A 288,358-nucleotide genomic window follows, 5' to 3' on the forward strand; every position below is an offset into this window, starting at 1 on the left:
TCACTGTGCGCTAAATGGATGCCTGTTGCCATGGTTATCCATCCTATTTATTCATGAGCCCATTGTTTTTATTCATGAGTACACTCTTCAAACAGTGGACTCATGAATGAAATAGCGTATCCAACCATGGAAAGATGCGTCAATTTGGCGCACCGTGACAAAACCGCGCATCAGCATTGGACATTTTTATACACGCGCTCAAAACGCGCTAAATTAAGCATAATTTATACAGGAAATCTGCATAAACCATGGACTCAACCGTGGGTTTTCAAAACCAACTTTGTGAATTCGGGCCACCATGTCTCCTGGTCATATACATCTCCCATGATACATCTTGTAATAAAATGTAGCTGCACATTGAGAGATAATTGTTGAAGTATAAGCTGTATTACTGAACCTGTCACTTGGAAGAAACATTGCCAAATTGAGGATCGCAATCAAAAATAATTCAAGACTTTTCAAACACCAATAAATTTTCCTTTTGCAACCATTCATGAAGTAACTTTTTCTTAAATTTTCTCTCAATTCAAAATGATTCCCCCGGGGTTTCACCCTCCTTTAATATAGAAGTCTTGCTCTGATGGCGAGATAAGCAATGTCGGACTGTATATGGTCATTAGAGGCTGAAATGGTAATTTTATATATCTATGCAATTATAATGTATTCATGTCTAGGGATTTAAAGAATGTGTTGTCTTCCTCTATCTATATACTGGTATTTCTAGAAATGTTTTAAATGTACACTAGCCACTGTATGAATAGACTAGAGTTAGACTATTTTAACGCACTATTTTTAAGAACATTGACTATTTTTGTGAATGAGTACTGTGGCGATCGTTCTTGTCTATGGCAATAAATCATATTGTGACTGTTATTTGGGTCTATTTCTCATGAAGTGCAGTTGTATTCTAGTTGTGCATGAGCGCTGATATCTATGATGGCATTTGATCCTTAAAAATCAGTGGGACATCAGCTTTCATGGGGAATGGATTTTAATTTACTGACCCCATACTTTGTAAACATCATTGGAAATGCCTGCAACAGAGCCATCTTTTGGGGAAATTGGTGTACCAGAAAGAAATCTTCAACCAAGCCTTGTTGGCTGTGGGCATTAGAGTCGGGCAAGTGAAAGTGATGCAGTGACTTTACCATGAGGCCTTTTTCAGTAGCATGTCTGCTAGTCATAAATCTTAATCTATCATGGTTTGACCATGTGTGATGTATATATGTATATTCAAATGTGAAAATTCCCCATGACAGTGGAGGCCCCACTGATTTTAAAGTTCATGTGACAGTAGTGAAAGCTTATAGATTGACACAAAACTGATTTAATATAGATCTAGTCTTCCTTTTGTTCCACTTCAATAGAAAAATACCTCACACACATGCTGGAAGCCCGTCTCGTACATTATGGGGGAGACATGCCGTGTCGTATGTTCACGTTTATACAGAAATCTTTCATTTTTCACACAAGTAGCTTCTCAAATGGTACACATGCACAAGAATGTGTCTTTGATATTGCCACCCATTTCAAACTGTGCATTATATGATGGAACCCTGATAATTAAATTAAAAAAAAGTGTTTCATGGAGCTATTTGTAAGTTAAGAATGACTTTGCCGAGCACTAACTTTGAGTGAAAAATTGAAATTTGTTCGCAAGAGAAATTCATTATTTGTCAAATGTTTGATCCACTCTCACAAGGTAAAAAATTGAAAAAGTGGTGTTGGGTCATCACCCATAGCAAAGACATGTCACCACTTAAGTCAAGCGTTATTTTACGAACAGCTTGATGCATCATCCTCGGAGGCAAAGGACATTGGGTCAGATGCTTGATTCCATAAGCATAAATATGAGCGAGCAAATGCTTTTAAGAGAGAAAAGTGAAAAAAAGGGGCGGTACTTGTGAAGAGTAACAAGCCAAGGGTTGTGGTAGGCAACAGCATGATCACCAACGTTCAGAGAGGGAGTACAGCAAGATAGATTTCGATGGTTATAGAGTTTCCACCATACATTGGAAATACCCATTGCCATTTTCACATCATCCCCACTCATTCACTTTCACGTAGAGAAATAACCAAGAACCACAAGAGAAACAGGATCAAATTGAGATACAAACATTTTGCATTTTATATTCTGTACATTCTCAAGTTTGATTTCAAAGGGAAAATGTGAGCTATATTTCTGTGTATTTACAATACAAATTGAAAACAAAAGGTACATGTACATACATACTCACATATCAGCATCAACTATTTACGTAATTCACACATCATTTGAACAGGAAACCAACAAGAACCTTTATACAAAATCAAAAGTCAAGAATATAATACAGAAAATATGTACATGAATGAAGAAGAAATAAGCAAACATTTGTGCGCCTTATATTTCACAAATAGCCCAGCAGGACAAACCTCGCAGTGACGACCCTTCAAGTCAAACCTTCTATAATTCAGATTCTCTACCTATGCAGTATTGGCATGATCAAATTATTCTCTATACAGCAAAGCGATACCACAAATCTATACACATTTAAAGTCGGCTACCTCACTCCATGCAGCAAAGTGTATTATTTGATTATTGTCAAATATTTTGTAGCTGCAAAAGAAACCATAAAATGAAGAAAAAAGTAGACGAATGACATTAGATATACATGTATGCAACTTACATGCCTTTGCACAACACTAACAAAACACAAGAAATATTATCCCCCAAAATGCCTTTATGTCGTCACATGCAAACTGTATTAATACACATGAATGTTTGGATGGAACTGAAGTTCAATTAAAAGTACATGATGAAGCATTACATGTAAATACTTGAAATTGTTTATCAAACACATGAATGACAAAACTCAAACATGGTGGAATACACTGCTACTTAAATAATCTGTTTGAAAAGACAAATAACCGTCATTCACCCATTTCCATAATGCAACCACCTTTGATGCACATTATTTTGTGAAATGTTTGGATAAAAACCATTTCCTTCAGTTGTTATGAATGATGGTAAAGTCAGAACGTGACCCAAGACTATACACTAGATTATTCTCATTGTAGGAACAAAAATGAAATCGGTCATATCCAGGTAATTAACAAAAATGGATGCATATTCTGATTCAATCAGATCAAATTACAAAAATATATTTTTGGAAATCGGTAGAAATTCAAAACTTCACAAACTTCAAACATTATATTAAACCTCGCAACAATCAATTGATTATAACACATCCAAAAGCTAAAAGACCTATTCAGAAAGAAAAAAAAAACTGTAAAATTTTGAAGACCCCTTCCTTGGCATCCCCCACCCACCCCTCCCCTGAACCTGTTATTTCAGACCACAAGTCCAAATTATACTTAAAAGGTAATATGAATAATCTATCAAAACACATGATCTATCAAAATCTTAACTCCAAAAATAAGAACCTATTTCAGTAAAATACTGTTTGACAAAAACCTTTCCCATGTGCCATGTCCTCCAAGTTGGTGAAATCCTACATGGAGCACTAGACTTCACAAATTGCCAAGTGCAACATTCATACCAAACAATACTGATGGGTTGGCCTAATACTGAAAACAAACCTTACAACTTATATAGATCCTAACACTGGACACTTCTGGAGATTACATACTATTGAAAAGGAAAATGTCAACTACAATTTTGAACTACATGTACAAGCAAGTCATTTAACAATGACAACAGACACACACAAAAATGTGTGTCATAAGTAAACGCATACATCTACTGCTAATAACTGGAAATCGGACCCCCCCCCTCTTTATCATTTAGGAAGAAATGGATTATTGTGCACAAGACAAGTGTATTTGAACATGAACACAATTCTTTTCTTCTACAAGAAAAATAAGCAATCTGAACATGTGACATTCTCTGCTTTTCCATGAATTACTTACATTGTTGGTGCATACAAAAATAAATGAGTTAAACAGTGAATTATCAAGTTTCATAACATGACAATATGACAAGAGTGTATGTTAACATTAACCACGGACAACATCTCTGTACTTAGTTAACTGTCAACACAATGCATAACATTCATTTTCTAAAAATAGAATCAATTTTTTTCAAAGCTCAATAAAATCGGCACTGGTTCCATGGAACCATTTAAAGTATATTTAATAAAACATATGTTATATTCATAACACATTTTCACAGGATGTCGGTGAAGTTAGATATAAGACATTTTGGGTACATATGGCCTTGAAGAAACTTTCGTTCAAGTTCATGTATGAATACTTTGAACAGTTTGAACATGCTTCATATCAATAACCCATGGCCTACAAGAACCAGGTGATCCTAGTCTACATGAATTAGAAAATCTCATATTGAATGGGCTATCATACTTGGAACACACCACAGAGGCCATGCCAGCATGGAATCAAGGGTGTTCTCATTTGTATTTATTGGTTATATTCATGAAAAAGTAGGAAAGTCATCAAGAATGAGCCCCCAAAATGTGATGAAAAGGTAGGACTCTCTGCCTTTTCCTGAAAAAGTGATGACCCTGCTTCATATAAATTCACAACAAACTACGGCATGCTAAAGCGACCTTCTCTTGAAATCCTAGGAAAGCAAAAGGGCTAAATCAACTCTTAAGTATGGAGGCATCATGTGTAATGGTTCTCTTAATCAGAGAAAATTATCCATAATAGGCTGCACTGAACACAAATGAATTAAATGGGTACCTGGCAGGAATTTATTCCTTGAAACCCAGAAGTGTCTTACAGCTGCTCTGCTAATGCCAGGGTAGCTAAACTGCATTAATGTAGAGGCTTCTGATAAAGTGATAAGTACTATACATGTATAAGCAAGCATAATCTATCACCAGGGCCAGACCCCATCAGGATGTAGCTAGGAATTCCGGTGAGTAATGCAAAACTTTTTTTGTAAATTATGTACCCTTTGGAATTTGTAGGATCTTACTTTGGTAATTGATGTTCCTCAGTCTTCTCATTCAATATTTAAAAAAAAAGACAAATTGTTTTCAAGCAATTACTATATTTTTAAGGACCAAAACTACTATTCAAGCATTTCATGGACGAGAATATTATCTAAGGAATATCGATTTTAATCTTTACCAAGACCAAGCACATACTAGTTTACATTACTTGAGGGCACCCAAAGTTAAAGTATGTTCTGGTAACAAAAAATGTTGAAGAGAAGTGTCTAGAGTTTTTCAAGTCATGCTGATGACTAACTGTTATGAAAACACTGGACATTACCTCAAAGATGAAAACAAAAGTTCTTGTAATAAAGAAGATTAGTATCGAGGTGTTTGCCCATCTATAGTCATAATATTCTTTTAATGATAGGTCAGAGTAAGGTGTCAAGTGTTTGTAAAACTGCAGTGTTAACTGAACATAATTTAACAAATGCCATTACCTCAAAGATTCTTCACGAAAAAGAAATGTGTTTTTTTTGTAATGAAGGTGCTAGAGGTGTTAAGTATATCCAAACTCTGGTGTTAACTGAGTGTTATATAACACTGGACAAGATACCATACAGATATAAGAATAAAATTGCAATAAAATGCTATTTATTGAGGTGTACAGCATTTGCCAAGCTCTGGTGCTAAACTGTTTGCTACAAAACTCTGGAAAACCCTCAACAGTAAAAAGATCCCATCACAAGCCTTATCTGGTGGCGAGCTGGACAGGTGTTGGCGTGGTGTCCTATGACACTAGGAAGCACTGTGAAATAATCTCTAAGCAACACTGAGGTGTTTAGCACAGCTGAATCTGGTGTTAGTTGAGTGTTCCACGACACTGGGCAGCACCACAGAGACAAGGAATCTTCTCATCTTCAATAGGGAACTTATAATCGTACGTGATCTCATCTCCTACATTGATAGCCTGCTTGGAGTAGATAACAATCTTCTTTTGTGACTCCACAGTGATGATCTTCGCATAGCAGTTGGGCTATTAAAAACAGAACAAGAGATAAAGAAAATTCTTCATTTACCTTAAAGATAATATTTAGTTCTGGTTGAGTAGGATTAATTCATTACAAGATTACACACAACTACACAAATCATATGGATGAAGCAAAAAATACCTTTCTACCAAGAACCTAAAATTTGGACCTGCAAATCCCCATGAAAAGGGGAAAGCATTTTGAGAGAAAATTTCAAATAATGGATATATTCTGTAATTTCTACACAATGTCATTGAAACAAAAATTGATGTTTCTTTATATGAGAATAAATGAGTGTAACATTTTCTGGAAAATATTTTTTGAAATAATTGATAATTGTTATTCCTGTTATATCCCCTTTCCCCCAACTGTTTTATACAAGCGGGGAAGAAACTGCTGCCAATTTGAGGTGTGCAAGTTGATAAATTTGAACCTAGAATAGCTGTATCGCTAAGGCTAGAGTAATGGAAAAATAGGCAGGAATATAATGGCTGCGGCTCAATGAGAAAATATCTTCCGTCTCTAAAATAAAGAAGGAAAATTATCTAGAAATGGCGCTTCTTGCTTATTTACAATATTACTTTTTGTCATTGGATTTAAATGTAATAATATTTGAGACATTTGTACAGAAAGATTAATATCTAATGTATTTTATCTTTTGGTACACAAAAAGATGGTTTGAAACAGGGGCTTTGATACTTTTACCTGAAAAAAGGGCATCTCTGCTTGAATTTAAAGAATGAATAATCAGTACTTACATTACAGCTATGGTTGATGAATCGAGCCAGGTTGCCTGACTTGGTAGCATCAATGATTGTAACTGCATCGATCCTGAACAGATAGCTGCTTCCAATGCCCATCCTCTCATAGGCCTTCTCCCTGCTATCAGCTATACTCTGCCGGACTGATTCACCAACATACTCTATGACCATCTCATCCGCTGCGATGGGCTCCATGGCATACAGACCCCAGCCGTGGATGGAACTCTTGCAGAACTTGAGGTCCTTCTTACGGAACTGTCCGGGTGAAATTGGAAATCATTATACCAACGGTGAAATCCACTATCATCAACAAAATCCTTCTTTATATCCTAGCTACTGAAGTGTGCAAAAAAGTTGGGTATGTGCTATGTTCACCATATGGAAGAGAATTATTGAAGGGGGTGGGGGGGGGGGGTAGGTCTAAATAGAAATGGACCTCTTGTTCTCTTAGGGTCAAGCTTATGTACATTGTGTGAGAATGAGCATAAGTCTGTACTCTTCTCTAGGATACACATTGTGGGTAATTGATTGCTGAAGCATTTTCCATGAAACCATTATAGAAAAATATCTTTGAGAAAAAGAGAGGGGCTGGCAAGCACAAAATTAAATGCCCCATTTAATTTCTCATGTCTTTGACTTCTTTGGGGGTTTTTTTTCATCAGCATTATATTAGACTTCAATGTTTTTCAAATAATGAATAATCCTTTGTTGCAACCTTCTGAAGTGGCATCATGACTTGTGACCGCTTGCCCCTACCAAAGAAGTGCCAATTGCATAAAGAGTTGCATTTAAACACTAATATATACCAAAAAAAAATTGTAAGTCCAAAATATGCTCCTGTGATTGATTGAAAATAGAAGTTGCAAATAATTAAAGAATTTAAATTCAATTACAAAACTTTATGAAATGAGGCACATGAAAAGTACACATACCTGTAGTTGGTTGAACTTGAAGAGATTTGACACTTGTTCTTCTTGTTGCTGAAGGACGGCAATGAATCGACGTTGATCAGATCGAGCATCCCTGGATACCTCTAATCTTTTCTTGGTTGTTGACTCCTGAAAAATAGAACATGATAGATGTTTCTTGTCAAAAAATATTATTTGATTTCGTATTATTGTAAATGGCCACCAGGGGAGCATAAATTTTCATGAGGCATCTTTTCAATTACAAAACATTTCTTCAGTTAACTTGAAAAAACATATTCAAATGAATATACCAATATCTGTGACCTTTGACTTTGATATTCCCATTATACAGATCATTGTTGCTCTTTTATGCATACTTTGATCAAGTTTGGAATTGATCCGTTGTACATTTCCTTAAATATAGCAAGAACAAAAAAACAGTACAGACTAATGGACAGGCTACCAACAAAAATCAATGCATCCCAAACCTCCTACGATTGGTAGAGGCAAAAACATAATTAAAATCAAATTAGACTTTAAACTTAGATCAATGTTTGACTTACATATAGTCATCTTCATAGACAAATACAAAATTTTAAGCAGGGCTTGCATGAATGCCATACTAAACAGTCTCAATATCCCTCCCATTGGCCTTAGACATGTTGCGCGACCTTTTCAATATTCTCCTTTTCAGCTGTAATAGAGTAGTGTACTCTAAAGGTATAAAGAGATGGCCTTGTCTTCAGAATACCAAAGCCAAGGCATGTTTTACTGTATGTTTTTAGCCTATAAAGAATGTTATTGACTGTTAAAACCTGAAGAGCATGTCATGAAGAGTTTTGTCAGTGATTTGCACGGTCAGGTGTTAAAGGTACTAGAAATCCTTGCAGTCAGTGAAAATCAGCAACGAAACTGTTCGTGAAATGCTCCCCAGGAGTCATGACTTACATCCAAGGCGCTGCTGTCCGTCACGCTCTCCTGGACATACGTCCTGGCCTTGGTGAGGTACTTGACTTTCTCTTTGTTGGAGATCTTGTAGTATCCTTCCGTCCTGGCAGTACCCGTGGCATGAACCCTACTCTCTTCATCAACCTTTTTTCTCTTGGGCTGTGGTGGGTCTGGACATGACGTCAGTAAGGGTGGAGTTAAGGATAAAACTCAGTTGTGGAATGATCTCAAAATGCATTCAAAATAAATCGAATAATTGACCACCCAAGTGTTTATAAGTATAAATGAAAATAAACTATTGGCAAGTGCATTGGGAGAAAATTTGTAATATCTGAGAAATTAGCAAAATAAACATGGCATTTGTGCCATGTGCTGGATCTTTTGCCAACAAGAATAGTACATTGTCTCACAAGAGCTTTTCTGTGTGGCGATATTCAGTGTGATTGTTTTTCAGCTAAGATTTCATGATATCACAAAATTAGGTAAATGGTAATGAAGCAGATCTAGATCTACAATGACATGGTGACATTTACTTTCTAATGAAATTATTGTTTGTTGTAAGAAAATATCCTTAGCTATAAGGAAAGAATCTAATGGGTTATTCTATCTCTTTGTTTCTAAGTTAAAAAAAAAGTATTCTGAGACTCTCCATATTTCTTAAGTAAAAAGAGAAAACCATCAAACAGAAACCTACTGAAAAGCTAATAATTATTAGGGAAGCCATTTATTATTGATTAAAAAATAAGGAAAACAAGTGGAATGCCTCTGACCGTCTCACCTGCATCACGCGATTCAATATAGCAGCAGTGCTGACTTTGAAAACTACTCTAACTCGCACATGTTCAGTGATACATAGTTACTCTTATGTCCACTTTTTATGAACTAGACCAATAAACTTACAGAGATATGATGGTTATTCAACAGAAACCCCATCATGGCCAAAGTTCATTGACCTTACATGACCTTTGACCTTGATCATGTGACCTGAAACTTGCACAGGATGTTCAGTGATACTTTATTACTCTTATGTACAAGTTTCATGAATCAGATCCATAAACTTTCAAAGTTATGATGGTAATTCAACAGATACCCCCAATTCGGCCAAAGTTCATTGACCCTAAATGACCTTTGACCTTGGTCATGTGACATGAAACTCTAATAGGATGTTCAGTAATACTTGAATAACCTTATGGCCAAGTTTCATGAACTAGGTCCATAGACTTTCTAAGTTATGATGTCATTTCAAAAACTTAACCTCAGGTTAAGATTTGATGTTGACGCCGCCGTCATCGGAAAAGCGGCGCCTATAGTCTCACTCTGCTATGCAGGTGAGACAAAAACTATTGTTATAATAAAAAGTATGATTGTAAAGGATATGTGGATGTGCCATCCAATGGGTGTAACTCAGCCATGGGAAGTTTCCAGCTTCCAGGAGTGTCTCGTAACTCTTCCTGATGTAGAATGCATCCTCATGAGTAATGCCTGTTCTGAGGAACTCGTACAACAATGTCCACTCTTCATAGTAGTTCCTTGGCTTGAATTCCTGAACCTTTGGCTCAGGAACGATGACAATCTCCTCCTCCAGGATTTTGGCGAGCTCATTCTTCCGTTTCCGCGCCTTCTTCTTCTCTGCCTTCTCGGCTTTCTGCCTCTGTTTTTCCTCCTTGTCTTTCTCCTTGCCGACCGACACATACTTGACCTCTGGGATGAGGTTGGTGGTCTTCTCTGAGAGGATCTCCTGTTTCTTGAGTTCTTCGGCAGCAGGTGCAGGCTTGACCTTGGCTGGGGTTGGTTTCTGGCAGTAGGTGTGGTCAATGATGGCCAAAGGTTCAAGGACAACCTTGGGTTGTTTCTGTGCAAGGTGTGATACATGCAATCATTATCAAACACTACTCAGCATCTATCCTCAATAAGGAAAAATCATGGTTGAAATAGGCCATGAACAAATCAACATTTCACAACTTACTCTATTACCACGTAAAATTACCACATACCACACAATCTTATTATTTACTTCCACCATTAAACTTTCATGATGAACAGGCTAAAAGATAAGAGCATTAATTCTGTATATCATTACAAAAAGTATTACTAGTTCAAAGAACAAAAGTCTCTCTGAAAATTACATACTGATCAGCTAGTTCTCAATGATACATAACCCACTCAACTCACCATCAACAGATTCTTATAGTCTCCCACATCCACTTCTGCTTCCGATCCCGATAGGGTCTTTTCCGATGAGTCGTCCATGGTGGCAGAAGTATCTCCCTTGAAAGCTGTCATCTCGCCGACCTCCGAGGTCTCACTCGCATGGCGAAGGGCCTGTAGAGACTGAGCAGCTTGGATGTCCGACATGTCCACATCTTCAAGGCCGCCCTTTTCAATGTCCGACGATGACTGGTCAAGTTTGTCCTTGGCCTTGGTGGCCATCTCCACCAAGATCTCAAAGGCACCCAACCGATCTTCCTTTTCATCAGTCTTCTTGGTAGTTGGTGTTCCTTTCCTGCAAAATGCCAATTGTTGTATTTCAATTACAAAGGGTTCAACATTTACAGACTCTCATGGTGTTTTTTTTAATAAAGTTTGTCCTTAAATTCATGGAATGACCATAAATGGACCTTTGTTTACTGCATGCAACTTATCTTAATGCTACTTGGACCTTTATTTTTAATAGATGTCCAGTGTTTTCTTTATTATTAAATGTACATTCTCACAACTTACAAACATATCTGGGTAAAACATGAGTTTAATTCATATTTTTGTATTGCTATCCATGGGTGGTTGGAATGAGGACCTGGACATACTGAAAAAAAATCATCTAGTATCATGCTTGCTACGTAGACTGGGAACAGGAAATGATGAGGGTAATTCTCTAAAGTAATGAGTTGTCTTTATTTTCTAGTTCATATGAAAAGTTCTAAAACTATCAAATTATAGCGTTCGTGCAGTTCATGAAATGAAGTAAAATTTGAGATGAATGGGGCATAGAATTATCACAAAATTGACTAAATTATATAGAATTTCCTACGAGAGGAACAACAGATAATCTCACACATGTATCTCTATACACAAACAACACTTTGAGACCATATTTTCATCAGTTTCAGACCATGGGGGGGGGGTAAAAATAATTACAAGGGTTTATTCTACTTCTTAGAGTGCTAGTAAATCAGAATGGAAAGCATGTTATCTAGCTCACCTATCCATCTCTTCTTCATCCGAGTCCGACTCCTCTGATTCCGATTCCGAACTAGAGGATTCCGTCTCGGAACTGGAGCTGCTTTCACTCCAGTCCTCATCTGAATCATCTTCAGACGCATCAGATAGACTTGGCTTGTCTGTAACATATGACACAATGGACAAGATCACATTATCCCAAGATATACCTTATGCAGCATGGTGGTACCAATAGATTCATTTAAACAAAATACCGCTGCATCATACATACCATATACCCAATCGATATTTAACATTTCATATTCAAATGTAGATTAATGTCCTGCTAAAGAACATGCTGTTAATGCAAAGGGGTGGCTCAAGCCAAGACTTTGTGTTTCACTATGTAGGAAATTATCCCCTGATCCACAACAGAAATACTGGACCTACAACTGAATACAGATTAAATGTATTGATCTAAATACACATGGATGTTACTGAATCCAGAGTTGAAATAAAACAATGGAATCCACAACTGAAATATACATGAACTGTACCAGATTTACAAACAAAATATATATGGCAAGTATTGGATCAAAAAATCGAAATGAACAAAAGAAATATAATGTATCAATATTATGAGAATAAAAAATGAAACAATTAAAATATGTCACTATCACCAGAACCAAAACTGAAAAATCAAATGACCTGAATCCGCAGCTAAATATACATGAAACATACCTTCAGTTACTTTGCTTGGTGTCTCAGACTCCTGCGTGTCCTGACTCTCCTCTTCCTCCTTATCCAAATCAACTGCTACAACTTCATCCTTCTTTGGTGGCGTCTTCTCCAACTTCTTCTTGGTCACCTCCTTTGTCACAACCTCTTCCTCAACTTCTTCGTCCTCTTCCTCTTCATCCTCATCCTCCTCCTCTTCTTCCTCTTCCTCATCCTCATCTTCCTCCTCCTCTTCATCTTCATCCTCTAGATCTTTCTCGACATCCTTGTCTTCGTCTTCTTCCTCCTCCTCCTCGCTGCTGGATGAGTAGATGAATTCTCTGGCCCTCTTGGCCCTTTCCCTGCGGTCGAGGATCTGGGGTTCTGAAGTCTGGCTGGAGAGTTCGGTGATTTCATCTTGTTCCGTGTCTGTACAATTCAAAGGAAAAGAGGGGTAGACAGTGGTGAGTCAATAATGCATACATTGTGGTATGTTTGAGTTGAACAATTTTTAACAAGGAAATATTATACCACTAATTGCGATGCATTATCACATTAATGTCACAATAGAGGAGGTTGGCTTGAATTCTATATGCTTCGATTGGAAGTGCAAGTACAGAGCAATGTTTTCCCAGATTTTTTGCTGGGAACCCGCTTTAAGCAAGGAACCTCTTTTACCAGAAGAGTATTCAAGGTTTACTAAATATTGGTTTCTTTTGCACTGAACCTGGTTCTAGACAAACCTGATTTGTTTTTATGGAAACAATTTTTATATTATATAATTGCTTGTTTCCGCATCTTTATTTTCATTTTGTCTTTCAAGATTTTGTTTTCCTTCATCCCTATTGATAAATTTCTTCCTTCCTTCCTTTCTCCCTCTTTCTGGTTCATGATTTTCATCATTAGCGTCTTACCTGACATTTCATCAGAATCCTCATCGATGACTGGCGGTGTGACCGGCCTCTTCTCATCCACTTCCTTGACTTCATCATCAACATCGCCTACCTCGTCCTCTGGGGGTGGTGAGGCTGGTTTCCTCTTAACCTACAAGAACAAAAATACTTATGGCATTGTCAAGTGGAAATGTTTCCCCTGACATCTTACTTGATCAGTGCTAATGCTATAATGGTTGGCACCGGTCGAAACCATCTACCACTCAACATTCAAGATCAACACTAATTTACCCACCGACAAAGAAAATGCTTTCACCCCTGAACCCGATGGCAAGGTGCCAGGGAATTTCAAACCACCACCAAAAGGTCACCAGTGACAACCTTGAACTTGAGCATTTATCAGTACCAGTGCAATGTACAAACAATATAAAATAATTTTATTCACATGAATACATGTCAATACTTTTTGTTTCCTCATTTTCCCATTACCATTCCCCCTACTTTAGAAGCTTTTCTCTGTTTTTGGACAAATGAATGATTTCAGGCTCAATGGTGACCTTTTGGCATTGTTGTGCTGCAGATTTTAACATCAGCGCTGCACCAAGCGCTGCACCAAACAAGAAATGAAGCTATGATTGAGCTCTTTTGTGATATGGGATTGTAAATTACCTTGAAAGAAGGCATCCTTGGCATATTGGCTCGTAGTCCTAACCCTAATCCTTCCATACCAAACGCAGAGAAGGATGATTCCAGCATGCTTGGTATGGCAGGGGGAGGCTTCTTAGGGGCTTTCTCCTCCTCCTTCGGCTTCATCATATCCTATGATAACAATGACAGTAGTACAAGAAAGTTATCATATAATACTAAAATAAGTCAAATAAATTACAGAAAACTTATTCAAAATAAATTAACAGACTTTTCCTGTACATTATACAAAACAAAAAGGTTTAGATAATTTTGGTTTATGAAGAAGTTGCTTACGAAGTTACAACGAACCAAAGATGCAATTTGGGATTAATATTTAAAAAAAAACAGGAAAATCATCAAGAATTAGCTATTTGTAAACTAATTTTTTTATTGCTTAAACATAAGTTCTTCAGTCTGAATTCAGACTTTAATCTGAAGAGTGGCATCCCTGAATGAATATGAATCTATAAATATGAGCTTTACATTTTGAATTCTTCTTGCATGCTTGCACAAAATTGCTTGACTGAAAATAACCTCCATTCCTCTGTGGCCAAAAGATCATGGAAATTTATGACATGAATTGAATTTGTTAATATATTTGCAAGTTCTATGAGTGAATGTTCATCTTTATGCAATAGACTGAAGTTCATTTTTAGTAAGTACATGACAAATTGGATAATTGTATTTGCTATTTTTCTCAATCGCTTCACCTATTTGCCAATTTGAAGCTTCCAATCCTAGCAACCACATTTTTCAAGCATGTCAAAATTTTTGTGTTCCTTGCCCAATTTATTTTCAAATCTCTATTTTGATTTATCTTTCTCCACCCACACATATCAGATGGCAATTTCTAAGATGAATTCATGTTGCTCAACATAGTGCACCAAGTTTCAACAGATTTGGAAGACAGATAAGGCCTTTGTTTTAGCTACAGAATGTTTCTATCAGTTATTCAAATCTCTTAAACAAAACAAAATGGGTCAGGAGGGGTGGATTAAATGAATGAGGTAGGTGATAACATTAACATAGCAAAAGTAAATGAACTGTTATCAAAGTATAACACAGAATAAACATCAATACAGCCATCTGAGACATGTAAAACACTTTTAAACTGACCTTTGCTTTTGCCATTAACTGACAAGTATCCCACCATGTTTCAAAGGATTTGAAGGCTTTGGACTCTACCATCTTGCGATTCAGGTCTTTCTTCATAATCAACTTCATCTCTTGAATGACAGTTTTGAGAACCTCATTGACAAGTTCTTTCTCTGGATCACGATGAGGTTTGTCCAATGATGGCAGCAGAGATTCTGGAATGGGAGGCATGAAAGTGGCAGCCATCCAAGGGGGTACACTCCCACTAGGAAAACCTTGAGGTGTGCTCATTGGCTGCATGTCTGGAGAGTTGAAAAGGTTGGGTTGTCCAGGGATGTTAAAGTTGGCGAGCTGTTCTGGCTTGATATCTGGAAGTCCATCTGAACCGATAGACGGTGGTGGCATGCCCATGCTGGCCATCATCTGCATCATCTGCATCATCTGTGCTGAATTACGCATGCCATCATGGTTACTTGACGAGGATGGAATCTGCATGCTCTCAATTACTGCCTCCATTTCTGCTGGAGAGGGCATTCCAAGAAGAGAAGGGGGAGGGCCACGTGGGAACATCGGGTTGGGTCGGTAACCAGATGTTTGAGTTTGTCCCTGAAGGTTCATTTGATTATTTCCTGCACTGCTTGGCGGCATCATCTGCGCTGCCCAAGCATTGACAACGTTCGTGCTACGCTGGTTCAGGTTGGTGTTCCAGGAAGCGTGAGAAGTGGAGTATGGCACAGAGTTCATTCTTGGAGCCTGAGGTTTCTTCTCCGGTATTGGCACATTCACAACGATTTTAGTGTCCTCTCCACTGCTCAGTGAAGACAAACTCATTTTATCATCATCATCATCTGCAGCAGTGTCCATCGGTGTACACTGCGTTTGTCCCTATATAAGTAAAAAAATTGTTTAAAGGGAACTATGATTTCTGAGAAAGAGTACAATGTATCCTAACACAAACATAACTGATATAAAAAGACCCCCAGATATCTTTCAAGGATACTTGAACATTTTAAAAGATCCATACCATGAAATAATTGATATCTGGACCTAATTTGACTGAACTGTTTTGAGTTTGTATCACTGAGTGAATTTGGCAAAATTATATTTCACAGGCTGGGATATCACAACTACGTCAATGACAAGATGGGCTTATGTGAGAATGTTACATGTACATTGCCTTGACTGTAGCATTTAATAGACAGAGGCTGCTGTTAAACTGAACATAAGCAATGCGTCTGATGTGGCAAGACTACATTGCATACCACTGCCTCTTCATTTTAATCTTGCTGTAGTTAATAATCTCATTATCTTCTTATCGGTTATGATTTGGTGCAGGTTTTTTTGTGTGAAAGAAAAAACAGCCGGACATTCATTGATAAAAAGAAAATAACTAAAGCAAGACAGCAAGCCACCATTTGTATTGCCGCTGCACTTAACACTTGGGTTTGGCATATCATCAGACTCATATAAACAATGACAATAGTTGAATCTTTCGCCTACATTATCAGTTAACTCGACAAGAGCTTGGGTAGCTCCATTGGTAAAGCACTGGTCGTGCAACCCATAGACCCAGGTTCAAATCCTGGTTGAGGCAATTAATTTTCTCACATTCTTCTTCTATTGCCATCTTTCATCCAACTAATCTATCAGTTGAAAAATGTTATCAAATATGCTTGTTGTTCTACTTGATTTCAATTAGGTAGTACCAATTTGAATGCCTCTTGTTTATTCCATTTTTACAATCATTTGTGTGTTCAAATAATAAAAAATAACCATAGTCAAAGCAGAAATTCTTACTACATTTATTAAAAGCTATAACTAAGTAAAAAAAATCTAAATCTTTACCCTCTGCATATGATAATCTTCAATGCCAGGTGTTGATGTCTGACTTCTGTCTCTCATCACATCTGAGATAGGCGAGACATCTCTACTTGCAATCTGCTGGTCATAGTTCCGTAGATTTGCCAGCTGCTTGCTTATTAAGAGTTCAACACCTTGGGACATTTTCCCTTGCGGCGGAGGAGGGGTAGCAGAAGCCGATTGTCTGCCAGGGGGTGTTGGAGTGGAGCGCTGCCTTGCAAAGGCACCATTGCTGCTTGGACTTGGTTTCAGGTGGTCCAGACGTGGATGATGGATGGGGTCAGGGATGTGGGAATGGGGCATATGCCCAGGAGCCCACTGATGTTCCACCTGGTTAGTTCTAGGAAGTTGTTCCTGTCTGTATCTACCCCATTGTTCTTCCTGTTTCACATAATTTGTATTGGTTTCAGGATCTGATGTCCTTACAGATTCTTCACTCTGTGAAAACGTTGGCTCTTCTGTTCCAGGGGGCGGTAATGTCGTAGTACTGTCATTATTACCTGCATTGCTAGAATCCTCCAGCTGGATTCCAGGAAATCCTGCCATTGGACCTTGGGAACTCTTCAACAGTTTTTCAATTCTGGTGTCCAAGCTCAGCGCAAACTCATCTGTCTCTTCGCCCTCGGATTGTGATGCTTTGTCTACATCCTTGGTACCTTCCTGAACACCAGGTGGGAATGGTTGGGATGGTAAGACCAATGGCATAGTGCCAGGAGGTGGTTCCTCACCAGGTGGACACTGCCATTCTTCAAAAGGTGAGACATCTTCAGGTGACACAGAAGCTGCTTCTTCCCCAGGAGCATGGCACTGATCAAACTTGCTTGTTTCTCTAATCGGTGCTGGAGGTAGTGGCTTTTCAGCAGGGCTTTCCCATTTGGCAAACTCATAAGATTCCTCTTTCACCTTTACTTCCTGGTCTTCCATTGTTGGACACCGCCACTTGGAAAATTGCTCATCACCGTCTTCTTTACCATAGTCTCTATTCTTCTTTTTGTCTCTATGATCATCCCTATAAGTCCTAGAATCAGAATACTTTTTGTCATAACCCCTAGATCTAAAACCTGCTCTGTGACTTTGATGACTGTCCCAATCTTCTTCCTTCTCATCTCTCTTATGATAGGACTTTTTATGATAAGAATCATCATGACGATGCCTATCACCAGAGTCTCTTGACCGATAGTGGCCATGTCGATGGCCTTTCTGCCGGTAGCTGGCTCCATCATCATCATCCTCCTCACTGTAATCTTGACTTCGATATCGCTGCCTTTCATTTCGTTTGTTTGATCGATAGTCCTGTCTATCCCTATGATCCCACTTTTTTGATCGATCGTCATCATACCGCTTGGACCCCTTGTTATCATATCTTGTTGAACCTCTCTCATCATCATAACGTTTTGAACCTCTATCATCATCATATCGCTTCGAACTTCTATCATCATCAAAACGCTTTGAACCTCGATCATCATCAAATCGCTTGGAACCTTTGTCATCATCATATTGCTTAGAACCAGACTGACCAGAGTGTCTGTGGCCCCTTCCTGAATGTGACTGATAGGACCGACTATGAAATGAATCTTGACTTTCCTCTGCATGAGTGCGGTGTAAATCACCATGTCCCATATAGTTCTGATTTTTACTGGACTGCGAATGGTCCACCTTTTGATACTGTTTTGAATTGTCACCTGCACTGCTCGAGGAATACCCTGGCATTTCAGTCTGATTTTGCACTGGGAGTTCTTGGGCATTGTATCCTTGAACATTCATGGATTGCGCTTGGTAAGGCTGGCTGGCTTGAAAGTTGACTGCAGATGGATCCTGCGAGACAGCAGGATGTTGCTGGTGTCCATAGAGCATATGCTGATCAGGCACAGGTGGAACGGAGGGTGTCTGTGGCATTGTAAACCCCGCCTGCACCTGAGCTGGAGTTTGTTGAGCATACATTTCTGCTGTTGGAGTATGTGGTATTTGTTCAACATGTTGCTGGGCATAACCAGCCTGCTGCTGTGCCTGCTGGGCGGCTTGCTGTGCAGCATACACTTTCTGCAGGTGTTCATATCCTTGTAATGTTACAGAATTCATGCTGTGCATAAGCATGTCCTGTTGGGAAGGTTGTTCAGGCATCTGGTACTGGTCTTGCATCCCTTGGAACTGCTGCACAGGCTGTTCTGCAAAAGCAGGAAAGTTTGTCTGACTTTCTGGAGGCATGAAACCTGGCGTTGACGATGAGATGGACGAAGCTGGAGTGTCTGTGACAGTAGAAGGTTGCCTCTCAAGAGATAAACGCCTTGGATCACTGTGTGTACGAGGGGTATCAGTACTAGAAAGAGGAGTCCCATTACGTGGATCAAGGCGTGGTGTAGAACCAACACTACTGGGTGTGCTTGGCTTGTTGGCAGACAGACAATCAAAAATCCTCTGGCATTCCTTCCCTGTAATTAACATGACAATAAGAGATATATAATGAGCAAACAATAGTGATGGTATTATTTATCTATTCTTCTTCATTGATTACTCGTTACAAAGACATTCTGCTGAAAGTAGTCTCATATTACTTTTTATGCATAAACAGATATGCGTGTGAAATTGTGACGTTCCTTCCATGAATTACGTTGAATTCCGGGGGGGGGGCACTTACATTGACGAGTGGATACCATGCGCGACCAAAAAAACATGTAAAAAGGATGTCTTTTTCACGATAGGGCACATTACGTACGTAACGTGATAAGGGTGTCAAAAACACAAAATAATGATAAAAGGGTATCTATTTCATTAGGAAAATTATGTGTTTAGGGTCTAATTTGCAGGGATGATAAAACAAAATTAAAATGTTTTATAAAGGATGTCCTTTTTGCCCCAACACTTCGTGTTTAGAGTCCGATTTGCGTGAGGTGTAGAAGGTGGGGTCGTACTAAAAAAAATAAGGTAAAGCCGATGACCAAAGGACCCATAACAATAAAACATTCCTGTACTTGTTAAGGGGTTCATTTCAGGGAATATTTGCCAAGAGTATCGTTGTGTTTCCAATACTTGTTAAGGGTAGGGTTTCACACGCCAATACTTGTTAAGGGGTGCATTTTCAGAATATGGAAATTACGTGTTTAGGGTGCTTTCGAGACCCCATGGTCGCGCATGGTATCCACTCGTGAATGGAAGTGGCCCCCCCCCCCCCCCCCGGTTTGAATTTCACATTTTTGTCCACGAGTAACGCAATACAACAGTCTCACTCAGCGACATGCTCAGATGCCTCAACGTCTTTGAGCATGATTTTAGAAGTTTTATTCATTAGAACACACAATGATTCCGTTTTATGTCCAGGCAACTAGAATTCTGATTGTATTTACATGTATGCTGGTATTAAAATGAACACCAACATTAAAAGAGAGAACTTAAAAAAAAAAACTGCCATGCCTGATCATTTACTCATATCAGCAGTGAATATGTAGTGAAAGATAGGAATATGTATGTACTAAAAAACAATTTACCCGACAAATTAGTCAAATATCTCCAAATCTACTGTAACTCTTGAAAACATTATACTTTCTTCTGCAGTTCAAATCTCAGATTTCTAATTCACTTTGACTTAAAACTTGGCAGCATAAATTTTGTCAAATATCAAAATTTATTTATCAAATTTATTAGAACATTTGTTGTAACCAATTTTAAGAAAGTCACTCACCACCAGCATCAATCTGCACTATAATGATCTTCCCCATAACGGATGTGCGGTTCAGCTCCAGTGCTGCTTGCTTAGCCGCCCTGGTGGTGGTGTAGGTCACCGACGCAAGGCCCAGATGTTTGGAGGTCTTTGGATGCCTGTAGATTGTGACGTCTTCCACCTTGCCATGCTTTTCCACCATGGAACGCAAGAAAGGCTCACGAACATTGTCGTTGAGGTTGGTGAAGGTGATTTGCTTGGGTGGAAGCTCGCCAACATAGTATTTATCAAACTGCAATCATATAGAAAAAAAATTAGAGTGTCATAAACAGTTTTTTTTTGGTAGGGGGGGTAAGATCAAAGTGACAAAAACAGGAAAGGAGGGAAAGGAACAGGAAGAGAATAAGAGAGAGATAAAGTAATAAAATGTGAGAGATAAAGTAATAAGGTGTGGAAATTCCAGGACTTTCAATTACTGCATAAAGGAGATATGTCTCCAAGTCTAGACATAATTAACACTTCCTTTTATCTTTCATGAGAAAATTGGGAGATTGACCAGACTAGAACAATACAAAGATGACTGTCATCACCAATTGTTTCATGTTATGCAGCCTTCATATTTAGATACTAATTATAGGGTCAAGTGGTCTATTGAATAAAATAATACTGCACTGAGGTTCAGTATTTTAAATCAAATTCTCACAATAAACATGACATTTACAGGACAAGTCCACCCCAACAAAATATTTATTTGAATGAAAAGAGAAAAATCCAATAAGCATAACACTGAAAATTCCATGAAAATTGGATATAAAATAAGTTATGACACTTTAAAGTTTCGCTTCATTTCACAAATCAGTTATATGCACATCCTGGTCAGTATGCAAATGAGGAGACTTATGACATCATCCACTATTTCTTTTGAACTTTATTACATGAAAAAAGAAATATTCTAATTTTCTCCTCATTGTCAAGTGAAACTCCTCCCTGAACATGTGGAACTACACTACCAGCCACAATTCTTTGACTACCTGTTTCACCAGAGAACAATAGATTTGGTCCACTGAATCTATTGTTCTCTGGTGAAACAGGTAGTCAAAGAATTGTGACAAGTACTTAGCATTGTTTAATATTATATGATTTAGTCAAGTTGGTCTTTATTGTCAAATCTGTAAAAAATGAAATATTGTATAATTCAAACAATAAAAAACAAGAGAAATAGTGAGGCGCATCATCGACTGTCTTGTTTGCATGTCACTGAGTTGAGCATATCACTTTTTCGTGAAAAATAAGCAAAACTTTAAAATATCATAACTTTCTTATTTTACATCCCATTTTGATGAAATTTTCAGCATTATGGTAGTTTGATTTTTTCCTGTTTATTCAAACCAACATTTTTCTTGGGTGGACTTGAACTTTAATGAAACCATTGTCAATCCAAGGGGAAAATCTTATATAAAATTACAAGAATACCTTCATTTTTGGTATGGGCAAATCTGCAGCTTCTGTTGTTCTCCATAATCTTGTCAATCTGGAGCGAGGATCCTTTACAAACTTCACAGAAAGTGACTGTATAAAACAGACATGAGAAATATATATGTAGTTAAGCAGTTTATCAATGTAAATATTACAAAACTTGGGCAATGGATTGTTTTATACTATTATACAAATCAATATCTAGCTCCAAAATACAACACTTACTGATTGGTTGTTGATTGTATACGATCAATATTAATATATCATAGAATACAGTCCTACAGTCAATCACTAAGATTTGTTTACAGGGCCCTGTTTTTCAATGAATGTGGTGCTTAACGCTTGAATATCAATTACAATTTACATTTGGTTTTTTCTACAATCACATTCATAAAATGCTATTCTTTCATGAAACACCAAGGGCATTGTTGTTTACATGAGATTTCTCCACGTATTGTTTCTATTTAAATACAACACAGGTAGGAGTTCTTTGCCACTGCCCATGCAGGTAGTTCACATTAAAAAAAAAGGTATTTTTCACACATTTATAGTGCCTGCAACATTTTGATTTGTAACTTTATATCAATATCAAGACCCTATAACACAGAAATGTGCCAACAATTACATAGTTCAAATGACTGTGATTAATCTCATGTGCAATTAAAATTCTTGGCATGCACCAGCAAATGTGATTGGTCATTTTAGTTGTTTTTTTTACTGACTGCAAGCAACTTTATCTCGAGCCCTGGTGGGTGTTTCATAAAGCTGTTCGTAAAGTTACGAACGACTTTAAGCATGACTGGAACATGTTCTTAGGTCATAACTCAATTACATAGGGAGATCACAGTACAAAAAAGGATCACCAGTTGTGAGTAAAGTCATTCATATCTTATGAACAGCTTTATGAAACACCCACCAGGTATGTCGAGTCTTGAATCAGTTTTAAAATCAAAGTGTCTGTTCTAAAATAGGGCAACAATTGCACACCAATATACCGGTATTACTCATTTCAAGGAATACGATACTAAAGGTAGAAACGATCACCCACACTACCAAGGTTGTCGACAAGGAATGTGGACATGTTATTACCCAACACCTTTTCACAGGGTTTGAGAGGGGTGACAACCAAGAGGTCTTCAGGGCTTTAAACATATTTTTTTGATAGTCCGACCACAGATGTGACAGCCTTAAACCTAACACCCTATTGACTATAACAAAAAAAAGTGATCATAAACAAATCACTTACCATTTGCCCTGAAACAATGCCATCGTATCTGACTAACTTTTGGCAATTCTTCTTGATGTTCGGATCCACCAGTAGCTTGTAACTGGTGCATTTTTTCCCTGGCTGACTAGGGGTGGAAGGGGTCATTCCATTCACATCCATGGTGACCTCTGTAAAAAGTCAGAAGTGAAATTCAGGTAAATGTTCATCAAATGTGATATGTACAAAGTAATTAGACTGAATATCTTAACAAATTTGATAAATTCACATCAAAATGTATTATTAATTGAACACTCCACCATCCCTTATCCAACATATCTCGGTAAAGGTAGAAGCCAAAAAGGTGAATATATGGTCGAATAAATTTAACAAAAATTCCATGAAAATCTGCTTTCAAGTTTGATGTGATTCAATTTGTAATCAAATGCAATATGAATTTACTGACACAATAAATATGATTAGAGACTACACTCTATTTTTTTTAATTGAATTTTTACAAGCAAAGATGCAAAGGTTCAAAGATGGTCTGTTGTCACATTTCACAGGGAATTTGCTACCCATAGTATGTTCACGAAACAACTTTATTCACTCAAATAGAGTAGAATAGTTTTATTTTTTATAGACACATATCTACGCAATTGTCATAAATTCCTCTTCTTGCCTCTTCTTGTAAATTTTATATCGCTATTCCTGTCACGAAATTAGCTAAGCATCAGATATGTTTACAGATATTGATATTGCTCTGCAAATATTTTATCACCAGATTTTTTAACTTTTTCTTGTGAAAGGTCAATTACGGTATTACTTGGAGACTGATTCTATCATCTCACCAGTGACTCCAAGAATACCCGTTAAGAATTCAGCTAAGATAATGCAGATAGTCCAATGAAAAAGGAAAAAAAAGGGGGAGAAGGGTTCAAGAATTGCTTCTTTGCTTACTCTTTTTTTTTTTACTTAAGTGGGGGGATGGAAATATCAGTCTTCCCAAATTTAGACACTCGAGCACACAGATCAGTTCTCATTAGATCTATCTAGACTATTATAGACCAATATTACATTCTTTTTATATTGCAAAAAAGTAACAGCGCCAGCAGGCTACATGTTAAACCCAGTTGTTGTGACTGTGTTCAAACAATCAATTTTAAAGAGCCATTTGGAAAAGTCGAGAGGAAAGGTCAAGGTTCCTTTAATTTTCATTATAAAATGTTAAAATATCAATCATTATACAGAAAAAAATGAAGATTACAAATATTGAATTAATATTTTTGTGTAATCCAAAGCCAAAAACAAGGCTTCAAAATTTTTAAGTGTCTGAACACCTCCCCCTAACCTACTGATCTACATCACCAATTTCAACATGTGGGACTGTAGCAAGATTCAATTTTAATATGAATATTTCAGGTCATGGTTTGACCTATTCCAAGAACGGTTTTGAAAAAATATATAATAAATGCTTTGAATATGTGATTATATATCGTTTTAATCATTTATAATCATTTTACATGTGACAAACCAAAGAAACAGCAGTTTTTCAATTAATTTGGCATTTTTGGCCAGGGCGATTTCTACTCAATTAAAAAAATTATGAAACAAATAAAGACACACAGGAACCACACAACTAGTCAAAAATATTAGCTTTTATTAACAACATAATGTGCACACATTACTAAACTGTTAAATATGTCCGAATATCAAGAAAAATAGTGTTTCACCGACTCACTTTTTTATCAAATAACACTCGCGTTCTCAATTCAGTGCGGTGGGGAATTCACAATTTACAAACCCAGCGGGCCCAGGCCAGCTTCTGAACGAAAGTTGTAACTTTCGACAGAGCTTCGCGACAAAAAGACATCTGCCTTGTAAACTAGGATGCACGAGTAGGACAGTTCCTGCAGCTTTGGGACTGCGAAGGTGGAGAAACAAGCTGATTTAGAGGTCTCATTTTGCTGTCATCTTCTCTGCCTTCTCGTAATCCAAAACATCGCCTCGATCTATCTCACGCGCATAGAATTCGTGTACAAAATGAATTGTGAACATTAACAACCTTCTTTTTACCCACAATTCAGTGCGCAGAGGAGCGAAATTATAATTTTACAAGGAAATTTGTTATTACGGGCTTGCATATTTCATATCGAAATCAAGATGAGAAGTGTGTATTAGTAAGATGATTATTTTGATGATACAAAAAAAATCTTTTAAATAATTTTTTAGAATTTTTATGTTGAATATTTCTCATAAATGCTTTTTGTGTCACTGCATAACCGAATATGTTAGTGGATTTACCTATGATAAGACTAACAAAAGAGGGCAATTGCATTCGCTCTTCAAAGCAAAGAGTCTCCCACTTCTGGTATTTTGTCATGTTTGTTGGTTTTGTCTCTGACTCTGGCTTTAGTTTTAGCGGTCTGTAAATGGTAATTCGAACTTGCTGATAATTTATTTGGTTGTCACTCTTGACAGATTGTGACTGGACCCTTGATCGTCGTTTTTGTAAACATTGTTCATCATCATGATCATGTTTCACTTTTGAGATGGTCCTTAATGCCCGGGGTCCTTATGATGCCCCATGCGCACCCCATAACAGGTGTTGCCTGTTGGGGGATCGTGTGCATTTGTATGCGAGATGAAACATTGATAAATTGAAGTCTAGGTTAGGCCTAGATAATCACAGAACTGGAACTTGACTTGGCCCAAGCTAAAACAGATAGGGGTTAAAAGTAAAATACCATCCGCCCTTCGGCTTCCCTTGTTTGGATTGAGGAATTGGATCTGACATGGAGGAAATCAAGGCCCCATCTGTTTGGTCGATTTGCAGTTGTCCAGTGCTGTTATTACCTTTGGCCTTAACCCACTTTGTCTACTATTTCTATTCGGCCTAATACAGCCACTTGGCGGTTCTTTTTTTAACTGTCAACCTAATGCTCAGGGTGCCCTATAATTCCACTTTTTCAACTAATACTGTTTTGCACTGTCTGATTTGACATTGGTTTGTTTAATTTTCTGCATTTTTTTCAATATCATGGGGGCTATAGCCTGAGCTAGGTACTAACAAATATTGAAATCCCCAGGAATACTACATGCAGGACTAGAGTACTGAGCTAAGATCGATAATACCCTAGCCTACTATGATTTATTAAAATATCGTCTTTTGCAGGAGGTAAAGGGAAAACATGGACCGGAGACAGAGAGCTACACGCTTCGTGGAGGGACTTGCAGAAAAATTCTTCAAAGAAACACATGGTAGGCATGGGCTATTTATGGCGAGTTGAAATGAATAGTGATAGTCCAGGGGCCGGGGAACAGTTTTTGAAATAGGAGGGGGGGGGACTGAGTTTCAGTTTGCTGCAACTAAAAATTATTCATTAGCAACTTTTAGTTGTAGTTAGCCAAATACACTATTTTTTATTTAATGTTATCACTGAATTTCAGGGCCTCGTTGATAAAAGGTGATAATTGGTGGCCTTGTTTAATCAGAAATTTTTAAGTATTAAATTGGAAGATGGAATAAAATTAGAGATTTTGTATTAATATTATGATACTGAATTTATTGATCTCTCGATGAACTTGAATTAAAAGTCAAATTGCTAAATCATATAGATGATAATTACATTAATGATATTTGATAAATGAACAAATAATATAGAATGAATATCTGAATAGATAATTCAATTTATACAAGAGTAGATGAATATAAATAATGTAATGCAAAGCAAAGTGCTCTGATGAAGATTTGATTACAGTCAATATTCTTATATTTTCAGTTGTTTGCAATCCAAAGTTTATATAACTTGGGGGGGGGGGGTGTCATAAGGAGATGATAGATAATTCTGAAGTGTCAATTCTCTCATTTATGTATTTGTTCAATAAGAATTAGTAATGTGGTTGACACCAGTTATGTTGGGCACTAGCCTGTGCATACCAGGTGATCATCTCAAATAATAATCCTCTGTTTTATTAAATGAAAAAAAATCATCCCCTCTTTCATAAAATCTTCAAACCCTACAGATTTATTTCAGAAATCTCTAAAAACTTACCTCTTTTCTAATTAGTAATTTTCTTTTTATCTCCTTCATACATGCATTTGTATTTTACTTATGTAGCTTGATATGTTTATAAATGCTGTGATAGAGTTTTACTATGGAGAGCATGTATTGAATGCTAGTTATTATTATTACAATTATTGTTATTATTAACCCTAAATAGGCCGGCTTTTTTGGCTGTTCTGTGGTGGTGGGGGGGTTCCTCCGAGATCTCTGGTAGTGTGCGATGTAATCTACAAGGCTGTATGGTAAATTTTCCAAAATAATGAGATTTTATTTTATATGAACTAATTATGCTAATTTATGCATAAATCATACTTTTTGTTCTAATTCACTAAAAGCTCCTAGAATGCTAATTTTTGGTAAAAATATTCATTGTAGCATTCTTAACAATCACAATTGAAGAAAACTTTGGTTTGGAAATCAATTTCTTATGTATTTTATTGTTTCATGAATTTCTTATGTATTTCCTTGTTTTTCAACCTTTTGTTTTTCTTTGTTTTTTTCACCAGATTTATTGCACAACCTTTTTGAAGCATAATTATGCTAAAATCAATTGATTTCAGCTGTTTAAAGTAAAAATAATCATATCTTTATGAATAAGATGAGAAAACTCAATTTCCATTGACTTTGTACACAAAATCACGTTTTGGAACAATATTTGGTCTGACATGCACTTACAAAATGTTGCATAATTTTGGAACCGCGTACCAGGGCGTCGTAAATTTGGTCTCAAAAGATGCAGAAAATGTTGAGGGGGGTTGATTCAACCCCCCCCCCCCCCCGGCCAGTTTAGGGTTAAGAAGAAGTGACAATTTTGATTTTTAAAATATGTAAAAATTCCAAATCTGATCATTTTCTATGGATTTAATATTACATGCAAATGTTTTTTTTAATCCTAAACTGAATCTTATCATTCAATGCTTGTGTTTTCATTGAACAGGAGGGTTTGTTTCTGCAAAAGATAAGAAATCATACCTCATGAAGTCATTTTCATTACTGGCTCAAGGAAGACTAAAGAGGGAGCTCGTTAAATATCGGTCCTTGTACTGTAAGAGATTCAGACGGTAAGGTGTTTTCTCAAATAGATAAAGCAGTTGTTGACCGAACAAGCAAATTTTTTGCTGTTTAATTTTGATAACGCCCCTGCCACCCCCCCAAAAAGGGATTTTAACCGACTATACCATTTTGAATGATTAAGTAATAACTAATAAGATGCAGGTTTTTTTTTCCGAAGTCAAATCACTTGGGATCGCAGTCTGTTTGATTAAGGTGTAATTTAAATTTAGAAAATGTATATAATGCATACTTTGCATGTTTTTGGATGAAACATTTCTTCTACTTAGTGATTTTACCTAAAGAATGTTCACTTACATTGTAGTGAATTGGGATTTTCCAGGTTTTTTTTTAGCATTTTGGGGGCTGAATGGCCTCAAGACACGGATAAATTTTCCCTGCACCAGCATATTGGGCAGTTAGCTTTAATCACACATTAAAAAAATGGTTATCACGTAGCTTTAATTTCAGTTTGTTCACGTTTTCAACTTCAATTGTGAGACATATTTTTGCCAAATATATATCAATATCTAAAAAAACCTTAAAAGTGTTCCTTTTCTTCAATCATCTGTGGATTTGTAGTACACTTTGATAAGAACCACAAAAGAAGTAGTTCAGTTTTGAGCAAAGGACAAGTCCACCCCAACAAAAACTTGAAAAAAAAACCTTTGAATAAAGAGAAAAATTCAACAAGCATAACACTGAAAATGTCATCAAAATCGGATGTAAAATAAGAAAGTTATGACATTTTAAAGTTTTGCTTCATTTCACAAAATAGTTATATGCACATTTCAGTCGGTATGCAAATGAGGAACTGATGACATCACTCACTCACTATTTCTTTTGTATTATATGAAATATTTTGATTTTCGTGTCATTGTCATGTGAAATGAAGTTTCATTCCTCCCTGAACATATGGAATTCCATTATTTGAACATTTTGTTTTTCAGGCAAGGAAATCCTAATCGTCAAATTCTTAAAAATTGAAATATTGTATGATTCAAACAATAAAAAAGAAAAGAAGTAAGAAGTAGTGAGTGAGTGACATCATCGACTCTCTCATTTTGATGTAACTGGCTCGTTCATATAACTATTTTATTAAAAGTAAGTGAAACTTTGAAATGTCATAACTTTCTTATTTTACATCCAATTTTGATGAAATTTTCAGCATTGTGCTTGTCTGATTGTTCTCTATTGATTCAAATCAACATTTTCTCCGAGGTGGACTTGACCTTTCAGTTAACCTTTGAAATACTGATTATGACATTTTCACTATTTTTCCATAATTATTTTTTCCAAAGGTGCATCAAGAACCTGAAGGAAAACCAAGATGCTCCTGGAGACCATGATGTGGTTAACTGTGGACAAAGTCTTCAGAACTTTGAAGACACTCTTACTGTTTCTGTTGACCAAGGAACATCCAAGATGGAAGTTGCAAAACAAGGTAGTGAACTAGATGAATTATGAAAAATCAAAATGAAATTATTAATAAAGCCAGTAATAAATGTTACAGTTTTAATCCGTAGCTCATTTAGACAATGAGGTTCAAATCCTGCTGTCACCACCACATCAAGGAATGGCACACCATTCATTTCAATGGCTTCGGATCAAATCCCACTGCTGCCACCACCACATCAAGGAATGACACACCAGTCATTTTAATGATGTGGGTTCAAATGTCACTTGTACCACCACCACATCAAGGAATGATGCACCAATCATTTCAATGGCTTCGGATCAAATCCCTCTGCTGCCACCACCACTTCAAGGAATGACACACCAGTCATTTCAATGGTGTGGTCTGGAATCCCACTGCTGCCACCATCACATTTAGGAATGAATTACAAGTCATTTCAATTAAGTCTCAAAAGTTGTGCGATTCTCCAAAGAAATGAAAAAAAATCACCAAATTATGTGAGTACTTTTATATTTCCAAACATGAAAATACATGAAAATTTGAGGAGTATTTCACTCTCAAAGCCTTTTAGGGCCATAAGGTTTAATTGCATATAGTAGTGTACTCTTTGCACACTGTTTTGTTGATGTGCAATTGAACTTTCGTGAGAAATGTGGAAAATATGATTTAAAAGATTTCTGTTGATCAAATGTATTGCCAACATATAAATTGGATTTTTTTTGTAAATTCTCTATGCCATCAGAAACAAAGGAGATGCCATCTTGTTCCAAGGAAATAACAGACAATACACCTGCTAGTGACAATCAGCATGGTAAAGCTTGTTCTCCAAAGAAACAGTCCATATCTTGTATTCCACCAGATTCTCCAAATGAGACAAGAGCTGATTGGACGAGCATAAAGGATCATTGTGTGAGTGTAATACCGTTAATCAGTGTTATGTTGATGAACATTTCTCACCCATCAACATATTTTCAGTGTGTATTTCTGTTTTATAGATCATTATACATATCTTTGATCACTCAAAAAGTCCCTTTAATGGATATCTGCCGGAGGGGGGGGGGGAGTGTTAGCATCTTAGAATGACATTTTGAAATTTGAAGTCCAATTGTCATTCCCAATCAGCGTATGCTCTAATTGATTAGTCAATTTAGAAGGCCTTGCGGCACATTTAAAAATGAATTCTCATATTAATGACACACATGGGCACCCTTTATAAATCTTGCTAACTCTGCATGTATCAAGTTGTGATTTACTGACAGTTACCCTAGCAACAGTCTAGTGATTCTCAGCCAATCAAAAGCTATGATTTCATTTAGATTGTCAAAGCTGAAAATTTAGATGGTGCTCAAACTGTTTTGAAAGGGTGTTGAGAAGCCAAGTACAGAAAATGTACATGTATTGTCCTGAATGAGTCAAATATACTTCAGACCTATTGCATGTCTAAGATCTGATATTATTTAAACCTGGCAGTGGCAGTATATTGAAAATTCTTACTGATACCTTCCCACCAAGTGATATAGCTGGCAGACAAATATGGAAATTTATTATGTTCATTTCAATATCAAAAAGTAGCAAGTTTGACTTTTAATTGCTGGCCAGTCATGTGCAATCATGTCGTGGCACTGGGAAGCGGGGGTGCTGTGTGTGTTATTTTTCATAGGCAGCGTCCCCTTGAAGTCTGGTAGGTATGATGAATGGCAGAAATGTAATGAAATGCACGACATTTGGAGGAAAATCCCCATTTCTTGCACTTGTCAAATTTCATGGGACTAAAAGCACTTTCATTTTGTAGTGAAAATCCTTCTTTTTTTCTTTTTTTTTGCTTGTCATTTCACTTCAGCATCCCCACTAAAAAAATTGTTCCCAGTGCCCCGAATCATGTTTGCTATACTCACTGTTAAGACACACATTCTGATCAGGACATTCATCTAGGTCTCTATGTGATATTTTAATTCAAATTGTTAACCATTTGACAGGAAATATAGACAAATTTTTTTCTTAATGAATGTTGTAAAGCCAATGTCTATGATATTCTCTGTTTTACCAGTTGAGCAGACTAAGATTCCTGCAAGCAGGTTTTCGCAGAAAAATGGAAATTGATTTTTAATAATCGTTGAGAGGCCCCCCCCCCCCCCGGCCTAGATAGGGTTAAAGCTCTGAATCCTCCTGGTGGAGATCCCATCAGAATTTGGACAAACTTTATTTCATGTAAGATTTATCAGGAATCGCCTCTCATTCTGAAATCATTTTCTTTTTGCGTCGTAGGTGAAAAGATCCATGAGTGTGAATGAGCTATGTACAGAAATGACGGTCTTGTTTCATCAATGTGTAAATGCCTCCCTCAATGACAAGATGAACCATGCAGTTAGGTAAGATCATTCTCACTGCCCACTTTTTCTTGATTTTGGTGTGTCACTTGGTTTATCCATGTTTTTTTTCCCAAAGATATTTCCCATTACTTTTTGTCTCACCTGCGAAGCAGAGTGAGACTATAGGTGCCGCTTTTCCGACGGCGGCGGCGTCAACATCAAATCTTAACCTGAGGTTAAGTTTTTGAAATGACATCATAACTTAGAAAGTATATGGACCTAGTTCATGAAACTTGGCCATAAGGTTAATCAAGTATTACTGAACATCCTATTAAAGTTTCATGTCACATGACCAAGGTCAAAGGTCATTTAGGGTCAATGAACTTAGACCATGTTGGAGGAATCAACATTGAAATCTTAACCTGAGGTTAAGTTTTTGAAATGTCATCATAACTTAGAAAATATATGGACCTAGTTCATGAAACTTGGACATAAGGTTAATCAAGTATCACTGAACATCCTGCATGAGTTTCACGTCACATGACCAAGGTCAAAGGTCATTTAGGGTCAATGAACTTTGGCCGAATTGGGGATATCTGTTGAATTCCCATCATAACTTTGAAAGTTTATGGATCTGATTCATGAAACTTGGACATAATAGTAATCAAGCATCACTGAATATTTTGTGCAAGTTTCAGGTCTCATGATTAAGGTCAAAGGTCATTTAGGGTCAATGAACTTTGGCCAAATCGGGGGTATCTGTTGAATTACCATCATAACTTTGAAAGTTTATTAGTCTAGTTCATTAAACTTGGACATATGAGTAATCAAATATCACTGAACATCCTGTGCGCGTTTCAGGTCACATGACCAAGGTCAAAGGTCAATGAACTTTGGCCAAAGTGGGTGTATCAGTTGAATTACCATCAAAACTTTGAAAGTTTATGGATCTGATTCGTGAAACTTGTACATAAGAGTAATCAAGTATCACTAAACATCCTGTGCGAGTTTCAGGTCACATGATCAAGGTCAAAGGTCATGTAAGGTCAATGAACTTTGGCCATGTTGGGGTTTTTTGTTGAATAACCATCATATCTCTGTAAGTTTATTGGTCTAGTTCATAAAAAGTGGACATAAGAGTAACCATGTATCACTGAACATCTTGTGCGAGTTAGAGTAGTATTCAAAGTCAGCACTGCTGCTATATTGAACCGCGTGATGCAGGTGAGACGGCCAGAGGCATTCCACTTGTTACAAATAAGTGTTGGTTGAGTGAATGAATTATTGAAATATTCAGTCATTATATGTTATACAAAGAATTACCATAAGGTGTTCATATATTGACTGGGAAACACTCTAGTTTAAATGAATTCATTTGATTGTCTTTAATTCCATTTAGGTTTTTTAGAAAAGAAGTTGCTGGTATTCTCAAGCATAAGAACAGTGCAAGGTAATTGGAAATATTATCACTACTCATTTTAATTTCATCATTTTGTTATGTTACCTTGTTCTCTTTTTATTATGAGCTTTTATAAGCTTTTTAAAACATATAAGTTGCTTCAATTTTAACCCAATTGTTCTTGTAAGATGTTCAATTCCTAAGAAACAAGTTTGGTGATGCATCTTACATGATTGTACAATTGATTTCAAATATAGATAGGCAATCTAAAAACAAACCCTTGGATCAATCTCAAAGTCTTGTGTAATGGGACCTAGGACATCAGGGGCCCGTCTTACAAAGAGTTGCGATTGATCCGATCAATTGCAACTATGGGAAGCCAGCAACGTCAACATCTGAAATACATGTTTGTTTAAAATATTTTCTAGAAATGACGTATATTCAATACATTCACTTTTTCTTTACAAATGCAGTATGCTTCTCTTTGTTTTCAAAGGACATTGAGCAAATGTCCAAAAGAAAAAATATGACATTGATGGACTTCCATATACTTGAGATTGATCGGATCAGTCGTAACTCTTAGTAAGATGGGGCCCAGATTGGAATGAGCTAATCTGTCATCACATAAGGTTAAAAAGCATATATAGAATTAAACTGTCCTGATGTAATGTAACATGCATGCTTTAATATTTACCTGTTCAATTCATGCGATGATATGAACTTCCCCTGCTCTCCACCCTCTCTCTTCTTATCTTCTCTCTCTCCATCTTTCCGTCTCTGTTCTTCTTCCTTGAATTTTGTTATCATTGACAAGAAATAGGTTTTTATCCCAATTTAGATTTTTCTTTAAAAAAAATTGTCCATGCTATACAGATCTCTCAATAGTATTTATTGATTTTCATTCGCCATTGGTCTTTTTTTTTCTCCATTGATCTCTTATTTGTTAATCACCAATAATTCAAGCTGCTCATATATTTTTGTAATAAACGATATCACTTTTCTTTCTATCCCTCTCTACTGTGAATCACAATCATTAAAATAATTCTTCTTCCTCAAAACAATTGAGCATTTTTTGTCTTTTGTTTACCCTTTTATTTAACAGAGCTTCTGATCTTGCCAATGCTCTACATAGTATCATGCTATTTTTCCACTTCAAGTGTGACATTTTGCGTACAGACCACAAGCAGGTAAATAAAGTATGTTGAAAGATAGTTAACTTCCATTTCTTTGATAAAATAGATTTTTTAAATAATAATTTATGATTATTTTTTTGGAAGTGTAATTTTTATAATCTTTCCTGTCCATGATTAGAGCATGTGCATTATGTTTGATGCATATGGGGAGCTAGACACTTTTTTGTACGCCCGTCCCAGACAGAACGTATTATGGTATCACGCTCGGTGTCCATCTTTTCGTCCGTTATCTTTTCTTTATAAATGAAATAACTTCAGTTTGGTTTGTATGATGCTAGCACGGATCCCAGGAACCCTGTCCATTTTGAGGTCAAATGTCAACGTCACAGTGACATGTTTTCCTCTTACCCTTCTGCAGTCCTTGTAATCATAACTTTTGTTTAACTTAAATTTGGTGTGTATGATACTATCATGGATCCCAGGAAGCCTATTGACTTTGAGGTCCAAAGGTCAAGGTCACAGTGACGTGTTTTCATCTTTTTCTTCTGAAGTCCTTGTAAAAGTGATAACTTTAGTTTGGCTTAACCAAGGCTCATATAATTTGGTGAGTATGATACTACCATGGATCCCAGGAAGCCCATTTTTAAGGTCAAAAAGTCAAAGGTCAAGGTCACAGTGACATGCTTTCATCTTTCCCTTTTGAAGTCCTTGTAAACACAATTACTTTAGTTTAACTTAACAGGCTCATATAATTTAGTTTGTATGATACTATTATGGATCCCAGGAAGCCTATGGATTTTGAGGTCAAAAGATCAAAGGTAAAGTCACCACCTTTCACTTTTCTTGCTTGACCAATAACTCCATTTTCCACGATACAGGCGGGCGTATCATGTGCTCGCCCTAGCGACACTCTTGTTAAAAATCATCGTCATCATCACTCTTCAAAAAAATCAAATTCATTGTCCGAAGTTTTTGGAAATAACATAGATTGAATGGATGGACATTGCTCTGCATGTGTGCTTAATGGCCATTGATACTTGACTATGCACGAAATTGTGTTTATTATCATTAACATCCATAACACAATTTGCTTGTCATCTGCTTGAAAGTCGGATCAGGAAGATAATTGCTGCTGATTGCAGATGCAATGTGCCATTTATCTATTTTATGTTCATTCTTGCATGGATGTTCGGTTGTGGCCAAAAGGTGGTTGAGTTCTTGTATTCATGAAATGTGACATTTTCTATTGGAGCGACTCATTTCAACATCATTGAAATCTTCACTATTGCAGTCATGGTTACATTTCAGTGTTGTTGTTTTTTCAGCAACTTTTATGTAAGGATGCTGCCTACAGATGTCTCATGGCTACTATGTTCTCGCTTTACTCTAGTTTGAATATGATCATTACAAGGTAATATACCCAGCCTGGTTGTGATGACAATATGTAAAAAGATGAGGATGATGGGGATGATAGTTATGATGTTGATGACAATGATGATGATAATGATGATAGTGGTGAGGATGGTGATGATGACGATGATCATGATAATTGTTACAATTTACACCTGGGTGGAGAGTAACAAATGGGGATCAATGTTATGCCAAAATGATGTCATGACTGGAATGACAATGTGGAAATAATTTCAATGGATAATTCTCAAGATACAATGGTAGAATCATGGACTAAGTTGTGACAATGTATAATTTTTGTTTTAAAACAGTAAGTCTACCTCATTTTGGTGCCATATTCACAACTTTGCGTCTTTTCATAGCGGCTATCCTGCATTCCCATTATTTTGTCTGTGATGAAAAGCTGCTTGTGGGATTCCTGTATGAAAGACACAGTTCTTCCTTTCGGCAAGTTGTCAGATATCACCATCAAAACAGCATAATAATAATTCAATTATTCTATTTGCAAGGTGTGATCCGGATAAAAGTCATCGGTTGGCTCGTCATACCCTTTTCAAGGCCTGCCTCCTGTTAGAAAGCAAAGAACTCTTGATGGATGTGGTATTGCAGCTCTTAGTTAAACCAGAGCCTATTGATGCTCCATATCTTCATCCTACAATCATGTAAGTATGAACTGTATACCTATGAAGCAGCCTTGGGGAACTCCATCTGCATAGAGTCATGGATTGTCATTACTTCTCACCTTAGATTCTCACTCTTCTAAGGACAATGATAAAATGATGAGGAGGAGGTTGTGACTAAAATAATTCTCAACCTATGCAAAGTTGATGACGGCTATACTGTGATTGAGCTACCATTTCTTTGCATAGATTGTCCTTTTCATGCTATTTGTTTCTAATAAGATTTGTGTAACCATTATACTCTTTCTGTAACTTTAGGGAAGAAAAATTAATAGATGCAATGTGGAGTGTTGTTTGTACTATTAAAGTCATCATAGTCAATTGTTGGAAAAGTCAAATAAAAATCAATGAAGTTGAAGTAATGTAGAGGATAATGTAGAATAGGTTAATTTTCTATTTTAAGCTGTCAAACACAGTTACTGTTTTTTCTATTTTAGGGGGTTGAATGTTTACGATATTTGAGCATGAGTTTCCATTTACCATGTTGACCATGCACTCGGTAAATTTTGAACATTTGAGTCTCGGAGGGGGGTACAGAAACCAACAGAAGTGTATACACCCCTCATAAATTTGTTGAAGCATTACTTTTATGCGGTCATTTCAGAAACGAATACTTCATTGTAGTAATAAATGAGCTATACTGTCAAGTTTTCTCAATTATTGAATAATTATTTGAGTTCAACAAAATCATTCAAATGGATGAATAGCTGCACTGAAAAGAGGTGTGTTTTTTTCACCATCCCTTCTGTTGAATAATATAATAGGTCAGACATTTTATCTTGTGTTATGTAGGCATGTGCTGAAACACCCTCCAAACCCATGCACCCCTTCCTCATATATCAAGCATGTCTTGGTGTGTCGGTTGGCCAGGTATATCTTGCCACGGGACTTGTATCCAGAAATAACAAAACAACTGGAGGTATGTGACCAGCTAGTACCCTCTGAAGTGTATGAAGATTTATATTATGATAAAGAATTTTCAGAATTCTTTTGTATCAGCAGTAACGATGCTTCTCCAGTTTCACTATTAGGATCAACATGGAGAAAAATTCATTATGATATGGTACAATACATGTTGTAAATGTTTTGATTTAGGATTTTTTTTCGCAGATAGATCTTTGATATCAGTTGTTTAGATACACATCTGTCCAAAACATGTCAAGGTTTATTGTCAGTCAGTTGGTATCGCCCAACATTTTGAATCAAGATTTGTTTTCTTGTACATCCATCATCCTCAAACTAGCATTTCTACTCTCCTTCCCCACTTGCTTTTTCCATCAGTTCCAGAACCACTAACTTCAAACTCAAAGGCCCGTACTCTCAAGAGGTTTAAATTGTACCATGCTTTGTACCATGATTCATTTTGTGCTATGATTTGTACCATGGTACAAATAAAACCATCGTCGGTGAATCAGAAAATTGGATTGTACCTCTAGGGGTTATAATCCATGGTCTAATAAAACTAGGAGGGGGAAAAAACCATGGTACAATTGAAACCTCTTTTGAGAATACGGGCCAAAGAGTCTTTTTAAAGCATGCCCATCATCATTCTTTAGCTCATGCTCATACCAATATACCACATTTGCTTTCGCCAACTGTTCAGCACTTTTTACAAGCCCAACATCTGCTTCAGGTACTTCATATTCTTCATATCCATTAACTTCACACCATATCATTCCTTATCTGTAATTCTCAAAATCTCCATCGGCATTTTGACTCAAACACTATGCCTCCCTCCCATACAGCATCACTGATCGGACATGACTGATACCATTCCTTTCATCTTTTCCTGTGCAACAACTCTTCATATTTCATAAACTTCTCCCATCCAAGCCTTGCATCTGACCTCTGAAGGCTCTGATGCATACAACAATTCGGCATCCTTTGTACTTACTATCCTTATCAACATGATGTCTCTGTTTCTTCATATGATTTGCAGTTTAACCGGAGCCTCTTGCCTCCTCATGGCTTGTTAAAGTGGCTAGCTGACCTCTGCCCCCATCTGAGCTGTGAACTCTCGACCAATGCCAAGGATCATCTGATGACCAGTTATTTTCTTCAGATTGCCTCCCATGACCTCTGCAATGAACTTCAGCAGGTCAGTCTATATTCCTATGGCCACGATACATGCACATCACAAATGTGCACCAGTGGTATACGATGTGGTAACCTAAGAGAAGGTTCTTAAATGATGCCATGCCAAAACAATATTACAAACTTGATTGAAATTACCTCATATTGTTCGGTCAACTTCCATTAAAATATCTGGCTTCAAACATTCATGCAGCAGCCCCCCTGACAATACAAATTTAATGGAATTGCCCTTCTGTGAAATCCTGTTTTCTGCAAATACACATGGAAAATATGGACTTGACTTTGATTAGCCAGGTCTTAAATTTTTATAGGTTCAGGGCAACACCACTTGTCTATAGGACACGTTTCTCTGTTCCAATACAAATAAGAAAAATGAAGAAAAAAAGTTACAAGACATCTCCTAAGACAATGTGAGGGGCATTGAGTCTAATGAAAAGGGCATCCATGATGGTAAATTGCCAATTCGTCTACTGCCAACTTGTCCAATCACCACATGGTCTATCTTCATTTGGTCTTATGCCACTCCGTCAGGCAACGTTTCATCCGAACAACCATTTGGTCCAATAACTGTTTGTCCAATCATCTCTTGATGTAATCACCAGTTAGTCTATGACCATTTCGTCTCATAACCAGTTGGATCTATTATTCTATTTTCATTCATTTCCCCCAATTAAGACTTAGTCCAGTCAGAACTAATGGCATATGGACTAAATCGCTATTGTACCAAATGGTTATTAGACAAAATGGTTAGTGGACAAATCAGCAATTAGACCGTGTTGATAGTGGACGAACTGATGGTAGACTAATTTATGGTAGATGAGTTTGAATATTGGACAAATTGGCATTAAACCGATTGAAAATAAACCCCTATTACCTTGACCATGACCTTCAATGGCCATGGATTAATATGAACATTAATTTCAGTTGTGGTAAAATTGAAGGGAATAAACTGAATGGGTGTTCCAGTTAGTTAGTTTGGAATACATGATTTCACAGAGTTAGGCTTATGTAAATGGACCAGATGGGTGTCTTTATAGCTGCTTGTAAACTACGAACGACTGGTGATCCTTTCTTGTGGCAGATGATATGCCAAATTTTTCCTTAGTGTTGATTTAGCGCCCAAGAAAGGATCACCAGCCATTGTACACCCGCCCAGACTAGATCTATATGGTGGCAGTCAACCTCTGTGATGTCATTGCTGGAGCTATAGACTTTAAGCTACCAAAATAAAACTCAGTACATTTTCTACACTTGCTATTCTTTCTTGCAGAATCTGTATAACCATCTAGGATCAGTGAGCCTGGGAGAAGCACAGAAGTCATCAGGAATGATGGATGACGGAGCAGATAGTCCTGACTGCACCGGTGCTATTAACATTGATGGGGATGCAGTCATTCTAGAGGTATAAATAATGTAATATTTTTTTCATGCTTCAGGTGGATGACTGCCCTGCACTGATGATTTGTTAAAATGAAAGAAAAAAAGTTTGATGAACAGGGAAGGATTCTGTTGACAGCATATTGTATGAAATTAGGAGTTGTTGTTGTTCTAAAATTTGCAGTCATACATTAAGGGTATATCAAAGTGATTGTTTTTGGCTACTGATCATTTATGCACTAAAGGAACTTTATTATCCATGGCATGCCATCTGCTGATGGGGGAATTTAATCTTGCTCTCTTTTTACAAAGAAGTGAGGGAATGAAGGTCAATATGACAAACAGATTGAAAGGAAGAGAAAATGAGATGAAGAATGAGGAGGGGAGATGAAAGAAATAAGGGGAATGGAAAATGAGAAATAACAGCAGGAATATTTATAGTAACGTATCGAATCAGCAGATACAACAACCGAATGGAGCAATTTCAAGAGGGAATCTTTGTTACACACTCCAATAAAATGTTGACAGTCTTTGATGAACCACATAGTGTATTTGATAATGTTGGCATTTGATTTGATTTTTTTTTTTCGTAATTGCTATTTGTTTTTTCCAGTCTGATGTGGAAGAAGTATCAGGGAACCACTCCAAAGATACCAGTGCACGTAGGGGTCAAACTGAATCAAGTAAACAAACTGATCAACCTGCTAACCAATTCTACAGAGATCCTAGTAGAATTGTCCAGTCACTTGGTGTGCAAGATCAAAGAGTTTCTGTTGTAGGAAAGACACTTTCTCAGAATGATGATGAAGGACAGCCTTCAGAAGAAGTTTTGGTAATTTCTCAAGAAATTGAGTTAATGGATCAAAGATCGCAGGGTGCTTCAACCCAAGTACCAATTATAAGCAAGACAAAGAAAGGAAATGCTTTCAGGAAGGGCCAAAAGAGACAGGTGAACGCCAATTTTCCAGATGTTTGCAAGAAGGTAAATGGGAATTCTAGAAATGAGGCCAGTACAGCAAGAAATTCACATCAAGGAAGTGATGAAATGAAAAGCAAAGAAGTACTGATCACTGTACAAGATAGTGAGTTGGATGAGGAACAGCAAGAAGGTAAACCTTGTAATGAAATAGCTGTCAGCAAGAAGGCAGAAGCAAGGTGTGAAGAGATATCAAAGAATGTTAAAATACCTCCCAGCGCAGGCAAGCCACACGATGCTGTTGAAGTAGTCTTTGGAACTGTCCAAGAGAAAGGGTCTTCAGAGAAACAGTTGGAATGTGCAGGAGATGATCTCAGAATGGAGAAGGAAGTGAAGAAAAGTGAGCAAGATCTGCAGCAAGTTGGTAATGTTACTCCTGTTCCTCCTAGCCCTAACCAGGGTGAGAAGGCACAGGAAACTGTAGTCTGTCAGAAGAGCAGCAACCCTATGGAAGACATTGCCATCTCTGATTCTTGCAGCGAGGAGTCTGTTGATATCATTTATGACACAGAAACCGATCATTCAGACTATCTGACTCTGAGAAAAGCCAGACACCTGAGGAAAATGTTTCCTCCTCAAGATCCATCAAAAGTAAGATCCATTGGTTCTTGTGTGGTAACAAGAAGCAGGTACAGGAAGTCAATGCCGGATGCTCATTCTGTAAAACCTTTAATGGACAGAACACCTAAAAAGCATCAAAGCACAGGAAAGGAATCTGATGAGTGTCAAGAAGGTTCCCCAGTCTTTAAATACACTCGTGATAAACTTGTCCACATTGACAAGAACAGAGGTTCTATAGGAAAAGCCAAGAAAATAGACACTGGCAATGAAGTATTTCCTATCATTCAAGAAGTGAGAGAAAGCAGGATATCTACAAATGAACGAGATCTATCAAACGATTTAGACAGCAAGACATCTCAGGCAAATGAAGTAATTTCAAGCTGTGGACGGACAGCAAGAGTAGTGAATCACAGAAAGAAGACTGAAAGTTCAAACTTACCAAACATGTATGATGCTCCCAGCATACAGATGACAGAACAATCAGTAATTTCTTTTGATTCATCAGAAAATGGTATATTGCCGAGTTGTGGAGTAAGGTCAGGGCTTAGAAGGTCACCTCGGAGACCCAAGCACCAAGACAAGGCAGATGTTTTGGGAGTCTCTTCAGGTGATAGTTACAGGTCAGAATTTTCTAGTCTTGCCAAAGGGAGTAAAAATGCAGGTGGTGATGATCCGACATGCCTCGGGACATCAGCTAAAAAGGGAAAGCCGAATAACAGTTTAAAATTGAAGGAGGAAGAAAGTAGGGAAGATAATCCAGTTGATACAGCCAAGTCAGATTCTTTGGTAGATCACTCACAGGTTAGCAATAGATTTGCTTCAAATCTTCAAAGATCGTGTAGAAGGAAAGACCTTGAAGAAAAATCACTATCTTCTGCAGAAAAAGGATTTCCAGACAGTGACACTTCCTTTAGAGAAAATTTAAGACAGTCAAGGAAAAGTGTGGCACAAAAAAGTCATTCTAGTAATAGGAATGATGTTGATCAAGTTGTCACACCTAGACAACAACAATTCCTTCCTTGCAGAAATGCAAAAGGGCGGTTTGTATCAAGGGAGAATGATAGCTCTTGCAAGGGTCATAACAGAGAAAATTGTCCAGTTTCACTTGAATCTTCCCATCCTCGGGTCAGGTCACTCAGAAAACGATCCTTCTCAGAAAGCTTTGCTGACCAGTCTTTATGTTCTACAAACATTCCCGCTTCCATACCAACTTCTGCTGAGAATGCTGCATTGCACAGTAGAAGCTCCTCAAACGTTGGCATTGATCCTCCAGGTACCCAAGAATTTGACCCAATACTACCACAGAGTGAGTCACCAGCAAGGTCAAACAATGTGAATGGAAGAAGTTCAGGCAGGATGAAAACAGATGGCAAAGGGAGTCCTGCAAGACCAAAGACATCAGGAGACAGCTTTTCAGAAAGCAGGACAAAGGATGACGAGGATATTCCTCAAAGATCGGAAGGTACTAGGTCGTTGACTAGTGGAGATTCTGGTACAAGAACAGTATCCACACAATATAGTCCAAGAAGCTCCAAAGTCAGCTCTCAACATCGACTTTGTTCCTCTCCAAGAGTGCACCTTGTTAGAAAGGCGCTTGATTTTGAATAAGGATCACATTAGTTTTTACTCTTTTCTCAGAGGTTAACATACAGAAGGCCTTAATTGAAAAAAATAAAGTTGACTTTTAGAAGAGATATTTGATAATTATTACCAAGTATCGCTGTACTTCCGAGATATGCTACATAGTATTTGCTCGGGAAAAGGAAATTTAGTAAACATAATTGTTGTCAGAATCAGTACATCAGTATAAGTGATAAAAGCAACCAAAAAACCATGTAGTCTCGAGTACAAGAATTTCTAACTCTTAATTTAGAAAACCGTAACCAGTAGTTTTAAGTACCTTTTTGACTGAAAGGAGATAAGGGTTAAATTTCATTTGAATCTTTATTTTAGGAACAGCAATTTATTACCTTTGCCCTTTGTAGGAGGTTGTTGGGACATTATGTTATTGTGTTGTCGGTCTGTCTGCCCCGTTTATGTTTTATTATGACAAGTATGCTTTTAAAAGTGATGATTAGGTGATTAGTTTTATCATCATGAGATCAAAGGTTCAAAGAGAAAATTATTTTAAACTTAAAGAAGTTAGGTGTGTACTACTTTATTGATCTGGCAGTGGAGAAGGCATAGATTTATTTTGCTGGCAGTAGAGAATCCATTTCTTTTCATCCTTAATACAAATTCAAAATAAGAGTGAAGATAATACTCATTCTTCAGACTGAGTCTGCGTGCAAATAGCTTCAGAAGTTAGAATCTTGATATCTGTTATATGTTCTTGTTGTTCAGTTTTTATAACAAGCTACTTTGTGTGCAAGTATGAGATTATTTAATACCTCGGTCACATTTGCTCTACGGCGGTGTAACGGGTCGAAAACAGCCGTTTTAACATCTTTTGTACCCGCTACATATAGGTGGTTTGAATCAAAATTAACAAAACGGCTGTTTTCGACTCGCCATTCGGTTGCCATGGAGAAAATGTGACCGAGGTATTAGTAAGAGATTTATTGTTCAAACCTCTTTATGAGTGCAAACTGTGCTGTGAATATAGTATCTACTTCAGATACGCCATACTTACCTATTCCCTTAAATGCCATTCGATCGCCACGCTCGAATACACCCGGCAAAAAATTTCTCCTATAAAAGGAGAAAAAGTCTGCAACGCAGACTATAGCCCCGCACGACAAGGAGGGAAACCCCGCCCTATACTATAAGTACCTTGCGTGCGTGGCTCACTTCCTCTTTCTTTTGCCGGCGCCCGAACCTAGCGGTTGTGTGGCGCTTACGCTCAGTTAGAGATTGTATACACCCAAACAGTGAAGGACTTATCCCAAAAGTAGACAGAGGTCTCAGAACGCACGTCTCATGACAAAAAGTAGACAGAGGTCTCAGAACCCACGTCTCGTAACAAAAAGTAGACAGAGGTCTCAGAACCCACGTCTCATCACAAAAGTAGACAGAGGTCTCAGAGCCCACGTCTCATGACATAAAGTAGACAGAGGTCTCAGAACCCACGTCTCATGACAAAAAGTAGACAGAGGTCTCAGAACCCACGTCTCATCACAAAAGTAGACAGAGGTCTCAGAGCCCACGTCTCATGACAAAAAGTAGACAGAGGTCTCAGAACCCACGTCTCATGACAAAAAGTAGACAGAGGTCTCAGAACCCACGTCTCATCACAGAAGTAGGCAGAGGTCTCGGTACCCACGCCTCATCCGATCCCACAGCCATAACCAGACGGAGGTGCGTTTCGGGCCGGGCCCCACGTCTGTATTATCCACCATAATGAGCAAACAACTGGATCGAAAGACTCCCCGTCAGGGCCTCAATCAAGCCAATATTAACACTTCCCAGAACCATACGAAAGAGGATGGAGCTGTGAAAGATGATGGAGGAAAGAAAACCCCCAATATAACCAGGTCTAAACGAGGTTAAGGGTTCAAAATCCCCATCAAAGGAAAAGTCAAGACCCCCTCCCAGGCCAAACCCAATTAAGGGGAAGACAGCTAAAACCCATACTCCGGACGAATTAAACCTCGGGACGTCCGTCACCTTACTGGGAAAGGTACCGAAGGGGGCCGAGTTTTCCTTGGACGACTCGGATAAATTCGAGACGATTCCCGTCACCAAGAAAGCGAAAATGGGAGAATTAATCAGGGAAGGACGACGTAGAGTCGGGTTTTCATCCCCCTGACAACATGGACATTGCCTCGGCGGCCTGTTCATGAAGATGTTCCAGGCGGCGCAAAAACGTATGAACTTGTCGAATCAGCCGATTGCAGGCGACACGAGCGCCCCTACCATCTCATCGGCGCAGACCAAAACCCGGCCCCACAGCCCAGGCGCCCCGACCCCATCACGCCTCAGCGGCCCGTCCCGGACAACGGGACATTGAAAGTCGTACTCGGGGGAGAAGCCCGAGCTCTCAGCTATTCGAGCGGACCTGTCATGCTCCCTCTATTCATATTGAGGATGATTCAGACTCAGAATATTGCTACCATCGGCCCATAGCATCCGGCAAGCGAAAATGGACAGACTCTTTGCTGTCTCATCTCTCCACTTCACGATCAGCGAGACAGAGCGCTGCTACTGCTAGCGGTCGTTATGAGAAGGAGGGGGCTTCAGTGATTAGTGAGAGTTTTTTCTTCAGCTATTTTTGCTTCCAGCCCCAGCTCTCGCCATGATAGCGTAGAAAGCAAGCCTGTTTCGGCTGCAGATTTGATTACGAAATACTGCCCCAGCTTAAGGCAGAGACTACCTACTCAGACTCAGAGGATTCTAAGCCTATTTTTTGTCTCGAGTCGGAGCTTGGGAGACAATCTGTCAACTCAGCTGCGGTGAAGCTTGACAAACCCTTCTCATCCTGCTTGAATAGACCAGTTCGTAGTGACCTTTCATTTCTCAATATGATAGGCAGATTTCAAAGCAAGATATTACGTAAGCTTGCCCTACATAGCAGGATGAAGAAATTGAATAGACCAGGTGACAAGAATAGCACACCAATAAACACTTTAATCTTTATGAAGGTATTTGTTGCATTCCTACTTTGAATGCATATCATAGCAAGTTGCACAATGTACTTGGCAAACTGTGAAATACCAGTCGTTTGTGGACGCATTGTTTTTTGTGGATGTGAATGAAAACCACTATTCAAAAAAAATATATGAATAATCAAGACATCTAAGTTGGTGCTTATCGCATTAGTTTTTAAACCACCATGTCACTTTAGTACAAATGGCCTTTCTCTGATCATGCGAAAATTTTTTTTGATCATGCGCAGAAAGGAACTACGAACTGGCTTATTAACTTAATGACAGGGGAAGGGACTTGTGTCCTACCAACAGAGCTACCAAGTCTCACGCATTATGCATGAGACTCAAGCATTTTTTACTCTTGTTCATCTCCAATCTCTGTCTCACGCAAATATCACAGCCTATCCCCATATAGGCCTACATTGTACACGATGTCTGTGATCTCAGATTCACAGAAAATCTCACGCATAGCTGGTCTTTGAACTTGGCATCTCTGCACCAACAGAGACTTTAAGCACGTTTTCAAGACTCCCACAGTCCCGGATGCAGCCTTTTGTGTTGGGGATGCTAGGGCTAAGAGATCGTGCTACTCAGAATCCACTCGGGTCACGTAGATTTAAGCGTATGGAGGGTCGGATGACCTCTATTGACCAGGCAGCCAGGGTATCTATGCGCCTAGCAACCTATCACACATATCTTTTGACAGCCTTTCGGGAATCTGAGAGACTAGGTATCTCCCCGGAGGATCGCAGAGACATATGGGAGTGTGTTATGATGTTTGCAGAATACCAGTTTGAACAGGCGTCGAGGATTGCCATACTTTGCACGAGAGCAAGACGTTCACAGGTCATTGACCTACTTCAGATTAGAAAAAAAAAAAAAAAATAGGAGCCTCATTACAAGAGACAGATTAATTCTCAGGATAGTGCGGGAGGGATATCGGGTCAAGATCGACCCAGATTATCGGGACGCGTTCGCACAACTAAGAACCACCTCTGCCCTCCCCCGCTCTCTCGAAAAGAGAGGGGCTCTTTTAAGGGAAATCAACGAACTGGAGAGAGAGCGTGCAATTTCCTAGGTGCCCTCCAGCCGAAAGATTGTTTTGTCAAATGTCTTCCTAATTAGGAAACGGTCCGGAAAATTCAGGATCCTGAACCTAAAGAAACTAAACAGGTTCATCGAAAACAAGCCATTCAGGACGGAATGCCTCTCCAAGATCCTGCCCCTGCTTCCCCCCCACGAGTGGGCGGCCTCTATAGACTTATCGGATGCGTATCTTCACGTTCCAATAGCAAGGTCCTCTCAGCATCTCCTAGGTTTCGCAATAGGAGGAGACACTTACAAGTACCAGGCCTTCTCTTTCGGCCTTCACTGTGCTCCTCGCATATTTACAAGGCTCGTCAGGGTAATTGCTGCAGAGCTAAGAAGAAGAGGGGTAAAAATTTTCTTTGCTATCTGGACGATTGGTTGATCCTCGCCCCCTCGGAACAAATCCTTCACAGACACTTGAAGGTCACAATCGTGTTAACGACAAATTTAGGCCTTCTCATAAACTGGGAAAAATCAAGATTGCCTCCAACTCAGACTCCGGATTTCCTTGGAGCATTTATAGACATCCCGCGTCCCCACCGGGTTCAGGGAACGAGCAGTCGCGAAGCAACTCCTGTCCAGTCGTCTCCTGACTGAAGACTTGGCAGATTTTTCTGGGACTCTTAGCAAGCTTAGTGGATACAGTCCCCCTTTGCAGACTGAGGATGAACTTTCACATAAACAGGTTGGAGATGATTGCGGTGCAGTTAGCCCTCCAACACTTTGCATCCGAGATAATGGAAAGGTGTGTCCTGTTAAAGTCAGACAACCAGATGGTGGTAACATATCTCAACAAAGAAGGGGGAACTCGGTCAAGGACCCAGCACTACTACCCTGAGCCCAACAAACTGAGGCTCACACTGTGGCCCATTACAGGGCAGCAGCAATCAAGGCTGGACTTTCTGAACAGGCTGCCAATTTCTCAGCGGAATGTTTACGGTCTTCCACACGATCATCCTACGACTCCATACTCAGTCGCTATGTTAGATGGTGTCGGCAGGCTAGGACTAATCCATGCAAGGCATCTGTAGGTGAGATTGCTGAATTATCTTTGTTTGACAAGAATTTGGCATGTATTACTATTTGGGGTTACAGGTCTGCCATAGCTGTCCTACACGAAGGCTTTGACAATGGTGAATCTGTTTCCTCATCTATTTTTCTGTCACGGTTATTAAAGTCCTTCTTTCTTAACAGACCCAGTAGAAGGCTTCTTGCTCCTGCTTGGAGCCTTTCCCAGGTGTTAGTCTCCCTCAGTCAGCCCCCTTTTGAGCCAATGCATAATGCATCTTTGTGGGATTTAGCCATAAAAACTGTTTTCCTTCTGGCAGCGGCTTCTGGTCAGAGGCGTAGCTCTATCCATGCTCTTACCACAGCTCCTGGGCATATTCGTTGGGAGAAAAACAAGATTAGACTTATTCCTCATGGCCGTTTTCTTGCTAAGAACCAACGGGAGTCCTCTCTCCCTCTTGGAATTGTTCTACCATCCATAAGTTCCTTTTCTTCAGTTAGGGAGGATAGGTTTTGGTGCCCGGTAAGAGCATTAAAATGGTATCTTGATAAGACTAAACATTTTCGTGCTTCCGATCAACTTTTTGTTAGTTTTATTCCCCCTCACAGGGCTGTCTCGCCGGATACTATCTCTCGTTGGATTGTGGAGGCGGTGAAATCTGCTGGTGATCCAGTCATCATTCACCAGAAAGTTAGAGCCCATGACACAAGAGGATTGGCTGCTTCCTTGGCTTTATTCAAGGGCGTACCCATGGAGGATATAATGAAAGCGGCATATTGGTCCAACGCTAATACATTCACATCCTGCTACCTCTCGGATGTCCCCAGTGATGAATCCAAGTTTGCGAGGGCCAGCCTGTCCGGTCCCCATCGCTAATCCAAGGTACGAGTTTAACTTTACAAGCTGTCATTAGTATCTTGTATAATAGATTTGATCTGTAGGGCCTTTTGGCTTTGGCTTTTGGCCTAACCACCTCCCATAGTTGTTTCCGTGGGAATCTGGCATTTAAGGGAATAGGTAAGTATGGCGTATCTGAAGTAGATTATGTTGTTCAGTAGTGAACACCATATCTACGAAGTAGCCATACTTACCTATGCTACCCTCCCACCTCCCCTCTTTCTGTATCTGAGGTTCGTTTGCCTAAGAAAGAGGAAGTGAGCCACGCACGCAAGGTACTTATAGTATAGGGCGGGGTTTCCCTCCTTGTCGTGCGGGGCTATAGTCTGCGTTGCAGACTTTTTCTCCTTTTATAGGAGAAATTTTTTGCCGGGTGTATTCGAGCGTGGCGATCGAATGGCATTTAAGGGAATAGGTAAGTATGGCTACTTCGTAGATATGGTGTTCACTACTGAACAACATAGTTTAACTTGTCAGCTGTATATGTTAAAGTTCTATGTATTGTACAGTATATGTATTTATTTATAGGCTATATATGTTATCATGTGCAGCTGTTGTCCATGAAGCTGTCCATTAAAGTTTTAAAGTTGATTTAATAAACAACTGAAATATGATATTAAAGCAAGATGTCAAAGTTATTTTACAAGTTTTTAAAATATGATCATTCATTTTAATCTCTTCTAAAATGTGGCTTGTAATATGATTTCATTGAAAACTGGAGTTGATAGGGTCAGTGTTGGCACATTTTAAATTTTGGTGATATCATTAAAGAAGGAGAAACCAACATGGCTTTTTATGTTTTTATTGTAAAAAATACTTATTGTTCATTTGATAGTGTGCTCAGAATCCTCACAGTACTGAAGAAGTGTAATTTTTTTTAGCAGATTGCCTTTTTTCTATGACACATAATCAAGAATTATGCAAAGAAAAGATCTTGTACTTTTTTATTTGATTAGATAGCAACTACTATTGGGTTGCTATTTTTATATTTTTATGATGTGAATTATGTCTATATGATGTGCATTTGAAGTCACAAGATTTGTGAACATAATTATTTATCAAAAGAAAATATTTTATATTATAATGAGGTGCTATTCATTGATGTAAATGTGAGAGCCATTTGGTTTAGTTATGGTCAATCTCATTGATAAGATGTGTGACCAGAAAAAGAAAAATATTGAAATCAATTTTTTTAAGCTGCACTGTCAAGCCCCCCAAAAAATCACATTTATTTATATTTCAGTTTCTATGAATGGATTCACATCCAGGCATGAATATCAGCCATGCATGATTGGATCTGAAGTATAATCATTAGTTTCATATGGTTAGTATGTATTTCAATGGCTATTGGTATTTTGCATTGTATTGTAAAACCTTCCTCTATATACACATGGATCAATACAGGTGTTTGTGATGCAGGCAAAAAAAAAAAGGATTGAAATAGGGGAGAGTATTTGTGCACAATGCACACTTATGATATACACAACCAACAGGCCAGTAGTTGCAATAAACACTGATTTCATGAGAAAGTCTGTAAAACCAGGCTTAATTGTCAGTATATCATTGAGGATCTAGATCTGGTACAGTAACATAAACTGAACTTTGTGAAATCTTGAAATCTACGCCGAAAAATATTCACACTGAAGATCACCAACACAGATAGGAACACGTGGGACAGTGTATTATTATTGCTGGAATAAAGACCCGACGGAAGTGACCAAATCCGCGCTTATTTTGCTTATTTCTCAGCAATTACACAATTTCTTCCAGAATCCTTTGGCACATATTTTTTATTCATACAAACAGACACTTGGGTGGTCATTATATTAGATTCTGTAAAAAGTCATTTTGAGATCGTTACCAATACTGGAATTTATCTTTAAGGGGAGCAGTTGCGTCCTGTTAATTTGCACGAGTTCAATTTATTCGGACTACGGAGATGTGCTCAACTTGGGCAAAGTTCTGAATGATTAATAGTAAACAGCACTGCGCATTGCATATTTTGTTCTGAAAATTGCTTCCCCTTGCAATTTCATTTATGGAAGGCCAACTTGTGTTATTTATTTTATTTTTTTATTTACATGTGATCAAGAGATGTTTCTTAAAGATGATCATTGAGTTATGAATGACTTAAAGGACAAGTCCACCCCAACAAAAAGTTGATTTGAATAAAAGGAGAAAATTCCAACAAGCATAACACCAAAAATTTCATCAAACTTGGAAGTAAAATATGAAAGTTGTGACATTTTAAAGTTTCGCTCTATTTTACAAAACAGATGTATGCACATCCTGGTCAGTACGAAAATAGGCAGACTGATGATGTCACCCACTCAATATTTCTTTTGTGCCGGTATTTAATTATATGGAGAAAAAAAATGAAATATTGAGGGACATCACATGACTCTCCTTTGCATGTCAATGAGTTGTGCATATAGCTGTTTTGTGAAAAATAGGCAAAACTTAATAATGTCATAACTTATTTTGTATCCGATTTTGATGAAATTTTCAGCATTGTGCTTGTTTGATTTTTCTCTATTGAATCAAATCAACAATTTTCTGGGATGGACTTTACCTTTAAGAAAGGATAACCATGAAGATGAAATATGCAAATAGTGTAAAACATTCTTTTGAAAACATACATATTATTGCAAGTATGTTATTTTGCCATGATTTATCATGACTTATCATGAATGAAATATGGTAAAATCTGCATAACCCAAATCTCATGGGACTTCGTAAATATACAGGTATGTTCAACTTGGGTAGAATTCTGTTCTGCTTTGACCTAGGCTATTTTTTTACTTGTGCAGACTGACATGTATTGTTTTATTTGCATACTTGTGATCGTAGGGTATTTCATAAAGCTATTCATGTTATGAAACGACTAACAAACAAGAGAATGGATACCAAAAACTTCTTATTTGCGATTGTATTTACATTCTTATGTAAACATACACTATTTTGCTACAAAGAGTATTTGCTGCAATTTGCCATGACTCCTAATAAATCCATGTACAAGTTTTGTAAAACTGTGTTTAATCACTTGTTGAAACTTTGAATTCACCTCACATAGTTTAACACTTAAACTTCAGTCATTTCAGAAGTCATAAGCAGTTTAAGAGCAGCATTATTACCCCCCCCCCTTTTTTCTTTTGCACTTAGTTTGCTTAGTTCACTAGCCAATCAGAATCAAGGACTTCAGGGGTGTTACAATTGTATGGTTAAGTAACTACAGCAAAACCTTTTATGCAACAAACCCCTGCATTGTATAAATTAAGTAATCCCCAATTTGCTTAGTCTCTTACATTCTCTGTCTGCAAAGATTTTTTTCATGTGATATGCTGACAATGTAATGAATTATATCATAGTTTATAGTTTTCTGTTCTTCAAATTAAAATTTGGTTGGAAAAGATTTGACTTGTCAGTGTGGACAGCAAGGAAAAAAATACAACTCATGCATATTTATTTATTTTTAAACCTGATTTTATTTATATCAAAAAATTCTGTTTAACATTTATTTTATTTATACAAATGTTGATGGCAAAGAATGACCTAATAAAGTAACAACTTCTGCCAAACATATACTAGTTAATGTAATTGTTATATTGTTGCAATTTGAATAGTAAAGGCTTGAGCAATCGGGTTATTCATGATTCTTCGATAAACATACCATTTACACAAAATCTTGTTGCAAAACTCACATTGACTTCAGTTAAAAGGTTCACTTACCAATGAACATCTTGTTTAAAGGTCAAGTCCACCCCAGAAAAATGTTGATTGAATAAATAGAGAAAAATCAAACTAGCATAACACTGAAAATTTCATCAAAATCGGATGTAAAATAAGAAAGTTATGGCATTTTAAAGTTTCGCTTATTTTTCACAAAATAGTGATATGCACAAGTCAGTGACATGCAAATGAGTCAGTCGATGATGTCCATCACTCACTATTTCTTTTGTTTTTTAGTGTTTGAATTATACAATATTTCATTTTTTACAGATTTGACAATAAGGACCAATTTGACTGAAACATATAGTATTAAACAATACTAATTAGACATGTTCAGGGAGTAATTTATCGTGGTTTCATTTGACAATGAGGAGAAAATTAGAATATTTCATATAATAAAATACAAAAAAATAGTGAGTGGATGTCATCAGTCTCATTTGCATACCCACCAGGATGCGCATATATTTTGTGAATTTAAGAAAAACTTTAAAATGTCATAACTTTCCTTTTTTACATCCGATTTTGATGAAATTTTCAGTGTTAAGCTTGTTGGAATTCTCTTTTTATTCAAATTAACATTTTTGTTGGGGTGGACTTGTTCTTTAAAAATTACATTCATGCATCTCTTGGTTTCACTGACAGTAATCATAACAACCTTCTTTCACCTTCTAATTAAATCTATACACATAGTATGAAATGAAACCTCACTAAAGGTTACAAAGAGCTCTGAATGTGACTACTAAGAGGTGTCTTCCTTGTCTTCAGATTTAAGACGAAACATTCTACAGTAACCACCATGTCAAATTTAGACATGGATATGCCTATGATTGCCAATGATATCAAATGCTTATTCCCAAGATTGTCATGCGAGCTTTGAACCAATATTCCTGTATAATATTCATCAACGTGATCCAAAAAGCAGGGCCCTTTAACATAAAGGGATATATCAATAGTTACATTTGGTTGTAACTTTCAATACATGGCATGCAATAGACTATTACATGTAAGTAATGCCAAGGGCCTCACTGGCAAAAACCTGACTAAAGGCTGACCTGAGCCCGTCGCAGAAAGAACTACCATCAAACACAACTTGACTTTCAACCAATGAAATGCGCGTATTAAATACCCCTTATTTTTTCTGGACTTTCACACTAGAAATGTAAAAAAAAAAGGGAAAGGATACCTGCAGACTATTAGGCAGCTGGCAACAAGTGAAAACTATTGACATGCAATAATTCTGTCCTATTCTCAAGTTTTATCTACATGTATATCCTCAAAATACATCATTCTAGATTAACACATCAAGTATCGTTTTCAAGACTGAATACTGATTCTTCACAAGATGGTGTATATGAATAAAAACATACTGAACACACACAACTGGAGTTCAACAGGGCTACACCATTGGCACTTCGATGTTCATTCATAGCTTGTGCACTTATAGTATTCTATGTACACATTTCTTTGGCTAGTCCATACAAACATTTCAATTAACAAGTGGGAACTCAGTGAAATTTCTGCAGCCAACATAGTGTGAAATGTCAGGTTACATCTTAGACACAGGGTTTTCCTTTGTTATCAGGTATAATTTTCCTTACATTAATTTTGTAATACTCTTAACACTAATACTTATGAAATTCATTTTCAAAACAACCATTTCCTAGTGTTCCTTTTTGCTTACCAACTATCTAAATTGCATGTTCAAAAAGATACCCACTTTAATGCAACTGCTATTACATTTATCTCTTTAAATAAAAGGGGAAAACAAAATGAAAAAAAAATAAAAAAGGACAGTACAATCTACACTTAAATTTGTGAAATGACAAAACATAATGGAATGCAATATAATCTAATACATATAACTATTCATCAATGGACAATTATATAGCTATATACATATCACACTTATTTGATACATCAACACAACAATCATTTGATAGATTCAGTTCATTACATGATATATCTAAGCCATAAACGATAAATCTAAATACTGATTTTTCAATACATTGTAATTCTATTAATTTCAATTTTGTACATGATGCTTTGACTATGCAAAGGTAAATAAAAGGCCATTAAAGAAAGCACTTCTGATATGAAATTTAAAAACAAATTAAAAAACAAATTGAAAAATAAAGTTGTCTTCACCCAAAAAAATGAACACCACTTTAATTGCAAATTACGCAAATATTAGTAATCCGCATAAAAAAATATTCAGTGTGATAAATCAGAGGTCAGTCCAAATCCATAAGTTCTAACAATTTTCCAGAATACCACAAACCTTGATTAAGCTGCAATTTTAAAGAGGTGATATCTACTTAATATGAATACTAATTCCAGAAAAGGATGCGCAATACTTATCACACATGTCATCTTGCTTCAGTGAACATATAAATAATTCAGAGCAAATGCCTGTGTCATGCCAAGTAAAAAGCGCTTGCGCCAAACATGACCCCACTTTCTTGGGTCAGTATAGCTCAGGGGCTGTTTCACAAAGAATTAAGTTTGACTTGGAGTTGCACATGAATTCCCAGTTGTGTGTGGAATGAAACACAACACCCTATTAGTCAAATCTTGCCAAGAGGATGCGCACTTCCGTGTACCAATCAATAAGATTGCACCATATGCATATTAGCATTTTGAGCATCATTCCAAGTCGCACTTACTCTTTGTGTAACACCCCCTCCCCCCCGGTGTATTCTGACTGTGTGAAAGGGTTCATAAACGCATCCCCCCATATGCAAGAATGAATTCTCTGATATCTGTGCAGTTCAATGCCCACTTTCAATGTCCAATATCCAACATTATTTATGTTGAATCAACACATAGATTCTGATAAGATACCATTACTGTCTTTATTTCTCTAACTGTATGAGCACCTTGCAGAGTAAACATCTCTCCTAAATCTAGAATAATAATAGAATACAAAAAAATATGCAAATATTTTGCACATATAACTTTCTGTAAAATAAAGATCAAGAGAGAATCTTGAAAAAATAACTCTGGGATTATTATAAAGAATCTGAAATATGACAAATATTTGAACTACCTCTGACATTCTCCTAAAAAATGTGGTGACCAGTACCAACATGTCTGGCTTATAGCAGTAAGAAATATTTGATAGTTGACAATACCTTTGTGAGGTTAGGTTGTTATACAGGTATAAAAGTGAGAAGACATTCACTTAAATCACACAAGACACACACAAAAAGAAATATATGAATAACAACTTAAATTCTAATCATGTAAAGAAAAAGAAAAGTTTGAAAAATGTTTTCAATTTTCTGATATTAACAAATTAAAAATAAAAAGTACATTATTGTGACACAAACATAGTAAGTTGCCAAATAAATTATTTTCATGAGTGTGCAACATCGTATAATGAATTCATTCAAATTCATACTTAACTCTTCATGCGTTCACCTGTAAACCCCGTGTTGCATTATTTTAGCAGTGATCCCCTCTACGCAGTATAATACACTGTTATTTATGTGCCATAACTTTTTATCTGATCATTTTGAAAGAAAATGTGTAGCAAACTTGTAGAGTGTTTCCTGGGCTTTCTTATCGTATATAAATTTAGTGGATAAATTACGGAAAAATGTATAGTAAATTACATTTTCTAAATGCTTTCTCCGAATATTTCCAACAAAATTTAGCCCCCCTTTTACTTTGATTCTTGTGTTAGTGGCATGGTTTTTATTTATCAACTTGGACTGTTCATGACATAAGCTTTGTATATACCAAAATCATGATAATCTGACAAAAATAGCCCATATATAGTGGAAAAAAAGAGAGTAAATTTTTGCCTGGTCAAGGTACTATACTCCATTGAAAGGGTCTCATTCACATTCGTGCCATGAGTCACAGACTCCTAACAATAAACCTGGCCATGGTATTGTTTGTGAGGAGGGTTTAATGGTTTTTCTCCTCTCCTTTTTCAATGAACTTCCTGGTTGTGATCAGGATGTATTGATTTTTTGGGGGGTTACCGCTGATCTCTATACTATAGTATAGAGATCAGTGGGGGTTACTAGTGAAGATACAATAAAGTGGTGTTTGAAAGAGAATAGATCAAGGAACCCCAGTAGTATGAACAAAAATGAGATGAATATTCATGGTACATCTATAAGCCAAGGCAAGCTCTGGGGCATGCAATTGTTCGATAAACAATGGGACAGGAGACGTCTATGGGAAATGTGTGGTTGTGCAAAAATGCGAACGAAACACGCCTACGGATGTGCAATAATGCGAACGTAACGCATGAAGAGTTAACCTGGATGGAGACTGTCCAATTTACATTAATGTCTAACATGAGGATACTTATGTCTAAAGTAAGTCTTTATCTGCATTAGTAATTCTCTGGAAGTGGCATCCAGTTCTAATATAAATTATACAAGAATTATATCAATTTCCATATATTGACAAAGTACTCAATAATTCAATCCTCCGTGTTTCACATTAATCATCATAAACAGTGTGAAAACTATTCCAATTTCAGATGATACCATTCAAAAAGGTAACATTCTCTTAAACTATAATGATAGTGAGGTCTGCTATGGCCCGTAATAACTACTTCTTTAATAAAGGACTAATGTGTGCATTGTCTTTTGCAGCTTCTCCATATGCAGAAATTTAGAGCAGCTTTCCCCGATGCTCCTGACCCATTCTTTTGTCAATGATGAAAATGGGAGTACATGTATTAGAAAGGAAAAGATGCTGAATGGGTTTGCTGCTAAAAGACAAAGCCAAAAGTGGCACAGAATTCTGTTGAGGCGCCTTTAAAGCGATCCCATTCCTTTTGAGGAAATTTATTCAAAACCTACTTCCTTTTCAAATAATCACTAAATCTGCACTGGAATAAGTTTCTGCATCCTGAAAATTTATAAACATTATGCAGACATCCTCTAAAATACAACTGCCATAAAAAGGCTGGGGTTGAGAAAAGGGTTTGTTCAACGTGTTGTACATAAATATGAAATAATAGGCATTCCCATTTTAAGGCTTTACCAAATCGAAAAATCGCATGCACCACGAACCATCATCTCTGCGCACTTCGATGCGAAAGTTAATTTTGCAGAAAACGCATTCAAAGAAAAGCTTTTTTAAAACCAGCAATAAGTGCACCTACAAGGAGAGCAAATAATTTACCGGTGTCTTTGTTCTATAGTTCAGGTTCCAAAGTTTCATTCCGTATCTTTACATTTTCCTAAAGTGAATTATTTACGCCACAGTGGGCATCGTAAGAGGACGGTTCGTGGTGAAATCGCGAGGCGCGATAGCAGACTGTATCTGTGCAGAGAGGCCGGTTCGTGGTGCGTGCAACGAATTGTATTCTAAAAACATAAAGGAATAAAAGGATAAACAAGTAGATCAAGGATGTCCAAGACAAAGTGGAGTATAATAAATCTGAATTTGGTAACTTTGTTAAGGGATGGGTGGGGTGATGAAATGAATTGTATTCACACATGTCTGGGCTTTCTTCTGATTTCCAAGGCCCTACCACACAAAACTTGGTGACTGACCGTACAATTGATGTATAAGATCGATTGCTCATGGTGGGTGACCAATGCTTTCCAATGTAAAAATCAGCCCTACGATCAGATGCCAAGCTTTAAATTACATGAAGCAGGAGCCTACAAGAACATCCACAAATATAAGCCATTGGTTATACATAAACTGACAAGGCATCTATGACAAAATGGGAAATCCCAAAATCCCATACTATATCTGTATTCAACCCCCTACATGCTAGAATGCTTGCCATGATTCACCTCTGATTTCATGTTCAAAGAAAATTTGCCTTTGCTCTAAGATTATCATGGCTCAGTACTTTAAGGTGAAGATGGAAAAAAATTGGGGACGGGCATACAAAAATTTGGATATTCTTATGGAATTGCATTAACACCAACATTTACCATACTGAGGTACACCTAAGTACAATACTGCAGTAAATATTACAAAAAGGGATGGGGTGGGTTCTATGTAGAAAATGTGTTCTTTCACTGTATTTGACAATTCTGCTCTTGAGACCATTTTTTTTTAGGAACTTATTTTTTTACACCACGGTACATACACAAGCAGCAAATTTAACCTTACAGCTCATATATTTTCAAAAGTCACCACATCCCTTTCACATTACAAAATCAGACTGGGTAGGAGACGAGGACTAGCTCCAAACATCGCAAGAATAGCGTCCCTTTGATTGCATTTTCTTGATATAATCCTCTGCCTCTGTTTGGGTCTTGCCGCCCTCCTGACAGATGATCTCTCGGATGGTACGCTGGACATCCGGTGCCATGAAGCGGGCATCACTGTAAAGAATTAGGGGTCAAGTCGAGTTGATTAGTCATTATTGACCATAATTATTCAGCTGACTCTTTATCCTTGGCTGCCCAGAGGATGCATATTGTATATATGTAAATAATTGTGTAATATTGTATCAACTTCTTTGATGCATTCTTTAATTTGTCAATTAAATAGTAATGAAAATAAATGAAATTGGGATAAAGTTTGAATTGCTTGAGGCTGCCAAATTCTAATTGTCTGATGGGGAATTTGACTTTAAAGGTGAATTAAACTTGTTTTGAGTAATGCTTGGATCAAATCATACTTGTTGAAAACAGTGTTTGACAGATCATTGGGTGTATATTCTAATTGAATCACAACAATGGTATCTCTGCCATAATTGTAAATTCCTTGGAAACATTGATTCTGATTAGCTTCCAAACTCTTGTTACCATGGCAGTTGACAATGTGGCAAGGTTACCACAGTTAATAACTCTTTGTGAAAAATGGCCCAAGGTGCTGCAGGCAGATATTCGTAAAGTCTGTTTTTAACACTAGGAACAGCTTTGTGAAATGACCCCCCCAGTTGACTTACCCACAGACATAGATATGACTGCCTTTCTCCAGCATACCCCATATCTGCTTCTGGCACTTCTTCATGAGATGCTGCACATAGACCTTCTCTGACGTCTCCCTGGAGAAGGCTACATGGACGTCTGTCAAGGTCCCGTTCTTCGTGTACTCCTCCAGCTCGTCCTTGTAGATGTAGTCTTCGGTGCTCTTGCGACAGCCGAAGAACAGGATGCTGTCACCGACCTTTTTGGCTGATGGAGGCGAAGAGATGAAAAGGTATGATAGATATTATTATGAGACTAATCAACATGTGAGATAGTCAGATATGCATAATTCAACATCAAAAATGCTAAAAGATCCCCCATTTTTACTGATCTATTGTCTATGTCATGGAAGTCAAAGTGCATCTTTAGTCACCATACCCTCACAATTCGTCTCTGGCTTGATCCAGATAAAATAGTCATAACATTTTCATTTTCACATGCTGACTGTAATCTATAATTTGTCTAATCATCAAAATGTATCTGGAACATAAAGAATTCTATATATTTCATCTATTTGCTATGAATTTGTTAATTAATTATTGAAGTATTCTTATAACACTTATTCTGTTTTTGTACATTTATACATATGTATATATATGTTTGTTATGTTTATTATCAGAAAATGGAAGTGAAATAAACTAAACTGAAATGTGAATATTATTACACTTCGAAGTTCTAAATGATACTCTTGGCAATATGTCTAAAACATGATTGAATGTATGATTATTGTATTCTTTCTGATTGGTATAATACTGAATTCAATTCATAACCTTTGTGATGTATTATCCCATGCCCAATCCCAATATGCTATGACCACTATTACTACTTCTACCACTCACACATTGTGCAAAGGATTAAGATTTTTTTCTTAATCGCTTAAAAAATGGTAGGTCAATTATTCTAGACACTCACTCTCGTCTTTCCTGTAGAAGTCCCTCTCTTGGATGAACCCCCTGAATGGAGCCAGACCAGTACCTGGTCCAACCATGATGATTGGGGTGGTGGTCTTGAATGGTAGCCTGAACTGCGACTTGCGCACATAGATGGGCACTCTGTGGGTGTTCTCAGGCCCATTGGGGATCTTATCTTTGAGCCAGTTGGTGGCCACGCCCTTCCCTATCCTACCCGTGGGCGTGGTGTAACGGATGAGGACCGCAGTGATGGAAATTTTGTCTGGGCTTACCTAGGAGAACGAATTCAAAATACGATTGGTGCTGAATAAGGGTGGCTACATTGCTAGATCTGTTGCATAGATATATTGATGAATTCTACCATATTTTATTCATTTATTCACAAGACATCTTAAAGTTGGCCTCTCTGCAAACCAAGATGGATTTGATGTTAATGCGTCTTACCTTTGGTGATGAAGAGATTGAGTAATATCTGGCATGCAAACGAGGAAGCAATTCGCAGAGATGGTCCAATGGAACCTTGACGGATGGAAGGTCTTCTAAGATGGCAACTATGTTCCGATGGCACTTGATCACCCAGTCACTGTATTCTTTCTGAAATGGGTATAGACCAGACAAAGTCATTAATGATATGGTAGTAAAATGATAGCATGATTGAATCTTTATCTATCTGGCACACATAAAGATTCAATATACAATATACTTTAACATACTGCCAACATCATCTTACCTTGCCCTCTGGAGTTGCAGAACTCATGAGAAGTAGTTTTTCCTTGTCTGCAGGATCGGTGGCATACTCTGAGATCTCCTTGAGGACATTGGTTCTAGGACATGAGGTGATGTCCAGGTAATGAGAAAAGGCAGTCTGGTAGCTGGTAGGGCAAGGGAACGGATGCTTCTTACTGGCCTCCTCTGTTGAGAAAACAAGAACAGTATACGTTACAATACCAAGGGAAGTCCCACAGGGCTAGGGGTGACTCAAGGACATTGATCCTCGAACATTTGGTGACGTCCATGTAAACGGAAAAGTCATTTACTGGCCTCCCCTGTCAAGAAAGAAAAAATCACCTTGAACTCTTTGAGAAGATTACTAGTACGAAATGACTCAAGACTAATTCATAAACCATAAACTGGAATGCGAGAATGGAATCTTCTTTTCGGCTCCCACTGATTTCATGCCAACAATATCAATAATGAAATTTAAATGTATGGTGGAAATGTCAATCGTGTTTTTCTGCATCTAATGTTGTTTAGTCTGCATGAGGTGAGCTCTTACATGTAGAGGTAAAATAATTACCTCCTATAAAATTGAAGTAACAAAATTTTCTGTGGTGAATGAGCCTGTGCAATGCTAGTGATTCTATGCAGAATTAAACCAATATCTCTATTTTTCAAGATTCAAAAATCTTAAAACACTTTCCAGTCATTTTGGACAGTTTCTCTTAATTTAATCACTTGACAATCAAGATATCTTACCATCAACATTGGTTAGGGTGAAGACCCTACTGAGATCGGCATCCAGGATTCTACCAATAGCAGCGACTAATTCAGGATCATTGGTAGGATACACAGCAACGTGGTCACCACTCTCATACCTAGGATAAAGATTGGAAAAATGGAATTAGTCTTAAAGCCTCTCATATTATTTTGTAATATTTCAAATGTTTAGTTCGCCATTCCATTTAATTACATTATAAGAGAACTGTCAAGATATTTCGTTATTTTAGTGATAATATTTTAGAAATTTCATCAAAATTAATTTTGACTGGGCACCTGATAAACTACAAAAAAAAAATGAATTTTTGTATTTTTGGTGTTAAACAATTTTTCAAGTACGGAATGGGCTGAAAATGTCAGAATACATATTTTGTTTATTGTACATCCTCCTGATATGCAATCATTTAATTTGTCAAATAAGAGTTAATAGGGCCATATGTAAGATAACTATTCGAGAAAGGTGCATATATTCAAATGTATCACTTTAAAATTAGACTCGGTGCTATGAAATCAATACAATTTGGAATAAAATTCTCTTTTATTCCTACTAGGAGGCTCCAAAAGCCTTAAATTTCAATTTAAATATTTACACCATATTTCAGAATGTTGATTGTTGAGTTTTTGCGGACAGGAAGCCTCAAATGCAATTACGATTTCAAAATCAGATCGCAAACAGATTGTGTACCGTGTCCCAGGATTTAATATAGATGTTCCATACCTGATTCTTGAGCCTGAGATGTCAAATTCAATGTGCATACAAGACCTATCTCCACCTTGATGAAGCTCACGGTTGACAGCGATTGGTGCCAGGTACGGGTTCTTGGCATCATAAGGTCTATAACACAAAGGTATATGAAATACAATTGCTATTTATTGATTGTATAAATGAGAATCTTGAACAGAAAGAATCATCCCAAGCTAGAACACAAGCTGTGTTCACACTGTTATATATGTACAACAGATAAACAAACATTTAGACTATTGGAGACTTATATCATGATTAATTACTGAATACAAATTCCTAGCAAAATTGTGAGTTTCATGCATATTTTATCAGTTTTCTAAAACCTTATTTTATGTATATAATTACATATTGAGGTGAAAATCACAAAGGCTTGACTAAAGAGCTTGCTATAGCTATGGTTTTGCTATTTGGGATGTAGGCACTGCTTGCCAAAGTGCCAATATCTTGCATGTTGTTAAATTTGCATCCGTTTGGAAATTCATGTAAATAAATCTCTCTCTCAAAAAAAATAGCTTGAATGGTATATATATACTTACGGTTTTTGGTTCCTGAACGAACCATGCCGAGCCACTTCTCCAGTAAACACCTTCTCAGGGACATCTTCGGTGTGTTCAGTTACAGCATATTGACGTATACTGCATCAAAAGAAAAAAAATGAAATAAGAATGATTGAAGGGGAAGTGTGAAAGGAGGAGAGTGTATAGTAAGTATACTGAAGCTGTATTACATGTAATTCATAAATCAACAAATCCTAAAACAAATCAGACCAATGAATGTCCATATCCTAACTGCCTCTCTATTGGAAATTCGGAACCTGGCTTTTCAGTCAAATCAATCCTAAACTTATTCTATGGTACATGACTTCTAGTTACAGAAATACTTTGAGGCTAATTGTAAAAACTTTCTGCACTTCTACAACATATTGCATTACTGATTGTAATATGATTTGAACAACACTTATTTTTAAAAAATAAATTACAATGTTTACAGAACTCTGAAACAATTGTTATTCAAAGAGAAAATATATTAATTTGTTAATCAAAATCTGGAAAGTAGAACATATGTCACCATACTTGTCCCATTTACCATATTACATTGAATAAAGAAGTCAAGAAAGATATATCATTTGACTGAAAATACCATTTGTTGGTGAGGGTTAAGTTCCAATTCAATGTTACATGTAAGACATGATAGAGTTTATTGCATATCAAAATGGTTCAATGAACGCAAGATACAAATGAAGTGTCACATCTTAACTGACTAATTAAACAACATCTGGAACAGCCAAGCGGTAAATTGCAAGCTATTTGAACTTTTGAAATATTCTTTGACAGAATCAATTAGATATTAAATAATAATATTTGAATTTGTTATTGAAATCCTTTGATTCTGATCCAGTTTTTCTTGATTGAAGATAAGAAAAAGAACTACTACCTAAAACCCTTTGTTGATCCTTTGTATGCATTATATGTATGAATGAAGTACATGGTTGACATCAATGATTTTTTTTCATAATCAAGGTTTATATACACATTTAATTTAACCTAAAATCCACCAACCTTGACTTTGCCTGACTAGCGAAAAAAACAAAGGGGGGACAACAAAATGTTTTTTATTTTTAAAGCAATATGAAAAACAAAAAATGTGCATGACCAAAATTTTGCCCAAAAAATCTTCATCTAATATCAAAGGAGGAAAATGTAAGAGCATACAATTATTTTGTGATATTACAATTGTACATCACTTTGAATTTGAGGGAGGAAGTACACTGTATCATGGTAAAATTTAAGATTAATAGGACCAAAATCACTGATCAGTATATAAATGTAAAGAATGATTCAGCACTAATATATTTACTCACTATTCATACAGAATACAAGCGGAATATGACATATGGATGCTTAACATTATAATGTCAATAGTCAAGACAAGTGTAACATACATGTACAATGTACTTTGCCCTCCCAAGTGAAACTTACAGTATGAGGCCAACTGTGTGTATTGGAAGGTCATTAATCATTCATTAGATTGTACATCAATGTTCAATCTCTAAATTCTCTAAATTCTCTATAAAGGTGACATGACCCAAAATCACTCCCTACTGTACATATTGTACAGTATGTGAAATTAATCTGCTCCAGAATCAAGATAAGGCTCTCTTTATCCATCCCTCAAAAAAAAGGAGCAAAGTCTGTTTATTTGACTCTGCAAATGATAAAGACCAGAATACGAATGTGAATCAAATTAGAGATCTACTGAATCCCCTGAAGCAAATCTCAGCTATCTAGGAAAATAATCTGGTATGAGCTCTGCCAGAGAGCTCTGTCAGAGATATTGATCACAAGATAACATACATGTAGAAAGTTTCACTTGTTCCATATATTACAATGTGCTACATTGTACATGTATGTTACACTAAAAGTCTTGTCTTAAAAACAAAAGAAGATACGGACATTGATATTATTCATGCAGCATATATAAAGGTGATATCTCTAGATGTATTATCATAAGGTGTGTTTACACTAGCCTAGTCAGGAAAACTAATTATGATATCTTGTTCAGGCCTAAAAACACACAGAAATTATACCATGTCTTTGAACCTGCCTGATCCAGATAGATTTCTCATAGTTAATGAGCATGCTACAAGACTTTCTCAGAAGAATGCATAAAACTTCTTACAATGTACATCTAATTATTGTTTTGCACTGATAATATCCTGTGATCTAGGAAAATAATCCCTTGAAAAATTGTGTTATTTTTTAAAGTACCAACTGATTTGGGGTAATTAGGATGGGGGACATTTTCTTTGGGAAATATCATGTGGACAGGTAAAACATCTGGTATTTTCCCTATCAGGCAAGTGTGAATACTCCTATCTGAAGCCTGCCTAAAGTAAGGTTTGGGTGGATCATTGATATTATTCATGAAGCACCAAACACCCATACATCTCAACTTTTATCTGCCTAGGAAATGATTTCATTTCATTTTTATTCTTTATTTTTGTTGGGGGGGGGGGGGTGAAGCTAAATGAAGCTGCAACATTATTGTAATAATGTTGATAACATCATTTTAATTTTTCTCCTACACATGTATGAAATAATATTCCACAGGGAAATACAATAAGTGATGAAGGTGATACAAATTTCAATGAAATGCTGTTCATTGGACATTTTTTAATATACACGGTAAATAAGCGTAATTTATACAGGAAATCTGCATAAACCATGGGTTCAATCAATGGCTTTAAAACCACCTTTGTAAATTCGGGCCTTCGAGTTAGAGGAAAAAGTATGCTTTTGCATACTAATTACACATATATTTACATTAGACAGAATACAAAAAATGATGTATTTACAGACAACAGAACACATTTTTATTAATGCCATTAAAAAGTTACAAAAAGATATACTTTTTAATGCAAATTTTATATCTCTTTAGGATCGTGTAACTGTGTCATTTGTAGGTGAAAGGCAGTGAAAAATCAGATTTACACCTTTTGGACATGTATCTAGACAAAAATATATATTCTTCATTGATTGGTTTAACTTGAAACTTGATGCCTAGGTGTCTGGTTGCATGGAATAGCTGTACTTGTTTTGAGCTCATCAGTAACAAAACTTCCTTAAGTTATTTTCTCATGAAGATGATTACACACAAAGGAGGAACCAAAATTGTTTGTTATGCATTTTTCTCTTGTTTTTTGTTTTGATTTATTTTTGATTTATTTTTTATTTTGTATTATGTATTTTTCTCTTGTTTCTGGTTTTGTTTGGTTTATTTATGTTTTATATTTTTATTCTAAAAAGGATAGGCCTACTCATATGACAATCTGTGCTTTTCAATGTTATGAACCCCCACTTTTAAATCAGTGGATTAATTAAACAAATGCAGCAGGTGAAAATAATTTACTTCGTACTCTGAATCTCAATCGTATTTTCTGAATGGCAATATACCAGCGTGAAATCACCTTTCATAAAAATCTATAATATTCCATATTAGGGTATGGATCATGTGCCTTGTTGATATATGTTAGTAGAATAGGCAGGGAGCTGCACGTGATTGTAATGTTTATCTTCAGCAAATACATGAGTGTTGACATACTGATTTTGCAATTACCTATATGTATAGTCATAAAAGTACACTTGTACACATGATAAGACATTGAACTCAAAAGACATACATTGTACATACAACATGTACATGAATGATAAATGCAGAGGGGCGGAACGTCAGGCTCATACAATGAAAGTGGAGGGACACCTATTGTTTGGCAGACAAAAGGTGCCCCTCCACTTTCTTTGTCTGAGCGTGATGTTCCGCCGCCTCTGGATAAATGTCTCTAATCTCTCCAAAAGATTCTAAAATACATGCTCATTTCATTGCAGGGACACCCTTTGGCACTCTCTCTTCCCCCTTACTTCTTTCCTTGCCACCATATATTGTAAAGGATGTTCCCGGTTATGATTGGGTGCATCCCTATCTGTGCATATTTTAGGCCATGCGCGTTGACGTCACAATAAGTGAACAGGTGAGTAATCAGCTACAGGGATCAGCTGATTTTTCTAGTCATCTGCACTCTAACAGCAAATCTTGATGTATTATTATACAAATAACGAATAGGCATGAGTGCGATGGTGCGAGATTTCGCATGAGGTGAAAGAAAGATGCTCTATTCGACGAGGCAATAGCCGAGTTGAATAGAGCGTTTCTTTCACCGAATGCGAAATCTCGCACCATTGCACGAATAAGAATATTCGCTATTTGTGTTGTACAACGCCTCGGAATCTAGCGAAAATATGAAAAAAAACAAGAGTTTTTCCATCAAGTAATCTATGAAAAGGGAGCAAAAATATTGAAAGCGAAAAGCAAAATCCCACAAGCCGGGCCCACAAGTGCACATGATCTTGGACAACATTGCGCATTTAGCCAGCGGGCTGTACGCGCATTGTCACCTTATTTAATGAAATCGCATTGTGACGTCACCTCTTAAAGCCGTGCAATGGTACATTTTGGACGGTACATTTTGGATGGTACGTCTTGTGTGCAACGGTACGAATGTGTGACATTCAGCCTCCCATTTGATCGCGTACAACAAGCTAAGTAGGCATTGTACAATATTTAATGATGCTATTAGCTGAAATAATCTATGGACCAACTTTTTAAACTTTTTTACTTCTTCAGAATACTGAAATCTGCAGTGTTGCAAAGTCTGACGAACTTGACCTAAAGTTTGATTAAATGGGATAGTGATGTAGAATTTTTTGTAGATCAACATTTTTAAAAGCACATGTATTTGCTCCAAACAAGAACATGAACCCCAAATTTTTAATGATCATACCTCTTTAGTATACCTTTTTCTGCAACCATGCAATATTTTGTGAAAATGGCATGGGTTTTGAATAAAGTGCAGCACTTATTGAATTTCTTAAATTTATCATAAATTTCAAATTTTTTTAGATATGTTTTAGTTATCTTTCACAACTTATTTTGAAAATTGAAGGTGCTGCTACAGAATAGCAAATCGAGAGGATTCTTTATCTTTATATAATTCTGAACTATACTGTAAAATTTGGAGAAATTTAGATGGATTTTGACTGAGTAATGATATCATGGGATATAAAAATGCAATATTATTTTTATTGCATATTTCTTGAGACCTTTCAAATGGGTGAACTTCAAAGCTCAATAGCAAAGAATCAAGCACATGGACCCAAGTTAATTTTTGCATATTTGGAATATTTAGGTGCTAAAGAGACTCTGTGCAAAATTTAGTGAAAATGACACGGATTTCATTTTGAATATGGAACCTTACCACTAACAACTGCATACTATACAATTAGGTCTGCTGGCTTATTGAGTCATATTACCAAAAATACCCAAAGACTCATGTACGCTGAACAACTCAAAGATAAATGAAGATAAAAGATTTAAAATCTTGTCTGTACCTACATGTAGTTGCACAACTCAAACACAAACATCGTCATAGGTTAAATACATAAATGGAAGGTGGTCACTTCAAAGGTCAATGTTGACTGTATGTCCAGTATCCTTTGTGGGAATTTCAGAATTGAAAAAGCTCACACATGTGCATTAAGTCTCATAAGCCCTAGAAGTGAAAACTGATGTATATTTTATGTCGGATCTTATCTTACTCCAAACATACTTGTTGATTTAACACTGAAATAGAAATGTATATGTACCATGTACATGTATATGTGGATCAAGTGGAGCATTTATCATTTCTAGATCATTGTGATGTTCAAGCCCTCTCACAATCAATTAAATATTTGAAGCTTTTGAATTTTATTGGTATCCCGAATTTGATGCTTGCAATATATAAACTTTTTATTTCCTACAAGTTCCTTGCATTCAGATAATGCAACATTGAACAGGCTTTAAATATGTGTATGCAACTAAATCTGTAGAGGAAGTTTTTTCTTTCAAAACATTTTTTTTTTTGCAGTTTCTGTTTACCTTGATTTTTTACAGTACGAGAATCATGTACTGAAAAAAATACTACCATCTCCAGGGCATCAATAGTACCCTTCCGGAATAAACCAGTTTACTTAAGCTAATCATTACACTCAAAATTGGCAACACAATAACAAAATCACTGTTTAAAAATGCAAACTGTCAATTTTTATTAAAATTTTGCTACTATCATCAATCTTGAATCATATATATCCATATTCAATTAGTTAAAAATATAAAAATGAAAAGAAACTTTATTAATATTGCCTAATTGAGGAAAAAATACAGCTTAACATTGACCTTATTATAAAAAAAATGTGTTCAATAAAGTATAAGGACTTACTTTGATTCATCTCCAGTTGCTTCTAATCCATAATATTCACAGACTGCAGGCCAGAAACGATCTTTCCATGTTACAAAATCTTCCTCAATACTATGAAAACAAAACAAAATCATTCATAATGTAGCCAGTGAGTATCTCCATGCTTTAAAGATTGTTTATTTTCACTACATTCTATGAAATTTCCCCCAGTACTTTACACTTAATTGTGTTCAAGTTTAACTTACTGAGATAAAATGGTTCAACAATCAACATCCAAAATAACTGTTTGGCTTGATAAAGGAGGAAGCAAGTTACTACATGTATTTTACAAACCATTTTATTGAAGTGAAATAAAATGGCCACATCAATTTATTTTAAAAGAATCAGTACATACAGAGATAGGATTTTTTCAATTGGGTAAAATACTTAATGTACCTTTAAAAAATTATTGAACTTCGAATTTCATGGAGGTAAGATACCATTCAGGTGATATATGGAACATGGTCTTAGTTGCTTTATCAGATTTTTATTCTCATCAACGAAGAATCAAATCTGATTTTTGTAGATCAATATTACTATTAAACTAGCATCTCAATGCAAATTGGATTGTTGTCAGAAGGCAACCGGGCTTGTACGAAAATCACTCTTACTTTGTGCTATTAACAGGGAACACCAAGGGATTCTCATTAGGAACAAAGTTCACACAAATATTTAGCATGTGATTTTTGGAGCATTCACATTATTTGCCTTTTGTTTGCAAAATCTTCATGTATGTTGACTGGCTGTATTCTATCAATGGTACACATACATTTGCACACACTCTGAGAGACCTACATGCTAAGAAATATATCAAAGGGCTACTTACTTCTGATCATCATCTCCTAATCCAAGTTCAAATATTCTTTCCCCACCAAGCTCCTCTAATCGTTTGTCCAAATACTTGCCCATGGCATTATAGTGTTCATAGGTCTTGTTGCCAAGGCCAAAAACCTATAGAAAAACGGAATATTGAGAATAAATGACCAATTGCAGATAAATAAGCCCGCATTATTAATTTTAAGGATTTTGTCCTTGATACCGGGGAGCTTTTCACGAAGGACTTGTTGGATGGATTATCCGCCAAAGTCTGCGTTATTAGATAGTTATCGTAGTAACAAGTCAGACACATGTGCTTATCAGCCAATAAAAATCAGGAAAATTGTAAGATGATATAAAATGACTGAAATGTTCTCTTAGTATTATTCTATCAAAAGCTCAACAACGTATGTATTTCCTCAGGAAACTTAAATCATTTAATGTAGATAGGACTATTCTTACTTTGTTCTACCAATCTGTCATTGAGAGCGTTATACATGTATTATTTACATGTAGTTGTGTTGTCTGGTACAGAAGTTGTCGAAAGAAGGATCTTAGGAAAATTGAGAGAATAACCCTAACCCTAAACAAAAATTGTACTAGAAATACAATACTGAAAAACGAAAATCACCCACTCTTCTCCAATTATGTTTTTATGTGTTCACTGTTGCACTCAACGTTTCCTAAATTCCTTTGTTCACCTCCCCATTCAATAATCTCACCACCTGATTTTTCTTTTCTGATCTTTTCTACCAGACAATCTCCTTTACTTATCTTCTTTACTTTTACATCTTTATTTAAAACCTTAACATTATCCTAAAGAATTTTGCTTATATTTGTCACTTTCTAATGGGATGCAATTGTATCTATGCATAAACATGTATGTAATGTTTTAGTGCAAATGTTTATAATGTGAGCAAAACAAATTTCCATGTGGCAGGGAATACTTATTAATAAATATCAAGGAGATTTAGATTTACATATGGACACAGCAGACCGTTATGCAGAGAAATTATCTTAAGGCACTGCACATGAAAATAAAAAGATGCCTGGGCTTATATTTAAAAAAGGAAAACATGAACGAGTCTAGTTATCACCAGCAGTAATAATAACATATTATTATGAGACTTACAAGAATTTATATGGACCTAGGGCTCCAATTTGCTTAGCTATTAAAGATATCATCAAGTCTTGTACAAGCATTCAGATTGTAAAAGCATAACCTTGAACTATATGACTAATAAAATTGTTACTCAGAAGAGCATTACATGTATATTGCTAAATGTTGCAAATGCATAGTGAACAATGATTATAATTTTTGTGTAAAGAAAAAAATGTGACCATATATCTGTCTTCCATGACTACTCACAACCATTCATTGACAACCCTGAATTGATATGTGTTTTAAATGATTCATTGCAGAACTTACAGCATACTTGACCCCTGTTAGGTCACCGTTTCCATCCTGTAACCAATCATAGAACTCCTGGGCATTGTCTGTCGGATCTCCTTCACCATACGTAGCCATACAGAAGATGGCGAGTGAGTTTTCAATGTCAGCTAACTGGGACAGGTCCTCCTGCACTCCAAATATAAATAGAACATTTTTCATCAATATATAACTTTAAAAAGTTAAAAGACCAATTTAAAGGAGAATGAAACCTTTCGACCAAGATAGCTTATGTGAAAACAGAAAAATCATAGAAACAGATCAACGAAAGTTTGAGAAAAATCGGACAAGTAATGAGAAAGTTATGAGCTTTTGAATATTGCAATCACTAATGCTATGGAGATCCTCACATTGGCAATGCGACAAAGATGTGTGATGTCACTCTTGAACAACTCTCCCCATTACTTAAGTATATATTTCACTTAAATTGCCTCTTTTATCACATCTATCAGTAGATCATGTGTTCTTTCTATAGGAGGGCATGTAATACAGATTTTTAAAGAATACATCATGGATAGAGAGTTTGTATCATCATAAGAAAAAGCAAAAAGACACATTATCAGGGTATTTTACAGTCCATCAAAGGGAAAGTTGTTCATTAGTGACATCACACATCCTTGTCGTGTTGCCAATGGGAGGATCTCCATAGCATTAGAGATTGCAATATTCAAATGCTCATAACTTTCTCATTATTTGTCCGATTTTTCTGAAACTTTCTTTGTTCTTATTCTTTTATTTTTCTGTTTCGACACAAGCCTACTTGTTCCAAAGGTTTCATTCCCCTTTAATGTCAGAGTTATGATGGTAATTCAATAAATGTCCCAAACTTGGCCAAAGTTCATTGACCATAAATGACCTTTGACCTTGGTAATGTGACTTGAAACTCAGGCAGGATCTTCAGTAATATTTTTTTACCCTTATGGCCACCATTCATGAACTAGGTCGGTCCATATACTTTCTCCGTTATGATGACATTTCAAAAACATAACCTTAGGTTAAAATTTCGATATTGACTCCCCCAACATGGTCTACATGTAAGTTCATTACCCTTTAATATCCTTTTTAAAATAAAAATATAAAACAAATAAAAAAAACAAGAAAGCAAAAGAAAAAAACCCCAAAACAAGAGAAAAATGCATGAACAGACACAGTCTATTTTTACTCCTCCTTTGTGCGTAAACATCTTCATGAGAAAATAACTATAAGGAAATTTTGTTTCAACTTATTTTTGTTACTGATGATAAAACAAGTACTTTTTTCAATGTCTTTCTAAAAATTTTAATTTTTGTAAATAATTCAAAACGTGTATTGCAAAGTAAATCATAAGAAATCTTTAGTACCAACAAACAGCAGAGCTATTACTAGATCTGTGTAGATTCGTATCATGAAAGCTGCTACTTCACAATTTCAATTTTAATTCTTAAATACTATGTGGATTAAAAAAGTTTGGCCTAATCATTTGACTTGATACAGAAATAAGGCAGTACCGGTAATTCAAGTATAACAATACTCTAACTGTAAAAGTATACAAACTTTCACATTAATCCAGAATCAAGTTCAAAGTAATAAATTTGTTTATTTTGGAATGGATGGCCTTAATACCAACCCTCACACAGCTGTTTAGAACCCAGCTTGAGAATGAATTTATGGGACTATAGGGAGTTCCCTTACCATTTCGTTTTCCTCCGGGTCTGCTACCATGCCCTTCAGACCATAACGCTGGGCTTCTTTGGCCAGCCGACTGGAAAACTCTTCCCCTGTACCCGTCTGGGATCCATAGAAAACAACAACATTCCTACCCTGTATACATACATGGAGAAATTGGTTTGTAAAATGTATGATTCAGACAGACTATACAGAATAACAGAAGTAAAAAGGAGAGTGAATAAAAGTGGAAAGAGAAAAAAAATAGATGAGGAAGAAGAGGAAGACAAAGAGGAACAGAAGAAGAACAAGAATAAGGGAGAAAGAGAAGAAAAACAAGAAAAAAATGAATAGGGATTTAAAAAAAATTGCAACACATGGTTCCTACCCTCTATTTCGAATGTAAATCTTTTTTAGTTGTTTTTATTTGGTTGGCCATTGAGATACATAATAGTAGAAATCTCTTCATAAGTCATAACTACAGTGTATTGTCATGTATTTTAAACTTGCTCTATTGAGTGTTAGGCAACCAACTGAGAAATCTTAAAACTCATGCACAGTCTACATGTATCAGGAAGTGTCATAATGTCAAAAATGTTAAATTTCTCCCGAAAAAAGTATAAATTTCCTGTTGATTGAAAAAGGCATATATTAGGGTAGGATAAAGTAGTAACATATTATGTGGTAATTTAACAAAATAACACTTGAGCCTGAGGTATCCATTTTTTTTATTTGGAGCCCCAACTTTATTCCCCCTTTCATCTGAATCTATTTCTCACAATATGTGAGTTGCTAATGAAAATTCTTTTAGAAATACATTTAAGTAAAAGGGATTTATTTATTCATGTCATGAAAAAAAATCTGTTTTCATTCTGACAATAATGGTTATTCAGGTCATATCATGACCCAGGGAGGTATTCCAGCCAACCCAATGAAACCAAAATTTCTAAAATATTGTAAATATTTTGGGACATCGTAGAATGAATAATTCTGCAAAATTTAATACATATCTCTAATACTTTTTTGGGTTGTCCCCTTGTCACCCTGCCATTTCACAATTATCTGCATTTGGTATTACATGGTCTATGAGGAAACTGAATACCCATGATGCATTAAATTTTATTAACTACGCATGTGCCTAATGGTTGAAAAATCATATAAATTTTGTATAAAAAGATGCCCAATACCCAGATGCAAGAAAGTCATGAAAGCTTTGGAAGCATATATTATCCTCAAAACTAACATCACCGACTCCACATATCCCATACACTTTGTGTGACATTGGGTGTTCTATTTCTTTTAACAATTTTGGACATTACCATGCATGTACCTCAAAGATCATAATGAACAAAAATATACATCTTTACAGTACTAATAGGCACACAGGATTATCAATTCAATAATTTTCTGCATCACATGAGAACATAACCTGAACATAGCACTTCCAAAGTCTAATGACATATCTCCCAATCTGCCCATGAATGGTCTACATGTATATTCATATGATATTATTTATCTTTTATCAGGTGTATACAGTCTAATGGACTTAACTTAAAAAGAATGCTACTTACAGATGACTTCATTTTCTGGATAAATCCTGACCCACTGGTGGAACTCATAGTCATTGAAGAACTAAGAAAGAAAAAAGGGGGGGGGGGGATTTACATCAATTACATGCTAATCAATGAAATGATACATTATAAGCATTCAGCTTTAAAGGTCAAGTCAACCTCAGAAAAATGTTGATTTGAATCAATAGAGAAAAATCAGACAAGCACAAACCTGAAAATTTCATCAAAATCGGATGTAAAATAAGAAAGTTATGACATTTTAAAGTTTCGCTTATTTTTAACAAAATAGTTACATGAACGAGCCAGTTACATCCAAATGAGAGAGTTGATGATGTCACTCAATCACAATTTCTTTTGTTTTTTATTGTTTGAATTATACAATATTTGAATTTTTACGAATTTGACGATTGGGACCTCCTTGCCTGAAGCACAAAATGTTAAAATAATGGAATTCCCCGTGTTCAGGGAGGAATGAAACTTCATTTCACGTGACAATGACGAGAATATCAAAATATTTCATATTTCAAACAATAAAAAACAAAAGAAATAGTGAGTGAATGACATCATCGACTCTCTCATTTGGATGTAGCTGGCTCGTTCATATAATTGTTTTTGTGAAATGAAGTGAAACTTTGAAATATCATAACTTTCTTATTTTACATCCGATTTTGATGAAATTTTCAGTGTTATGCTTGGTGAATTTTTCTCTTTTTATTCAAATCAAGTTTTTGTTGGGGTGGACTTGTCCTTTAATATTGAAATACATCAGTAATATTCAAACTTGCATAGATCTGGTCATATTAATGGACAAGTTCACCCTCACAAAAGTTTACATGAATGAGAAGAGAAAAATCCAACAAGCATAATGCTGAAAATTTAATCAAAATCGGATGTAAAATAAGAAAGTTATGACATTGTAAAGTTTTGCTTAATTCAACAAAACAGTTATATGCAATGCAAATCCTGGTCAGTATCCGAATGAGGAGACTGATTATGTCATCCACTCACTATTTCTTTTGTATTTTATTATATGCATATAATATGAAATATTTTTATTTTCTCCTTATTGTCAAGTGAAACAACTATTAATTCCTCCCTTAACATGAGAAATTAGCATTGCTTAATACTAATACGGTTTAGTAAAGTTGGTCCTAATTGTCAAATATATAAAAAGAAGTATTGTACAATTCAAACAATAAAAACATGGATCATTTCATCTTTCACCTCATGAAGTATTCTGTCCATTGCACTCATGAACATTCACCATTTGTATGATATATTATTTCCCATTACATACATGCAGGTACATGTAATCAATAGATGTCAAATTTAATACTGGACTTGACCCATGGCATGAACATGATTTGTGACTTAGACTTCTCTACATACCAGAAAGCATTCAGCATAATGAAAAATGTGCAGAACCACACAAATGAAAATTTCAGGAAAACAGTTATCATATCCTCTATAGAACTACATGTACTTCCTTCATTTTAAGTTTCAGTTGGTGTTTATTTCTTTGCAATGTACACAGTATTCAACCTGATGTAGATGTTATTTTGATAATATAAGCAGAAAATCAAAAGAAAAGGTTGACCAAACAAATCCAAAGAGTAACCAACTTCTTGATATCTTTATGTTTCAAGCTCATCCAAATGTCAACTTCTGTAAATTTCCTTTTCAGAAAAATTGATAATAGTAATTTATACATGCATGTACATATATAATCATACACATCAATTCATAAATGATTGTACATGACGAAAATATTTTCAGTCATCATGACCCATTAGTGGCCCCTAGCAAAAATCTACTAAAAGTGGACCATATAGGAGCATAAAAAAGGGTCATACAGTGTGTATCAGAACAAATTTGAAGAAGCAATTTGTTTCTTTATCAATATGACACTCTTTTATGGGCCAATGGGCAGCAACTAAGCAGATTTGAATAAATAGAGAAAAGTCAGACAAGCCTAATATTGAAAATTGCATCAAATCAGATATTTATGTAATATTAAATAAGAAAGTCATGATTTCTAAAAGTTTTTGAAACTATTCAATTCCTGAACCATCAAAGAACTGTCTCTATGCCTGACATAACTCCCCTAAATTCCCAAATTATAAACAATACTTTGTCATTTTAAAGAGAAAGCATTACTTTTTTTACAATTTCATACCTTGTAATGGGATTAACAAGGCCTTCTGTCTTGCTCTCTGCCTTTTTGCGGAAGAAGAACCAGTAGACACCTACTCCTACACTTAGACCAAGAAGGAAGATGTCAAGCGTGCCAATTGCCGGACCAGCCATGGTTTCAGTTGATGCAGCTTCTATCGATTCGCTAGCTTCAGCCTCAGGAAACATGATACTTCATTTACACTGAATGATAAAAAAACATATTTCAATGGAAATTTATTCTGTAAATTGAATGACAATGTACAGGAGTGACACTAATGTGTGCATAATTACATGCATTACATAGATACTAACAATCAAAATCACATGAGTAACACCTCATGTATGTTATAATCCACCAGGCCTTACAGTCCACAATCATTCATGTGTTGTCCCTGATTTTGCAAAAATGAGAGCACAATAGACTTTCATAACAAAGCCACACAAACGCCCAACTTTGGGTCCACATCAAACTATGTACAGCAAAGATGTAGTCATGACATACTTATAATAATGGACCTATGAAGTGAGGGGCGTTAGTCGATTATGAATTCACTAACAGGTGACAATTACTGTCACCTGTTAGTGATATTAATATTCTCTTCATATTTCTTTGACCGTGAATAAGCCAGAAACAGTTTGTGACTGGACAATGATATTTAAATAAATAAATCACTGAAATCATGGGAAATCAATGTGCAGTTCTTTTGTATCTTTGGTAATCTTTAACAATTCCATGTGTTTTATTTGGGAAAATGCCTGCATATTTTAACAGGGCAATATAGAGGCCATTTGTGATTGTTTACCATAATTTATAATCCCATTTTTCCCAAGTTTCTCCATAATATTCCAGATATACGGGGCACATAACGTTTATAGATCGAGTATCTCTGAATGTCATTGATGTCCTACATGTATGTGTGAGCAAAAATGAAAGGATTGAATAACATCCTAGTTTATATCCCAATAATCATATGCTTCTCAATTTTGCTGCTCCAAATCTGTAGCATGCTGACTGAAAGGCATCTTCTGAAACAGGGCATCAGCCAAAAAAAACAGAGACATAATTTTTTTCACATTCCACACTCCATTTGCCTTCCGCCCCTGCACAAAAAACACAATCCAAGCAGGATCAAAATGTACATGCAAGCATCTGGACTTTTTATGCATGGATTGCATTGAATCATGTGCTGCGTGACCGGAGAAGCGCTATAAAATAGACATAAAATGTGGTGCATTGAGCAGCAATTTAAGCTCGTCGATATTGATATTTTCGATAGCTACCGCGCTTCACCCTCCCATGCGTGCACCCTCCCATGCGTGCAAACCGAGGCCGCTGCGCGGCATTCGTCGCTTCGCGCCGACAAGCGTCAGAGTGAACCTGGCGAGAACGTTGGTTGGAACTACCCCTTATCAACCACCTAATCTTCCAAGCATCGTATATGCGAAAATATTCATCACTTTTACCCAGTTTTCGTCTCATTTGTGAAGAAAATTGAGCAGATCAGATTCCCATGTTTCGCTTGGTGACTCCGATTCAATCCGCCTATAGGCCTATATCGACGAACAACGAATACAACGATTTTACATTTGCTCATTTGCACCCGTCTTTTGAAACCGACCACCTGCCAGTGGCGGACCGTGACCCCGAGGAGACAAAGCATTGGGGGGGCACGGCATTGTTCACAAACAATGCAGTGCCCCCCCAATGCTTTGTCTCCTCCGGGTCACGGTCCGCTACTGCCACCTGCGGTACACTAAGTTAACGGCCGGTTCTTGTCGCAGTGGCGAAATATTTTTACTCTTCCAAATCAGTTCTATGCTCTCAACATGCTAAATCAAAAATGATCATTTCACTACTTCCAGCACATGCTCCGGCACATGATTCGACGATTGACAACACTCTGTCAACAGATATTTGTTCTAAAGCCATTTCCTATCAGATTTCTTGGTTTTTCAGCGGGATTTGGGTCTGGTCAATACAATTTTCATGATTTTGATTAGATTTAGAGTCTAAATCTAATTCTACTAAATTTTTACTTTTTATTGCTTCCTTTTTTCTCGTAAAATCGAGGAGATATTACAGGATCATCGATGGTATCTGGAGCATTTTTCTGACAAACCAGCTGTAAACTACAATTTCAATTTCACCCAAGATGTTCTTATTGCCTTTGACTCAAAGCTCCCCCTGGATATCAATGCCAAGCTATTAAAAGCGACTTTGATATATATCACAAAAATCCATAATAGCCGTTCCAGTGCTCTCCTGGCCTGATGAGTCACTATCATTCAGTCGTCAAGATACATATACATCACATGCGGGTTGGACCCGACGATCTCCGAACCAAGCGGAGGGATGAGAACAGAGAGAGAGAGAGAGATTGTTACCGTTTCTATGGACACTGCGCCTACTCTCCCGCACGTATCGTTTGTAATACACAATAATTTTAACGCCCGCAAGGTGATCGGTTTCAAAAGAGGTGGTCGATATGTGGTAGTCTCACCATACCTCTCTGTCACACAAGCCCAAGCAGATCCTCTCTCCCGAGTCCCAATCCCACTACTGCATTGGCGCCCGTGCGGACCAGTCCTTACCCCGCTCCAACTCCAGTCCTAGCGCCCGTCATTCTCCTCTCGATCTTTCTCCCTTTCTTCCCGGTCTTTCTCTTTCTCGTACCCCGATATCCTCTCAAAACTGTCCACACTTCATGGACCACATTACTACAGTACTAATACTAAATTGCTATTAAATCTTACTTTCAACTCACCCTTTTAATTAACTCCAGAATTTCTAAAATTTCAGAGAATTTTGCTCACGATCAGACACCTCTCCGCGTATCGCAGTGCAATGCAGTACACATACAGTATACAGTGCAGTGCGAGTCGAGTGCAGATTATGCAATAACCTTTGACCTTCAGCTGGCCGGCTTGTTTGTCTGGCGTGACGTAAGCGCGCGCTAGTCTTTCTACCTCTGGAGATCGTTGATAGAAAAAAATATGCATTTGAGTTTGATGATGTAATTTAAATCTTTGCGGGAGTCTGAGGAACAGATCCTGAACAACAGAAATGAACGTAGCAGCGCCGGTTTCACAAATTCTCTTTTTACATATTTATTTACCTAGAATCCTCCAAAATGTAGAGCCCGATCCAGTAGTTTTGGGGCCGCGGGAGGGCACTTACATTGACGAGTGGATACCATGCGCGACCAAAAAAAAAAAAACACGTAAAAAGGATGTCTTTTTCACGATAGGGCACGTTACGTATTAAGGGTGTCAAAACACAAAAATAATGAAAAAAGGGTATCTATTTTGCTAGGAAAATTACGTGTTTAGGGTCAAAATTCAAAAATTAAAATGTTTTATAAGGATGTCCTTTTCAGTTGCCTCAACATTACGTGTTTAGAGTCCGATTTGCACGAGGTGTGGAAGGTACGTGGGGTCGTACTAAACAATATGTTGTGTATATAAAACTAACGACCGAGGGACCCGTGACATAATAAAGTATTCCTGTACTTGTTTAGGGGTTCATTTCAGGGAATAATTGCCAAGAGTATCGTTTTGTTCCCAATACTTGTTAATAAAGGGTAGGGTTTCACACGCCAATACTTGTTAAGGGGTGCATTTTCAGAATATGGAAAATACGTGTTTAGGGTGCTTTTCGAGACCCCATGGTCGCGCATGGTATCCACTCGTAAATGGAAGTGCCCCCCCCCGGGTTTGGGGTCAGAGTTTATCAGAAAATACAAAATTACCGACAATGATTTTTGATAATTTTACACCGTCTCCACAGGCGATTAATTTCCTGAATATTATATTGAGTTATACCACAAAATTTGATTTTTGTTTAAAAAATGTCGAAATATTATACGTCACATCTTGTCGATCGATCCCCTCAAAATCTTTGGCTCAATATCTCACTGTATTGTTGTACATGTATTTCAGGTTGGGGTGAAAGGCGTACATGACTTGTACAACATTCTCTATTTCTTTTCCACTGAAGCACTTGACAAAATTTGCTATTTTCATTCCCAACAACTGCTGTCATAAAACAAAGCTCAATGTGATATTTTATATTGGAAATATCTCAGTAAAGATCCTTGGTTTGGTTGGTTTACCGTATAAAAATCACAATAAAATGAGATTAAATACAAATATATAAACAAAAGTGCACATAAAATATACGGATGGATCACTCTATTCACAGCCATTGATATAATGGCTCTGTTCTTCCTATATATAGGTCCGAAATTGTTTAATCCATGCAGCAATCTGTTCGTTTTCATCAAATTTCAATTCAGAAGTCTTTCTCGTGAGTTTGGTAAAGTCACCTCCAAAGGAAAGTTCTTTTTATTAATCAAATAATTAATTTATCTTTTTGGTATACTATTCGTTTCGATCATGCATGAGTTTTTGACATGTGCAGTAATTTTATAAGGGCTCTTTATTCCAGATTTGTAGAAGGCGATGCCTTTAGGTGAGGATATTATATCTACACTAAATAATCTAACATATAACATTAAACTAGTCAGGTCATATTTTTTTATAACATTCTTCCAATGATAACATATCAGAACTATCAAAAATTATGACGTTATGACTACTAGCACAAGTTTAGTTAATTCATGTAAATAACGAAATTTGATTATATGAGGAAATTGAACCACATACATCCATGGAGTTCATATAGTCATTTTCTAATTCTAGATTTGGAGGGATCCATAATATGGCTCAGTTGTTCAGGGTATACTGCCATTGCCCCCCCCCACGCCGCCACCGTCCGACCACTCGCTATTTATTCTTTATATCAAATATAGAATATTTTTCTCGTTATTATCAGCGAAAAAAAGTTTGATTCATATACAAAAATTGAAATAAATTATTGTATAATTCAAGCAATAAAATACAAAATAAATAGTGAGCGAGGGAAATCATCGGATTTCTCATTTGCATTATGATATTATCACCATGTTGAGGGTAATTATGTTCTTTTAAGTAAGAAATGTTGATATCTACTCATCAAGTGACGTCATCTTTTGGTTATCTTTTTTACAAGACCGCCATCATTTCAAGCTTAATCGCTTACGATGGCGGTCTGCATTTTTTGAATAATGGATTTTTTTTCAAGTGAATAATGCATCTTATATTTATTTTTCATTGCTTACATTATACGACTATGTCATTATTGTTTTGTTATTATCTTGTTATGTTTCATATTCATCATGAATGCAGAAATAAGATGAATGAATGAGTGGATCAATCAATCAATCAACCAACCAACCCAACCAACCCAACCAACCAACCAACCAACTAATCAATCAATCAATCAATCAATTGCCCCTTCTCAAATTACCCAGGCCCCGCTCCTGCTTCCAACGATTACGCCAAAAACTCCTCCAACAAAAACATTAATGCACCGTTAACATGGTAAAGTCGAATTAATACATGGAAAATGTGTTCTGCTCCCCCCAGACCCCCCCCCCCCCCGTTCCCACTCTATTCACATGTCTTTGCGCAACAACTATATTTGTAGTCCGGATATTTTGGGCATTTATCGGATCTAATTCAAATATAGCTTATGTGAGCTATATGCACTCACCAAACCACCAAGTTTACCTCTGCTCAGGGGCGAAACAGGGTGCACTTGTGATAGGAGGTGCATATATTATGCTGGCAAATTTGACTAAATGTTGTTTTTTCTTCTCAAAGATAAATGAGGCGTAGAGAGTTACATAATTTTATCTCTTTGTGATGTCTTCTTCATTTTCTTCTTCATCCCAGTTTATATTTTATTTTATCCTCATTTTAAAAAGAAAAGGGATGTACGTTGCCCTATATGGCATGGCGACGCCCCAATCACGGTGCCATCATTGTGTCCATGATATAAGATGCTTATGAACTGTCCAAGGAAATAGTATACCCCCTTTGAATGGTGTAATCAGACGTTTAAATAATTTATATCAGACTGAGCATGGTTTAGAATGTTGAATTAATGAAAATATTAAGACCTATTGCAAAGGACATGCACCCAACAAAAAGTTGATTCATATTGAATAAAAAGATAAAATCTGGCAAGCATAACAATGAAATCGGATGTAAAATAGGAAAGTTACAGCATTCTAAAGTTTTGCTTCAATTTTCACAAAACAGTTATAATGCACATCCTGTATCGGTATGCAATGAGGAGACAGATGACGTCATCCACTCACTATTTCTTTTGTATTTTATTAAATGAAATATGGAATGTTATAATTTCTCATCCTTGACAAGGGAATCAATGATAAATTCTTCCCTGAACATATGGAATTAGCATGTTGATTATAGTTCAATCAATTAGGTTCGTCCTTATTGTCGAATCTGTAAAAATTAGATATTGTATAATTCACAATAAGAAAAAAAAGGATTAACTGAGGGACATCATCGACTGTATCATTTGCATTTCACTGTGTTCTGCATATCATGTTTTGTGAAAAATAAGCGAAACTTTGATGAAATTTTCAGCGTTATATGCTTGTTTAATTTTTCTCTATTTATTCAAATCAACATTTTTCTGGAGTGGACTTGATCTTTAAATTTGTAGATTAGGGAATTGTCGGAAGGAAAAAAAAAAATTCTACATTTTCATTAACTAAGAATGTTTCTCAAAATGAACGACTGTTTGTTTGTTTGCATTTATTTCTATATAAAAAATAAAATATATGCATGCTCAATAGAACATAACGTATAGGATCATAATTATGGAGGATGGCCCATTTCAGCGGTATCATAATACCACTGTTCTTCCATGAGGTCGAATTGTGGTGCTAATGAAGATAATTATAATCATGAGAAGCGTAAAATAAGCAACGAGAACACACAGATTTCACCATTCGACACCATAGAGTCATAAAGATATATATATTTATGTTCGACACACGAATCGAAGTCATAATTATATGAAATTCTAATGAAAGGAATTTATCGTGTGATGCGTGATGCAACATTTTAAATACATTGCTATAAACACAATAATGTGAAAATGGTCACTTTGTGAAACTCAATACAAACGTAAAACACAATTCAACGACCAACTGCGGATTCCATCGCATTGGTATCAAAGCTTTAAAAATAATGTGATATAAATAAATCTGGAGTATAGTCATTAACGAGCTTAATAAGATGCAATAACGTAAAAAAAAACATCGACTGAGATCAAATTGATTAACATTTTAGAAGATCATCATCGAGTTCTAGAATTATGAAACATACTTCACCGGATGACGTACATAACCTATTACATCATGGGAACATCATTATGAATCCGTGTATACGAAACTTTAAAAAATTATACCAAAAATCAATCAAAAGTAAACTCACGCATGATCTTGAAATATCCAACATGTATCGGGTCTTCAGAAGTTCAATGTGAACAAGATATACGGTAGCAGAGAAATAGTTCGGAATGTTTGTGAAAATGCCTAATAGAACTTTGACTTAGCAATGAAGATGTGAATCTATATTTTGATCTGTGGCTCAGCCGCTCTGAGAAGATGGGGATAACAGTAGAGGTTGGATAACCACTGGTATAGGGGCGGATCCAGGATTGACGAGTGGGGAGGGGATTGCGGGGGGTGGGGTTAGTGGTGTCCGGAGTGATGTACAAGCAATATACACCAAGGAAAGGAGAGTGGACGTAATTGGCGGAAACTATAAAAATAAAAAATAATCATATAGAAAAACTTACCCCTCCTACAAAAAAGTGAAAAGCAAACTAGAGGCAAGAAAGTTGTTTTTTCTTTTTGATTTTTAAAGCATACTTAAAATTTGAGGGAATTAAAAGAGAATGGTAGAGCAAAATACGGTCCTATAACATGCAAGAATATAAAACATGATAAAGGGCTGTTTTTTAAGAGTCAATCCGTGCCCGCTTTATTCAAAAGAAGTAAAATTTACTGGCTGAAAATGTAACAGAGGGAGGGGGAGAGGTGGATCACCGGGGAAATGGTGGGACCGAAAGATATATAGAGAGAATCAGAAATGCAGCAGGCATTATTTAAAAAAAAAAAAAACTTGCGTAAAATGGGGATGGGATTTGAAAGCTCTCCCGCCCCATGTTCCGAGAAAATGCTTTCAACAACAGTCTTGCAAATTTGATTAAAAAGAAGAGGTGAATGAAAATATCACCAAGTTTGATCTAGCACCTAAAGCTCACTTCATCATTTGTGATATTAAACCCTACAGGGTGACGTGTGCTTTTGACTGATTCCAAACAGATATGAAATTATTGATAAAAATCCCCACTATTCAAAAATGTCGTTGACATATCGAATGAATTCGACCCAGTTTAATTTTCACGCTTGAATTGCAAAATTTGATTATGATGCAATAACACACGCTACAACATCACTATTGTACAAACAACTTCTGTATTCCTCAATGTATTCTTTCCATTGATAGCAAAATCTACATGAGCATTGTAAGGGAAGGTCCAAAGTTCGTTTGACTATTTTTATGTCGTCATAATGCAGGTTGATAGAGTTTGTGAAATCATTCAGAAATGCTTTATTTTTTCTACTTTTTTCAGACTCGAAGCTCGATAAAAGTCGTGGCAATTTAGAAGCACGGACATGGCCACAAAAACTGCGGAAAAAGGGCAAAGTGTAATCATGTGTCACCATTGCACAGCCGACTAAATCTGTATAAATTTTGTGGCTTACTTTTTATTTATTTATTTTGGTTAAATCTCATTCTTACCTGTTTTGATTTGATTTATTGATTTCCGTTTCACAACATAAGTATGATAAATATAACACAAGGTGGAAAATACTGCGAGACAAAATATATATAAACCTGAGATTTACAGAACAAAATCTTTGCATTATATGGATCGATTTTATTTCTTTTCTGTAAAAACGCCGTTTAGAATTTGAAAGGTCATCAATAACGTATGGGCTTATCATGGGCAGATATAAAAAAAAAAAGCAATTTCGTCAAAAATATTTCACAAGAGTTCATCAAGCGTAAAATGAACACAATTTCAGAAAACTAAACCGATCGTATATAGGGTAATACAACGCAATCATATTGTTAGTGTAATTTATGAATTGTGTATAGCTTAACATCACGAGCTCCACGTGTATAGTAATGCTCTCATTATGATGCAATATGGTATATATAGGTTAATCTGAAACGTCAATATTCGTGTTACGAAATACTCGTCGGATATTTACATTGTCCTTTGAAGCGGGGGTGCTGGGGGTGCTGGGGGTGCTATGCTGAAGCATGAACCCCCAACTGGGTGCTGCGTGTGTTATTTTCCATAGGTAGCAGCCCCTGGAAATCTGGTAGGTATGATAAATGACAGAATTAAATGTAATGAAAATGAACGACCTTTTGCAGGAACCGCCGGGCCCCCCACTTCAGAATTTTCCTACACAATGATTGAAATAGTGCTGATAAAAATCCAACCTTTTTCAGAGCGGAATACCACATATTTTCAGCTCGCACTTCTCGCTCACATGATAAGTGTAGTAAGATACCTAATTAATCACCCATCTTTTTCCTGAATTACGATCCATGAATAGAATGTCAAATTTTGTGATTCTGAAATCTATTTTGTTTCCGCTCACATCAATATCATAGTTATATGCCTTTCCTGTTCATGATTAGAAACGTGCTTTAAAATAGGTCTGAAATCTCAATTTTGTTTTCGCTTTCGCTTCGCGATCAGTAAAAACTTAACTGACACCAGTTGGTGAGAGGACCCACCCTGAGGTCACCCTAGACATTGAACGTAACACCAAAGAATATATAAATATAACAAGCAAAGGTTGTCAATTTGACACCGGTGTAAAACGACTGGTGTGGTCCTCTGTGTACACCGGTTAACACCCCATGCAGTTTTTGCTCGTATCAATATTGTAGCCCAGACATGGTTGTTTTTTCAGTGTTTTTTTTTTTTTGGGGGGGGGGGCGAGGGAGCACTGAGGTTCTAGTTACTAGGCTAAATCTTTGTCCTATAAAAAATGAAAATTGTTTCTCATGAATCCATGGGCTACGAATCCATAGATAATTACAATGGCGGATCACACAGGGGGCGGGTCCTCGCCCCCTGGATCCCACTATAAAATCAAGTTTTTATAATTTGTCAAGGGCATGAACGAGTTAATTATTCCTGACTCCACAACCCGCATGAGTACGACGTTAGCTGGCGCTATCAACAAACAACATTCAGAGCCATTATAAGAAAGATTAAGATTTTCGCACAATTATTCATTAATGTACAAACAATTTCTATTATGGAAAAAAATATATGATCAGTGGCGGATATATATAACAATATATAAATTATTATTATTTTTTGTTCTTATACCTTTGTTATATTATGAATCATAATATTTATGATGTATTGAATTCTTAACAGCGATATATTTTATTTCATTTTATATATTCTAAAGATTACCCTAATTCATGTTTATTGGAGTAATTTTCAATCATATATATGTCTTTTTTTATTCGTTATTTATTTGATATATCATGCAAATACTAATAATTCATTGATTCAAAACATTTATCTTGTAAACGACCCTACCCAACCCCCCTAAAAAGCAACAACAAATAACAATGTATTCATGAAAATATTTGATACCTCTGTTATGATAATTGATTTCTGAATAAAAGGGAAAAATATACATACGGTGGGCAGAGTATATTTGTAAAATGCACCATTCCTATATTTTGGTTGAAACGTTCGTCTGATAGTTTAATATTTTTGTTACATTTCTATCCTCGATATCTATTCCATGATGCATTATTATTCAAGACAAATTTGATGACAAGACCAGTGGTCGCTGCAAATTAAGAATTATTAACGATGAGGGGTCTGTACGATTAATCACGTAATAAATCGTAAATATCAGTCCAGTGTTTATTCACTAATTTTGTGTTATAGGACCTTGATTGTGTTGAAGCGTTTTCATTTTATTTCATTGTTTTTATTTGCCCCGTTATTTGCATGGTCAGCCCGCGGTTCAACACTTTCAAAACCTTTCCCCGCCCAACTGATCTGATATTGATATATATATACATATACATATATATATATATATATATATATATATATATATATATATATATATATATATATATATATATATATATATATATATATATATATATATATATATATATATATTGTATACCCGGGATTGTATAGTGTAATTATTTTATGATTTTCATTTTTTCAAGGAAGTAAAAGAAAGAAAGAAAGAAACATCAACTAAAAAATCGTTACCCTGGGATGTTTGGGGTTAGAATGCGATAATTTTCTTTTAAATTGATTTCATGATCAGCATAACAACAAGCCATAATAATAAAAATAAATACTAATGATACTACTACTACTACTACTACTACTACTACTACTACTACTACTACTACTACTACTACTACTACTACTACTACTATACTACTACTACTACGACTACTGTGACTACGACTACTGTGAATACTACTACTACTACTACTACTACTACTACTACTACTACTACTACTACTACTACTACTACTACTACTACTACTACTGCTGCTGCTGCTGCTGCTACTACTACTACTACTACTACAGTACTACTAAACTGCTGCTGCTGCTGCTACTACAACTACTACTACTAAAAGCTGTGGAGGATAGTTTTAAAACTTGGCATTTATAAAATTTACAATAATGGGCATTTATAGGCCTTAAATGATTCAAAATAGTTCATTACTCGAATTTCCATTTTCTTAAACTGGATGGAGTTTTTTTTTCTTGTTAGCCAGATAATACTCAATTTCCCCTTTTCCCCTTAAAAGCATCTAAGCATTTTTAAGGTTGGCTTTATGTTTGAAATTTACAGCGGTAGATGAAATACTTGAGAGATGAAATTTAAAAAGTCAGAAATTTTGCCAAATTTTGTTAGATGGAACTCCAAAATTTTTGCATTTGGCTTCTTTCAAGAGAATGCGAGAATTTATGGGCGTGGCATTTTTTTCTGTAATTTTTCAATTTCGGTGGTGGCGCTTTAACAGCAAGCATTCAAGATGGCGGCAGGTAAGTCAACGACTCTCAAATTCGTATTTATATTTATGCCCATTGTTCATTTCACGCTACATTTTTCGACATATTTATGCCTAGATATATTACATATATTAACCATCCATTCATTTCTTTGCATTTTGCTTTTCATTTCAGACAGAGCAGCGGTAAGTTGGCGGTGTATTTCTTGTGTCCGGGTTGGGTTTCAGAGCGAGGGGAGAGTAGCGGTTTGTTCCTGTCAAAATGCCCAGCAGTAGCGGATTGGGAGCTGAGCTGAGCTGTGATATATGCCAAGCAATGGATCAGATCACCACCACGACCAACGCGTGTTTTTGATTTGTTGGGCGAGCGGTCTACTGCAGTGTTATTTAAATTTAATTACAAAAAGAAGTAGAATATTAGCACCTTGGTCGTTGGTCCTTATTATAATATAAAGGGGGAAGTTTACCCTCACAAAATTTTGTTGTAAAAATAGGAAAAATAATAATAAATATTAATTGATGATGACTGAACTTCTAAGGCATGGAACTGAACTTAACTAAAGCTTAACTTAGGTTTGACTTTGATTTGAGTCAAGTTAGTTTTAGGAAAATCCATCAGATACAGAGATTAAGAAAGTTATTAATTTTTTTTATTTGTAATGTCATGTACAAGCAGCTTTCTCATTGGTTAAGTAAAAAAAATCATAAATTTCAAGTTTTAATGGTTCGTCATGAAAATTTCAAAAATTTCTTTCAGGATTGGGTGTAAAATGATCTGTCGATCTACTGAAGGTAGATCTACTATTTGAGTATAGATTTAAACTTTCATCAATTTACTGAGAAAATTACATTTCACTGATTTTTTACCATTGCGCAGATACGCGTATATTCAGACAAGGGGCACTGCGCAGACGGGCACCTTGCCATAGATGTAATTTCTAGAAAGTGAATGAGTCCGCAGAATCAGGGCACCATTTTTGTGTTCAATCTGAAATAGATACTAAATAACTATGGAAATCAAACAGGTTCATGTTAAATCTTAACTGAAAATTTTAGGTGCGCAGACTTGCCCTGGCAGCCCCCCACCCCTTTCATGTGTTAAAGATGTAACATTTTCATGTACTTTCTTTTTCATATTGATCTACTAGATACTGTATCAGATTTGATAATATATCAGATTGACAATATATATGATATAGTCCTGTGTTAAATTTTGACATGCATATAATAGTCACACCAGATTAAGAAAAATAAATTAAAACACTGAAAATTTTAAGCAAATCGGACAAGGAATAAAGTTATGGCATTTTAAAGATTTGCATTATTCCGGTGATAACATTGTGGTGATCACAGCTACATGTCATTTGCCACAACACCCAAAAAGAAGTACAAACTTCATCTCCACTTTAAAGATAGGGTAGTTTATGAAAGTAAGGTTTTTTTTCTGACCCACACTGTATCTAGAGGGGTATTTCATGGATGTACAAGTGTGAAAAATGAAGTTCTAGAAAGGTTTTTCTTTAATCCTATACAGTCCCAAATGAAACGTTTATGTGTTAGCGGTTGTGTAAACACCGGTTACCTTTTGACTCGACCTTACACATGACTGTTATGTGTCATACCATTCACTTCCTGAATAGACTGCCTTTAATTGAAAGTGGATGTATCAAGGCTATTCAGTGATAACCACATGTCTTCAATAACTTAATTATATTAGGAGTACCTGTCCAGGGTCCCATTGTATAAACTATTATACATATCCAGTAACTTTGCCATTCAATGGTAACTTCATGGAATCCTTGATTCTTATTGGCTGTTTAGCCATGTTACCATGGTAGTCACCATTAGATGGCAAAGTTACCGTAATTCAGTAAGTACATGTTTTATGCAACTTGCCCCTGTAGTGGTGTTAACTTAACCAACCATAGATTTAAATACCATAGTATAAAGATAAAATTGATTGTTCAATTAAACATGCATGTAAGTGTAGGGTGAACTATTCATAATAAGGTACAATTAATAGTAAATGTGTATTTTATGCCCTAATTTTATCTCTTGTTTCATGACACAAGAAGGGAGGGGAGGAAACAATTTTTTTTTTAGTTTGATTAAAAATTGTGTATTTTGTGTATTTGTGTATTTTTTTTTAGGGTAACCAAAAATCTAAATTTTAGCTCATATTTTGGCTCCCTTTTGTTGCAATGTAATTTTAGATCATTTGCAGGCACATGTCAATTTTTTCTGTATAAAAAAAGATCTATTTGGTAAAGCACAAATTTGTGGATTATTGTGCAGGTAATAGGTATTATTATAAAAATTGTTCAATGAATCAAATATTCTAAATTTAAGAGAGTCAATCACATATGGTCATACTTAATTGTATCATTTTTATTTTACAGTTCAGCAACCCTGAGACTCCTGAATATGTTGGTTTTGCCAACCTACCAAATCAGGTACACAGGAAGTCTGTCAAGAAAGGCTTTGAGTTCACTCTTATGGTAGTAGGTAAGTTGAGAAATCATTCTTCCTGTGTTGTGTTGATGTTAAAACACTAGTGCCTGTAGGCCTACATGATTTATAGATTGATTTATGCATTTTGTTAGTAATTCCTGAAAAACACAGAATTCTGTGCCTCATGTTATTGCTAGTTTATATTAATTTTGTGTTTGATATAATGGTTTCTGCTTTGTCTTGGAAATTACAGGATCTGATATAAGTAGTGAATACTTTGACTTTAATCCAATTTGTTATATCCTTCATTTAAAATCAACTTATTAAATAGATAATGACATGAAAAAATAAATAAAATGCAGTTTAAATTTTTAAGATGCCCCTAAAAGCAAGTGCTTGATATATAAAGCACCCATTAGTGCTGCAAGTCAGGTGGCATGTTCGGGTTCGATTCGGCAGGGTTCGGCATTTTTTTTCCCGAACTTTGGTTCGGTTCAGGGTTCGGCAATAAATGCCAAATTAAATTTGACATATAAAAATTAAAGTTCGCCGACCAACGAACTCGCAAATGATCTGTCATATGTTTATAATAAGTTTTGTTTCTAAAAAGAATAGTTATGAAAATTGTTGCATAGTTTTCTTTTGTTTTAATCTTTAAACAAGAAATATAAGTCATTTCTACTTTAATTTTTGAAATGAAACTGAAAAAAAATCAAAAGAAAAATATTGATAACGAGAGATAATCAGGACATATAAACAGAATTACGAAGATCAGAATATTTTTTTCATGATTATTTCATGTAGCTTTGATCATGATCGATTACAATGTCATTGCCAACGCAGCTTCTCAAATTGGAAAGTATTGATCGGGAATGTCGAAACAGTAGACAAACAACTTCCACTAAACTGTTATTATACTGGTAAAATTCTCATTCCAAAGAATATGAAATGTTTTAGAAAGTCCCTTTTTCTGAAAAGAGGTTAAATCTGGTCAATCAATTATCTTAAAAAGATAAAATATCAGTCAATTCTTGGTCCAGAAAGGTCGACGCTCATGACTTCAAACATATTTCCAACACGAAAATGAGTACATGGGACTGTACTGTGTATGTTAGTGTTGTGAAATCACTCGGCGCTGATCGTCAGAACTAAAATGGAACTGATAATTCATCATTTCATTTTCAGTAATTGACCAGATTAAACCACTTTTTAGAAAATATTGACAATGGAAAAACGTTTCAAGTTCGGAATACGAATTTTACTTGTATAATAGCAGCTGAGAGCAGGTTGTTAGGACTTCCTGTTTCAACTTTCCTCACCAACTATTTCCAGAACGATCAGGGAACATGCGTTGATTTGGTTTGAATTTTTATCTTTTCTGTTTTATCAACCTCATTCCTTCATCTCTTATTTATTTATCTTTTATATTAATATGGAAATTTCAGAAGGTGGAATATATATACTTTACCATTACTTTGTTAGTCACAAGGAATTAATTTATGTCTTGTCTTTTTCTTTTTTAAATACAAAACAATTAAATGTACGTCCGATTAGAGCAATACGTAATTCAACTAGATTTTTAACAGAGTTAAAGATAAATTCCAGTATTGGTAATGATCTCAAAATGAATTTTTACAGAATCTAATATAATGACCACCCAAGTGTCTGTTGTATGAATGAAAAATATGTGCCAAAGGATTCTGGAAGAAATTGTGTAATTGCTGAGAAATAAGCAAAATGAGCGCGGATTCGGTCACTTCTGTCGGGTCTTTATTCCAGCAATAATAATACACTGTCCCACGTGTGCCTATCTGTGTTGGTGATCTTCAGTGTGAACATTTTTCAGTGTAGATTTCAAGATTTCACAAAGTTCAGTTTATGTAACGGTACCAGATCTAGATCCTCGATGATATTCTGACAATAAGCCTAGTTTTACAGACTTTCTCATGAAATCAGTGTTTACTGCAACTACTGGAATTTCTCTTTAAGCGTAAAATGTCCCCACATTTTATGAAGAAAAAAATTAATTCATGTTTATTAAAAAATTAAAATGATAAAAATTTAATCAAACACGAGACCGAAGATGTCATACTTTGTCATTTACGAGGAATGAATTTATGTCTGGTTCTTTTTCTTTATTAAATACAAAATGATTAGGTCCGATTACGATCACGATCGATTACGACAGTACGTAATTACACCACACTTTTATTCCGAGTTTAGCTTCAAAATATCCTCTCATTTTATCAAGAAAAAATATATTTATGTTAATAAAATATTCTTAAGTTGATAACAGTTCAATCAAATATCAGATGGGAGCTACATGTATCATAGTGGATTTTAAAAATATATTGAGTAGAATTCTTTTTTAGCAAAATCACTAACCAATAATCCTTTTTTTTAAATTTATACTTAAATCTATGTAGTCATTGCACTTATGCATTGTAAATTAACATACTTTTTTTTACCGAACTACCGAACCAGGCCTTTGCGTACAGTTCGGTTCGGAAGTGCCAAGTTCGGCGAACTTCCGTTCGGTTCGGCTACAGCACTAGCACCCATAGTGACCCAATACTTACATGCACAACTGCGCTGCAATTGTGTGTGTTGTATTATTTTGTGTTAAAAATGAATTACCAACTTTTGATATAAAGGATTTAGTTGATCCTTGGAGGAGCATGATGTAATAAGAAAACATGAATTCATTGCATGGCAGATATGCATGTCTTTAAAATGACTTGAAAATTTAAAAATTACCAGATTTGTCTATTTTTCCCTATGTGCAGAATGAGATGTTCCATATATACATCTTCTGATGAAAATAGCCAGCAGCAACAAAACTTAAATAAACGTCTATCCCTCAAATACATTAATTGAAGGCAGTCTGTTTTGAGATATTTATATCAATTTTATGGGGAATGGATTATAATTAGCTAACACCAGACTTAATGAAAAACACTGGAAGTTATCTGCAATATTGCTAACACCAATAAGCCAGTTCGTAGTTCCATTCTGTGCATGATCAGAAGATTCTGCGCATGATCAGAGAAAGGTCATTTGTACTAAAGTGACATGGTGGTTTAAAATCTAATGAGATAAGCACCAACTTTGATGTCCTGATTATTCATATATTCTTTTGAATTGTGTTTTCTATTCACATGATCCACAAAGAGCAACAATGAGTCCACGAACGACTGTTATTTCACAGTTTGTCAAGTACATTGTACAGCATGCTGCATTCAAAGTAGAAATACATGTACAACAAATACCTTCATGGGGTGATTACTGGTGTGCTATTCTAGTCACCTGGTCTATTCAATTTTTTTCATCCTGCTATGTAAGGCAAGCTTACATAATATCTTGCTTTGAAATCTGCCTATCACAATGAAATAAATGAAAGGTCATTTGACCAAAATTGTACATGGATAACTATGAACTGGTCTATAGGTACAACTCATCCAATTGTGTCCCAGCACTGACATAGCCTCTTCAGCTGCTTCAGGCATTGCCTGACCAAGAAATATGTGATATCTCAGGGCTCAAAGTATGTAATCTACATCTATTGGTCAAGGCCTTGAATTCTCCTCTGTGTGACAAACAACAACTCTTACTGGCAAAAAATCCTGATGATCAAATTCTCCATGAATTGAAAACCATACTTGACAATGATTATCAATATTTTATGTATTTTTACAAGGTGAATCTGGTCTTGGCAAGTCTACACTGATCAACAGCCTATTCCTTACAGATCTCTACCCTGAGAGACACATTCCTAGTGCTGCAGGTAAGTCTTGGTGTTGGAACTACTGAATCATGTTATTCCAAGTCTTTCTACAGTGACCAACCAGGGGGTGTTTCATGAAAGTTTTCAGCACTGACTAAATTGTCAGTAGTGCTGACTATTTCAGTGAAATCCTTGCTTTTGATTGGCTGAAAAGTTCAGGGGCCCGTTTCATAAAGAGTTGAATCTGTTGTAACTTTGCCATTATGACAACTACCATGGCAACAGGACTCAGCAGTCAATCAAGATCAAGGTTACCATGGTAGGTGTTAAAACAGTTGCAACTCTTTATGAAACAGGCCCCTGGCCTCTGACTGTTACTATTGTAACTGTCAGAGAAAGACATCTTGTCAGTGCTGGCAACTTTCATGAAACGGTCCTCAGTTTGAAGTAGGCAAGTAGTAACATGTTGACTACAGAATTCTGTGACTCCCAGTTTGGTCTTGATCTTGAATTTATTGCCTTCCTCTGTATTAATATCGTCCATATGATACATTTTTTCAGAACATAGCAAACATGTAATAATCTTTTTATTTAAATGTGTGGATGTATTTCTTATTAAAAAAAAGTTTTATTTTGTATGTACAAAGATTATTTAGTTGCAGTAGGTATTATAAAGTGGTTGACTTCTGAATTATGTTATCCCCATAGGCTTTGTACAGTGACTACCCGTTTTCAAGACGATCCATAAGAACCTTGTTTGAACTTTACTATCTGTAGTTATTTACATGAGAAGCGAAATGGTCGACATATACATGTATCTTATCTATCGGCTGTTTTTTTTTCTCCACTATTGAAACATGCAATGCATGCATTTGCATGGGAATGAAAAGTAAAAATAGTCCTGGACACCAATGACTGTCTAGTGAATAGAAGGTACATAAAATTTAAACAAAGTTTTATATTGCCACTGTTGATATTGTGTATTTTGTATCTATATAGCATTACTATGAATGTGTATTGCCAGTATTTTTCTTTTCATCTATTATTACCAGAAAAGTTTAGCTATCTTACTATACTGTGTACCTCAACTTTGTCTTTTATTGAATGCTTACTTTTCTTTCTTTTTTTTACTATTGCAGAGAAGATTGATAAAACTGTGAGTATCGATGCGTCAACAGTAGAGATTGAAGAGAGAGGAGTCAAGCTTCGTTTGACTGTAGTAGATACACCAGGCTATGGTGATGCCATCAATAACAATGACTGGTAAGTAATCATTGTTAAAGGCCTGTTACATTCTGTGCAAGCCACGCATGTGACTTGCGAGTAACTATTTTTGCTACCTGCAGGTCGCCTGCAGGTCACCCACATTGACAGTATCTTGCACGCATCTCACTGGATTTGCCCGCAGAAGTGCATGCAAGTCTGATTTGCATGCAGAAAAGTTTTGAACATGCTCAAAACATTTTTGCGGATGGGCTGCGGGCAATCACCTGCAACTTCACCCGAAGGCTTGCATGGTGCGATGTTACAGGGCCTTGGAGTTCTGGGGAGCGTTTCATGAAAGGACTTGTCAGAAGTATCCGACAAGTCTTATTTTATCTGACAGTTACTATGGTAACAGTGCTTCTCAACCAATCAGAATCTAGGAAAGTTGTCAGATCTGACAACTTGTCAGACGAAATTATTGATGAAATGCCCTCCTGGTCTTCTTAAATGCTATTAGATATCTTGTAGTTCAATTTAATTGAATAAGTAAAGTAGTTAATGTTAATCAAATATACATATTGTATGTATGTATTGTACATATTGTATTGAAAAAAACCTACTAATAATGTTCATATTTACGGTGGATTTAATGTGAATAAATGAATTGAAAAAAAGACAAGGGCTGTCATTATATGTAATATGAAAAATAAGAGATAAGGAGCATTTATTCAAATGTTGATTTGTGATAAGCATAGCATATTTTCACTTCAATATTTCATGTAAACATACCTGGAGATCCTTATCAGCATAATATGATTCAGAGAAAAACTGTTTTTCCTATTTTATTTTTTACAGTTCCTGCATGTGACACAAATAATACTTTTGCGTATTCTCAAAATTTGATTTTCATTTACATGCTGCCATTTATTGATACATAGTTCATGATATTAATTGAATTAAATGTACTTGATATCATTGCATTGTAAATGTATAACTGAAAGAAAGTGAAAGCTATTATGTTCTTTTCCTAGTGATTTGATCACTTTCCAGTAAAAAAACTTGACATATTGCATACTTGTACACTGTATTAGAAAAAGTGGGGCTTGAAAATTGTAATAGTACACTTCTGTGACTTACGAGTAATGATTACAGTTTCGTAAATCATTTTATATTTAGAGTTTTAGACCACAAGCCTTCACAGTAATTCTTATTTGATGTACATTTAAAAATGTCTGTAATAATATTCTTTGATAATTTATTTGGTATAGAGGAGGTTATGTTCATTTTTTTCATGTATTTTTTTTACATCTCATTTTAAAAAATAAAATTGAATGCATTTTATGGTTATTGAAAATTCTAGTATAAGGGGGTATTTCTAAAAACTTTTAATGTCCTACAAATCAATAGGCAATAGATTATTAGAATTGTCAAAGTTAAGATTGATTTATCAATGCAAATGTGAAGTAAATAAAGTGATGTTTCTTCTAACTACACCTATAAAGGTTCAATTGACTGGTGGCATAACATTTGCTCCGGCAACAATTGAGGATTTATTTCGTCTAAGATATAGGGTGAGGGTTGCAATACGATTTTATGTTTGGTTTAGGGTTACATTTAGGATAGGATATAGTGTTCAATCCAGGGTCGAAGTTGGTCATTCTTTTGATGGGTGGACTTTGCAGCGGAGCGATTGTCGCCGGAGCAAATGTCATGGTACCCAGTCAACAACACTGGTGAATTTCTACTGAAGTAACATGTTCACACTTGTTTGCTTCTATTGCAGTTTTGATCCTATTCTAAAATACATTGATGACCAGTATGAACGTTACCTCAATGATGAGAGCGGTCTCAACAGAAGAAACATTGTAGATAACAGAGTCCATTGCTGCTTCTATTTCATCTCACCTACTGGTCATGGGTAAGTTAATATCAAGATCATTTTAAGGGGCGGGGGGGGGGGGGGGGAGGGAGCCATGTGTCTGCATCTAAAATTAGACTGAAGACTAAAATAAATTTCTTTTATGGTTAACAAAATATTCTGGAGAGCAATTGTACCCAACAAATTTAAAAATACAAATCCACCGCCTGGCATTTTGAGATAAAAAGAAAATAATGGTGTCCACATCTGCACATCCATTCTCTGTATGTGTTACTTTAGAAATTTCATTGGGAGGAGCTGTACAATGTCCAGGGAAGCCCTCACAAAATTAATCTAACACAAATTCTTGCATCTATATTGAAACACAAATGGTCACTAGTCCAGTTTGATTTTGTCTATTTTTATGATCAGGAGAATTTTCTTCAGCCATTTATTCATTTTGAATATTTGATATTTATCATTGTGTGATCAGGTTGAAACCACTCGATGTTCAATTCATCCAAGCTCTTCACAACAAAGTCAACATTGTGCCTGTCATAGCCAAGTCTGACACACTCACCAAGCGAGAACTTCTCAAGCTCAAACATAAGGTACAACCATCAGCTGTCTAGAGGGTGTCTTTGTCAAAGTCTATATGAAAAATGTTTTACATTGATTTATTCTGTCAGACTATGCCTCATGCCTCTAGCAGCTTGAAGAATAGGTGTTTTGGATAAGACCACGCACTGCCTCTGTGCTGCTGCAGTTAAGACTATTGTTGCTGGTTCAAATCCCCCTTCAGGCATTTGCGAATGGTGTATTTTGTTGATTGATATTGAGGTGAGAAAAAATATTCTTGTCCAAGATTAGTGGCGTGATTTCTGGCCTAGCTATCAGATGGAAAAAAGATGCATCCAGTTGTCTGTTTTATCAAGCTGAAAATCATAACAATCCATGAAAACTAATGAGTCTACATTTAAAGTTATATCGTAAAGTAAACATAGCAATGGCTTATTTTATCAAGCTTGTGCAGTAGGTTTAGTGATCATAAAATTCAAGGTCTCATTCGTCAGAAAATCAGAGTAATATTTTGGCACATTTCTTAGATTAATATTGATGCTTCAGCTCAGCTAGAACATGGATTCTATAAAGTGCAAGGTCTTTTTGATGTACACGCAAAACTGGATTACATGGAGTTAGTCCTAAGCTTTTATCTAAAAATTTTTTTTTTAAGACAGCTCAGAAAAAGCCCTATTTTATGACATAGGGCCAATCTCCTTTTGCCTAGAAAAAGTTCAGTACATAATTTTAAAATATACACAACAAAAAAAGTAAGTCCCCCCTAAACAAACATTAATAATTTCCGAACCAATGCGAGTTTTTGATATATTTTTACATGAGCGTGTAGGTAATTTTATAAGCTACCCTATGAGTAAATGTTGTGGATGTATCTTACGTCATGCTTCAGTGAGCACCGTCAGAAGGCAAAAATGTCACTTCAAAAGTCACAAGCAAAATATCACGACTTTGATTCCATTGTATTGCAACTAATTCCACATTCTCATTATAAAAACTAGTCAGAAGGCTTGGAAAGGGTACTTTCTAAAAGACGATACAACTTTTTAAGCTAAATTTCACGGTTGAATAAACTCAAGTCCAAATTTGCTATAATTGGATTTTTACACATTTCTTTCAATAAAAAATGCTAGAATATGATGACAGTTATTTTGGGGAAGACTATCTCCAACAATATTCACCGTTTCACGGTTCAATGAACATTTATTGGAAACAAAAAATGCGATTTTCAAATATCGTAGGCAAGTATTGCTTCATTTTTCTAACTGAAAATGATCTTTTCTCAACTTTTTTGTTATGTTCATGACCAATTAACATGCTTCAATGATTCAAAGGTGTCAAATTAAACATTTACGCTTGAATGAACATGTGGAATGTGATTAGCTCTTTTTTACGCAGTTCATTTGATTTGATTTTTATGAAAATCCCGATGTTTAATGCATCAGTGAGCACACAATATTCGAAAATTATGCAAATGAGAAGAAAGTTCAAGGCCTTGGCCCCACTCTGTACCGAATCGAATGGTTATTTTGGTGTGCGCACATTTTGGATAGTGTTACTCTGAAGCCATGTGCGAAGTTTCATGAAATAACTGTTGGCAGAAGTAACAAAAACCGTCCATGAAACAAACCCTCATTTCATATTTGTTAAAATTTTGACTTCCTCTCTCATAGACTTGTGTACATTCTGGGTGCATATGTTTAAGCATACGTAAACCCCTTATTCAATATGGTGGAACTTTTTTTCAAGACTGTCTTTAGCAATGTCGTTTGGCAGTAATGTTTATCAACCTATGGGCAAAAATGAAATCGATTTGTTTGTTTATGGATGAGTGAGCACGCATCAAAGTGGGAAAATTGGTATTTTCAATGTCATAGACTCATTTTAAAGGGTAATAAAGTGAATATTGGGGGCAAATTTGGTTTGAAAGGTGTCTTTAATTGCTGTTGTTTTTATCATCCATCATTTCTATCACCAAACACTTTCCGAACTTTAGCCATTTCATGGTTGAGCGAGCACATTCGAAAATTTAGGAATGAATACTCTTTATACTGCATAAATGTATTATTTCCTAACAATTTCTCAGGATCAGTTGAATGTATGGACATATCAGTGGTGGATCCAGAATTTTAAATGGGGGAGGGGCCTATAATCGGGGGAGCCATCAACATTTTCAAATTTTAACATGATCTAACAAGTTGTAAAAGATAATACCCCCAAAACCCTATGATGACACGTCACAATACAGGGGCCGCAGAGCAGTTTTCAAAGTGGGGGGGGGGCTGACCATGCCAAAAATCACAATCGTATAACATTTTTGTACTTGCTTATGGAAAGAGTGGGGGGAGCTGAAGCCCCCCAGCCCCCCTCCCCGCTTCCGCGGCCCCTGCAATACATCGTGCTCACTCAACCATGAACATACGATATCAAAATTTGGTCTGAAATGGTTAAATGATGGATAGTAAAACAGCATAACACTATAAAGTTCACCTAAAAACAATTTTTGCCCAACTTTGTATTTGCACAATCTGAAAAACGACTCTTGTGACTTTCAAAAATGGTCATTTTTAATTCAATCTTTAATTACTCATGCATGACTCAACCGATCAATCTCATTTTTCCCCAGGAGTTGCTTAATGAGTGTATAAAACCACCCATGAAATATCATATCTCAAAATAATTCGGTTCAAAAGTTACAGCAGTTTGATTTAGGGGGGACTTACTTTTTTTGTTGTGTATATATTTCAAACAATATGAGGTAAATGGAGCTTTTAATAAGCTGTTTTAAAGAAGTACAAAAAGAACACGGTATTGACAACTAATCAACAATATGGTATTACTTGGTGATCTTATATTCTTTGACTAATCTTATGTATTTTTTTAAGGTACTTGATGAGATCCATGACAACGGTATCAAGATCTACCACATGCCAGATTCAGATTCAGACGAAGATGAGGATTTCAAAGAACACAACAAACAGCTCAAGGTAGGAGTGAGAACCTGATTAAAATGTTTTTTTTTTTTAATATCTTGACCCATTGTTGTCATTATTTTCGCAGTAATTAAAGAAATGTTTGTGGATCAACTTCAAACTTGAATCCTGGAAATGTCGATGAGGAGGATCTCATGAAATTTTGAGGAAAAATTTTGAAGGTCAAAAGATCACAGAGGTCGTTAAATACTTGAGAATATCTTGTTCTGGTGATAACCAAGTAACCATTTGAGGGATAAACTTCTAACCTGGCTCATTTATGAGATGGGAGTGACAATGGTCTGATTACATTTTAGTATCACAATGTCCAAGTTCAAAGACCATTCAGATCATTTGGAAATTTTAGATGATAGGTGGACCCCTATTTCTGATCTGCCAATGATGGAGGCATTAAGTAGAGAATCCAAGTATTTTTCATTCTGCTCTATAAGTTTTAAGCTTAATCTTCTCTTGTTATGTTCATTCTCAGGCTAGTGTACCATTTGCTGTATGTGGATCGAGTCAGCTGATTGAGGTCAAAGGAAGGAAGGTCAGAGGTCGTTTGTACCCATGGGGTGTAGTTGAAGGTAGGTTTTACTACATAGAAAGAAAAACTCTTAAAATTTAATTTTGTGACATGTTGGTTTTCTTTTTGAGGCCTATTCAGTGATCTACAGGTATGAATAAAAGAAAAACTCACTTTGCTTACATGACCTGTGTAAGGGTTTAGTAGGTGCATTGCCCTGACAGATTCATGGATAGTCTCATCACAGCGTTAGGCCCTATCACGTCATTCTGTGCCAGCCTTGCAAGTGACTTGCGTGTAATCATTTTTGCGACCCAGAGGTCGCCCGAATTGACAGTAATTCACATGTATCTCAGGCAGTTGCCCGCAGAAGCGCATGGAAGTCTGATTTGCACGCAGAAAAATTTTGGACTTGCTCAGTACTTTGTTGCGGGTGTGTTGCAGCAAGGCGTGTATGGAACTATGTGACAGTGCATTTAATAGCATTCCGAGGAATGCCTTTATGTCCACATTTTACCACAGGATAAAGATGTTGAAAATAGTTCAAGGGTGTGGAACAGTATATAATCGAGTTGACTCGAGACCCAGAGGAGAGTACCTTTACAGAAACATTGAAATATCATTAACTCGACTGAGGTTGATTGGCTCTTTCTCCCTTTTTGTCTATGCAGGGCAGTAATATGTTGATTTCTGAAAAGGAATATAAGCATCCTCAATTTAATACTATGATCATTGTTTTTTGTTTCTTAATTAGTATGCATCTGATTTTTATTTTTCCCCCCTATCTCCAGTTGAGAATCCTGACCATTGTGACTTTATCAAACTGAGGAGTATGCTTATGTAAGTTTATAACATTAATTTTCTTTAGTAGACATAAAGTTGTGGAAACAATGTAATAAAGCAATCAAACTGCATAAAAGAATACCATTCAGTGTTTGGATAAACATTCAAAAAAAAAATGTGCTACATAGTTCTGTTAGAAAATGTGTATGTGGCTGAGAAATGGCCAAAATTAACATTGCATTCCAGCCAAGTATTAGGTAGTTTTCAAGCAATAAAAAAAAAAACACTGTCCCACATGTGCTTATCTGTGTTGGGGATCTTTTCAGCTAAGATTTTATGATTCAACAGAGTTAGGTTATGTAAATGATCCAGATCTAGAACTATATTTTGATAATTAACCTTGAAAGACTCTCTCATGATATGATTGTTTGCTGCAATTTCATGTACTATCGTACAATGTATTTGAAAATTGTAAATAGGTAAATATATGACTTGTGTGATTTCTTATTCATCTGTAGAGCATACATGGAGGATCTAAAAGACGTTACCCATGAGGTACACTACGAAGCCTTCAGATCTGAGAAACTAGCCAAGTCAGGTGGTAGTGCTGCTAAGAAACCAGCTTCGTAAGTCATATACTTTCGTATTTAGTGTTCAAAGGGCAAAAGGGATACGTGCTAAATCTTTGAATATTTGAAGTTTGGGATATGCAGAAAAACACTTTCTCCCCTTGTTCAGATACCTGTAGATAGATACCAGTAATATGCTAACATATTTTCTTTTTATCGCTAATTCCCCCCCCCCCCCCCCCCAGAAAAAAAAATCATGTATTTTCATGATAAGAATTTATGATTAATTTTGTGTCTATTGTATTTCTTCAGTAATGTGTAATTTATTCATTGTTATGTATTTTTTTGTCACCGGGGTTAAAATTTGGGCTCAGATTGACTGGATATTTCACAGTTTGCAAATAATGATATGGGGTCTAGTTCTTTCAAGACTACCTCTGAATTAGTTTTGCAAGCTCAAGTTTGATTTTTCAATATTTTTATTTAATATGGCTTGAATACTCATGAATTTCAGCCTGCTTTCTAAAGATATTATCTGAATGTCAAAGATACAATACCTGTCAATTAAAACTGTTGCTTGTTTCTTAATGTTAGCAGTAGGAGAGCAGGATCAACATCAGAAGAACCTACGAGTGAGAAGGATCGTATGCTCTTGGAGAAAGAAGCAGAGGTATGTACTGCCCTCTGTTGTTTAACAAATATGTATCTGGAATTCTAGATGTTTGAAAAAAAAATGTACAGTAATGTTATTTTTTAACTTGCTGTGTGGCTTATCAATTTTTTTTTGCTGAGAACTTATTTTTTCATAAAAGTTAGGTTTATTTGAGTTAACCAGATCTAGATCTACAGTGTTATGGTGATAACATGAAATAATAGTTCGCTACAAATACATTAGTTTTGCTTTAATATGTATCAATTAATTTGTTACTGTTGTGTAGCTACGTCGCATGCAAGAGATGTTGGCTCAGATGCAGAAGCAGATGCAGCAACAGGCTCAAACAGGAAGCCTCCATTCTGAAGAAGTTTAGAAGAGAGAGATAGATGTACAAACAATCATGGTGAGTATTAATAACCCATCTAACCGAGAGATCTTTCTTCTAAACAGTTTAGTTTCCTTTTTACCCCATGATAGAGAAGCACTGGTTTAATTCACGCTTACTTCAAGTGGTATTTGTAAAATGATTACCCACGAAAAATTTTGAACTTTGGTGTTTAGCATACAAGAGGAGCCGTACCATGACACGTTCTCCATGGGACCTCTGAAACTGAAGTTATTTTTTTGGCTTATTTTAGTAAAAGATTCGTTTTTAATTAGCAGAACAAATTTCACTGTGAATTCTACTACCTACATCTTCTAAATTTTGACTCTTATGTCACATGTTGTGGCCCTTTATTGATGGAACCTCCCATACATTAAATTATCCACTCAATTAAATTTGTATTATTTAACATTTTGTCTCATTTCTTTTAATATAAATCTTATCAGTATTATGAAATCATCTACTGCTGGAATACTATTGGGACCACCATTGCTGTTACCAGAACCTTTACCACTTCCTGTTCCTCCGTCATCATTACTGGTCAAGAAGATCAGCCATCTGGAAAGAACTGATACACTGTTGGTGTTGGTGTTAAGAACATGAATCAGGTTGTTGCGCTGAAGCTTTAACACCAGCTGTTGATGTAGAAAACAATACCTATAGTAATAATGATTGCTCAACTCCTACATTAGCCCAATTGTTTTGTGTTGCTGGTGTTTATGTTATAACACCATCACCAGCCATCAACACCAAACTTGATATTACCTTAAATCTAACAGTAAAATATGTGTCATAAAACATCTACAGTTGGTGAACCCACAACAGGAAGTTTTTTATTTTTAATGATCAAAATATTGGTGCTGTTACAAAGGTAATGCCTGCAAGACCTGCCTGGATGCATACGAGATACATGCAATGTTCATTATTGATTTTAACTTACCGAAAGTTGCACCAATTGTACAATTCATTGTATCTTTTATGTTACGGGGTCTTTAAGGGTCTATGTGTATAGTGAGTTAGAAAATTTAGTTGAGTTTATAGAAGTATTTCATATGAATGGAAATAAAGAGAATACAGTAATGCCACCCTTCTTTAGACTAATAATGTTGATATTGACTACTACTCATCTAAATCCTTTGTCTAATGTTAGCCCCGCGTGTAGACTATAGAGTACATAGAAGTGCCACATGAATACTCCACAGGGAGTAGCGAATGTACAGACATGGCTGGCAAACCCGGAATCTGACAATTAGGGATTGCATAACACATTGAATCATTGTATATGTTGCAGAATATCATTATGTTATTATTTTGAGCATTATCAACTAGTGTCCATCTAAGGTTTGAGGAAAGAATGAACAAAAGTGAGGGAATGGAAGGAATGTATGGTATCCAGGATTTTTAAATCATTTATAAATAGGAATTGTGCTGTAGAAGGAAATATGATTGGCACAAGTTGGTTAGATATTTACTATTAAAAGTAGTTTGCAAACTATGCAATACATGAATTGAAAATGTGAAATTAAGCCCATGTAAGTGCACATCTAGCCTTTGAAAATATTTTTATATGACATCTGGGGGGTGTTTCACAAAGATTTAAGTATGACTTAGAGTCGCACTTAAATGTCTAGTTGTGTGCTGATAAAAGGCATGACAGTATTGGTCAAATCATGCCAAGAGGACGTGCACTAACTGCGTATTGATCAATAAGATTGCGCGTTGCATATCAGATACGCGTCGGCATTTAAGTGCGACCTAAGTCATACTTAAATCTTTGTGAAACACCCCCCCTGATGACCCCATAGACACCTGTTCCATGCTGCTCTGTACTGAGCTAGTGTGCAGATGTAGATACTAATTACAGATGCTGTTTTATATGCTAGTTGGTCTAAAATCTAAGATTTATCTGATATCACTATTTCTTGATACATTTGGTCCACTAGTTATCCAATTATCACTTGGTCTAACACCACTTGGGCTAATAGTAATGATAACAGTTGCGTAATTATTGCCTCTTTGTCCAATTTATAGTCTTCTCATTTTGTGTTGTGACCATTGGTTCTTTTATTGGTTTGTCTCAGCTCATAGTCTGAAATGTAAGTGCAAGGAGCTTGCAATCACAAGTCAGTTCATGTCCCCCATCAATTGTAAATAATGAAATTAGTTGTAAATTTGCAATTGGTTGCTGGTCTGCCTCTTGCAACATTTTATCCGGCAGTTACCATAGGAACAGTGCTTCTCAGCCAATCAGAATCAAGGAAAGATTTCTGAATCGATTTGCTTTGGTTAGAATTGATCTAAGTAACAGGTTCAAATTTGCAACTGATGTTTGTATTCGATTGCAAATAAGTAATTACATCATCCCTGTTGTGGGGTTAGACCAAATGCTATTGGACCAAATGGGCATAGTCAGATTTGACATCAGATTGAAAAGTAAGTGGAAATTAGACCAAAGTTTTAAGGAGAATTGAACAAAATTGTATAGCAATTCACCATTTCAAAGAAGGCAATAGTGATTCATTACAAGGGAGTGGTACCATTGGAATAATGAGCGCGACCTGTTGGAATGAGACTTTGTATAGCAAATATAGTCTTCCTGCTATAGGCAAAGATAGGCATCGTTCTACTCCTTTTAGTATCAGATTTCATTCCTTTGAACATACATAATAAAATCCAAAAGCATTTGAAAAGTTTAGATTTTTTTCTTTTCAAGCAATATCCATTTTGCTGCATGGTTACAGGAAGGTCTCACTTTGATCGTACCATCTGTATTCTGATGATAGCCTGAATAAACCGATGTGTGGTTTTTGATGTATGCAAGTTCTGTGTATACACTATTTATGTTGCCTTGTATAGCAAACATATCATACCATCTATGTATAACATTTTTTATATTCATTGGTGTATTTAATGACTAATATTTAGTGCTATTTTGACAGATAAGTTATATTACATGTCTTATCTACAACTAATTTTTTGTTTATAAAGTAACATGTACCTTTTTTAATGTAATTAGTTATTTTTTATTGTTTTGAAACTTGTTTTGTGTATGCTATTTATTTATTTAGTTACTTGACTCTTTAGAAAAAAATCACACCATACTTGGCTGATATGACTTCATTTTTCATTTCTGTAGGATCTTGGTGATAAAGATATTTTTAGAAACCTTTTGCCATATCTGTGTTCCAATGCTGCAAATTGTTACTCCATTTATGCACTCTAGGCAAAAGCATTATAGTGAATAAATGCTCAAGTATCCCAGAATATTTCCCTCAAAATACCCTTGAAATGCTCATTATTTCGAATGAATGGGAGAGATGCTCCCACGTGCATTTTAGGTTGGTGTAGAAATTGTAATACATGTCCCCAAATTGCAAAATCCAGAATATGTAAATTACGTTAACTTTTGTTTCTAACATTGAAAATGTTTAGTTAGTAATCTTTGAATAAGCTAACAAGATTTGTTCATTGCATTTTGTAGTAATGAATAATTAAAATATGTCTATTTACTTCATAAATCAAGAAAGATTGTCCTATTCTTATGTCTTTTGTCATGGAAAATCCCTTTGAATGAAGCTTGTTAAAGTTTAATAAGCAATGTACACATGTATATCATTAATGGTGTGATAAATAACCCATTATTTGAAGGCTAAGCCCACACCAACAAAAGTTGATTTAAAAAAAATAGAGAAAAAAATTGAAAACCATTGCATTGAAAATTTCATCAAAATGGAACGTGAAATAAAGATAGGGTTTCACATTTTTTTACGAGTATGAAATGATGGCTTGGTGATGCCAATCATTTAGTATTATATCACAAGTAAAAATTTTTTTTTATGATATAGAGGATCTCCACCAAATCTTAAATCATGAATTTGCATTTCCATAAAAATATCAAACCAAGCGTAAACATTGGAGGAAAGAAATATATATGTATATAATTAAAAAATGCAAAAGAAAGTGCAACATCAGTTTCCTCATCTTTACACCACACATGAAGTACATGTGACAGATCTATGCACATGAGGAAACTTTGAATTACCAGTAAAATATTTCTTCCTTATTTTAAGTCTGATTTTGATGAAAATTTCATTGTGTTATACTTTTAAGCAGGACCCTCTCGTTATAATAGCATGTACAGAAGAGGGACACAGTAAAGATAGAGAAAAAAAGATGGGATGGGGTAATGAGAGAGGGAGGGAAGGGGGGGTGGTCTGACAAAACTTAGATTTAATAGGGTTAAAATAAAAATCAGAAAAACGGACTCGGAAAAGTGAAAAGCCTGTCATCCAGCGGCCTGTTTCATAAAGAGTTACAACTGTTGTAACTTTGCCATTATGGCAACTACCATGGCAACAGGGCTCAGCAGCCAATAAAAATCAAGGTTACCATGGTAGTTGCCATAATGGCAAATTTACAACAGTTGCAACTCTTTGTGAAACCGGCCCCAGGTTTTAAATCTGCTTTAGACCTAATTCACCACTTTCTCATAGATATCACCTTCACGCCCTCCCTCCCTCCACTTTACTTTATTTAGTGCATCCTCAACACAACCCTCCTCCATCACTTGCTTTGTCCATGTCTTCTTCGGTTGTGCCCTTCCCCTTTGACCAGCCACCTGAAACTTAAATGCCCTTCTCAAAATGTGATATATATCCATCCACAACACATGCCCATACCAAGTACTCCGTTTGGCTTCCCCATCTGATCCCGTCTATTCAAAACCCAACATCTACATCAAAACCTCAGTTTTCTTCCTATCCATCAGCTTCACACCACACATCGCTCTTGCCATTGCTCTCTCAGTCCCATAGGGTTAAATACTTGCGAAACTATGCTCAGCACTCAAAATTCCCATCTTGTTTGCACTCAAACACCATTTTCCCCATATAACTATTCTCTATATTCCCTAAACGTCGCCCATCCTAATCTTGCCCTCACTGTCACAGCTGTCCTGCACCCTCCACTCGGTTTATTTCCAATTCGTCTAATTGCCAACTCATCTACTATCATTTGGTCTTCCTTTGGTTCGTCCACTATCCACATGGTCTAATTGCAAATTTGTCCACTCACCAGTTTGTCTAATAACCAGTTGGTCAAATAGCCATTTAGTCCATATACCATTTGGTCTAATTGGACTTAGTGTTATTTGCGTAAAATGAATGAAAATGAAATGGATATTACACCAACTGGTTATGACATGAAATGGTTATTAGACAAAGTGATGATTGGACCAAATGGTTGTTAGACGAAATGTTAATGGATGGAACGGCATTGGACCAAATGAAAGTAGATCATGTGGTGAGTGGATGAGTTGGCAGTAGACAAATTGGCAATTTACCCTCCACTCACACTCACCTTTCCCCCTGTATGAAAACTCTCTCTCCACTTCCATCTTATTACACAACTTTTTAACATGTTCCATCATCTCTCCTGGCCCTTTCCCGCATTTTCCACATCCATAATCTCTTGCCAGCCTCGAGGTGATTCTCTTCCTCCTTGCTGTACCTAAGGAGATTTTAACTTGGCCCCATATATAGCTGATGACATTGTGATGACGGTAGGGACAACTCTTTCATGAGCTCCAACACACCAAAATTATGCACTAAATTGTCATCTTTTTCAGAACTCTTATTCAAAATGATATATTCTTTTATTATGATGGCACTTGAAAGCATATGAGGATAAAAAGGAAAAGACAACAAAGACCTAATGGGAGAGCTACCTTACCACTTGCCAATTTCTATATTCTTGTAAAATTGACAATTTGAGTAGAGTTTACATAGACTTAGTGATTTCATTATTTAAACAGCCATAACTTTCTTATTACAAGACCGATTTATTTCAAACTTCCAATTATTTTTCTTATTGTTCCCCTTTCACACACAAAAAAATTCTTATTGGGGTTAGATTAATCGCTGTATTTGAGTTATCTTTGTGATGAGTCCTACTAATACATTAATGTACCATAATTTAGGATTACATTGCACAGAATCATTTCCAGTACATGATTCATAACTGATTAATATTTTCAAGTTTACTAGATGAATCATAATTTTCATAAAATTATTTATGTGTGAAACTAGTTTTACTGGATCAAAGTTCTATGGATGCAACAGGTGGAATAGATCTAACTGTACTGTATAAGATCTGCATCATCCAGTGCTGAGACGGTTCCAGCCTAGAAAAGTTTCTTAAATCACAGGGTTTTTCTCTCCAAAAGTCGGTCTACTTCTCAGCTCCTCCGATCCATGTGCAAACGGACACGCCTGGGCTACTCTTGGGCAACCGTCCGGATGGTGCTCGTAGAACCAGCACAGCTTGGTCTTGTAGAGAAGCTGCCTTTCTCTGGCTTTCTTCTCTGACTGCTGGGATGGTCTCTTGGATGAAGTGCCTCTGGGTGATGCCACTGTATCTGCGGTATCCGGTGGAGGTAACCTAGACCAGTCCTTTATGGAAACATTGCCACCAACAACTTGGATTGGAAAAACATGGGAAAACAGAGGGCTATCAATGACCATCAGTCATTCATATGAAGGAAATTCAAAGAATATGAGGATGAAACCGCTTCATATGTTGATTCTTGCCTATGTAATTTTCTAATGAATCAATCTTCGTTTCTTCATTTATCTTTGGAAGCCAAGCCCGATTCATGCTCCATGCCCTTCCAACCACGATGCCTTCAAATAAGTTAAATTGTGGCATTATGAGTGAATGTGAGTTGGATATATGCAAAGTCCTATGCATTTAATCCCAAAATTACCATGTTAAACATCATTTTGTGCAGAGCTGGTATTTCTTTTTTTTTTCAATTACACCCCTCATATAACATATTTGAGTTGTTCTAGATAAATTTATGTAAAAGTTACTACAATGATAACTTTTGTGACCAATAATAGCTAAAGATCAACATGACAGCTAATCAAAATCAAAGATTATGTAAATTTTACCGTTGGATGGAAAGTTACCATATTGGACTATTATGGGGGGGGGAATCTGAAAATAATGATTTCCCTTTTTTATTGATATGCATAGTCTCTGAAAAGATTAACATTATTCTCTACTCACTTTCAAATATGTGAGAACCCTTGAGCAATGTTTTGAGTCCTCCGCACTCGTTCTTCAGGTTCTTGAGGGTGGGTCCATCAAAGAGCTTCGCTACATTGCCAAGACTAATTGAACCTTCAAATTAAATGGATAACAAAACCAACTGTCATGTCATTTTCTCTGATGGAATTGATAATTCAATGTTAAATATTTTTAAGAACAGGCAAGCATCTTCTTACCAGCAAAGTACTTTTTCAACATCTGTAAGCTTAATATTATGAGAATAAAAGAAATCAGTAATGATTACCTCCTCTTCTCCAAAGTTTAGTCATCTTCGGGCACCTCTCTGTGCTATCGTGATCAACACCAGTTTGAACAACATCGCCGTCCTTTGACATTGTAACCCCACCATCTTCCAGTATCGCCCAGGCAACATCCAAAGTGATACGATCCTTCAGAGATCTCTCAACTCTTGAACAGTTCTTCACTCTCTCCTCAACTGCCCGTGGTTTGAAGTTTGGAGCAAAGTTCTTTTCGGCATCCCCCTCTGCTCCAGGGTACTGTCCCCCAGTAGAGCTGCCTTCAGGGATTGTCTGATCTTCACTGTTGGTGCTTACTAAACCCTTACTATCACTTGGTGCCCTATGACCCCTTTCTGATGGGTCAGGGGTCATTCCAGTATTTTGTGAGGGTCCTTTATGGTTTCCACTGGATTCAGAGCTTAGAATCGAGTCCGTTATGCTTGATTTTCTTCTGTGATGTGCCGACTTTCTGCATCTATGAGCAACATACTCCTCCATCTTGGCCAACACTTGAGGATGCTCTGCTGCGGTGTAGGTCTTTTTCCTCCCAACATGGCAGATCTGTACAGGAAAAAGGAAGGCAATATCCAAAGACATCAAACATAAAGCACTTAAGATCAAACATATATCAATATTTCTTCAGGTGGATATCTAACATGGAATTCATTTGTAAACTTCAAGTTATGTTCAAATGATGGATTAGAACCTCTAGTTTATAGATAAATGTTTCTTAAATGAAATTTGTTTTCTAGAGTAACTGAAGTCATGCCAAAACAATGAAATATGGGCATGAGCATCAGAGCACAGGATTATCTTTTATATTGGGGGACGCAACAATAGATGTCCCCCCATGAACAAAGGGTATTCCCCTGGGCTGACGGCCATGGATATCTGGGATCAATCATATTAATTACATGTTAGACATATTCCTGAGCGCTTGAAAGCTGCATAATCTTCGGAAGGGGGGGGGTATGCCCTTCCCCCAAATGTACAAATCAAAGAAACCTTTATCTTTTAGGGGAAAAAAGAGCCCTGGCGATGTATTAGCACAAGAAATGGTCATCAGTCGTGTGTCAAGTTAGTTGCAACTTATGGTGAGCTTTATGACCCCCCCCCCGTTTCAGCTGTTATTTCTTAATATTAGGGCACTAGCAGAGTTGTACATAAGTGTACTATTTTTTTCATGATATTTTTCCTCAATGTTACCCCCCAAAAATTGATTTGATATGTTCTACCATTGAATGTTATCTATTTTTCCTACAACTATTGTTCATCTATAAATCACTCATTATCCTCTGCCTCGACTAGATGAATCATTAGAAAAAAAGCAAAAATGCCAATATCACCTTTTTTGTTGAGGGTATCCTCATCTTGTCCTCCTCCACCACAAAGCCACACATCTCTCCTGCTTCCCGGACGAAGTTGAGATAGGTACGATACTGGGGTTCCCCTGCAACCCTCTGGCTGAATTTGGTATCAAAGTCATGGAAGCAGCATGGCAGAACAAAGTAATTGGTCTTGTATGATGACCTAAATTAAAGGGGCAATGAGGTGAAAAGACATTGAAAAAACCTGCTGACTTCCGAATTCTTTAATTTCCGTATTCTTTGTATAGAGATCACCTGGTTCGAGAAGGCAACCTGATGACTAATTAATTGTCTATTATCCAGAGACTATGTACAGGGATCACCTGGTTCCACTGCAACAGTGTTAAGTGTACTTGATAGGTGCCTTTTCTTCATGTTCAATGGATGCATCTAGCTTTTGAGTCAAATCAAGATGGACAAAACTGCATCGATCCAGTTATAGAGGTGTTAGAGATCAGCGGATAAGTTTGCAGATTTTGAACGAGGTCCGGAGTTCAATGCCATGGCATCATGGTATTAGGGTCCATTGGCAAGACATGTGTCAAATACATTTGCTACTCACCACCTCTGGTAGTTGAAAATGGTACCAGACATGTTTAGAATATAAAGCGCTGGTTATAATGCCTGAGCGCCATGAGGATCACAACCTGATGGAGCTGAGCGCTACAAAACAGCTATTCAACTTGCAAGTCTTATAGATGAAAAAATATGTTGCTATCTTACACCCAAGGCCTAATCAGTTGCTTGTTAATTTATTAATGAAATATCAGAAAATTATTGGATTATCTGATCAATAATCCAAGTGATTATTGTACAGATAATCCAAACAAAATGTCTCTGTCAGATTGTTTCTCGACAGAAAAATGGAATCTAATATTAAATGGTAAAGGGGGGGGGAGGGGTGGAGGGAATAATAAGGAACTAAATTTCAAATCTAAATTTGAAATTGATTTTTATTTCTATGGAGAATTTTTTTTTATTTGTGAATGTTCACTCTTTTTGCCATGACAAAAACTGAAATTGATTTTTATTTCCATCTTAATACATTTTTGCAATTTGTGATAGTTTACCTGGTTGCCATGACAGGTATCCATGGAGTTAGTTCATCTGAGTGGTTGCCGATCAACCAATCGGTGTCCTTGAAAGATGTCTCCATGGATGCAATGATGGTGCTTTCTTCAAGGTGGGTTTCAGTGCCATACAGATCCCAAATCTTCCTCTTCCGTAGATCAATACCTTTCCCAGTGTACTGTCGATCAAAGTCAAAATTAGGGTCCTGTTTCACGAAACTTGTAATCACTTGCAAAGCTAAAATTTCATTATAAAGTTGATCTCTTTTGATTGTGCTTCACCATTTCAGTAGCTCATATCACTTCCTGTACCCCATGACACAAACTTAGCGCTTCATCGTAGGGCTGATATTTATCCAATCGATTACATTCGTCATTATGCACAATAATGATATAATAATATAAAGGGCATATTACGAAAATAATGTACAAATTGTACAAGTCAGCTATAAATAAGACAAATCACTAAAATTTGTGTAACAGGCCCCTGCTAATTTGCACACAAGTCTTATGACAAGGGCCCCATTGTTTCATAACAACAATTAAAATTTCGTAAATAATTATTATTAGTAGAAAAGAATCATGAACAGATTCCTCCACACATCAAATTTTTACATGGATCACTTTGTGGTTGCCTGAAATATGGCCACATTATTGCCAACTGATATCTGTGTAAATTTAGCTGATTCATTAAGTGTTTGACAGTAATTTTGACATTACCAATACATGGCCAATTTAAGGGTCACAGTCATTATCCTCCATCAATCATACACTGATCAGAAAACACTGATATCATAAAAAAATGGGCAGGGGGTTGTTGTGTGTGTCGAATATGCCACTATTTTTCACATGAGTTTCTAATTATTTATAGGGCTCTGCATAAAGAGTTATTGGCTTACCGGGTATACTTAACACAAGGAAGTTGTAACTTGGTCCAAAATGAGTTAGATAAAAAACAGTAACTCACCCCCTCACTGTTGAGTATGTGAACCAGAAGACCATTGCCACAACCCAGATCTACAAAGGATTGCTTTTTTAAATCACCAGTCTCTTCCCTCTCCCCTTCAAAAAGAAGGATCAAGTATGTAGCTATGGCAACATCCTCATACACGAACTTCTGGGGGTCTGTATTCTCAGGCCAGATCTAGATAAATACAGTGAAAGAGAGTAAGGAAACATTAAATGTTCAATCAAGCAGTGAAAGATCGGGGATTCAAATTGCAGTTTATGGGATGTCTTTCACACTTTAAAGTTGAAAGAATGGTCTTTGTTTAAATACACGTAACACCAGTTTTCAATGAAAACAAATTACAATTTGTGGATAAATAATTCATAATTAGCAAGGCAGTGTGAAAGAGTTTTATGAAACCTCCACCCCAAACTCTGTTACTTTACTTGTTGAATTCCTATTTGAGATTAATTTGCATCTACCTGTAATTGTACAGTTGAAAATAGTCCAATCTCTTACTACCACATAAATATGACTTTGATTACAAGAAATTTGACTTTGAATATGTAAATAACAGTTTTACACATTTTGGTCTAAAAATGAACAGCATTACAAAATTACAATGTACATGTACTTGATTTAAAGGACAAGTCCACCCCAACTAAAAGTTGATTTGAATAAAAAGAGAAAAATCCAACAAGCATAACACTGAATATTTCATCAAAATTGGATGTAAAATAAGAAAGATATGACATTTTGAAGTTTCGCTTAATTTTACAAAACAGTTAAATGCACATCCAGGTCGGTATGCAAATGAGGAGACTGATGATGTCATCCACTCAGTATTTATTTTGTATTTTATTATATGAAATATTCTAATTTTCTTCTCATTGTTAAGTTAAACAACAATTAATTCCTCCTTGAACATGTGGAATGAGCATTGTTTAATACTATATGGTTCAGTCAAGGTGGTCCTTATTGTCATATATGTAAAAAATGAAATATTGTATAATTCCAACAATATAAGACAAAATTAAGAGTGAGAGATGGACATCATCAACTGACTCATTTGCATGTCACTGAGTTGTGCATATCACTGTTTTGTGAAAAATAAGCAAAACCTCAAAATATGTATCTTTCTTATCTTACATCCGATTTTGATGAAAATTTCAGCATTATGCTAGTTTGATCTTTCTCTATATATTCTTCTCAACCTTTTCTGGGGTGGACTTGACCTTTAAGGAAGGTACACTTGTGCAGACTCTACTGTATATGGTGCATAATGAAGAAAAATAACGGAAATGTTTTGTACTAATATAATTGAACAACCAGAAGTGGACATAGGATATCATAATTATGAAGGGGGGGGGGGTATTATTTCATTAGGTTTGGCTTCCCCCCCCTTTTTTTTACAAGTACACAAAATGTATTCTATTTTGGCAAGAAATTTAAAGTTGCCCCAAAACTTGTAAACCTTCATAACATTTGGCTGTCAAATAATGTTACCTAGATGCCCATGACATTTAGTTTTATTCATGGTAGGTTTACATGTTATGTTCCTTACCCTGACAAACTCTCTCCCATACTTTTGTTTCATCTCTTGGTATAGTTCAGTATATCTGTCCATCGGAACCAAAGGATTAACCACCTCGACCGGATCACTGCCTCTGATCTCGCTGGCCCATTTAACAATTTTAGGTGCTAGAGTATTCGTTAGCCACTCAACGGAGGGAATAGATGCGGAATGTTGAGAAGATTTGTAGATTTCATCAACATGGAGTGATATTCTGTAAAACAATGGAACAGAACATCCATGATAAAAGACTATCAATGTGAAAATGAAAATTCTGTAGCCCAACAATCACATTCAAATTTATCAATCTTTGTCAAGCTTGTGTTAAAAATCCTATTGGTAAATGGTAGAGAGTTAATGGGTCTACAGATATGAATGTCACTGATCAAATAATGCGAGTGCGAAGCGCGAGCTGAAAATTTTTTATATTCAGACCTAAAAAGGGACATTATAAGGAAATTGTTCTAAACATGATACGTAACTGTCTCGCTAAACAATGCGAGCGCAAAGCGCGAGCTGAAATTTTTGTATATATTAACCCCAAAGAGTGACATTTAAAGGACTATATTTTTTATATATTCAGACCTAAAAAGGGACATTATAAGGAAATTGTTCTAAACATGATACATAACTGTCTCGCTAAACAAACAATGAGAGCACGAAGCGCGAGCTGAAATTTTTGTATATATTAACCCCAAAGAGGGACATTTAAAGGACTATATTTTAGGAATCTATTAAGAGCATACATATCTCACCAAGGTTATCTAATGCGAGTGCCAACCGCTTGCTGATTTTATTATAATTACATCTAAACACATGAAACACTTGCAGTAATAGTAATCATGATTAACATACGCATCTCACTAATCAAATATTGAGTGCGAAGCGCGAGCTGAAAATTTAGGAAATTCAGATCTGAAGAGGGGCATTCTAAGGCTTGTTTGTAGGGATTCACTAAGACCATACGTATTTCACTAACCAAATGATGAAAATTTTTGATATTCAGATTAGAAAAAGGGACATTTTAAGTACTGATTTTAGGAATTTATGAAGAACAGACGTATATCACCAATCCACTAATGCGAACGTAAGTACGGACAAGAAATGTTTTATATTAAGATCTTAAATTTGGGCAATCACTTTAAGTAGTCATGAAAAAGAATCATATGTCACTACATAAAACAATAACTCGAAGTGCGAGGAAATGTATTTGGTGTATATTGACTTGAAACCGGTGGTTTTAGTACAACCTGATTATATATCTCGTTAAACAGACACTGCGAGTCCCAGGAACAATGAAGACATAGGCCCTGAGCAAATTATGTTTCATAAAGTTATGAAAAAAAAATGTTTCTTGTGTAATATAACATAATTATAATCATTACTATAATGAACAATAATTTCTTCTTTCCCACTACCTTCCTCCCTCTTTTTCCCCGTTTTTTCCCTCTTTTTTTTCCTTTTTTTATTTTGCCAGCCGATGGGGGGGGCATGTGCCCCCATCCCCCCCCCCCCCGTAGTTACGCCACTGCATCCGTATGAAGTACATTATACAAATCATTTCCTTTTCTCTGAAATAAAAAGAGGAATTTATGAAAGATGGAAGTCACTTAATTTTATCAGTGTATAATAAAACATATGTCCATGGGATATCACTTAGAATTCATCAGAATCCCTGAAAATCATCTCAATTAAAATGAATTTTTTTCACCTAAAAAGTGTTTTCTGTTGCCTGAAAATAAATTCTTTGGGCCAGATTTAAGCTATAACAACAGTAGTGGCATCCCTGATATTTCTTACTTATTTCTCCGAAAGGAAAATTTGTAGGAAGGAAATTTCAAATCCTTGTTGCCGCACTCAAGTAAGGTAAAGACTGCTTCATTTCTCATTTGATCTACAAGGGGGAGACAAAAATGACACAAAAGTAAACAGAAAATATAAAAAATGTATAATTTTTTTGGCTTGGCAAATTATTAGGGAAAAGAAATGTCTTTCATTTTGGACTGTTACCCACTTTTTTGCTTGAATTTTTTTTTCTGACAAAATGACACCCTGTTAAAGTTTGAATCTGGATTTGCAGCTGCACATTCAAATGAATAAGCAGCAATTCAATGATTCACAATTCTCTTTTTAAGATAAAAAAAATTATTGGAGACTCTTCACATTTTTTCACAAGAATTTGTGAGAAATATCATCAGATAAAAAAATACTTAGCTTTAAAATATGTCTTATACAACCCCCCCCCCATTACAAATAACTTTGTCTACAAACTAAAAACACCTTAATCTATTTTACAATAATCGACATGCTTGGTTTAAAGCTAGTTCAATATCAAATAATTTTTTTTACTGCATTGAGGTTCCTATACCATCACCAACAGAGAGGACTCAATGATGCAGTAACGCAAACCTATTTGCCATTTAGATTTTGTTTTCAAACATTGGCTCAGACTTCCATTTCAAACTTTATTACTCACATAATTCAAGTTTAGACATAAGGAATGTTTTTTTTTCAACTAAATCATTACTTTGTGTTTCATTCAATAAAAAAATAAGAAAAAAAAGAAATTGAGATGGCACTTACAAACAGAATGCTACCATTCCATCTTTTGGCCTCTTGATGTCAAAATATGAATAGAGGCAAGCTTCTGCCTTCAGACTAAATCTGACATTCTGGTCCTAAGATTTAAATTTTAATTGCGAGGATTTGGGGAAAACAATTAGGCCTACTCAGCAATTGGACAAATTCTCATCATATTATTTCACCATTAGGCTAAGTAGTAGGCGTAGGCCTGTATATGGAGGATTTGTAATGACTGAAGTGATAAAACCTGTTACACAATAGTCAAAATTAGCTCAAACATTTCTTCAAGTTCAACTTCTCAAACAATTTTAACTTAGTTTAAGTAGCCAGGCATAACCCTTCATTCTTAAAATGATTAAAGTTGTTGTTACACACCAAATATTCCCACTTCATAGACAATATTATTGATTGCCCTTCTTGATAAGAGTTTCCTGATGCAAATCACACACATTTTGCTTTCATCCTGAACCAGTATTTCTTCATTTTTTGTGACTTTGTCAGTCATTTTTTTCTTTCCACCGGCACTGTCACTTGCATTGTTAATGTTATCAATATCACCGACACAGATTGATAATTCACTATTAATATTGCATCCTTTGGAAATATTTTTGTTTGTCAAATCAAAAGTCTCATTTCTACACTCCTTCAGCAGACAGACATGGTGATTTAAACATCGTTCAAAAGAAAAAGAGTCTGCATTCTCTTCTTGAGAAACGAGATATCTGAGATCCTCCAAAAGGCTAGAGAGCCAGTGTTCGCGAGGCCTCACCGCATGTGCACCAGAGAGCTCATCCAGAGATTCGGGCGCAGTGTTCTCCGAGAATCCGCTGATCTTGTGCTTCTCCACGGCGGCTGATACTCGTCGATTTATAACCTGCGGTTTCAACCACCAAATATCAATTGCTCTCCAAAAACATTTACATTCAATATGAACTTCTTTGGAATATTCGTTTATCCAGGATGTTTCTTCCATTATGGAGGAATAATTAAAAAATTTAAGTATCGAAACTTCGTCTTCGACTTGAAATAGTTGCAGATTCGCGTGGAAATGTTTTCATTGATATTCTCTTTACCAGTCTTCCGATGTTATCATTAATTATTTCTTTACTCTGAGTCACTCACTTGTAAACGAGTCACTAAGTAGATCAACCTACCCGTCACTAGCTCAACTAATCAAATTCCATCATAGGCCTACGTCGATGAATCAACTTACCAATCAACATCATGTACACTGTATACTGACCCCCATGAATGAATAAGTGAATCAATGATTGATCAATGATTAATTGATTGATCAGTCAAAGCAAATTTTTTGAGAAATTTGTAAAGAATGAATGAATGTATGCATGAATGAATGAATGAATGAATGAATCAATCAATCAATCGACCGATCGATCGATCAATCAATCAATCAATCAATCAATCAATCAATCATGTTTGACAGCTATATGCACTTTTAGAGCAGCTATAGGGCTGAGAGGGGGGGGGGGGGTGACCGTGAGGCATACTGAAATGATGCAATCGAGCTATTGCCCACTCCGGTCCTCCTCGGCCCGGGTCCCACGATCATTTTCAACGGCCCCTGCGAGCATGGGAGATATTTATTTGTTTTAATTCAATTCAAGTCATTTTATTTTATTTCATTTTATTTTATTTTATTTCATTTTATTATTTGTTTTCTTTTATTTTCTTTTACTTTATTCTATTTTATTTTGTTTCAATTATTTCATCAAAATTTTTTTTTTATCTATTTATTTATTTTTGCATGCAATCCTCCAAACTCGAACGGGGCAAAATAGCCGAGGACAACCGAACGACCGAAGGACCCGTAACAATAAAACATTCCTGTACTTGTTTAGGGGTTCTTTTCAGAAATATTTGCCAAGAGTATCGTTTTGTCCCCAATACTTGTTAAGGGTAGGGTTTCACACGCCAATACTTGTTAAGGGGTGCATTTTCAGAATATGGAAATTACGTGTTTAGGGTGCTTTTCGAGACCCCATGGTCGCGCATGGTATCCACTCATGAATGGAAGTGGCCCCCCCGGGTGTATATGCCTAAATTACATGCAGTGCCTTGGATAGAGATTTATTATATTGATCTCGATGGCGCCTTGCAATAAGAATACTTTTTATCCCATCAGCCCTTCAACTTCCTCTTTACCATCCCAATACGAACGTGAGTGAACACTGTGTTACAATATGTTTAGAATCCCTGTAAATGACCCACCTTCTTAATCAATCTATTCATTTAATGTCGATTTTCTATTTTTGCAGTTATCATGCTTTCTTATGAAGTCGATATTTTCTAAAATAAAATTTAAATGCTTCTAAAATATGGAGTGGTATTTGAGTGTTGATATGTGACTCTACTGCTACAACTCTGCATAGGCCTACGTGTTTGCGATTATTAATTACTTCGACTAGACGTATGCTCAAGCCTCAAATTCTACTAAATTTACCCAATTTTAATTTCTAAAAATGAATAATTCAATAATTCTTGTTGAGCAAAGTAATGAATTACATGCATTACCTAATACGTTTTTTTAAATCGACAATAAAAAAGAATAAAAAAGAATAAGAAATGGCATTGCCATTAGTGAGCTGTGCCTGTGACCGAATGTGAGTGACTGTGTGCTGTCTGTGTGGCAATGCGATAAGGCTCGGTGTGTGTCGGTCGCGCCGGCCTCGAGCAAAAAGTGTGTGGCTGGCTGACAAGACTGCAATATGACTGACTTGCTTGCGACTGTGTGAGTGACTGATGATGTGTGCGAGTGACATCACTAGGAGAAGCACATAGCCAATTAATTGGAGACTCACATGTCACACTCGCCAATCAATGCAATGGCAAAAATTGTACATGGTCATGGATGGATTGGATTCAAGGTTGTCTTCCAATTTATATTAGAACAGGTGTTGCCTTGGTGGTCTGGGATCATTACAATTTACAGGGCCAGGGTCAGGGTCAGGGACTGAGTTTTCATAGATTTCTCCACACAACAAGAAATCTAGGAAAGTTCATTCACCTGTCAAGATAGTGTGCTAGGACCTAGGTTATCATGTCAATGTAAACATCCAGGTTTTGGAAGACAGCAACTTGAGCAAGTCATGAAAATTTGACGGTGAACTGGGGGGAGTTGAGGTCACTGAAATTAGTTTTTTGACACTCTCAATTGCCGTCTGTGTCCGGCAGTGGTAAAGTGAAGAAAAAACTGTCCTTATAAACAAGGACAGTCTCTATTTATCAATCAAGACATGATTTGTCTTGGTTTGAGGATATCCTTGTTTTCTGGGACAATCCCAATTTTTGGACCGCCGCCTCTAGGCTAAGTCTAATGCTTATCGGACTTTGGAGAGAGTAGTTCTAGGCATAAGCTAGAATTTTTGCTTTGCTATTCCTTTAATAATGAAAATGTTCAAGAAATCAACAAAAAGATGATTATTTACACCCAAAATGTCTGAGGTTAGATGCCCATTTCATTTGTCTTGTGTACATGTATAGATGATAACCAAAATCCTTATGAAAACGAAAGTATTCTAGATGGTGAATTTCAAAGGGGTAATTTTCATTCTATCAGAGATGCTGGTCAGAAAATTGGCCAGCTTACAGGGACTGTCTCAATTTTAAAAGATTCCTCTGCAAAAGATATCTAGGAAAGTTCATTCACCTGTCAAGTGCCAACAACAATCAAGTGTGCTAGTTAATGTAAACATATCAGGTTTCATAACAAGATTATTGGATGACGGCAAGTAGTGAAAAATAGATTTGGATTCATTAATTTATTGTCCTGTATGGAAATTCACTCTTTTACAAAATCTACATACATTATTTACATAGATCATACTGCACAACAATTCAATTAGTATACATTCATATACACATAGATCGTGAACTTGGGGGAATTGAGGTCACTGAATCTTTTTTTAGCACTCCCCGAAATTGCAGCTGTGTCCCGCAGGGGTAAGTGAAAAAAATAACTCCCCGTAAAGGACAGTCTCAATTTATCAAAACATGATTTGTCTTGGTTTATGAGGATATCCTTGTTTTCTGGGACAATTCTAATTTTTGGAGTTTTGGACCAGCACCTCTCCTGTTAATGGGAATCTTATATCAAATTTTCACTTGTTGCCAAGGCCAGGTAATCCTTTAACAGCAAAAGTAAACAAAGGAAATTGATCTCTAAAACTGGAGACTTGCTGAAATAGCTACCCAAATTCTATAACATAGTCTTTGATATTGGAGGAGATTATCTCCCACATGGGAGACTGTCTCATATTGGCACTGCACCACTATATTTCATCTAAACCTAACTCTGAAGCAAAGAAGCATTATCAAGGTGCTATCTGCAGGCATTATGACAAGGGAAAAAAAAGGAATGTAAGTGCTCACTTCCATTAATTGAATATTCATTTTCCCTGTTCTCTAATATCACCAAACCTTCAAAAGTCTACCGTATTCCTTGTAAATATCTATATTTTTTTTCTATAGAAAAAAAAGATTGAATAGATCTATTGCCATAGACTTCCTGATCCTGAGTAGGCTGTGAGGACTTGACCCTTTATACTATATTACGGCAGGTGAAAAAAATGTAATTGTTCAGTACTGGTTATCTTCAAGTAGTACTACTTCAAATAATTTTTTCTTTATAGCATGGGAGACGACAAACCGAAGAAGGGGCACACCTCCCGTCAGAAATGGATGACGGGTGGCATCCCAAGATACAGCCGGTCCCAGATGTACAAGCGAACAGCCATGTACAAGAAGAAGAAGGTAATGAATATTGATTATCCACTGCCTTAGTTAAATTCCAAGCAAAAATGTTTATACTTTTTTTTTGGGGGGGGGGGGGGCCTGGAAGAGGGATGTGTCTTGCATCTAGATTGAACAATAGGTTTTCATTTTGAAACGGCATATGATGGATATTTAGTCATTGCCAAGTTATATATATTTTTGTTTGCGACAATGAAAAGGTAAACTTGTGGCTTTACCTTGAGCATTTACAGACTTTCACTTTTTTGTCAAGAATGTTCGAATTGCTTTGAATTATGGAGTCACATTTTTTATAAATAGTTGTTTGGTGTTTGATGGAAAATGAAACAAATGATTAAGTAATACTTGCTGTGTTCATTGGCATTTCAATAAAGATTTTACATTTCTGAATGCTATTTTGTGATAGTTGTGCTAAAATCTGAAGGTGATCATTGATGGAATTTCCTTTTGGGCATTTCACTTAGAAACAGATTGAGAACAAAGTTTATACCACTAAGTATTAAAGTATGAATTAATTGGATCTTTTATGTCTCTAAATTTTCATATAAAACAATTAAAAATCAAATTAATCTTGCGGGACTGAAATTGAAATGAATTGTTAATCCTATGAATCACTTCTACAGACTGTTGTGAAGAAGGAGAGGAAAAGGAAACCAGCTATGGTTGAGAAGCAGATCGGTGGTGAGAAGAATGGAGGTAAACGTCTTGTCCGTGTCAACAGACTGGTGAGTGTCATGGTGGCTTGTAATCAATTTCTTATTGTACATTTTGAATGCAATATATTGTAATACTCTTATAGAAATATGTATTTCTCTGTATGTTCTTTGTGTAGATAAAATTATAAAGGGTGTTATATTTGTTAGTAGAAGCTGTGATATCACTTTACTTTGTAATCCTTACGTGAACAAAAACGTGCATTGTTTGTTGCGATTTTTGGGTGTACTCGTTATGTAGCTCTTAATTGGTTCACATGGTAAATTCAGAGAAAATAATTTTTTTACATATTTTTTTAAATATATATTTCATTTCATTCATTTTCATTTTTCATTAGGATTTTTGTTATGTTCAATCTTGTAATTCTACTTTGCATTGATGTATGTAGTGTACAATTTAAACCCCTGGGACTCAAATTATTATTTTGTCATAGATTAACCTCAAGGAGGATGGGGGGGGGGGGTCATGAACACTAAAAATTATACACAGAGAGCCTTTTGCATCAAAAGAAAGTATGAATTTTGAATCTTTCCACCTATAGCCTCGTTACTATCCAACTGAGGATCTGCCCCGTAGGTTGAACAACCGCAAGAAGCCCTTCAGCCAGCACAAGTCCAAGCTCAGGCCATCCATCACCCCGGGTACTGTCCTCATCCTTTTGGCTGGACGCTACAAGGGAAAGAGGGTTGTTTTCCTCAAGCAACTTGCCTCTGGTCTCCTCCTTGTTACAGGTAAAAAGAACTAGATTTTTGTGTGTTTTTTGTTTTGCAGGAAAAATGTGGAGAGGACATTCAGCATTTAACCGGTTCATCTTTTGTCCGTCCTCACATTGTGGTTTCCACACAATAGCTGGAAAAATAGAAGACAGAATTTTGTCACTCATTGTGTTTGGTTACATAACAGTATTATGCAGGTCAAGTTAAATTTTGTGACTAAGGCTAAAAGCTGCAGCCTATGTATTGCTTTTCATGTGATAAACATGGCTATCTGTCTGATGGATAAACAAAATGTCCAGCTTTCTTTTTTTTTTGCCTGAAAATAATGAGAAAAGGATTAGATCTCAAAGAAAGTCGACTTATGTAAGTCTTCCCTGTAATTCCAATTATCATTGAGTTATTCCATTTATTTTTTGTATTAGATTATCATTCTCAAGTGTTGAGAGGATATATAAATTAAATTTCAAAATATCTTACATTACTTTTTTCATGTGAACTACTCTATGATTTACATTTTACCCTGTTACCAGGTCCCTTCGACCTGAACGGTGTACCACTGCGCAGGATCAACCAGGCTTACGTCATCGCCACCCAGACCAAGGTGGACATCAGCTCTGTCAAGCTTCCGGAGAGATTAAATGACATCTACTTCAAGCGCATGAAGCTCAAGAAGCCACGTGGACAAGAGGGAGAAATGTTTGAGTCTGAGAAGAAGGTATGCTCTTTTTTTTTTTCTGGTTAAAGGGGAATCCAACCCAAATAAAAACTTGTTTTTATAAGGAAATGAAAAATCTGACAAGTTGATAGGTGAAAATTTGAACAATATTGGACAAATGACAAGAAAGTTATGAATTTTTAAAAGTTGTAAATACTGGTAATCACTATACCCATGGAGACTTATATTGGCCGCATATGGGATGTCATAGTGATGTAAGGCAAGGACTACTGTTCCATGTACTCCAATACATATTATGGCTAGAATGTCATTTTTCCCAAAAGATTTATATCAAACTATATTTTTCTTTTACCGAGGGCATAAAACAATGTACTACCTGGGTTATATTTAGATTACTGCCCCAGGGGAATGGGTACTTAGGAGAAAACCACAAATCCCTGATAATAAAGTACATGGCCTATGGGGAAAGTTGTCCTTGCCCCTTGTCATAATTTACTTACCCAGTTGCCAAATTGAAATCTACTACATAGTATTAGTGATCTCAATTTCAAAGCAGCTATAACTTTTTTATTGCATGTCAAATGTCTTTCAAACTTTCACAATTCTGTTTGATTTATTTTTCTCCTTCCCAACACAACATTTGATGGCCAAGGCTGGATTCCTCTTTAAATATTTTAAACTTGGCTTAAGTTACGCTTAGAGCACATGATCTGTGTGGTATCTCTCAAAGATATGTGACTAAATATTGCTCTTAATCCTAATAAGACTTGGGGGGGAGTCCAACATTTTTCGCGATAAATCTGCCACGCAATTTATTTTTGTTGACTGCGTCGCTTACTGACTTTTTACTAAATTGCTACCCCCGGGTATGGTGTTCTGAAATTACACAACATTTCACAAGTACATGCAGACCCTAAAGTGGTAAAAAAACATGACTTTGTACAAATCCAATGTGAATAGTGTTTTAAGCATTATTTAGTTAGAGCATATCTTATGCAGGAATTACTATAATTCATTAAGTGAGATTTTTTGCAGGATTTGGTCTTCTAGATAATGCCAAGGGTAACGCACATGCCTATTTTTGTTGCGATCGACAGCCGAGATCATAAAGTGAGTGGAGTTCCCCCTCCCTCGTCTTCTTGGGAGTTGAAATAGCCCAGTCTATGAGGGGTTAAATTCTCAGTGTGGTTTATAATACCCAAGTCTTTTGATGTGATCACGCTCATGGGACACATGCTTGTGCTGTCTCTGAGATTAAATGATAAATATGATTTGGTACTTTAGCATGACTTTTAGTCTGACTTGAATTTGTGTGAAACATCCCACTGTGCAGTTTGTCTGCAAGGGTCCAAAAATTCCAACACCATAAGATGGTTGTCAGGAACTTTTGTCTCCATGGAAACTACTTGAACCTACAGTATGTAGAATTTGAAATAAACCTAGAATAGCATTTAAGATTTTAACTGAGATTTGACCCAATGTTAAAGAAAATGGGAGTAACAAAATGTGCACAATATTCTTTTGCATCATTTCTAGGAGTACACTGTTTCTGATGAGCGCAAGGAGGACCAGAAGGCAGTCGATGGCCAGCTTATGCCTCTCATCAAAGGAGTTGACTACTTGAAAGGATACCTCCAGATGGCTTTCTCACTCAGTAACAAGCAGTTCCCACACAAGATGATCTTCTAGAAACCTTGCTGCCAGTGCGGACAATCTAGCAAGAAACTTGGAAGAAACTGTAGATCACAAACAAAATCACATTCTTAACTCACACACATGAACCTGTGCAGCAGTAACAAAAGGAGTCAATTATCTGATCGGATCAAGTATCACGGAAGCAACCCCATCCCATGGTAGACTGGAATAACATGTAAAACATTAAAAACTAACAAAAAAATTACAATGCTGTGTCCTCATTTTTATTTCATGCTGTTTATTTAGAATGGATTTATTTGGATCTATTTATATGGAATGTTTGGTGTACATGTATACAGGAGGTCCTATTTCTAACAAGGGGGCATTGCAAAAATTTGGAATCAATTGTAAGTCAATTTTGGTTCCTTGAATTAATCATATTTGCAATTAATTGCAAACTTTGATCTATTGCTGGTCTGCTTCATGCCAAAGTGAAGTATAGATTTATTATTTAAGTATGAAATTTTCCATTTTTAGTAAATAAAAGGCTTTAACAGGAGGAAATTATAATTTGTAAACAAATTTTGGCATTATTCCCAAGTGTTTAAGATCGCATGCTCGATCTGTAATGAAATCAGTCAGAGAAATTTTTGAAACCATTTGCATATTAAAGGTAAATGCTAGTTTTGGTAACGATATCAAAATGAGTTCGTACAGAATCCAATGAAATGACCACTAAAGTGTCTGTGTGTATAAATAAAACGCATGTGCCAAAGGATTCTGGAAGAAATTGTGTAATTGCTGAGAAATCAGCAAATAAGCACGGGATTCGGGTAGGGCGTCGGGCCCGACGCCCTGAGCAATAATTATATATTGTCCCACGTGCGCTTATCTGTGTTGGGGATTTTCGGTGTGAACATTTTTCAGCGTAGATTTCAAGATTTCACAAAGTCCAGTTAATGTAACTGTACCAGATCTAGATCCTCGATGATATACTTGCAATTAAGCCTTGTTTTACAGACTTTCTCATGAAATCATTGTTAACTGCAACTACTGGAATTTCTCTTTAATGAGTTGGAAAGAAGGGGATGGAGGGTATTTGAATTCCAGTTTATTGTGACTTGGCCGTAAACCAGAATAGCCTGGCGATTGAGTCGCTGCCTGGAAAGCACGGCGAGTTAAAAATAGCTGTTATATTCTTTTTATTCAAACCATCTATATGTAGCTGGTACAAAAAATTTTAAAACGGTCATTTTCGACTCGCTGTAGAGAAAATGTGACCGAGGTATAAGTAACACACATAGGGGCATATAAATCTATATGGTTACGTACGACTGTATGACCAGTGACCATGAGCAGAAATAACAGGGTTGTGCCCCCCCCCCCCCTTGAATTTGATTTTTTTTGTAGGAACCTATGGGAGAGGGTTGCCTCTTTCTGCCAAAGGACCTATAAACTCGTTTATTCACTGCATACTGGGGACCCTTTCTTGTATTGCCATGAGTGTAATATGAAATCTGGTTAAAATTGTTATAACATATAGCTCCCACTATGTTAAAAAAAGGGGTACAAATTTGGAGTCTCTCATTTAGTACAAGAAATGGGCTCCGTAACACAAAGGTTTGCGATAGATTGCAAATATGAAAGAACCGCACTGATTGGTCCCTGGTCAGAATTATAAACCTAATGCGCGTGTGACATTGATATTGATTGGTCAGTTCATTAAGCGATTGATCGCCAATCTTTGTGTTGTGGAGCAATGGTCACCATTCTAGCATGAAGTTTATTACATTACTAGTAAATCATTAAAAAAGAAAGAAGAAAAATATGTGTGTGTGAATGAGAGAGGAGAGGGAGAGAGAATTTAGGATGGTGGAAACTGGATACAAAATGGTTGGAAAGAGATATGAACAACTAAAAAGGGGTAGATGTGTTGGACAACTCGGTTCTGTCAAACTGAAATGAACCGATATAAACGATAAATAGAGAGGTGGGGATTAGGATTAATGGAAAGATGGATAAAGCAGAAGAGAGGGAGAAAGAGACATGAAGAGTTTGAACGCTACTGATGGTACGATGAATGAAGTATAAAAAAAAATTAAAAAAGAGTAGGGGAGAGAGAAAGGATACAGAAGCATGCTTAAAATCGGAATAAAAAGAATGTTAGGTGAATTCTATTTTTCTCAGGAGTAGCTTGTGTTTCATAAGTTAACCAAGTTTTGTAAGCATTGCAATAAAACCAGGATGAAATCACCCCTTGTGTTGTTACGAATTCTCCCCCCCCCCCCGTATCAATATCCGCTAGACACGCTCTATTGCAGCTGCCCACCCTAAAACTCTTCTGTCCCAAAGTCAAACACTTCTCTTCATCCATGGAGGTAATAGATCCATGCTTCATCCATCTTCATATAAAAACACCAAGGACTGCTCGGCTGTTTAGCTCCCAACGTGTACAGCATTAATTCATATCTGATAAGCTTGATGTAAAATTATTAACCCTAAAATGACTGGGTTATTTGAGATGTATTGAGGACGGGGGGGGGGGGGGGGGCGTGATGGCCCTCCTGATCGGCCGCAACTCGCACTGAAATTTGGCACGCACATTCTTTACCACATAAACTACAAGCCAGTATTTATTTATTATGAATGAAATATTCAAATTTATTTGTGTAAAATATTATTTGCATATGTAACGCCCAATTGCACTTCAAATTTTCGTTATTTCCCGTCATCTTTGTAATCTAATTTAAAGTTTTCCACTAAGAAATATTGCGAAAGCCAATTTTTTCTTTATGTATTTCTTTGTTTTTTCATCTGTTGTCTTTTATTTTTTCAATGGAAATTATTACAGACCATTTAACAACTAAATTTAACCCTAAATTAATTAACCCAGCCAATTATTAGAAATATATATAATCACCCTCTTATGAATTTCTTCTCCCATAGACTTTGTACACAAAGTATAAAATAGCCATTTTCGGCTTGACATTGTCTGGTAAAAAGTCATGTGGTGTCGTGATGCATGTGTATGTCGCGTATTTATTCTCAAAAGTTAGGTGAGACGTCAAAGAAAAAAATCATAAAATTTTGCGGCGCTATCTTTCTGCGGCTTTTTGGAAATATTTCGCGAATCGTTGATGGGGGCCCAGTCCTTTCAGGGTTAATTTTATTATGGTTTATTATGTGGCAGTTATGGGCCACTTTTCACCATCTTATGGAAACATCAGGCCCAAAGAACAATCTAATAAAAATGCTTATGATTCCTGGATATGGTTTAAAGTTTTACGTTAAGTTACTACTTACGCACGTCTGGAATACGTTCTCAGTCAGCTACAAAGGGATAGGGTATGGGGCTAGCTCCATTGTCATTTATCACAAAGGGGTCACTAGTCGTGCATGAAGTCATTAGTAAAGTACGAACAGCTTTGTGAAACGATCCCCTGATCTTGTGCTTTCCGCTTTTTGTAGATTTGAATTATCGTGGTTCACAAGCAAATGAAATGAAATTCAGTTCTATTCAAAATATGATTAAGGTTGTAGGAAATGACCCCCTCTCCTTATTAGAACCGCTATTCAGGAACAGAAGTGGACGTGGCAGAAGTCATCTTGACAAGATAACGTATCTCACCATGTTGACATTCAACTATGTCTGCAGGGCGAGATGATGTTAACGCTAAAAATGTCGACAATATCGTCGAGTAGGTCAGCCTCAGGCAACTATTTGACGTCACAATAAGTATGACGTTAGGGGTACGTTTTATTTTGGGGAATACCCCTGGTGCTGCGCACACGCGTATCACGCGCGCAATCTTGGACGCGATTTTAAATAAGTGACGTCACGAATGTAAACAAATAACACGTGCGAGTTCCATCGGTCTATCTGCAAAGTGGTTGAAACAAGGAGGATGACACCGGCGACATCTTTTAAAGGTAAAGAAAATTTATTATAGAAATGTGGATTAGACTATGTGTGGAATTTTCTGCTTCCATAGTATCAGATAAGGCCTAACTTGAAATGGAGGTAAAAAAAGTTATGTTTGGCCCCAACAGTTGGGGCGTGTGTGTGTGTGTGTTGTCCATTCTCTTGAGGTTCCAAGTTCTTGAAATTACCGTCTTGTAACAAGTCCGCTCATGACATCACTGAGCCCTAGAATGCATGATCGTATGCAGCGGGGGGGGGGGGAGCTGCCCCTGAAAAATTTTGAAAAAAAAATAAATTTTTTACTGAAGATTTTCACAAAATTCACCTAAAGTGTGCACAAAATCCATCAATTTCACTTTACAAAATACAAAAGCACCTCAATGACAAGCTCGGTCCCTATGCTTTTAAGTCCCCCCCAAAAAAAAATACATGTGCTGCCCCCCCAGCGAAAAAACTTTCTACGTAGGCCTATGGCCATGCTAGAAAGAGTATATTAAATTTGGGGGCAGGGGGGGGGGTCAATGTCCCCCTTTTGACCAAAACAAAGATCATCATGGTAGGCCTACACATCTCTGTCCTCTTTTACACGGGCTAAGACATGTTGAAAATGGTTCCTTTCCCCCTTCTTCTTTTTTTTCTGGGGGGGGGGAGCGGGAGTGACCAAAAGTGAAGTGATGACCTTTTTCACTCGTCAGCTTTTAAAAAGGAAAAAGAGAATTATTATGGAGTGATTATTTTTTTTGCCTACTTCCTCCGTGTTCAGAATGCCACCCCTGTCTATACAAACATGTCTACATCTACTTCTGATATGAATCTAGGCCTATGGCAAGTGTTTGAACTGATGGAAACTTTTTGAAGTATACTTGAACAAAGATAACATGGGGCTGATTTGTTCTTATCTTTCCCCAATCGATCTCGCGCCATATTAACCTTCTACTCATCGAGCCCACAACATTCATTTAAAGTGTAAACTATGTCATGCCATCGATTTTGTTAATTTTTTCGTCATTCCTTCACAGTCCTTCTGGACACCGGCCATCCTTTCCCTCCTTATGCTAGCATGCTACCAACTATCTCTCTGTTGTCTCTTCTTCTTCTTCAACCTCTTTATTTTTCAATCATTTCCCCCACATGATCCCATATCTCACACACATCAATCGACTCATTACTACATGGATGCATGGCAATCCATTTGTTTTGGTAAGGTCCCCTAAGTCTGCGCAGTGCCCCTCGTCTGCGCATATTCATTAAAAAATCCGACTCAAAATGGTGGAAAAATAATGAATTTCGGGCATTTCATATGACGACCTCAAAAATTCTCATCAAAATCTTCGAATAGTGTGTAAAGTGAATGGGTGCGCAAACATGGGGCATCATCCCTTTGTTCAATCTGAAAATGACTGACCGAGGTTTTTTTCCCCAAGAACATGAAATGATATATTTCAATTTTTTAAATGGGATTTTGGATACAATTACTCATAGAAATATAAGGAACATTATCAACTGATTTGTTTGGTGAAATAAGAAAAAATAATGAACAATCTTAAGTTAAATTGTTAGGTGCGCAGACATGCCCCTCCCCTTCATAATTATGTATTTGATGGGGGACGGTGTTCAGAGAGAGATCTAATGGATCTGAATGAATATCAACAATGGCAAGAGCAACAAAACGTGTAAATGAGTTTTCATTCTGCTTTCATTCTTTGTAAAGTAGTGAACATTTAGACATTATGGAGCATAGATGGCCCATCGCACAACCTTGTGTTCAGAGATAGATCAGTCGAGTCAAAGTCTAGACCTTGAAGAGCATCAGGAAAATTCCATTTATGATACAAGGTTTACCAGGTCAACGTCTGGAATTCTGTAAGTTAAAAGCTATGTTCTAAATCCCTTTAAATTCGGAGAGTCACCACATCTTCTATATCAACAAGTGCATGCTTATAGAACATCCATTTATTTCAATGCAGGATAACAGAGCATTGTCAATTAAATGCCTTGCTCACGGGCATAGGTGCGGCGGCCCGGGATCGAATTCCAGACTTAATAGTCAGGCTCCTTAGACCACTCAGCCACGGCACCTCGCATTATTGAGCCCTGTTACGATAAATATAACCATTATTGTGAGGACTTGATAATTTAAGATTTTTTTCATAGAAATGACCACCCCTTGACCTCTTTAAATCGATTTCAATTATATCAGTTTGTTTTTATTGTTATGAATGGATGAAAATACGATATAGTTAATATATAAAAAAATAATTATCAGTATTGTTCTATTATAGTATAGATATCTTTTCACCACTATTCCTTGCCCTTAAATTATGATAATGTCTTTTATTTAACTTTAAACTTGAACATGACCTTTGCATGTGTATTTTCTGTATATTTCTCGTATTTCTTGTATTATTCAGGCGGTTTGGCTCAGAAAGTGAAATCAAGCGTCACGAACATTCACATGATGGAAATGAAAACAGTAATAAAGGTATCGTTGCAAATCGTTAAAGATTTTTTTAATGATGATATGAGTCTAATAGGGGTGGGGTAAGTAGTGGTGGTGGTGGTGATGATGATGACGACGACGACGATGATGATGATGATAGCAATAACGATGATAATGATCATCATGATGATGCTAATCCCGACCCAAAATTGCCTATCAATTCTACTAGGAATAAAACGGGCTTAAAATGTCGGGACATATAGCTTTCCGATATGTAACCACTAAATTTGTAACATAGGTTTCCGAAGGGCCCTTTAAAAAAAATCATATAGTCACAATGAATCGATAGATGAAAAAACAGAATCAAAGGTAACTCCACTCTTGTACAACGGAATGTTAGTAGATAATTATCGAATGTAATCTGCATTATAGAATCTTCACCAAAGCCTTGTACAAGCTTTGATATTTAAAATAACCAATTGAGGATACCATTTTATACAGCTCTTAAAAGTATACATGGTATTGTCATTTAACAATGATAATGAAATTTACACTAATATTACTATCTTTGAGGATAAGATTCCTTTATGTCACTTTTAGCTTGTCAAATCAATGAAATTAGAGAATCAAATTTTTGTTTTAAACCGTTCCTTATAATAAATTACCCCATTAATATTCCTCTCAAAACCCCTCTTCAAAGTACTCTATTTCAACATTTCCTCTATCCCTTCCTCTTTCATAGTTCAAATCACGACGAACATTTTTCATGTAAGCTCTGTTGACGCAGTAAAGGAGAATCAAGCAAGAGTCGCGTGCCAAACAAGGTAAGAATTCAGATATCATAGATATGGTAAACGGGCCTCGTTTCTTGGAAACTGGGAATTGTTTCAACATGAAGGTTGTGAGCATTGACAAGATGGTATTTTCTAGGAGCTGAATATATAGCAACATTCAGGCATCTATGCTCCTGAGTCAAGTAAACCAAAAACAATATGATCAGAAGTGACAACTTATAAAACGACAAAATATTTATGTAACGCACCAGTCAATAAAACAAAGCTGTTAAAAATACGTGGATATACAGGCTTGGAATCATTATAAAATTATTAATATATATGAATATATAAGTCTAATTTGTCTTTGAAAACGAACTTCAGTGAAACGGGACCCCGATTATGAAAGACCCCCTATGTGTCAAAGATACGTGAATTATCTGTAGGCCTATATTGATAGTGGTGCGTCTATGGAAAACAAAAATGAATATCAAGGTTTAGAACTTACTACATATACGTATATAGCTTAACATTCATAAACCTTTTATAGCAAACCAAATACCCAGTTGTTTTATGTCCGGACACAATGTTCTGGACAAAATGACAATTCGTAGCAGTTTCAAATTAGGTTTGTTTATATTACAAAGAATCAATATGACATGTATGAGTCAGGGGTGGATCCAGGATTTTCCCCCAAAAAAATGAGGTTGGGGGCATTATTGTACAGAAAAAATACAGCCCTTCCCCCCAAAATAAAAGGTCTTCACTTCCGATGAATGGTGGTTTATGTCAGAAAAAATAATATGACAAGCAAAAAAAATATAATGAAAATGAAAATGGTGTGCACGACATATATTTCCCTTAGAAATATTCGTTACCGGGATCCGCCACTGAAATAAGTAATAATTTGAACTCTTCATTGAAGAAACAAAAAATCAATTTGTTTATTTGCTTAAATGTCAGGATATCCGACCCCATCGTATTCTTGCATTTATTGTTTTTCTTTAAATTCTGTAAATAGATTTCGTTTATTTATTACTACAATTTAAATTATGTGGGAAGACCATATAAAGAATCGTTTGTTCATTCACATCTTCAACTCGGGCACGGTTTGAAATTATGAAATCTGAACACATCGCTCGGTTCTTTCATTCGTTTTATAAAAAACGAATATGGAGGATGAAATATAGTTCTGGTTGGTTATGAATTCAAATTAATAAAACCATGTGTTTTTCATCGTCTTTGATCAAATAGTGCACAAAACTCTACCGAAGTTGTCCCGGGACACCTCGTTGAATCCAGAGAACACCCCACTTCGTTTGACACAGAGCGCACCCTGGAAGACCAGACGAGAATATCAGAGCCGGACACATCACCAGAAGGAACCGAGAGTCAGTATGACATCGATATTGAATTGATGCCTTACACGACCGAAGACCTCAAAGAAGCTCTTGGTGAAATCAGAGAAGAAGTGACAAGGTACTGTTCGCCTCCAGATCAAAAGGATAGTCATTCTCTTGCAAATAAAATACTGGTAACGGCTGGTTCGTCTCTCATGCATATGTTAGGAGTGAATAAAAAGCAAGAGGATGCCAAGAAATTAGAAGGTGAAGGAACAGCAAGCATGGCAAGCACTTGCCCAAAGAATAATGTCGTTGGGGACACAGATATGCAAGAAGGGTATTCTACACCAACTGCCGAAAGAAACTTTGAATCTAGCGATGAGGAATTAGTGTCACTTTGCAAGTCAGGGTGTACCGATGTCCAGCATTTCATGGGCGAACTTGTGTCTCCACGAGAGGCAGACAGTAACGATCTCTCCGACCATGAGATAGTTAGCAAAAGTGATCTCACGGCTGACAATACGGAGTATAAGGACGGTGCGAAATCTCCGGAAAACGAGACAAATCCTTCGAGTAGAGGACGGAAGACAGTCCGGTTTCTTCTTGATGAAAAGGATACCGACTCAAGCGGCCTTACAAAAAAGGTGAGCGGTATCTTCAGCTCATCCTCGTCATCATTGTCGATAGCGTCATCGTCTTCAACATCTGATTTTGCCATGGATCTTCCAGGCTGCATAGAACCAATCATCGAAGAAGTGTCCGACAGTTCTGGACCGGCTGAAGCTGGAGGGATAGAGTACATTGATGAAATCTGTGAGTTGCCGTCTCCTAGAATCTATTTCGCCGAGAGGGAATTACCTTTGATAAATTGCCCTAATCAAGAGCATCTTTTTGAGCTTGAAGACATCATCCCAAATGAGATCTCGAGTGCTCCTCCGATATCTTCCGTAGATATGAACTTCGAGGATCCACAAAGAAGGATTTCGCCAGATGAACTTGTGTTTGCCCCTATCAAGCCAGTTGTTGACATTCCAGTTTGCGACACCGATTGCGGCAGCTATTATTCAGCCATGTCAGAAGTTATTCAAGGAGAACACCTAACAGGGGCTACCGCTGAAAACATTGCCTCAGCTTCATTACCCCAAGAACCAAAAACATTACCGGCCTCATTTACAGTACAAGAACCTGATCCACATGTCCACATTGACGACGTGGGAAGTTTCAACACCAGTTTTATCCACGACCCCGTATCGGAAACGAATCCCATTGTCAACGGGATAGGCTTTCCTGACGAGGTACAAAATGGAATGATAGAGGGCCATCCCGGCTCTTTTACGGCGAACGATTTACCCATGACCTTACCGGCAACCTTCAAGCACTCTCACAGATGCTCAGGGGACTCCTCGAGCGAGGATGGCCGATGCAGTGCAGGATCCATGGAGGTAATGCCGTCTGAATCGAATGAGAGTCTCACCACGGCCACTGAAACATGCTCGACCTCACTGGAAAAGCCAGACACCAATAACCTGATAGAAGTAGCGCCTCCGGTCGTCTTGAAGAGATCACTTTATTATCTCTCCCAGATTCATCAGCTGGAGAAGATGGTCCAAGATGGAAAGAGACATGTTCAGTCTTTACAGGTAACAACTACCCACTCTCTCTCTTTCTCTGTCCGTTCCACATGCATCACGATACCCTAACCTTTCATTTTCCCTCTCTTATACAGTCACAACAGAGAAACAGACCCCATGCCGACCGATGGTAGGACATACATGTATGTCATTGAAAATAATTTTGTTGGTCTGGGCTCCGATTCATCAAGACTTGTTATAATAACAAATGCAAGATTTCTATAACGAAATTAGTATCAGCCGATCAGATCGAATTAAGGATTTCAGTGGCTTATAACCGTTATTGTAAATTTGTTATTATAACATTTGTTTCATCAACATTTCTGTCTAACAAGTTGTCAGATCCGACAATTCTCGTTAATGTTGATTGGCTTAAAAGCACTGTTTCTATGGTAACTGTCGGATAAAACAGGGCTTGTCGGATTAAACGTCCGACGAGCAATTTCATGAATTGTTCCCCTGAATGTGGAGCCGGTTCCTCTCCCCTGACATGGCATTATATTGCATTGCAGAAGTATATATATATATTAGATAGCCAAGACAGATAGCCAAGCGCGATTGGTCAATTGCGCGTCACGTGATATGATCGAAATCCGTGTATTTTCCCAGCCGGTCCACCTTCGATGAATATATTGACCAACCGGTCCGTGAATATATTTTTCTACGTGTATCGCGCCCTCTTGTGGATTAGATGTTACCAACTACACGGAAATAAAATATGTGGGACTTAAGTATCTGGACTGGACTCTAACTTAGATCTATGGCTAGGCCTAAAACAAACTTGAGTTGATTAGAAAAGGGCCATTCACTGCATTAAAGTAGTAGTAGTAGACTAAAGTTACATCTAGATCTATACCAGTTCCATCAATCACTGACTATCGTAAACAATAGGCTGCACGCATCGTTAGGCCATTTTTATCTTCATCATTAAAGGCTATCTAATATTATAACAGATATTGACTGATGGGATGTGTAAAAAAAAAACATTCTTTGGACCGCCTAAAGGATTAATATTTTCCCTCATGATCATATTTTCCCTCAGCGCTGCGCGCTTCGGGGAAAATATAACCCCTCGGGAAAATATAAATCCAGCGGTCCAAAGAATGTTTATATTACACACCACATTAGTCAATATCTGTATAATATATATTATATAAATAGTGTACAATCTGTTGTACAATATACTGGATTATACGTACGACAAATATAAAATTATCCCGAGTGCAGGTTTATTCCACCGAGGCCGAAGGCCGAGGTGAAATAGGCTTGCACGAGGGATAATTTTATATTTGGAGTTCATATAGTCCAGTAATATTGTATGATAGAACGTTCACTATTTATTATAGTAAATAGATCCCTCAATCTAAGCCCCCCATCATGGATTTTGCCATCCAAAAATCGAAAGTTATATTGTACATATGTACAATATAACTTTTTGAAGGGAGGTCACGTGGTACAAATCCAGCCAATCACAGCTCGTATTTTACTACCACTATTTACTATATATATATATATATATATATATATATTTGTATATATATATATGTATAAAAACTACAGACCATGATAATAATATTCTGTTTGAACGACTGTCTTCATTCTGAATGCATTCCAAATTGATATCGGCCATGCAGAGCCTCCTACTGTTTCTGACCTTCAAAACTATTACCGAGTATATACGGGGTACACATGCATACCAAATACTCCTTAAAATCTACATGATTTTCCAGTCGACGCCAATAAAGTTTATCACACGTTTTGCAACCACTTTTGGGAGGGCTAGGGAGGGCGAAATGTTCATGGTACTCAGATATATCTATCTCAGACAAATATGCCAAGATTCTTGTCAATGATACTGTAAATATTCCGAGAAATTGATATGCATGTCTTTTCACTATTCAGGAGGAATCTACCAAGCGAGATCAAGAATACGAAGCTGAGTTGCTGGCACTGAGGCAATCACTCCAACGGGAACTAGAGGAGTCTCGAACCCAGGGCTGGATGGTAGAAAAGAGACTCACCGAACAGGTCAAATGTCTGACAGCTGATGTAAGACATCATTAGTATTACAGGGGTTATAACACGGGGAGGAGCGTTTTCAAGTGAATGAGAACTTAGGAAGAAAATAGATTGTAAAGAGAGTGAGATGAAAGAAGAGATTGATGTATTAGAAGGGTGTACATGGTATCATTATTATTGTGATGTGTGCGACCAAGTCGAAAAAGCGATCGTATTGTTATAATACTACCCTTTACCCATTCCGAACAAGAAATTATTCTGTTCCTCTTCTTCATCACCTCTTCCTCTTTCTTTCTTTCTTTCTTTCTTTCTTTTGTTTTTCTTTCTTTCTTTTGTTTTTCTTTCTTTCATTTGCTCTTTCTTTTTTTTCTTTCTTTCTACCTTCTTCCTCTTCTTCTTCTAATCTTCACAGAATGGAGCTCTCATGAGGCAGGTTAATCATATCACAAACCGAATGCAGGAGAGCGAACGAATCAACACCATGATCGTTGCACAGTATCACAATGCACTCTCAACTGTACAGGTAAAAACATTGCAAAATGATCTTATGAAAGTGGTCATTTGCTTTCATGCCTTTAATTTATTATTGATTTAAAAGAGCAAAAACATATAGCTTCTCATACCATCATCCCAAGGAGTTAGTATTGACGCCTAAAATGAGAGCACATAATAAGCAAGGCTTTGCATGTCAACGCACCTCCATGAAGTTTGAAGTCTCCTTTACTGTGTAATAAGAACTATGTCTCAGTTTCTGTGTTAAAAGTATTGTGTTACAATGAGAACTACTGTGTCTCAGTTACTGTGTGAGATGTAATGTGTCTCATTTACTGTGTTAGAAGTACTGTGTATCATTACTGTGATATATGTAATGTGTCTCATTTACTGTGTTAGAATAGAAGTACTGTGTCTCAGATACTGTGTTAGATGTACTTGTCTCATTTATTGTGTTTGAATACTGTATTTCAGTTAATGCGTTAGAAATACTGCGCCTCATTTATAATTACTGTGTTTGCACTTGAAGAGTGGAATAGAGAAATAATGTTACTTTAAGCATTTTTTTTTATTACTATATTATCTTTCCGATTGTGACCGTATATTTAGGCGATGGAAAAAGAATACAAATCTGCTCAGAAGAAAATCAGGGAGCTCCATGGGAGACTGGAAACAGAAATGAAATCAGATTCGGGCACTAAAGAGTGAGTTTTATAATATTCATGATTTTTAAACGCTTCTGTTTTTCATTTTTACAATTTTAAAACATTCTGTAAAGATAAGTTGATTTGATTTTGAACGGTAATCATTTCTTACTCGCAATGCTTTTTGCGCCTTGATATGAATATTTCATTTAGTCTTCTTTTTTGGTAGACCTACTCATTCATAAGGTGAATTTGTTTTGTATTAAGTAGTTTTTATTGACAACTTCAATTCATATACCAAATAAAATATATATAACAAATAGAAGTTTGATGTCTTTACAAATTGATAAATACCTTAACAACTCATAAATTTAACATCATTTTTTCTTGAATGTTACAATTAGGTACTAATGTCAGACATCTTCCAATACTTAATCATAAATAACATTGATGATGGTAATATGCATTAAGAATAAACTTCTACAATAAATTCAACATATTCATTTAGTCTTCTGTTTTGGTAGACCCACTCATTCATAAGGTGATTTTTTGTATTAAGTAGTTTTTATTGACAACTTCAATTCATATACCGAATAAAATATATGTAACAAATAGAAGTTTGATGTCTTTATAAATTGATAAATACCTTGACAACTCATAAATTTAACATCATGTTTTCTTGAATGTTACAATAAAGTACAATGTCATACATCTTCCAATACTTAATCATAAATAACATTGATGATAGTAATATGCATTAAGAATAAACTTCTACAATAAATTCAACATATTTAATTTTTTTCAGTGTCAAATAAAAACATAAAAAAGAGGTTTTCCAAATACAAAAATGAATAATTGAAAACCTAAACCAATTGAAGCCATCAGCATATGTTTTTTTTTTTTAATGAAACCATTAATCGATATATGTAGATATAACTTTATGTGATACAAATAAAATAAATACTAATCAATGTTTCCCTCTAGGCGCATGAAATATTAACAAATCAGAAAGTGAACTAATTAGATAATGATAAAGTTAAAATATGATGATTATGAAGTATAATACTGTGAAATTAAATATACCTTCACTATACCATGATCAATTGCAACTTCGTATATCTCACTCATCCATCGCATCCCTTCTGCTTCTTGTGACCTGTTTAACCCTTCCTCTTTCCTTTTCGAATTGAGACACTTATCATCCTTCCAACATCAGCTTTTACTTGTTTATTGATACGCATTTTTACGCTTTATATTTAGTTGCAATATATACATTCCCGTTATTATTTCACAAATGATGTTTTTAAACAGTTTGTTTTATTATGAATCTTTTTTAAACGTGTGATTTGTACACATTTAGCCCCCTGTCTGCAAAGTACACTAATGATAATCCTTTCAATTCAATTCTTCAGTAGGGGTATCATTTCGTTTGTTCATTTGTGTTATTTCATTCGTTTTGATACTTTGATCTCTCTCGCAGGACTGTGGAGGGGCTTCTGAAGAACAAAGAAGAAATGCTGCAGTCTATTCAGAAACTTGAAGATCGGTTACTGGGCCAGAAAGATGTTAACTCAAGACTCCTCTCCGAGATAGAAAAAACGAAGGAAGAAAAACAGAAGGAAACAAAGCGCATATGTGAGGAGAAGGAGAGAGAATTTCGAATCAAGACAGGTAAGATCAAGCATATTTTGTACGGGATTTGATATTGACAAAAGATGCATGTATAGTGCATAAATAGGATAATTATCACTTTGATCTATTCATGTATAATAACTTTTTTAATTGACCCTTTTTTCCGAAAGTGAAGAATTATTGTTGATATTTATTATTATTCATTCATTGATATATTCATATTCCAGAATCATCAAAGTACATTTCGTAATAACCTTTACAATGAAAAAATGCATAACATATGCGATATTTAATCTGGATGATTTATTCTAATCCAGATGGCGAGTGCTTGTAAAGGGAATGGGTAAATGAAGTATGTAGGATGAAGAAAATGACTTTTTATATCAGGATGGGGTGCAGAGAATCAATTGATTGATTGGTTGCTTGCATATGAATCGATAACACACAAAGAAGATACACGACGTGGATATCGTTTGCCAAGGTTCTCATGCTAAAAAGTAAAAACTGTTGAATGAACGGAGCACTGCTGATGAAAGTGGCAGCTTGAGCTAAACCCGGGGTTATAATAGTTGCCCTTTTTGTACTCTGGAAAAAATACCTTATAAATCGAGCATTATTATTATTCAAATTAAACTGAAAGAAGAATTAAACGTCTGTGAATGTATCACCCATTACATGGGACGTTAGAATATTAATTTCATACTTTTAACGTTGTATACAACAAAATGTGCCGGATGGAAAACCATCTGTGGGATTTGTTATAATTCGGAAGTCACAGAGAGAATTTAGAGTCACTACATGTATTTGTTTTTCTTTCATAGATCAACTGAAGAACAAGCTGGATTTGCAGATAGTAAAGCTGAGGAAAGAGCATTCAACAACTGAAATTTTAAAAGCAGAATTTACTTCGATAAGAAGAGATCTTGAATCACAAGTTAGTTACCTTTTTATTTGACATTATGAAATATGCATCACGACAAACCCTTGCATTTATTTTATAAAGTTACTATCTAAGCATGATATTATTTCAGTGCATAAAAACTTCTTTCCTTGCATAGAGTTACTCATTTTTTTTTTCGAATGTTGAAAAAGCAAATCATCAAACGATTTACGGTATAGCCTCTCTTCTTTGACAAAAGTAATATCTACAGAGGTTGAACTATGTTTCATATTGTCGTCCTCAATCAATATACAGATTGCTGCCAGGGACGTCAAAATTGAAGAACTTCGAAGGCAAATACAGACTGATAATGAAAGAGAGAATGGGAGCAAGAAGGAGGAAAGTGATATGGCAGGCAGCCGAGGAGAACAGGCCCAAGTCGAAAAGAATGCAGAAGACAAAGAAGAATTGAAGAGAAAAGAGAGTAAAATTCGTGTGCTTGAAAACGCGCTCACGGACGAGAACAAGAAGTTTGTTGATCTTCAGGTTAGACGGAGATGTCTTGTTTATTTATTTATTCATTCATTCCTTATAATCGAATATCTTGATAATAGTATTTTTTCATTATTGATTCATTTGATTGAGTGATCAAACGAATTTATTTCCTTAAAAAATGTCCAATAACGATATTACATGTAAAGTAAACCATCATATTCATTCAATGTTATTATTAATTAATTTTCTATTTATTAACTTATATATTCAATTAATAAAAAAAAATCCAATGAAATTCTGGATGATATTTCTTAAATATAATACTCCATTCAAGTTTACAAAAAAATGTGACAACAGAGATTACCATATTTCTTGTCATTATTCACTTTGTGCTTATTGTATCGTTAAAGCTTATGGTATTGAGAAGACTTTCATGTTGATTCGGGAATCTCTACGAAGAATGCTTTAAAATAATGTAACACATAATGTTATTTTCATGACAGCTCATTCATTTATTGATAGTCACTGTTGATACTATTTTGTTTTCATCTATATAGGCGTCTTTAAAGGAAAGTGAGGTTCACCTTACTATGCTACAGGAAGACATGGAGCGTCGAGAACAGCTTCTTGCAGACGCCTCCGAATCATGTCGACGTCTGAAGCGACAGAAAAACGACCTCGACGAACAGGTACAGAACCAGAGTTCCGAGATCGTGCTTCTCCGCGAATACCTTGCGAGCCGCGACCGTCGAATCGTGCAGATGGCCGCCGACCTCTCCCGTCGTGATCGCCGGATCATGACACTCCTAAAGGACCTACGACAGCAGCAGTCGTCACCACAAACGGGTCCGATAGCCAATGGAGTGAAAGAAACATCGTCGTCGTCACCATCGTCCCTGACGCTTGATCAGGTGATGGCAGGAAAGACCGAAGAGGGATCCCTGTCGGATCGGAGCAGTGACGAGCGCAACGACCGGATGGAAGAGGCGATGAGTAATCTTGAAAAACAGCTACAGGTAATAGGATGATCATAGTCAACTTGGAGTGATCATGTTATACGTGTGTACTAGTACTAGACGTGATAGAGAGGAGAGTGAATACTCCCTCGACAGGAGAGGGTGATTTTGGAGCAGATGGACGAATTAATAGAATTAATGCAAGTTATTGTGAATTAGTTTAAATCATTTTAATATCAATCGTATTTTTTTTCGCTGTCAATCACTAAGTCATGTTTTTAAATCTTTCATAAATCCATTACACAGACTCTGAAGCAGTATAAGTCAGATGCTGACGAACGTATCCAAACTCTTTTAAGAGATCTTGAGGAGAGCAAGACACAGGTCGACGAAGTCAGACGGCTGGAGAGAGAAAAGGACGAACTACAGGAGTACGTCACGAACTTCGAAAAGGATATGGGCACACATGATCTTTCCCCGCAATCGAATGTCATAAAAAGGTAAGAATACGAACTGATAATTAATTAGAACCTTTAAATAAAAGAATATTGAGCATTTCAAGAAAGGACTTGTGATCGAGCTGTTTTATCCGACAAAGTCCAACCATTGTAACGGTCCAAACGTCTGTGCCTCTCAGGCGATCAAATCCGAATTAGGTTTTCAGATATGGGGAGCGTTTCATCAACATCTTCATCTGACAAGTTTTCATTTCTGACAGCTTATCTTGTTTTTGATTGGCTAAGAAGCTTTGTAGGATAAAACGTCCGACAAGTCCTTTCATGAAACGCTCCGCTGATACCTTGACAGGTAATTGTTGATGAACGCGGCTCCCCATATGCAGTGGTGGGTCCAGGTGGTTCCGTCACTGCATATCATTATTGTGATGGATATTGTCGACCTACAAGAATCTGCAAGGGGAGGAGGAGAAGTTAAAGAAGAAGACGAACAACAGCAATAACAACCACAAATAAAACAAAAATGAAGTAGATAATGAAGAAGAGGAATAGATAATTGTGCACAGTCAATCTCGATGAGCAGCCAAGAATGAATGTTGTAAACAAAATATGTGTTTTTTTTTTAATGTATTCCCCTTTTCTTTTCTTTAAAGGAAAAAACTTCATTTTGAATTCTTATGGAAAAAGCTGGTTTTCAAACCAGACGAATATCATTGCCATATACACAAGGGTAGTATTTATTTTTTTTTCGCTGTATTATTATGATTAGATTGCAAGCATTATTTCACACCAAAGAGGAAGAATTTACCGCAGAACTCGCCACCCTTCAAAATGCAAATAAAGACATGCAGGGAATCATAAAAGAGAAGGAGGAGTTAGCCGCAAAGAGAGAAAACATGGTAAGTATCCTTTATATTTCTAATACTTCCAATATTAATATTCACCTTTTAAATAAATGAAATCCTTGACTTATTTCCAATGATTTCGTTTCATTTCTTGGAACAAGTACATGTATGCTTAATGTTTTCTTCATTTATAGCTGAATTCTGATATCCAACATTTTCCATAGAATTCCGAGAATAGCGACAAGATGAAGCTGGAATTAGAGAAGTATCGAGCAGAGTTGAGTGATATGAAGGAAGAAATGGATCGCAATGGTCAGTCTGCAGATACTCAGATCGGTAGTCTGACGTCACTATTGACCAGCTACAAGCAACATATCGAGTGAGTCGACCGTTTCATTCAAAGCTGTCGGCGCTGACAAACTGTTACCATGGTAACAATCAGACATTTATAATTCCCACACATTCAAAACCAAAGAAAATAGACAGATGTTAAAATTTGTCAAACGACAAATGTTGTTAAAGCGCCTCTCAGATACATAAAGAAAAATAACGCAGTTTAAGGGATTGTTTCAATATAAAGATCTTAAAGGAGAATGAAACCATTGGAACAAGATAGCTTGTGTGAAAACAGAAAAATCAAAGAAACAGATCAACAAAAGTTTGAGAAAAATCGGACAAATAATGAGAAAGTTATGAGCATTTGAATATTGCGATCACTATTGCTATGGAGATAGCAAATTGGCAATGCGACAAAGAAGTGTGATGTCACTGATGAACAACTCTCCCCATTACTTTAGTATATATTTCTCTTGAATTGCCTCTTTTATCACATCTATCCATAGATCATGTGTTCTTTCTACATGAGGGCATGTAATACATATTTTTTAAGAATACATAATGGATAAAGAGTTTGTATCATTGTAAGAAAAAGCAAAAAGAGACATTTTGAGGGTATTTTATAGTCCACCAAAGGGAAAGTTGTTCATCAGTGACATCACACATCCTTGTCGCATTGCCAATGGGAGGATCTCCATAGCATTAGTGATTGCAATATTCAAATGCTCATAACTTTCTCATTATTTGTCCGATTTTTCTCAAACTTTCTTTATTCTTATTCTTTGATTTTTCTGTTTCTACACAAGCCTATTTGTTCCAAAGGTTTCATTCCCCTTTAAATAAGAGATTTGCAAGAAAATATATTATGGCCATTTCATTTTGATGTACAAAATGGAAGAAATTGTTTGATCTGGTTCTGGGGAGCGTTTCATCAATATATTCAGCCGACAAGTTTTCAGATCTGACATCTTTCCATGATTTTGATTGGCAGAGAGGCACTGTTCCTATGGTAATTTTCGGTTAAAATGGGACTTGTCGGATAAAACGTCCGACAAGTCCTTTCATGAAACGCCCCCCAGTTCAAGTGATCTGCCTTTTTCGGAAGAATCATTAGATTTTCGCAAACCTTTTCATTGAATTGAATTGAATTGAAGGTTTTATTATCATTTCATCGCAGCCAGTGGCTTAATTGAGAAAGATTTACAAAGTAAAAACATAATATATAAACGTAAACAGTGAAATATTTGATGTAAATCATAACCGCAACAACAGTGAAAGTAAACAAATATTTTTTGAAAGAAATGTCCAATAACCAATTGATATTCTAATAAACTTTGGAGACATGATGTAACAATGCGTATAAACTTACTATTATCATTTATGTGTTTCTTTAACCTTGATATTTTGTGAATTTATCTTTGAAGTTCTCAAGAGCATCTCCGTCACGATGCTGATCAGATGGTGGGTCATTACATATCGGAGAATACCCAACTCAAAACAAAGCTTGAACAGTCTCATTTGGAGCATGAAAATATGGTATGTATGTTATGATAGGTCTTATGATCAAGGAACAGGACCCACTAAAGGATACAAATTTCTTCCAGATTCCAATGTAGAGGGCGCCATCGTGCTGACCACACTAATACAGGAACACTAGACCACACCAAATTCAAATGAATTCTACAAATATAAGTATTTTTGCTTAATTTTGCCCAATATCAAGAGATTTTATGGGTTGGAAACGTTGCTAAACATTGCTTAACTATATTTGTTTTCAAACTGAACTCTTATTATACTTCTAAATTGTGTTTAAAATGTATTTCCTTTTTATGAAATCGCGAATGTATGATTATGTGATATATTTTTTAAACTGATATTTCAATTTATTTTTGTTGTATTATTATGATTATGTAATGCCTCCGTACCTTTGTAAACTCATCGCAATTCGACTTTGTCGCAATGATGTTTTTATCAATAAACCAGTTATCTATCTATCTATCATGCAAAAATCGTAATAACTTTGTAAATTTAAATCAAGCTTCTAAATTTTACTCAAAAAGTGTCAGGTAATACCTTTTCAATGGCATAAACACGATAATGCGATGATGTACACTGTTAAAAAAACCCTGATTTTACAGAAAAATAAAAGAAGATTTTGCAGAAAGCAATACCAGAATCATTCTTTAAATTCATGAAACAGGAATTTTTCTGCAATTTAACAGAACAGGTCTGTTAGAAAAAGGGGAAAAGAGTGTTTTATTTAAGGAAATTTGTAAGATTACACACACCAAATACCAATTTCCTGTAAGATTACGCAATCTGGTAAGATTACAGGTGTTCTCGAGACTCTGCTGCAGGAACTTCTTTTAGTTTAAGGATAAATTTTCTAACAGTGTAGTCCCTACATGTTGCCAGTGAATGTTCCAATACATCCTTATGATTCTGCAAATCTTCATTGCACACCATCGTGGTCATGGGTTTGCTTTTTCAATGACAAGTCCTGAAAAAGACCTTTCCGGGGTCTTCCTTGTTCAACACATAATGCTATATCTAAAAGCCTCGACAACAAAATATTCGTGTCGTTTACATATTATGTCTCAAACATAAGATTCATCAAAGTAGTAGCAATATTTCATTTGTTCTATATCATTATTTTCAAGGCGAAGGAACTAGCTGCTGCAGAGAATCTTAAGAGCTACTGTGTCCTGGAGAAGGAGAAAGTGGAGAAAGAACTTGAAGAGTTGAAAACAAAGTACGATCTCATTAAGAGCGATAAACTAGAAGAGCGAGACCAACACAAGACGATCGTTGAAGACTTGTCACAGAAAGTAAGTACTACATCTCTCTCTTTATATATTATTATTGGGGCCTTTGGGATAAGATGTCTATTTTCATTAAGGAAAATGAAATGTATAGAATGACGTAATATCCATAATAAATCAAAACTATAAAAGTACATAAATGTCATACAGTCTACGCTCTCCTCCATGAGTCTTAAACCAAGAACTTTTATATACGATCATGCAGTTCATTATCTTTCACCTAGCCTAAACGAGTCAAGAATTTATTAAATGTCCAGCAAATTACCCAAACAAATACCATACATCTATAAAATTAGAAAATAATGACAAATATGCGATCCCCCCCAGAATATGCTTTCGTGAATCTTCGAAAATTGGTGAAAGTCTCTATTTTGGAGTGTCACTGAGAGGGATGACTATTAAATAGGTTGCGCACAAATAATTCAAAACAACGGGGAAAAGCCAGAATTTGACTCAATTGATGCTGTTGCTATTTTCTGTGCTTGATAATTTTACTACCTTCTCATGGCTTTAAAAAATTGATTAATTCATTTTCTTGTCTTTACAAATAGTTGGAACAAAAGTGCAACGAACTTTCGACGACCTCACACAACCTGGAACAGGTGTTGGCTCAAGTGGGTCACGCTTCGGATCACACTCAAGAGCTCAGCCGAAGACTCGGGGAGAAGGAGGATGAAGTTCATGATCTCAATGTTCAGTTGCTGAAGGTGGATGGCCAACGGAACAGGATCGAAGCGGAGAAGACCGTGCTGGAGAGCCGACTTGATGCTCTATCCGAAAAGGTTTGGCGCCACATATTCATATCGATTTATAAGAAGCAATAATAGAGGGGTGAAGAGAGAGAGAGCAGTGGCGTAGCTACGGGGGGGGGGGGCCTGGGGGGGCACGTGCCCCCTGAGATTTGGTGTGCCCCCCAGGTGCCCCCCCCCAGAAAAAATTGGCAGAGCAAAAAAAAAAAAGAAAAAGGAAAAGAAGAATACAGAAGAAAAAAAGAAGAGGAAAAATAACTTATAAGAGGAGGAAGACGAGTGAATTAAATAATGTGAGGGGAAGACTTGCAATTAAAAAAAATCTGTTCATGTTACTATATAAAAATTTTGCTGGCGCTTCGCGCCATAAATACCTGTTCGATGGGATTCATATCATTCATATCTTGCTTAAGAGGCTGATGTGGGGCAAGTTGCAAATGCAAAACATATTTTAGCTCGGACATCGAGCTTTCATTATTTTTTTTCATTTACAAATTTAAGTGCTCTGTAAAATGTCCGTTTTATGGTCTACATAACAGCATTTTAAGCTTACGCTGCGTGGTCACATTGTTTGATTTGCCAAGTTCATTATTGTCTACGTGTATTCCATAATGTTCCATTAAACAAATGTATTCAGAATGCCCATATCTTAGGTCTAAATATAAAACATGCGCGATAGCGTGCATGTTCTTTATTTAAAATGTACTTAAATTATCCAGTTTTACATCAGAATATCAATAATTGTCTGCTCACGCTTCACGATCGCATTATTAATGATACCCAATTGACTATATCCTATTTATGACTTACAAAATATGAATAGTGTCCCGCTTTTAGGTCTAAAATCTCAATTTTCTTCCTCTCGCATTAATTGTTTAGTTTTTTGTTTTCGCGCTCGCATTAATTGTTTAGTTACATACCTATCCCATTAATTAATACAAAAAGTGCTTAGAATGACCATTTTTTTTTAGGTCGGAATGTCAAAAAATTTGCTCGCGCTTCGCATTATTGAAATATATACCGTCTTCGTGGGTAACTGTAAGCAGTCCTTAACAGGTCCCTTTTCGATAATGCTAGAACAGTTGATAAAAATTTCTGTTCGCGCTTGGGGGTACATACGAATCTTGTTCAGGATCACACATAACATTGCCCAGAAAATTAAATTTCAGGAAAAAATACATTAAAGTAAAAAAAAAAATCGCTCGCGCTTCGCGCTCGCACTTTTTATAAGGCTTATGAGATTATTTTATGTTTATGTTGTTTTATAAGAATTAAACTAACAAGTGACTGATATAGGTGAAGATAATTTCGGGCCCCGTCCCCTATTGGCGAAAGTCGGATCCGCCCTTGTGGACACATACACACACACACCCGAAAAATGGCCGGTGCCCCCCCCCCGAAAAAGCAAGGACCCCCCAGTGCCCCCCGGGAAAAAAATCCTAGCTACGCCACTGAGAGAGAGTGAAAAAAAAGAGAGAAAGTCCCCTTCATCTCTGGATGTAGGCCTAGGCATAATATTCTTGGGTGTCACTTTAAGCTAAATCCCGGGGTTAAATCCCTTTATAACAACGGCTAGATTTATTACCTACATTTCATTTTCATACTTTTTTCAATTAGTATTACTAATTGATACTGTTCTTTTTAAAGTATAATCAATTACAGTCGGTTTTACTAAAAGGAAGAACAAAATATCCAGTCGTTTTTTTTAATGTTCAGTCTTTGAATTTTCACCTATGGATTCGACTCTTTTTTTCAGCATAAAGTGTCTACAAACGTCGTTGCATTGCCATGATGGATATAGATATGACGAAATGGCGAAATGTATTGCATTTCTCCCAAAATGAAGGGGATAAGGATATTACGGTAACTTTGCCATCTTATTTAATCCTTGATATTCATTGGCTGCTGAACATTGTTACCATGGCATTTACCAGTGAACGACAACGTGACCACAATCGCAGGGACTTGACCTTTGAAGAATCGACATACCTTGGTCCCGTCTTACAAAGAATTGCGATCGATTCAACTAAATTTGAGATTAATCCTAAATCCTGCCACGTCCCTGATTCACATCGTATATATAGATTGAAGAGTTAGAGAATGCTAGAACTGAGTCAAAAGAGGCACTCTGTCAGAAGGAAGGAAGGACGGAAGAACTTTCAAGAGAAATCACCGACCTCAATATGCGACTAACATATGAGATGAACAACTATGAACACCTGAAGGTAATACATATAATTATATTCTCATGACATTGATTTAATCAACCCTAGAATAACTTAGACTACACTTTTATGGAGTGCCAGCTACCAACTGATTTAGCAAATACAAGTAGTGCAAATCCTCTCATGAACAGTAACTTATCCGAAAGTTGAGTCTATAATGACAGGAAGAGAATAGTTGTAATCATACAGTACAATTGAATTATTCTTTTTCATCTATTTTAATTTCTATCATTTATGAATAAAAAAGGTAATCTGAGAAGATACAATCATAGATAGAAAGTTGTATTTGGTTTATTCATCAATATCGAATTATCTTTAAGGCATATTCAATTTTGCAATGAATTTTTACAATCAATAAATTGAATAATCAATGTGTATAAATAAACATAATTTAAGAGATATATTATTATATTGATAAATATATTCATAATCAGATTAATGAATGGATAAAGAATTAAAAGCAATGCAATCATTGTCATCATTTGAATATCAAAATGTTTGTTTGTGTTAGACGTTACACTTGAACTTGGAAGAGAAGAGTAGAAGTCAGATTGAGCAGATTCATCATTTGCAAACAGAGATAGTGAATCTAAAAGGACAATGGGCTATCAAAACAAACGATCTGGAAAAGACGAAAGAAATGAAAGACCAGCTAGAAAATGGTACGTTTGAAAATAGCAAGTTTTAAAAATTTGTTGATTTGATAGGAAAATCGTGTTTCGTATGCAGGCATAGTTTTGTATAAATTAATTAACTATTATTCACTTTATTGCGTTTAGCTTTTATTTAAGTTCTGTCCGTTTTCTTTTCTTTTTTTTATTTCATTTTTTTTCTTACGTTACTTCAAGACTGTTAGATTTAATCGGAAGTCATATCTATTTTAATTCAGATCATATTTTAGGTGTTGAGCTTAGTTTCCTTTATATAATATAAGGCCTATATGAGTTTAGTTGAGTGTATTAGGATAAGTTTCGTTTATATTAGTCCACTTGGCTATAGTTTAGTTTTGTTTGGTTTAGTTCAGAATAGTTTCGTTTGATTGAATTCAGTCTGTTTTAATCAAAGACAGCCCTTTTTACGATTTTTACGGTTTGTACCTTACTTCATTATTTTATAGAATTGAAATCCTATCACTCCCAATTCACGGAAATGACGTCACAAATCGACGAGCTCAAACAACTGCGGGAGGCAGATGGTGAGCTGTTTGAAGAGATGAAAGTAAAACGAGACTTGGAATCAAAGAACAGGGACAATGCAGAGGAAAAGTGTCGTAAAGCTCAAGAAAAGATTGAAAAACTTCAAAAGACATTAAAGATTAAGAGGAAGAAGTTAGTCAAATTACAACAAGAGAGAGCGTAAGTGATATTAGCTTTTGGTTAGCAATTGCATCCTCATGCAATATACGAAAATAGTCATGGATGAGACATCTATTGTTTTAGGATTTTTGTTTCACACTCTGGATTAAAAAGAATAAGTGAAAATCAGCTGTATTTCTGCTGCATTGCAATGGATCTAACCGATAATTTATCAGCATAAATGTCAAAGTATAACTTGAATAGAATGGTCTTGGAATGGTTAATGTGCGTATAGGTCCACAAAGGGGTGTCGCTACACATAATGCCATGGTATGAATGCCAATAAAGAATGCGGAAAGGTATTTCTTATTTATGCTACTTTTTGATATTGCAATTATTTATTGAAATATACAACTCACCATTGTCTTTGGAGTAATAGTTTACCACCAACAACTGAATTTCATTTAGGAATCTGGCAACTCAAGAAGTAGAGACAAGCAGCACGGTTAACCCAGGAGATCCTGATTCTAGGAGCCAGGAACATCAAAACAGGCAAGAAGCTACCAATACCGAAGCCCTACAACAGCAGCTACTACAGCAACGCCAACAGCAACTGCTACATCAAGAGTTGCAGATGAATCGAGCTGCGCATATCACAAACAATATTGCGGAGGTAAAAGTAAATCCGTCTTGATTATTATAACGAGTCCTGTTTAACAAAAAATGCTTGTCCTAAACAATGAGCTCAGTTTTATAGAAATATTTTTTTTGTTTGTCAAAAAATGCCAACTTCCGGCGGATAGCATAGTTAAATGTTAAGAATGACTAAATTACAACGTTTGTTATCAAAATATTACAGCCTTTGAATCGGACCGTAGAAATATTATTAAGCTTCATTTTCGTCTATATTATTTAGGGGACGCGGAACGGTTTTGAAAATGCGTAGGGGGCTGATTTCTAAAATGTTCACTTTCTCACAAAGCATGTGTATTTTCTTATTTTAGCTCCAAGAATGTTTGAAGGATAGTCGCTTAAAGCTTAGTCAGCTCACTGAGAACCAAGAAGCTCTCTACAATGAGAACGAATTGCTCAATCAAAATTTGGAAACCCTGCATGCTGCTTTGAATGATGAAAAGACCAAACACCAAGAAACGATTGGAAAGATGAAGAAACTCACCAACGACTTAAAACATAAGCGTGTTGAATTAGTAAGTTGTGACAGGTTTGAAGGGGTGGAAGTAGGGAAGGGAAGAAGAGAGATCGGCAGATGAATGGACGGATGGATGTAAAGATAGTGTAGATAGCTAGCTAGCTAGATAGATAGATAGATATGTAGATAGATATGTAGATAAATAGTTAGAAAGATAGGATTGATGGATAGCTAGATAGATATAGCGATAGAAAGATAGATGGATCGATAGATGGATGTATAAATCGATAGATGGATGGATAAATAGATAGATAGATACATAGATGGGGAGGGTAAGAGATAAAGTTTAACAATCGAGCCCGACCGGGAGTATGAGCTATGGAGCCCCAACAATGATTATTTTCTTCTTTTTTAAAATAATAATGAACATATCGTTAAGAACAGATAGCACTCATATAATGAATATATTTTATTATGTTAGCGATTTAAAGGTATCTGTTGCCAAAGCACACACAAAAATGTAACAAGCAGACCTATATAACATTAAAATAATCAAAAGTTGTGCTTTATCAACAACATGGGCCTAATGATAATTGCTTAATATAACGATTTTGAATTATGTTATCATTGCATTTTGTAAAACAAAACGTTCATGTTAAATGAATGAAGTTTGTTAATAAATTCATATTCAATATAGCAGGTAGACACGCGCATCATAATCTCTCGAACGAACATGACTCAGTGTACAAGCTTTGAAAAATATGTTTTCTCGTTTCAGCATAAAGCAAAAAGAGAAATTCGTTGTCGATCACGAGAGGCTGAGCGAACGTTGAACCAGAATGAAACGATTCGAAACGATCTGAGCCAGGAAAACACACAGCTCGTAATCACGTGCAGAGAGAAAGATGCACAGATCACGTTATTGCACGAAATAATCAAGACGCATCAAGATCAGGTGTGCTAAACGTAATTCTGTCAGTACCGTTTTTTTTTCAGTTTCTACGTATATGTAGAGCAAAATAATAATAATAATAATAATAATAAACAAATCCCAGTTGTTGTTTAGTAAAGTAAATGGATTTATTTCAAACAAATACAGTACAAACAGTAATATGATTCATAATGAAGAAAACAAAATAAAAATCCTACATGGAACTATTATGTATTGCTAATTGAGGTTAAACTATCATGAATTTTATTGCATGAATCAATATCAGTCAATAAATGACTGATATGTACATCTATGATATCTTTTGATAACACGTGATGCAATATTTGCAATACTACTAACAGAAATAGCCATATATTAAGTGAGTTTAAGATAAAGATTACAATAAATTCATGCATGAACATTTCTGAATTATATTTCAACAAATTAGAGAGGGTTGTCACGTCCCCTGCTGTGTCAAAACTTCTCATGCGCATGCGTAGACACCGGAATAGATATAAAAGTTTCCTCCACAAACAAAAGCAATGGTTGGAAGCAGCTTGAATAATGTTGGACTAATACTAAAGAGCTCAGATGATGATGATGATTTTTTTTTTCATTCCACAGATAAATGAGCCTGATACAGCCGCTTCACCCCAGTTCATCTTCAAAGACTGCGATCATGAAGGTTTAATTAGAGATTTAGAGAGAAAAATGTAAGTTGAATTGACTTTTCCCACTGCCAGGCCCCTGGAAACATTTCTTCTTTTTTTTTTTACTGGAGCTGCTGATGTTAATTTGCAAAGAAAAAGCAAAAAGGGAGTTCACTATAAAATAAAGGTATTTGGGTCCCGGGAAAGCTTGGTGTTGCACCCCCGGCACCCCCGCTTCCGAGGGCCATGGCCACTGCGTGTTTTACATGTGTGTGAGTGAAATCCAATGAAGGTAATATCATATCACAAACAAGCATAGGATATGATACATTCATAATGTAAAATGTTAACATCATCTTTTGTATTTTTGTCGAATGATAATTAACATGAAATAAAAGAGACGTGTATGATTGATTGTGTGCATAGGGGTTACGTCCTGTCGACGAAAATCGAACATTGGCGGGTCCAAGTGATCATTTCGAAACAGAATTTATTTTCGGAATATTTAGAATACTGATAACTTTATTTACTTATTTTTTCCTTTTCATTCTTTTTCACTTCATCATTATGCAGAGAGGCAGCTGAGGGAGAAATTCGTTCTATCAAAGCACTGAACTGTCGCTTGAATATTGACATGCAAGTAAAATGGTATATGATCATTCGAAGTTACTCTTGAAGATTTCGATCTTGGTCGGTAAATGCAATAATTTTGGAAATATGTCACACTTGAATTATCACTGATTCAAACACAGAAAATCAAGATCATGTATAATGGGAAAACAATTCCTGGGGGCCGTTTCATATAAAGCAGTTCATAAGTTAAGAGCGACTTTAAGAAGGACTGGTGATCCTTTCTTACGAGCTAAACCATCGCCAATTCAATATACCACTTACCGCAAGAAGGAATCACCAGTCGTCCTTGAAGTCGCTCTTAACTTACGAACAGCTTTATGAAACACCCACCTGATTTCTTCAAGCTCATTCTTTACATTCATGCATTTTGAACACGTGATAGATTTTAGTCAATCATTTTTATTAGAATCCATATCACTATTTTTTTTATAAATGCTAATTGGGAAGAATAAATCACTTTCTAAAATTAAAATTCAACAATTTAATGGAATTCATGGCCATTATCTCACCAGCGATGCGCTTACCAATCAGAAAGCAGAATGCACCCGTCTCCAAACGGCTACATACGATCTGCAGCAGGTTAACTGGGATCTGAAACAGAAACTCGCGGATGCCAAGTATAAACTGCAAACGGAGAAACAACTACGGAAACTACTCGAACAAAGGTGAGAGAAAGAGAGAGAGGGAGAGAGTTAATAATTAATAGAGAAATTGGAGTAAGAGTTAGGGAGACGGAGGGGGAGCGTGAGAGAAAGTGTGGCGAAGGACCGATTTACAAAATTCCTTATTTTTCAAGGTGAATTGATATCATAGAAAGTTGTTTTATCGAAATGGATTCATTATGTGTTTCTTTTGTTTCATGTGTCAAATGCAGACATGATGACGAATTAAATGACATCAAGATGAAGTCAAGTTTACTGGAAGACCGTGAAAAGGAAAGAGGAACGCTTCACAGGTATAGCCATTACATTTCCCTCCGAGTATTAATTAAAACGATTTATTATGAAATGTACTTTGATGATTGTGATGTATGAATATATGAACAAATAAATGGAGTTGCTTATGAGGTTCCATATGGGTTTGTTGATTTTTTTATAAGCTCTCTGATTTACTATTCCCTTAGCATTTGATTTTTAATGTCTCTTTGTATTTAGCATTCTCCTTCAATGTATAATTTAAACTAAATTATTTGTTGCACCAAATAGATTTAAGTCTTGGAACTACTCTTTATATGTGCCTCCGTATAGATATTCTATAGTGTTTTGTAACGGTGCATTGATTAATCAGCATTAGTAACAAATTTCCCATTCCTTCATAACCTCATAATGGATTCCACATTTTTTGCTGGAAAAAGATATATAAGTTATGAAGAGACTAAATCATAACTTTACTCCTTCTAACTCGCTTCCTAATTTAAGCAAAGAGATTCAGAGAAAGTTATCCAGACTAGAACAACGTCTTCAAAAACAAGAAGTTCAACCAGTTAATATATCTGATGATCAGAGACAGGTATGTTAAGCATACAACTTACCAATAATTGGAAATCAAATGGTATCACTGTTACCAGTTGATAAATCAGGCAACCTTTTTAAAGTGGCAAAATGTTAGATTGTGGTGATGGTGGTGATTTTTTTACCTGATTGCTAAAAAGCATGGATGCTTGTATGCAAGAAACTAGAGGACTGACGTCTTAAGGTCCTCCCCGAGGGACCTGTCATGAGGATTAATGCCTTACCAAAGGGCACTAGCGCACCAAATGGGGATCGAACCTGGGTCACCGGAATCTGAAACCCTCGCTCTACCGACTGAGCTTTCGCGCCTCCTGTGATGTGATGCATTATTTCAATAAACTTTGCGAGCGAGCGACAGGACTGAAATATTACCAGATTCTAATAATATTAGAATTAATAATATTGATACTTATATTTTATGTTATTTTGTCATGGAAACAGTAATGATAATGATAGAAGGTTCTCGCAAAGTGCTCTTACGCTCGGCCTTATATTCAAGAAAATGTTGGACGAGCTCACTTTTGGATGCATTGTTTGAAACGAATGCATGCGAGTAAAACGAGAGTGCCCCTAAAACCTTGAGCTTTTAAGAGCAAGATTGATGATCATGATCATTGTGATAGTAATATTGTACATTACGTCATATTTAACACCATTGTATCATTTGTTTCAATCTTAGATTAATGGTTTGAAGAGCGAGATTGAGAGACTCGGCACCCTTCGTGATCTCGATCGACAAGCCCTTGATGGACTCACTGCCGACCTAGGCGCCATTAAAAGTTTGATGACCTCTGAAATCCATATGTCGACCAATCAAAACAGCTCAAACCAGTATGTTTGTGTATATTCATTATCAAATTCATTTGATACCCCCTAATATAATGGTGTGATGTCTTATAATGATTACATAACATTTCCTTAATATTTAATTCCATGAATTCTGTATGATTGCATTCAACTAAATTATCATGATTATGTTCACCTTAATGTAGAACAAACTATGAAATCACCTATAAAGAAAGGAATTTTGCTAGATATTTCAGGCTTTTGTAAAATCTCTAATATATAGATATTACTCCAAGTTACTCCCAGTTTAACATGAAGAACCTCATTAATATACGCTCAATATTAGTCTATTATGAGATGGGATTTTTTCAGGAAATATTTCCCTATATTTGTTCCAAAATACATGACGATGAGTTATAGATAAATTTGATAAAAATATTGACAGTTTCTTTTGTGAAAAGAATGTCATTTGAAATCCTATTTGCTTATGCAGGCAGAGCCGGACCGAGTCTCGCGCCTCCCGTGTTCAGCAAGCCCTCAGGAAGGCGGAGCTTAGTGCAATCAGGATGACGTCACTTTCAACTACCCAATCAGACGTGCCTATTGGTAATCTGCTTGGACTCTCCGACGAATTAGCGGACGTTTCGAAATCGGACAGTTGATAACTTTCAGAGTCTTCCACGAACAATATCAAACTCTGTTCTAAAGACAGGATGCGAGCAAAAAAAGCTGCTATTTCATTGCAAATAGCAGCAAAAGGGCAAACAAACTTCGAACCAAGTCCCTAAATGAAATTTTGTTATCCGATGACATCGAATATTAAATATTCATAAACCTAGTACTGATAGCTTCTATTTCGGTATATGCTAAAGACAGCAATTGCAACGATGTTTTAAGATTTGGGTAGATAAGGTTATTTATTTCAATACGGATAATATGAATCAATAGAGATGATGACTAATCGGCTATGTTTCTCATTGAAACCGAGTTTTTTTTTCAGAGACAGAACGGTTTGTATTGAATTTTAAACATATTTCCGAATCGTAAATTACTAGACAGGTTAAAGATGAAGCCGAGTCCAATCTCTGCTGAACATTATGTAGACCATGAGTTATCAAACTTTAAAGGCCCAATGATTTTGGAAAAATTAAACGTGTTTCAAAAATACGCCTACTCTTGAACGAATGTACGAAAATTTATTAAGAAATACTTTTGAATTATCGTCATTTTATTTAGATAATCAAATAATCGTGAGCTTCCATTAAATTTCTAAATGAAATTCTAACTTTATCAGTCGTCCGTGTATTTCTTTCTCCTAAGTTGCATTGATTGGTTATTGTTTCCCTACTTCCCCGGCCTGTCTGTCTCTTTCTCTCTCTCTCCCATCCCCCCTTTCTCACTTACTACTTTTACACATTCTATTTGTTTTCGGATAACTTGGGCTATATTGTTCTTCTGGAGAGAAGGGTAGAGGTCGATATTGATTGTTCATTTCAACCTTTAGTTAAAGCAGTAGACCTATAGACACTATACTTAAATGGCAATATCTTTATAAAAGCAAATGTAATTAGGACAGAATTGCTTCAGTGCATATTTATCAGAAATTGTACATTCAAGAGAAACAGAATAATAAAAGCAACCAGTTTAACATGGACATATACCACAGTATATAAATTTCGGCAGCATGATGTGGGTCAATTTACCCTTATAATACGAAATAGACATGTTATAACGCAGGGGAACATAAAATGAAAATAACCTCGATAAGGCGCTAAGGGAATTTTTCTCTTTACTATAAGATTTTGAGGTAATTTTGTTTACAATTTCCTGTTCTCTCTCGAAATTTTGTGTTATCTATTGTAGAAAATTATAATCCCACTTTTAAAAAGAAATACCATCAAATTCATGTAGCCGTGGGGTTCAATATTTTACAATACAGCAACGATTATGAATAACATAATAGTCCAAAGAGAGTGAGTGACCTACGGCTCATTTACCAATCCAAGGCATCCATATCCTATTCATTCATGAGGATCGAGACGGCGAGCGACCAACTACTCCGGCCTCCACGGGTTTTCCCAGGGACCTTTTGTTTTGGATGTTGCTACGAAAGCCTGGGATGAGCGATGATGTAATTGCCCAAATCGTAATGACTGGAGGTGCATTTTGTGCGAGTGCTTTCAGTCCGGATTTTACATTTATATACATGTATATGAATAAGTGTTTGGTACCCCCGAAATCGGAAAAGGCTATTTACGATTTCTATATATTTCGTATCATATAAATGGAAATCGAATGGGAATCAAAGTATTTATCAAAATTTTATCCGTTCTTTGTTACTTGCATATTTCTTACCATTGTATATTAAAAATCAATTAATTGAAATTGAACTTTATTGGCTGCTAAGCCCTTGAAAGTCTACAATAGAGATAGGATGAGAAGAAGCAAAAAGAAGAAGAAAAAGAAGAAGAAAAGTAGTAGTAGAAGAAGAGGAGGAGGAAGAAGAATAGAAATGTCCAATTCTTTTTATTGTAATTTTTAAATATTTGGAGCACTCCTCGTGGTTCAAACCCCTTCTGATCAGGTTGATGAAGCCATTGCTCTGCACCCTTTAATCAAAGACACAAATTCTATGAAAGAGAACTTCAAAATTCGATTGTCTATCAAACATTTATATGGTTCGATAAGAACAAAAAAAACTCGATTGATTATTGTTCAAATTTCCAGACTTTGTATAAGACATACACAATTTCTCCTACTGTATACATTCCTCTTCCAAGAAGGGAATGAACTATAGGTGATCGATATGTTGATTTCATTTCTTTTCCATTTTTAACGTACGAATTGACAACAATGGTAGTGCAAATCAATGACCGAAAACAATCAAGGTCCACTTGAAAGTAAACTGACAGTGTGATTGTAGGCCTATTTGTAATTCGCAGAGTCAATATCAAATAGACATTGTAATTATTATTCAATACGAATTGGAAGAGGTGTATAGGGGTACATTGGAGACAGCAGTATTTGGTTCCAGGGACGTAGTGTTTTCCTTGTTACTATACCATGTATACGGGTTGAAGCTATTCATGGAGTATGATGTAATCGTCCCGTTGAGCATATTATTACGTTGTGTTCGATATGAAGGAGAAAACTATCCCCCAAAATTGTACGAATATATTCATTTTTATGTCTAACAGATGTAAATTGGGCTAATTTACCGGAAAGTCTGTAAATGTTTTTTTTCTGTGTCAATGTTTTGGCAGCTAAACTTTGATAAAACTTTTAGAACTTGTGATAACATTCATCTCCGATTTTTTTCCCAACTATAGGCCTATACCCCCTCACCTTCACTCCCCCTCTCTCTCCCCCCACATACATGCTTCCCTCTATCTTTCCGCAATGTTGATTCTTAGTATTCAAAACATTTTTTAAAAAATATCTACTCGATATTCAAACAGAAAAAGAAAAAAAATCGAGCAGAGTACGGAGAGGATGAGGGGGGGGGGGGGATACAGATCAAATACTAAAGAAGGGCGATACATGATAATATGAATATAATATATGCCAATACACTTTAGATTTGAATGGATCTAAGTGAATAAATAGACAAGCCGATTTTTTATTTATTTCTAATCTTTAGGAAAAACTTGTTAAAATATTTTAGCTTTGTATTTGAATCCACAAGGTTTAAATCTAATATTCAAATTGTAATATAAGCCTATACACTCTAAATTTAAGAGATTTATAATAAATCCAGATCGATGTGAATAGGGACCAGCCAAACATTATATTTACTTCTAATCTTTAGGATAAACTTATTAGAATCTTTTAGCTTTATAACTATTTGAATCCACATTCGAAATGCTATACGCTCTAAATATGAAGAGATTTAAAATAAATCTAGATCGGTTGTGAATAGGGACTAGGCGAATGATTCGATTTATTTCTAATCTTTAGGATTAACTTATTCAAATCTTTTAGCTTTTTATTTGAATCCACAAGGTTTAAATCTAATAGTCAAATTGTCCCTATTCACATCCGATCTGGATTTATGTTTGATTTTTTAAATTGCTGAGAGAGAGAGAGAAAGGGGAAACTGTAAAACAAGTTAAGGGGAAAAGGAGGAGTTTGTGAAGGGGGTATTTTAGTGCGAAGTCCAGGCATTTAATTAAAAATAACTCTATTCGGTTAGATATTTTTCAGATTGTCCCTTTTATAAAATATGAATACCTTAATTCCTATCTAATTCTGCCGCACACCGCAAATATGAAATAGCCCACCATACCCCCATTCATATAACAAGGGGCATTCCCTTCACTCCTACGGTTCAGTGCTCCGGCGCGCGCCTCTTGTCGGCCGGCCGGTCTGGATTCCCGTGGCAACAGGGTAACACGGGGAGTGATTCACCCGTTCATTGTCTGCAGTCGGAGGTATTACATAATCATATTTGAACTCCTCTCTGTGTCTCGATCTCGAGCTAAATTTGGGATCTCTCATCATCGGAGGAGCCCGGGAATCTCCAGCAAAATGGTGTTGATTGGTGGATATAAAAGAGGGCTGGTCTGGTGGATCGGAGATCACATTCCATTTCAACTTTTTCTCACTGATGATTCCAGCTGCTTGCTTGGGCTTCACCGAAGATTTTCAAATTGAACTGAAAACGGAACAGATTTTCATCGTTATATTTCGGTGAGTCCGCACCTTTCCTTTCGGATTCCTGCTAGAATAAAATTACAATTGGATTAGTCAATCTTCTATTTATAAATATGTTTTTAGATATTAAAAATCTAAAGCTACCCAAAATTAAGATATGATCATAATGATGAATAGGCTTGCTTATGTATAGAGACTTCGAATTTGTTTTTCCATTTTTTAAGTTATATAACTCATAGTATACTTGACTTTTCTCTTATTCATCAGTATATTCATGATCTGTTTGTTAATTTATTGATTTATTTTGAGACATGCATTTGAGGGGACATTTTCTACTTCAAATCAATTGACGTGGTTTTATCTATACTTATTTATTAATTAGTTTATCATTTGAATTATTTGTCTATCTTTTCGTTAATTTACTCGTTCATTCATTCATTCATTCATTCACCAATCCATCCATCCATCATCCATCCATCCATCAAGCCATTCATTCATCCGTTTATTCGTTTACTGTCCTACCCACGATTATTTTATTTTGAAAAGAGTATTATTATTTTGTAGTGTTTGTAGTGATATTGGCAATTGTTGCAGAGGCATCGATCTTGGGGACGGGCAAAATATCTTAGATACAAGTAGTTCCCCCTTTTCCATTCTATTTGTTTTTGTATCTTAAATTGAGACTTGTACAATGCACAGAGTAATATGCTACAAATGATTATACATGTAAATTCATCTCGATGTGTATTCCCTTTAGAGTAACCTGTATCGTCCAATGTTTTATTTTGATTTATGTCACCCTTTTTATTTTTTTTCCATTTATTTTTTTATTTCTTCTTTGTTTTGTGATTTTACTGCTTTTGAACTGTTTTAAATCATTCCAATTACCTGTAAATATTGTGATTATATGTGATTTTGAATACCAATAAAACACATAATTAAAAAAAAAAATCTTAGTATCCCCACTACCATCCTCATTATCCTATTATTCATTGGAAAGTATGCCTTGATAATATTGCAAGTGATGTTTACTTTTGACAGTGGACAACAATTGCACTCTCAAATACACCATGGAGCTATTATACACCATCTTATTTTCGTTCGCCACGAAATATATACCATAATAGCAACAACACATGGAACCTTCGGATGCTTGAATGCACTTAGTCCTGTATCAGTAATGAATCCATTGTATACTGCTATACACCGGTTTATTTCATTTTCTTTCTATCTTTGGAATTGTTACAATTTTGAATAATTCCCCCAATCTCTAGCTCTCCTCTCTCTTTCTTAGTATCCCTAAATTAGACCTCAAAATAACCAATCTGGAATAAAATTATTGGAAATGGTTTTTCAACTGATTTGAGTAGGTATGGGTGACAACATTTACCAAAAAAAAGTTAGGAGGGAAACGGGTTGGGGAAAGTAATTTTTTTCAAGGTCAAAGGTCAATGACCTTTTCATATATACTGTATAATGATATCTCTGAGATGGAAAGGCTCAGGTTGGTGATAGTGGTGTCAAAATGCACAAATTTTTACCAGAATATAAAATAAAATAAAATTAAGTACCTAGCATGCACATTCACCGATAAAATTCAAGGTCAAAGCCTTTCAAAGGTCCATGACCTTTTTTACATTATATCACCATACTGTATAATGGTATCTCTGAGAAGATAAGGTACAGGCTAGTGATCATGGTGTCAAAATGTACTAATTCTTACAAGAAGGTAAAATAGAATAAATGTGAGTACCTAGCATGGACATTCACCAATAAAATTCAAGGTCAAAGCTTTCAAAAGGTCAATGACCTTTTACACTATATAGATATCATACTGTATAATGGTATCTCTGAGATGAAAAGGCGCAGGTTGGTGATCATGGTGTTAAAATGCACAGATTCTGATCAGAAGATCAAATAAAATAAGATTAAGGACATAAAATGCATATTCACCCATAAAATTTAAGGCCTAAGGTCAATGACCTTTTGTACATTATATACCATATTATATAATGGTATCTCGAAGATAAAACAGCGCAGGTTGGTGTTCTTGGTGTCAGAATACACAGATTCTTACAGAAAGATATGATATGATAATGAAATTCAAAAGGAGATAATAGCTTAAAAGTACACATCAATTGACCTAACAAAACTCCTACAGCACCACTTCCAGTTCTTAAGAATCAAGCTATGCAACATATCAGTAATGATATAGACCCTGGGTGGTGTTTCATAAAGCTGTTCGTAAAGTTACACTCAACTTTATGCACGACTGGAACCTCTTTTGTGCTAAATCAGTTACATAGGGAGATCATTTAGCACAAGGGGTCACCAATCGTGCGTAAAGTCATTCGTATCTTACGAACAGCTTTCGGAAACGGGCCCCTGGTCTGATATCCCTTGACAGAACGTTGAATGGGTCAGATCAAAGTCCTGAAAATGTCAGAAGGTTTTCAAGAGTTTAATTACTCTTTGCTGAAGATGAGACACTTAACTTAATTTACTATGACAAAAGCTGCAGCTCTACCATGTCTATATGATTGCCTTATTTTAATTCTTCATCATTGTCCCTGGCTATATGAAAATGTTCTTATATGATGCATGTCATTAGGGTTAGGCCTATCCTTTTCATTTACAGATAAAGTTATAGTTTATAGTATTGATTGTAGCAATTGAGGTTAGTGACCTATTTCTACAGAAAATTAGTACATTGATTTAGATTTATAAAATGCATATGTAAATGCTGCTACTTTAGACAACTTCACCATTTTAGATTATACATGATTTTTGTTACACTTTTGGAAATGCATTACTACAATATATATCAAAAAGTGCTATTTGATATCGATTTCACCTCGAACTTGTATTTTGACGTCATCATTGGTCAAGGAATCAACTTTTAAATTTGTGTTCATTTCCATGGAGGTCAGTCTTTTTCCCATTAGAATCACTACAATGAAGTTATCAAGTTATCGACCTATTTACATAAATTCCCTAACGTTATTGATATAGATGATTGACTTCTAACCCTTAAGTATATTTTCCATGGCCATTATTTATCCTTATTTCGGAGTGAAAATATTAAACATCCAAGTTTTCATTACAAATAGGTATCTTTCTATAATTCACAAATAAAATGTGAATATAATGAATCAATATCTTTTTTTGGGGGGGGGGAAACATGCATGGATGTATAAATATTTATTAACTTTTGACCTTTCATAAATTGACTTTGGATATCAAAGGTGAAGGTTAATTCTTTATGATTATTTTGTGCCTTTTCATCTTCTTGCAAAAATTGCTTTTTGACACCAAATCACCATCATGCAGCATTTTATTTCAGAGATACCATTATACAATATATAGCCTATGGAAATAGGTCTTTGACTTTGAACTTAATGGATTAATATGCATGCTGGGTACTTGATTTTATTTCATTTGACCTTCCTGTAAGAACCTCTGCATTTTGACACCAAGATCACCAACCTGCGAGTTTCATCTCAGAGATACCATCATACCGTATATAATGCTAAAAAGGTCATTGACCTTTGAAAGGCTTTGACCTTGAATTTCATTGGTAAATGAGCACTGTGTGTACTTTATTTGATTTTATTTGATCTTCTTGTAAGAATCTGTGCATTTTGACACCAAGATCACCAACCTGCGCCTTTTCATCTCAGAGATACCATTGTACCGTATATGGTATATAATGTAAAAAGGGTCATTGGCCTTTGAAAGGCTTTGGCCTTGAATTTCATTGGTGAACAAACATTGTAGGTACTTGATTTGATCTTCATGTAAGAATCTGTGCATTTTGACACCAAGATCACCAACCTGCGCCTTTTCGTCTCAGATAGACCATTATACCGTATACGGTATATATTTTTAAAAAGGTCAATGACCTTTGAAAGGCTTTGACCTTTAATGTTTTTGGTTAATGTGCATTCTGGGGACTTAATTTCATTTTATTTGATCTTCCTGTAAGAACCTCTGCATTTTGACACCAAGATCACCAACCTGTGCGTTTTCATCTTAGAGGTATCACTATACCATATATGGTATATATTGTAAAAAAAGGTTATTGACTTTTGAAAGGCTTTGACCTTAAATTTCATCGGCGAATGAGCATTGTAGGTGCTTGATTTGATTTTTTTGATCTTCTGGTAAGAATCTGTGCATTTTGACACCATGATCACCAACTTGTCGTATTTTATCTGGGAGATACCATGATACAGTATATTTAAAAAGGTCATTGACATTTGACCTTGAAAAAAAAGCACTTTCCCCAACCCGTATTCTTCCTAACTTTTTTTGGGTAAATGTTGACACCCATACCTACTCAAATCAGTCAAAAAACCATTTCCAATAATTTTATTCCAGATGGTTACTAATTATGGGATACTATTCTCTGCTCTGTCGTGATTTCACAAATTCATATTTCACAAACTCATATTTAATTTAATATTTAAACCAAAGTCATCTATCATTCTATACGTGGACTCAATTTAAATGATAACGGAAGACATTAAGTTGAGAAAGAATTTAGAATGGACGAATCATTAATAATGGTGTATATAAGGCTATGTACATTCATATATACGTACATTTTGTAAACATTTACGAATTTTAGTGGAAAATTGATGCACATTGCTATTAAGTAATATAATCACTAAATATGTTCATGTTATCACCCCTCTTCAAATCATCTAAAGATTCTGAGTGTAATAAAACCTGGTGTAAATTTTTCTTCAGTAAGGTTAAAGAGATGATGGAGCAGACGTGGTAGGGCATACTGAATTGAGCCCGACTTTTCCTTCTACGACATTCCTACCCATAGTCAGAATATGAATAGCGTTTTACGCCGTTTTTAGTGCTTGAAATCAACGTCTGTTCACCCTGAAGAAAAGTCTAATGTAAAACTTCCAAAAATAATAAAAAGGAAAATTTGTGGAGGTATGAGGAAAACCCATCAAATAGATTATAAGAAAGTTATAAGAATTTTAAGCTTTTGATTTGTAACGTCATATAAGAGCAGCTGCCCCTATATGTTATGTAATATGATTGGGCAAACAAATCAATATTTTAGTGTATCGTGATTTAATTTGTTTTCTTTTAGGAGCGAGTGTGAAATAAGTTATCTGTTGATAACTGAATGTAAAATCAAAACCATTTTCTTTTTTTTTGTGTGTGAAAATAAAATTTCGTTGATTTTTTTATCATAACATGTATGGGGACGCTGCTCACATAATGACATGCATGACGTCACGGTCACAGATAAAAATTCTAATCTGTGATGGTTTTTCTTTGAATCTTGACCATTTTTAAAAGTCATTATTTTTGGTGCTATTTTTATAATAAATCTTTTTATTTGTCAGGGTGAACTTCCCCTACTACATTCAAGTAAAACTTGCGCTGATACAAGGTTCATAAAAAGGGACTTCTGAAAATTGCAAAAGTTTTAATGAATGTTTTGGTAAGCAAAGAAACAGATGGAGGGGCTCCTTATATCGAAAACCGACTTTTCATCCCTCGTTACCAGTAGTATAAAGGAAGGGGCTCCTATCATTTTATAAAGGAACAGTTCTCATCCCAATGAAATAACAAACTCCTGTGCCTCTGGATTTAACACTATGTAATTTATCAAGAATTATGACTATAATCATATTCATTTTGTTTTCTTTCGCTTCATGATTCCAGTACCTGTAAGACCATCGGGCGTCACCAAGTGCCACCGAGATGGCTTCTCCAGTTGTGCTCTCATTCTGCTGGAGGAATATCAATAATGACACCCAATGGCATGAGGAAGAGAACCTTGGATACTGTTCGTACAACAGCATCAAGAGCGAGTGGATGTTCCACCTTGGCAGTCATGTCCTATTGGCACTTGTCAGTGCGCTGTACGTCTGTCTTGACCACACTGACCAAAATTCAACAAGCTCTACTCTTAAGAAGTCATCCATTCCGGAAGTTCGCCTTGTCATTGCGGTCTCGTCTGCACTGGTGCATACCCTGGGTTTCCTGCGGATCAGCCCAATCGCAAGGTCAGGTCCAGATGACATGCTACTGGATGGAACATCGGCTTTTGCGTGGCTTCAGTTGTCAATCTACACGTGGAAGCTAAGACAGCAGAGTGTTCGGCTGGCCCGGACACACAAACCGTTGGTATTGGCGTGGTCGTTGACGTTTGTATCCCAGTGTATGCGTCTTAGTATGGTGACCAAACAGCTTCTGAACAACACCTCAACTACCTTTGAGCAGGAAGGCGTAATTGTAGCATCGGGTATGCTTCAAGTTCTGTATCTCCTGACCCTCCTGCCATCACCAAGGCACACTGTTTTATCTCAAGTCAAAGTTGGACGTTCTGCAGGTCAAAGCGTCGACGATGGCACTCATGAAGATACCAATTCTTTGGAGAAGCCTTCGGCTGGTGCCGAACACCTTGGTATTGCTGCGGAGCATGCTGGTTTATTATCTAGGCTTACATTCAGCTGGGCCCAGGATATAATGCGTAAAGGTGCTGCAGGTCAGCTCAAGAAAGCCAGCGATGTTTACAAGTTTCCAGAGGATCAAAGAGCTAGTCGAGTAGAAGATTATTTTTCTCGTTTCTACCCACAGGGTTCAACATCATTCGCTGAAGACGTTTTCAATTCTGAGGACTCGGTCAGTATCAAGGATCTCACAACGACCAAGAATGATTCGATCAGAAGTAGACGAAGTAATACACAAGCCCGTTCTGTGTTTCAGGAGAAAGCCGAAGATCACAAAATGCCACGTTTCGACAATGCAAAGAGAATATCTCTTTGCCGGGCCATCCTGCGAGCTTTTGGGTTCCAGATTTTCATCCTTGGTATTTTTAAACTCGTGTCCAACACGTGCAAGTTTGCCAGTCCTTTGCTGTTACACGCTCTTTTGTCCTTCCTTGAGAACTCGGATGAACCCGTCAAGAATGGATACTTGTATGCATTTGGCCTGTGCGTCGCCACTGCACTTCAAACGATCGTTAATAGCCAATTTCACTACCGAATTGTAGAACTTATGATGAAGCTGCGGGTAGCTGTGAAGACTTCGTTGTATCGGAAGACTCTTGCAGTTGGGGCCAGATCTTTGTCGACTTTTACCACGGGTCAGATCAACAACTTGATGAACGTGGATGCAAATAGGATCTCCCGGATCTCCCACTCCATTAATGATGCATGGAGCGTGCTCTTGGAAACAGTCGTGACCTTGTTCTTGCTCTACCAACAGGTAAATGTTATCATGCCTTTCATTGAAGGAGAAAAATGGAACATTTCAGTCCAATTCCATGTTCCGCTTCCAATTTTAGATTTTCAAATTGAAAATAAATAACGAAAATTTATAGGGGGTTTACTGGATATCTGCCATCCCGATACCTCCACTGCGACCACGAATGCACAATGAAGTTAGTTTGTAATAATTGATTACAAATAGATTAACATAAACCAGATCATGAATTTGTATCACAAAAAAATGAATTTGGGGTGTTTGTAGTTGGTACAGTTGTTATGCTGAAAAATGTTGTCTTATAAACAACATAATTACGTCCCTTGTCATGAATGCACTGTCCTATAATCTGCTATTACCAACAGTTTCGATCCAATATGGCAAAGAACAATAAAATCATTAATATTGAAAGATATGGTTCGTCTAAAAAAAACTCCCAGGTAATATTCAGTATCTGTTTCTAATAAAAAATGATATTCTTGTAATGGAGGGGATGGGAATGTTAATGTACTCTCTGTCTTATTCTTTTCAGGTGGGCGTATCCTTCCTCATTGGAGTGGGGTGTTCCTTCTTAATCTTGCCTTTATCCAAGTTCCTCTTGGCAAAGATCGTTCGGTACCACCGGAAACTGATGAAACAGAAGGATAGCAGAGTAAAGGTATAACTGTCAAGCAATTACGTTTTGAGAACAGGGGAAAGGGATCCCCAAATATGTGACTTATGACAATTTTATTCACAAGCTTTGCTTTTTAAGCTGTTAGGGGGCCTAAAGCATTCAAGTATATACTAATTATATCTGTACCATTTATTTATGGTATTTTTACTTGTATTCATGTCTTTGATTTTATTCAAGTAAACATAACCTTGAACTTACAAGACATCAAATGTTATCACTACAAAATCGGTTACATTATCTCCGCCCCAAAATAGGGGAATGGGATCTTTATTCAACTTTTAAGACTTACTAGTACTAAATAATGTATGGATTGTAGCTAGTGTCGATTTTAGTTGATTGGGGGTGTTTATGAAAAGCCTCCTTTACACTTATTAATATGCTCTCAGTCAATGATTAAGATGCAAGAATTTCACTACAGCTTGCAATTAAGTTGTCAGGAAGGAAATCTCCTTCAAACACTTCTCCAAAGTTATACAATGTGTATCGTGTGATTTTCTAGATGATGCACGAGATATTAAATGGAATGCGTGTCATCAAGTTCTTTGCCTGGGAAGGCCAGTTCAAGAAAGAGATCAATGGTCTTCGTTCTGAAGAGCTTCGTAGTTTGAAGGGCATCAGGTACTTCTGTGCCTTGAATCACTATGTCTGCTCCACCTCACCGATCCTCATCGCTTTGCTGACTTTCACTTCCTACACGCTGCTCGGCAATGAACTTACCGCTGCGAAGGTGAGCTGGGAGAAAGTGGGTCAAAATGATTGATTATTTTATTTGGCACGGAGCTGACATGGACTGTATTTTATCTAGGGTATATTTCATTAATCTGTTCTTCAAGTTACCAACTTCTTCCTTTGCATTTTCATAGCAAGAGAATGTAGCTAAAATATAGGACTGTTGCTAATTTCATTGCAAATCGAATCTTATGTAGCTAATTACCAAGCTTATCCCACTCACCCAGTAGAATTTGGCCCAAGAAATATATTCATATATACAAACACTTTGTGGTCATTCTATTTGTTTTTGTTAGAATTTATTTCGTGATCATAACTTCAAGGAAATTAACTGAATCTTAAAGTTTCCTTTGCTTGCCTTTCAGGTTTTCACAAGTCTTGCCCTCTTCTCAATGCTCCAAGGACCAGTCAATGGAATCCCATGGGTTTTGAATTGTCTTCTCGAAGCCTGGGTTTCCTTTAAACGAATCCAGAAGTACATGGACATAGAAGAGACAGATCTCACTTCTTATTACTTATCAGGTATGACGAGTTTCATTATTTCCGAAAGGAGCCAAGTCCACTTTTGTTTAAAAGTAAGATATCAATTAGGCTTACCTATTAGTTTTAAGCTAATTATGCCCACACTATAAAAAAAATGTCAAAAATTTTCAGAGCATTAATGAATGCACCTCCTGAATTTTTTTTCCCACTAAACGCTTGTCGAAAAATTTCTAGGTATTTTATACCCGTGTATATCGATTCGTTGTATATAACAGGTTTTTTTTACATTGATAGTGGTAAAAACAATCTTCTTTATAATTATAATTGGCATGTTTTCAGTAATAAAGGGTTTTAATATGAAAATAATGATGGGTTCATGGATAGGAATGATATCCTTTCGTGTTACTCTAATTGGTTTTCATTGACGTGTCTAAGATTCTCTAGGAAGGACTTTGTTCGTTGCGTATATACCATCCGACAGAAGGAAACAAGAATACATTTAGTCTTTTTTAGAGATCTTGGTAATGTTGCTCATTTTTTTTCATTAAGGAAACAAACATTCAGCAGAAAAGGACAAAGCATCAGCTCTGAAAATCAAGGATGGATGTTTTTACTGGGAACATCCGTTGAAGAAAGATGACGAGAAGAAATATGGAGAGAAGGGGAAGGATGAGAAAAGGGACAATAAAGAAAATGAGACCAAAGATAGTGAAGGAAACGAAGGACATGAAGCGGAAGAGCATCCAAACCCTGTCAAGCTTCAGGAAATTGATTTAAATATCTCAAAGGTAAATAAAACGACACAGACTCCATAGAAGGGCAATATGTAGCGGGCTGGAATATGGATGGGAAGGATGGATGTTCCTATAAATTTTCAAGCCATATATTTTGAAAAAATCTAAACTATGCGCCAGATCTTCCGAATTAAAAAATGAATGCATTTTAAAATGCATCAAACGCTCCACACCTACATGGGCACTTTGCTAATTTTTGTTCTTGTCCCCTTACTCGAAAAGAATCCGACATGGCTTCATCCTCCTACCATTATATACATCATTTCAATACCAAGATATCTGTGATGCATGAATGTATGTACTGTGATATCGGTAACAATCGCTATTAAATCCAGCCATTCATTAAAATACAGTTTCTTCAGATGATAGATTCTCAACATATCTAGCATTCCCCCTCGATTTATCAAACCCCACAGGGTCAGTTAGTCGGTGTCATCGGTAAAGTTGGGACAGGGAAGACCTCTCTGCTGTCCTCCATCCTTGCTGATATGGTGAAGGAAGGGGGCGACATCAGGGTTGCCGGGCTTCGGCAAGGGTTCGGAGTGGCAACCCAGGAACCATGGCTACAACACGCCACTGTGAAGGAGAACATTCTCTTTGGTCGAGAGTACAACCCTGAAAGATATCGCCAAGTGGTGGAGGCTTGTGCTCTCCTGGAAGATATCAAGGTAAGACTAAGAGCAATGGCTATAGAGCACACCTTACGGAAATAGAGACTAATCTGTATGGGGTAGAAAATAACCCTCCTCAGGGGAGTGTTTCTTGATTATATTTTATCTGACAAGTTGTCAGATCTGACAACTTTCCTTGATTGGCTGAGAAGAACTGTTACTATGGTAAATGTCGGATAAGATATTAACAAGCCTTTTTATAAAACGCTCTCCTAGTGGTACAGGCTTGCATGTGTACTCCAGAGAGATAAAGTATGCCAATAAGAGTCAAGGATAAAACACTTCCCGGAGAATACAAAGGTACTTTGCGCTGGCTCATCTGTATGTTAATTCTAATTGACTGAATATATTTCACAAAACCTAATCACACTTCGATATATCTATTCTTGGTGTTTTTGGAAAATTACTTTGACTCCAATCTTTAAAAACAATCAAGCTTTGTAAAGTTACAAATTTGTATCGACAGAAGTTGCATCACTTACATCTCAGAGTAATGATATCAACCCTCTCTTTAGATGCACATGAATTTACTTTGTCTTGTCCCCTGGCTATATGCCCTGTAAAACTTCGATAATTGTGATAATTTCTTAGTTTTTACTTGTGTTTGCTGTAGATACTGCCCGCTGGAGATGAGACCGAGATTGGTGAGAAAGGCATCACTCTCAGTGGAGGACAGAAAGCAAGGGTCGCTCTGGCCAGGGCAGTCTATCAGGTATGGTAGCACACATATGTAAAAAATGAGTGACGGTTACCCAGAGAGGGAGAGAGGGAGAGAGGGGAGGGGGGGGGGGAGCTATGAAATATGTGCCTCTTGAAACAACCTTTTATTGATAAGGAAATTGTCCATTAATCAATCTTGTTAAAATCATTACGGTTTACCTCATATCCACAGGACAGTGAGATTTATCTCCTCGACGATCCGTTAGCTGCTGTGGATGCCCAAGTAGGACAACATATATTTTCCAAGTGCATCATGGGACTGTTACGTCACAAGACAAGGATCCTATGTACCCATCACACTCGTTTTCTCGTTGACGCCGACGTCGTCGTAGTCATGGAAGATTTCAAGATCCTAAAAAAGGGTAAGGATATAAACCAGATATTTTTTAAAATTTAATCCATAAATTACAACAAAAAAAAACAATCTGTGGTGCATTGCTTACAAAAAATTACAAGCCAAATTCTTTGAAGAGGGCTGTTTAAAAATATTGTCTTATTCTCATTTCGTGGTAAAATGATTTTTGGCACTTTTCACAATTCACATTGGAATAACATTGATCTATTCGTATTTTTTTTCAGGACCTCCAAGTGAGGTGTTTGACGACCCAAAATATTCCGGTCACTTGAAAAGCTGCAAACTGGAAACGGAAGGAGAGGAACAGGTATCTGAGTCTGAGGTGAAAGGTTGCAATGGTGACGGCAAAAAAGTGGTAGATGAGGAGGAGAAAGAGGAAGGCGTGGTCAAGTCAGAGGTTTACCAATGGTACTGGAATGCCATGGGGAATACTCTAGCTTCTATCATCCTCCTGACACTTTTCCTTATGCAAGGTATGTATTTAGACTACTACTACTACTACTACTACTACTACTACTACTACTACTACTACTACTACTACTACTACTACTACTTCCACTACTACTACTACCACTACTACTACTACTACTACTACTACTACTACTACTACTACTACTACTACTACTACTACCACTACTACTACTACTACCACTACAACAACTACTACTACTACTACTACTACTACTACTACTACTACCACTTCTACTACTACTACTACTACTACTACTACTACTACTACTACTACTACTACTACTACTACTACTACTATTACTACTACTACTACTACTACTACTACTACTACTACTACTACTACTAAAACTACTACTACTACTACTACCACTTCTACTACTACTACTACTACTAGTACTAATGCTGTTCTGTTCGAGAAGTCGATGCAGAAAGTAACAAAAAAGTGATAAAGGGTCAAGTATCTTACTACTTTTAACAAATATTTTCAAAATGACAATTCCAAACAATTCGCTCACTTTCTTTACCTATGGATATGACATCATGAAGCCTTACTGTTTGATCAGAAATCAGATAAACAAGTTAAAATTAGTAACTGAAGGCCCTTTTGTATGGAAGAGTATGTGCGTGTGCGAGTGTGTGTGTATGTGCTTGGATACATAATTGGTTGTGCCTCCAACTTATTTAGAATGCCCCTACAAATTCCTCCGTTGCTACTACTAAAAATCAATCTACTCCAGTGCTACAACCATGTCTATCAAATTGATTTTTAAAATATTCATTTCCGCAGTGACTGGCAATATGAGTGATTGGTGGCTATCTCACTGGGTGACCCAGACCAAGAGTATCGAGGATACCGTATCATCCGCGCATGCGCATCAGCCATCTACTACTCAATACATCAATATGTCTATGGAAATTGGATCGGAAGACCAATGGTAGGTCTAGTTTACGGTGAACTGTTTAAAAAAAACATTTAACTAGTCACTGGGTTATAACGCAGTGTTTTTTTACCTCAAGTCCCGTGCTGCTCGTTGGGAGTTTTCTCCTTCCATCATTACAAGAGGGGGGGGGGGGCATAAAAGTGTCCTAGTGATCTATTTGTACCCTTAACAAGTGTAACAAAATAAGTTGCCTACTAAATCGAATTGAAGAACAAAAATGACGATATATAGGTGGCTATCCGTGGCATTTCCGCAAACTCATTTGCAAATATACTGTATACCATTTTCTCTCAAAATGATGTTACTAAAAGTTTACTCACTTCATTTTCTCAAACTACCTGATCCGTTTGTATTCACCTGAATTTCTCTGGACCCATCTTCTCTCAGGTTTCCGGATGCGATCAAGGAGCAGAACGCTGTCACAGCAGCCTCATTATTCTATCTCAAAGTATATGCTGGAGTAATCGGGACCACTTCTCTCTTCACTCTGCTGAGTACATTTCTCTTCGTTTATGGAGCTATTCGTGCTGCTACGACGATCCATGATGGACTTCTCAACAGCATCCTTAGTGTAAGTGCATTCCTTCGATGCGACCGTGATAATCATGACGATGACTGTCATTATCATGAATATCTTAAAATCGGAATGCGTCATCACCGTCATTAACACCGCCACAAGCACATCATCATCATCAACAGCACCATCAATATTATCATTATCATCCTCATTATCGTCATCATCAGCATCATCATCAACACCATCAATGTCAGTGTAACCGTCATCATCATTATCATCATTACCATCATCATCTTCATCATCATCATCATCATCATCATCATCATCATCATCGTCGTCGTCGTTGTCGTCATCATCATCATCATCATCATGAGCAACAGCAGCATAATATTCTCATCATCAACATCCTCCTCCTCCTCGTACACCCCCTAAACACCATTATCATCGTCCCCATCACCATGACACATTAAAAAAAATCAAAATAATTTTTTGATCGATGACATCCATTGATAATGATCTTTCCTATCTTTTCAGGCTCCCATATCGTTCTTCAACGCTACCCCAGTAGGTCGCATCATCCATCGTTTCACAGATGATGTCTTCACGATTGACTTTCACATGACCTTCGCCTTGCATCACCTCCTGACTGAGTTTCTGTCCTTTGTCGGAGCTGTGATCCTCACCGCGTACAGTCTACCCTGGTTTATAATCTGTCTTATTCCACTCGCAGTTATATGCTACTACATGCAGGTAATTTGATATGTTGTAGTTCATAAGTACCCAATGTTAATTCAAATGTAATTATTATCATTCTTTTTATGTATTATCATCGTTACTTCTAAAAAATCAATATCATTGATACCATTATTACGGTTAGGGAGTTAATTGACTTTGATATCTATCACTTCTCTTGGACAATGATGACGATACCTATTCACGTTCTTCAGTGCATAATGGAAATTCAACTTTGTCAACCGATAACCAATATCTATCTTGATTTTCAAGTCTCTATTGCAATTTTGTTAACGTAATTGATTTGAATGGTCTAGCATCGATCTGATATATTATCAACATCATAAATTGCAGCAGTTGGATTAGTAGCAGTAGTAATAAAAAATATTAATAGTAGGACCTAGTTTAATGTTGTGATCATTCAGTTTTCAATAAACATGATAAATGAGTTGTAACCTTACCAAGTCTCTTCTTTTATCAATTTGAAAGCATAGCTTGTAAATTTTACTCTCGATGTATGATATTGTTATACGGTTATCCTCGAAACCCCACTTTTTTATTCTTTGCAATCATTTGTGTTTAATATCAGTTCACATGTGTTTACCATTTTGGATTCAGGTTTACTTGTGTAATTATTCCCCCTTAGGACTATTATCGGAAGACTTCAAGGGAGTTACGTCGCTTTTGCAGCATTTCCAACTCCGCCATTTGCAGTCATTTCTCCGAGACGTTATCCGGTCTTACAGTCATCAAAGGCATGAGAGCAACAGAAAGGTGAGCATTCTAAATATTAATTTCCATGAAAGCAGAAATTTGTTGAATAAACGTCTAATTTACAAAAGTAGTTAAGTCTATATTACGTCGAATGATTACGTCTATATGAAGATGCCTTATTTTAACATATTTACGTCTTGCGGGCCACTGAATAACAATATCGTGACGTCATGTCTTGGTGTTTTGGTATTCACTAGTTGACGATTCTTTGTGTCTTTCTGACGTCCTGAATGTCATGTAATCACCTCTAAACTTTATTTGCGAATTGTATCAATAAAACTTATTAAATTCTGATGATGAAATATTTTGTGAAGGTAATTTTATTTACGTTTTTCTTATGGTAATTAACGTTTGCTAGAAATACAGTAGATGAAACTTTTTTGACAAAAAATACTAGATATGAGAAGTTTAGTCGTGATAGTTGTTGTTTCAACAATGTAAATAAATCGAGTATTATCAAAGTGATTAAACACTGACATTTCTCTGAATCAATACTAAAAAGCAATCTGATTCACTGCCTGGAGTAGAACTGCAACATTTTTATATTTTGTTCTAAAATAAGCTGAAATATTGTGAATATATATTGTGAATTTATTTTACAGTGCCTAACAGGTTTGCAATTGGCTTAGTCCCTAACTACCCAGGCAGTTTTTATTCAACTAAAAAAATGGTACCATCAACCGATAAAGACTAGCATACCGTAAATGAATCAATCAGTTCCTTTTTTAAATACAGTATACAAAAAATGATAAAATGAAAATATAGTATGTTGTTTTCAAATGACCCGTATCTGCGATTATCATACAGATTTCGTAAGGAGAACCGCTCTAGGCTAGAGCTTCACCAACGAGCCTGGTTCTGTTCTGATGCCGTATCTCACTGGCTGTTCTTTAGGCTGAACATGCTTGGTGTTGCTATGGTAACAGTAGTTTCCGTCACGGCAGTCCTACAGCATCAGTTTCAGACTTCCGATCCAGGTTAGTATTTCCCTATATTATGATCATCAAAGACCCTATGCCCGCATAACAGAATGTTACACTCACATCGGCTAAACCAACTACAATTTCTCATGTTTCTTATGTAGGTCTATAAATTATTTTTTTAAGAACTATTCTTATCAAAGGAAAAGTTATTTTCAACCAAGTTTTAGAAGGAAAGTTGAATTACGAGTTACTTTGTTGTTGAATCATACACTTCTCGTGTTTTGACTGCTCGGTCCATCATTTTTCTTATCAAACCCAAGAAACCCCACAATTATTTCCTTTTCAATCATCTTTTGAACGATCTAGGTTTGGTCGGACTGGCTGTAACGTATGCATTGGCCAACACACACCGAATGATAGCTGTAATTAATACACTGACAGAGATTGAGAAACAGATGATCAGCACAGAGCGAGTACATAATTACACCACAGCTATCCCAAACGAACCACAGGGTGGAATGATTAAGGTAAGTGAGGATGGTGGTGGTGATGTTGATGCTTGTCGATGTTGTGGTGACGGAGGTCACGATGAGGATGATGACTGTGATCAGTGGTGGACCGTGACCCGGAGGAGACAAAGCATTGGAGGGTCACAGCATTGTTAACAAACAATCATGGGCGGAAATCCCAGGGACTCAAAATAGTAGTTGGGACACGATATCAAATGTCCCCCTACTATTTGTGGCCTTTTATTATGGGTAGAAATACATCATTTTAAAATTGAAATAAAACATGTACTTTAGGACGAGATGACCTTACATTTGTGATGATAACCTTTTTTGGTCAAAATTTCCAGCCCCTTGTCCCCCCTACCTTTTGGGAGAGATTTCCGCCCCTGCAAACAATACAGTGCCCCTCCAATCATTGTCTCCCCCGGCTCACAGTCCGCCACTGACTGTGATGACGACGACGACGATTATGATGATGGAAATATTGGGAGGAAGTAGTGATGCTCTTATTGTGATAGTGATGAACGACAGATATCTAAACCAAATTTTACTGACCAAGTATCCAAAACAAATATGTTTAATAAAATTGGATGGATCCCCGCCCATGCAGGTGTTCTACCGCGGGATTGGGGGATTTCTACCGCGGGATTGGGGGATTATGACGCTGTTAAAATGCACATTAATTGTTAAATTTTGTCTCGATCCTAATCACTAGTGCCATGATAGGCCCTGTGAGGCTAGCATGTACAATTTTTTTAATGATGTGAAAGGTAACCACAGTAAGAGTAATCATGAAATCTTGAAGAATGCAATTAAATGATATGAGTGACTGAAAATGGTGTTCCTATTATTCACAACGTGAATATAATTATTTCTTACTTGACGCTACAGGCACCTCCTCTTTGGCCAAAGCGAGGTGTGGTCAAGTTCAGCAATGTCCAGTTCTCTTACCGTGAGGATCACCCCAAAGCCCTGAGTGGGGTTGACTTTGAGACCCGTCCAGGAGAGAAGATTGGCATCGTGGGGAGGACTGGTTCAGGGAAGTCCACTCTGTTCCTGGTCCTCTTTAGAATGGTCAAGATTCAGGAGGGTTCCGTGACCATTGATGGTGTTGACCTGTCTCAGTTGTCTCTAGAAGACGTCAGGTAGGTCCATGTTAGAGCGTCAGTGGCTTGCCCTCTTAAGGTTGATTTGTTCAGAGCATAAAAACACAACTTTCATTTGATCTCTTTTGTAAAAGACTTGATATAATTGTTTCACTATACATAAAAAAATATATTATAAGATGCATTATAACTCTAACATGCACCTTAAAAATACTATTCCAAAGACAATGTATCAACTATAAATGTAGGTAGAGATGGAACATCCTTGCCCATTTGGGGCGACTATAGTGTGCCTCCTGATAAGTCAGCTATGTTACCCGTTGCAGTTTGTTCAACAATATCCCCTTGCCATTCTGTCTTTGTAGGTCCAAACTGGCCATCATACCCCAGGATCCGTTCCTCTTTAGTGCTTCCGTCCGAAAGAACCTCGACCCTGTTGGACAGTTTAGTGACTCAGAGCTTTGGAGTGTCCTCAAGAAGTGCCACCTAGAGGATGTAGTCTCCCGCATGGGAGGACTGGATGCGCAAGCGGGTGAAGGAGGGAAACAGTTCTCCACTGGTCAGAAGCAGCTGGTCTGTCTGGCTAGAGCCATGCTCACAAGGGCACAGGTATTATTCCGTTTGACTCTTAAAGTTAGCCCACATTGACATCCTTTTTTTTGCCAAGGATACACCACTTTCCGCATAGTTTGAATTGTTAGTGAACGTCACATGAGAAACTGAGGACACATAATATATGATTGAAATGATAACGAATAAAGAAAGATCAAGTAAAGTTTAATGGAGAATGTTAGAAAATTGGAAAAAAATTGGTGTAAATGGCATGTCTTTATTCAAGTCCAATACATCTATTATGTTGGAGATTACTTGATTATATACCCTCGAACATTCTTGATTTGTGTGACATACTTAATTCTTGTTTCAAGTGATTCATATCACAGGATATGAGCGCTACATGAAATATAGCTACCATAGATTGGACAAAAACTGATGAATTAAAAAATTAATGTAGGTAGTTTAATAGATTTGTTATTAGCAGTGTTTTTGTTTTGATAGGCATTATCGACATACGCGTGCAGTACGCTTAAACACAAATGTGTTTCATTTCGAAACCTCGTTCCAAAATTTAATACACTCAAAAGGTTAATATGCAAAAAATGATATCATCATCTTTATCATCTATTAATCAGGTTCTTTGCATCGATGAAGCCACGGCAAGCGTCGACATGGCAACGGATGATCTACTCCAGCAAGCCATTAAGGAGGAATTTAAGGATAACACCATCCTGACCATTGCCCATCGTCTGAACACTCTGAAAGACAGCGATCGTATCCTAGTGATGGATGGTGGCAAGGTGGCCAAGTTTGAAAAGACCACCGTGACGACAGTAGAAATGTAGTCAAGTTATGATAACTGGCGTACAGACTAGGGGGAGGGGAACTTAGGACACCCCAAAATATGGGGTCCACTATGATTTCCATTTATGCTCAAGTTTATACTGTTTTATTTGATTTACGAGGTAAGAGTGTTCAGCTGTAGAATTGTACCCGATTTATATTACTTTGTATTAGGTTTGAATGGAAATGAAATAAAGAGTTGAAAAAATCCATGAAAAGCAAGGCCGTGAGAGGAAAACTGATGCAACATGACACTACTTTTTCATATGTAATCTAAGATCTGTCACAACATTAGATTTTTACTTTAAAAAGTTTTTTGCTCGCTTGCGACTCTTTAAAATTTATTCCCTTACGCCATGTTCCACGGTTTCGCCTTCTCAAAGTTTCATGCATTAAAGCTTTGGTAATGAGCGTGTAGCAGGTGACGATAGTGTTGCTGATTATTAGAAGAATTTTATCTGATGAAACTTTAACAATGTATTCACGTTATGATCGTGGCGTCAACATGGTAAAGCTGTGTGATTGCATTAACCTTATCAGGTATTTGTAAAGTTTGCAGATGATTTCATATAAATCAAGTAATATTTTACAGATTATGGCAAGGTGGCCAACTCTTAGGTAAACTTTCGAGAAATTTTGATTCGATTTTATATTGAAGGTTCATGTCCGCATTCTGAAGTGATGAATGATTTAGTCTCATTTATTTTTGTTACTGTATTAAATACCTTTAGACATGTATAAAAGATAAAGTACCCGAGTTATGTCATGTTTCACTGCAAACAATTATTACCAAAGGAACATTACTCCTTGTTTGGTAAAGTATGATTTTTTTTCTTATGAAAATCGTTTGGATTACTTTTTAAAAACAATTTAATACTATAACACGAGGCTGGAACTCTCTAATTCTTTTGAAATTGCTCAGGTAGCAATCAAAGTGAGGCTGGATCCTTATTAAGTAAAAATTCAACATTTACAGTTTATTTTAATTCTCATAGATCTTCTTTCATGCATATTAAAAAGTGCGGTTATATGAAAACTGTTATATTCTGTATCTAGGTTTGGATCCTGGAGGGCATGTGCCCCTCTTTGTACTCTATTGTTGCCTTGAAGAGTATCCCATTTTGGGAGTGATACCCTTTCCACTTTTCGTGGAAGAATATAAATTTATATCATTACCGGAGTAAGAACAGTTTTGTGTCCAAGAGCTTTGAAAATCCCAACCTAAATTGTTATTGCCCTAACCAATGATACCTTTGATTTACCCCTGATATCGCTTTCTTTTTGTCTGATTCACAAATAGAATCTATAGTCAAAATATGCTGTAATTAAATCAGTAAGACTATTTTAAGATTTATCAGGTTCATTTTGAAAAAAAAAATCATGGAGCTAAAAGTTGAAAATACAAATCAAAGGAATTTGAAATAGAATTGTATCAAACCTTTAAAGTAGTAACGATCAGACCAACTGATGTGTATATAAATTAATATTTTCAGAAGAAATAAATTATTGAAACACAATTTACTGCTTTTGTAATCTGATATTTCAGCGATTTCATTTTTTTCTTTAATAATCAAATAATAAAAGATGAATCATATTTCAATGTCATTTACATGAATGACAGTAAGCCTTGTATCATGTAAATACTTCCGATCATGATTCCTATAAATCAGTAATTTCGTGTTTTACGATTGATGTCTTATTAACTACATCCTGGTTTGATGTTATATATATTGTGTTATTATCATGACTATTGTATCAAAGTGTACTTCGTTAAATGGTTATTTTAATGAGTCCTTCGGAAAACGAATGTTTTTATGTAAGAAAATTTATTACTGGTTAATAAATAATGAGATTTCAAATCTTGAAAACATAACGAATTTAGGCTCCTTTATTATTTGTGTGAAGGGGAATTCCGACGATAGCAAATTGAAATCGCGGGAGAAACAGTGTGTGGTGGATCGTGTAAAGATAAAGAGAAAACAAAGAGAAAATAAAACGAATCAAAATAAAGAGGGAAAAGGAGGACACGGATAAATAGGAGCGGATATTCAGACAAGGACAATGAGAGAAGTAAAGATATAGAGAGAGGGGGAGAGGGAGAGAGAGAGAGAGAGAGAGAGGGGGGAGAGTTAGTTTGGGAGGAAGCGTGATAGGGGAGAAAGATGGGAGGAGGGGTAAGAGGGGAGAATGGAAGTAATACGATAGAGAAATCTAAAATTAAAAGAATAAGGGACACCAACTGTAATGATTCGGCATAAACAGACTAATGAGACACAAAGTAATCTAGAACGTGCATTAAACTTTATTATCGAATAAGTGTAATCATTATAGGTCTTCCCATGCCAAAAAAGGTTACCACACCCTCAATTGTCTCAATTTTCTCTTCCGACAATCCAAAAATGTTAATCAATCTGTAACATATTTTTATGAACATTACCTAATTTTACTTAATCCATTCATATTCTGCTTTGTAAGGTATTCTAGGTCGAAATCACCGACCACCCTAGTTTTGAATTAAGTACATTCTTCTTTAACTCTACTCTCTGTCACATTTACAAAGTAAATGAGTGATACCGCGGCCCTAATAATCTATCATAACTGTCCTTAAATTCTTTTAACTCTTCCCATAAAGACAGATTTAATTGTGCACTCGACGAGGTTCACGAAATTCCAATGGCAGAGGGAAAAACATGGGTTCGATCACGAGCTCGTACATGAGATCAAATCTCGAGAACACCGGACGGTACTCTTCGATGACGAACGCCTCTTCTTCATAGGGCTCGATCGGCGTACTCGTCACCAACATTCGTAATGTGGTTAACGGCGGACGAACTCCGCGACGGACGAAGTTGACGTCCAGAAACTCGAAGACATCGTGAATGACATGCCAACGAATGCGACCTCGAACCTCCAAGTGCCTGAGCCGAGGGCTGTCTCGAATTATGTCGATGAAGCCTCTGCCGTATAGTTTGTAGCACGGTGTCACGTCAATAACGACCTTTTCAACTGTCTGTGTATTTGGAAATAAAAATAACAGATAATAATAAAATGTAAATCGCATATTAAATTCATAGGAGTAAACATTATACTGTCAAACAAATGACTTCCAGTACAGTTAATCAATTTTCAAACAGTACTATTCAATGTAGTAATACTAATTTTCCAGTGTTGTGTCACGGAGCCGGGCCTATAGGCCTTGGGGGAACTGAGTGATCTGCGATTTTATAGACAACAATGAAAAGAAGAAAGGAAAGAGATGTCAGGGTCGTGTAACTATTTTTTTTACCCTTATTGAAACATAAAATACATTTCGTCTTACCCTGACGCTGCGCGCCTGTCCCTGCCATTGACAAAAAAATCCATTCCTATTTTTTATTTACAATTGCGTTAATTATGATTCCCCCAAATTCAAAGAAGAAATGACATCTTCTCTTGAAACAAACATTTCAGTTATCACTGTTTGATTACATTTTGCTATCATCAAGATACAAATCAAACTGCTTATATTTAACGATATTGTCTAAAACGGGGATCATAGACTTTAATACCAAAATGACGAATAAAAAGATGAAATTATACCCACGTTATTAAGATATCGTGAGATGTATTTCAGAGTCCTATCCGGTTGAAATGAATCATCGTTGTGTCCTACTACACTCAATATTTGAAGTGGCATCTGAGGTGTTAAAACACGCTGAATGTCGTTTAATCGAATGACCCCAATCAGAGAAAACTCTAGCTGACATTTGGACATCCTTCCGGAGAACGCCCTCCAAGCAGGTGTCCCAACGATGTGGTTGAGGTTTTCTCCTCGAATGCACCTCACATGGAAGAATTCCAACAGTCCGTTGCTCTCCCGGGCGAGGTTCGTCAGAAGTTCGTCCGACAGAGCGGAGTAATTCATGGTCAACTGCACAAGATTTACAAATCGCGGCAAAGTTTCTGCAAATTCCGAACTTTGGTGGACGGGTGCTCCGGGTCGAAATAATTCTTCGATGTCAAGGGCTTTGAGAACTCTGGATGATTTCTCGCTTGCTGCTTGGAGTAACGCTGTTCCTTCTTCGCAAGTCATACCGCCGTAATTAAGATCCAAGTAGCGAAGTTTCGCCTGCCTACCAAGGAAACGACGTGCTGATCGAATGATCCCTTGACGCGCTCTCCCTCCAGGTACCCCGCGAAAATGGACATGGAATTTCAGCTCTGTCAGAGAGAGTTCCTTCAGTTGGACCCTCTGGCGGTACAGTTCGGCGAAGATGGCAGTGAAGGTGCGCTGGAATTTTCTAGCATGACGCAAGCTTCTTAGCCCACTTGATAGATGCAAACGGCTGAGAAAGCGACCAAGGATGTTTGCGTAGTTGACATGGGAACGGTCTTTGAAGTTTCCCCGGAGTCTGATGATGCGATGACGCCATAACCTTGGAGCTGCAAGAATCACTCGATTCCAGTTCTTGCAAACCTACAGATATGGAAACAAAAAAGAATATAAGTTCAAGGTTATGTGTCTTTCCTCAGTGATGCGATTGTAGAACAACTTTTGATAGAATATACAAGATTGGTTATCCACAACAGATATAAGGGGGGTATACTGTTATCCTATGGATGGGATGATAATTTGGCACCTTTTCGGAGCAAAGATTTTTCCGTTTTCCTTGATAGATTTTTGTTCCAGTGTAAAAATAAGAGATATTTTTGTATTAGCATTTTATGTTGTCAGGTAATTTTTGCGGCGATTTTTCCCGCTTCTCAAAAAAAAATTGATTAAAATTGCCAAACATTTTTCCCCTGTAACATAAGATGTTATATGAAAATCATGTAAAAGAATAAATATTCATAGAAAAAAAATAATCCCTTGTTGAGTTCAAAGAGACAATCCTAGCCAGTGAACGATTCTTTTTATTCTTATATATACATATATATATATATATATATATATATATATATATATATATATATATAACCAGACTTAACAATAAGAAAATTATTTGAGACTTATCGCCAATATTTTGACATATAAGTCATGAAATTCACTCGTCGGACTTTTTCGTATTTAAGACTTGAATGCTCAGAGAATGAGTGTTAATAGAGTGGAAGGGTAGGAGGCACACATTTTAATTTGGATATAAACAAAATCACTCTCAGTGCTCATTATTTCCATGGATCTTTTTCATTCAGAATGCTCCCGATCTTCGACCTTTTAAAATCTCTTAGAATGTCATTTTCTTTTAAGAAGATGTAATTTATGAATTCAAAATTACCAGTGACATCTCGGATTTATCCCACTGCGTCAAGTAAGATGCTATCTTTGCCAAGACGACATCGGGTGTGTGATCCCAAGGTATCACGTCATCTTCCTCATCCTCTTCATCCCCTCCATCATAAAACTGTTCTCCCAACAGTTCTACATTAATAGTTCCGTTGCCTTGTTGTTGGGATGTACCGGGAATGTCATTTCCTCCGCATTCAAAGTGAAATGACACATCGTTTATGCAGACATCGTTTATCGGTAACTCATCTTCTCCAAGATAGATTATGTCAGAATTTTGATCCGAGATTTCCATTGTTACATTATTAGGGCTAATGGGCTCTTGATCAAGATCATTGTTGTCCCTCAGATTATATTCTTCTTGGATATTTTGTGATGGTTAGATGTATTTCCCCCTAATTAAAGTGGCAGTTTTGCCGTGTAATGAAACTGTTGACGCCTTGTTTGAACACACACACATGATGCTGGCACGGTCCGCTTTACACCGGCACACGCCATTGGCTAAAAGTTACATGTTGACATAGGAACACTTCGCGTCCCTTGCTTCTCATTGGATAATCCGCGTTGGCCATTGTCGCGTCATAAACATTTATTGCGCATGTGTGAGTAGCATCAAAGAGCTGTATACGTACCAGATCGAGCTGACGCTGACATCATCGGCAACGTCGTGTATATCGCATGAACGCATGCATGCATGAGAGTGCATCCCAAGCTAGCTGCTACCAGCATCATGCATCGCATATAATTTCGCATGTGGAAGGAAACCGTGAAATAGACAAGTCAGCGGCCTACGAAGTGCATATACAAGCAAGCCCATATTTTAATTCCCAAACCCCATGTTTGTACAGCCCTGTCTAACCTATTTGATACTATAATTCTCTAAACATGCTAAAAGGACATATAATGGGCATATATGCATGCAAAAATAGACCTACGTATTCCATGGAAGAAGGATGTGGAAAAATATCTGCCGAGCCCGTCACTTTTTAGAGTGTGGGGCGGGGGGGGGGGGGTAGTTCAGGCTCTTCAATGATTATCATTTTTTCCTCAGTCGAAATTTCCTATGATCTTTATCCTATTTACAAGTGTATTCATTACAAAATTAATTCTTGACCCCGCGGTTCTTGACAAAAAAAAATGATTTGAGGCTCGAGTGCTCACAAATTAATAATAGTTAAAAATATACATGGTGCATGCCGTTTTGAAAGTCTGTCACGTCAGATTTGTTTCAATTGATTACGTCACTGGGAATTTCTCTTCATTAATTCCAGCAGGGATAGACAGTTAAATTCATGGTCAATAGGTTTGTCTTATGTCTAAATTCGTTGTGTGTATTTGATTGAGTTTGTCAGACGTGTATCAATATGATATGAATATACGTCTCAACGTCTGGGATCGACCTTTAACGTCACCATCCAAAAGACGTGACCAGGGCTCGAACCTCTGCATCAATTTGTAACTACCCCACAGCTTGGATTACAGGCGCACGCCACAACGCCCAGTTAGCTAGGTCGGGCTTGCATGTTCCCTTGAAAAAACTTTGGGGGCAGTACCGGTTCGACAAGACGACGTATTCTCTCTTTCTCAACTGAATTATACAAGGGAACGGTTACACGACCTCATGCCTATTTTTGTGTTTCCTCGGTTCTCCTTTTCCCCTCTCTCTCCCCTTCCCCGGAGAGAGGGAGGCAGTCCCTGCACACCCCTCCCCCCGTATCACCGCCCCCTTTTATATATAAATGTCTAAAACACCAAAAAGAGGCCTAGATCATACGTAAATCTGAGCTGAATCCAAAACAATAGTAAACTAACGAACCACATAGTCAGGGGCCTAGCTTAGGCCTTAAATTTGAAGTTTTGGGGACAGAGTTTACAAAAGCACCAAACTTTCCCTATGTCACTATTAGGTCAATAGCTTCATTTTTTCCCACAGAACATGGTGTTGAAAATTGCATCTTCATGCAAAAATATGCTAATTTATGCAAATTAACCGTAATTGCATGAATCCGTATGCCATTAGGAATTAATTAATAAAAGTTTTTAAAAAAGATACCAAACTTTAGGAAAGTCTCTATCAGGTCAATAGTTTTAATTTTTCCCACAGGACATGGTGTTGAAAATTGCATCTTCATGCAAAAATATGCTAATTTATGTAAATTAGCAGTAATTATGCATGAATCCATATGCCAATAGGAATTAATTAATAAAAGTAAATAAAGAGATACCAAACTTTAAGAAAGTCTCTTTTAGGTCAATAGCTTTAAATTTCCTTATCAAACATGATATTGAAAATCATGTCTTTATGCAAAAATATATTAATTTATGTAAATTAGCAGTTAATTTATGAATGAATAGTAAAACTTAGTAAAAAGAAACCAAACTTAAAGAAAATCTCTATCAGATCGATAGATTTAATTTTCCCTATCAAACGTGCTATTGAAAATCCCGTCTTCATGCAAAATATGCTAATTTATATAAATTAGCAATTATTTTATATGTATAAAGTAGTCACATTCCAGTGGGTATTAACAGTGGAAAAGCAGGCGCGTAGCCAGGGGGGGCGGTGGGGGCGGTCGCCCCCCCCAAAACGTCCCCAAAAAGAAAAAAAAGAAGGGAAAAAAAGGAGAAAAGAAAAAGGGAAGGGAGGAAAGGGAAGAAAGGTAGCTTTGTATTTTTTTTTTCTTTAAAGAGAAACTCCATCACTCTTGCTCTAAATTTATATATGAATTTTTCTTCCGCGCTGCGCGCGGTTAAATGACAATATTGCAATTCTCCATTGTTTCCCCCACCCTTTCTCTAACCCTGTTTTTCCACCTCAGGTATATGTGTTTCTTACCGGTTAAAGTTCCAATGTATCCATTAGGGCATGGAATTAGAGTAAGGCTACGCCAAAGTATATGAAGTTATCTTTTTTTTAAATTGATCTCGCAACTTCTGGTCGGGTCGGCTCCGGGCGGGTAAAATTTTATATCAATTTCTGCCGCCACCTCCATAAAGTCAACTTCTCCTGCTTTTCAGCTCATTACCAAACAACCATAATTCTGGGGCAAACAGGTTCCTAAAATTCGCGTCGTATTAAATAAAGAAGTACAATATTTTGTTTTTATCAAATTCTATTAAACTTCATGTCATTTCCCTTCACATTCATCTCCTACCCTGTTTTGCGCCCTCAGTTTGAAATTTTGAATGACACTTAAGTTTCTTTATTATTCAAAATGAAGCACTTCAGGATAAGTCAAAGAAATTAGGAATCCTCTTTTTTAAAATTTAATTTCAATAAATCACAGAAGTTTCAACTTTTTGCGCACTATTTCCTCATAAAGAAGTTCAATAATCTTAGAAAATCATTTTAATTAGAGCCGACGGTGGTATTAGACGTATCTGCATTATTTTGATGAAACGTCCGCCCTTTGAAATGTAAGAGTTTCATTGCTCTGCGCGGGGCTGAATATCTTTCTCCCGGCATATATACACTTCTTCTCCTCTGTTTTGCGAGTTCAAGATATGCACTGTCGCTAAATTGTTTGTAATCAAATCTGATCTTTCCAAGGGAAGTATTCAATATATCTTTGAGAAGACCCTTTAGTCGGGACCCTTTTCATGGCAAAAAACTGATAAAACGCTTTAGCTTCCGCGCTTCGCGCGAGGGTATTATTATTTTAATTTCCTCCAATGTATTCCTTTTTTTGTGCGTTCACAATCACTTTTTGAAAACAAATTAAGGTTCATGAAAACAATGTTCAAAATCACAATGAGTCAACTGAATTGGAGCTGAAATAGGCACTAGAGACAAGAGAGACGGCTCCTTTTCATTTTAATTTATGAAACACCAAAAGCTTCGCGCTTCGCGCGGGAGGGGGAAACTCCCCCTCCCTGCACCCACCCCCTAGGGAGCGCGCTTCGCGCGCTCTGTAAGTGTTGGCACGCTTCGCGTGCATTTACCGCCCCCTCCAAAATGAAATCCTGGCTACGCGGTTGTGGAAAAGGGGCCAAACTTTTGAAGTACCTCTATCACTCAGTTTTAAAGCTTCAATTGTACCAGCAAAAGATGCTATTGAAAATCCTGTTTCCATGCAAAAGTGTGTTATATTATGTAAATTAACAAAAATTTATGTATGAAGCTGTATTCCATTGACTAATCATATATTGCATCAGGAATAAAGCCGTATGCCAACCAGAACAGTGGCAAAAATCGAGCCAGAGCGGCCAGAATCGAGTCGCATTTAGCCCGAATCCTCCGATTATCGCCAAATGACGACCTGAATAATGACCCGAATCGAACGATTATGCCCGAATTTGCAGAGTACGCCACAGAATTTCCCGAGAATGTGCCAGATACTTTCGAAATGGGCTATAATTTACCGATTCGGCAGCATTTTGGATGTCATTTTTCTAATTTCTGGCCAATTCGTCTCACTCGTCTATATTCTTCTTTGTATTCGAGTAATGATTCGTACGATATGGGGGGGGGCCTGGGACAAGAGTCGGACCTTTAATTACTCTACGACTGATACAAATAGATCTTAATCTTCCCAAAATACCCCAAAATGCCTCCCAAAATCCAACCGAATTCCATCGGAATACATCCCGAATGTGGCCCGAATGGAATTTTTTGTGGTCACATTCGGGAATATTCTGGAGGGTATTCGGCTGGTTTTGAACATTTCAAAATGAGCTGAATTTTTCAGCGAATGTTCCCAAATTTTCTTGCATTTACGAAGGCAAAACAAAATATTCCTGAAACCACCAGAATATGTGTATATGGATGGATTCGCAGCTGATTCGGTTCCGTTCTAACCCTAGCTTTAAGCAAAGGGTTACACCAAAACCAAATTCTCCCGAACAAATTCGGATCAATTCTGCCCAAAATGGCCTGGATTCGATACTCGGATTCGGGGAGCTCCCGGAATCGATTCGGAAGGATCCGGAACTATTCTGTTCTCCCTCCCCAACGGAAACATTCGTGGAGAGATTCTGCTTGTCTTGAAAATTTTAAAACCAGCCGAATATCCTCCAAAATACTCCAGAATGTGGCCAAGACACATTTTTTCGAGCCACATTTGGGATGTATTCGGATGGAATTCGGTTGAATTAATTTTGGGGAAGCATTTGGACAATTATTTTGGGAAGTCGATAGCTCTGATTCGGGACCTATTCCAGACAGATTCGACTCTGATTCGGCCTAAAATTGATTGGGAGAATTTGTTCTCGGTGTTACCTTAGTTTTAGAGATAAAGATCAATTCATAAGCCAATAAAGAAAAATCACTGAAATTATTCAAGTCACCTTCAATCAAGGGACGACAGAAAAAGAAGGATCAGGTCTCTTTGCTGAAATATTATGTGTCCCTGTTCTAAATAAAATGTACATAGTTGTCAGAGGGGCAGATGTGGACAGCTAGTTCTGCCATGAGAACCATCCATGTACCCTCCTCTTTCTGACAGGGGAAAACTCTACTTGGGAAAGAAATCTGACATCTTGAATTGCTTTGAAAAGAAAGATGAAATACTGTTTATCTTTCCATATGATTTCGGTTTTTTTTATTGTGAATGGGGTATGCACAGGATTTAAAATTTGCATAAATTTGCATTTTAAACATGATGCTCTCCTCTGGTCGCATGGAAAGTCACCATAATAAATGAATTGTGTAACAGTGTCTCATATGCATAGTGTTGTGCTTATCCCTCGGTTTAAAAGCTCAAAATAGAATAGTTGATGAGTTTTACACATATTTGCATAAATTTTGCATAAATTTGCATTAATTAACATTGAAAGTTGATTCTGATTAAGGAACTGTACAGAAATCAATCTACATTTGATGCCCCGTCAAAACAAATCCCAAATACCCCCCCCCCCCGATAAAAAAAGAGAAGAAATAGGCTTGAATAGTTAAGGTCTGTACTATACATATACAGTAATTCACGGTGAATAGTGTGATTTTGCATAATTTTGCATGAATTAGCCCTATGAAAAAGGATTCCAGTCATTGATATCGAGGCATTCTATCAAAAAATGGGATTTTGACAATTCTATATGTCGATATATGATATTACATGTGTTTTTACATGTGATTTGCATATAATTTGCATAAATTAACCTTAAACATTGATTCATACTCACCAATTTTATAAAAATCGTCCTGCAGTTGAATGTTTAGCAAAAAAAAAAGACCCAAATACACAAAAATTGGGCATTTGAAAATTATTTTTAGTGAGATATGGTGAATTATGAGTTTTTTGCATAAAATCTGCATAAATTAGCATTTGAAAATAGGGTACCCTTCACCGATTTCGGGGCACCCTATTTAGAATTAATGCTTTTGATACCAGGGACCCACATGCAAAAAATGGCGCTTTTGTAAATCCTGTCCCCAAAATTTTGCTAAGGCCCCTGACTAACAGTACGAAACGGGGTATAAACCATAGAGTTATATAAACCTAAACACTATTTAACTCTATACCATATATATAGCCAAGGCAAACAGTACTACTTCGCCTTCGGCCCATTTGCTCCCATATGTTGCATGGCTTATACCTGTTTTTTTTCTTTCTTTCATTCATTTGCTGACTTACCTATTTCTGCTTAGAATGTTTCAAATAAAATGGAACCAATGAGTACCAGAAGTTATAGGACTGCCATATAGTTGACCCATGACCCATATTCCAAAACAAAACAAAAGCAAGTACCGGTATAGTGTTTACTGCTTACTGCTTCACGAGCTCAAATTCATGCCCCTCCCCTTTCGGCTTTTTGTAGCAGCAGCAGTCCACGATTGTCTTGACTTGGTTTCCTAATTCTGAAATTGATAAGATTTTACAAATAAAATGGCAGCTAATACAAGATTGCCGGTAACTCGCAGAGCCCTGGTCGTTCCAGAATTAGATGAGCTTTCAAGAGGTGAGTTTGAAAATCGTTATATTTGTGGAATTTTGAATTGTTTCGAAATTGCCGATCAGATTCTTTTACTATTTTGTATAAGTCCCATACAGAGTAAATCTTGTTGGCACTTGTTATGTTGATTAGACTTCTCAATCTCAACAATCCCAACATTGTCATTGATTCGGCAGGCAGTACTTACAGGACCTATGTTTATTGCATGTTTTTGTTTTGAATTCCTGTGTTGTGTGTGAGAGATAAAGTATTATTTTGAACAGGTCACGGGTGTTGGTATTTGGAAGAGAAAATCAAGTTAATCAACACTCGTCATGAGTCATGATTTGGCTTTACTTTTCTTTAGTTTGGTCACTTGTTGTTTTTATGTCATATCTAATTCCGCAAGTTTGCATGTGCTGACTGTCACACTGATTACTGATTAAGCACTCTACTACTAGTCTAGGGGGCATTGGGACCTCAATAAGGTTGAAAAAAGCTACCAGAGTAGCATAATTTCTAGTGCCGGTGCCACCATTTTACAAAATCCACAGATATTTAGGCTGAGGCCCTAATCAACTCTTTCTTTATTATTAACTTTTTTATTTAATCTTCTTCTTTTCCTTCTTCTGTTAAGTACAGTCCTCTTTACAGAGTATAGTCGTACTTGCAATCTACAATAAACAATAATTTATTTCACTCAAAATTAACTTTAAAGAGTTCGATACTAAATGAAAAAACATATCACTCGACAATTCAACCCGGGACTAGCCTTGTCGCCATCATCGTGTAAATTTGTGTGTTACTACAAATGTAGCACTCTGTATAAGCGCTATTGCTGCCTATTATGTGTTGACCTCATTAGACGGTTGAGCTAAGACCACGGTCTAAGACCATGTAAAAATTTGTGTTTATTTCATGTTTCTTATGTTTACTGTGCTCCTCCCTAATTCTTTAAAGGTGAAGACAACTATCTTGTTTGTCTTTCCCATACATTAAGAATGATTTGAGAGTCAATGAGCTGATACATTTGAACCTCTACTGTTAACGATTTATGCAACTATTGGCTATCCATAGTTAAACCACAACTTTAAACCAGACTTTAGATTAAACCCAACTTCAGAAGATGAGTGTAATTAAGTAAAAATTTGCTATTTATCATATTTATTCTGTCTATTTCAGTCTTACAGGAGGGGCTGAAGATCTGTTTTGAGACGGCTGAGGTCAATGTAGTAGACTGTCCAGATTTGACCCAACAACCTTTCACCCTTGCAGCCCCAGGTGAGGAATATTTTATGAGAATGGGAAAGGCTGAACTTACATTGTGTGTAGTGTGCTATCCTTGCATTAGTGTGAGTAGGTTCAAGACAGAGTTTCAGATTTAATTGGAAGTTATGTCTGGGTATAGGATATGGTATGTAAAAATACACCAATGTGAGGTTACTATACTAACCTGGTACTATGAATGTATACCTGAGCTAGCTCCTGTGCAAATTGAATTACTGTATCACAGAATTGTGATATCCCTATTGAAAGTGTGTGCATTTGAAATTGCACATAATTACAGTAATGGAAATTGTCTTCTGTGTATTTATGAGTATTTTGGTATACCAAACTCGCTTAAGTGTGAATTTATTATCTCATCACTATTTAATTTTTTTTTCATGATTTCCTTTCATTTCTCATTCATTGAGAAATTTATATTTTCATTGTTCTGTTAATATCAATTGCACAAAAATAAAACAGAATACAAACAGAAGGTGAAGCTAGTTCATAAATGTTCAGCTGAACATCTTGTAGCTGCTGGTGATGCTTTATTAGATGATGTTGCAATCTAGAATTATTTCTTATTCTGGTTCAGTTTCATTTCACTTGTCTAATGATTTATTGATGCTTTGTGGAACATTTGGATTAAATGCACAATAATTTGGATATCTTCTGCATAGATATGGTGTCAGGCATGTTTATATTATTTGGCAGCCCTCTGATGAAATGTAGGGTATAGTATAACTGAAATGCAGTATAGTATTACTGAGTTTCACAATAACGTTGTATTGACTTTTTCATATAATATTAGGACTTTGTGGAAATCCACGGCTTGCTGATGTTGGGGGTGTACCTTACTTGGTTCCATTGGCTCAGAAAGAAAAGGTAGGTTTTTATTTTAAATATGACAGCATAACAACACTTGTAGAACCAGTGACAGCCATTGAACTTGAATCTTATCGTCCACACATAAACACATAACGACCCTGGGTCATGTTGCACTAACTTTGCAATCCAATGATAACTTCCATTATTATAATCCATATTTTGATTGGCTGTTTAGCTTTGTTACCATAGCAGTCAGGGGCGGATCCAGGATTTTCCAAGGAGGGGGCATATTTTTCCAAGGAAAAATTTGACAAGCAAAGAAAAAATGGTTTTCAACCAAGAATTAAGGATATTTCGTTGAAGAAAAAATTTAACAAGCAAAAAAAATTTAAAATCTCAAACGGGGGACGGGGAAGGGGGGGGAAGGCCGGTCCCCCCTGGATCTGCCAGTAAAAAATGGCAGTGATAGCAGTTACCAATGGATGGCACAGTTACCATATATATAACAGGTCCTTCAAATTCACTCAGTTGTAGGAAGCCTTATGAAATCCCTTGACTCAAGTTTAAATATGAAGTCCATTTTCTGGGATTGCGGTTCTTTTGTCACTAACATGTACATTAAGATAAATGAATGAGCTGATAATTGTTGTTTTCTATTTTCCCTGTAACTTGATTTTTCCCTTTTACCAACTGGTAAACTTGATTATGTATTTGTTGTCATCATGAATTTTAAACCTGGCATGCATAAAAAAAGTATTTTTAAAAAAAATGAAATAGGAAATAATATTGATTAATTCTGATTTTCTATTTATGTATTCCAGATAATGAATTAACGATACATCATTAAAAGTCTGTATTTTGGGGGGTTTATTCAGGATATAGGAAGTAATTTGTCCTCAGTTTATAAATGAATATCCTGTTTAATATCCTTTCACCAGCTTCATTAAAGGAAACTTCAGTACTTGGAAAAATTAAAAGAATGATTGTCAGGTGTCATCTTTCATGGTATCTCCGTCACTAAATATATCTTTTGATATTCATTTTCCAATGAACAGAAATATAACTTGGATACAGTTGCTGAACATGTAGATCTTCCTGGAGCATTCATGCTTGGTGCTGGGGCTGGTCCCTTTGATACCGTTGGTACAAATAGTGAGGTAAGTGAACAGAAGAGGTTTCACAAAACAGTTGTTGAGTTATATGCACAACTTTATGCTTGGCAGGTACATGCTCTTGTGCTAAAAGAGATAACCCCAAATATCCCTCGGGGAATCTTTCATGAAAAATCTTGTTCATGAATTTCACTGACCAATTTGCTCAGAGCAAGGAACAGATGCAATGATTTCAGGAGGTTATACCAAGAAGGTTTCACGTAACCAAATAGTCAATAACAAGTACTTTTAGTTCAATAAAATGCTATCTGTTCTTGTGTTAAAAAGAAGATGCCCAAATTCCCCCTGGAATTTCAATAAGTGGTACTGCTTTTCCTGAGACCCTAATCGGAGTTTAACCCTATCTAGGCTGGGGTATTTTTGGAGTTCATATGGGGGGGGGCCACTCAGGAGGTCTCCGCCTCTCAATATAGATCTCGGACGTCGACCACGCAGATCGCGCCAAAAATTGGCATGCAGGTTGCTATCGAGTGATTATGCTAATTTATGCGTAATTAGTATGCAAAATCATACTATTTCTTATAACTCCCTAAATAAAGCTCCAAATGTTCTAATTTTTGGTATAGAAACTCTTTGTGGTGTTCTTAGCAAGTGTACATGAAAAGAATTGCAATATCAGATTAATTTCTTTTGTATTATATTGTTTTTTGCAATTTCTTATGTATTTGCATTTTTTTTGGACCCTTTGTTTTTCATTGTTTTTTCAATGGTACTCTTCTGAGATCGTAAACAGCATAAAATAAATCCATTCAGACTAACAAACTAAAAATAATCATACATTTATGATTTTTTGGTTGAAAACACAATTTACATTGACTTTGGACACAAAATCACGTTTTTGATCAATTTTTGGTCTGGCATGCACTTACCGGTATATAATGTTGCATAATTTCGGAATCCCGTACCTGGGTGACACAAAATTGGTTTAAAAAGTTGCACAAGACTTGAAAATAACGGTGAGCAGCATGGTAAAAAGATTTCGTGCGGTGAAAATATTGTACAAAACGTTGAGGGGGCCTCAGATGCCCCCCCCTCCGGCATTGATAGGCGTAAAGGGGAAGTTCACCCTGAAGAAAAGTTTGTTCTAAAAATAGCAGAAAAAATAATAAAAAATATTGGTGAAGGTTTGAAGAAAATCCGTTAAAGATTAAGAAAGTAATTAGAATTCAAAGTTTTGGATTTGTGACGTCATGTACGAGCAGATGCCCCATGTGTTATGTAATATAAAATGCATGAATTTCAAATTTTGTATGGTTCCTGATGACTTAATTTTGTTTTAATTCATGATCGGGTGTGAAATGATTTGTATATTGATATACGAAAGGTACAGTACAAACCATTTTCAATTTTTTGAGAAAATGAGATTTCATTATTTTTTTACCATTCGCTATGTAGGAATGCTGCTCGCGTATGACATCACAAATCAAATAATTAAAATTCTAATAAATTTCTAATTCTTTGATGAATTTTGATCAAACCTTCGGCAATATTTTTTATTATTTTTTCTGCTATTGCTATTTTAACAACAAACTTTTTGTCAGGGTGAACTTCCCCTTCAAAAAATAATAAACTGCATCCAGATGCCTGTTCAGAGCTAGAATTCAAGTCTACTGAGATCGCATTTCAACTTGAGCGATGGGGGGAATAAAATTAATTGAGAATTCATTTTAGCACCAGAGAGCATGTATTAATTCATCATCATCCATTAAAGTACAGTCCACCAGGTTGGTGTATCATCGTACTTGCGTACTTGTGTAATTATGTGTAAAGTTATTTGTATGTTTCAAACAATTTACTTTAACATCCGCTCCCCTCCCTGGTCAAAAATACTGTTTGAGGGATAGGGGTTATTCCTCGTGTTGTGGACTTGTCTCATTCTGGAATTTCAAGGTCAAGACATCTTTGAGCATAAATATGCCTGTTATTGCAACATTTATCTAGTAAAGTTATTAGATACTTAGCCACCTATAGTTTACCACTGATCCAAACTACAGTTTTACTAAGTACACCCTAACTTGTGAATTTAAAACCAGAGTTTAAATTGAAAGGCTGACTTGTGTAAAAGAAAAAAAAATAGCTGTTACATATTTCTGGTATTCATGAAAGGAATATATTCGAGGGGTGAGGTAGTAATTTGTTTTATTAACTATTTTAATAAAATTATAAGGTATGGATATTTTTAATGAATGGTGCTTGTTAATGAGAGTATTCTGTTTGAACCCGACACAAATGTGCCTGGACATTAGACTCCAAATCCTACTGTCTGATCTATTCAAAACATTAAACAGTCCATGCATCCATTTGACTTATGTGATAACAGATGATAACGAATATCAGAACCAAGTCAGCTGAACAAGAGGGTGACAATCAGACTCGTATCTCATTGATCATTCCGGAAGATGGCTCCTTCTGTCTCAAGAAAAGTCCATGTAGAGATTTCCAGCTCCTGGGGAACTTTCTGGCCACTGAAGGAAAACCGGGCAAGGTAAATATTGTCCACCTGTCGATGAAGACAAGAAAATGAATGTTTTACGTACGTTTTTGCATGGTATATATTCTGAGCTGATTTTGGTATTCAATTTCTGAATCTGGTTGTATTCTACCACAAACCTCAAAAAACCTTTGAGAAGACGAAAAATTATTAATAAATCTTTGGGTAGGTAAAGGTTTTATGTATGTGGTCCTCCTGAGCTTGCTGAATTATTAAGAAATTAAATCAGTTGGTCATGTTAATCATGCATTATTTGGCAAAAACTTTATGACCGTATAACATTTTTTTCTCGGTAAGAATTTGGCTTATCTTTGGCTTACTTAATTTACCTAAATAAAAAATCAGCAATATTTCTTGGCCAAGTAAATAATTTAAAACACCTACACTTCATTTAAATATTGATTTGAATACTGACCCAGGGTGCTCATTAACAAAGTTGTTCATAAAGTTTTGCATGACTTAATGAATGACTGGCATATGAAGCACCTTATTTCAAGACTGATGTTTTTAATTTTCTCACATATGACTTTGATTTAATTTATACAGTAAAGCTAAAAAAATATGTTGTGCTGAAAATGTGGTTTGATAGTAAAATGTTAATATCTGCATATGTTAAGTGCCATACTTGCTGCCATTTTCAATAAACAGATTGAAGACATGACACATCAGTGACGCAACATAGGTTAGAGTAGAGGCGTGATTGCTTGGTCGATAGAGCGGGGGTTTCGGATTCCCATTTTGCTGCGCTAATGCCCTTTGGTAAGGCCATTTATCCTCATTATCAGGTCCCTCTGAAAGGACCTTAAGTCCTCGGGTTACCTGCTTGCTTGCTTACAAGTATTCATGCTTCCTCATCAGTCAGATAAAATTACCACCAAGAGTTGGGTATATCATCACTTGTCTGTGCTTATAAAAATGCTCTGTATCCATGATTTTATAGGCCTTTTGTTCAAACCACTAAGCTAAATTAAAAAGTTAGAAGGGAAACATGCACATCCCATAAACGACTGAAATTAACTAAGCAGATTATTTATGGGTGAATAATAGTGCATATTTTTAACCTTCTAAATGTGAAACTGGCGTTTAGATTTGTGCACTATTTTTATTCATACCATTTATCTTTGAGAGTAGTATGATAAGTAGTACGATTTTCATCCTATTTGATACCAGGTCCTGGAGGTGAAGTGCCAAGCTAGGCGAGGCCCTGATAACTTTGTGTCTGTGATGCGATTTATTCTCCACAAGCATTATGGGAAGGACAAGTTTCTTGGTTTAGGAGGCGTGTTTCTCATCGAAGAAGGAAAGGCCAAGATACATATCATGGTATGTAACATTTCATGGTACCAAATTTGAGTATTGAGTGGTCAAAACAGGATATGGCTTGGCACTGTGCACTCATCATATAATGATGCGCAATAGGGGTAGTTTTACAATTTTTTTAATAGTGAGCAAAAAGGAGAAAAACAAAAAAAAGAAGGGAAAAGAAGAGTGTCAGAAAGTGAGGTATCGGCCTTGTAAATGTAAATTACTGCTGTTATTTAATTGAGAGAAGAAATTATTTCACCTTTAAAGGTCAAGTCCACCCCAGAAAAATGTTGAATTGAATTAATGAAGAAAAATCTAACTAGAATAATGCTGAAAATTTCATCAAAATCGGATGTAAAATAAGAAAGTTACAACATTTTAAGATTTCGCTTATTTTTCACAAAACAGTTATATGCACACCTCAGTGACATGCAAATGAGACAGTCGATGATGTCTCTCACTTACTATTTCTTTTGTTTTTATTGTTTGAATTATACAATATTTCATATTTTACAGATTTGACAATAAAGACCAACTTGACTGAACCATATAGTATTAACACAATGCTAATTCCACTGTTCTGGGAGGAATTAATCTTTGTTTCACTTGACAATAAGAAGAAAATTAGTATATTTCATATTTCATATGATAAAATACAAAAGAAATAGTGAGTGGATGATGTCATCAGTTTCCTCATTTGCATCCCGACCAGGATGTGCATATAACTGTTTGTGTGAAATTAATCGAAATTTGTAAATGTCATAACTTTCTTATTTTACATTTGATTGTGATGAAATTTTCAGTGTTTTGCTTGTTGGAGTTTTCTCTTTTTTATTCAAATCAACTTTTTGTTGGGGTGGACTTGTCCTTTAAGTGGTGTTGCATATTTCATAGAATGTTCCACAGGCCTTTATGAATGATATGTTCACTCTCAGTTTCCATTGAAGAAGAAAAAAAACAAGATATGTTTGAAAATATGTCTGCGGGAAATCTATCCTACACTGAATGCATTACATCACAGAGAGGTTAGGGCTGGAATTCACAGAGGTGGCTTTTAAAACCATCGGTTGAACCCATGTTTATGCAGATTTCCTGTATAAATTACATGTATTTACCGCATATATTAAAAAAATGTCCAATGCTGATGCATGATTTTGTCACAGTGTACCAAATTGATGCCTCTTACCATAGTTAGGTACACTATTTTATTCATGAGTCCACTGTTTGAAGAGTGGACTCATTAATTGAAAACAGTGGACTCATGAATAAAAAAGCGTGAATAACCACAGCAACAGGCGTAAATTTGGCGCACTGTGTCAAAAGCGTGCATCAGCACTGGAAAATGTTTAGTATACACGGTAACTAGGCGTAATGTTATACAGTAAATCTGCATAAATCATGGGTTCAACCAATGCTTTAAAAAAATACACCTCTGTGAATTTGGCCCTAAATGTGTTGTACTAATAATAGTTCTCTATTTCTAAGGTTACAATTAGCTCTCACCAGGGTCATGCATCACAAAGCCTAGTGTCTGATTATGTGATTGATTGTAGGTGATGGTAAATGCAATCAGTTCTTAAAACTTGTTGTACAATGCATTGGTTAGCTTTTTTTATGAGTCCCAGTACAGATTGAGATCGCTTTTATAAGGAAGCCCAAGTAAAGATACCGATCAACATGCAACTCACTCGCGATGGTCTATTGTACTATTCCTCCATTTGAATTTCGCTAAGGCCACAAACTTATGGATATCTCAAAGTAATGTTGAACATAACATACATGCAAGTCAAGAGCATGGAGTACATGAATAATCAATCCTTTGTTAATACTTCCTTTTCCCTGCTCAGCCTGATTTCTCAAGAACGCCCCTCAACTCTGAGGAAGACGTGAATAAATGGTTAAAGTTCTTTGAGTTTAACGCTCCTCTCATCTGTTGCAGTGTATTTGTCAGCCATGATCCGGTAAGTATGTGTACTGTATGAATAAAAAATTACCAGTTGATTCTGGTTGAAAAACCATAATTGCTGAAAATGAGCAAATAAGCAAAGTATTTCCGCCAGGTAATTTGTCATCCAGGCAAAAATGACATACATTGCAAATATGTGCTATTTTGTATTGGTGATCTTCAGCATACTGGCTTTTCATTTTTGATTTCATGGAAGTATTTCACAAAGTAAAGTTTAATGATAAACTTACTAAATCGAAATCTACATAGATCTGGTAATCAACCTTGATTCTCCTGAAATTATTGGTTGCTGCATTTGCTTAAGTTTAGTGTTAGCACTAAATACCAAGTCCACAGCTAAAAGCCTGGAGCCCATGTTCTATATATAACTCTTGCCAGGAATTCACAAGTTTGTCACATTTGGTAGAAAAAAAGAATGCCACAGTGGGATCACATAAACACACACCAGTGTCTAGTTCAATTCCTGTTTTAGTGATACAGTTGTTTGGTATATCAAGAAAGGCTTCACTATGTTCATCCCTGGCCCATCGTGGGATGATGTGCCATGTCATTCTACCCAATTCATTGGTTCCTTTATGATTCTGATGGATACGCACTAATTGATAGGATCAGCAACAAAATTTTGTTATTTTCAGATTTCTTCCTGAACTTTAAAATGTCAAGTTTTACCCTGTCCTCACAATAATGTTGCAAGAAATTCCTGATTTAAACCAAAACCTGCAGTACAGGTCTCTACTGCATTGATAGATCAAGAAATTATTGTTATTACCATTATTATTGTTATAATTATATCATCAACATCATCATTACCATCATCATCAACATCATCGCCATCACTATCATCATCATTATAATACTTGTGTATCTTTATATTTCTTTTATTCAAAGGGTATGGATCTGAGAATAGAGCACACACACTGCTTTAGCCATCACGGCCAGGGAGGTCATTACCACTACGACGTGACCCCGAAGACTGTTTCCTACCGAGGTTATTTCGTACCAGCCGAGTGGATGTACAGGATAGATCCTCCACAACAGACACATAACATTGGCCGAGACTAAATGGTCCATGACTTCAGTTCACAGATTACATGCCTATCAAGGAATATGCAGATTATTTCTTGTTTTTTTTTTTTACAATGAATAAGTATGACTTAGAATCATTGATGAAATATTTATGATAAAAGCCATCTCTGGTTTTGCAAAATGTGCAGATGAAAAGCGTAATCAACTTTACAAAGGGCTTTCAAGTAAAACCATGTTTTACTCTTGATAGGGTTCCCTTGTTGAAATAATGGAGATAGATAGAAAGATATAAATAAATTGGAATTCCTCGAAGTATGTACCTAGTCTTGGTATCAGCTATGCCTTATGTGAGATTTCTGAGCTGTTCTCTGGATCCCTCATTATTTGTACAGATATACAGATATACAGATAGTTGAGGTACAACAGGAAAATAAGATGAAAAAAAAAATTAGCTGAGTGGAATTCCTGCAAAAAGTCATGGAAAAAAGTGGCTGACACATTTTAAGATGCCTTAAGTGAATATTTTCTCTTTCAGTATTGAAAGCATTGGTTTACATTACTTAATATTTCAATATTAAATCTTTTTACAACTAAACATTAGTTGTATCTGATTGTTTGCAACTATTTTTTGCCTTTTTTTCAGCTAGAATCATGAACACTAATTTGGGTCAGTTTTTATGCCTCATCTTTTTCTTCTTCCTGTGAGGCAACCCTAATTAATTAGCTGATTATTATTTCAATAAATTAGAGGGTAGTGTGTTTGAATCAGTGCTTTGATAAGTCAATTAGAAATTTAGCAATCTATAAACATCTTAATTAGATTGAATTTGATATTATTTTTTAATTTGAATGAGATATTTTGCAAGGTATGGATATATGGATTTCAAATTTGGTCTGAAACTTCACAAATCCATCCACCATAACTATTGCCACTGAGTACATTTTGGTTAAATGTTTTGAACTTATTATCAAATCATGATTTCTTGTAACTTGTTGCCAACTATTGATTTTTAGCAATCTATAAACATCTTGATTAGATTGAACTTGATATTATTTTTTAATTTGAATGAGATAGTTTGCAAGGTATGGATATATGTATTTAAAATTAAGAGTATGGTCTGAAACTTCACAAATCCATCCATCATAACTATTGCCACTGAGTACATTTAATTTAAATGTTTTGAAATGATCAAATCATGATTTCTTGTAACATGTTGCCAACCATTGATTTTATGTCACAGTTCCTGGTCTCACACAGCTTATCATTTTATGACTATAAATGTGCTCTCTACCAATCAGAATACACCATTTCAGTAGCTTATAACAGAAGCTTTTCACTTGTGGTGGATGAGAATTTTCATGAATAGGATCCAAAACCAGATGATATGTATAATGTCATAAGATATACTCCTTTTGTAAACACACTTGCCACACTAAATTTGTAAGATAAATCCTGTTGGGTTCTTCCATTGAATAGTTTTGTGTGCTAGAATATAATACATTTAAGAAATGATTTTCTATCTTTTAAAGAATGAATAGTGACACGCATTGAGTTATATATTTGTTATTCAAAGATTAAAAAAGTCCAGTGTTATCTTGTGTCTTATAACCTCTAGGCACTTCCCCAATGTTTTTGCATAGTGCAGAGTCTGAATGTAGAGACTAGATTCACTCATTTACTATGGCTACTCTGTGATTTTTTAGTTGAGTCTCCACCCCTCACAATAATTTGTAACAGTGTCAAATTTTAGTCTGTGTTTGCAGACAATTGTGGTAACTTAGTATTCTTTGGATTATAATGACATTTTTTATTATTATTTTTTTGTGTGTGATAAAATGTTTGGAGTGAAAAGTACTTCTTGTTTAAATGAATATGTTTCTGATATGATTGCATTGTTTGTGGACCAAAGAATGTGTTAATTGTACTCTATATTTTTCAAGATCTGTAAGATAAAAAGCATATTATTTTTGCATGGTAAAGTGACAATAGTGAATTTGATTCTTTAGTTTCATAACTGATTTTGTGTTGATTTTATAACTTCTGTGTTTCTTTTTTTTTCAGAATTCATGGAATTAAGAAATTACATTTTTTCTTCCATGTTCAAACTCTGTAATTTAATGGAGAGAAAAACAGCATGTAATGTAGAATGCGTGAGGTTTTACATTTTATGGTAGATTTCAGTGAAGATAACTTGTTTGAGATGATCATAACGAGAGAACAGCAATTGTGAAGTGCAATGATGCCAGTAAAAATATTATTAAGATGGGGGCATGTCATGTCTGCTTCTTTATCCCCAAATGGGTATTGATTGGCATTGTGCCCCATCCCTGTTCTGTAAGGTTCAATTTTCTTTTAAAAGGGCTCTATTTTATTGTCAAAAACTTTTTTGAATGCTCATAAGAAAAGCACGAAAAAAATAACCCACTTCTTTAAAGATAAATGCCAGTTGTGGTAATGATTTCAAAATGAGTTCATACAGAATCCAATGAAATGACCACCAAAGTGTCTGTTTGTATAAATAAGAAAAAATATGCCAAAGGATCCTGGATGAAATTGTGTAGACCTAGGCCTAATAGCTGAGAAATTAGCAAAATAAGCACAGGATTAGGGTCAAATGTTGGGCATTTTTCAAAGCAATAATAATACACTGTCCCACATGTGCTTATTTGTGTTGGTGATCTTGAGAGGGAACATTTTTCAGCTTAGATTTCAGGATTTCTCAAACTTCAGTTTATATAACTGTACCAGATCAAGATCAATGCTGTTATAGTAACAATTAAGTTTGGTTTTGCAGACTTTCTCGTGAAATCAGTGTTTACTGCAACTACTTTCATTTATCTTTAATAAACTTTATTCTGGATTTAAAAAAGCTATCTGAACCAAGTCTTGTTATAATGAAATCTTGACACAACCCATGAATGATACAAAAGTATATAAAGAGAGTGTGGATAGCTTATAAAGTAACACATGTCTGCAATATATTGCACATATTGGCAAGATACACAACCAAATTTTTGGAGGAATAATAAAATGTGATCTTCCTCTTGTGTTGTAGGATTATTCCTTATGTAAATGAATCACAATTTGCCTTCGTCTAATCCATTGAATAGCTTCAATGATTTTGATTTGTTTAAGCTTCCATACTGTAAAGTACACACTTTATTTTTGTACCTTGATAATGATTAACAACAGTACAGAGCAATCAGTGATTCAGTAGATAATCCCAAGATACCGTAGCCTTGCACCTCAGAACTTCGGGAGGTGACCGTGGCTTGGCCATCCATTATCAAATTTGATTCTTTTGACCCTTTGCCAAGACGTTACAGTTGAATTTTATTTATGTAAATTTGTGAGCAGTCAAAGGAGTGTTCTATGGGATGGTTTCAATAAAACTGAAACCAATTTATCACGATTTCTTAGAGCAAGTAATCAAATCAAAGTGCAGGGCTGTGGATGTCTCTCTGTAACTGTAGGGAAATGAAAACTTGTCAGTATTGATAACTTTCAGGATAATATCCCCAGAAGGTGCTTTATGGAGCTTTTTGTAAAATATTACAAGGGTTTTACATTCATTCTGAAAGATATAACATGAATGTGATTGCCAAAGATCTCAAGCCACACTATCATCAGGGTTACACTTCGTAATTCCGAAGGTTCATAATTCCGAAACACGTGAATTGCCTATATCTCGATGTTCGTTAATCCGAAAACGTAGAAGGGTTTGTTAATCCGAACATTTGTGGTGTTATTCCGAAGGCTCGATAATCATAAAACGAAATAAGGTTCAATGTTCCAAAGGTTTGTTAGTCCGAAAACGAATAAGGTTTGTTGTTCCGAAGGCTCGTTAATCCGAAAACGAAATAAGGTTCGTTGTTCCGAAGGTTCGATAGTCCGAAAACGAAATAAGGTTCGTTAATCATTACCTTATCGGACTAACGAACCTTCGGAGTTGCGAACCTCATTTCGTCTTCAGATTTACGAACCTTCGGAATTACGAACCTCACTTTGTTTTCGGACTAACAAACCTTTGGAATTACGAACCTCATTTCGTTTTCAGACTTACGAACCTTCGGAAATACGAACCCTTGGAATAACGAACCTTCGGAAAATAATTTTGTGACGAGTTTTTAAAAAGATGAAAACTTCTTATACTGCTAACTTACAGTCACACCAATGAAACTGACTCCAGACTGATAAAAGCTGTTACATTATTTCCAATTGCATATCAATATTTGGATTGGATACAGTTTGGTTGGATTTACTGTAGCATAACTGATTATTAATAAAACTGGATAGCCTGAAAAGTACAACTTGTAATTTTTTTTGTCCAATATGGGACTAATATGTCACGCTAAGAATGATTAAAGTGTAATTCCTTGCCAAAACATTGAAGTGTACCAGAGTATTCTTACTTTTTATGTCATGTATTTGTTTTGTTTGAGAAGTTTGGATAGATAGATAGATAAATGGGTTTATTAATAAAAAAAAAATCACGTATAAAAATACATACAGGCATTGTAGTTAAAAAACTAAGTTGCGCCATGAATTTACAATAAAGGTATACAGGTAGGCATGGTAGATGGGGCAGAATGGATACAAAAAAGCTGAGCTAGAGAAAGAGGATGAGGAAAAGAAATGCAGACAATAAGAACGATGGAGGGGGGAAAGAGATGCAAAAAAACTTCACTGCAAACTACCTTTGTTTTCTTGTTTAAATGAACACTTAAAGTATCAATGCTTGCGTTGATTTGTTATGAAGGGTATTATGCAATGAAGTTTGCTATTGCCACCATGGTTTACTCTAGCCACGAACCAAATATGACAGAGTAGTAGGTCAATGCTCTTACTCCTGTATAGATTTTGTCTTCATGGACATTTTGATTAATTCATTGCAGTTATACCTTGATACAAATAAAACTTTCCATAACAGAAACTACGTGAATATAGTATCAAATTATTTTTGCCAAAATATTCTTTCGGGAATTACATGAAAGTTATGTGTTCATGACGTATTTTTTCATTAAATTGGCATTTTATTGGTGCATTTTCTCTATTTTAATTGGTAGAGAGATAGGGAGGGCGAGAGAAAAGGGGTTGGTAAGAGGGAGAGAAGGGGGAGAATGGATGCGGGTATAGAGTTTTTCAAAGATATTGGAAGGAGGTTTTTCACACTGCTACCAAAGTAACCATTTTCAAATCACCTTTATCTTCACTTTCTTCATGATGTAACTGGGGCACAAAGGCCTATATGCGCGATATATATATATATATATATATGTATATATATATATATATATATACATATATATATATGTATATATATATATATATATCGGCCAAAATTACAATTGAAAAATATGAAAAAATAGTTGGTATAGCGGCTAAAAATTATAAAAAAAACATTTACCATGTTCAAGTAGGCTGATGGGGGTGGGGTGGGGGGGGGGGGTAACTGTACTCATTCTAAACAATGAATGACCCACAAAACAAAAATATTATCAGGAATGAATTAGTGGTACTGAACTGCGGCACAGTCCACTCGCTAACCCACGTGGTAGTGACGTCAATGCAACGTAGCAGATAAATCAACAATTAAAAGAGAAACATTCGGGTGATTAGTCGTTAATCTTTTGTCAATTGTCGTCAATTAAACCCGAATTGAAAACCGCAATCCGGAACTGATATTCACCAACTTACATTATTTGTGTGATTTCTCTGATTATTTTCAATAAAACAGAAACTGTAACTTATTCGCTTTTTTGTGTCATTTTGTCATATCTTGGTAAGTGAGACAATGGGAAGTAAAGGACTTGTCTAATTTTAATAGTTGGCTCTGAAACTACACACTTATGCTTCTCAGCCAACCGAAATAGAGGAAAATTGTCAGGTCTTTGTCGCCTGGCAAAATCTTTTGATCTGGTTTTGACGACAAGCCCTCCTTGGCCCAGAACAGTGGCCCGCCTATAATGGTTTAAAACAACACAATAACTCATGAAATTTGGATCTAGCATAGACCTATACCGTCGATCTCTCACCAGCTATTTCATTACATCTAATTAACATAAGATTTCATTACCTTCTCATTGGTAATTAGCTAGATTCCTTTACAATGTGATTTCTAATATCGTACCTATCCATATTATCACATTTGTGTCCAATACTCTTAAACATTCCTGGTCAAATTTATCTAGATATCAGTCCGTTGATGCAAGACTCCGCTTTGTTTCAAAGTGACCAGGAAAAGGGTCATGCAGATCTACCAAAAAAGGTCTCAGATCTGAGCACTTCTGGAATTAATCTGATCTTTTTCCTGGTCTTTAAAAAAAAAACTCAAATCGGAGAATAATCCCAACAAAATGATGTTTGGAGCAATCTGACTCGGAATGGTAAAAAAAAGAGATAAACACAGAACGAATGAAGTGAAAAAATACAAAGTATGAAAATGTATTGAATGAAACGAAATAAAACTTAGATTCATATTCTCATCTTAAATAAATTATGAACTAATCAAGGATTTTTTAACCAACACTATGAAGTATGATTCCCAATCAATCGCTGAAAGGTGATAAAAATGTCTTCATAGTGAATGGTCCATGCAGTATGATCAATATAAATCCTAAGAAATGTGTATTGCAATTGTAGTCTCAGTTCTTAGTTATAAAACTTATCGATAGAGAAGGCCAATCTATCCTCATCTCTCCCTTTGCTTTCATGGAAGAGGATTATTGTACATCCTAGAATTCATGACGTCACTGTGGTGAACAGTATTACCAAATATACTCTTCTCCCGTCATATTTACTCGAGACCTTAACCGCTTTGCTCACAATGAATAACAAGGTAGAGATAGTAGTACACAAAATTATTCAACTTAATCATGGATTATCGTCCAATTTAGGACGAAAACGTTGTTAATTAGTGCAGTTAATCATAAACTTCATGCCCTTCTCGCTCAAAACGCTGCCACACTCTACTGGTTATGCAATAAATAAGGCGGCTGAGAATTGGATATAAAGCCGGGTCATTTTCAAGGACAATTCTGTAATGGGATAAAGTCGTGATAAGTTTTCAGAGACTCTTGTTTTCATCAGACAAAAACAAATGCATTACCAGGGAATTTTGTGAATACTATAAGAATAATATCTTCATACTTTTAACACAATTATCCATTATTGTTGCATAGATTAATGGTACTAGATAAATGGTATTGGGAAAGATGTCATCTTTGTCTGCGGCATCGAGCCTCGTTGGCCCTCCTAACGCCATGTCGCTTTTGAGATTCCTTCTTCGAATCTCGACAAAGGCCAACCGTCAGACAGCGTTCCTAACCGTCACCAGCATCTTCCTCGTCATCCTCACTGCCTACCGACACATGATGTCGAGAATGAAACACGACCGCCGACGTCGACGGTTACCGCCGGGTCCCACCAACTACCCAATTGTTGGAATCTTACCGTTCCTTGGCACAACAGACCCCGGGAAGTCGGTCTTAGAACTCTCTAAGAAGTACGGACCTGTATTTTATGGGCGTTTGGGGAACTTTGACGCCATTTTTCTGAACGATTATGAAAGTGTGAGAGAAGCCTTTGCGAAGTCCGGGGATGCATTCAGTGATCGACCTCGGGTGACAGCCTTTGAAACCTACGGACAAGGAAGAGGTGGGTAATATAATGACCGAAACATATTCCATTGATTTTTTTTATTTAAGCCTTAGGCAAGCCGATTCCGTTATTATTTTATCATTAGCGGGTAGAGGGAGGGGGTGATGATTTTTCCCCAATTGCTTTATTCCTATACAAAATGCTAAATTTTCGTGAGGGGTTGGACGTCTTCCCGATGCTTTCAACCATGGGGAGGGGGTTCGTAGATACAACTTTGACTCTCTTCCAGAAACTACAACGGGAGGAATACTTTTTTAGACCTAATTTCTTTCGCTTTGGTGATCATTATGATTGCGCATTTGAAATATTATATGAGAATCTCTCTGAGAGTCGTGACAACTAGAAAGAACATCCGAATGGTCACAAGGAAATGACAAAATTAGCATGGAGAGCAACATTAGAAATTATTCTTAAGTTGATTTGAACCTAGCCAATGGTCATGTCTTAAGCATGAATTTATTTGGAGATGAAAAAAGGGTTACTCAATTGCGATTAAAGGGACAAATAAATAAAGATGGCGTAGAAAAATTTAGTATATATAACACTAAACATAACGGTAAAAAGACAAACACACACTCATATTTCATGAAAACAAGACAATAGCTATAATGAACAAGTACTCGATGACGATTGCAATAAATCAAGAATAAATCGCCAATTTCTCTCAGGAGTGGCCTGCTGTTACTACCAGAACCAGTGGAAGGAACAAAGACGGTTCCTGCTCAAACTCCTCCGTAACCTCGGGATGGGGCGAGCCAGTAACAGTCTCGAAGACAGGATCCTACAGGAAGCCGTCCTCTTGACGAAGAGCTTCGAGGAGACACGTGGAGAGAGTTTCGATCCAAGGACACTCATGACCATGGCGGTGTCGAACATCATCTGCGGCCTTACCTTTGGAAAACGGTTCCACTATGATAACAAAGAATTCGAAAAATTCATTTGGACTCTTGGAAAGGTATGCCAAAGTCTTTTTTATTGCATTAATTCATTTCGTAAAGTACATCCATTGCACAACAAGGGGAAATGAGTACAATTTAAAAAAAATAATGAGAGTAATAAACGGTGTTGTTATAAAAGACCTCATTTGAAAATATATGAAAAACAATGTTCATCAATTTTTAATTTTTGTGAAAATATTGAGTTATTTTAGTTGGATGATTCTGTATTTACTACTGTCAATCGTGCATCTTTGTCGTTGAAAGCATCTACTATTAAGTCATTATCTTCATCTGGTTCTCTATCCTTTTAACTCTTAAATAGATATTTGAAGGAGCAGATGTCGCTGGACCAACGAACTATTTCACTTTCATGAAGTACGTCCCCTTCAGTTCCTTCAAAAAGATGGGTTCGTTCGCCAGGAGTTTAGAACGTGGCCTCTTCACCCGCGAAAAGGACGCACATAAACTTACACTCGACACAGATGACTGCAAGGATATGATCGATTTCTTTTTGAAAGAAATGTATGAGGCTGAGTCTAAGGAAGGACGCGGGGAAGAATCGAATTCACCTTTCAGGGAGGAGTTTTTGCCATCGTTGATTGGTGATATCTTTGCAGCAGGCACAGACACAACGGCGTGTGCAATGTACTGGGTGATGCTTTTCACTATCAAATACCCAAAGGTAAGTCACCATTGAGAAAAAAGTCACTCGAATTGGTTGTCAATTCCGAATTAAGCTTAAGTTATCATATTTATGACTTATATGTTCGTGATCAGATTTTGTAAGCGCAAAGGGATTTCCCCCATGAAATTTCAGCCCCCTGAATAAACAAAATAGATATATTAATCACATTGGTTTTCGATGGTAAAACTAATGAATGGCGCCTAACAATCAAGAAATATGATACAGACAAAAGTGGGAGAATGACTCTATTGATTGGATTTCAACACGTATCCCCTCACAACACATTCCTTAGAACCCACCCTCACTCACATCCCTTTAATACAGCCCGTACACCCACACACCATTACATACACACCCACTCCACCATTCCAACAACTCACCTATACACACCCTCAACCATCACATCGCAAACCCCTCTATCCTTCTCTCACTCACACATTCTCGCACCCACACACGCATACACACCCTCTCACGCAGCTACCTTAACTTCTCTCTCTTTCTCTCTCACCCCACACATCCAAACACATTCATCAAACATGCACACACATTCATCAAACATGCACATATCCTTTACATACATCCACAGCATACCACCTCGCACCCTGCATTTAGCAGCTTAGGACATACTAGGAACAAAGAGGTATAGTTGGGAATATCATTCTTAACATCTCACTGGGGTGTCGAGGTCTGAAGTTCAATCTCTAACATAAAATAAAAAAAAGCAACAAATCGTATTTTCATTTGGATCTCCCTTCTCAAACTATCTATCTTTAATAACAACAATGGATTCGCTTTGATAAATGCCTCAAGTAGGCGTTGGTTATGCGTTAATTCTTTATTCCATTATAGAAGTTTAGCATCTTTATTTTCATCAAGGAGCTTTGTTTTCATTGATACTGTTATCTGAAAAATCACTATGATGGTAGCAATAAGCCCACCCACTAAATCTAAGTCCGTAAGATAAATGTTGTCATTTCCGATATAGATATATATCCAAATCTACTCAAGGGCCAGCCCTCCTAAAAATAACCGTTAAATAAGCAAATGTTCATCTATAATTAAACCAAGTTTGCCAGAAATAGGTACAAATCAAACACGGTGGTAGAAAATCGTTTCTGTATACATTTTCCGAAAGATAGCAGTAATCTTTTAACTATTAAGAGTCACCGTAAACAAAAAATAAGGAATTATTGAAGAATTCAGTCAACAAGAGAGCGATGTCTATTTACCGGTTGACGTTTAGATGATCTTGATGATAAATGTTGTTATAAAAACCACGTTGCCATGACTGTGATGACATCACGACTTACGGAATATCGCTGATACTGGACCAAAACTAATCGCATCTTGTTGATAAACGATAGAAAATCAGAAGGAATAAAATAAATCTTAGCTCTGTAAACCAGAAGATAATAATTCATTTTTTTTAAATTATGAAAATACAGACTTCATTTACCCGATGTTGCAATTTTTTATTAGGTGAATATTTTTTTTACAAAACGGGGATGAATAAAGCCTGTTTATTAGGTCGGCATTATTAGCCGAAAATATAGCTATCATAAAACGACAAATATACAAATCTTAATTCAGGAGACGCTTTCAAACTATCCAGTGGAATATGATCTTAACAAATTATCAATTATAATCTCCTGAAAGCATCAGTCAAAAACAACTCGACCCAATATAAAAGATAACTATTAGTTGTATTAGCAGTAGCAGTACAAAATAATAGTAGATGTAGAAATAGTAGTAGATGTAGAAGAAGTAGTAGTATTAGTAGTAGTAGTAGTAGTAGTAGTAGCAGCAGCAGCAGTAGTAGCAGCAGCAGCAGTAGTAGTAGTAGTAGCAGTAGTAGTAGCAGTAGTAGCAGTAGTAGTGTAGTAGTAGTAGTAGTAGTAGTAGTAGTAGTAGTAGTAGTAATATTAGTAGTGACAGTTGCAGTATAAAAATAAGAACATTATTATTTCATCTACTATAGTCAGTTTGATATGTTCAGACCTTTCAGTTTTAGGTGTTATAAAGAATTGTTTGATTCTAATCGCATTTTCAGTATCAAAGACGGGTCCAAGAGGAATTGGATAAGGTTGTTGGGAGACATCGCCTTCCGACACAATCCGACCGACCAAACTTGCCATTCGTTGTTGCGATGTTAGCCGAAAGTCTCAGATGTTCTGCAGGGGGTCCATTTGGTAAATATTACGACATAAAATGTTATTTAAAGAAAAAAAATTATTCATATTTTTATTTTATTGATATTATTAATTGCTTGGTTCTGATAATGTAGATTGCATTAAAGGGAGTTTGAATTGTGGCCTTTCCCCAAATTTTTATAAATTGGCAGCTAAATTAGAAATATGAAAGCTCGAACTCGTATTATTTCAAGTTCCCTTCTACATCATTTAAATCATATTTTGATAGTTGTTGGATTTTATGAGCAATTTTGATTGTGGATATGAAATTATGACTTGAAAACTTCGCATTTGAATTATGAACTTCATACATCGAAACATAAATCCACGATTCAGTATTCTAAATACCACAGTACTCATTTAAAAAATAAAACTTCTGAATTTTTTTTCAAATTTAGCAAATGGGTTCAATGCCAAGTTTCAAATTTGAAATAATCAAATCTACGCTTGAAATTGTAATTTCAGTTTCGAATTTCACATTAATGAAGTCAAATTCCACATTTTTTATATTAATTTCAGATATTCTTATTAATTTCTAAAAAATTCAAAATGTTTGATATAACTATTCGATGTTTGTCGTATTTTTGTCAATATCTTGATAGTTGTAAGATTGTTTAAAATATCATGTTATAGGATTGAGGCAGTTGCGTTAGACCTCGCTAAAGATAAAATGGACTAGGTAGTTAATCTGAATCGGGTTATACCAACAATATAATTTTCCTGAGAATTTTCATAGTTACATTCAAATATTCGTACATAATTTTTCCACAATACATGCATTGTTGTAGCCATAATGTGTTTTTTTTCTTCAAAAAACCAAAACGAACCAAGTTCAACTTTTTTAATGCCTTCCCTTATAGATTTAGAATATATTCCTTCATTTTTCAAAAATAAAACTATAATCGATGCATCTAAATACCATCAGGTGTACCCCATGCGGCGGTGGAGGATACGGCCTTCCGGGGTTATTTTGTTCCGAAGGGAACCATCATGGTGGCCAACCACTACGCTCTCCTGTATGACGAAGAGGTGTTCGGTGTCGAGCCCGATGTCTTCAACCCTGATCGTTTCTTCGACGTCGACGGGACTCTCGTCAAAAGCATGGTGGACAGGGTTAGCAGCCAATTTGGAATAGGTAACTTTCATGTTTTTTCTCCGTTTCAATCAATCAATCAATTAAAATTGAGGTACCATATCCGAGCGGTGTAATGCGCCTGACTTGACGGTTGACACATGAAAGTCTGGGTTTGGATCACAGGCCAAGGGCCTTAAAATCCCTCGAGTAAGGAATTTAGTCAACACTGCTCTTTTAATCTTACATTTAAACAAATAGAAATGCTATAAACATTATTGATAACAGTGTGGGCACGTTTTAAATCATTAATCCATCCATTCATTAATGAATCAATCAATAGAGCCTACATAAACTAATTAATCGATCTATTTTTTGGTCCACTTTTGCCTATGCCGTTGACATTGTAATTAACATAGATATGCTCATAAATGTGCTCTATATAAGAACATAATGTTAATATGGACCAAAATTATTCACGAGATAATAAAGAAGATAATAGATTCTGTAACAAAGAAAGAAGAAAGACGAAAAATTCCTCAAGTGTGTACCCATTCTGCTTTTACTTGTAGGCCGACGAGCGTGTCCCGGTGAACAGTTAGCCCAGAGCGAGCGTTTCATCTTCTACACTCACCTCGTTCATCAATTCAACTTTACTGCACCCGATGGTCCCGATTCGGTTAGCCACGGCTCTCACTTCGGATTGAGTCGGTCGCCGTTTCCGTACAAACTGCGAGCCGAACGGAGGCCGATCGACACTCGGATGCCTGATATAACCTTATGAATTTTGCATGAATAAGATCATGGCAGCGTATAAATTTATCATATGTTATCTGAAATTTTGAACATCCATGTCCTGAAAACAATATAGTCGGTATTTTTTGGTTATAGAACACTAAACAATAAAACATAATACAAGCGTATTAAACTACACTTTGAGTTGTGTGAAAAATAAGCCTTTCTTCAATGTAGAACAATATTTTTAAACTAACTTCAGGAAATTCTTTCCAGAGAAAACGTACAGTTTTCCGTGCTATCGGAATTGCAAGCATCGTGTGAGTCTATGGGACGGTATTCCTTTATTTACACGCCTGTTTCTACTATCAAAGTTTGTATAATCGAAAAAGGAAAAATTAATATTAAATTTAGCCATAAACATCAACGAGTAGTAATTGATACTTTTACCATCATTCATTTATTTATTTGTATTATATTATGTATATATTAATCGTACTTTTTATGCAAAAATGTATTGTAGCATTAGATTACAGATGTCAGTATATATATAATTCGTGGTTTGAATATTATTTCCATAAACTTTCCTTCAGTATAACCATCGTGAGGATATGAAAACAAATAAACCTGACAAAATTTCGATCTATTGATAAGGATTTAGTTATTAATGCCAATTTATTTGATCAATTTTGATCTTTTGAACTACTAGTGTATGAATGAGTTTTATAATCTCTTGCCATGGATATTATTTTGCAACTTCTCAACTGACTAGTGTGAAGCCTACATAAATGATGTGCTCATTAATGCAAACATGGAAATTAGAAGACTCGAAATTTTTCCTCCTTAAATCCCGTATGTGCAGGTCTGCCATTTGAAGCTTTCATAATATCACTTGACTAAATGTTATTTTTACACAAAATCCGTTCATGTCTTTCTCGTACATCAAATCAGGTTTAGTACGGTTTTAATACTTTATTTTGCTTAAATCCAACGATGATTGTGGGACTGTGCCTGTTCATCAGTCCTAGTGAATAATCTGTATGCTCCACACTATCAATTTCAATATCTGCCAAGTAATTGCATGTGGCAAGACAGAAAATCCATTGGACTTGATAGTGAGTCAGATACATAAGATGTAATAGAGAGAGTAGCATTTTGTTGCTTGGGTTTCCTGTTGATATATTGTTCTTTTAATAAATGAATGTTAAAAAAATGACAACGTGTTATACCATGTGATTCAGCATTGCCAAAACCGATTAAAACACACATTGAATTGTGAAAAGATCTATGGGAAAATATTCCCGTGTATAAGATACGAGATAAAGACAATGACAGATAATGAGGAAAAGAGAGAAAGAAGAGAGAGAAGGCGATTTGGAGAGGGTGTGTGTGTTTTTGTGAGAATGTGCGGTGTGCGACTGCATGTGTGAACGCGAGAGAAAATTATGTACATCCGTATGATGTGTGTGCGCACTATTATGTACAGTACATAGAATGTTAACAAACACTAACAATTGGAACTTGATTCATGACATACATATTATCTGGAAAGTATAATGAAAGAAGAATGGAAATATTTGAAAAAGTGAAATGACTTTTTTGTCATTCTGTACGTTGATTACGGGTGTATTTCAGTAAGTAATAAAGGAACACTTATTTGTGAGAGCGGGAAGGAAAATGTGGGTATGTGTGTGTGTGTAGGTGCATAAGGGCATGTGTTTGTGTGTGTGCGTTCATGTTGAGCGTAATTTATTTATTATCTATTTTTTTCATTTATTCATGGTAGCTCGCATCCGGGGCTCGCATTACCAAATATGATAGTTTTCAATATGGATCCAGGAAATAAAACATTTTAGTTTCTCAAAAGCTTCTTCAGTATCAGAGGCCAATGAAGAATACATTTTTATATAATTAATACAGCTAATAAAACATACATGAATAAAATAATCAATATCCAAGTGTATAGGCACTTATACATGCCCTTCTTTCATTAAATGAGCGTGAAACCCTTGGAATAAAGTCAAATAATAAGATCAATATATCATTTTTGAAAAATAAGACAAACGATAAAAAAATTATCATTTGAAAGTCGAGGCAGTGAAAACGAAATGATCATTGAATACTCGAAAACAAAAGTTATGTACTTTAACATGTTTAAGAACCGACGTAAGTTATATAATGCGACAACACTTAATATTGATGTACATGGACGGTAAACAACTGAATGTCTCGAAAGTGTAAATTCTCTTGGTGTTATATTAAAAGAACATTTAACCTTTTCTGAACATCACATGAAAATTTGTAGTAAGGTTTTTTAAGGTTTCTAGGTGTCCTGACTTGCGTGCTGTTTTGCCTCACAAACAATTATCTATGTTGTATAATTCACATATTACCCTATCTCAATTATTGCAATTTTATTTGGGAAAATACTTTTCATCATAAGCTAAAGCCAATTCATGTACTACAAAAAACACCCATTAAGAATTGCCCATTCTCCCACTATCAAGCCCCATCTCTTCCAATTTTCAACCATTTTAAGACACTAACTGTGTTTTATGATCGCAAACTGCTATCCTAATGTTCCGCAAATTAAATAATTTACTCCTTGTGAATGTCCATGGACTGTTTGAGTTTAACTCACATTATCATGCTTATAATACCCGATCATGTCAGAAATTCCACCATTCTGAAGCAAAAAAACAAAAAAACAAACTTAGCTTGAATTCTAATCAAGTTCCCAGTCGCAGTCGTCAAAACAGGATGAATTCCCAATGACAAAGTTAAAAAACAGATCATCTTGATTTATGTTATATTACGTGAATTCCATTCGATACTTGAATCTATCTATTTGGTATCACTAATCACTCCGTATCCTAGTAATACGGCAACTCTTTAAGCAGATAATCAAACTGTCATATTTTTAGACCAAACTATTTGCTTAACAGAACTAAAAATAATTTGGTTATCACTGCTTGCTTACCCAAATTATCAAAACCGCATTTGGCATTCGTCGATTTGCTTAAAGGATTATACCAGTACTGAGTTTCCTTTTTTAAAACACAAACACACAGAAAACCCCAGGATGTTCAAGATTACTTCCACGTATATAAATTCTCCAGTACCGATGTGAGACCTACAGTTTATGACATTTCTGACAAGTGACAGACACACGACAGAGTTTTCTCTGGGTTCGATGACTATGTTGCGCGAAACTATTTCTGCTACTCGGTTAAATATCATCTAGTCTAAGAAACGCCAAAAACGAATTAAAACTTTATCACCATACAAGACAAGTAACGTTTTGATCTCCTTATAACTAGCAACGGAAAGCCTATTTTATCGGCATATAATGGGCAACTTAAATTATATCATTATGTTGAATGTTATCATGAAGAAATATGGGGCAGCTTCCCCAAAGACATTGAAATCAACTATTGAATTTCTTCTACGGTTGACAGGAAACAGACGGCACACGACGTACCTCCTCGCCCTCACCAGCCTCCTCTTGGCCATGATATTCCGTCAAAGAAGCAGACGTCGAGGAAAACTACCTCCTGGTCCGATGGGATGGCCAATCGTGGGAATGTTGCCCTACCTGGACCCGGATAATCCGGCACAGAGCGTCTGGGATATGTCGAAACAGTACGGTTCGGTGTTCTGCGGCCGTCTCGGGAGTCATCTGGCCGTTTTCCTCAACGACTACGAGACGATCAAGGAAGCATTTAGCAGGAAGGATGATGCGTTCAGTGACAGACCGCGAATTTCCATGTTTGAAGTTTACACAAAAGGCCACGGTAAGTTTTATTTCGATGCTTATAATAAGTCAGTCCTAAAAACCCAAATAGCTTGTGGGTCACAGTTAAGATAATATCCTATTTTTGCATCATGCCTTAGTTTATTTTATTTCTTAATCTTCCAGCGTTATTCAATTTTAAATAAATGGTCCATTCAGTATACAAACAGTGTAAACGTCCAACTGACTCACTACTGCAACATAGAAAACATATCCGTTTTAAATCGTGATGCATTCTTATTTTTTAGTGTTATGTTGGAAAACTTCCAGCCAATAGGACTATTTTGCTCTCTGTTGAAAAAAATAGTGCTGCTTATTTTCCGCTAAATCATAACTGTAAAATGTTCATAACGTACAACCTGTCTCATTTTGCAGGGATTGCAACCTGCTACTACGACAACCATTGGAAAGAGCAGAGGCGTTTTGCTGTCAAGGCTTTCCGCCACTTTGGTGTTGGCAAACCTGACAGTGTTTTTGAAGAATTCCTGATGCGAGAATCGAAGCACCTCCTCCATGCTTACTCCAAAAAACACGTGGCCTTCAACCTGAAGCCTTTCATCGACATGGCAGCCTGCAATATCATCAGCTCCATGACATTCGGCAGTCGTTTCTCTTACTCTGAGAGGACATTTCAGCAGTTCCTAGCCGCCTTGGATGACATTTTCCACTTTGCCGACGTAGCGGGCGTCACGAACTACCTGGACTTCATGAAGTATGTTCCTTTCAGTGGGTACAGCTCATTTGACCAACGGGTCCGGGAACTCGAGTCTGGGTTGTTCGTCAAGGAGCGTGAAGGCCACAAACGCACCTACGATTCATCAAAGACAAGAGACCTTATAGATGCATTCCTGCATGAGATTAAAAAGAAGAGAGATGAGGGTGCAGAGAGCGACACAACAGGTTTCAGCGACAAAATGCTCCTCCATTTCATAGCAGATATGTTCGCAGCAGGGACAGACACAACCAGTGAGTAGATGAAATTTCATTGATCAGTTTTTGTAACAATTGCACATTATTGAGTAATAGGAAAACATTTCTGCTTACTAACTGACTAGTTTGAATGATACGAAACATCACCTATTCATTTGACACTCGGTCAATTACTAAATCTGATTTTATTATTCCTTGTACCTAAACAATACAAACGGGTTAAGGAGAGTGGAGTAATCAACTGGATCATCCGAGGCATTGTGCATTAATGTGGTGCAGATTTATTGAATATGATTATGATCAATAGATGAAGCGAAGCAGTCGATTATTAATCTATGTCAGCATTTTGGGTAATTTAGATTTCATTGGAAGTTTGATGCAAACGAAACTATTAGAAGCTATTATAATATACAGGTACAATATTGTCGGTTTCTCGAAAGTATTCTTAATGCTAGATCTTCTTTGACAGATGCCATTACAATATATCCTTAAAATTACTATATGCACAACGGGCATTATTATGCACAGACATTAATACTATTCAATTATTGCACAAACACTCTGTCGTCCACAGGTAATTCAACACAATGGCTTCTGCTATGTGCTGCCAAGTTTGAAAAGGAGCAACGGCGAGTCCAGGAAGAACTTGACAGAGTTGTTGGTCGAGATCGTTTACCTACACTCTCTGATAGGAAAAACCTGCCATACACCGAAGCCTTCTTGGTAGAGGGTATGCGCTTTGGTGTGGGAGGACCCTTCGGTAAGTTGGGAAAAGGATTCTAAATATCAGGGACTTTTCGATTTGCACGTACACTAATTGACTGATATGTAAACGTCATTCTGCTTTGCGTCCATTGTATACAGAGTCGACTGGGTGATCACGTGAGACTTTGAGCATGCCCACCCTTGACTAACGGTGCCTCACATATCACCTGTTCTTGACCATGCTGACAACGACATTGTTTTTCCAGATAACGTCTTTCGCCAGGATAGTGGGCAGGCAAAACGTAGCTGCGCATGCTGTATAAATCACAGCGCTTCAATTCACTTGCTTTTTATTGACGTATTAACGCAGCGGTCCACCGTGTCCACGCGTGAACGTGTAAATCCAAAAGTCCCTATTAGTCGTGAAGAACAATCCGATTTTTCATTGGGTAGAGACATGTTATGTGATAAGTGGTATACAAATATTGTTAATTATTATTATAATTACCATGTTGTGAAATTATAAAGCTTCCTGATAAAAGCAAAACGAAGCATGAACCGAATGTGTTATGACTTCAATCACAGTGCAACATCTTATCTGTACAATTTGAGAATTAATGTAAAGAACTTTCATGTCCTCCACAAACATGACAAAATGAGGTTGTATAGCATGCCCCCCCCCCAAAAAAAAGACTTCCGTTTGATTGAGCCTAAATGATAAATGTGAATCTTTCAGTTGCTTTGCTATTGTTCCGTTTTAATTAGGAGGGAACTGTATTCTGAATGTCTGTATGCTCAATGTGATATATTGAAACTGATTACAGATTCAAAAGGTATCTAATGCTGATACACATGCTTAAAACAGCTTAACCCTATTTTTAGCAAACATTTGTTGAATTGCATTTCGATGCGACTTTTAAGAATTCGACGGTTGGTCTACCTGGAACAAATTCACAGACTACTCCTTTTTAATTGACTTTAATCAGCATCTTCGCAAAATATTATTAATTCATTGTCTTTCATTTGTATTTTGATATGAGCCTAATTTAGGCCTATGGTTAAGAGAGAGAGAGAGAAAGGTCTCTGACTTACCTTTTCTTTTTGGTCATTTCACCATCTAGCTGTACCCCATGCCGCAGTTAGAGACACCGAGTTCAAAGGATTCTTCATTCCTAAGGGCACCGTTGTTGTTTCAAACATCCTGTCAGTTCTGATGGACGCCAAGACATTTCCAGAACCTGAAAAATTCAGACCGTCCCGGTATCTGAAGGAAGACGGTACTCTTCGTTACGATATGATCGAAAGAGTCCACTCACAATTTGGAATCGGTGAGTTCTAGAAACAATCCTATCTGATGTAGCTAATTAAAAATAAGAATTGCTTGAGTTTCCGAGAGGTGTATGTTTTATGCCAAAGTCACAAAGGGAAGACTGACTCCATAGCCATCAAATCTATTACGTTAATTCCAATTTCTTTTGTATTCGATTTCGTTGGTGTCCGACACCGAATCCAGTCCAGAGGGTGCTTCATAAACCTGTTCGTAAGTTACGAGCGACTTTACGAACGAAAAGTGATCTGTTCTTGTGGTAAATGATGTACACCTAATTTAGTTTATTGGTTTTGATTAGCACTTACGAAATGATCACCAGTCGCTCGTAAAGTCGTTCGTTACTTACGAACAGCTTATATAAAACACCCACTGGGTCACAGTGTCCCGAACCTTCACAGTTACCCTTTAAGGTCATATTTGGTTGGTGTAACCAGATTTTTACATGTGCATTGTAAGAAAAATTTATTTCCAATGCTTTTATTATCCCTTACGTTGCAATCACACCATGAAATCAAACCAGTTGATGGAAGGCTCTGTAATTCAAATAACAAGTAAAAGCTTGGATTGGTCTATATCAGTATAGTTGTTGTGACTGATACAGACCAAGGTCCTGGCAATTATTGATGTATGGGAGCCTTTATCTCGTTTTGGTTTATACGATGAGTTATGTTCACTTCAACATAATCTGGTGTTGTTTGTCATTGATATTTACTCCTCGTATCTACGTTATGGTTTCAGGTCGGCGGACGTGCATCGGTGACCAAATGGCGCGAGCAGAACGCTATGTCTTTCTTACCCATCTCCTGCACACCTACAACATGTCTGGATCCAGCGGTCCTGATTCGCTCTCTCTCAAATCACACGGAGGGTTGACCAGGAATCCAGTTCCATTCGATGTTATTCTCACTGAGAGATCTCCCATTATCACAACATCCAAAATCTCTTATGGACTGTAAAATAAATATATATTATACTCAAATGTGTCAAATTGCATTCGGAGGAGAAAAGGGGAAAAACTATGCCAACTGCTAAGTAAATGTATATAAATCTTCGTGGACAAGCGAGAAGTAGACCAACCACATATTTAACCGCGAAGACAGAAGGCTGCAACCGCGAATTAAAATGAAGACCAAAATGATGAGCGTTTCCATTAGGTACACCTGAATATAAAGTATGCCTGTGGGCATATACGGACCTTTTAAGCTTTGGGTCTTTCCCCCTTGTTTTTCATTTTAATTTTGGTAGAACCGCTCATTTTGTCTTGGGGACAAGTAATGCCAGCTGTGGTTGTACTCACTGTTGTACACAAAATGCCAAGTTCGTAGAAGAGGGGTGATAATACTAAACAGCTACTCCACACGGACAGTTTATTTGGTCAGTGTATAAAAATGAAATAAAATAGAATGCTGTGACATCCGGGCCCTGTCTTACAAAGAGTTTCGATTGATCCGATCAATCGCAACTATGGACGGCCAGCATGGCCAACATGCATTATGCATGTTTGTTCAAAATATTTTCTTGCTATAATGTATATTCATGCATTCATTGTTTTCTTTAAAATTCACTGTGCTTCTCTTTGTTTGCAAAGTGAATTTCTTGTCGAAAAATTTATGACGCTGATGGATTTCCATAGAGTTACGATTGATTGGATCAATCGTAACTCTTTGTAAGACGGGCCCCTGGTATAGCCTGTGGTAATTAAAAGAGCATTATGTAGGAAATTCTTTATCAAAAGAAAGAAAAGTGAAAAGGACATTATTCAATTTTAAAGGTGTTGTGAAACAATTACTTTAAATATTGAAATACGGAGTCTCATCCAAAATATTATGGAAGGGTCATTTGATTTCATACGGCCACGGAATGGAAGTAGATTCAGAGATAATACCAAACAACAATAACAATAAATTCAAAATATTTCTTGAATAGGACTATGATTGTTTTAACTTGAAAAGCAACTGGCTATCTGGGGTAAATAAGACCTTCGTTTAATATTTTACATCTTCTTATAGTAAAAAAAAACATCATTGCTTAGCAATTATACCAATTACATGTATATTTTGTACATATTTTTTATAAACATGTAAATATCGATTGTTAATAAATCTTGTTAAATATACTTCACGTGTTCTCGCAATTTTTTGTCATAAAATAAAGTTTTCTTTTTCATCCATTGTTGTTTTGAAATACCCTTAAAATACTAGACGCTATTACACAATCAGCCACGTTAACAATTAACATTGACGTAACCTTGTCAGTCTACAGTATTGCTTGAAAGTCAGGGTTTGATAATTATATTTGATGTAGTGTTCCGTTATCGTTAATCCGTGTATCGAACAGATTAACATATCGATGATTCCCAAATTGGAAACGGTTACCTGATAATATTGTTCGGATCCCAAGGAGCATTATCCAACGGTCCGTGCACACTGTGCAGGCAGTCGAGACTGGTCATCATCTAGACCGACGAAATATTTTAGGTTATTTTTTTTTAATGACGAACTATCGGTCGGAATAGAGTCGTTTTCGTTGCTGTGACTGTAGCACTAAACTTAAAAATTAATGGTTATGCCTCTTGTGAGTTCTGCACTGTAAGAACTGTGGTGTTAAAACTGACACCAGTTGGTGTTATAGGAGGACCATACCCTAAGGTGTTAAAATACACCCTATAGGCCAAAGAGTGTAAATGTTAAAACCAAAGGTGATGTAATAACACCTATAGGTGTTAAACTAACACTGTCAATTTATCACCGGTGTAAAACATCTGGTGTGGTCCTCTATGTACACCGCTTAACACCAAGGTTGTTGTTGCGTATATAAGGATAGTTCGAGAGGTACAAGAGCTTCGTAACATGCTAGGAAATTTCGGAATATGGATGGAAACGGAAAAATGGCAAAGAATGGTGACGATTATAATGATTATGATAATAATGATAATAATTATTATTATTGTAATCATCATCATCATTATTATTATTATTATCATATACGGAAAAAACAAACAAAATGTCAACTTAGAAAATGCATTTCCATTTGAACGCCCGGGGGAAAAAATTTAACAAAATAACTTTATGGCGATAAGTCTTATTATTCTTATTAATCAATATACACGTTAGGTTAAAAACTGAATATTATAGACCTATATTTAGATTTACTTATCAATTTATTTCTTGCATTTTGTTTTTATTTCTTCTTTTCATTACTCTTTTGTCCTTTTCTTTACTGTCCTTCCTTTGCATTTTTCTTTAATTTCTTTCTTTTCCCCTTTACTTTTTTGCCTTTTCATTACGGTTTATTCCTTTTCATTTTCTTTCTATTCACTTCTTTTACATTATTTTTCTTAAAAACATCCCTTCTGTTATTAATTCATTCATTTCACTTTATTACTAGGGGAACCTGTCAATACTATCATCGTCATCTTAGGGTCCTGTAATTTGAAGTACGAATAATATGTAATACGGTGATAAATAAATAACAAAATTTAAATAATATGTTATATCTGATTCGCATAAAGTAAACAAGAAGAAGACGATTATGAAGAAAACAAATCCAAAACTATAGGGCAGGCAAAATCTGTTAAATCTGATTAAAAAAACAATCACAAATGAATATGTATGTGCTTATAATTTGACAGTCTTAAAAACTCTATGAATGTCTAGACTATCAAGTAGATATTAGTCTGCAGGCACAGACCCTGATTGGAACTTTGATCAACAAGTGTACCTCCACGCGAAGACCTGGGCCCGTTGCATAAAACTTTTTACCCGAGAAAACTCAGGTTGTTTTTACCGGAGTTTTTGCCCTGTGCTAAAGTCAATGGCGGAAATCAGACTAACCTTAGTTTTCAGTTTTTACCAGAGTTTTCTCAGGTAAAAAGTTTTATTCAACAGGCTTCAGCACATACAAAACTTGCTGTTCCAATACAGGAGCGAGAAAGCCTTCAGTACACAATGCATGAGTAGGCTGCACATTCAGACCCTTATTTCGAGTGAAGGGTTTGCCCGGCAGACTAAGTAGATATTGTGACATATCAATGCTGTCGATCTTGCGTCTAAAGAGGGCGATAATGCATTACAAACGTTTAATCTACGGTAGATTGAAACGTCGTAAGTGCATAGCTGCTTTGTAGAACAATCCTTAGTATCGAAATATCTCTGGAAAACCGATTTTGAAATAAAGAACGATTTAATGATCTATTCCATGGACGAAAAGGGAAGGTACTCTCATCAAAGTCCAACAAAGAGGGAGAAACATAAAAGTTACATCCCTCCATCACCACAACCAATTCAATAGAAGCCAAAAGAGGGCTACTTATGAAATGTGACTTTTGGGAGTCTCCCACCTTGTTGGGCTTTGAAGAATGTAGATTTTCCTCTCACAAGACGCCAAGCTGGGCTAGTCTTGCACCTGTCCCGCATTCCGCTAATCTTCTTTCCCCTTCTTCTTCTTCTCCTTCTCCTCCTTCTTCTTCTTCTTCTTCTCCTCCTCCTTCTCCTTCTTCTCCTCCTTCTCCTCCTCCTCCTCCCCCCTCCTCCTCCTCCTTCTTCTTCTTCTTGTTATACCGAGTTTGTTTTGCCTGACTGCTAAGAAAACACGAATGCCTGTGAGCAAGCAACCAGGGGACCAACGGCTTAAGGTCCTCTCCGAGGGACCTGGTAATGAGGATAAATGCCTTACCAAAGGGCACTATAGCGCACCACTTGGGAATCGAACCCGGGTCACCGGAATCCGAAACCCCCGCTCTACCGACTGAGCTATCGCGCCTCCCTTCTTCTTCTCCCTCCTCCTCCTCCTTCTTCTTCTTCTTCTTCTTCCTCTCTACTGAATGAGTCCTTCACGAACTCCCCTCCTAGAATTCGAAGGTTATGTGATATACCACGTTCCATTATTGTATACATCCCCGTTCATGTAAGTGTTGACCACATCCATTTTGGTCTCTATTTGGGGAATCAAACTTTCTTAACAATCAATAACAAGATAAAAGATTGGGACGTCACTGAATCGATTGTGAATCGCAGAGTACCAAGCCCTCTCAAAGTAGACCATCTTAGTTCGCACGCAGGGGTGCAGAGTAGGGGGTAATACTTTATAATTCCATACTCCAAGCGGCCCATCTTTGTCTGCATCTTTAGGAATATTGTCCAGAGGATACTGTGTTTTCAACATTCCCTTTTTGTTGGAAATGTAAATTCTGGATGTTGCCTAGGTTTTGATCGCTGATCGTAAACGATCTCGATGTAAGAAGTCAAAGTTTGCATGGAGTTGGTAAGCATTGGTAAGTTTTGGTAAGCTTTGTGTGTTTGGAATGTTCTGCGATATCGATCGGGTGTTCCTTTTACAAAATGGCGACACGTTATATGTCGTTCCTAATTAAAAGTTTAAGCGTATATTATAGCTTGTGGTGTTTGCTCTTTACTTTAATCCGAGATTGGGGTTTAAATCTGATTTCACAAAACTTAGTTATCAGTGCTTCTTTTAATCATCTATCACTTCACACTATAATTTTGTGTTGATGGAATAACCATACTGCACAGCAAAAACTGTGGTGTTAACCGGTGTACATAGAGGACCACACCAGTTATTTTACACCGGTGTTAAATTGGTGGTGTTAGTTTTACACCTTTAGGTGTTATTTAAACACATTGGGTTGTTACAATTACACTCTTTGGTGTTATGTTCAATCTTTAGGGTGTAATTTTAACACCTCAGGGTGTGGTCCTCTATTAACACCAATTGGTGTCAGTTTTAACACCACAGTTTTTACAATGTGAAAAGTCTTCCATCGCGCAATGAAGAATCAGTAGGCTGGGCTTCAAACACAATTCATAAATGTAATAAAATAGTATGCATACAGGAGACTTTAATGATAAGTTGAGTTTTCTGCCAATGGGTCCGACATTTTCCTGAGCTAGAAGTTGAAATGTTCCTCATTCATCATAGTGGAGATTATATCGAAAAGTCGCTGGATCACTAATGATACTAATGATGTGGAGCGTTGTGGCCCAGTGGATTAGTCTTCGGACTTTGAAACAGAGGATCGTGGATTCGAATCCCAGCCATGGCGTAATTTCCTTCAGCAAGAAACTGATCCACAATGTGCTGCACTCAACCCAGATGAGGTAAATGGGTACCGGTAGGAAATTCCTTAAAAAGCTGTGTGCGCTATGAACGCCTAGCTTAGCCGGGTAATACAGGAGCGCCTTGAGCACCTTACAAGGTGGATATGCGCGCAAAATAAATACCCTTTTTTATATTATTATTATTATACCGTACACACAATACCCCCTTTTCATTTCATTTTTATTTCATTTAATTTATGTCATTTAATTTCATTTCATCTCATCCCATTTAATTCACTTTTTATTTCTTCTTATTTCAATTCCTTTATCATGTTAATTCCATTTCAACTATGAAAACCGAGCCATGATGGGAGTCATGCACTACCAATATTCCAATTTCAATCCGGGAACCCCCTCATACTTACACAGAAATCAATAAAACCTCGGGTGTGATTATTGGGCTACATAGGTCACATTCACGAACATGACATTTTTGCAATAATTGATATACATGTATATGTTCCATTTTGATGTTCATTATTGAATAATCTACCATGTCTACGTAGGTACGGAAATTTTGCTGAGCCATTGGCAACTAAATATTGGAGTAAATATTTTGGAGCTATACAGACATCGAGTTGGGGGATAATCTATTTGATGAATTAGAGTAAATTAATTAGATTTTTTTCTGTGGAAATATTAATTAATCAGGTCGCGGTCATTTCCTTCCTTTCATTGTCTCTCTAGCTTTATCTTCATCACCGTCATCATCATCATCCTCACCACCACCATCAACATCAGCATTATTATCATCATCATCATCACCAACATCATCATCGTCGTCATCATCATCATCATTATCCTCATCATCATCATATTCAACATCATAAATATTACAATCATCATCAGCAGCAGCATCACCGCCACCACCACCATCATCATCACTACCAACACCATCATCATCATCACCACCATTATTATCACTACCACCAACACCACCACCACCATCATCATCGTCATCATCATCATGATGATGATGATCATCATCATCACTGTCATCATCATCATCAACAACATCATTATCACTACCACCACAACCATTATCAACATCAACAACAACAACAACAGCAACATCATCACCACCATCATCAGCATCACCACCATCATCATCATCCCTATAATCATCAACTCATTATCATTTGCAACCTATTCTGCGATCGCAAATGACCATCAATTTCATCTTCATCAGACAAAATACTTCCACTCCTGAAATGGCTGATGGAATTATCCTCCTCGTTGTCGACGCCTACATCAAGTTCATAATCCCACCATGGTCGTAGTCATAGTGACCATTCAAAACAACTATCCCCCGTTCTGTAATTAATTTACACTGCCTGAAATGAATTTGCATGGAGGCCTGATCACATTTTATATTTTGTTGGAAGGGACACTCAAACTATCTTCGCTCCGATGCTTTTGTGTTTGGTTGATTCATTCGATGAAATTTATGACGCATGGGTAACCGCTAATAGGGTATTCATCGTTGACCAAACTAATTTGTTTAGAGAATGGGAAGGTCACACTTGATACCAATCAGCCAAATTTGATCTTCAATTTACTGGATCATGATATCAAATGATGATATAATGTAATAAGTAATGAATTACGATCTAATAAATGATGAATTACGATGTTATGCTCTAAAAATTAATTTTACATAGATCTAGAGCCAGGGCCCCCAAGAGGTGATATTGAATGAAGGTGATTTGGCCCCAACCCCCCCCCATAAGCAACAACAACCAAAAAGTAATAATGAATGAGTCTTTCAGTCCAAAATGAAGGGGATTTTGGGAAGAAAATTTTTAACAAGCTAAAATTTGGGGGGTTTATCGCTCGCAAATTAAGGACATTTAGGTCAAATCTCTACACTCGAGCATGTTGAGTATCCAACCAAATTTCCAGGGGGTGCTGCCAATGAACATACGCATCATCCTAAGAAAATCTTGGGGGTGTTTCACCACCCCCACTTCCCGAGGCCCTGTATATAGATATACAGATATGGAAACCTTCCGAATCAGGGTAAATGTGATTTATCTTCGTGTTCATCGGGGTTTTTCATACAGAGAATCCAAACCTCAAGGTCAAGTTGGCTGATTCTAGAGGTGACTTCCATAGTTCGAATGGTTGGGTGTCCATACAACCAACACTATTGAGAGGTGCTCTCGAATCAGCCGGGCAGAATCCGCCAGAATAAGCCCTAATTTAGATTCTCTATTTCAACATGAAAAAAGTAAATGGTATACAGGGGTATGCTATAGTATACATATTGATAATTGTAAAGTAAATTGTCATCAAAAAGTAATGCTTTTCCCATCAGGTAATTGCTAGAATAGCAAATGCAGGTTCAAAGTCAAATATAGATTTACTTGATTAACAGTGTGTTTGTATTCATTTTTTTTTTATTCTGACGTTGATCTATTCTCTCTTCCAATGACACGCTTAATTTTCAGACCTCCAAATTGGATTTTGATAATTCATCAGCGTCAGCATTAGCGGACTGCAGAAGCATCCCACCTTTATATTATTCGAGAGAACCATTGTGACGTATTTCTGAACGTGGGGATTATAAACTGGATAAAGTGAGCCGCTAACTTGGGAGCCGATCGTCGCGCCATCGTCAACTAGTGATGTTGCTGGTGTGTTGGCCCGGGAACATAAATTTGAGGTTTGACGCCCCACGGACTAATTTGGTAGCCGGTGCAAAACAAGTTTGTTGTCGAAAGTGAATTTGTGTCACATTAATCAACTTTCGAGAAGGAGATTGATTCGTGAAACATTTTTCTATCGTTCTTCAAGAACTTCCTGAAAAGAGCTGTATAGACGTATCGACCAAAATAGTTTCACCGAAGTGACCAAACCACTTTCGTTTATTGAACCTTTTTACAACTCGTTTTTATTCATTTTTTATAAAAAAAAGGATTGCGCCAGTTTAAAATTACGTGCCATCTCACCTACATAAAGAGGAGAGGATAGACAGATGAAGCAGAAAAAATAACAATCCTCATCGATTGGATTTTAATTTGATTCGAGAGGTTGGAAGAGGGAAATCTAGCGAGCACGTGTCGATGTTTGCTCATTGATTTTTTTATACCATTCTGACACTTGACAAACACAACAATGCCGGAGCCGGAAGAGGAATATTACGAAGATGACGAGGAATACGAAGACGACGACGATGAGGAGGAAGAGGAGGAGGAGGAGGAAGAAGAAGGATCAAGGCACGGATCTGGGAAGTCGTCTGGAAGTGGAAGAGGCAAGAAGAAGAAGAATGGGATTACCATGGGAGACATGGAAGTGGTATTCACGGAGGAGGTCAACAAGAAGTACATATGCACGGTTTGCCAACAGATACTTCGATACCCGGTACAGTTTGAGGAGTGTGGTCACCGATGCTGCTCGTCATGTCTCCCTGAGCTACTAAGGTAGGTCGTGAACATAAAAACAAACTTTTCCAGTTAAAAGTGACTCGATTATGGGAGTCCTAATTTACTCCCATGACCAGGGGCGGATGCAGGATTTTACAAAAGGGAGACACATGCACTTTCCCGAGAAAATAATATTGACAAGCAAAAACTAAAATAAAAATGAAAATAAAAGGTCTTTCACTTTCAAGGGGGGGGGGGCACACTTCTGTTTTAACGGCATTTTTACATAAACAAATTGAAATTATGCCTCTTTAAGAGGGGGAAGGGCACGGGCTGGTTATGCCCCCCTAGATACACCACTGCCTCTTTATAGAAGCCATTTTTCCCTTTAATTCAATCTTCTTTCTTTTCTTTTCTTTTATTATCTACCCCTTTCTCTCTCTTTAAATTTGGTCCTCATGGAACACCAGTTTCACAATTAGTGCAGAGCGCTTTCCAACTTTCTTTTGTCTTTGGCCTTTTGTCTTTACTTGAGTTTAAAGAATTAATTTAGTCAAGATGTTTTTTTTTTAGTTTCCGTGCACGTATATATTGTGCATTTTTTTATGACGGAAAAGGGACAATTCAATTCAAGACAAACAAACCAAAGACGAGAAATAGGCGAACAAAAATAAAGATAGAAAAAGAGGTAAATGTCGCCATCATAGAAGAGAAATTGGGCCCAAAATGACAAGCAAGCTAGCAAAAAGAAAAAAAAATAACCCGAAATAAAACAGAAAAAACGGGTCTCAATCTGCCTCTGTGACACAAACAAAATGGAGTTCTTGAACAATTATTGTGTCATTTGCATCGTCTATGTCTGCTATTTGACTCAATTAAATGTATCCAATGATTTGCGTTAATTGTACTATTGTTTTAATTTTCTCAAATATAAATTTCATATTTTCTATATTTAGGAGATTAAAAATGTGACAATTGTCATAATTGACTCCCAAAACAGTTTGTTTGCAGATTCGATTTTCAGAAAAACACGACTCAACTACTGTTATACCTCGTATGTTTCATTGTAATAACACATTTTTTTTAATCAATAATGTAATTAATAGAACATGCATGGTGGGACTAAATGGCAATCAGACCATTTGTTGGTAGACCGAGTGGATAATAAGTATGTCATCATGACAATGACAAAATGGCAAAATAATGCAAAGAGAACAAATTAATTATTGTATCAAAAGAAAGCTTCATTCATCTAAAATATTGCATTAAACTTGTGTGAAAGCGCGTTATTAGCATCATAAAAAAGATCGTTAGATATAAATGTGTTGATGCATCAACTAACAATATCAATTAATCACGCTTGCAAGGGGTATGCCGGGAAGCGCGTTTCCGTTTTACACCCTGGCGAAGGCATTTTCCGGAAAAGTAGCCAAAAAGCGACTAGTGAAGAGTCTACGTCTACGTTTGTTTACATTATCAGCTGGGCGCGCGATCCAAAGTCCGCACCGAAGTTATCCACAGAACATACTTGCAAATAATGCAGCTGAGCTTATACTTTCCAGGTTCAATATGAATGTTTGCCTTGATCATTTGCCTTGCCCATGTCTGTCTTTCTCTTTATCTGTCTATGTATCTATCTCTCAAATTCTATCTCTATCTATCTATTTAACTGCAGTATCTATCTATCTAATAATCTTCTCTGTCTCTCTCATTCTTTATCTAACATCTATCTATCTCAAATTCTCTATCTCTCTCTATCTATCCATCCATCTGTCTGTCTTTCTCTATTTCTCTCTATCTATTTATCTATTTTTTTAACTAGAGTATCTATCTATCTGTTAATTTGTTAATAATCTTCTCTGTCTCTTTCATTCTATATATATTTAATATCTATCTCTCTATCTATCTATCTATCTATCTATATATCCATCTGTCTGTCTTTCTCTATCTATTTATCTATCTATTTTTTTAACTAGAGTATCTATCTGTTAATTTGTTAATATTCTTTGTCTCTCTCCCTCTTTATCTATCTCTCATCTATATATCTCTCAAATCCTCTATCTATCCATCTGTCTGTCTTTCCCTATTTCTCTCTATCTATATATCTATCTATCTATCTATGTATCTATCTATCTGTTAATCTTCTGTCTCTCTCATTCTTTATCTTTCTATCTATATCTGTCTCTCAAATTCTCTCTCTCCTTCTGTAGCATCTGTCTGTCTTTTTTCTCTTTGTCCGTCCATATTTCTATCTATAACCTCTCTCTCTCTCTATCTATCTATCTATCCTTCTCTCTCTCTCTTTCTCTCTCTCCCCCTCTCCCTCTATATATCGACCTCTCTGTCTCTCCCCCTCTCTCTATTTATCTATCTATCCATCCATCTCTCCCTAGCTCTCTCTCTTTCTATCTATCTATCCACCTCTCTCTCTGTCTCTCTCTCTCTATTTCTATCTATCTATCTGTCTATCTTGTCTCTATCTATTAATCAGTCTTATCTATCTTTCGGCAGCTAAGGGTGCGTTTATTCGACACTTTTTTACCCTAGAATCATGATTAGAATCATGATTCAAATCACGATTCTGCAGAATCACGATTGCGTTTAGTCGAAAGTGGAAATAAACGTCTTTCAAATCACAAACATGAAACACGGAAAAAGGGGCGTTTGGAAAGACGTTTCTGTAGAATCACGAACGAAAAGGGTCGTATAAACGATATCGTGATTTGAATCATGATTCTATGACGTCATTGTGTCGTGCTTCTTCCGGGTTCGACTCAAAGGCGCGCGCTGTGTTTCGTGCAGGTTAATTTTCGTGTAGCAGATTGCAGATTGCCAGTGTACTAGTACCGGTATATGCCAATTGTCATATGCATTTAGGAATTATCATTCTGTGTATTGCACCCCGGGGTTGTACTGTAGCGTAATTTGTATATTTCACTCAGGGTGACCAGATTTCACAAAATGAAATACGGGACAATTGACAAACGAAGATCAACAAAGAAGCCCACACAAAGTGTGGGCTTCTGAGAATCCATAGTATAATTATAAGACTTTTGAAAAAAATATAAAGAATTAGAAGGGAAGGTGAACGAAAGAATGAAGGAGAGAAAGAAAAGAGATGATTGGAAAGGAAAGAAAATTAAGGAAAACAGAAAAAATAACAGAAAGTTAGAATAAAAGGATGAAAGAAATAATAAAAGAGATAAAAAAGGTTTCCGTCATTCTTTGAAATGAATATAGAAAGAAAGAAAGGAAGGGAAGATTAATAAATGTCTCGCAAAATAAAGGAGATAATTAAAGGGGGAAAGGTGAGAAAAAGGAGGAAAGAAAGAATGAAGGAAATAAACATGTTTCCTTCATTCTTTGAAAGAAAGAAACAAAAGAAAGAAAATAAAAATAAGGGAAAAGAATAAGAAGGGAAAAATGAAGAAAGGAATAAAGAATGGAAGGGAAGAATGAAGGGGAAGAGAACGAAAAAATAGAAAATAATGGAAGGAGAGAAAGAACGAAAAGAAACAGGAGACGAAGAGAGAAGGAAGCCAAGGTAATTATAAGGAAAGAAAGAATGAAGGAAATAAAAAAGTATATTGGATAAAGAAGGAAAGAAAGAAAAATGAACAGAGAGAGAGAGAGAGAAAAAAGAAAATGTCGAGGAAAGAAAGATAGGAAATAAAGATAGATGGAACAAACTGAAAGGGCAAGCAGAAAGGATAGGGTATATATAAAATAAAGAAAAGGGAAAAGTTCAAACTTCAAGTAAACAAAAAATCCAATCATCTAATAAAAATCATAACTTTATTTGGTGTTTTTTTTAATGTATTTTTAAAATTTTAAACATAAAATGTTTTAGAAATGAATAAAATTTCAAAGTGAAACATATTGTCAAACTTAAAAATTAGATGAAACATCGCGGCATCGTGCACACCAAGACTCAAAACGAAAGCTGAAACAACTAGATCTATGAAAAGTCAATAACATTTTCCTCCGATTACATCTCCAAATCATTAAACTGAGAATCCATAGTATAATTATAAGAATTTCCCGCCGATTTTGTGATTATTTTGGTGGAAAAACTGTTTATCATGTGAGGTGTTTGCACCATTGAGAATTTGCTTCGATCCTCCATGCCTAGCTAGTAGCCTGCCACACACAGGCAGGAGGCCAGTTCGTTTGCAACGTATTAGCAAGAAATCATCGCAGAACTTGCAAAAGTTTACAGTTATCGATTTAATTGTTGTCCCTGCTTCGTCAGCTGTTGGTTATTTAATGAAAATTCGTCACTTTTAAATGTATTAACTACATTTTGTTCAATATTCTGAAATACGGGACAATCCCGGGAAATACGGGACGTCTGGTCACCCTGATTTCACTGTTTTCATCAATCATGTCTTCAAGTTCCAAAGGCACAAATTGGACTGACGACGAACTCAGGGCTCTGCTTGTGCTTTGGGCTCAGCCTGAAGCACAAGCATCCCTTACCGGGACTCACAGAAATATAAGACGATCTACGAGTCCCTTTCAGCGGCGCTTGCGAGGGAGGGATTTCAACGGAGCCTGTCGAGACAAAATTAACAGAATTCGTGCCCAGTACTACGGCTACCGAACACCATTTTTGATGAACCGACAAGATTGAATACAAGTAAACAAAAACAATACGAGGTACAATACACGGAATTCTGGAAGTAAAAGATTTATTTTTCGGAAGCCGAGTTGCACTTGCACAAACGATCGCGCGTTAGCTCCGGTGGCAGCAAAAATCTAGCAGCCGACGTGAAGTTAGAAACACGCGCGAAAATGTTGACCTATACTTCCTGGGTCAAACTGCGCACTGTGATGCGCACTGGATCGGCCCGAATTCAGGGTGAAACAGCGTTAGAAAGATGGTCGTATAAACGCTGATTCTGTCGGATCGTGATTCATGTTGCTGTTTTGAATCATGATTCAAATGGTGATTCCAATCATGATTCTGGGTTGAGGTCGCATAAACGCAGCCTAGGTGTATCAATCCATCAAACTTCAATTTGTCTTTCCATTATAAGTATCTGTTTATTTTGATTTTGTCTGTCATTCTATTCATTTAGTTAATGATTTATTTTTAGAAAAAAAACTATCATAAACAACGCGACTGCAAAAGCATGTTCGGATTTCACTCGATCCTGACTGCCGCTCTCTCTGTACATGAAGTGCCGAGGAACTCTGTGCTCTGATCAGTCACTGTGCAAATTGCATGCGGTGGTGGACTCGCCTGTGTCGCACGATGCATGCAACCAGCGACGTGTGTAGACTCTTCACTAGTCGCTTTTTGGTTACTTTTCCGGAAAATGCCTTCGCCAGGGTGTAAAACGGAAACGCGCTGCCGGGAAGCGATCATGCGTAAAGTAAGGCGCTTGTGCATCATAGAACTTTATGGAGCGGTAATCAAGCTTTCTTTCACCTCTTTTCATGAAAACATTTAACGAAACGAAATTGGTCATGGATAACAGTGATACTACTACTACTACTACTTCTTATACTACTACCACTACTACTACTACTACTACTACTACTACTACTACTACTACTACTACTACTACTACTACAGCTATACTACTACTACTACTACTACTACTACTACTACTACTACTACTACTACTACTACTACTACTACTACTACTACTACTACTACTACTACTACTACTACTACTACTACTACTACTATTACTACTACTACTACTACTTCTACTACTACTACTTCTACTACCACTACTTCTACTACTGCTACTTCTACTACTACTACTATACTATTACTACTACTAATGATAATTATGAAAATCAAAAGAATAATAGTAATTATAACGATAATGATAATGAAATGGTGATTATATCCGATATAATTATTGTCAACTCAATTTTGTGGTTGATTCATTAACATTATAACCATTACGATCACTACCATTTCATTTTCAAACTTTTCCTCCAGAGTGTCGCCAAGATGCCCATTAGATCAGTCTCCAGTAGCAAGGGATAAGGTAAGAAAAACATTCATTCCACCAAAATCGATCACTCAATTCACATCTATGATGCTATAATAGAGTAATCGAAATTGATTCTATTCGAACACCCCCATACTTCTTCTACTTTTTTTTTTCATTCAATGAATCATTTTGTAATGTTAGAACGGTGGGGTTAAAAATATACCAGTTTGTGTTGAGAGGACCACACGACCAAACATTTAACACCATGCGGTATCGAATTCACGGTGTAAGCTATAGCACTTAATGAGTTTGTTATGGCACATTCTATTGGTTTTGGTGTTATGTCCATCATCCATTGTGTATGTTTAACACCTGAAGGCGTTGTTCTATCAGGGCATAGACTGGTGTAGTTTTTACCGTTTTAGTTTCAACACTGTATTCTCTGTCGTCTATTGATGCTTACAAGCACCCATGCTTTCTTAGCAATCATGGAAAAAAAATCACCACCATTTACCATTCATAAAACTTCCAATTTTAATCAGGATCTTCCTTGTGGTAATTGTCCCGTGCTTTGTTATCTCCAATTTCATCATATTCTTTCCAATTACATTCCCTTTATCACCCCTCTTACATTCCGTCATCTTAATTTGATAACTTTGATAATGAATGATGCACGCATCCACTGGCATATCCAGAAAACTTTCCACATACATAATACAACCCATACTTCCACCCACGCACCATCAATTATTATTCACTATAATTTTTATAACACCCCGCCCCCAAGAAAAAGCTCTAACGTCCCTTTGTATTTTGCATTAAGATGCTTCATATCTTTAGTCATCAAAAAATCTTCACTTCACTTCGCTGATCCCGAACAGTCAGAAATGAAATGAAAATGAAAAGCCCTAGGTTGGTGAATAGCGATCAGACAGAATAGTTTCCCCATTTTCAATAAGTACATGAATTGTGACTTATCGCGGAGATGGCCAGTCATACAAACCACACCTTTCACAACAAACACACGACCAACCTGGGGACCTCACCGTACCCCCTTCCTCCTCTCAACAAGGGTGTATTATACCCCCTTATTGATTACCTATACGCCCCCTTGTCCGTCCACAAAGACTTTCATCCATTATCGATTTGTCTCCATAGGAATAAAGCACACATGTCAGTGAAGGAACAGAAATAGGCGATGGACTCTTTTCATTAGCTTTTCATAAATAATTCAAACCAATCAGCCATTGCGTGTAAAAAGCTCAAGGCTGGCTTTACATCCCTGTAAAACTGTATTTGAATTCATCATCTAATGCGAGCATATTCTTGTTCCCATTAGGCCCGCATGATATTGAAAATACTGTGCGCCGTTTCCAGGCTAGACAGAACACCGCCATGATCGAGAGCCTTGCACTAGAAGTTGTCTGACGAAATTGATGAATTAATCAAACGAACTACACCATGTTGTTTATTATTTTGTTAATCATGTTTTGTAATTTTTGTAATATCTAAATAACAGTTACAAGTAGAAGCAATATTGGTTTTCAACTTCTTGTATACGTTAACGCTAAGCAGGGGTGGCAGCGTGATGTTTTGATTAAAGGGGGGGGGTGTCACTACCCATGCGCAACTCCAATGAGGATGATTGAGATTTGAAAATAAATCTTCCTTCTTCTACGGTGAATTAAGAGGCATTTATCCCCCTTCATCCGATTACCATTCCAAAGTATTCTTATTGCAATCACAAATGTACGCAATTCGTTCTAGGTTATGTACATGAACATGTACGTCATAATCATTTCCAAATACGTATGATTCCAGTCATCACGGTCATACGAATTTCGTGATGATAAAAATACCGCGGTGACTGGGATCATTTTACTAAGTAAATGTCAACTTTTATACAAGTGATATGCGTTTATTATCACAGACGTTCCTCCTACAAGATGAAGAGATAAAAACAGCGGTTACAGTTTCATCAAACTCGTAGTCCATGTAAAATATCTAAAGAAAAATGTGACATTTTCACAAACGAATATATTGAAAATATGGTTGGTATGTAAATTACAGATTCGATGACGTTACACACTATTTATTTATTTACTTTATACTTCGTTTTTTGAAAATTGGACATTTCACTTTATTTCATTCGAATGTGAAACGTGGTTTGACTCCATCTTGAGCATATATAATTTACTTTCTGGTAACTTATAATGATTCAATTGAATGCATTTTATCATCAAATCTAAAAACATAAAAATATGTATTATTTAATACAATAGGCTTAAAAATGGTGAGTGTGTGTTTATTTAATCGACTCTTTTAGTTGCCTTATCATACGCCGATCCATGAACATGACAATGGCATATTTTTGTTTGCTAGAGTTTTTGTTTATTTGTCAGAGTGTTTTTGGGGAAAAGTTTTATGCAACATGCCTCATAACTTATTTGACAATCGATTTCGATTAATTTTTTTTTTCAATTTTCTCTTTTCATTTAAATTTAGTAGTTTTGGGATATATTTGACATTTAACTTGTATTGTAAATTCATATTTCATATTTTATTCAGGTTTACGTTGATACAGCGTTTGGAAACGAGATCGGTGAACTTAGTGTAAAATGCCCCAACTACGACAAGGGGTGCCCCTGGACAGGGGTACTCAAGGAAAACAAGGTAATAACAAATAAGTGATTTTAGATAAAACACAATAGATAAGTAAGCTTTCATTACTAATTGAACACCCTAAAATTGAATCCTTAACCATGTTCTTAGGGCTTGTCGGACTATTTTGGCACGACCCATTCAGTAAAATGATAGCACACGCCATGTGAGGACCTGCTTGGCGCAAACCAGCGATATATTGAAATGAATATTAGGAGCTGATATCAACACTGATTTTTGTTCAAAACGGTAAAATATTAGGTTCATATATTTCCTTCTTCTATCTCTGATTGTTTTTAACTGCACAAGTACCAAATTAACACTAAATTGCTATTTTCGAGTTTTTTCGAATTGCCTTTTGCCTGTCTTGTGAAATAAAGATTAAGACCTTGCTTTAATACAAAAGGTTATTAATGATCTATGTAAACTTTTTCGTGATTTTTTTTTTGGGGGGGAAGGTTTACCTTTTGAAAAACTGTAAATTCAAAATAAAAATAAAATGCTCATAAAATTCATTGTTAGTCCACTTTTTATAAAAATGAATTAAAAAAAATATATATATATACAGTTGTATAGAGTATAGATTTTGGACGGAAGATGTATATTCTTTCTCGTATTGAGAATATTCGAAGTTCATTCAGATTTGAAGTTATCAGCAGCATATTTTAGTGTCTTTTACAAAATTAATAATAGAAAATAAAAACGCACCGATCAATATCCACTGATGAATGGACTTCAACCTCCGCCTTATGATATGATCTTGACGGTCGTAATATCTTCAAGCGAAAGTAATCCGTTGATATGGTAACCATAACGGGCTGATCGATTCCCTGTCCTTCTTCCCCACCTGTTCCTCAATAACTGTCTAATTATCAATGAGCAAACATTGTCAAAACGACAACGGAGACAACTACTTCTAGGAACAGAATCTTCTGTAAATTTGTTAAATTTGAGTGTTACCGCATTAATCATTTTGTAAAACTTCAACTCTCAATATATTTGGTGTTTATTCTGACAAGGTGATAGCCATATTGGTGAGTTATTCAACCCAAATATCATTAAATTCTCTCGATAGTTTCGAGGCTGGATAATCGAGGGAAATTCCTGTAAAAGAAACGGCGTGCTGTTGAAGTTTTCATATCTGGATTGGATAATTGCAATGGACCTTTACTGAATTGAATGATACCAAAATGTCAAATTTATTAGAAAGAATTCATCACGGGACAACCAATTAGACTAATGTCGTGAGCAATATTGCATTTGGGAAATGTACATTTAGAAAGAAATACTATGAATTGATTGATATAAACTGCATCAGCTCTCTGCTTAGATCCATGCACTTTGAAGAGATATTGGGATGGATAGTGGTTGGCTTGAAATGAATAAAAGGCAATTGTGTATTAATCGCACTAATTGCATTTAGGGCGACGTCATTTCCATTTATCATACATCCATTCTCAGAATTTGAACAGCGAATTTGTTGCTAATATAATCCATCCTTTTATTAATTTTTACATGCATGTATGTGTTTCTGAATTTCCTTTCCTTCCTCTTCCTATTTGTTGCGAAATCAGTGACCCAATATTCTACAGTGCGTATCAAAAAAAAATTACACTTAGAAAAAAATGCTGTAAAATTATACATTTTGTAATACCCTGAAGATTTTTCCACATTTTAACATTGGTACAGGTCCTTTTAAGCAAATGACGATATAACTGTCGAAAAATATTTCCGCTTGAGTGAGCACCACTTACTTTTGAAAAATTAGTGAAAAATGATTTGCGCAGAACTTTGAAATAGTTATGCGAATAAAAGTAGACCATAATCTTGCAGTACACGTGGAATTTAGCTAGTAAAATTAATTTGAAGATATCTTTTACCTTTTTAAACTTGTTTCCTTTCCTAAAACACTTCAAATATCTAGTGCATTGCGCCCCGCCCCACTCCCCACACATAGAGGCCATCGTGACGATATTTGCTTTACACTGAGTTGTGATTTACATGAAATGGCTTAGGCTTGATTTCATTTTGTTAATAATTGACAAGCTTTGAAAAAGTATGGAAAGATAAGTATTAAATGAAGAAGGAAATGTAAACCCACTTTAAATGATAAAAACTTAGTGAAAAATATTATGCTAGAGATGTCTGATATAAACTTTTGTTCAGATTTAGTTATGTCCTCAGATCCAGTTGGCACAAAAAGGGTAAAGGTTGTGATTACTAAGTGTTGAAATTCAATTTGGGTGGCAAAAGTGTTACAAAATTCTTCAATGTATCCGTTTTATTTCAATTGACTAAAAGTACAAGGGAAATATATGAGGAATGTTTTGCAGGGTAAGTTTGATTTCGCACTTTCCCCTCGACACAGCGTGAAAACGAGCATTTCTGCGCAGATTTCTGCGAGCATTACAAAAATGGACAGTGCTCACTCAAGTGTAACATTCTGTCAAAACTTTTACTTTCATTGGATAGATGAGACCCAAACCCAATATTGTATGTGAAAAAATACATTGGTACATTTTTTGATTCCCATGGCTTTTTCAAAGTGTAAACTTTTTTTGATACGCACTGTATAACGGACTCCTATCACTTTGATGGGCATGGTATGGAGTAGAGTTTCCCTGTATTAAATGGGGTCAGCATATGTATTAATATTTAAATTTGTTTTTACGTGTTAAAGATAATCTAAAGAAATACATCTATTGATAATTATTACAAGCTATAGGTACTATAGAATGATTTCATCAGCAGAGCCCTTTTGTGAAGTAGTTTGTGGTAAAGATGGAAATGATGGTGTTTGTCTTGGGTATGCTTGGCAAATCATATCAATAAACATAATTCTATTCTTCTTTGGTAACCTTTAAGATAATACGAGTGAACATGGCGCGAAAGAGGATTTCTCTTGACAGGAAGATACTAAATACTAAATGTCTAACTGACGACATGTAGCAGAGAGCACGCAGAAATGAAATCGAAACAGTTTGTAACCAGTGTGATAAAATTTTAACTTTTTAAGCCTTAATTTTGATAACAACAACAATTTATTTTACATGGAAATTTATTTGCAGGATCACTTTGCAAAGTGTATGTACGTAGAGGTGGAGTGTCCCAACGTATGTGGGGCCCACTTCGACAAGAGGTTCCTGGAGACGCATCTGGAGGACGACTGTACCAAACGAATGGTCCAGTGCGAATTCTGCCAAAAGAAGATCTTCTTCAAAGACGAGATTGCTCACATGAACGCCTGCCAAAACTTCCCCGTACCATGTCCCAACGGCTGCAAGCTTACAGAGATCCCACGCGGAGAGGTATATATATTTTATTATTATCATTATCAACATTATCATATCTACTATGTATAGCCTCTTTATCACATGTAGATTACATTGCATTTGGAATCTGAGATAACCGATAGTTTTTTTTACGAACATGTCGAATAGGTGTTCCCTTTTTACGGCTAGGTTTTTTGTAGGTATCCCAATCTCGGGATCGACAAGTTCAGCATCTCTCCTATGACATTAAAGAGAAACAAATAATAGGCCACGTAATAAATCACTTAATCGCATTACTTATAAGAGAGATATTAAGAATCCAGTATAGAGCAGGGCGCGAAAGTTATTTACAAAATCATAGAAAGGAAACCGATAATTGTTGAACAAAAGAAAAAGAAAGCGCGTACTATTATAAATTTAAGAATATGCCATCCTCTTCAGATCGTTTTATTAATTATGAATAGACGATGGCATTTTTGGTTTTGCACAGATCTATTAATTTGTTTCATGTATAGATTTGATTTTGTTCATATGGTTAATAATGCTTTTGAAGTTAAATTGCTGTTTTGTAATGTTTTTTGAAAGAAAATAAGGTAATACCTGAAAACATAACTATAATCGAATGATAATCAAAAAACCGTAATCGTTGTGTCCATTTGTTCTTGGTTTCAGGTAAAAGCACACGTCGACAAAGATTGTCCCAAATCAAAGATTCCTTGTCCATTTAGTGATTTTGGTTGTCCTTACAAGGTAAGTAGAAGATTGTAATACATAAAACATAATTTTTCAACAGTACCACTGGTACCTAGTACACTGTAAATAATGTATCCTTAAAATAAAAGAAGTTCCTGCAGCAGAGTCTCGAGAACACCTGTAATCTTACCAGATTGCGTAATCTTACAGGAAATTGGTCTTTGGTGTATTGAACCTTACAAGTTTCCTTTAATAAAACACCCTTTTCCCTTATTAAACAGACCCGATTTGTTAAATTACAGAAAAAAATCATGTTTTATGAATTTACAGAATGATTCTGTTATTGCCTTCTGCAAAATTTTCTCTTTTTTCTGTAAAATTAGGGCTTTTTTACAGTGTATAACCTATAACCTTTTAATACCTTAAAAAGTAAGAGTAACTGATCAATCCTTACGACTGAAGGATGTGCATGCAAAGAAATACTTTTTTAATGCGGTGTCAGAGTGAATTAGAAGGGATCTAAATTTCATCTAATTTGGAGTGACATGCTGGCCAACGGATAATCTAAAGATTCTGGAGTGAACCCCGACATTACTCCAAAATCTATAAAAATGCACGTAAATATTAATTTATTAAATACTCAAATGAGAGAAGGATTTTGCTTTTAAGGGGTGAACAAGAAATATACATGTAGCTTAAAGCTCGAATGAATTCAGATGAAAAATGTATTTTCACTCTCTTTGGAGTGACATGGGACAATAGATTTCCCAAATATTCCTGATTATTCCATGTGACCGCTTCAATGTGAGAGTAAAAGTTAAGTACTAGTACACAAATTGTACTTCTTTTCTCATTTTGAACTTCAATATTAAGATAGAAGGACATGTACCATCCATATTAACTCTCAATTCATTCTTCTGGGTATGTTTACGAGAGTGAAAATGTTAAGTTTTTTTTAATTTCAGTGTGAACGACAGAGGATGCAGAAGCACATCAATGATGAGCCAACCGAACATCTTACATTTGTTGGAAATACCATGCTAAAGAATAACGAACAACTGCAAAAACATAACGAACTTCTCATGGAACATAAGGTAAGAATTCTTGCCCTACTTATTACCATTTAACATGCTAACAGCATATTGTATTTATTGTTCAGAGAACCGTTATCACTTTCTCCCAAAATCATAATCAGAAACTTTTATTTATGATTATGTTGATTCCGCTGTGAAAAATGTGTTTTAAAAGTAATTTTGTTTTGCGATGAAAAGAAAAACTTGACGTTAGAATTGAATTCATTTCAAAGTGGATGGGCCTACATAATGTGTTTTTTTAAATGAATATCGAACGTGAAGGTTGAAACTAAAAACTATATAGTATGCTGCTCTGCCTATTGCTCGTATTTTGATGAAATTATGATTAATCTGAATTATCCCTTATTACTACCATTATTTATACTATCACCCAGTTTCTACAGGAATATTCATAGTTTGTCATTTATCCCATAAAAGTGTCATAGAATACTTCTTCACCTAGTATATTGTCTGATGGGTGTTGAAAAGAGAGACCTAAATAACCTACATGTATAGCTACTATCCTTCAAGATGCGAGCGAGCATGCGCATTTATTATCCTTGATAATTCGTGTATGAAATAATTGATTAATGTCTTGGGTAATTATGCTGATGGTCAAAATTCGTGCATTCATTGTGTATGGCTCTTTTTTACATAATTAATTTTCATACACTTGCAAATGGGCGCCAGTCGCAAGTCATAGAATTCATTCAGGAGAGATATTCATATTCTTAATGATCATTTCACAGTAACCCAGTAATTTCACAGTAACACGAATAATGACTCTATGTCTATTCTTCCTCTAGTAGGAAGAACAGAGTCATTTATATCAATGGCTCTGAATAAAGTGATCCATCCGTATTCTTTTCAATTTTTTTATCTTATATTTTGTACAATGTATTTTGTTGTGATTTTTGTACGGTAAGTAAAACCAAACCAAACCAAACCAAGACTCGAGTCCAATCAATGGTCTACCATTCATAATTATGTATCACTAGTGGTCTGCAGTCTGTTTTTGTTTGTATGTCGGCGACAGTATGCGCGGGAAAAGACTGGGAAATGAATGTGATGCCATTAATGATCTCTTATTATCATGAATAAATTAATGTTGTGATGGGCTACGATCAGGATACATCGTATTCCAATCATGCCATTATCTCTGGGGGATATTAAAGGGGGGGGGGGGGATACTGTAAATACATAGTGTAAACCACGCTCGTACAAACTTCAATATGGACCTCAATATTAAAGTATTAATAGCCAAACATCCCCAAAACTCATATCAAAACACAATATAAAGCAATGTAAAATTCTTGGTGCTGGAAACTTGAACAAGCGTTATATAGAATTTGCAGCACAAGAAAGAATTTACAAAAGGCATTGGAAGCGTGTCGGGTTAATTTTGAGCAAAGATTGGCTGCGATTTTTTTTTTTTTGGGGGGGAGGGGGGTTACTAAAATTTTATATCAACAACTGAGTATTTAGTCCAAGTATTTTCACCAAAGAATGTGTAGTATAATATTTTGTTGAATTTTGACAATATTATACTTCCTTCCCCATTTAGAATATGCATGACATAGCATATGAGACATAGGCCTAAAAAAACACAAACATTACTAATTTCTCTACTAATTCAATCACAATTAAAATCTTTGAGGTCAGTCAGGAACTGACAGAGCTTTAGAAGACACTATTCAATTACCGGGTATTCAATAAGATGTCTACAATATCCCGACAAAGAGTGCCACCATATATTTGTAATGTAAAAAATGCTGTTGAAACAGAAATACCCCCCCCTTTGAAAGTGATTTTTTTTTTGCTTGCTTGTCAAATTTTTCCTATCTACTGTAAAGAATTCTTATGGCATGCATGGTCTCGATGTATATCACATGATCACATGCGGCTGTGCTGGGCCATCCACGCGATATACCCGTTGGGTGCTTTTAACACGGTCAGTGGCGTACCGTGGGTCACGGCATTGGGGGGGGACTAGCAAAATTTTTGATTAACTTATTGAGCACGCGAAGCGCGCTCAATTGCCAAGTATACTGATCTAATAGAGGCATTTTAAGGACATTGCCATTAAACGGATATGTATGTCACTGATCAAATAATGCGAGCGCGAAGCGCGAGCTGAAAATTATTGGTATTCAGACCTAAAAAGGGACATTATAAGCAAATTTTTGTAGTCATGATACGTACCTTTCTCGCTAAACAAACAATGCGAGCGCAAAGCGCGAGCTGAAATTTTTGTACATATTGACCCCAAACAGGGACAGTTTAAGGACTGTAGTTAAGGAATCTATTGAGCATATACATATCTCACCATAGTCATCTAATGCAAGTGCCAAGCGCAATTGATTTTGTTCGAATTACATCTAAACACATGAAGCACTTGTAGTCTTTGTAATAATGAACTTACGCATCTCACTAATAAAATATTGCGAACGCGAAGCGCGAGCTAAAAGTTTATGAAATTCAGACCTGTAGAGGGGCATTCTAAGGCTTGTTTGTAGAAAATCACTTAGACCATACGTATTTTACTAACCAAATGATGCGAGCGCGTAGCGCGAGCCGAAATTTTTTGATATTTAGATCAGAAAAAAGGACATTTTAAGGACTGATTCTACCAGTTCATGAAGAGCAGACATATCTCACTAATCCACTAATGCGAACGTAAGCACGGAAGGCAATATTTCATATTAAGACCTTAAAATGGGGCAATCACGTTAATTAGTCATGAAAAAGAAGCATATGCCACTACATAAAATAATAATAGTATGTCGTGCGAGGAAATATATTTGGTGCATATTGACTTGAAAAAAAGAGGTTTTAGTACAACAGGATTATACATCTCATTTAACAAACAATGCGAGCACCAGCAACAATAAAGACATAGGCCCTCAGCAAAAAAAATGTATCTTATGTAATAAACCATAACGCAATAGATAAGATAGATAAGATAAGATTTATTTTATTTATACACGGTTAAAAAGCCCAAACAGTTCACAGACTGATTTCCATTGGGGCCGTGTCGAACATTGACAAAGTAAACATTTTAAAATCATTGATTAACGAACAATATATGGAATAGAATTAAGCATCAATTAAATATTACAAGGCAATCATTGAAACGTAAAGAGGAGGGGAGGAGAAGAAAAAAAGGAAGAAGAAGAAGGGAAAAGTGAGAGGGAGAAGAAAAAGACAATAGAGAAGATAACAGAAGAAGAAAAGAAGAAGAAGAAGAAAAAGAATAATGATAGTAAGAAAAAGACGAAGAAATTATATACCGTTATTAAAAACATCAATAACTTACAACATGAAAAATCTATCTGTAAATTGGAAACAAAGCGGTGCATACATGGTAACAGTAAATATGTACATGGTAAAGTAAAATGTCAAAGTAAATACATGTTTCCATAATGGATAACCGAGCACAAGAAAATGAATACAAGTCATGATTTATCAATGATAAAAGCTAAACATATAAAAATGACTGGAAAATTTGTGATAACTAAATATGGACTAAAAATAATCATATTAAACAGAAAAAATAGTCATTGTAATCCATATCACACAGATAATCTCTTAAGACCTGTTTTGAAATTGTGTTTTGTTTGTGCCGCTTGAATATTCGTGGGCAATGAGTTCCACATACTGGCGCCTCTGTACATAAACATGCGCTTTGCAGATTCAGACTTTATTTGCATAATTTCCAAATTGAGATTCCCACTTCTTGTGTTATGTGTTCTTTCTTTAAGGGAAAATCTATTGATTAGATATGAAGGGGCGAAGTTATTGAGTATGTTAAACATCATTACTGCAACACTTTCATTCCTTTTCTTTTCAAGTGTATCCCAATTTAGTTCATTTAGATTATCGTTTCCGGATGAATCCCAGGCGGTATTATTGATAACGCGTGCTGCCCGATTTTGAATCTTTTGGAGGCTATCTTTTAAACATTTGCCGCAATTTCCCCATACTATATCACAATATGACAAATGAGATGAAATCAGGGCGTTATAGACTAGTATCATGGTATCCTTGTCAACCATACTTCGTATCGATTTTAGCATAAACAAACCGCTACTACATTTCTTCTTTACATTTTGAATGTGTTTCCCCCATGACAAATTTTCATCTAAAATTACTCCTAAATGTTTACACTGGGTAACTCTTGTTAGGGGGGTTCCATCAATGTGAATGTTTAGCGATTCATCTTTGAATAGTTTCAGTCGATTTCTAGTTCCTAGGACAATATATTCAGTTTTTTTGATATTCAAACTAAGCTTATTGTGATCAAGCCATCGTTTCACATTTTGCAAATCTTCATTAATTTTGTTTTCTAGATCAGAGTAGTTGTTACTTGCATAATATAAAATAGTGTCATCTGCATACATACTTATTTTGCAATTTCTAAGAACTAAAGGCAGATCATTAATATGTAAAATGAAAAGAAGCGGCCCTAAAATGGAACCTTGAGGGATTCCAGATTTAATGGGTAATAAATCAGATGATATACCATGCACTGTCGTTTTCTGGCATCTTCCATATAAGTAATGTAATAAACCATAACGAGGGAGGCACATGCCCCCATGCACCCCCCGTAGTTACGCCACTGGACTCGGTGTAAATCAAACCTCGATTATTTTCATTTAGTTAATTAATTCCTTTTTATCTAAAAAAAATCAGAAATTTTTTATATTACACCTGGAAGATATGAGATTTATCTTTCATTCTGCCCAAAGCCATTTCCCTTCTACTTTGACAGGGTATGCAAAAGTTTCTAGGTTAATACACGCTCGGAACTTTGGGAACCGACTCTCGCCACAACCTCCAATATAATATTTTTGCTCGTTTTTAGTTTTTACCTGTCCTGTGTTTGGTTAAAAAAGTGGTCAATCCAGTATCCGCCTCAAGTAAAAACAAGGACTAACCTGGAAAGTTTGTTCAACATTTTCAGGACAGTGTTGGGATGATTTTAACAACATAATTCACTCGTATTCCTCGCTGCCTTTCAGGACTCTCTCGGAGTATGCATGCAGAAGGTTCGAGATCTTGAGAAGCTGTATGGGTCCCAGCTGGTCTGGAAGATTGACAAGTATGCTGAGAGGATGCAGGAAGCCAAGCAAGGCAAGAAGGTCACCATCTTCAGTCCACCATTCCTGACAAGCCGACATGGCTACAGACTCTCTGTGTCTTGCTGTCTAAACGGAGATGGAAAAGGTTGGTTTCTTTTGCACTAACCTCTCTCCTCAATTGTCTCATAGTGAATAATTTACCGCGTATATGAATCTCTATTAGGGAGTTATCGCGACGCGGCCGGTCTCTATAACGCACAAATTCCTTTGAAAATGCAAGCCAAATCACAATGGAAAGCTGTTAGGCTTTTGTCGAAAGTTGGTGGACCGGGACAGCAATTATCCGAAGATTTGCACTAGACGAACAATTGCAAGTATGTTGTTGTCCACAGTCACCAGACGACGCTGCTTTCCCGGTCCACCAACTTTCGACATAAGCCTCTCAGCTCTCCATTGTGATTTGACTTGCATTTTCAAAGGAATTGGTGCGTTGTAGAGAGCGGCTGCCTAGTGATTGCGAAAACTCTCTAGTGTTATGTATGACATACAGTCGAACTCTCCTTTTTCTATTCTAAAATGGGTCGTTAGATTTAACTTTCATTTAGCACTAAGGGAGGGTTTGAACAAATATGACATGAAGAGTTTTAGAAGGAAGGGAAATGGAAATATGTAAGTGGGTCGCATGTGTGAAGCAGAAGAAGGTAGAGAGAAAGTTTCATAATGAGAATATAGAAAGAACAATACCACTAACAATGGAAATACAATAAAATATATTCCGCTAATGAATAAAGCGAATAGGAAAATACCCTCGCCCCCCCAAAAAAAAATGAGGGAAAGAAAGAAAAGACCAGAATAAAAAGTAAATAATGTGTATTAAATGGACAAGGTAATCATACACGAATAGAAATTATATAAAAGTTCCTATTTATCGCTTATTTTCCCCTATATACAGCCAAGAGTCACTTCATGTCCATCTTTGTGTGTATAAACCGCGGGGAGTACGACGCCCTCCTTCCATGGCCGTTCTCCCATCGGATCACCTTCACCCTCATCGACCAGTGCCAGGACCCGACTGCCCGTCGGAACATCTCCTACAACATCAAACCAAACCCCTGCAAGGAGAACAAAGCTTTCCTGGGGCGCCCTCTGGGTGAGCGCAACGCCAGCTTTGGCACTCAGAAGTTCGTACCCCTCAACATGATCAAGACCTTGGATTACATCCGTGACGACACCATGTTCATCAAGGTCCAGGTTGACTATGATAATATGATTCTACTCTAACACTGTCATTTATCAAAGCCAAACAACATATCCGTAGACTAAACATTCTCAGCATGATAAAGAGGACGTGATATTTCAGAAGGTTGAACTGTCGCCGGTTTGTTTCTCGATGAACTATTACCCTTTGGTAAGGTTTTATCCTTATCACCATGTCCGTAGGAGAAGACCTAAGACCGTCGGTCTTCTGTTTTCTAATAAGCACCCATGCTGTTTTCGCAATCAGGTGAAAATTACAACAGGCACCATCACAAGTCCCGAGATTACGTCGGGGATAATATTCATCAGAGTCCGGTGAATTATGGCAACCTGGACAGTGATTCTACTTTATCATGTCTCAATTTACTATCATCAATGAACCCATTATGATAGTGTTGTATCTAATACTTATTTCTACTCAACATGATCTGGTCAAGTTCCTGGAGGATATCCCGACGGATATACGATATTTTTTTCAATAAATGCAGCCTTTCTTCAATATCAGCTCATACATTTGATTGCGAAACTGTCTAAACGAAATGGAATGAATTTGTGAAAGTAATCTATGCAAAACTAGAAAGTAAAATCCTCAATGAATACAATTCGATGGTACATGCATGTTTTTAGAATTACATTTCGATGTAATAATTACATACCGGGCAATGAAAATAATGCTGTAAAGTGTTTTGAGCCGTTATGGGAAAGCGGTATATAAAAACTAGCTGCTACTACTTCTACTACTAGCTACTTTGTCATCATTCCACAGAGAGCAAGACCTCTGAAAGACTGCTGTAAGTTCATGAAACTTGCTTGATCTTTCAAGGGTCTTTCAACGAACTTTCAAAGATCTCCGAGGTCTTTCGCGATTCCTGATGGATTTTCCAGTGGTCTTCGTGGTCCTCTTGAGTCCCAAAACTTTTTGAAACGGTTCAAAACAGTCTTTCAGCGGTCTTACACGAAATTTGTCTTTTGATGGTCTTTCAGCTGTCTTTCAGTGGTCTTTCAATGAACTTTCAAAGCTCTTATTAGTCTTTCCATGATCTTTCGGCAGTCTCTCAAGATTTTTGCGGAGATCACTGTAAGACTTGAAAGGTCAGTGAAAGATCATTGGAAGACCAGACAAAGTCCACGGAAAGAATTCTGAAAGATCACTTGTTGCATAAAAGATCTCTGAAAGACCATTGAAAGATCTCTATAGGATTAGTCTAAGATTAGAGATAAGAAATATCCTTCAGTCTTTCAGAGTTCGTTGAGGGGCCTTTCTGAGCCATTCCATGGAGATGACAAATTTCGGTGATCTTGGAGACTGCTGAAAGACCTTGCAAATTTTGGGTCTTTGAAGGGTCCTTCAAAGGTCTCCCCTCTTTGGAATGGGTGTCTGTATGCATTTGTGTGTTCTCAATATTTACAAAGGTTTGGCATTATCTGCATGTGTAAGCAATTATATAACATGTATATTTACGATATTGCTTTTATATAGAGCTGAGTACATCATTGATGTAGTATTACAAAAAAAAATCTATAAACAAAAAATGATGTGCATGGGTAGAAACATGCGTTATTGATAATATAACACCATAGTAACATTGATTAATATAACTTAGTTCATGCTATGTTTCAATAAATAGCAAATTGAATTGTATTGTATTACAATTGTCCTCCCTTGCAGCCGCCGTTGCTTGTATATAGTGTCGGATAAATTAGTTTTTATTACAGAGTGTGCCAAGAAATTGTAAAAACAAGTATAATAACAATATAATTTTACTCCTTGATAATGACGTAATATCCTTATGTGTAATTAGCTCAGAATTCTTTCCCTTTGTTCAATCACTTGTAATCTACGATCAATGTATCATAATATATATATTATAAAATGGTAATTTCTAGCAAAATCAATATTCAAAACTCTGTTGAATATTTCAGGATATCATTAATCTTATCCATGATATAATTTTGCACGTTAGTATCAACAGAAAATTGAGGATTTAAAAACATTAGTGCTACACTTGGCTGTCGAAATCGTCTTAGAAATTCCTTAAAACGAAAGTAGATGTACCAATATAATTGGTGAGTGAAATAATTACGGCCTCAGTTACACAATTCATGATGAAAAAGATATATATATATATATATATATATATGGAGTTATTTTTTTTTTCATAACAACCATGCAAAATAAATTGTGTACATTCAGTAATATGTTGATATAATACAAATGTGTTATAATTTTTTTAGTTTCATGCGTCAGTTTAGGACGACTCTTTTCTCGTTCAGGTATAGTAATTTGTCTATGCATAATTATTATATATGATGAAATAGCCAGCTATCCTAATTTGATGTGTTTATTTTACAGTAATAAAATGTACAGAGACAAGATAAATTCCATGCTGACAGACGTTTATTTGCTTCATGTATATATAATATATCGTAGAACAAAATACATCCATTATAGTGCAATATTAGCTTATCACAACCCTAACAATATGAATTACACATTTAACAAATTCTTCATTTATAGTTAAACATAGCGTTTCTATCCTTACAAGCCTCTATATCTCGTTACCTATTGGGGACATAAGCTATATACAGAGGAAACAATTATTTACAAATTCCATTATGTGACTGACTCCTGAAGACGGACAGTCAACCTGTCCGAAACGTCGAGTCTCTCTACTCATCATCTCTACTCGCCGACTCAAGCCAGCATCTCCTCATCAGCTCTACTACTCAAGCTGTTCTCAACTCATCAATTTCTTCTAGTTTACAGTCCTTTTCAGGACTACTTTCAAGAAAGAATACTCTACTCTCAAATCTCCACTTTCTCGCCTATCCATTTCTTCTCTTCTTCTATCCACTGTTTCTATAACACTCCACATGGTGTACCGTAAACCACATCAGCGAAATTTCATTATGTATTAAATATATTTTCTTAATGTATCTTCATCATTACCATGCTAAAATGATGTATATAGTACTGAACAAGATAAAAGTACCTGTACATCTTAAATGATGAATATATAGTCGATAAAAAGACATTGCACAGTGATCCCCTTTCTTTCTTAACACGAGAGAATATTAAATATTCATTAACATACAGCATATTCAGACAAATGTCTCAAATCGCTTCATGAAAGTCAAATTATTATAATTGTACTGAAAGGTACACGGTACTCAACAACCCCTTATCTCTTTTTTTTTTATAGATATAAAAAAGAATCAACCAGGAGAGCACCCTATATTGTTTTTTTTTCCAAATAGTTCAAAAGTAAAATTTCTGAAGATAAACAAGAAAGAAGAAATATAGTTATTGGACATTTTGAAGGAGTTTAGAATACGGTCAGAAAACTGATTGAAAGCATAGTATGAAGTAACGATTATCCCTATCAGACTAATATGAGGCCTCCCCTAATCATATTCGCTAAAATTAAAAACCTTCCCTAATACAATCAATAGTGTTCAGAGGCTAATTAGTCAAAATCTTCAGGAGGTAGACCGTGCCACATTGGTGCAATTTTCTAAATAGTCGCGGGCTAACAAAATTTAGTTTTAAAGATTTTTGGGCCATAGTTTTAACATAATATAGAAGAAACATTTTCATATTTTACCCTTCTCTTTCACTTTTTCTTTTATATACTTCCCATGCTTCTTTCTTTTTTTCCCCAGTCGTGGGACTTTCCCCTTAAACCCCCATCGCTTCTGTACATCGGTGTGGGTAATCATCCATCTTGTAGTTTGACCGCTGTAGTCTCTGGTTGATGATGTGGCAGCAAAACTGCTCTCTCTGTGCCTTTTAGTTGATCTTTGGTGGGAACGTGTTTAAGCGGAATACAAAATGGCGCATACACTGCAGACAAGATGGCCATAGTTCGCATAGTCCTGCGCGATGAAAAATAGGATGAAAAAAAATGTTCATCTCTCTATATAGGCTTGGGGAGTAATACGAGTCAACCAGATAAAAGACCGGTTCCATAATACGTATAGCATCGTCATCATTTAATTCAGTCAACAGTTCCCTTTTACGAAGTGTTACTGACACTTTCTTGAGCATCCTCCTCGTTCAAACCAACTTTACTTTCGTTCATCATTTTCTGTCATGAAATCTTTCGTTTACTTTTCCCCTCAAGTCATCCACTTCCAATCCCATGCTTTTTTCATAGGTTTACCATCTTCACTTCAACACGACATTTAACCACTTCCATAACATTTTGTTCCGACCTTTCAAACAAACTCACTTGTGCTCTCTTGATCAGTTTTTTTTAGCACCACATATATTTTTATAAGATGACTCTATCTGTTCTCTTAAAAGTGTGTGTACGTGTGTGGTGCATGGGTTTTCGTACAAAAATCAAAATAAGATGGTGAAGTTTTGTGTAAGCGTTCACTTCCTTTCACTGTCTTTGCAATCTTTTTTTTGTATTTTATTATATGAAATATGAAATCCATCTTTCTGACCCTTATACCGCCCCTGTTGTGACGCAATGTGTTCTCTTTTATCACATTGATGAACTGGATGAACATTTTTGTTTTAATATCTACCATTGGCGGCGGAGGCCAAAAATTTTAGGAGGGGACAAGCAAAAAAATTTTGACAAGCCAAAAAAAAAAGAAAGTTCTCAACCTTAGGGGGGACGTAGGAAAATATATGATATCTACATGTATGGTATGTTTTGACATGTTAACTTTGAGGACGATATTGTCGTTATATAGGTTGACACGAATAAATCATACACCCAACTTACCACGCGAATCCGATGGAGTTTACCAAAAGCCCGCTGATTGTTGGCCCTGAAGAAAATAAAAAGTATTAACATATTACATAATCACTACCACTTTCTATATACTTATTCAAATACTTTTTCATCACCAACACTACTACTACTACTACTACTTCTACTACTGCCGTATACTATACTAAAAATACTACGTATTGTGTTACAATGACAACGACAATTCAAATTAAAATACTAATATTACTATTTCTTTAAATCAGGAATTTGTAACATAATCTGACTAGTGAAGAATGGGGGGGGGGGAATAGGCCTATACTCCGTCCAATGCCGGCCATCTCACCCTCGTTCATTAATCATCGACAAGTTTTAAGAAGACATACCTACAGCAAACCCCACGCAAAAGGCGAAAGTAGATATGGCAGCCGCTGCACCGTATGCACCATTGTATCTAACGTCAGCAACAAGATTCAAGGAAGCCGTCATCGTACTGTCAACCACACCTACCATTAAATGACATTAATAAAAAACAGGGAAAATGCCTTTACATGAATTGTCTTGGTCAAAAATTTAGAGAGAGACTGAAATGTAGGTATAGCGGGACGATATTTCAACATATGAGGGTAAAAATGTAGACGCGATATTTTAGTCGGTACACTTTAAAAACACTGAGTAAAATTTTACCCAATATTGGGCAGAAAGGGAACATGCATGTTTGCTGGATATTTTTTAGCCAATATTTTATTATTTTAACACAACATTTTGTAAAATTTACAAATTTTGGATATCTTTTTACCCGAACAACAAGCATGTTCCCATTTTACCCAATATTGGGTAAACATCTTTATTTTTAGAGTGTAGGGCTTTGGTCTCCAAAGTCGGTGACGCGTCTTCGATTCCCATTCCTTCGGAGAGGATCTTAAGTCTTCGGTCCTCTGGTTGCTGGATTTCACAACCAATTGTGCTCTCTCTGAAATCAGGTAAAAAATCTTATAGCACCACCACAACCAAGTGGACAAGACTGGCCCGGGACAGGAAGATCTTGAGGAATCCTTTAGAGATGAATAAACCTATCATTTGCACTCTAAAAACACTGAGTAAAATTTTACACAATATTGGGTAAACCTTATTTTTTTAAATTGCAAACATCTCCATGGAGTATCAATATTCAGAATGGATTTATTCCCCTAAACCGACTTTGATATGTAAAAATGGAATGCAACTGCATCAATCCCATATAGGGAAATGAAATGGTGTTTGAAAATTGTCCGAACAGTTTCCATTTCGAACTAAAATTATGCTAATATAAACTTTTCTGAATAAAAACGAGTGAAAAAACACTATAGAAAGAGTGGCATTCTACTCTCCCAAAGAGATATACTTTTTGTGGGTGAACAAAGAACGAGTTTTTTTTCATAAGATATTTAAAGCAATGTTTCAAGGTAAGAACTAGGGTTTGAATTTTACATTATGGAGAGCTTGGATTGAACAACACGTCAATCAGATGAGAGTATTGATGAAACTTGAGAAGCCCTCATACCTGCTCTTTCTATTGTGCTCGAGGCGACAATTGTCATTATTACCTTAGCGCACAAGCGTTTCAAGAAGCGAATATTTCTGCGATGTAAAAAAAAATCTATGTAGTTTACCTGCATCTATCGTAACACAATTTGGACGAAGCGTCACTCATGGAAATTAACACCATGGTTGATATTTTAAACCTACATAGCAAATAATTTCACCCGTGTATCAAATATCCATATGTACGATACTCGAAATATTAATTTTAATTTTGTATTGCCAAAACGTGAAGGACATATAGGGAACACTTTTTTTTAATGGCATCCAATCTTGGAATGCTCTTCCTAATTACGTAAAAGCAATTAATATATTTTCTCAATTTAAGAGTGCATTAAAGAAGCACCTTAAACTGGAAGCTATACTCGAGAGCAGTATTACCAGTAAAAATCACACATTTTGTACAGTTGGTTTCTAGTATTGTACATGTAGATAATGTAGGGTATGTCAAAATATAATCTTGTTTCATATATTAGGAAGATTGTTGTTTGCTTCAGATGTTTGCATATTATTTGACTGATGGACATGTATGTATGTATTTTATTAATTTTTTTACCATATTCCAGTACTTGTAGTTTATACTTTTTGTTACAATATGTTAATATTTTATACCAGCTACAGGACCCCATTGGAAATAAGCCTTACGACTTTCATGGGCTATCTTCTCAAGGTATTCTTCAATTTCATTGTAATCTCCTGTGATATTCTTGACGAATAAAATCAATCAATCAATCAATCTATGACCGCATGATTATAAGCGGCCAGAGTCGGAACATCGATGATGACAATAATTATTCCGCCTTGTGGTTGGTACAAGTATTTGATTCTTGATAACCACACACAGGGGACTAAAGAAGGGATACATATAGAAAAATATATATTTACCAAACGAGATGCCAATAGCCAACATCGCCGGTATGAGTTGAACAACGTGTGTTACCAAAGGCACCTGGTCGAGATGAATATAAATACAAGTTAATAATAAAAATAAATTCATGTCAGCAAAGCACTGGGTATTATTTTACCTTAAAAACAATAGGATACATAATAATACTTTTATTATCAATTTCCTGCTATTTCTTTCATATAAAATTACAAGTTATATGATTATTGTGAATAAATAATAATAAATAACACATTTTGAAAAACACATGTATTATATCCCGGTTTGAATGAATAAGTTATTACTATTATTATCATTATTAGCACCATTAGTATTATTACTTTACTACTACTACTACTACTACTACTACTACTACTACTACTACTACTACTACTACTACTACTACTACTACTACTACTACTACTACTACTACTACTACTACTACTACTACTACTACTACTACTTCTACTCCTACTACTTGTACTTCTACTAATATGATCAATATTTTCAAGTTCTCAAGTTCACCTCTGTCCTGTAAACATGGTAACGAATCATTACGACATCCCTACCATTAATAAAATATCAAAATGAAATGGGAGCTCCATACACAGATCCCCGCAAGGATTTGATGTATTTGAACAAAAAAAGAAGAATTTTACAAAATATAATCTCACCGTTGCTATGCTGGTCGCAAGGAGAAGAAGTGACAGCATCGCACAGAGCCACCTAAATTCGAAGGGGAAAAGAAAAACTCAACTGTGTCTATAGGCCGAGTGCTAAAATGCATTTTAGATTTGACCTTCCAATGTTTATCATTATTTGATTACAATTTATGAAATATAACAACGCTATTAGAGATTTTTTATTTGTAGTGGCGTTCCATTAAAAAAAATGCACGTCTATTCGATGTAAGATGGATGTAAATGAATTAAAAGGAAATGGCGCGTTTACCTCCGGCGTAATGTTAAATTGATGAAAAGTCAATCTGCATCCTTGAAAAGTACAGTCTTAACATATAACTACATTCATGCGACAATGGATTATGGTAACGCAATTTCTTTTCTTTCATCCAAAAACAGCAACTTAAAAATGTATTGATTGTAATAACAAAACAAAAAAGGTGGAGATATCGAGCAACAACAAGAGAAATAAAAATACATTTCTCCACTCCCATACTCAAGCACAAATCACATGAAATTAAACTCTACATAATGTTATTATGATAAAAAATAACCCCAAAAGCTTAGCATTGCGAACGAAAACGAAATCACTATAATCCCAATTATTTGTCATTTAAATGATTTGGCATTTCTAATTTTACAGAATAAGATACTAATTTCTTTTGTTAACGATTAAAATTCGAAGAGAAATAACGCCCTATATATTATAATTAGCTGTAAAAACACGCATGCTTGTTCTTTCTGTAGTACTCACCTCCCTATTCTTATACCATAGAATCCAAGAACTATACTCGATATGATTTGCATTATACTAGAAGGCAAGAAAATGACACCTGTAAAGAAAAAGCAGTTAAAGGAGGATGATGCTATGTAATATATATCTCATTTTTCTCGCTGTATTGACAAGAGGGGGGGGGGGGGGCTTTTTCCTTTTAATCGTTTTTATACGAATGAATTGAGAGTAAATATGAACAGGTTCAGATTCAAAGTAAAATTGACCATGCCGATTGAAAGCCACAAAAACTGGGTACAATTATATTAATCGTATATGTAACCATTATAACGTGGTGTATGTAAAATATAATTTTCAATAAATTAACAACAAATGAATATTTGTTTTGTCATTTGTACAGCGCCTTGTAACTTTTGAAAAAGCGCTTAATAAGAAGTAATTATTATTATTGATATTATATATCATTAAAATAACAGCAGTGAGATATACCTTTATAGATATTATACAATTGTATATAGTGCTTTATAACTAACAATAACAGATTATAATAAAATAACGTAAAAATAAAATAAAATAGAAACATGAAAAATTTACGCATGAGAACAGCAATATAGACTTAAATAAGTCACATAACATTATTCAAGTCAGGGGGAAAGGGTTAACATAATAGATCCCCCCATTCTGCTGAACTTTATATATGTTTCCTGCTTGAATCGACGGCAATGAATTACATTTTGGATGTGAAGAAGGCATACCTAATTGCCAATCTTTGGCATCTGTCGTCTGAAGTAGCCACAGCGGCAGCGTAGACTGAAGGAGAGCTATAACGGCACCGGCTACAGTTATAGCACCTGTTCACATAAATAATTAAACATTCACTTGGATTGAAAAATTATCAGTCCTCTGCATTTTGTACATCACCAAGGCTTTTAAAAAGAATATTCGATTTCAATTGTTTTTTTCTGTTTGCATTCCTTTAAAAATCGACTACAGCATATAGTGCCAACAAACAAACACCCCCACCCCTCCCAAAAAAAACGATCCCTAAAAGATAAACACAAAAAACAGCAAATGAACCTATTAGTAAATTAAATGAAAAGATTCAGAGCAAAATTATTGGTCACATCTATTCACCAAATCTCTTCCCATCGGTTTACCTATATTCATAACATTTTATAGCACTTCTGTTTATTTTGCCCTCATATTTTATTGGTTTTATTGATATAAAATTCCATTTCATATCTATCCAATATGTCATTTTTCATTATCATCTTCGAGTGCCTATTTAAGTTGTTGATGGAAATACGCTTATATAGGCCCACAATATTTTTCCCCACACACACTAAGAAATAAAGGTTCAAAATTGAACCCCAAAAGGTTGATGCAGAAATCAGAACCCTATGGGTTCAAAAATTGAACCCTGCGGTTGGGGTTCATTTTTGCGTCCTGTGGGTTCAAAACTGCACCCTAAATTTTAAATTGAACCCCTAGGGGTGCAGTTTTGAACCCGCAGGGTGCAAAAATGAACCCCAACCGCAGGGTTCAATTTTTGAACCCCAAATCAGGGGTTCAATTTTTTAACCCATAGGGTGCTGATTCTGCATCAACCTTTCGGGGCTCAATTTTTAACCTTTATTTCTTAGTGTGCACAAAATGGCAGTAATTTTAATACAATTCATTTTTTGTCACATTTTTTTTTACTCAAATTTCTTTAGGCGATGAAATAGAACTGTCATACACTTGGGAAAAATAAAAACGGTATTCCTCATGTCATATGGTAATGATAAAGAGGTAAACAAGTATTAAAGAGAAACCATTTCTAAATATTACGACAATTATATGAATATGAATTAATTAACCCTAAACTATTCTATTCTAGTAATCACGGCTAAATAAAGAAGAGAATATACCCGCTGAAGCCAAGATGAGAGGGTCCTTTATGAGGACATATACCGGGGCAGGGTCTGGGCTGTCGTTACGAGCATGTGGCGATATACAGAGAGCCTCGGCAACTGGGTAAAATCAACACAATTTTAATAAGTATGATATTTGAATTGCCCAAACTCATATGTCCCATGCACTTGACATCATCATTGTCATTGAAATCATCTTTACCATCATCAGAAGCAGCAGCATCATCATCGTCGTCATCACCATCGTCACCATCGTCATCATCATCATCATCGTCATCATCATCGTCATCATCATCATCATCATCATTATCACCATCCTCATCATCATCATCATCATCATCATCTTTTTCTTCTTCTTCTCCTCCTCCTTCTTTCTTTCTTCTCTTCTTCTGCTACTCATTTTGCACCCCCGCAATTTCTTCTCCCACACCCAATCCACCCTTTCAAAGTCATTTATCACCAGATTTCATACAATGATACCGTTACCATGGTAACAAAGCAGGCATATCTGCTTTCATCTTCAAACTTACTCGTTAAGAGAAATGCAATGGCAGCCAAGATGAGAAACGGCGTGGCTTGTCCGAGCAGGGAGTATAGAACAGAACCAAAAGGGGGACCAGCTGTAAAATAATAATTTCATGATGTTGTGAGAAACTGTAATCGATTGAAATTTCGATCGAAATCATCGCAATGTTGCAATTTACTAATCAGTTTTAATCAATTAATTCAATCACATCAATATATATATTGATTGCTAGCGACAGACGAAGAATCAGTTAGAAAATTTAAACTACTGTTAGGACTTATAATTGAATGGGGGACCTAAAATTGACATGAAATTGATTGCGATTTTTTTTAACTACATACCACTAAAATTACTACAAGGAATACTTCCCTCGCCTAGCCATTCATACATATACATCAAATGCACGTAAACTACCGTTCCCTGATCAGACCTGATCATGGCCGTACGCAGAAATATTTCACTGGGGGCAGGACGAATAAAAATAAAAATCGAAATCGAGGGCCAAAGTGAAATTGAAGGATTTCATCAATACTTTTGGAGAATTTCGTGAAAAATTTCAGTAAAAAAAGGAAGTTAAATCTTTCTGGGGGGTGGGGCACTAGCGTACCTAAGGGGGGGGACAGACTGCCCCCCTGACAAGTCGCAAGTAATGCAGGGGACGTACCCCTGCCCCCCCTTTGAGAAGCAAAATTAATAATTTGTAATGTAAAAATGCAATGAAAACAGACGTACATGTGCCCCTCTTTTGAACTTGAAGACCATTTTTTTCTTCTTTTTTTCTTTTTTTTTGCTTGTCAGTTTTTTTCTGGTACGAAGTCTTCTTTACTTGCGATTGAAGACCTTTTTTTTGCTTGTCAATTTTTTTTTCTGGTATGAAGTCTTCTTTATTTGCGGTTGAAGAACTTTTTTTTTTGCTTGTCAAATTTTTTCGCGGAGGAAATATCCTCCAAAAAACTTGCCCCCCCCCCTTTGGAAGATCCTGGGTACGCGGCTGGGAGGGCAACTGCCTCCCATTCCCACCTCCCCGCTGCATACGGCCATGGACCTGCTTAAGCGTTATGAGCGATTTCATGCTGCTGGATTTTGGAGTATATTATCTACAAAATCGAATATGTAAACAGCTATCTTACTATTTCATGACATACCCAAGACGTTTGCATCTATTTGGAACCAATTAAAGTTGCTTGAAATGTGCGTCTAGCGATGACAGAGTACATGATCAACCTTGCTGAGTAAGGTTGATCACGAGTCTCACGAAAATACTCTTTTCCAAATGAACATTGAATAACAGCATGAAGTAGTAACATTCAATGAAAACCTAAAAAATCAATATAACACTTTCATTCATCTAAGAATATTCAAACTAGAACATGGAGAGAATCCCTAGATGCATATGATCGATTTTTTTATTATCTCATTCATTTATTTTTTTTTTACTTATATATTCAGTATTTTCGATGAATGGGAGAGGGGGAGGGGGATCGACTGGGGAGAGGGAAATCAGCCTATGCATTTCGCCAGATATTCCTTATTCTTCTATCAGATACTATACTGACATTTAATCTGTACAAACACATAGGGCTCAAAGGTGGCACCCGGCTTTTTTAAAACAGTTTAATCTATTCATTCATTTATTAATATTATTATCATTATTATTATTATTTTTTTTTTGAGGGGGTGACAATCAAGGCTTTCTATCAAGAGATGATACCGACCCATATTCATAGGGGTACAATAATCATACAGTTACATGAGCAAGTCATCCTTTATCCACACTCGCTCTTCCTTTACTACTATTTATCTTTTCATCATTATAAAATTCAAGATGTTGCATTGCGATGGTTTGCCCCCACCCCCATCCATCTGTATGGCGCCCCTGCCCGACCATATTTAAAAAGAGAAGACATTTTGAAAGTTTTTTATTTACCTAACGAACCAAAGGCGAAAGCACTGATAGCAAGTCCAATGGCGAAGCCTCTTTTCTCCTCATCGTCTGCATAGCTGTATGCAACCACACCAAGACCTATTTTCACAAAAAATACCATTACCTTATTTCTTCATATAATACACAATGATATAGTTTGACTATTCGGTGGGTTTGACGAGCTAATGGAAAAATGAAAAAATCATGATTAATACATACGTATTCATAATATTTTAGGTTGGGGTAACTGGTATTACTTAGCATGGTAAACATGATCAATACTCTCAAGGGGGTGGTTCTTGCACATTCATCCAATTACATAACTAATTCAATAATGTTGGGAGTGATAATTTATGATGATGATGTATGTATATTTGCTGCCTTCAGTCAAATCGGATGTATTTTAGTCATGTGTTTTATCAAATAAAAAGGGTACTTACAAGCAATACCATTACTAAAATGACGGGATCCGGCGGGGGGGGGAGAGGTTCAGAATTTGACAACCAGTCAATTTGGCTATTTTCGCCATCATGAATATTGTACAGCTTTGTTTTCTTTGAAAAAAAAAACAATATATATATATATATACACACACACACACACACACACACACCTTTGTATAAAATACAACAATTCAATAAAAAAATCAAGTAGTGTTTCAAGTAGTGATTTTTTTTCTTATTTCTTTCTCTTTGTTATTCTTTTCTCTTCTCTTCTCTTTATTTTTCTTTTCTACTTTCTTTTTTGTTCTTTTTGCTTTTTTAAATCAAGGTACTAAGATTTAAAATCGAGTAGGTGTGTCTCAAATTTAAAACCAGAGCTTTTACTGTAAATATACTTAGATGTTACAGTAGAGTACTGAAGTGATGACGTGATGTTTATACGGATAGCCTACGTAATAGATATTTGACTTAATGCATTTATAACTTAATTAATCTAGATAGATTAATATATTACCAAATGGAATCTTGAATCAATATATAATGATGAAATTACACTGACTATGCTTGAATATTATTGCAAATGTTCTGCTTTTTATAATTTTATCATCTTATCAGTAGCGTACCTAGGATTTTCCAAGAGGGGCAAAACCGCCCGCCGAAAAATTTGACAAGCAAAAAAAAGGCTTCAAGCTCGTCAGGGGGGGGGCAGGGTCACGTCCTTTGCATTGGTTGTGACTCGTCAGGGGGGGCAGGGGCGGTCTGCCCCCCCCCCCAGGTACGTTACTGCATCTTTTCCCTCTCCGTTCTTTTTTTTTCAGTTTCTTCTTGTCCTTCTTTTTCTTTTACCTTCTTCTACTTCTTCTTCTTCTTCTTCTTCTTCAATATTTTTGGTTGCTTACTATCTGAAGGTTTATCTTCTTAGCATGTTCAGTCTCACACATCGTCCTACCAGCATATCGTTTCAAACACGAAAAGCGACGTGTACAAATCAGTGTGACATCAAAATGCAACCACCGACTGTCATTAACGAGATGAATAGCACACCTTTGTCAGATCAAAATGTCAATTTGCAGAGCGTAAGAAGAGACTTTTACGACAGCCATTAAAACTCCCAAGACAACCCCATTTCAACTGGTGTGAAAAAAGACGACAACACTGCCCTTTGAGATTGATCTTAATTGCATCGAAAAATTGCCCAAGACGCAAGAACGAGGCAATTTAAAAGATACATGCCCACGGTTTTGATCGGAGATGAATATTCTCATGTATAGAATGAGAATATTTAACTGGGAGGCGTAGATTGATATTTAACCCTGTTTCTTTTTATTGTAATGACTCACTCCTGAATTCATTGAAAGATCGCCAGGCTAGGTGAAAATGACCAAAGAGAGTTCGGGAAGATGGAGCTTGCAAAAATAGATAGATAAATATCATGGATGTATTCTTCTTACATTTGTCCATGAGCTTACCTGCGGGGGGGGGGCAAGTGCCTCTGACAAAATTGGATTTTCATGCCCTTTCTTCTGTTTTTTTTTTACTTGACCAATTGAGGACGGGTATTTGCTTTCGTACATGGTGATGACCTTTTTTGCTTATCAGAATTTCATATTAGCATTATTATTAGAATTATTTTTAGAAGTAGCATTATATAAAGTGTGAAAAATTTGCCATTCAAATGAGAATACTCTCTAGCCATGTTGTGTTTTGAAGGGATGAAATGATAAAACTGCCGAAAAAGAATCTGTCCATGATTATGCTTTATCAAACACACCTTTTCAAAGTAAAATCATATTTATTTTCAAAGAACTAAACATACATCTTTTAAACAACAATATATCAACAGATTATGTAACAAAATATGAATTCCCGATACAAGTAACATGATGTTGTTTATTTGTATAAGAGAACATGACAATTACATTGTCGATGTCAATAAGAACAATAACAAGAATAAAGAATATGAATACGAATCGGTATCAAGCCCGCTCTTCCTTTATTTGAAGGGGGTTTACTTTATCAAATATATAGTTCTCGTCGACAAAACGGTCGACGTTTGTCTGAAAACGCACGACAATTTACAACTGAAGATTTTATTATCATTATTATTATTATTATTGTTTTTTTTTTTGGGGGGGGTGGATCGTAATGATATTTGAAGACTCACCGGCTATTTCAATCGCCGTGGCAGCTATTCCGTGGAGTAAACGGGCAATCAGGAATACAACAAACGAATGACCAAAAGCATAAGCTGAAAGAAAAGAGATTACCGTCAGTAAGTAAGGAATATAAGATGTAGTAATAGAATAATACAAAACAAAGAGGACATATCCACTGCAGGAAATGCATTACTAAAAAACCTATATATGATAATTTAGTGATATTTTATACACCTGACGTCAGAGGAATCTTATGATAAATGGTTTACGTCTTAACATGCATGTATTCAACTTTACATGCATGTCCCTAAATCGAGATTAGTGTGAAACCTTTAAGACCATTTCTTCCTTTTAAAAATACATTTATCGATTTTTACAGACGTTTAAAGGAATTGCAAATGTACATGGATTGGTTATAGAAATTGGCCGGTTTTCACAGCAGACATCATTATTAACTATTGTGTGTATATACTCGCTCTTATGAGGTGGGCAAACAGTACTTCGTTTTGTTCAAAATTTGAAGACAAATATTGGCCGACTTGGGAGCCCCTGCGCAAATACCGGAGCAGATTTCTTATAGGGAAAATATGTAATGCTAGATGTCCTTTATGTTGCAATTCGGACATGTATGTAATCATGATCATGTCAATATTGCATTGTTTTCAGGATAATTGAGATTCATATGCCATTAATTATATAGTATAAGACATGAATTCTATAGACATATTGTAAAAATATAGTAAAAACAGTTTTGACATTTTAAACGCTGTTTACTACATGAACTTTAGTAGTTTTATTTTAAACAATTTAAACAACCGTGTTTAATTTATCGAAGATTGAATATCAAAACTTAAATTTTGTTATTTAAGATTTCACACACTTGCCTAAATATTTATTGTTAAACAACTGCTATAAAGTTCATACAGTAATAGCGTGGTACAAAAATCTTAAACAGATTTTTTTCTATGTAGGCCTAGATTACAAGGGATCCATATGTTGTTTAAAATTGTTATCTTATTCTTCAGAATTCAGTGTATACTACACCATCGTTTGATACTCAAGGACAAGAGTGCATAAAGTTATGCCCGAACTTTGAAGATATTTCTTGCCTTGTTTTCGACATGAGAGTATTTGCAATCAGTACAGTATAGAGCAGACTACTACCGTAACTATGATTTCGATCTACATGTATAATTTGGCGGGAAATCACTGTGAATGATCACAAATATAGATTCAAATGACCAATTGACATTGGTTCACTTACTACGTCTCCTAACTGTGATGACTTACCTAAACATGATGCGATCAAAATGATTGTGCTCACGAATAATGGAATGAAATATCCAATCCTGCAACCATACAAAATACCAATTAACAGTATGAGGCTCTAAATTGAAATCTTAACTTAAAGCGGGAATACCAGCCAAGTTCTTTTAAAATATTTGTTTTTAAGACGAAAGAAAAAAATCACAAACAAACAGACAGGAGAAAGTTTGGAAAAGTTCTTACAAACGATTTATAAATTATGATTATAATATGATGCTTTTAAGTTGTAACAAATTGTCATCATTATACACATGGAGGTGTGGATTGATCTGACCATGCACATACTTATAAGTGCATGATAATAAAATTTTGAGCTAGACCTCAGGCTAGGATAACTTCCACAATTATTTCTCTAATATACACAAAATTACAATTAATTTTTAACAAATTCAGAGTTTTTAAGAGCATGTATAGAAATCCATTTGTACTTTATTCTGATAACCACCCTGAGGAACAAAGTACTTTCCTAAAAATGTACAACATGTAGGCCTATATAGAAGCTCTTGCAATTGCCCCATCAAATAAATGCATATTTGCACAATTTAAAAAGATCCCAGCGTTTTCAGGTCTAAAATTTAGAGACAATGAAACGGTCCTAAGTCGTGTGGTCCAGTAGTTAGAGCATTGGACTCATAATCGAAAGGTTGTGAGTTCGAATCCTACTCTGCTATTGTCTCCACTTTGATAAAAAGGCCCGAGAGTGATATCTGTCGTCTGTAACGTCAGCCACTAAGACTGATTAACCTAGACGTAAAATGTTTCATAGGTAATTGGTTATATACCACCTTGACGTTTACCAGCAAAATGCTGTCCTGCCGAGTTCCTACGGGAGTTACTACAAACAGAAAATATAAGTTTGTTTAGGAGACAAATAACTACTTTGATTTTTTTAGAAGAACCTGAGATGACACTTTAATGAAAAAAAAGAAGACCAAAAATAGAACGTGGAAACGGGATTGACATGGCTCACAAAATTCGACAGGAAAAGATCAAAATGAAACTCCAGATTTATTACACTTTTTAAATCTACAATTCTGTGAAAAGGGGGAATAAGGGCATCGTTGGGGGGGGGGGGGACCGTCACCCTATCTAATAGCATCGGTCCTCCAAGGAATACCTTTTTCATTTGATTGTTAATCTACGCACGGCTTTCTGATTGTTCAGCCTTGCTTCCATCTAATGAAATACCGAGTCCGAGAAAACAGTTCTTTTTATGCTTCAGCACGAAACGGAACTACGCGTGGGACTAGGGGAGAATCATTTGTTAGGAATAGGATATTGGACTATGGAAGTCAATCTAAATCAATTCAACCGGTCGTGACGCCACCCGGATCATTCATTTGCAGTCTCTTTTTATTATCTGAAGTTTTATGTAACAATTTCTATCCAATAAAACCTGACACCAACATGAACTTTATTTTGACTGATGTAATCCATTGAAGTCTCATTTTATTCTCTGAGTTTCAGTATAATAATTTGTACCCAGTAAAACCTGACAACAAGCAGCTGGAACAATTAATCACTGATCATTTTCAACTTAAAGAGTTATACGGATTCAAGAGGGACGTGGTAATCTCATTCGATATTGTTTAATGATTTCCTGTATTTGAAAAGTTAGATTTTACTTCTCAATTTTTTTGGCATATGAAAGTCCACTTTACTATTATATTCCATCTTCTTCCTTTATGACCCATTCTCATGACCAGTGGCGTAGAGATGGAGGAAGCTCTTGCCCCCCCCAAAAAAAAAAATCGACCAAGTAAATATAGAGAAAAGTAAAGAAAAAAGAAAGAGAAAAGAGTGAAATATGATATTATTTTCTGAATCATATTAAAAAAGAATCTTTCACAAAATCAAATTTTTGTTATAAACAAATATAACATTTTTGTTCGCTTAATCGTTTGCCCGCCCTCCCAAAATTGTTGGCCCACTACACCACTACTTGATACCATCTCATTTTATTAATAGTTTTACATATCGAAAATGTTGCATCCTTTACATTTGATTTACCCTTCTCGATTTTATGTTTTCTATTTCACCCTCCCCTTCTTCTCTCTCTATCTTTCTCTCGGTATGTTCAGATGTTTGTCTGTCTGCCATATCTGTCTCCCCTCTCCCATCCCCATTCCCCACTACAATGTTAACATAATGTTTTGAAATGTTTTTCATGACGGGTTTTGTTGTTCCCACCCATCCCACGTCAGTCTGCTTTCCCCCTATATTGAATTTGAACTGAATTGACTTTGAATCAATTTATCAAAATCTCACATGTGTTTCAATGAGACATGCTTAACGAGGTTATGCTACTGACATCATGTTAATCAAACCAACGGGATGCAACGCCGAATCTCTCGTATGTCAGTCTTGAATTGTAATTGCAGCCACCCTGCCTGAGCGGAATCTACATGTAGATCTATGCAGTACACAACACGCATATAAAAAATCTTTAGAATGTCACGTTTGTAACTAAAAGTACTTATTTCCATATACATGTAGTTGTGATTTATTTTCCATTAATAACTTGGGATCATTTTTTTTATTCACAAGAGGGCTCAAAAACTTTTGAGCATATTTGTCATTCAACAATCTCTATTTTCAATAATTAAAATAATTCGATTTGCTTCAGAACCAGGTAATATGATTAATAGTTGAACTGTAAACTGATATTGTACAAAAAAAATGAAGTATTTGCCACCAAGAACAACATAAATGTACCAAATATTGCCAACCTTATTTCCCTATACACAGATACTGGGAGTGCTAACAGAGAGCAATGTTATGTCATAACTTTGTTGATTGAATGGGTTCATTGATTGAATTAGCCCCAAGTAAATTATGTACATTAGGTATAGATTCACAATAAATGAACATCCATAATTTGTATCAATTTCTACTGGTGAAAAACTTCCGTTATGCATTAATTTTACATCCATATCATGTTATCAATCCCCTCTCTACCCCCATCTCTCTATATATATCTCGCATATCTCGCGAATATTCTTTTTTTTTTTACTTACCATTCAGTGAAGATACCTAGAGGAGCGCTAAGGACCAAGCGCATCATAAACTTGGAAGCGAGGAGGAGCCCTGTCTTGATGTTGACTCGCTTACTGCATTCATCCACCGTCTCTACCGTGATCGCGCTTGTCTTATTTTCATTGACGAGCTCGCTCTCCGATCCGTTCTCAATTCCTACCCCACCGTCATCATCGAACCATGACGGATGCTCGGCGAAGAATTTGGCAGCGAGCTCCTCGTCGTACCACGAGTATTCTTGGACGCGGGAGATGGGTACGAGTTCGAGTTCGGAGAGATCACTTTCCGTACCACTTTGAGGTGGAAGATGCGTTCCATTTGGTGACTTTGGTTCACGGTCAACAATGGATGTATTCGAGCAGTAGGATTTCATGAAGATATCTGGTATGATAGGAACTGAAATCAAGAAATTAAGAAAGAAAAGATTAAGCTTGTGATGGTATTTTTTTCATGTAAATTTGTACTAGGTCTAGAACTCTCTTGTATTTGGGCATTACCGTTTGTCCTTTAATATTTGTCTTAATAGTTAATCTTTACTGTTATTTCTGTTCAGCTGACATGATACCTCTTTTAGATTAATAAGTAGAGGTTTTAAAACTCTATATGATGATAAATTTGTTGTTTATTCACCATGCAAAACAATATTCTGATCGACAGAATAATGGCTCCCCCAAAAATGACTAAAAAAAAGTATTCCATAATTTCAATTTGAACAGAATATAAAAAGCCCCATAAAAATCTCATCAGAATAAATTATTATGCGCCAATATTAAACCTTTAGTTGATATTTCATCATAAAATTATGGTTAGAATGCGTGTAAACCTATAAACTTCTAAGAGAGTGCAACTGTTAGGGATTTTGATTTTCGTACTCACCGACCACGGTCATGAGTGTTTCGTCGAGAAAGAGAGCAACAAGAATAACGATGAGGATGATGGTTCGAGAAGATCGAAGTACCGTTAAAGCATCGTTCACCCTCATCATCGTCCGATTCGTGGAGCAAGTATTTCAGGACTGTTTGCATGTTAGAGTGAGAAGAAAAACTCAGTCATACATTCGTTTAATATCAACAGCGTTTAGAAAAAAAAAGAATCCGGTGGCGGGAAAGTGTGGACTTGTTTTTGTTGATTCTAGTAACAAATATGTAAAATGTAAAGAATTTCCTTAAAATATAAATAACGGAGGAAAATAATTTCATTTATACTACTGCCGATAGGGATCTTTGTACAGCGTATATGCAGTATGTATGCTATGCTAATTGATGATTTATTTTATTTTATAGGAATGCGTAAAGAGGGTTATATACATACAGAGTATGTTCATATTCAAAAGAAAGAGAAACATGGAATTCGATACAGGTACCCAAATATGCAGTTCATGAGGGGTTTATCATACCCAGTTTTAGTCAAGACGTGGACTAAATATACGATAGAATAACACGTTTAATAATTTGTTTAAAAGTAATTACTAGATGTTTTGTATGTTCAATTAGGCCTTAAATGGTCACATCGCGAATAGGTTTGACTAATATTTGATGATCTGTGCGATTGATATGATATTTTCCTTTAAGAATTTGATGTGATAGCATTTCATCATTAAATCAAGAGATCAGTGCAATTACTAACTTCGATAAAATTCGAAACGACGAAGTAAATTTGTGGAAATTTTATGCACACTTACCAAAAAAGGCTGAATTACACCAATTAGGAAGATATTTGCAGAAGACACCTAGTCAAGACCAGCTGGGCGAAAATGTTTTCCTTCTACAATATCATCTCGTGTAAAACTGAAATTTAGCATGTTTAGTGGTGGACTCGATGAGACTTCGAGCATGGGCTGCACGAAACGCGTTACAAGTTGAGTGAGAATGCTCTAATATAGAGTTAAATTGAACTATCGACAGTTGCTAATCACTTGTTGTGAGGGATACACTGATAAATAACAAAATACAGCGGCTTTCATCTATTCCTTGTAAGAAACCAAATCATAAGCCGGTGAGATAGTATGGATTGCGTAAGGAAAATACCATGTCTACTTCCTGTCTGCAGACGAAATAAGTGATTTCACAACGAGGTATACAAAATCGACTTTCGTCAGTTTCGAAATCTTTTTCTCAAGTATACTGTATTTGGTTGGCGACGCACGGGCGCGCTGTTTGGGAAAATTCCCTTTCTGTTTCTGTTTTCCGTTTGTTTATCTCAATTGTATTTCTTCTTTTTATTCTTCTTCTTCTTCTCCACCTCCTCCTCCTCTGTGCACGTATTAGTAATCAGGAAATATTATTTTCTTTAATTTGTGGGATATACAGGAGATTGCCGCAATGACGAAGCAAGTTACTGAAAATGATATTTTTGAAAGCCGATAACACCAACCCGAACACTGTATAACTTCTTTCAAATTACTCAACGCGATCAACGCGAAAGGGTGCACTGCCTTGTTTGGCGGCATGCGTTTACGTCCATGGAAGCAAACATACCCTCGGGAAATTCAAACAAATTGCGTACTTTTGCAAATATCGAACACTGTTAAATAATTTGTCTATTGTTGATAGACAACTAAAATCACGCCACTGTACAATGTAGGACTTAAAAAAGGGAACAGTGTGTGTACTTTGAGAATAGCAGCAAATCTTGAGCTCGTGAATGCCGTTGGCAAATCACTCGAATGTAATAGGTATTTTCAATATCAGTGATAGATGTACTGTATCCACATTGCCAATGAATAAAATAACAGACTACACCTCGTCGGTTGATATTCGTACTTACCCTGTGGGTTTTAATGGGAGGGGGAAGCGAGGACGAAACATAACATACACAGTTACGCTATGGTCGCAAATACCATTACGAACAGAGTACGAACGACGTGTATGGATCGCAATAAATTGTATATCGTCCATACGGTGTTCGTAAAGGTGTTTGCGACCGTGACATAGATGATGCGAACTCCATGCTATATAGGAAGCGAACGTCACAGAGAAAGCTTAATACATTATAATTCAATCGAGCATACAAATGCAGTTAATGTTTAGACTGCAACTTTCTCTTGTATCACCTAATTTTAAAAAGTAAGAAAGTTATTAGAGTTCAAAGTTTTGGATTTGTGACGTCATAAACGAGCAGCTGTCCCATGTGTTATGTAATATAAAATGCATAAATTTCAAATTTTGTATGGTTCCTGATGACTTAATTTTGTTTTCTTTTCATGATCGGGTGTGAAACGATTTGTCTATTGATATACAAAAGTTACAGTGAAAACCATTTTCAATTTTCTGAGAAAATGATATTTTATTGATTTTTTACCATTCGCTATGTAGGAATGCTGCTCGCATATGACGTCACAAATCAAATAATTGAAATTCTAATAACTTTTTAATTATTTGATGAATTTTTCTCAAACCTTCGGCAATATTTTTCATTAATTTTTCTGCTATTTTTACAATAAACTTTTTGTCAGGGTGAACTTCCCCTTTAAGACCATTTTGTAAAATCTTTTCAAGAAGGCCGTACGAAACCAGCGTTCGCAGACCGTTCGTATAGACCCCTCGTTAGTTCGCAGTTTGGTCGATGGTCTTGTCCAAGATTTACGAAGATCGTAAGAACCACGCAAGCTTGCGTAGGATTGAGAGACATAATTATTTAGAAGCCTTAAATTCTTGCGATGATCGTAAGAACACTTTACGAACGAAGCTTCGTACGATGCTTTTACGAAGATGGTGTTGGTGTTTATAAGGCGTTCGTAAGGAAATCGTATAGAAGTAGGTACACAATTTGTGCAACTGCTGAGTTTTAAGGGGAATAAAGTACGCGAAGTTCAAGACATTCTTACGAAAAAATACCAATTCTAATGCCATCGTTAATCGAAAATTATTTTGTTTCTCAAGAAGTTCTTAAGTCGCTCTTGCGATTCTATACCCCATCTACAAATTTCTACGAGCTCCACGATTTGTACTAAGGCGGTTTTCCACTAGGGCGCGGACAAGACCAGGAAGGGTTGCGGAAGCTATTTTTGTCATTTCGGCATGCTGTCCGCAACCAATTCCGTAAAAGATTATGCAAATGATCTTGTCCTAGGACACAACCAGGACTGTCTGCGTATTGTCGTAGGACACTCCTGGACTGTCCTAGGACAAGATTATCTAAATAAATTTGTCGGCGTTCGGTGCGGACAGCATGCAGATCGTATTAGGACAGAACCGGAGACATTTAGGACAACGTCACGAGTGGTAAATTCAAGGACTAGGACAATCGGACAACTTGCGAATACTCCATGAAAATTATCATTCATATATTTTTTTTATGAAATTAGGGGTGTTATTTGGGTTTTCTTCGACTACAAAGACTATATAGGATTTTCTTTTATTTCAAATCAAATTGCATAAATTGGTGGACATCCCAGGGGGACAGGGGCGACGCGTCCCCTCACTTTTTGGAAGGGGGGCATTTGATATCAAATGCCCCCCTCCCCAATATTTGGAACGAGCAAAAAGAAAGAAATGGAAAGAGAGGGAAAAGAACCAGAAGGGAAAAGAGAAGAGAAAACGAAGAGGAAAACAAAAGAGAAAGACGAGTGAATTGTATAAGATGAGGGGGGGGGGGGGGGGGGGATTTCATGTCAATATGTTAAATTTTCGCTCACGCTTTGTGCTCGCATTACCTAATCATGTCTGGAAGAGAATGATGTATAACTTGCTCAATAGACTTATATTGAGCTTAAAATATCAAGTTTTGAAATAAATATACAAAACATTTCTCGGACATTAAGTTTTCAATTTGTTTGATTTACAAATTGATTTTATAGTTTTCTGAAAAATGACTATATTTTATGGTCTAAATATGAACATTTTCCGCTCGCGCTGCGCGCTGGCATTATTTGATTTGTCAAATAACTATTCTCTTCGTGTATTCCATAATTTTTTTAAAAATATCCCTTTTTAGGATGGTCTGATTTTGAATAGTATCAGCTAAAGCTGCTCGCTTGCATTTTGATTGGGGAGTCATGTATACCTGTATCAATTGTAACAAATTATTTTAAATTCCTCTTTTATGACAGTTTATTAAAATTTTCGGCTCACAGTTTGCGCTCGCATTATTTTTGTTAAAAATATATCAACCCATGCATCCTATTCATGATTACAAAATGTCCAGTTATCTGACCTTAATATCAATTTCGCGCCCTCATTTGATTAATAAGTAGTGTAACAATATTTTCATGATTTCCTAATAATCATTGTCCGGTTTTTTTTTAGGAAGATAGTCATCATAGTCATATGAAGACAAAAAATGTCCTTAAAATGTCCCGGTCGCAACTCAAAATATATGTAATGATAAAAATATAAACTTGAGCTTCGCACTCGCACGCATGTTTATTTAGATACGAATCTTGTGCCAGTTTCAGATCAGATTACCAAATATCATTATTAATGTAGGAATATTATCCATCTATCCAATTATCCATCCTTTTCCTGATTTACAAAACGTGATATGTCGAATTTCGTTTCGGCTCGCGCTACGCGCTCACATCAAGTGTATAGTCATACTCCTTTCCTGTTCATGCTTTTAAAAGGTGCTTAGAATGCCCAGTATTTAGGTAGGAATGAAAAAAAATGTTCAGCTCACGCTTCGCGCTCGCATTATTTGATAGTTGAAATATGTAGGATAAAGGAAAGTGTGTTAGCGGTGTAATGTAGTATTCACTTTTTGAAAGCAGATTTTGTGCATTTTTATTAACAATAAATTATCTCGGAACTTGATTTTTTTCAACTAAGGTAACTTTAAAAAGACTGCATATGTTCATAGCAAAGTCGGGGCTGTCTTTATAACATTACTTTCTTATTTTGTCTACAAATTAATACATAATCATATATTACAACAGAGGAAGAAAACAGGAAGTTAGGATGCAAATTGCATTCGACAGGCACATGCGGATCAAGGGGTGAGGTGGTCTTGCTCCCCCTTTAAAAAATACAAACAGAAGAAAAATAAGTGAAATGGAAAGGGAAACTTAAAAAAAATTATATGGTGGAAAAGAAAAAGGGGGTGCTGTGCTGATGCAGCCCTCTTCTCCCTGCTGCTGACTTACCCCTCCCAGTATTAAAGAGATATACAAACACCACAAAAGAAATAGGAATAAACGAAGGAGATGAATTAAAGAAGGTGAAATAGAATCGAGGAAAAAAAATCTCGATAATGAACAGAAAATAATTGGTCGAGATTATGAAAGTGTAAGATTAGAAATATCAGTTTTAATTTTTAGACAAAATGTGAATCCAGTGTCTAATCGCCTTTGCCTCCTCTTGTACCAATTGAAATAGACTAAGTAAGAAAATGTAAATGGGCAATTCCAGGAGGCCGAATGCGATCGCAACGCCCTATTGACTGCGTAAAAATAGGAAAAATGGAGTAACCAAAGAAGAGGGGGAAAAAGGAAGAAGAGTGAAGAAATTGACAGACCTGCAGACGGGGAGAATATCTGCGTTTCAGCTAGTTCAATTTGTTAAAAATAATAATCCATTTCACGCTTCATACTTTCAATAGTTTAATCATAAGAAGATTGTGCACGCTGTTCATTTTTTACGAAAAATGCTTAGGTCTTTTCTTTTTCGTCCTTGATGTTTGAAAGAAGTAAGTTCTCGCTTCGCGCTCATATTTTATGTTTATGAGAAACATGCTCTGTGCACGACTTTTTTCAGGAAGGCCTATTTTTTTTGTAAAGAGTCGTGGTGTATAGTGGTTCTGACTCCCGCCTTGTAAACGGAGAGTCGTGTGTTCGTCTAAACCGTCCTTTGGCAAGACGTACTGCATACCTTGCTACTCTCCACCCAGGTGCAAAATGGGTACCCGGTTGGAAGCGAAAGTTATTGTATGCTTGAATTTGCCAGCGCCATTTTTAGACCGGGATGAATGCAAGGAATGCTTCCCAGGGTGTGGGAATTGTGCACTTTTCATGCGGGATTGAAATGAATCCTGGGTTAAATCGTTTTGCCCCTGCTGTAAATCATTTTGAGCCGTTCTGAGAAAAGCGATATTTATAAACTTGCTACCATTTATTATTATTTCTTATTAATGACACCTCATTCATGATCAAACAAAGTGCTTAAAATGTAATGAGAATATAAACTTGAATTTCAGTTTGGAATCTACACCTGTATTATTAATTGTGTTATGATATTTGTCCTATTTGTAAAGTCAAGTGCTGCCTATATGGCCCTTTTTCAGTCGAGTACATTAAAATAATCTAGTTCATAATCAAACGTTGCATGAAACATCTTTTTATGTTCAGTACAGAATAAAATAATCTGCTCGCATCATTGCCAGTTTAACTATTGCAATAAATATTTGAAAAGTCAATTTTTCAGATCAGTAGATAATGCTTGAAATATTCCCCTTTCAAGTCTGTAACCCCCCCCAAAAAAAAAATCAACTCGTGCCTTGCGCTCGCGTAATTATGTTTAAAACACTGCTTGAAATACTAGGTTCTCAGGTTTGTTTAGTATATACTAATTAGGCCCCTTGACCCCGTACTTCTTTACTTTTTGTAATTTTCTTGTCTTGTATTATCCCGTTGCCCCATCTAGTGCTTTTGCAAATGGTTTTTGCTACTTGTGTACTCGTTCCATACATATTAGCATTGGATCCACACATTCCTGAATCACTCCGCTTGCCTTCCTATTCCAGTCCGAACGTTCCTGAAACAGTCCGCTTGCCTTCTTATTCCTGTCCGCACGTTCCTGAAACTGTCCGCTTGCCTTCTTATTCCAATCCGCATGTTCGTGATAAAATCCGCATGGCTTCTTCTTTCCTTCTTGAAGCTGACCTGATTGCGGATGGTTTCCGGAAGACGCGGAAGGGTTTAGGAAGGGCAGGACATCATCAGGACATCGTCAGGACAGGGTCCCGAAGGTGTCAGGAATTCAATATCCGCGTCCAAATTTTGGTCTCGACCAAAATTTGGATGCGGACAAATTTTGATTTCCCGAACACCAGGAAGGGTTTAGGACAGCGTGCGGACACTCCTAGGAATGTCCGGACAGGTTGCGGAAGGGTCGCGGATTGTACTTATTACATTCCGCGCCTTGTCCTGACGCTGTCCTGGCCCTAGTGGAAAAGGGGTATTAAGAGCCATTGTGGACTTTGTGATCGTAGACGATGGATATGTTACCTCCTTCTCTTCACCGAACCACCACTTTTAAGGCCTGGTCACACCGCCGGAGCGTTGTTGGAGCGGTCGTGGAGCGGTAGGGAGAGAGGGTCAAATTTCGCTCAAAAAATTGGGGGGAAAAAAATTTAAAACAAAAACAAAAAACAAAATCGAAAATGGTGAATGGTAGCGAGCGATGATGACTTTTTCTCTCCGCTCCACGACCGCTCCAACAACGCTCGGGTGGAGTGGCCAGGCCTTTACTTTACAGTCTGAATAAAAAATTACCCATGAAAGGCAGAAGACGGACTGAAGTATTGTTGTCGCATGTGTGGGAGGGGTTGATCGATTTGGTTACATTCAATCTTATTGTAGTATTTAGCGTTCTCTGTAACATTCCCCTAGCTTGGAAATTTCGGCGGCACTGTCACCGGCTTTCAAACTTGATTATTAAACCTAAATATTTCTAACATACTTTTTAAAAAGATTTTTAGGAATTGAAATACGCTTTTTATCTGTTTTTTTAAGTATATTTTTGTTATTATTTCGATCCTGGCTTCTTTAATTTTCGAGACAATGTTCTAAAGGAGAAGATGTCACTCAATTATTTTTGCAAATTCACAAAATATTGCATACAAATACACAATCAAATCAAGACACCAATCCCTTTAAAAGAATAGTCGAACAAACAATATTTCAATTCAATTCAATTTAATCTATTTGTGCAGATTCACAAAAGACATTACATACAAAGATTTAATAACATCATGACATCAATTATTAGAAAAAAATGGTACTTATTATAATGAATACAGCATAAAAGAAAGTAGGTCATTATAGCCACATGTCTTAAGTTACAAATAGAATATGTAAAATATGAATACATTAATTTGTAGAACCAACATAGCATTTGTTGTAATGTACTTCTACACAAAAGATTGGGCAAAAAGGCAAAAATTTCAACCATCACTACACTGTCCACACAACTATTGGTTAAAAACTGCCCAAATTGGGTAATAAATACTAATAATTCGGTAATGAATTAGCTCAATCGGATAATTATTTCCCATAAAATATATTTACCAACATACATTACCTAATACAGTGGACAGTATGTTGCACAATATTTAAAGTGTGTTCGTATACATAAAAACATGTTAGGACCGCTCCACAAAGGTAGGACAGTTGGCATGTGATTCTTCAAGTAGTGAAAAAGGGGAAATGGAAAAAATGAGAGAGTTCAATATAAAAGATCTAGGCCGTATAACTCCATACCCCAATAATTCTACATGGAAAAAAAGAATAGTACGTCATCTTAAGGATGTCTTAGCCCCCTACCGAAATATCCCGGCGCCATCCCAGGTGCATATACCAGGGCCGTCACCAGCTTTTTTCTAGGGGGGGGGGTGCTTTTTATGAAAAAAAAACACAAAAACACAAAAAACAACGTTTTTTTTTTGGTTCTGAAGGGGGGTGCGTTTGCACCCTCCGCACCCCCCCTGGCGAAGGCCCTGTATACACACATGACCAAAGATAAATCCTTTAAACACTAGCGCGCACACACGCATCCTCAACTCACTAACACACACATTACAAATGTAAACGTTGGTTGGATGTTGGTACTACTAATAGTTAAATTGCTCCAGATATTGAAGTGCCATGCATATATAGGCCTATACATGCCTTGCTAATGGAGCCGTGACCGGTAACACAGACTTACAAGACTCAAACATTTCTTATACACTTCCCTTTTTCTAGCTCTATAGCATTTCCTATCGTAATTTAATTTCTTGCAAAGTCATACATGTATATAGAAGTCGCCCCATCCCTTTACTGCCTATAGCGCCGCCACTGGTCACAGAAAAGAAAATTAGCCTTATTGTGAAAGAGACAAGAAAAATCACCATGAATCAGCTCTCGGAAACACAACTTGCCAGATTTTGCATCACTAACATTAGAGTTAGATGCACGAATGACAATGAAATTACAACGGGTACAAACCATAGAGACGTTATTAAGTATATATCTCTATATGGTACAAACACAAGTGCAATGCTTTATATTTATTCTCTGCCGCCCTCGTCGAGCAGATATAGGTAAAGAATTAATGCATGAATTCATTAAGGATCCATCGTATATCTATGCATATATAATATATATATATATATATATATATATATATATATATATATATATATATATTTATAGTTAAAACAGAAATTAAAACTCCGTAATGAAATATTTTTCACAAATTTTCGCCCATAGTTTGTATTTCTATTTTAACTGTTCATTGGACCAACTCCGAGCAGAACATTCCCAATTTGTATATATATATATATATATATATATATATATATATATATATATATATATATATATATATATATATATGGGTGTGTGTGTGCGTGTGTGTATATGTATATTATGTGTCCTCAAGGCGTTTTTTCTTAAGTGTTCTTTCGTTTCTACATAATGACGCCTACGCAGAACTCTTTGATTTATGTGTATATATATATATATATATATATATATATGCTTTTGCGGCGAGTGCAGAATTGAATTGAATTGAAAAATGTATTTCAGTGAAAGGTAACGGTTATACCAAATATGGGGTTCATAATTAAGTCACGTTTTTCGGTAATGAAGAAGTTAAAGGGTCACCTTGGTAAACCTATCCAAATATGTCAATCATAAACAATATTTTTATAATTCATTCTTCTATTTTTTGCTGACAATATACCGTTTAACACTTGGGTTTATTTTTTTTTATAAAGCTAATTATTGCACGATGCTTTAGTCTGGATTGAGAGTTATGGTTACTAGTCGGCTTGCTTACTGTAGGAGAGAAACAGACGGGATCGAAGGGCAATTTAGCCCCTTGTACAAGGTTTCGTCATAATTATGGTGACTTCACATTGGGCAGCGTAAACCACCTGGGGAAAGGATATACTCTAAAAAAAAACGAAGAGCTAATTGAGCTCTTAATGAGCGTGTATAGTGACTGCACTTCGGAGTGATGATTTGTCTAGTTCAAAGATGAACAAGAAAAGTCAGCACTCCTAAGTGCTTTACTATACACGCCTTTAAGACCTAAATTAGCTCTTCGTAGCTCTTCGTAGCTCTTCGTTTTTAGAGTGTACATCTCAGGAGTTGGAGTTTCCTATAGAAGGACAGTTATTGATCCTTTCCATACCTGTTTATCAAAAATCACACAAGGATTTAAAGCAGAGTATCACAGCATCATCAACTTCATCAGGGAGGGTGTAATAATGTGAGTACGCATCGTACAGGGTTATATCAAGAAATTGACATTTATAGGATTATCAGTCGATCATAGGAGATTTAATGTTAACTGTGGGTGTTTTAATTTCTGTCATTGAGATTGGAAAAGCACGACCAGAAAGCTGCCAGACAGAGTTTACGAGCTTCAGAGTTTGATAGAAGGTAAATGACTGGCTGCACCCATATGTAGCTCCCAGATAACGTATCAAAGACATTGATATAGATAGGAGGCAGTGGTACAAGCGCATTGATGACAACTGGTGTCCACACTATACAGAAATTCGCCGTAAGAAAAAGAATAGTGACAAACCCTTTCATTCTTCGTCTTCCTGGTCGACCACGGCCCATGCCAGGGTCCCGATCCACTCTAACTTGGCCCGTGTCATCATCATCTCCACGACTTGACTGTCCAGAAGGGCGGAAAATCTCCGAACGGTCGATGCCGATGGCATTTCTCAACTGTCTCGCTATGAGCAGTAATCTGATGTTCAATAGTGACGTGATGAACACTGTGGCGAAGATGGGAAACAGTTGGAAAATCGTATGCACAATTGATGCCCACTTGGCTTTTGCGCTGACATCCTGGGCCAAACAACGCTCGATTAAGAGTTTTATCATAGGTGAAGCAGGTAGGGGGAAGTAAAACCCACAGATGAGCATCGTTATTACGAATGTCATTGTGAGCGTTGTATAAAATCGTGCCCGAGACACGATAGAGTAATAACGCAAGGGTCTTGAAACGAGAAGATAAAGATTGAAGCAGATTCCACAAAGGCAAGACATAACGGAGATGAACGAAACATTATATAGGAATGGAAATGCTAGACTGATGGCGGCGCAAGATCGTCGGCTCTTTTCCAGAGAAAACCACAGAATGACCCACAAGTTCCAACTTACACCCAAAACAATGTCGGATATGGCCAAGCATTGGTAAAGGACTCTCATGTATTCCTGAAGCTCATTTTGGTGTCTAATGACTACCAACACGACAGTATTGCAAAGCACACACAAGAAAGTTACTGCTGCCTTGTAGCTAATAATCCCGACATGATCAGTAACAGGGTTTCCTAGGCTCGTTTGATTCGTATTGTTCATCATGGCAGTTGCCATCTTACTGGATAAACCCTATAGACACGGTCCAATTTAAGAAGGGGGTCTCATGATTCTGACTTAATGTGACGAGATGTTAAGAGAAGCATGGTCAGATCAAGAAATTTATCATCAAGATGATGATGAGCCTCTGTTTTCATGACTTTTAACGTG

At 36.2% G+C, this 288,358-nt stretch overlaps 14 protein-coding genes and 1 long non-coding RNA gene across 20 annotated transcripts; 10 read left to right on the forward strand and 5 right to left on the reverse strand.

Annotated features, from left to right (window-relative positions):
• Nucleotides 1-583: 583 nt before the first annotated feature.
• On the reverse strand, nucleotides 584-25,372 carry LOC121408643 (histone-lysine N-methyltransferase SETD1A-like). Its single transcript, XM_041600176.1, has 16 exons — nucleotides 25,031-25,372; nucleotides 23,332-23,480; nucleotides 22,083-22,178; nucleotides 20,631-20,901; nucleotides 16,940-19,383; nucleotides 15,116-15,979; nucleotides 13,982-14,131; nucleotides 13,334-13,463; nucleotides 12,444-12,848; nucleotides 11,746-11,884; nucleotides 10,719-11,049; nucleotides 9,924-10,398; nucleotides 8,547-8,731; nucleotides 7,623-7,748; nucleotides 6,688-6,945; nucleotides 584-5,934 (listed from the first exon to the last, which is right to left on the reverse strand). The coding sequence occupies exons 2-16, from the start codon at nucleotides 23,470-23,472 to the stop codon at nucleotides 5,761-5,763; spliced, it is 6,189 nt and encodes a 2,062-aa protein (XP_041456110.1). The 5' UTR covers nucleotides 23,473-23,480; nucleotides 25,031-25,372; the 3' UTR covers nucleotides 584-5,760.
• Nucleotides 25,373-25,616: 244 nt separating this feature from the next.
• Nucleotides 25,617-43,550, forward strand: LOC121408644. 3 transcript variants are annotated; one of them, XM_041600177.1, is made up of 14 exons: nucleotides 25,617-25,724; nucleotides 26,465-26,550; nucleotides 28,294-28,417; nucleotides 29,708-29,850; nucleotides 30,566-30,732; nucleotides 32,089-32,192; nucleotides 33,532-33,582; nucleotides 34,634-34,727; nucleotides 35,990-36,075; nucleotides 36,584-36,736; nucleotides 37,547-37,673; nucleotides 38,694-38,852; nucleotides 40,119-40,250; nucleotides 40,839-43,550. In XM_041600177.1, the coding sequence occupies exons 2-14, from the start codon at nucleotides 26,481-26,483 to the stop codon at nucleotides 43,368-43,370; spliced, it is 3,942 nt and encodes a 1,313-aa protein (XP_041456111.1). In that variant the 5' UTR covers nucleotides 25,617-25,724; nucleotides 26,465-26,480; the 3' UTR covers nucleotides 43,371-43,550. The 3 variants fall into 3 exon arrangements, with proteins under 3 accessions (XP_041456111.1, XP_041456112.1, XP_041456113.1); XM_041600178.1 differs by having other exon boundaries at nucleotides 34,634-34,718; XM_041600179.1 differs by lacking the exons at nucleotides 25,617-25,724; nucleotides 26,465-26,550; nucleotides 28,294-28,417; ... (1 more) ...; nucleotides 30,566-30,732; nucleotides 35,990-36,075 and having other exon boundaries at nucleotides 34,634-34,718.
• A 685-nt stretch (nucleotides 43,551-44,235) lies between these two features.
• On the forward strand, nucleotides 44,236-50,910 carry LOC121408646. The gene is made up of 3 exons (XR_005969070.1): nucleotides 44,236-44,366; nucleotides 46,502-46,504; nucleotides 49,808-50,910. It is a non-coding gene; the product is annotated as an uncharacterized LOC121408646 (long non-coding RNA).
• A 7,637-nt stretch (nucleotides 50,911-58,547) lies between these two features.
• Nucleotides 58,548-85,112, reverse strand: LOC121408647 (NADPH--cytochrome P450 reductase-like). 2 transcript variants are annotated; one of them, XM_041600180.1, is made up of 15 exons: nucleotides 84,966-85,112; nucleotides 77,617-77,816; nucleotides 75,441-75,501; nucleotides 73,897-74,025; nucleotides 72,205-72,354; nucleotides 70,786-70,910; nucleotides 69,942-70,031; nucleotides 63,664-63,762; nucleotides 63,101-63,217; nucleotides 62,362-62,480; nucleotides 61,616-61,797; nucleotides 61,330-61,479; nucleotides 60,887-61,157; nucleotides 59,953-60,181; nucleotides 58,548-59,383 (listed from the first exon to the last, which is right to left on the reverse strand). In XM_041600180.1, the coding sequence occupies exons 2-15, from the start codon at nucleotides 77,799-77,801 to the stop codon at nucleotides 59,239-59,241; spliced, it is 2,052 nt and encodes a 683-aa protein (XP_041456114.1). In that variant the 5' UTR covers nucleotides 77,802-77,816; nucleotides 84,966-85,112; the 3' UTR covers nucleotides 58,548-59,238. The 2 variants fall into 2 exon arrangements, with proteins under 2 accessions (XP_041456114.1, XP_041456115.1); XM_041600181.1 differs by lacking the exon at nucleotides 84,966-85,112 and adding an exon at nucleotides 80,381-80,469.
• Nucleotides 85,113-89,626: 4,514 nt separating this feature from the next.
• LOC121408648 (septin-2B-like) lies at nucleotides 89,627-106,696 on the forward strand. Of its 2 annotated transcripts, none has more exons than XM_041600183.1 (14): nucleotides 89,627-89,673; nucleotides 89,815-89,825; nucleotides 92,039-92,144; nucleotides 95,788-95,874; nucleotides 96,954-97,077; nucleotides 98,804-98,938; nucleotides 99,372-99,489; nucleotides 102,340-102,441; nucleotides 102,917-103,013; nucleotides 103,744-103,792; nucleotides 104,254-104,361; nucleotides 104,899-104,974; nucleotides 105,243-105,362; nucleotides 105,791-106,696. In XM_041600183.1, the coding sequence occupies exons 1-13, from the start codon at nucleotides 89,664-89,666 to the stop codon at nucleotides 105,330-105,332; spliced, it is 1,113 nt and encodes a 370-aa protein (XP_041456117.1). In that variant the 5' UTR covers nucleotides 89,627-89,663; the 3' UTR covers nucleotides 105,333-105,362; nucleotides 105,791-106,696. The 2 variants fall into 2 exon arrangements, with proteins under 2 accessions (XP_041456117.1, XP_041456118.1); XM_041600184.1 differs by having other exon boundaries at nucleotides 104,902-104,974.
• A 4,282-nt stretch (nucleotides 106,697-110,978) lies between these two features.
• Nucleotides 110,979-121,296, reverse strand: LOC121408649 (probable tRNA (uracil-O(2)-)-methyltransferase). 2 transcript variants are annotated; one of them, XM_041600185.1, is made up of 9 exons: nucleotides 120,611-121,296; nucleotides 119,453-119,546; nucleotides 117,644-117,866; nucleotides 116,098-116,274; nucleotides 115,131-115,309; nucleotides 114,040-114,223; nucleotides 112,699-113,254; nucleotides 112,413-112,526; nucleotides 110,979-111,819 (listed from the first exon to the last, which is right to left on the reverse strand). In XM_041600185.1, exons 1-9 carry the CDS (start codon nucleotides 121,206-121,208, stop codon nucleotides 111,539-111,541), a joined length of 2,406 nt encoding a protein of 801 aa, XP_041456119.1. In that variant the 5' UTR covers nucleotides 121,209-121,296; the 3' UTR covers nucleotides 110,979-111,538. The 2 variants fall into 2 exon arrangements, with proteins under 2 accessions (XP_041456119.1, XP_041456120.1); XM_041600186.1 differs by having other exon boundaries at nucleotides 121,005-121,090.
• A 1,034-nt stretch (nucleotides 121,297-122,330) lies between these two features.
• LOC121408650 (60S ribosomal protein L6-like) lies at nucleotides 122,331-129,011 on the forward strand. Its single transcript, XM_041600187.1, has 6 exons — nucleotides 122,331-122,413; nucleotides 124,885-125,005; nucleotides 125,629-125,730; nucleotides 126,261-126,450; nucleotides 126,966-127,150; nucleotides 128,648-129,011. The coding sequence occupies exons 2-6, from the start codon at nucleotides 124,886-124,888 to the stop codon at nucleotides 128,798-128,800; spliced, it is 750 nt and encodes a 249-aa protein (XP_041456121.1). The 5' UTR covers nucleotides 122,331-122,413; nucleotide 124,885; the 3' UTR covers nucleotides 128,801-129,011.
• A 28,999-nt stretch (nucleotides 129,012-158,010) lies between these two features.
• Nucleotides 158,011-161,598, forward strand: LOC121409583. The gene is made up of 6 exons (XM_041601495.1): nucleotides 158,011-158,079; nucleotides 158,577-158,729; nucleotides 158,939-159,019; nucleotides 159,483-159,573; nucleotides 160,255-160,406; nucleotides 160,855-161,598. Exons 1-6 carry the CDS (start codon nucleotides 158,066-158,068, stop codon nucleotides 161,021-161,023), a joined length of 660 nt encoding a protein of 219 aa, XP_041457429.1. The 5' UTR covers nucleotides 158,011-158,065; the 3' UTR covers nucleotides 161,024-161,598.
• A 3,206-nt stretch (nucleotides 161,599-164,804) lies between these two features.
• Nucleotides 164,805-184,362, forward strand: LOC121408651 (ATP-binding cassette sub-family C member 10-like). The gene is made up of 19 exons (XM_041600188.1): nucleotides 164,805-165,050; nucleotides 170,712-172,259; nucleotides 172,789-172,914; nucleotides 173,432-173,659; nucleotides 174,027-174,183; nucleotides 174,694-174,932; nucleotides 175,355-175,606; nucleotides 176,223-176,321; nucleotides 176,502-176,691; nucleotides 176,909-177,157; nucleotides 177,943-178,090; nucleotides 178,484-178,667; nucleotides 179,148-179,363; nucleotides 179,992-180,119; nucleotides 180,927-181,096; nucleotides 181,409-181,569; nucleotides 182,443-182,696; nucleotides 183,023-183,266; nucleotides 183,848-184,362. The coding sequence occupies exons 2-19, from the start codon at nucleotides 170,751-170,753 to the stop codon at nucleotides 184,055-184,057; spliced, it is 4,764 nt and encodes a 1,587-aa protein (XP_041456122.1). The 5' UTR covers nucleotides 164,805-165,050; nucleotides 170,712-170,750; the 3' UTR covers nucleotides 184,058-184,362.
• A 2,035-nt stretch (nucleotides 184,363-186,397) lies between these two features.
• On the reverse strand, nucleotides 186,398-189,613 carry LOC121406918 (F-box only protein 39-like). Its single transcript, XM_041597791.1, has 3 exons — nucleotides 189,311-189,613; nucleotides 187,639-188,511; nucleotides 186,398-187,065 (listed from the first exon to the last, which is right to left on the reverse strand). The coding sequence occupies exons 1-3, from the start codon at nucleotides 189,611-189,613 to the stop codon at nucleotides 186,694-186,696; spliced, it is 1,548 nt and encodes a 515-aa protein (XP_041453725.1). The 3' UTR covers nucleotides 186,398-186,693.
• A 6,455-nt stretch (nucleotides 189,614-196,068) lies between these two features.
• LOC121408652 (ester hydrolase C11orf54-like) lies at nucleotides 196,069-206,639 on the forward strand. Its single transcript, XM_041600189.1, has 8 exons — nucleotides 196,069-196,215; nucleotides 197,371-197,469; nucleotides 198,266-198,339; nucleotides 199,338-199,439; nucleotides 201,775-201,939; nucleotides 203,116-203,268; nucleotides 205,098-205,211; nucleotides 206,105-206,639. The coding sequence occupies exons 1-8, from the start codon at nucleotides 196,143-196,145 to the stop codon at nucleotides 206,276-206,278; spliced, it is 954 nt and encodes a 317-aa protein (XP_041456123.1). The 5' UTR covers nucleotides 196,069-196,142; the 3' UTR covers nucleotides 206,279-206,639.
• A 6,604-nt stretch (nucleotides 206,640-213,243) lies between these two features.
• Nucleotides 213,244-220,676, forward strand: LOC121408653 (cytochrome P450 2C30-like). Its single transcript, XM_041600190.1, has 6 exons — nucleotides 213,244-213,899; nucleotides 214,571-214,857; nucleotides 215,163-215,522; nucleotides 217,576-217,714; nucleotides 218,640-218,849; nucleotides 219,359-220,676. Exons 1-6 carry the CDS (start codon nucleotides 213,443-213,445, stop codon nucleotides 219,568-219,570), a joined length of 1,665 nt encoding a protein of 554 aa, XP_041456124.1. The 5' UTR covers nucleotides 213,244-213,442; the 3' UTR covers nucleotides 219,571-220,676.
• Nucleotides 220,677-222,456: 1,780 nt separating this feature from the next.
• On the forward strand, nucleotides 222,457-227,735 carry LOC121408655 (cytochrome P450 2J4-like). Its single transcript, XM_041600191.1, has 5 exons — nucleotides 222,457-223,315; nucleotides 223,690-224,280; nucleotides 224,819-225,004; nucleotides 226,071-226,277; nucleotides 227,018-227,735. The coding sequence occupies exons 1-5, from the start codon at nucleotides 222,871-222,873 to the stop codon at nucleotides 227,233-227,235; spliced, it is 1,647 nt and encodes a 548-aa protein (XP_041456125.1). The 5' UTR covers nucleotides 222,457-222,870; the 3' UTR covers nucleotides 227,236-227,735.
• Nucleotides 227,736-231,324: 3,589 nt separating this feature from the next.
• LOC121408656 (TNF receptor-associated factor 5-like) lies at nucleotides 231,325-258,123 on the forward strand. Its single transcript, XM_041600192.1, has 9 exons — nucleotides 231,325-231,551; nucleotides 234,846-235,817; nucleotides 241,720-241,768; nucleotides 244,283-244,387; nucleotides 247,444-247,683; nucleotides 248,320-248,397; nucleotides 249,306-249,434; nucleotides 254,435-254,639; nucleotides 255,447-258,123. The coding sequence occupies exons 2-9, from the start codon at nucleotides 235,513-235,515 to the stop codon at nucleotides 255,773-255,775; spliced, it is 1,440 nt and encodes a 479-aa protein (XP_041456126.1). The 5' UTR covers nucleotides 231,325-231,551; nucleotides 234,846-235,512; the 3' UTR covers nucleotides 255,776-258,123.
• A 1,294-nt stretch (nucleotides 258,124-259,417) lies between these two features.
• On the reverse strand, nucleotides 259,418-278,078 carry LOC121408657 (synaptic vesicular amine transporter-like). The gene is made up of 15 exons (XM_041600193.1): nucleotides 277,358-278,078; nucleotides 276,553-276,691; nucleotides 275,658-276,072; nucleotides 272,605-272,663; nucleotides 271,323-271,406; nucleotides 268,719-268,814; nucleotides 266,796-266,885; nucleotides 266,263-266,364; nucleotides 265,108-265,203; nucleotides 264,374-264,452; nucleotides 263,614-263,665; nucleotides 262,942-263,005; nucleotides 260,862-260,981; nucleotides 260,491-260,536; nucleotides 259,418-259,627 (listed from the first exon to the last, which is right to left on the reverse strand). The coding sequence occupies exons 2-15, from the start codon at nucleotides 276,659-276,661 to the stop codon at nucleotides 259,468-259,470; spliced, it is 1,572 nt and encodes a 523-aa protein (XP_041456127.1). The 5' UTR covers nucleotides 276,662-276,691; nucleotides 277,358-278,078; the 3' UTR covers nucleotides 259,418-259,467.
• Nucleotides 278,079-288,358: the final 10,280 nt, after the last annotated feature.

This window comes from Lytechinus variegatus, chromosome 2, assembly GCF_018143015.1.
Source record: "Lytechinus variegatus isolate NC3 chromosome 2, Lvar_3.0, whole genome shotgun sequence".
NCBI lineage: Eukaryota > Metazoa > Echinodermata > Echinoidea > Temnopleuroida > Toxopneustidae > Lytechinus > Lytechinus variegatus.

What these genes read in the sequence shown, in the direction of transcription:
- LOC121406918 (XM_041597791.1), bottom strand. Translation starts at nt 189,613, where the DNA reads ATGGAAATCTCGGATCAAAATTCTGACATAATCTATCTTGGAGAAGAT. An exon ending in ATAAATCCGAGATGTCACTG is followed by an intron (nt 188,512 to 189,310) that starts GTAATTTTGAAT and finishes CCATATCTGTAG; the next exon opens with GTTTGCAAGAACTGGAATCG. An exon ending in TCTCACGATATCTTAATAAC is followed by an intron (nt 187,066 to 187,638) that starts GTGGGTATAATT and finishes CCAAATACACAG; the next exon opens with ACAGTTGAAAAGGTCGTTAT.
- LOC121408648 (XM_041600183.1), top strand. An exon ending in ACACATTCCTAGTGCTGCAG is followed by an intron (nt 95,875 to 96,953) that starts GTAAGTCTTGGT and finishes TTACTATTGCAG; the next exon opens with AGAAGATTGATAAAACTGTG. An exon ending in ATCTCACCTACTGGTCATGG is followed by an intron (nt 98,939 to 99,371) that starts GTAAGTTAATAT and finishes TTGTGTGATCAG; the next exon opens with GTTGAAACCACTCGATGTTC.
- LOC121408656 (XM_041600192.1), top strand. Translation starts at nt 235,513, where the DNA reads ATGCCGGAGCCGGAAGAGGAATATTACGAAGATGACGAGGAATACGAA. An exon ending in ATTTTGGTTGTCCTTACAAG is followed by an intron (nt 248,398 to 249,305) that starts GTAAGTAGAAGA and finishes TTTTAATTTCAG; the next exon opens with TGTGAACGACAGAGGATGCA. An exon ending in TCTAAACGGAGATGGAAAAG is followed by an intron (nt 254,640 to 255,446) that starts GTTGGTTTCTTT and finishes CCCTATATACAG; the next exon opens with CCAAGAGTCACTTCATGTCC.
- LOC121408643 (XM_041600176.1), bottom strand. Translation starts at nt 23,472, where the DNA reads ATGGATGTGAATGGAATGACCCCTTCCACCCCTAGTCAGCCAGGGAAA. An exon ending in CCATTGGATGGCACATCCAC is followed by an intron (nt 8,732 to 9,923) that starts ATATCCTTTACA and finishes CTCCACCCTTAC; the next exon opens with TGACGTCATGTCCAGACCCA. An exon ending in TCAAGTTCAACCAACTACAG is followed by an intron (nt 6,946 to 7,622) that starts GTATGTGTACTT and finishes TCACCCGGACAG; the next exon opens with TTCCGTAAGAAGGACCTCAA.
- LOC121408653 (XM_041600190.1), top strand. Translation starts at nt 213,443, where the DNA reads ATGGTATTGGGAAAGATGTCATCTTTGTCTGCGGCATCGAGCCTCGTT. An exon ending in AACCTACGGACAAGGAAGAG is followed by an intron (nt 213,900 to 214,570) that starts GTGGGTAATATA and finishes AATTTCTCTCAG; the next exon opens with GAGTGGCCTGCTGTTACTAC. An exon ending in TCATTTGGACTCTTGGAAAG is followed by an intron (nt 214,858 to 215,162) that starts GTATGCCAAAGT and finishes ACTCTTAAATAG; the next exon opens with ATATTTGAAGGAGCAGATGT.
- LOC121408651 (XM_041600188.1), top strand. Translation starts at nt 170,751, where the DNA reads ATGGCTTCTCCAGTTGTGCTCTCATTCTGCTGGAGGAATATCAATAAT. An exon ending in CTCTCCTGGAAGATATCAAG is followed by an intron (nt 175,607 to 176,222) that starts GTAAGACTAAGA and finishes TGTTTGCTGTAG; the next exon opens with ATACTGCCCGCTGGAGATGA. An exon ending in TTTCAAGATCCTAAAAAAGG is followed by an intron (nt 176,692 to 176,908) that starts GTAAGGATATAA and finishes ATTTTTTTTCAG; the next exon opens with GACCTCCAAGTGAGGTGTTT.
- LOC121408652 (XM_041600189.1), top strand. Translation starts at nt 196,143, where the DNA reads ATGGCAGCTAATACAAGATTGCCGGTAACTCGCAGAGCCCTGGTCGTT. An exon ending in ATTAGATGAGCTTTCAAGAG is followed by an intron (nt 196,216 to 197,370) that starts GTGAGTTTGAAA and finishes TGTCTATTTCAG; the next exon opens with TCTTACAGGAGGGGCTGAAG. An exon ending in AGGCCAAGATACATATCATG is followed by an intron (nt 203,269 to 205,097) that starts GTATGTAACATT and finishes TTCCCTGCTCAG; the next exon opens with CCTGATTTCTCAAGAACGCC.
- LOC121408657 (XM_041600193.1), bottom strand. Translation starts at nt 276,661, where the DNA reads ATGATGAGGGTGAACGATGCTTTAACGGTACTTCGATCTTCTCGAACC. An exon ending in TTTGATCGCATCATGTTTAG is followed by an intron (nt 271,407 to 272,604) that starts GTAAGTCATCAC and finishes CTTTTCTTTCAG; the next exon opens with CTTATGCTTTTGGTCATTCG. An exon ending in CATTGCATTTCTCTTAACGA is followed by an intron (nt 266,365 to 266,795) that starts GTAAGTTTGAAG and finishes GATTTTACCCAG; the next exon opens with TTGCCGAGGCTCTCTGTATA.
- LOC121409583 (XM_041601495.1), top strand. An exon ending in CGGAAACTACTCGAACAAAG is followed by an intron (nt 158,730 to 158,938) that starts GTGAGAGAAAGA and finishes TGTCAAATGCAG; the next exon opens with ACATGATGACGAATTAAATG. An exon ending in AATCAAAACAGCTCAAACCA is followed by an intron (nt 160,407 to 160,854) that starts GTATGTTTGTGT and finishes TTGCTTATGCAG; the next exon opens with GCAGAGCCGGACCGAGTCTC.
- LOC121408644 (XM_041600177.1), top strand. Translation starts at nt 26,481, where the DNA reads ATGGACCGGAGACAGAGAGCTACACGCTTCGTGGAGGGACTTGCAGAA. An exon ending in TCTGCAATGAACTTCAGCAG is followed by an intron (nt 38,853 to 40,118) that starts GTCAGTCTATAT and finishes TCTTTCTTGCAG; the next exon opens with AATCTGTATAACCATCTAGG. An exon ending in GGGATGCAGTCATTCTAGAG is followed by an intron (nt 40,251 to 40,838) that starts GTATAAATAATG and finishes TGTTTTTTCCAG; the next exon opens with TCTGATGTGGAAGAAGTATC.
- LOC121408649 (XM_041600185.1), bottom strand. Translation starts at nt 121,208, where the DNA reads ATGGAAGAAACATCCTGGATAAACGAATATTCCAAAGAAGTTCATATT. An exon ending in ATGGGAGAGAGTTTGTCAGG is followed by an intron (nt 116,275 to 117,643) that starts GTAAGGAACATA and finishes GTATTTATCTAG; the next exon opens with ATCTGGCCTGAGAATACAGA. An exon ending in TAAACTTTGGAGAAGAGGAG is followed by an intron (nt 112,527 to 112,698) that starts GTAATCATTACT and finishes TTTAATTTGAAG; the next exon opens with GTTCAATTAGTCTTGGCAAT.
- LOC121408655 (XM_041600191.1), top strand. Translation starts at nt 222,871, where the DNA reads ATGGGCAACTTAAATTATATCATTATGTTGAATGTTATCATGAAGAAA. An exon ending in TGGTGTGGGAGGACCCTTCG is followed by an intron (nt 225,005 to 226,070) that starts GTAAGTTGGGAA and finishes TTCACCATCTAG; the next exon opens with CTGTACCCCATGCCGCAGTT. An exon ending in CCACTCACAATTTGGAATCG is followed by an intron (nt 226,278 to 227,017) that starts GTGAGTTCTAGA and finishes TTATGGTTTCAG; the next exon opens with GTCGGCGGACGTGCATCGGT.
- LOC121408647 (XM_041600180.1), bottom strand. Translation starts at nt 77,801, where the DNA reads ATGTTTCCTGAGGCTGAAGCTAGCGAATCGATAGAAGCTGCATCAACT. An exon ending in CTTGTTAATCCCATTACAAG is followed by an intron (nt 75,502 to 77,616) that starts GTATGAAATTGT and finishes TTTCTTTCTTAG; the next exon opens with TTCTTCAATGACTATGAGTT. An exon ending in CAATCTCTTCATCACCAAAG is followed by an intron (nt 61,158 to 61,329) that starts GTAAGACGCATT and finishes TCGTTCTCCTAG; the next exon opens with GTAAGCCCAGACAAAATTTC.
- LOC121408650 (XM_041600187.1), top strand. Translation starts at nt 124,886, where the DNA reads ATGGGAGACGACAAACCGAAGAAGGGGCACACCTCCCGTCAGAAATGG. An exon ending in CCATGTACAAGAAGAAGAAG is followed by an intron (nt 125,006 to 125,628) that starts GTAATGAATATT and finishes TCACTTCTACAG; the next exon opens with ACTGTTGTGAAGAAGGAGAG. An exon ending in TTGTCCGTGTCAACAGACTG is followed by an intron (nt 125,731 to 126,260) that starts GTGAGTGTCATG and finishes TTCCACCTATAG; the next exon opens with CCTCGTTACTATCCAACTGA.